The sequence below is a fragment of the Sphaerodactylus townsendi genome, linkage group LG07, assembly GCF_021028975.2.
Source record: "Sphaerodactylus townsendi isolate TG3544 linkage group LG07, MPM_Stown_v2.3, whole genome shotgun sequence".
NCBI lineage: Eukaryota > Metazoa > Chordata > Lepidosauria > Squamata > Sphaerodactylidae > Sphaerodactylus > Sphaerodactylus townsendi.
Window position 1 is genome coordinate 19030863 of NC_059431.1, and position 246762 is coordinate 19277624.

A 246762-nucleotide genomic window follows, 5' to 3' on the forward strand; every position below is an offset into this window, starting at 1 on the left:
TAGTTGTTGTTGTTTTAATTAACCGCCCTCCCCAAAAGGCTCAGCAAACAATGAAGCATCAATTCAACAATGAACTAAAAAAAAGAGAAAAATCACAAAAATCACGTTTTAAATAATGTTGTTTACAATATTTTCGTTGTTTTTTAAATATTGCTGCATAGGTTTTAAGGGTTTAAGTTTTGCGTTGTTGTTTCTTGATTTATTGATTTGCTGTTCATTGGAACAGCCATGTTGTGAGCCGCCTCGAGCCCTTCGGGGATGAGGCGGCCTATAAGTTTAATTAATTAATTAATTAATTAATTAATTAATTAATTAATTAATTAATTAATTAATTAATGGCAGCCATGGATTGTTTTGAGGGGTTGAGTGCAGGTATACATCATGGTAAAGGCAGGAGATTGAAAATGTCATAGAAACGTTTTTGGTGATTTGTGCGGAAGGGGCCATTAACAGCCTTTCTTAGACCTGGGCTGCCTTCATGGAGTCAATTTGTCTCAATTTGTCTTTTCCTACTGCCATCCACTTTTCCCAGCATTATTGTCTTTTTCAGTGAAGCATCTTCTCAGGACTGACCAAAGTATGATTATTTCATTAACATACGTAATTAACAATTAGAGCAAGCATAATAAAAAGCAGAACATACAGTGCTTCCCAGTCCCAACTCATAAAGGCACCCCTCCTGCCCCCAGATATCTGATTTTTTTAAAAACTCCATTTGGGGCAGGGAGATATAGATGAAGGGATGTTGCTTTGAAAATTGCTGCAGTTCTCAATAATAAGTTCTTGTGGTAAAATAAACAGATTGCCTCTGGGACAAAGCTGAGAATAGGTGAAGCTACCTACACAATTATCATGGGCTGGTACTTCAGTGAATAAAGAGGCACAGCATGAGTCTGCTTTTCACTGAGTTGACCCTTGGTCTATCAAGGTCATTACTGTCTACCTTGAAGGACAGTAACACTCCAGAGTTTCATCTCTTCTACATCGCCTATTGCCAGATGGTGCTTCAAACTCGGGATGCCGGGAATTGAACTCTAGACCTTTTGCATATAGATGAGATGTCCTATAACAGATCAAAGACCCCTCCAATTCATTGTACCCCCTGGGATCTTGGCAATATGCAGGCCTTCTCTCCACACACACACACACACACACACACACACACACACTGTTCCTCGGCCTTTCATTAAGAAAAAGTTGACCAGACAAAAGATCAGTTCATGCTTATTTCAAACTTCCTTCTTCTCTGGCGTCTGCGTAGCAACTCAGGTTGGCGTTGCACAACCTCTGTGCCATGTTCTCTTTACTGCCTGACAATACGTCTTTTAAGTGAACACAGTAAACAAATTTAACATCCCCTTTCAGAGGGACAATTACTCAACTGTTACCCCGGAGGACTTGCACTGAATAGTTACTTCAGAACGATGAGCATGATTAAAAAGGGTTCAAGTGTGTTTTTAATTATGACTTCATTGTGAGCCTTTCAATTTGCTGGGTTTTTCTTCTCATATTGCTTTAGTCCTTGGTCTTTGCATTCCATGCTATGCTTTGTATACACAGACTAGAATGGCTTGACAGATGGGTAGCGCATTATCCATAGTCCTGATTTAACCTGTATTTATTTTTGTGGATCACGTTTTTATCTCACCCAATCTCCAACGGGGTTCTGCTAACCTCCAAGTGATCTTGACAACAATCCTCTCTCAAGCAGAGAGAGAATGACTGGCCCTAGGTTCCTCTAGTACATTTCACGATGAGTGCAGATTTCAGCTGGTCAAATTCAACACCTTCACCGCAAAACAAAATTGGGGTTTTAATTTGCCCATGCCCCACTTTTCTCTCCAACAGGTACCCAAAACAGCTTACAATATTGTTCTCTCCTCCGTTTTATACACAACAGCCCTGTGCTGTACATTAGTCTGAGAAGAAGGAGAAGGAGAAGGAGAAGAAGAAGAAGAAGGAGAAGGAGAAGGAGAAGGAGAAGAAGGAGAAGGAGAAGGAGAAGGAGGAGAAGGAGGAGGAGGAGAAGAAGAAGAAGAAGGAGAAGGAGAAGGAGAAGGAGAAGAAGAAGGAGGAGAAGAAGAAGAAGAAGAAGAAGAAGAAGAAGAAGAAGAAGAAGAAGAAGAAGAAGAAGAAGAAGAAGAAGAAGAAGAAGGTTTTTATACCCTGCTTTTTTTCTACCTTAAAGAATTTCAAAGTGGCTTCCAATTGCATTCCCTTCCCCTTTGTGACTGGCCCAAGGTCACATTGCCAGTTTCCATGGCAGAATAGAAATCAAACTTGGGACTCTAAGATCCTAGTTTGATACTATAACCACTTCATCACAATATAGTACTGTTGCTGTAGTGAGTAGGGGTGTGTGTATTATTTTTTCCAGTGTTTTTTAGATTTGAATGTATTGGACCTTACATTTCTTCAGAAAAGTTTCAAGAAATAAATAAATAAAGGCCCAACATCCGTACTTGTAAATGGGGTTTTTTCACCTCCTCCGCCCCCTTAGATATCTGAAATTTTAAACTCCATTAAAGTCTATGGGGAATTTTTTGAACCCCTTCGTCTAGCTAGCCAATGGAATTTTCAATTGTTTCCAATGGAAGATGGGGGAACTCCCTTTGGGGGCCCTGTAAAGCTGAATCCTGTGACCAAAACTTCACCAAACTTGGGAGTTCTTTTAAGAAGAATCAACTGCAGCTGTGTTGCAAATTTTGTCCCTCTACCTTGAAAGCAGCACTTTTAAGGCACCTCCTAGGGTTACACTTGAGACTTTGATGAGCCAATGTCACACCTGAGAATATGCTGGGAAATGTGAGCCTGAACAGGCAAAACTTCAGTGGGATTGGGGTGGGGTTCACTCTTTAACACTCAGTGCCATTCAAATGCCTTTTTCTCCCGAATCCATCATTTGGGCCAAGGGCTAGTTCATTGGTTCAGAAATAGGCACACTTGCGAAATGAGCCAAATTGTTTAGAAATGACAAATTATTTCCGAGAGTTCAAATAATATTCTTCAGAGCAGCTGTGGGGCAGGGATAGGAATCACACACCCACAGACAGATAGTGGGATTTCGAGGGATAGAAGCAGTTGAAGCTCCAAGAGCTCAGGGAGGTAGGAGGATTATTGAAAGCCAAACTTAGAAATGTATAGTATTGTTGACGGCTTAGAGAACAGAATCCAAAGCTTCATGGCTCATTGTAGAAATTTAGGGCTCTGATGGTTTTTGTCCCTCATGCTTGAGCACACACAGGTATGGTTGACATCTTTAGGAGGCATGTCTGCATGCCTACTAAACATTGGCGTATGTGAGACAGGGGGTGCAACTACCTGGGTGTAGCAGCAGCAGAGGTGTGGCCGAGTCAAGGAGGGGGTGTGGTGGGGCGTTCCGGGGGGAGTGCAGCACTGCAGAAGGGGCGAAGGGTGTGTGCGTGCCCCGGGTGCAGTTTCCCCTCACTCCACCCCTGCTACTGAGAGATATATGTCTTACTGTGATATGCTTCTGAAGATGCCAGCCATAGATGCAGGCGAAACATTCAGAGCAAAAACTACTAGGCCACGGCCACACCGCCTGAAAAACCCTCAACAGCCATTTGCACTGAACTCTCTCAAACCTTTGTCTGGAATGGGGTCTGCTGGAACCAGGCCTTCTTTTTATGCTCTTTGGTTATGCACAAGAAAATTTGAAAGAAATCTAGGCCAAAATGATTTTGGCTGTGGCCACATACCATGCTGGACCATAGCCTAATCTACAGCTCATAATCGTAAATGGTTGGCTAGGGGAGGCAGAATAAGAGCAAAAGTGACCTCCAGGCTACATTGCACGTGCCTGACTGCCAGCATTAGAGTTCTTTATCCTGCTTCTGCTGCTGGCCTTGAGACGCCATTCCTCATTGGAGGCTCCCTTGGAAGTTTACTGGTTAAATGCATCATGCAAGACAACAAAAGGGCACAGTACAGTCTAAATGAAGCACTTTTAAGCTCTATTGTTTGTAGTTTCAAATCGAGGCACTTTTCTCCCATGTAAATGGTTTGTGATTCATTTGGATTTCTGCACTCTGTATTTTATTACCTTGCTTCCCCCCTTCACGGCGATGCAGAAAGTGTAGTTTATAGCGGGGGTCCCCAACCTTTTTGATCTTGTGAACACTTTTGGAATTCTGATAGAGCATGGGTTGGTACAGCCACAAAATGGTTGCTACAGGAGGCAAAGCTAGTCACAAAACGGCGGTCACACCTTACCTCCAATCACATGGTGAAGATCCTTATATTGTAGGCATACCATTGCTGCCAAAGAAATGTTTCAGAAATCTCAATCTGCACTGGCCAATTCAAATCTAAAGATAGCCAATCACTGAAGCACTTAGATGATGCCAGAAATAAGTCACATGCATCTTTCTAAAAACTGGGAAAAAAATGTTGGCGGAAAAACTGTTTCAAAAACCAGGACATATATTGGAAACCCCTGTTCTAGAACAACTGATCTTCTACAAGCTACAGAATTCCATTTTTAGTTTATTGGGGCTTATGGGGATGGGGGAGCTATTAAAAGACTTTGGGGCAATTATAGCATCCATTCACTTTTGAGGGTCCTGCATTAGGTTAGCCTCATTTACACCAGTTAATTGTAACTTATTCATTAGGAAGTTTCTGCCTCCCCCACCCTCAGTCATCCTCCAGCTACTAGGAAATCCTCAATTTTCATGACAATTAGAAAAGCAAGCAGACATGCTTCAAAGAAATCTGGAGACAAGGAGCTCCCGAATGAAGACGTGAATAAAAGTTTACAAATTACACAATAAACATTTGCCGAAAACTCTGGCAGTTTGCCAGGCAAGCCAGCTTTTGAAAAAGGATTCTTTAGACGGGTATTGCTTCACACAGTCAAAGTCCAATGAGGTTCACTTAGTAGACACTGAGAGAGATACACAAGCTATTTTTAAAAATTCATTGGGACCTGTGGATTTTTTTTATATTTAGGGTTATTCATTCTATGGCTTGGATCCAACTGAGAATGTATAGCGCTAAGTGAAAGGAATTGAGTGCCTGTAGTTCCTTTCCCACTGTGGTTTTCCCCCAGGCTGTTTTCAGTGGTCAAGGGACTGTGGTTGCCAATTTCCAGGTAGGGCCTGGAGATCTCCCAGAAATAAGCTGATCTCCAGCCTACCAAGATCAATTCCCCTGGAGAAAATACTTACTGGGCGGTGATGGGTGGGGGAATATATTGCATTATACCTCGATGAGGCCACTGTTTGGCTTTTAGGGTGTGAGAGGTTTTTACAACGTTTATTAATGTATTCATGGACCTTTTTCAGATCAACATAATGTTTTAAAATATAATATTTATTACATATTTATACAATCTGTATTTATAGTATTTTTATTGGAATTGTATACAATTTATTTATATATTTATAAGATAGCCAATTACTTACCTGATGTATATTTACCTGCAATACTATGTGATATTTATTCCTCACAGTTCCTAATGGCTGAGGCAGCAGGAGGATAACAGTACATGCCTGAAAGCTGAAGAAGGGGTTTATTTCCCCGCGAAATGTGATTTTATTACTCCGGTTATCTCATTCTGACTATTTATAATTATATATAAAATGACTGAAGGAGCTGGTTTGACTATTTGCACTCTTTGTGAGTCTAGCTTACCTCACTGTATTTTCTTTATTGTCTGTTTCACCAAGTATTGACTGTATGAAATTGACCGAGAAAGCTGCATAATTGTATACACCTTTTGTAGTACCAGCTTACCTCATACGTTGCTATAGAAGCTTTTGTCCTATGTTTGTAAGATTGGATTTCAGTCTGTATTGTTTATTTGCACATCCACAGCCGGTGGCTTTGGTTTCAATGTAGCTGCACTGCATTCATTTCCAGTAAGTTTAGTCCTATAGGAGATCCACCCTGCAGGAATACAATGAGATGTCATAGGGATCTGTAGTGAGAAGGGGAACGGGCAACATTTTCTCGCTCTCCATCTGAAGGTCCAGCAGGGCACAAGATGTGGATCTAAACCTGCGTGAAGGTCAAGGGATAACTGTACTATGGAGGTTTATTTACGATACTTCATAATAACAATACTAGGCTTTCAGTGTTCGATTCACTTCAGATAAATATCATAGTCCTTACAACAGCACCGTTAGGTAGTCCAGTATTGTGATGATTTCCCCTATAATGCATGCAGGGAACTAAAAAAGTGGTATCCTGAGGCCATCTAGTGGATGTGAATAAATTGGAGCTTAATCCCAACAAGACTAAAGTGCTATGCTGAGTGGCAGAACTGACCCAGGATTTCAGGTATATGGGGTTGCTGTCCCCTTAAAGGAACAGGTCCAAAGTCGGAGGACGCTCTTGGCTCCAGGCCTGCTTCCTGTTGAGGTGGCAGCTGTAGCCTGGAGTGCCTTTTATGAACTTCAACTGGTTTGCCAGTTGTGCCCTTTCCTAGGCAGAAAAGATTTTCCTACTGTAGTCTATGCCCTAGTTACATCTAGATTAGATTACTGGAATGCGCTGTAACCAGAAGGTTCACATGATTGGTTTGTAGGGACCATCTATACTGGCTCCTAACCTGTTTCTGGTGCGGATAATAGAAATAATAGAAATGAAAAAAAATTCACAGAAATGAGGAGACACGGATGAGGGAAACAGAAAGGGCGAGCTCACAAAATGGCACCAAGGAGGAAACGTCTTAAAGAGATCGCACAGCCCGGTGAAGCTTTTTTGAAAATGCTTCAGCTTAAAGAATAATTTTTAAAGGGCATTCCCTGAAAATGTTTTGAGGCTGGAAATAAAACGTTTTCAGAACCAAAGGGAGAAAACAATGTGGAACTCCTTGGAGGAAACATTTTATTTCCAGCCTCAAAACATTTAAAACTATTTATGAAGAGGACCTATATTTCTGGCCTTCCTTTTCCCTCTCCCTTTCCCCTTTGATTCCTTCCCCTTCTTTTTCCCTACCCTTCCAACTAGTGGAGATATGAATGCTTTGATTTATGGAGGATTATTATTATTTAAATTGATGGTGTATTTCCATTTATTATTATTCTCTAGGTTCTGAGATTTAAAGGAGAACATCTATTAGTGATGTATAGTTTATTGGATTGTTTTATGGTTTTTGTACAACTGACTGTTGTAAGCTGCTAAATTAATAGATGGAAATAGAGCCCTTATTTCTCCAAGTTAGAGATGGTTAGTGCCAGGTGAACTGAGCCATGTATGTTTGCCTCCTCAAGGCAATTCAGTGAGCCTTCCCTATTTCATTTAGAACTGTGGAATCTCATCTTAAACTGACGTATAAGCTTCTAACTGTCCTTCAGCACCACGTGAATGGCCTTCTTGGCACTCATTTGCTTCAACAAAACCTCTTCCTAAAGAAAAGCCCCTGTTCTGGCTTTCCTTTTCCACATTAGAGCAGGAAATATTTCAGAGAAATCCAGGAGGCACTGCTGTTGAGTCTGCAGGGATGACACATTCAGAAAAAAAATCTGCCCCCATTGTAGGAGAACGCTTGACTTGCAACCTCCCAACATTTTGTGACTGGCCCTAGTAGACCATCATGGCAGCCATTTTGTGGTGGTGCCCATTCTCTGTTCTCGAGATTCCAAAAAATGCCCACCATTTTAACAAGATGGTGGACCCTTGTTCAAGTCCAGAGGGTTGCCGAAAAACGAGAGGAGAGTGTTTAGAAAGCCTTTTACGTGCCAGGGCACAGGTAATACAATAAAAGACAAAGAAGTGATATATCGCTGCTGTTTCAGGTAAATGGAGGAAGCTTTTCTTTTTCCCCCCAGAAGCATTCCAGGAGAGCGAGTGACCACTTTACAATGTATTTAGGCAGTCAAAGTCCTGAGTTTCGCAAAAATGTGTTTCTGGAACAAAATGTGTTTCTGGGGCGAGGGGCCAAGAGGGACATTCCTCTGGATTTCTCCTTGCTTTGCGTCAGGAGTGTACCTGTCAGGAGTGTACCTCTACCTCACCGTCTGCAGCAATGAAAGAAAATCCGCAGTTCCAAGTGCTCTGTTTTGCTTCTCTCTTCTCCATTTTGCACGGAGATCCAAGTTCTTTTACCGAGTTCGATTGCCCACCGAAACAGCTGTGTTGCAAACATTTTCCCCTTTAACCAACCCCAATCTCCTTTCTCCCCACACAAATACACGCTTTCCGTACTTCTGTAAAAAAAGAAAGAAGAAAAAAGAAAGAAGAAAAAAGAAAGATTCGTTTCTCTCCACTTTTTCATCCCCCTCCCTCTGTTTTTCCCCTCTTTTTTTTTTTTGGCTAAACCCTCATTAACTCCACTCACGCTGTCTCGCCCTGTTTGCCAGTGCTTAAGTAGCACTTAAATTTTTTCTCCCTCTTTTTTTTTGCCTCAGAAAAAAAAAAGCAACCAATTAGCACCTCATCAGCTTCAATTAGAGGAGACAAAAGCCGTGTAGGGATAACTCAATGAGAGGGGATGGCATAACATCATGTAATCACTTAAGACAGCATTGACCATTCAGAGCTCTAAGAGAGCCGGCCCTATTCACCCTTTCTTGCTTCCCTATGGATGCATTAAGGGCGGCTTTGCTGGGAAGACGGCCCCCCAGAAGTCTCAGAGAGTGCCTCATTCAGGGGCTACCTGTTTACAGCCCACAGAGCAGAAGGGCCTAAACAATCCTATATTGTACGCTCTGTGTTTCCTTAAACCTAAGCCTGAACAAAAAACATGTTTTCGGTGGCCTGGCCGGGCAAGTTAAAGGCCGCCTTTCTCCTCATTAAGTGCCCTCCTTGTACTGTCTTTTAATTACAGAGGAAGGGCAACAATGTATCCCCCCCCCTGAGAGTTCTTTGGAGCAGTTAATTTGGTGACTGTACTAAATGCCTTTAAACATTTATTAGTGTGGAAGCAACCCTAATTTCCTCCGCCGCTTTTCCCTCCCCCCACCCTTGTTTTCACATAGGCTTGGATGAATCTCCATAATGAAATTACCTCATTAATGCCTTTCTTCTTGCACAGTAATTCATTCAAGAGCCCCCATTTGAGTTTTAATTTGATGCTGTCCAAAGCAAAGGGGAGAAAAAGTCTTCGTGGTTTGATTACTGCATTTTTCCCCCCTTCCCAACTTTCTCTCTCTCTCTCTCTCTCTCTCTCTCTCTCTCTCTCTCTCTCTCTCTCTCTCTCTCCAACAAGTGGACAGATTTAAATTATTAAGATGCCAAGTAGCAAGTTATAATTGGATACAAGCAGCACTTCAGAGTATATTAGAAGCTTCCCAAGGCTGGCCTAGGTAGTCTACGGACTATTAACTGCATCCACTATTACTTGGTGGGTTTTCTCCTCCCCAAGAATTAACTGCACCTTCGGGTCTGTGAAGCAAAGAGCTGGTTTGGATAAACAAGAATTAAATAGATTTGCAATTAAATCAACGTGGTCTTGATGAGTTCAGACCTTCCTTTTGTCTCGGCCTGGCCTCATCATTTGTGACTGTTGTTAAACTGGGGAGCTGTCTTATGCTACTGCAGACTTAAGGGCCAGTCTCCTCTTGAATGGGCAACCAAGGAGAATGTTTGGACATTTGCAGTAAACTAGGTTATATCCTTCTAAGCCTGTTGACTTCCATGGTTTTAGAAGGATGTTAACTTTGCTTTGGATGGCCCTGTTATTTATTTATAAGATTTATAATCCGACTTCCATTTTTTTTTAAAAAAAATCAAGATAGTAAACAATAAATATAAAACTTCTCAAGGTACAATACACACAAAAGCAACAAACAGTCCATTAAAAACAATGGTATGCATAAACCAACACTCACAACTGGGAAGTACATCTCAACATAACAATACCCTGACAAAGCCCTCTGGAACAAATGCACAAGCATCAGAAAGTTTCCAAGGATGGTATTAGTCACACCTCCTGGTAGATAGATATCTTCAAGGTTGTCGATAAGTCTTTTTTGTGGATTTCTTTAGTGAGTCAGGCCCCTTCCGCACTTGCAGAATAAGACACTTTCAATCCACTTTCACAATTGTTCGCAAATGGATTTTGCTATTCCACACAGCTGCAAAGTGCATTGAAAGTGGATTGAAAGTGCATTGTTCTGCATGTGCGGAAGGGGCCTCAGAGTGGCTTCCTCTTTAAAGCCACACTAACTTACCTGGTACTCGGGGGGGGGGGGGAGCTTAAGTCCCAAGCACCACCTGCACACACACCCATACACACTGTCCCTGGTCCAGAACTCCCCCCCCCCCACACTGGGATGCAGGTGAGGTGTGGAGCTGGCCCTGCCTAATCTCCCCATGGAGATGGGAGCAGCAAGGGCCTGTCTGAACCTGCGGTTGAGAGCTAGAGCCAAGCCTGGCCTGAGCCGGTCTGAAACGAGCTGCTCTTATCCCTCTAGCTTTATACTGTTGGTTCCACCCCCAAGCTCCACCTCCAACCCAATATGGGTCCTTGTTGCTCCCATCTCCACTCGGGGATCAACACCTGACCTCCACATTGAGAGGGGTGGTGGTGGTGGGACCAGCTTGGTTGGCCCTGTTCACAATCTCCTTGCGGAGATTGCACGCGAGATGAGCCCAGCTAGTCGGTCTTCAAGTGTGCCTTATGCCCGGCAGAGGCAGGAGCAGATATGTGCGTGTGTATGTGTGTGTGTGTGGGGGGGGGGGGCAATGTTGTAAGGAGATATGCTCCTGCTGATAGGTGCATGGCACTAGGTTGCCCCCAGGTTTCTTGTTGACACTGAGGAAAATGTCCCTGTTTTGATTTTGCCTCTCCATTGTGTGAATGAAACTCATGAGTCTTTGATTTCACAGCATTTTGTTTCCTCTGGCTAAATTTTCCCATGCAACAGATAGATTTTCAATATTGTTTCCATCATAGAGCATATGAAAGACATTTTAAAATGACAGATAAATGATGTAAAGAAATGTCACGAAGGAAAACTAATAAATGGGCAAAAGCAACGTTCAAAAATATGAGAAAGTAAATGAAAAAGCCTATTCCCAGTTCATATGAGCGGAGATAGAAATGGAGAAGAAGAAAAAGTAAACATTCTTGTTGTGGAGAAATGTCCTTTTTCCATTGTGCCCCTTCAGCCCCTGATAACTCAAAATGGGTCCAAAGAAGATTCAGGGGAAATTGTAGAAAGGTTTGTGGTGAGATATTTCCTTTATAAGTGATGGTAAAATAACTCCTGGAAAAATAATTAAAATATCATCTCTTCTTCTCTAGCTCACAGGCTGAGAAACAAGTGATATGGACAGATAGTTTATGATGTTTTAAGCCATTGTATTTAATCATACAAGTTATATGAGAGTAATTCACTGGGCACCAAGCACTTCAGAAGCTTACTTTAGTTGGAAAAAACTAAACTCATGGGGCAGGCCTGACACTGAGTTTTTCAGGTGGTTTGGGAAAATAGGGCCCCACCAAAGAGATAAGGAATTAGCAAAAGCTCACAAATACAGATAAAGGTAAAATAGAAACCAGTAGTTGTTATAGAAACCTTTTACGCAAGGTCTTTTTGACTTAAGTTTCACCAAATATGGGAATGGGCAAGGTGTGGTAAAAGGTGGGATGAGATGACCAGGTCTGTACGTCTTCTTGACTCAAACCAATGGTCAGAAGACAAGGAGGGATGTTTGTAAGAGGGTATAAATTATGTTACGCAAGCAACAGCCCCTTGAACCTCCTCCCTGTTGCTAACAGAGGAGAGTTCCCTCTTCTGTGCAAAATTGAAAGAAAACAATAAATCTCTGAACACTGAAGAAGCTTTTGGATGGTTATTTTTGTAACCGGTCAGAGCTTTTGCTCTGTGGACAGGGCCTTGCCCTGTGCCTATCAATAGCTTCCTGACAACTGTTCCACATTATTCAAAATTATTCCCCACTTCGGGTCAAAATATACAATATGTTTTTATCAAGTGAGGTTGCCCTCCCCTGACTCATTTTCCCTGCAGACACACAACAGCTGTGGGGAACGTCATTTTTAAAAGCCCGTGAGGCCTGATTTGGCTTGGGACTGTAATATGGGGCAAGGAGGGGCTCCTACCTTCCCCTGTAATTCTGGGAGATCCTCAGGTGTGGATCTATGAAGAAAAATTACTCTGCCTAGCTCAAATGAACAGCAGTAAAACCATAAACTTTAATAGAAATGATTAAAAGCACTGTATCTAATAACCCAAATATCAACAATGGAAACAATAAAGCAATACATAAACAACACTGACAGACAGGAAAGGGATCCCAAAATATGCACAAAAGATATCGAGTCTCTGTATAAACAATATCCCCTTCAGTGAAATCCTTGCAATACAGTTGTAAGCATCAAGCAGACCCCTAGTAATCAAATGCACTGAACCTTGGTGAGTTCCACAGGGCCTGTAAGACAGAACTATTCCACCAGGCTTTTGGAGGGGCCATCCTCGGTTCCACCGCCGCCCATTGAAATCAAAGCTGCCTGTCTGGACCACCTGGTTGGGCCCTAATTCCATCTTGGGCCCTGCCTATCTCCTCCCTTTTCTTTTCTTTCTTGGCCTTTAGATCCGGCGCCAGTGTGTATGTGTATGTGTTCTACACAATCTTGTTGTTTTAATCTATTTATTGTTATTAACTGCTGCTGAGTTTTAATGGGTTAAGTTTTATGTTGTATTAATTTGCTGTTTGGAAACAGCCATGTTGTGAGCCGCCCTGAGCCCTTCGGGGATGAGGCGGCCTATAAATTTAATTAATATAAATAAATAAATAAATAAATGAAATGAAATGAATGCTTGTCCTTCATCAAAACACTGGGATATCCAAAAAGCATGCTGCTTGTTGCTCTGATGATAGAAGCTTGAAGTACTCCAGTTGTCAGATCTCACCTGGATATCAAAAGTTGGAAGTATCAAATATCAAAAGTTGGAAGTACTCCAGTTGCCAGATGTTCAGCTGGAGGTCGCATCTGGAAATAAGCTGGCCACATGTAAACATCAAATAGATATCAGTAGTGTTAACCTGGGTAAGTTAAACACTTTTGACCTCAGTCTTCTCCAACCACAACAATTTTGCAGAGACCTCATTACAATGCCACTAAAAATACATCATACATCAAGGAACTTAACTAAATAAATTCACTTAATTCATACTTCCGTATACAGAAGCTATCAAGGCATCTAGCCCAAAAGTATAACTTCAGAAAATGAAGCATCAAAATTCTCAAGCCAAATGCATCTAAGCATAAAGGATGAAGCATATTGGATGAATCTTTCTCTGCTAATTATTGGGGATGCTCCATCCATTATGCTTCACTTGTCTAGAAAGCCTGTCGCAAGGGGTCACTATAAGTCAGCTGCAACTTAAGCACTCTACACACACGAAATTGTGGAATTAGAATGACTAGGAAATCTGACACTATCATATCTGTTATCGCACATAACTGTTATTGTGGTGAATCATAAAGTTTTCTCCCTTGGCATAAAAATGTTACTCCTCTTGAGTTTCATTTTATGGTTTGACTCCGCAGTTTGCGATTTCCCCCCCTCTCTGACAATCATGCCTGTCTATATCTGCCAATAGAGGACCAACGTTGCACAACTGTTAAACAGGGCGACCGCCTGTGAAAATATATGCCACAGCAGATCTGTAAGACTTTAAGGCAGCACAAATTTTTCCCTGTCACCAGAACAAGAACTTATATTTCCAAGTCTTGGAGAGGAGTGAATTTTCTGTCTTCCCAAATTTACAACTTGCTAGTGCCATCTAATGGACAAGGAAGGAAGCAATAGTTCTGGAGCGGACACAGACTTTTCTCTCTGTGATACACCTCTGAAGATGCCAACCACAGATGCAGGCGAAAGGTTAGGAACAAGATCCACCAGACCATGGCCACGCAGCCCGGAAAATCCACAACAACCAGTTGAATCTGGCCATGAAAGCCTGAATTGTGTTTGCGTGCTCTGAGTTGGCTTGGTGCTTAGACAGAGATCCTTATGGCTTCACAAAGTTCATTGTCCAGGAAGGCCTGTCTTCAGCCGTGCTCTATGAGAGCCAAATCTGGAACCATCTGCACAATTAATAGAGGAAGAAGAAGTGATGAGATTTTTGGTGTTGTTTGGGATAGGACCAAAGGGTTAAGATGAAATTGGGCCTTTCAAATTGCTGCGTGTAGCAAAAATACAAATGTGTTTATTCAAATTAAAATCAAAATATCCTTGTAAAAGGCCCTGAATAGGGTCTCATACATCGATGAAAATAATTGAGCCTGAATGAAAATACTGGCATACCATTACATACTTTTTGAACGAATAATTGTTCCACATTGAAGTCCTGGGTTTAAATGGTGCTAAACTTTTCAATACTTACCTCAGCCATTTTTAAGGCATTTTAAATAAATAAATGTTGTCAATATTGGAACATTTTTTCAGACTGCAATATTTTGTAACATTATTTTTGCCCATTAAAGAAGGCCAATGGGCTGAAACATGTATGGGTCTAAAAGTGATGCATAAGTCAAATAAATAATAATAATAATATGTGTTATTATGTTGTGATTTTCATTGATGCATGTTTGGGAGCCTATTTAGGGCCTTTTACTGTGATATTTTGATTTTAGTTTGAATAAACGCATTGTTCTTTTCTCAGGTTAAGTTTCTGACCCCTTTTCTGTTGGAATTCTGTTGTTTTAGATAGCACAGGAGAAACAACCATGATAGCCAACAGGAGTGGGGGGGAAATGAAGGTTCTCACAACTAAGGGTGTGTGTATGTTGGGGGGTGTTGTTTGGCAGGGAGAGGAAATATGTCAACCCATTATGATCTAAAAATTGAAACTGGGGAATATCTGCATAGCCTTGCTATGCATTCCTGCAGAGTTTTCTTTAAATTCTATTTGCTAAATATGGGCACTGCCTTTCCGTATCATCTTTCAGGTGGTGTAATTGAAAGGAATCTACCCAATGCTTTCCAAAGAAGCATTTCTGTTTAATTTAAAAATGGGATATTACATTCCTCCCTTCTCCCCCAGAAACCACACACTATTTTTAGTTGTTGAGAAAATGTGGTTCTTCACTCATGTAGCTTAAGATAAACTTCACTGCTATGTGAGACATAGCTTAGATGAAAATTCAAAGCAGATCGTCGTATCTTTGAATATCCACACAAAATGTACTGCATTAACCACAACCCTAACTTATTATTTTTATTTAATTTATTCAGTCATAAATTGTTCCCAAAATTGTAACAAAAACCCAAATCCTAAAACTGACCATAGCCCTATTCTCGGATTGCGCCCTAGACCTCCACGGAACACTAAGGCAAGCCTGTGTCCCTGCCCTTGCCTTAACCCTAACCCTAATTTATTATTTTTATTTAATTTATTCAGTCATAAATTGTTCCAAAAATTGTAACAAAAACCTGAAACCTAAAACTGACCATAGCCCTATTCTCGGACTGCACCCTAGAACTCAACGTAACATTAAGGCAAGCCTGAGCCCCTGCCCTTGCCTTAACCCTAACCCTAATTTATTATTTTTATTTAATTTATTCAGTCATAAATTGTTCCCAAAATTGTAAAAAAAACCCCAAAACCTAAAACTGATCATAGCCCTATTCTCGGATTGCGCCCTAGACCTCCACGGAACACTAAGGCAAGCCTGTGTCCCTGCCATTGCCTTAACCCTAACCCTAATTTATTATTTTTATTTAATTTATTCAGTCATAAATTGTTCCAAAAATTGTAACAAAAACCTGAAACCTAAAACTGACCATAGCCCTATTCTCGGATTGTACCCTTGAACTCACCCTAACACTAAGGAAAGACTGGGTCCCTGCCATTGCCTTAACCCTAACCCTAAGTTATTATTTTTATTCAATTTATTCAGTCAAAAATTGTTCCCAAAAATGTAACAAAACCCAAACAACTAAAACTGACCATAGCCCTATTCTCAGACTGCGCTGTAGAACTCAACGTAACACTAAGGCAAGCCGTAATGCTTGCCCTTGCCTCAACCCTAGATTTAAAAAAATTGAAAGTATTGTTGAAGGCTTTCACAACCAGATTCATCTGGTTGTTGTGGGTTTTACAGGCTGCATGGCAGTGGTCTGGTAGATCTTGTTTTTAACATTTCGCCTGCATCTGTGGCTGGCATCTTCAGAGGTGTATCACAGGGAGAAGTCTGTTATAAGAGAAGTCTGGACACAGTGTATAACAGACTTCTCTCTGTAATACACCTCTGAAGATACCAGTCACAGATGCAGCTGAAACATTAGGAACAAGATCTACCAGACCAGGACCACGCAGCCCAGAAAACCCACAACAACCAACATTGAAAATGATGCTGTTTGGGGTGGGGGGTGGGGTGGGGAATCTACCCTGAAACAGCATCACTTTCAATGTTGTTTAAACTAGGGAGCCCAGAGTCTCCCTTTAAGGCGGATTTAAAAGGACAATCTGGGCTCTGTAGTTTAAACAACATTAATAGTGATGCTGTTTCAGGGTGGATTTCCCCCCCTTCAAAAATAGCATCACTTTCAATGTTGTTTAAGCTAGGGGGCCCTGGGTGTGTTCAGATTTTTGTGTTGGGGCATGTTCTATAATGTGATGGTGACTTTGAGATGACCTGGTGCAAAAAATGTTGTTTGGTCGTGGTGGGGGAGGGTGGCCGCCCATATGGAGTGGGGGTCGCAAAACTCAGATTTTGTCCCGGGCTCCATTTTCCCTAGCTACATCTCTGAAGGTAGCTGATATCTATAATCTGGAAGATCAACTGTAATTCCAGGAAAACTCCGGGCGTCACCTGGAGTTGGTAAATTTGCGAGCATAATGCGAACCTGGAATTTATAGTGCAGTCCTATAGTGCAGGAGCAGCAGTGGCGTAGGAGGTTAAGAGCTCGTGTAACTAATCTGGAGGAACCGGGTTTGATTCCCTGCTCTGCCGCCTGAGCTGTGGAGGCTTATCTGGGGGATTCAGATTAGCCTGTACACTCCCACACACGCCAGCTGGGTGACCTTGGGCTAGTCACAGCTCTTCTGAGCTCTCTCAGCCCCACCCACCTCACAGGGTGTTTGTTGTGAGGGGGGAAGGGCAAGGAGATTGTAAGCCCCTTTGAGTCTCCTGCAGGAGAGAAAGGGGGGATATAAATCCAAACTCTTCTCTTCTTCTTCTTCTTCTTCTTCTTCTTCTTCTTCTTCTTCTTCTTCTTCTTCTTCTTCTTCTTCTTCTTCTTCTTCTTCTTCTTCTTCTTCTTCTTCTTCTTCTTCTTCTTCTTCTTCCTCCTCCTCCTCCAGTCTAAGCCCACAGAAATCAGAAGATTTTCAGTGTTCTAAATGCCTTCTGGCTCCTTGGGAATGTTCTCCCTGCACACAGCAAGCCTTTCCCCGTTTTAGACCTTTCTGCAGACTACCTGGCCCCCGAATCCTGCCTAATTAAAAGACCCCTGGCACAACTGCGAGCATTTCACTGAATGAGCAATTCGCTCCTGAATAGTAGAACTATTTGGACTCAAGTGTGGTCAGCAGATATCCTTGACAATGAAGGACCCCGTGGGAACAGGATGACGATAAAAGGGAGCCATGCGTGGGGAAAGCGAATCATACAAAAATGATCACAGAAGAGGGGCATCGTCGGTTCTAATGTACAGGTTGCCTTTCTTTCTGAGCACTTCAGGATGGTCAGTTCAGAATGAAGTCTCGTTTAGCCTGAAAAAAGATTGCATTGGAGTCAGAATTAATTTGCAGGATTGGAAGAATAGAAAGGTAGTCATCAGGGATTCTAGAATGTCGCAGGTGGGTTTCATTTCAAAGACTGGGAAAGTGTGTGCATCTCAGGGGTACTTGGCCATTATAATCTGAAGGAGGCAGACAGACTTACCATGTATCAGGGTTCCCAACCTCCAGGCGGAAGCTGGAGATTTCCTGGAATTATGAATGATCTCCAGTTCATTTGGATGAAATGGCTGCTTTGGAGGATGAACTGTAAGGTTATGGTGTGTGTGTGTTGACCGACCTTGGAAAGGTTTCCGCCAGAGGCTTTTGGCTCAACACCTGGGAAGGGGAATTTCGCTGTTTTGGTTATCTTGCACTTGCTTGCCTGTCTGGTGTGAAACTCTGTGCGAAATTCTGCTTTGTTTATAATCTTTTGGCGGGAGCCTGTCTGTTACCCTGTATAAGCGGTTGATTGAGATCTGGGTTTCAGTTCTCGCATTGCCTGTTTCCAACGAAGAATGCCAGCTCAATAAAGAATTCAACACGGTTGCTATTGACTGGACTTTACCGGTTCGTTACATGAACTCTATGGCGGCGTTTCCCAAATGGTGGGAAAATCACCCCCCACCCCTCCTCCTTCCCCCTGGGTCCATACACTGACTTCAAGGCCTGGTGCAAAAAAAGTTGTTTGGTCATGATGGGGGAGGGTGGCCACCCATACAGGGGACAGAAAACTCAGATTTTGCACTTGGCGACATGTTCCTTAGCTATGGCTCTGCTCCCATCTTGCACTTTGGGGCATGTCGAGTTCAGCCCATCACCCCCCTAAACAAGAAGCACATTCAGTTAATTTTCATTTGCACATGTATTTTTCATTGTGTTTCATATCAGCAGGAGTCTTGTCGCACCTTTATAGTGCGTACCTTTTTTTATTAGAGCTCATGATTTTGTGCGCTGGAGTCCACTCCGTCCAATTCGTGAACGTGCCCTCACTTGACAGGCAAAAACCACACAAGCAAGTTGTAAAACAGCAGAGCCAAGAAATACAGGAAGACCCAGGATGGGCGATAACAATGATGTAAGATTCAAATGTAAGCAAGCTGAGGTTGTTCAGAATTGCACTTATCGTTTGCTTGTGCGAAGTCTATTTATTTGTGTCCTGGTATTTCATTTTTATTTTCCAAGGTGCTGTTTTGGCACACTGCATTTTGGCAGATTTGAGTTACAGGATATCACTTGCACACAGGATATCATTTGCAGGTGGATTTCAACCGTACATGTGCAAATTTCTTTGAAGGCTCAATCATTGTAAAAGTTGGAGCAGGGTGGGGGTGGGGGCATAAGAGCCATTTGTAATGGAAAGGAGACCATGTAGGTTTTACGAGGATAAAAGGTATTAAAAAATGTCCCTGGTTGTCACCGGGGTATAGTTCCCATTTCTCTGTGGCTCTCCTAGAATTCTTTAAGCTCCAGAACATGCTGGGAATTAATAATATTTAATGGACTTGAGAAAACAGGGGAAAAAACGCCCATCTGTTATTTAAAGCACAGGCGCATGAGAAAGAAAAGAGGCTGGAGTAGTTTACATCTTCCAAGCCAAGTCCTGACAGTCAGCCATGTACAAAAACCAGATATTAACAAGGGCCCTGTGTAATATCTCCTTGGTAGAAAGTACAATTTTGTACAGAGGAATGACCGAGAAGGAAAGGTTAAACTTGAGAGCCAGTACTGAGTAGTAGCTAGAGTGCAATTAAGATCTGGATAACCCAGGTGCCAATCCCTGCTCTGCCATGGAAGCTTGATAGCTTCAGAGGTGGGATCCAGCAGGTTCTCACAGGTTCCCGAGAGTAGGTTACTAATTATTTGTGTGTGCCGAGAGGGGGTTACTAATTGGTGATTTTGCCACGTGATTTTTGCCTTAGTTACACCCCTCCTCTCAGCAGTAGCGCACAGAACTTGAAACAGTCTAGCAGGAGGTGCACCGGCGTGCGTGGCAGCCTGCGCCTGCGTGCATTCGTTTCCCGCCCAAGGACCGGCGCAGTGGCTGCGTCCTTGCCACAGCCCCGCCCAGGAATGCCCCGCCCCGGAATGCCCAGCCACGCCCCCGGAATGCCCCGCCCAGCCCCATTGGTGCTACGCCACAGTTTGAATCCCACCCCCATGGGAACCTGTTACTAAAATTTTTGGATCCCACCACTAGACCTACATAACTGGGTTGTTGTGGAGTTAAAATAGAGGGGAGGGAAATGATGTGATCTGCTTTAGGTCCCCCTTCGGGAGAAAGGTGGGGTACAAATTAAGTGAAATACATCTTCCCCTCCCTGTAGTCGGTGGACCTGAAGTCACTTGCAGCTACATTGCAGTTTTAAAAATAATTTGAGTGTGAGTGTGCGCACGCACGCATTTGTGAAGGGAGGGGGACAATCACACACTTAACAAGCAAGCTGCCCCCCAGAATGGGGTGAAGGAAGCAAATTCAGCCTGAAACTGCACATCAGTGCTCCAACTGTAACCCATATGAGAACAAATCTCAGCCATGTAGCCTCTGGCATGCTTGGATCGCTGCATCAGAGAACTTATTTTCTCCCAGGCCAGCCAATAACTTTCATTGTTGAGGCGGAGGGGTTTGCAACCAGTTGGGTGTCCACCTTCAGGGACAGGGTGGGATAGAAGTCCAAAATAAATAAATAAATCTGTGGCGGCTGGTCTAAGACTTGTCCAAAATTATGTTCCATGGTTTGTATTTGCTTGTCGTAAGCTGTCCTGGGCCTAACCGGGATAGCCCAGGCTGGCCTGAGCTCATCAGATTTCAGAAGCTAAGAAGAGCAACCCCTGGCCACCATATGAATGGGGGACCAGCCAGTGGTGGGATCCAAAATTTTTAGTAACAGGTTCCCATGGTGGTGGGATTCAAACTGTGACATAGCGCCAATGGGGCTGGGCGGGGCATGATGGGGGCGTGGCCGGGCATTATGGGGCGGGGCATTCCTGGGTGGGGCTGTGGCAAGGACGCAGCCGCTGTGCCGGTCCTTGGGCGGGAAACAAATGCACGCAGGCTGCCACGCATGCCGATGCACCTCCTGCTAGACTGCTTCAAGTTCTGCGTGCTACTGCTGAGAGGAGGGGCGTAACTAAGGCAAAAATCACGTGGCAAAAATCACCAATTAGTAACCACCTCTCGGCACACACAAATAATCAGTAACCTACTCTCGGGAACCTGTGAGAACCTGCTGGATCCCACCTCTGGGGACCACCAAGGAATCCCAAGGTTGTGATGCAAAGGCAGGCAATGGTGAATCAACTTTGAATTCTTGCCTTGAAAACCCTACGAAGTCACCATATGTCAGCTCTGAGTTGATGGCAAAAAACCCAAATGCAAATCAGCTGCACTGAGAGCCATTTCAGGAAAGCTGGAAAACAGGGCAACATACAGTTGGGTTAAAAAAAATCAATAATATAGTGCTAGATCAATACGGCTTGGTTGGGCTGAGACACAACGCAGCTTGCTGTGGGACTTTGTACTTGCCAGGATCCCGTTGAAACTGAACTGTCTTCTGTGCACATCTGTGCAGTGTGCTGAGGAGTTGGGACTGAACTCAGCAAATATAGCTCATGGGCTACCACCATGTACATCAGAGTCAGCTAGCCTGTCTGAGCTGCTGGCAAGTACAGCAGCTCAGAGCAGCAGTGGCGTAGGAGGTTAAGAGCTCCTGTATCTAATCTGGAGGAACCGGGTTTGATTCCCAGCTCTGCTGCCTGAGCTGTGGAGGCTTATCTGGGGAATTCGGATTAGCCTGGGCACTCCCACACACCAGCTGGGTGACCTTGGGCTAGTCACAGCTTCTCGGAGCTCTCTCAGCCCCACCTACCTCACAGGGTGTTTGTTGTGAGGGGGGAAGGGCAAGGAGATTGTAAGCCCCTTTGAGTCTCCTGCTGGAGAGAAAGGGGGGATATAAATCCAAACTCTTCTTCTTCTTCTTCTTCTGGTAGTCCGGTAGCATCCTTGGGCCTTGCTCCCTTGATGAAAAAAAATGTTCACTTTGGACTTCCAACATTTCAGCTCTGTTCTCAAAATCCCAACCACTATCCCCAAATTCTGGCTTCAGCACACTCAAAAACGACTTCAAGAAGTCTGGCTTTATTCAAGAAGGGGGTGGACGCAAAAACCAGACCACTGGGCCAGAAGTTTAAAAAAAACCAAAATGCACAAACAAGGTTGTTTTTCTCCATTCAGCTGCCAACCTGACTCATCTTCCTTTGGTGTTTTCATCCCTCCTGGAGAGGAGAGCTGTGCCCAGAACTGAACAATGGAATCGCCAACACGTTCCTTTCAGGCTTAACCCAAAGAAACAGCTGACTGTATCTTCTTTCTGCTGTTTATCTGTTTCTAATAGACAACTAGTTCCTGGTTTATGATTAAAAAAACAACCCAGACATGAGAGCAATCATCTCTCTGGAGTCCTCCTACACATTCCTACAAAAACTGACACCGTTTCACCCTCCGACCTCTCCCCGAACTGCTGTTAGCTATTTGTGCATCAAGGACAGGAAAACATATTCAGGTTTTATAGGATACAAAATCAGTGGTGGGATCCAAACATTTTAATAACAGGTTCCAATGGTGGTGGGATTCAAACAGTGGCGCCGCCGCACACACGCACCTCCAGTCCCTATTGGGCAGGGAGGTTGCTTTAGTAACCCCTTCTCGGCACTCAGAAAAAAATAGTAACCACTTCTAGAGAAGTGGTGAGAACTGGTTGGATCCCACCTCTGCTCAAAATGATAAAGATTAGATTGTGGGATTAGGAATGGTCAAAATTTGTTCTGCACCCATTTTCACTTGTAACGCATGGGCTGCATGAAGACATTATGACAAAGAGAGATATATCCTTGACGGGCACCAGTAGTGTATGCAGCCAAAGGTGTTCTCTTCTTCCCCTCATGGCTAACCTGACATGCTCCTACTTTGGGAACCCTTGAGTCAATCCAAAGACATGCACCCAGGCCAACTGGAGCTTGGATCTCCCCTCCCGCCACAAACCAGGATTCTAATCTCAGCTTATCATTCCTGTTTTGGGCGGTTAGAGTAGCAAACTGCACTTTGTTCAGGCTCCTGAATTCAGACTTTGTTCAATTGGCTCAGCAACAGAGGTTCAATTGGAAGCGCCTTGGCTCAGCAACAGAGGTTCAACAACAGAGACTGCTGATCTAGATACAGACTAATCCAGTTAGTTAGTTAGTTACGGCCCTGCCTGTTGTAATGTATGTGTGGGAGGGGTTGGGCTGGGCGACCATCTGTTCAAACAATTAAACCATGATCTTGGGTTTCAAGACCCTGAGGCTGTCAGTGTGTCATAAAGGTCTGTGGTGTGCATGATGCGCACACAGCAGGAAACTCTTTTCTATAGGTCAAAGATGGATGAGCTTCCTGATAGCCCGACCTAGCTTGTTCTCATCAATCTGGAAGCTAAGCAGGGTCAGCCTTGGACATATTTGCACGGGAGACCGCCAAAGGAAATTCAGGTCACCATCTCTGCTCATCTCTTGCCCTGAGACCTCCATGTTCCTGGAGTCACTGAGTCAGTTGAGAATGGTCAGCACACAATTATGGTGATGATGTCACAGTAAACATCTGCCATGATGTCTGAGTGTGGCTACTAATTCTGGATCCAAAGCTAGGCTGGAAGAGGACACTGAACACTGGCCCTGTCCACCAGTTCTGCCCAGCAAAAGTGCCCCCACCGCGGTTAATAATCACTCCTCCACCCATCACCACCACAGTCAAGTTAAGCTGGGCTGGGTTTCTGGGCCTGCAGAAGTGACTCATCTGTCCAGTATGGAGCAGTGGTTAAGAATGGTGAGCTCTAATCTGAACCAGGTTTGTTTCCCTACTCCTCCATGTGAAGCCTGCTGGGTGATCTTGGGCTACAGTTCTCTCAGAACTCTCTCAGCCCTACCAACCTCACAAAGTGTCTGTTGTGGAGAGAGGAAGGGAAAGGAGCTTGTAAGACACTTTGAGACTCAAAGGTGGAGAAGTAGGATTGCCAGCCTCCAGGTGGTGACTGGAGATCTCCTGCTATTCCAAATGATCTCCAAGTGAAAGAGATCACTTACCCTGGAGAAAAAGGCCACTTTGGAAGGTGAACTCTATGGCATTATACCTCATCAGTCCCTCCCCCCCTCCCCCAGGCTGCACCCCAAAATCCCTAGATAGTTCTCAACCTGCAGTTGGCAGCCCAGATGATCAGTCTGGGCCTGGTGCAGCCTCCATGATTCTCTCTTTTGCCCTCCCTGTCTGATGTCTCCTGGACTCTTCTGAAGGACCTTAAGAACATAATAACATAAGAAAGAGCCAGCTGGATCAGACCAGAGTCCATCTAGTCCAGCACTCTGCTACTCACAGTGGCCCACCAGGTGCCTTTGGGAGCTCACATGCAGGATGTGAAAGCAATGGCCTTCTGCTGCCGCTGCTACTCCCGAGCACCTGGTCTGCTAAGGCCTTTGCAATCTCAGATCAAGGAGGATCAAGATTGGTAGCCAGAGATCAACTTCTCCTCTGTAAATCTGTCCAAGCCCTTTTTAAAGCTATCCAGGCTAGTGGCCATCACGACCTCCTGTGGCAGCATAGTCCAAACACCAATCACGTGTTGCGTGAAGAAGCGTTTCCTTTTATTAGTCCTAATTCTTCCCCCCAGCATTTTCAATGGATGCCCCCCTTCTGCCATGAAGAGGTAGAGAAAAGTCAGGATTTGCTCTTGGCTTTAGGGAAACAGATGCAAGTCGGTTCAGAAGGTTTATTTTCCGTGCAGCCGAAATGAGAGGCTGCCAAGTCCAGAGAGACAAGAAAGTTTTTGTTTATGCCAAGCAGTTGGTGCATGACTGTGACCTCCAAGCCCAGGATGAGCTCCAAAGAATGGTGACTAGTCCAAGGTCACCCAGCAGAAATGAAGGAGTGCAGAAACGCATCTGGTTCACCAGATAAGACTCTGTCACTCATGTGGAGGAGTGGGGAATCAAACCTGGTTCTCCAGATTAGAACCCACCTGTTCTTAACCACAACACCGCATAAGAAGAGCCCTGTTGGATCAGACCAATAGTTTATCTAGTCCAACATCTTGTCTCACACAGTGGCCAACCATTTGGTTATCATTCCCAATTAATGAAAATGCTGAGGGGAAGAATTAGGACTAATAAAAGGAAACACTTCTTCATACAACCTGTGATTGGTGTTTGGAATATGCTGCCACAGGAGGTGGTGAGGGCCACTAACCTGGATAGCTTTAAAAAGGGCTTGGACAGATTTATGGAGGAGAAGTCGATCTATGGCTACCAATCTTGATCCTCTTTGATCTGAGATTGCAAATGCCTTAGCAGACCAGGTGCTCAGGAGCAGCAGCAGCAGAAGGCCCTTGCTTTCACATCCTGCATGTGAGCTCCCAAAGGCACCTGGTGGGCCACTGCGAGTAGCAGAGTGTTGGACTAGGTGGACTCTGGTCTGATCCAGCTGGCTTGCTCTTATGTTCTTTTGTTCTTAACGCTGTGTTGGCCATCCAGCTGGTAAGGAGTCATCTGAAGCGCCGTATCCTCTCCTGCTCCATTCGCAACTGCCCAACATTGACTCAGGCCAGCGGCTCATCAAGGTCAGCATTGTCTACTCTGACAGGCAGCATCTCTCCAGGGTCTTGGGGAGAGGTCCTTCACACCATCTCTTGCCTAATCATTTTAACTGGACATGCCAAGGATTTAATCCTCAACATTCAAGCAAGCTCTGGGAAGCGCCTTGGCTCAGCAACAGAGGTTCAACAGCAGAGACTGCTGATCTAGATACAGCCTAATCCGGTTAGTTAGTTACGGTCCTGCCTGTTTTAATGTATGTGAGGCTGGATCCAAGGGGAGGGGTTGGGCTGGGTGACCATCTGATTCCTTTCCAGACAGAACTGAGTTCCTCCTTGAGGCTATCCTATCTGCAGGCAAGAATTGGTCCAGAAGATGCCATTAAGATCTTTTGAAGCTAAATATTTGGCTATGACCTCGGGACAGAAAATGGACCCTTGCGGTCTTGACAGTTAATGAGACGTGGCAGAAATCTGCAAAGAGTTTTCACATGGCTTGGGAAGCAACGGAGGAGAAGCCACGCTGTTCGCAGAACGCTTTCCAGCTGTTGTTTGCTTTTTAAATAACCTAGATCTAATTCAGTGCGTACAACGTCGGCGCTGCGAGCCCTTTGAAAGGCAAATCACCAACACATGTTCCTCTCCACCACTAGGCACAGGACATCTGTATAGAGTGCAGTGCCCCGAGAGAGTTTCACTGTCAATGAAAGGGCAGAGCAGGGGTGGACTGACAAGAGAAAATGGCCGTGGAAAAGCCAAGCCAAGCCGAGGAGTACCTGAGGCGTTACAAGCCAGCACTGTAGGGTCACTCAACTCAGCCATGCCAACAAAGGACACTGGCTCACCCATTGCTTCCACCAGTGGCGTAGGAAGTTAAGAGCTCGTGTATCTAATCTGGAGGAACTGGGTTTGATTCCCAGCTCTGCCGCTTGAGTTGTGGAGGCTTATCTGGGGAATTCAGATTAGCCTGTACACTCCCACACACGCCAGCTGGGTGACCTTGGGCTAGTCACAGCTTCTCGGAGCTCTCTCAGCCCCACCTACCTCACAGGGTGTTTGTTGTGAGGGGGGAAGGGCAAGGAGATTGTAAGCCCCTTTGAGTCTCCTGCAGGAGAGAAAAAGGGGATATAAATCCTCCTCCTCCTCCTCCTCCTCCTCCTCTTCCTCCTCCTCCTCCTCTTCTTCTTCTTCTGCAAACTGAGTATTTATTGTGCACATTACAATGGAACCATGTGTCCCCCATCACCCTGGATATTTGAGTATGTTGGTTCAGTCTTATGGGCTGGAATCCCTGCTCTTTAGTTCTGCTTGTTTGTAAGAGCTGTAGATTGCCTGGGTTCCTTTGACCTGAAATCACTTGCTCCCAGCTCTGTATCTTCTTGCTAATCAATGGTTGCTTTGAACATAGCTGTCTCTGCTGTGTAAACCTAATAACAGGAAACTGAGTGTGTGTCCTATTCCTGATCTGCAGGCAATTACACAAAATGGGGGCAGTGCAGAAGGAGGTCAGCTGATCATCATTGCCTGGTCATCATTGCCACAGAGCCAACTGAGTTGCCAAAGCTTCTCTTGGCTTGCTCCTTACTACTGGGTGCCCTCTATGGCAGCAGCCCATTCCCTGTAAGTTCAATGGTCAATCCATCTCCAGGACACAGTCTGCTATTGGAGCAAAACAGAGAATGAACAGAGATGATTACTGAAAGAGGATGAGAGTTATACAACAAAGAAGAGTTTGGATTTATACCCCGCTTTTCTCAACCATAAGAAGTCTCAAAGCGGCTTACAAACTCCTTCCCTTCCTCTCCTTAAAACAGATACCTTGTGAGGTAGGCAGGACTGAGAGAGTTCTGAGAAAACTGTGACTACTAGACCAAAATCACCCAACAGGCTTCACGTGGAAGAGTGGTGAAACAAACCCGTTTCTCCACATGAGAGTCCACCACTCTTAACCACCAAACCACGTTGTCCTAGGAAGAAGTCAAACTTTGCCAGTGCTTCACTCCCAACAGATTTGTGAGTGTTTGTTATTTCTCTTTGGCCTTGCAGAAATAAGTTGATGTCTCATTCCCTGTGAAGTCTGCTGATCTTCAATAGGAACTATTATTGAATTGTTGAAGGCGTTCACTCCCAGAATCAACTTGCTGTTGCAGGTTTTCCAGGCTGTATGGCTGTGGTCTGGTCTAGGAGCTAAAACCACCAGATCACGGCCACTAGAAAACTCAAAACAGCCAACTATTGTTTTTGTGGTTTAAAATTACTTACCAGAACCATGCAATTTGAATGAACCCCATGGATCCTACAGATTTGAATAGCCACGATATGGTCCAAGGACAGAACATCTTGTTCAAAGAGTAGCCCTTTGTGTACCTAAAGCAGGCCTGCAAATGTGTGACCTGCCAAACAAAACAGTGGCAGATGGTGCACTTATTTCTGAGATGGGGCTGGGTGCTTCACTGTGGGGTTTCCCCTCCCATGGCTCTTCATTTGAAAATGAGCCTTCTGCTGTGAGGCTTCCTTTTCCCCACCGGCATTTTGCCCACCCCTTGATTTCTGCTCACCTCCTCTGGGGGATTGCAAAACCCAGAAGACGGGTTACACTTTCAAATTGGATGATTAGCTTTGCAGGGAAAAGGAAACTTTAAGGAAAGGTTGCATTTTGCCAGCATTTAAAAATGACGCAGCTTGTCTGATCTGCAGCGTGGCGGCTTTGGGAGACGCTAAAAAAATGCATAAATGAAATCTACAGTGAAGGAAAGTTATGCTTGCTGCAAGGAAGAGCACAGGTGCATAAATCACCAGTCTCCATCTAGTCTACCTGGATTTCAATGAATGTCTTGTTCAGGTTGCCTACCTGGGACAGTATAAGCTGGAGAGCCTGGTGCCGGGCAAGACACAAGACAGGGCTGTCGGGCGGCATTCGGCTCAGTCAGTCTGTAGTAGTGGTATGACAGGACCATGATCTAAGAGGCTTGGGTTCAGATGTCCACTCTGCCCTGAGACTAGATGGACGGCCTGGGGGCCAGTTACTAGTGAGTTGTTCATATGCTTGTGTTTGCAACCTGTAATAGGAACATGTGAGTTTTGTTGAATGAAACTGAGGCCCTTTCCGCACACACAAAATAATGCGTTTTCAAACCACTTTCACAACTGTTTGCAAGTGGATTTTGCCATTCCGCACAGCTTCAAAGAGCACTGAAAGCCGTTTGAGAGTGCTTTATTCTGCATGTGCGGAATGAGCCTGAAAGATCATTTGTTTATAAGAGTTTCATAGACAGTACTTTGGTACTTACAACCCTTCGGTGCAGAATTCCTTTTGGTTTGTTAATGTCCAGAATAATGGTGGCGGGAGATCTCCTGGGATTACATTTGATCTCCGAGTGGCAGAAATCAGTTCACCTGGAGAAAATGACTGCTTGGACAGGTACAGTCTGTGGCATTAAAGTCACTCCCCTCCCCAAACCCCACTCCCCAATCTAGAGTTGGAAACCCTGCCCATCACCATCTTCGCTTTCTACCCTATCCGTCCTTTAAAAGTATAAGAAAATAAGCTGGAAAGATACAAGCAAGGCGATACATATATTAAGAAAAATATTCTTTTTTAATTGCAAATACACTGTATAATCACATTCACTTTTATACTCTCTCTAGTACATATAATTCTTATAAATAACTGTATGCTGTTATAGCTTTCTAAATGTGCACAAAGGGACAGAGCCATGAGGCTTTGGGGGGGAAATAAAAAGGGAAGGAGACAACATTATGGGAAGCATCGCCGTTAACCTCCCACGGCTCATTTACCATGAAATATGATCTGAAAAGTGAGAGAGGGCCGTCTATGGGCTATTGCTGTGCTGTTGCTACAGATTCACTCAATTCAACCAGGAACGCAGAGAAGAGATTCCTGGTAAATTGCCTGTGTCATTCCGGACTGTCTGAGACAGGGATTGCACCAAGATCTCAAAAGCTAAGTTTAAGGCCACATAATATTATTTCTCCCTTTTTTTGTTTGTTGGTTCACACCAAATGGGAAATCTTTAAGCAAAAGGTTTGTATTTATCATGTTTGTATTTAAGTTTCTTATTCTGCCTCCCTCCACCATCACAAAAACATTTTTCTTTTTTGCATTTCTCTCTCTCTCTGTTGCTACACACACACACATATACATGTACACACACACACACACACACACATATGCAAAAAGAAAAAGGTTTGTGTATGTATACACCCACACACACTTTTCAATCTTTTAAACGTCATTACATTTAAAGGAATTGGACTTCTTTTACTAATAATGTTATGTTGACATAACGTTGCACATTCAGTATTGGGCTTCATTTAGCACATTTTAGTAAATATGTATTTTAGAGTTAAAACACTTTAAAATAAGTAAAAACGTACTTTTTGTAATGACAACACCAACAGGCGATGCAGATTGCCCAGTTATATCCATTTTGTTGTATAATGAAATAACAGTAGACACAATCAAGTCAAAGTGTATATGTAATAATGTCATCCTAATGGGGCTGCCAGCTCTGAGATGCAGAATTTCAATCCACTCACACAATTGTCTGCAAGTGGATTTTGCTATTCTGTACAGTAAAATCCAGCTGCAAAGTGCATTGAGAGTGGATTGAAAGTGCATTATTCTGCGTGTGCCCAAGGGGCCTGAGTGTGGAAATACCTGGATATTTGGGGAGGGGGGTTGAATCTGGGGAGGGGCTTCAGCAGGGTATAATCCCATAGAGTCTACCTTTCAAAGTAGGGGATTTTCTCCAGGGAAACTGATCTCTGTTGCCTGTAAATCAATCATAATAGGAGGAGATCTTTAGGCTCCACCTGGAAACTGGCAACCCTACATCCTATGCACAGTCACACCCTTCTCAGAGCCTGACAACATTTTATATTTTCCTTGGAGACATCCCCAAGTCAGGCCACCAAGAGACGGTGAGCTGCAGGTACGGAAGGGATGCTGGCATCATGAACGGTATGAACATTAAAGTGCATAAACACAGTGAAAACAAGTGCAATAAGCCATACAAATGCACTCTATGTGCCAAATATTCTCAGGGACAAAGCTCTTAGTTGTTGGAGTTCTTAGTTGTTAAAGTGTCAGTATTCGCAGGCAATACTTCCGGTTTCTCGCAACAATGTCTTCTCATTTAGTATTAACAGTGATCCCTTATATCTTTGATATTTTCAAGACAAAGTTCTTAGTAATTGTATGGCTTATTGCACTTGTTTTCACTGTGTTTATGCACTTTAATGTTTGCAACGCACTTTTTAGCACATAAAGTGGTTGATGCAACGCGTTTGTGTAATTTGACTCAATTTGAACGTTGCATCTGTTGATTGACTGATATCATGAACAGTATGACATCACTTCTAGGTTTCCCCCAGAAGTGATGTCATGCTGCATGTGATGCTGGTGATTGTACCTTTCCTCTATTTGCCCTTCTGGGTGCTGCCAATCTTGATCCTCCTTGATCTCAGATTGCAAATGCCTTAGCAGACCAGGTGCTCAGGAGCAGCAGCAGCAGCAGCAGCAGCAGCAGCAGCAGCAGCAGCAGCAGAAGGCCATTGCTTTCACATCCTGCAGGTGAGCTCCCAGGCACCTGGTGGGCCATTGCGAGTAGCAGAGTGCTGGACTAGATGGACTCTGGTCTGATCCAGCAGGCTCTTTCTTATGTTCTTATGCTGCATGTATAGTGGAGCCATACTGTACATTTCCACAAGAGGGCAAACGGTGCTCCACTGGGGTGCTTTCAAGAAGAATATTAGGTTATTATACCCCACTTTCCTCTACCTTAAGAAGCATCACTGTGGCTTCCAATCACATGTCCTTTCTCTCTCCACAACAGGCTCCTTGTGAGGTAGGTGGGGCCGAGAGAACTGTGACTGGCCCAAGGTCACCCACCAGAAGGCTTCATATGGAGCAGGGGTAGGGAACCTGCGGCTCTCCAGATGTTCAGGAACTACAATTCCCATCAGCCTCTGTCAGCATGGCCAATTGGCCATGCTGGTAGGGGCTGATGGGAATTGTAGTTCCTGAACATCTGGAGAGCCACAGGTTCCCTACCCCTGATATGGAGGAATCGAACCTGGTTAGCCAGATTAAAACCCACCACTCTTAACGGCTACACCACACTGGCCAGGTTGAGACCGTGGTGCCGGAGAAGGTTTCAGCACCCAGTCCAAATGGGTCTTGCATGTGCTTGGGAACCACAAACTTCAGAACACGCCTTTCCCCTTGGGGGCATCTCCAGGGAGAGGAGAATGTGTAATTAGGCCTAGGTCCGTTCATTTCAGTAGATTTAGGAGGGTGTAGCTCCGCTTAGGGTCGCTCTGTAACTCACCCCCATTGAAACCACCAGTGCTTATATTTACTTAACTTTTGCTGGACTGTCCTAATGCTATTTCTCCATGTTTTTTGTTTGTTTATTTTTTTGATAATTTCTGTGTGTCTCTTTTGCACCCTAATAAGTTGTGTAGGGCTAACCTAATCGATCTTGAGTGTAGGAATTATAGCTCATTCCCAGACTACTGAGATCAATCCCTCTGGAAAAAGTGGATGCTTTGGAGCACAGGTGTCAAATTCACGGCCCTCCAGATGTTATGGACTACAGTTCCCATCATCCCATGCCAGCTGGCAGGGGATGATGGGAACTGTAGTCCATAACATCTGGAGGGCCGCGAGTTTGACACCTGTGCTTTGGAGGGTGGATTCCGTGTCACTGCACCCCACTGAGGTCCCGGTCTTCCCCAGGGCCCTTTCCCCATGGGCCAATTAAACCAGGATAACACCGGTAAAAAACCCTGGTTTGGGGGAGGAAACTTTGCACGGATCCCTCTCCTAACGCAGATCTGCTCCAGGTTTCTCCCCCCAAACCAGGTTATTCAAGAATTGCGATTTTTGCGATTCTTTTAACGTGCCTCACAGCTGTGGCTGAGCGAACGGCTGCGACTGCGAGGCGCATTATGCAGCTGCATCCCCCCCCCCCCGGCTCCCACCTGCAGAGCCATGCAGGCACTGCTGGCTCCAGCAGGGCTCTGGGGGAGCCGGTGTGCCTACCTGAATAGCGTCTTGGTGCAAAGGGGCGTGCCCTGGACGATGCACTGGCTGTCAATGGGACAGCTAGCCATACAAATGTCCCGGGGCTGTGCCAGGCTCAATTATCCCGGCTGCAACCCGGTATATATTTGCTGTGCGGAAAGGGCCCAGGGGCCATCCTCAAATTCTCAGAACTGTCCCAACGTGGATCTGGCAATTCTACTGGGGTGCAGGAAGTTAAGCAAGTTCCCCATCTAGGAGGGGCTGCTGCCCAAGAGGGGAGAGTCAGTGACAGTAGACCCTCCCTGCATAGAATGGGAGTGCAGCCATTGCAGATGAACCATGCAGGAGCAGCGGGGGTGGGTATTATTGAAAGAACTGGCCCCTTTGTGGCTTTGTTCTGTAGCCAGATGACGTCAACTAGATGGATTGCGTCATGTGAATTAGGCTCTGCTGAAAGTTGGAGAGAATTTCCCAAAGTTTCAAGAGTGATTTGAATATCCCATGAGCCTTGCAGCCCTCAAATGCGTACTTATGGGGTGGGGCGGAGGACAGCTTCCAGACATATTGTGTCTGATGTGGGCTGGCCATCGTCGCTCTGCCATGCTCACTAGATTGGAACTGTTGCTAGTATTCAAATAGTTGCAGCTGTTCTTTGACTTGAAGACCTTGGAATGGGTGTGGTAGGAATACTGCCCATGGCCCTGCCTAGTTTTTAACTTTTGACACACATATCAGAAATTGGATTAGATTGACTTTTATCACAGAGTAGAAGGTTGGTTGAACGTTGGCTTCATTCCTGCATAACTTCAGGGCCAATTGGCGCATTCCATTTTTTTTCCCAGATAAAAACACACTTCGTCCGCATACCAAAACAGGACGTTGTTGGCTGGGGGATTCTCATTAAGTTGCACTGTTGTGGTTTAGGCTTTTCTTGATTACTGGGAATAGGTCTATCTCTAGGTTTTGTTTGGCTGTGCTGCCCAAAGCATTGCATGAGAATTGATATCCCCAGCTGTTGGGGTCTTGTATCCATCAGAGCGAGCGAGAAAAAATAATTTACTTTTTGCAGTTTGAATTTGGAGACTGAGAAAACTGAGAGCTTTCCCACTGGAGACGGTTCTGTGGTTGCCACAGCAAACAGCTTTTCAGCAATATGATGTAGGATTAGATGTTTTGCTGCCTGGGTGCAGAAGTATACTTGTTTCTGCCCATGAATGTGTACATTATGCACCGTTGTTGCTTCCAACTTATGGTGACCCTATGAATTAATTATCCCCAAAAATGTCCTATCATTAACAGTCATGCTCAGATCTTGCAAACTAAGGACCTTTGCTTGCTTTATAGAGTCAATCCATCTCTTGTTGGGTCTTTCTGCTTTCCTGCTGCCTTCAATTTTTCCAAGCATTATTGTCTTTTTCAGTTCTTGTCTTTTCATGATAGCCTCCATATAATCATTTTAGCTTCTAGGGGCAGTTCAGGCTTTATTTCAGTGGTTCTCAACCTGGGGGTCGTGACCCCCTTGGGGGTGAAACGACCCTTTCACAGGGGTCGCCTAAGACTCTCTGCATTAGTGTTTTCCATCTGTAAAATGGATAAATGTTAGGGTTGGGAGTCACCCCAACATGAGGAACTGTATTAAAGGGTCGCGGCATGAGGAAGGCTGAGAACCACTGCTTTATTTGATCTACACACCTATTATTCTGCTCAGGACTCTCCCTCATCCAAAGAAACTAAATTAGAAATGGGTCCTGTATTCCTTCATTCCAAGCACACTGCATTCCATACTGCACTGGTACCTCTTGGGCAGAGGCATATAAAATGGTGCCAAGCACTGAAATGGAGTCCTTCCCTCAAATCTGACAGATCTTCCTCACCTTGGAAGACCAAATCTGTGGCATTCCTTTGTGGGCAGACCTCTCTTCAAGAACTGGTTGCCCATTGTTAAAAAGAACTGGTAGACCTGGGCTCTGCAGAGGCCAGGTCTACCCATTCTTTTCAACCATGTGTAGACGAGTTCTTTGGAAAGCTAGTTTAATCACCGTTAAGAAGAACTGGTAGACCTGGCCTCTGCAGTAGCCTACCCATTGCTTCTTAATGGTGGGTAGACCAGTTCTACAAGCTGGAGATGGAGACTGGTGGGGGCACCGAGGTGCTATGGCTTCCTACTTTGCAAAGGAATGGCCTAGGCGCCCCTAGGCAAGTAGTGCCCACGGCTCATGCCCTGGCTTATCCTACTCTAAATACGCCAGTGCAGTTGGGGGAAATTTGGGCAACCCCTTCCTTTCCCATTCAGTCAATTATCAGCATTTTAGAGCTGACTCTCATAAACTCTCAGAAGTACCAACCTGGTCAGATCTCAGAAGCTAAGCCGGGTGAGCACCTGAATGGGAAACTACCAAAGAAGGCCAGGCTAGGGATGCAGAAGCAAGCCATGGCAAACAACTCCTGAACATCTCTTGTCTTGGAAGCCCCATCAGGAGTCAACATAAATAAGCTGCAACTTGATGGCACTTAACACCCCCACACATTGATTCTATATGTGGTAGGAGAATTCTTACACATTGCGGCAGATAAGTCAATCGCAAGGATCTCTGTGTGGGAACCATAATGCTTGCACGTTCACAGCTTACAAAATGGAAACAATGCATAGCATAACTAGAAATGGCAACCTAGGCACGTACAGTTTGATTGTGAAAACCAACACCTGGCCAGTTAAAATGTTGAGTTCAATTTTTTTTCCTGAGCAATAGAGAAAGGCCCCCTTTGTTATCGATTTGCAGCAACAAATCAGATTGTAAAAGTTGGAAGTGTCTGTGCTTAAGGGTCTACCTTAATTTTTTTTTTTAATCTATGACTGAATCCATGTGAAAATACAGATTTAGATTTAGCGCTAGTTCTTATTCAAAAATTTACACCTGGGTTGGGCTCACTGTCCATGAATATCTCTGTAAGGAAGGGAAAGGAGGAACTCTGGACAATAAAATATATATATACCTTTATACAATATCAGTGCATTTCTAAAATACTGTGTTAACAGGGCAACCTGCCAAGCACTCAAGCAGCTGTACTAAAACTTAAGCCAGTTTACGGGGCATATGACCATAGCAGGTTACAAAAATGACGGTGGAGCTCCGCTGCCTGAATCAAAGTTGGCCTCTGCTGGTGTTATACCTGTACCTGAACACGTAACGTCAGAGGCGTAAATGGCCCAGAGTGCGAACTCTGTGTTTTCTGCCCCCCCACCACGGTGCCCTGCCCTCTGCCCCCCCTTACCTTAGTTCAGCCTGGAAAAGCGGCATGTTCCCGTCAGCCTGGTGGGAACTACACTTCCAATTAGACCCTGGGGCTCACAAGGTCTCCTGGGAAATGTAGTTTCCACCAGGCCATTTTCAGCCTGAAGGGAGCAGGCCGCTTCTCCAGCCTGCACTGTTTCACTAAGGTAAGTGTGTGTGTGTGTGTGTGGGGGGGGGGGGTAACACCACGGGGAGGCAGGGGGGCCTCTGGGAGGCGATTTTCCGATCCCCTAGGCACACTCCCGATGCAACGTGCGCCCCCCGTCCCCTGATAGCTCCGCCTCTGCGTAACGTCCAATTTCCAGCACTAAACGCCCAAGAGTACTGGGGAAAGAAAGAGAAGGAACTGCATGGTATTGTTCTTCCAGAGGCTGAACAAGCCAGTGGAAAACAGAATGTCTTCTGGAATGTAGACAACTTCAGAAGATGCTAAAGAATAGCAGAATGTCCTCACTGCAGAAGATCTGTTTGGAAAACGAGAGGTTGTGTGTGTTTGAAAGCACTCATAGATACCTTCAAACAGTCCTCCTGCTGGAGAGTCAGCAGATCAAGGTGAGGGGTTGATGGTCCACAGGCAAGTGGCGGCTCAGAATATGCGCCAGCACTGGTCCCTTGATGAGCTGCACCGTCAGCAGGCTCATGTGATAGAGTGAGAGCTGGACCATAGCAACTCTTCAGATTGCAGTGAGGGAACCAAATTTTTGAATGCTCTCCGATTAAAAAAAATACTTCCAACATGTTAGAAAAACTAGCATGGTTTGAAGAAGGCTAGAATACAACATTTGTTTTCCTGATATGCTAGATTTCTAGATGCAAGGCTTTGTACAAAAATGCAAGGGAACATCCAAACGTTCTGAAGTTGTGTATCCCAGAAACAGATGTATGAAGGGAATTTGTTAATTGTGTAGCTTGGGTCTTCATTTGACCACACCTGCAATGCTTATGGAACGAAATAACCAGATTTGAGTGCGGGAGTACCTTAGAAACCAACAAGATATTCAGGCACTGTGCCAAAGGGAGCTTCGTCTCTCAAAAGCTTTTACCCCCAAAAAACTGTTGATTTCTAAAGTGCTAATGGATTCAAACCAAGTTCTTCTATTGCAGTCCAACATAGCTAACCTCTGAAACTAGGGAAAGGAATGTGGTCATCACAATAGATATACATAAACTTATTTTTCTATCTTCTATTGACTTCCATCCATGTAAACTGGGATATGTGCAAGTACGCTGGCTTAAGTGACTTGTGGATTGCAACCTTATGTTTATTCTTTCTCCAGTCGCCAGTTCTGTCTAATGTTGGCTTTCTCTTCGTGTCCTGGAGTTCCTTGACGTAGTCCTTTCCTTGAAGTCTTCTCCAGATCCCAGATCCACCACGTCCTGATAGTTCGGAAATTCCTGAGGTAGTGGGAACTCTTCTGCCGACGAATGAGTCCTGTGCCCAAACACCCTCTCTTGCAGCTCAGCAATGTCGTTTCTGATGTCTGCCATCATCAGCAACAAGAAGTCAAAGGAACCTGGTGGCCCCTACAAAACGGTCCAAGTGTAAGAATCACATTACTAGTCCTTCATGTTCAACAGGCCTTTCACTTTTCAAAGCACTTTTCCTCAAAGCACTACAGAGGCATGCAAGAACAACTCGGTTTAAAGGCCTGAAATAAAAGTATCCTGACTCGGACCCTCAACTTAATGCAAACTTCAAATGAGACACAACGCTGTGTGTCCCACTTTTCTCTCTTCACAACTGAATGACTTGATGCAGCATCAACAAGGTTTCTGAAAAGAAGACTCTAAAAAAGAGCAGCTGGTTCTTTATGGCGTTCACTTCTGCCTGCTAAGTAATTTCAGCAATAGCATCAAGGAAAAATAAAGCATGGATTTGTCTGTAGCAACACACACACACACACCCACACACACACACACACCCACACACACACACACACACACACACACACACCCCACACACACCCCAATTTGGAGCTCCACAAATGCTTCAAGGCAGAAGCTTGTTGTGATAGAAACAGGAAAGGGATGGAGTGTAGAATCATAGAGTTGGAAGAGACCCTGAGGGCCATCAAGTCCAACCCCTGAAATGTATGAACACACTATTAAAGCAAAACTGTATTATTACTATTACTATTACTATTACTATTACTATTACTATTACTATTACTATTACTATTACTATTACTATTACTATTACTATTATTATTATTATTATTACTGTGGTCCCCCCACCCCGTGAAACACAAGGGTGTATTATTGTAGTTCCCCCAGTGAAACACAAGGGGGCCTTGAGGGCGGACACCAATAAAAACATGATTATTAATTTAACTGAGACTTGACAATAAACATGCAGTACCATGTTATGGGTTATGGTATCTGGCTACAGCAGTTTCCGCCTGTTCTTTCTTAACAGATTGAAATTAAATATGGTACTTACTGGGGACCCTTTTTCACCCGGCGCACCTCTCTCACCCTGCAACAAACATAATTCTGTTAAACTTGCATGGATTAAAACGGAATTACAACATGTAGACTCATTCCACACAGAAACTCTTGTTTGTGCACATCAAGGACCTCTAGCATTTGGGTCATGGTTTTTGCATATGCCAGTCTCTCTAGGAAGCATCTCTCATTCTCACTAAGCAAAAACAGTGCGCTGCTGATCAGTTCCTTTGTTCAGCCAAATCCCACAGCCAGTGTGTTTCTGCCAAAAGTGAGACTTAAGCACAAGTGAAGGAAGTTAGTGATATTCAGTTCAATGGGACTTATTTCCCGGAAATGAACTGAGCATCACAGCCTGAATTTTGTTTACTGTTTAATTAACTTTCAAATCGGTACTAGAATTTGTGTCCATTTTGCAAGCCTTCAGGTCACCAAATCAGGCACTGAAGATATTTTAAGAAAGGGAAGGAAGCCTTAAATAACCTAAAAGTATCAGAACTAGAAGCGGATGTAATTAAAAATAGCCATCAGATACATTAATTCTAATTTCGGAATGTTAATCTGCAGAAGAACAAGTTTCAAACTCAGTTGCACCTCAAAGACTGACAAGATTTCCAGGGAATAAGCTTTTAAGAGTCAAAGCTGTCTTAGTCAAATTCTGACTTTGATCTAATGAAGAGAGCTTTGACGCTTGGAAATTTCATTGATCTTTGAAATGCTATAGTTTTATGCTTCAACAGCAAAGATTTAAGCTGAAAACGTTTCCAAATGATGTAAGAAATAGATAGTAAAAAAGGCATCTAAAGGCATAGTGTGGAAACTTCTTCTATTGATGTTTTTGAGAAGGAACGTATGAAGGGAATTTGTTAATTGTGTAGCTTGGGTCTTCATTTGACTGTTCTAGTCAAGCTCTGGATCAGTGCAGTAAAATGTCACTGTAGTGCTCCACAGTTGATGGGTTGGGGTTGTGGATTTATTTTAATTTTACAACAGGATTTGGTGGTCTGAGGACTCACAGGATATAAGAGGGGACATTCATTCTGCATGCCACCATTACCAACTCAGCCCAAAGAAGAGAAGAAGAAGAGTTTTGGATTTATATCCCACCTTTCTCTCCTGTACGGAGACTCAAGGTGGCTTCCAAGCTTCTTTCCTTTCCTCTCCCCACAACAGACACTTTGTGAGGTAGGTGGGGCTGAGAGAGTTCCAAAGAACTGTGACTAGCCCAAGGTCACCCAGCAGGAATGAAGGAGTGTGGAAACACACACCTGGTTCACCAGATAAGCCTCTGCCACTCAAGAGAAGGAGTGGGGAATCAAACCCGGTTCTCCAGATTAGAATCCACCTGCTCTTAACCGCTACACCACGCTGGGGAGCAGCTCAGTCAGCAAAGCCATTTCCTAGTGCCAGGAGGTCAGAGCAGGCTGTGAAGTGTGCTTGACTTACATAAGGGTGCTTCAGACTCCTTCACACCTGCCCAAAAATACGCTCCCACTTTCAATTTATTTATCATTCAAAGTATTATTAGCTGCCTTTTTTTCCTATGGAGCTCAAAATGGCTTACAATATTAATAAAACGTATATATTTTAAAAACCCTCTTAAAATTACAATTTAGAACTGCTTTGATCGGATGCAGTCCTAAATGTCTCCAGCTGCTTCCTAAAGGTAAAAATTGAGGGGTCCAGACACACCTTTCTGGGGAGGGTTTTTTTCATAATTGTGGGGGTTGCCACAGAAAAGGCTGTTCCTTGTGTACTCAAAGCACTTTAATGATCATTTGCAAGTGGATTTTGCTGTCTCACATAGTAAGATCCAGTTGCAAAGTACATGACCCAATGTGTGCGAAAGCATCCCTCCCCGGTCTGAGCAATGACGGAACCCTATTTGCTATCCAGTACAACAGACTGCCTTTACTTTGGCCCTGCTCTTAACCACTACGCCACACTGGGAGGAGAAAATAAGATTAATTCGCTGACCTTTGCCCCATCTCTCCCTGGTGCCCCTGGAGGGCCCTGTAAAACAGAAACAGAGTTCTCAAAAAAAATGCAATGGTATAAGCAACATGAAATACACACACACACACACACAGAGTCTTATTATTTATTTATTTAGGGCAGCTCACACACATGATTTAAAACAGTCATAAAATCAACCCAATATCACATATATATAAATAACCTTTCAACTATGAATCTCAATGCTGGCATAAGCCCAGGTGTCCATCAGGACTTTTTCATAGCCTATGATAAATTAAAAGCTCCGTCTCATTCGTCTTTCTAGTCCAGCCATTCTCAACCAGGCTTCCGTGGTACCCTGGGGTGCCGTGAGCATGTCCCAAGGGTACCGCAGCAACACTACCGCCCCCCGCCCCGCTCATTTTTGTGGCGTCTCCCACTGGCAACAGCAAGGACATGGAGCTGGCCCATGGGGCAGGGCCTGCCGCAAGGTCAGCAGCCACCCCTCACCCCCCAGTGCTTCCCTTCACCCTGGGAGGGGAAGGTGGGGGTGTGGCAAGCAGGGGCAATGGAAGGGGAAGGTGGGGGGTGGCGGCAGGGGTACCGTGAGATATGAAGAGTGAGGTCAAGGATACCCTGACCTTGAAAAGGTTGGGAAATACTGTTCTAGTCATTAACTCTCAGGACAAGGAAAGGAAGAGGGAAAGGTTGGGTGGCTAGCAGATGGAATGGACTCAAGAACATCTCAGTCAAAGGTATGGTGGAACATCTCTGTTTGGCAGTCTCTGTGAAACTGAACCAGATTATACGGAGGTATAATAGTGGATTATATGGAGGTTTGGAGAAATTGCCTTTGTTACTTTAATTTTCTTTACACTGTGCTGACTTAGCTAATTAGTGTGAGAGTATGGTTGGTCTGTTTATGCCACCTGACCAGTAATTTCGTATAATTGCCCTTCAACACTCTCACAACTATCTATCTTTGCTGTTATTCTTGTAACTCTGTACTCGTCTGAGCATATCTTCATTTCCCTGCCTGTTATTTGAGCTATTTTGAACTCTGCCGGCCAGTTTGGTCAGCAATACTTTTCATTTCCCTCTTTGCTTGCTTTTGCTTTAAAAGCTATGCTACCATTGTTTTATGTTGTCATTTTAACCTTCAGCTATTTTTTCCTGTTATCTTGTTTATTAAATATAGGTCGTGCTCAGTGGTGGGATCCAAAAATGTTAGTAACAGGTTCCCATGGTGGTGGGATTCAAAGTGGCGTAGCGCCAATGGGGCTGGGCGGGGCACGACAGGGGTGTGGCCGGGTATTCCAGGGGCGGGGCATTCCTGAGCCGGGGTTGGGCGGGAAACGAATGCACGCAGGCGCAGGCTGCCACGCACACCGGTGCACCTTCTGCTAGACTGCTTCAAGTTCTGCGCGCTACTGCTGAGAGAAGGGGAGTAACTAAGGCAAAAATCACATGGCAAAACCACCAATTAGTAACCCCCTCTCGGCACACACAAATAATTAGTAACCTACTCTCGGGTGTAGTAGTGCACTGCCGACCCAGCAGTGCCGTAGTAGAACGTTGGGACGCCAACGGACCTGCGGCCTTGCCGGTCGCATCGCACCCCCACTCCTCATCCCCCCATGAGTCACGGGTCGTGAACTGTCTGGCTCAATCACCGGGCGCAGGGACAATGGTCTTGCCCCCAGGTGAGGATTAGGCTCAGACGCGTACGCTCTTCTCCGCACGTAGCCAGATGAGATCATGCATCACATGATGATCTCCCGACCTCCCGCTCTCCCGGAACTCCCCCCAGTCCTCCCTCCTACACGCCCCCGATAGAGTAACAATAAAAGGTGCCAGGAACCGGCAGACGGGAGACTCGCTAGGAACACGGACCTCCGGTCTCCCGCTGCTGGCGATCTCCACCAGATGTTATCTCCGCGTCTCGTCTCGTTCTTACGCTGACCGCGTGGGTCGACTACAAGCTCTCCTCATCCCCCCATGAGTCACGGGTCGTGAACTGTCTGGCTCAATCACCGGGCGCAGGGACAATGGTCTTGCCCCCAGGTGAGGATTAGGCTCAGACGCGTATGCTCTTCTCCGCACGTAGCCAGATGAGATCATGCATCACATGATGATCTCCCGACCTCCCGCTCTCCCGGAACTCCCCCCAGTCCTCCCTCCTACACGCCCCCGGTAGAGTAACAATAAAAGGTGCCAGGAACCGGCAGACGGGAGACTCGCTAGGAACACGGACCTCCGGTCTCCCGCTGCTGGCGATCTCCACCAGATGTTATCTCCGCGTCTCGTCTCGTTCTTACGCTGACCGCGTGGACTACAAGCTGGTGCCGAAAACCCGAATCCTCGAACCTCCACCCTGCTCACCGTCGCCTGGGGAGGGTCCGCGATACCGAAGTCCGCTGGATCGGCGCGATCCAGGGACCACCGTTCGTGTCGCCTGTCCTCTGGATCGGCATCCAGAGACACGCCAGTCCTAGGACACTCTTCGTCCGGCGGAACACGGTGAGTAGGGGAGCTTGCAAGAGCAGGGCTTATGACAAGCACGGTGACGGACTGAAAGCGTTAACGAAATGCGGCAGGGTCCCGTAAAGAGCTGGAGCTGCGCAATTGGTTGAGGAGATTGAAGCTCAGTGTCCATGGTACCCAGAGGGGACATTGAATCTTAAGGACTGGGAAAACATCGGCGCACTCTTCGCGACAGAGCCTCGCTACGATGTCGCTGCTACTGACGTGGAGACAATGTTTTGTCGCCATCAGCCTGCAGACCCTCGGCTCCCTTGCTGTAGGTCAGCCTCCTTTCGATCTTCCACCTTCAATTTCAACCCCGAATTTTCTCTATCCACTAAATTGGGACGCCTGTCCTCCTTCTGCCCCTTGCTCCTCCGCCCATTTCAAACTCTCCCGGCTCAGCGCTTCCTCTTGCTCCGCCTTCCTTTTCCGAAGCCACTGCACCTCCGTCAGCGCCCGCGTAATGGCGCTGGTTTTCAAACTCTCGCCAGAACGTATTAGCCCCGATCTGCAGAAGAAAGAAAACCCTGGCCGGAAGAGCGATGGCCGATATTCTTGCATTGTGCCCCATCCACTTCACAGATACTGAGGAGGATGGCATAGTTGGCGGGTTGTCGAAAATTGCCCGCCCTGAGCTATAATATCCTTACCGGAGCTCCGCCAAAGCAATGCGGGACGTAGGAGTCACTAGCCCCTCGTGAGAGGCATGCTGGAAGCCATCGCAAGGAACCACCTAATGGTTCCAGATGACTGGAAAACCACCTTTCGCATGCTCCTGAGCCCTCGCGCAATTTGTGGTCTGGGAAAGTGAGTTCCGCCAGCAATGCTTCAACAGAGCAGCCACCTCTGGCGGCGCCTACACCGCCGCCAGCTCAACTTCGGCCCGATGCTTTTGCCAATCCCAACGATCAGATTGTACTGCCTGAGGCCACCCTTCTACGATTAAGCCTCTCTGAGTGCTCTATAAGGCATTTGTCAAAGTCGCCAATGCCGGGCAGCCAACGCAGAGGTTCTCCTCCATCCGGCAGCAACCCCAAGAGCCCTATGCTGAATTTGTGAACAGGCTCCAGGAAGCTCAAGAGGCAGGTAGATGGCGAGGAGGCCCAAAGCGAAAGCTCCTCATGCGCCTGCAAAGAGCACGCTTCCCGCGGAGTGCCGCAGGGCAATCACGGGCCTGGGCAAAATCCTGAACTGGCCGACATGCTTAAGGCTTGCCAGGACATCGGATCCTCCGCCCACCAAGCTAGCCTCCTCGCCGCAGCACTCTCCACCGGCGGGAGACAGTCTCAGGATGACTGCTTCAACTGCGGCAGACCCGGACACTTCCGAAGGGAGTGTAGGCAGCCCGGTGGGGGGGCCTACAACCCCGATGGAGGAGGGTCCTCCCCCAGGAGGAGAAGGCCACCTAAAACCCGGTGCCCACGTTGCCAGAAGGGCTTCCATTGGAGAAAGCGACTGCCCGTCGGGAAACTCCCCGCCCGGCGCCTCCCCAGCCCAGTACCAAATAACAAAGTACTAGAGCAGACCCAAACGCCAAGGCCCCTGCCAAAACCACCCCCCTCTGCGTGGCATCTCGGCCGCATGCACCCAGCCCATCTCCTTTAAGTTCCCCACGCAGGTTCTTGTCGCCCCAACCCAGTATGGCGAGGCCCATCCCTACCGGGACAATTGGGCTAGTGCTGCCAAAGGCCTCTGCCGCTGAACAGGGACTGTTCATCGTCCCCGGAGTGATCGACTCCACGCACCAAGGACCCATCCACCTCCAGGTCTGGACAAACATCCCACAGGAGCTGCTCCGGAGCCAGCTGCGCTCAGCTGATTCTCTTGCCCCATGCGCTGCCCGCTGCCGACCCAATAAAGGCTACGAGCCCCAGCAGCCAACATGGCGAGCAGCCTACACCACCGCCGCAGCGTGGAGACGCTTATCGGGAGCTCCGTCCATATCTGGAGCTTCGCCATAGAAGGATGTAAGTTCAGGGCCTGGTGGACACCGGCGCTGATGTTACCGCTCATCAGAGCAGCCGGTGCGGGCCCGACCAGTGGCCGACCGAGGCTTGCCCGCGCATCTGGGGGGGTGGGGAGACAAACCCAGGAGCCGGGAGCATCCGCCCGTGGCCACGGTCAACAGCCCAGGACTTCGGCGGCAGCTCACAGTCCGCCCCATCGTTCCTAGACATCCATGTCAATCTCTGGGAAAGAGACCTCATGAGTCAGGTTAAAAGCGACTCTGGTCTGGGATGGGTAAAGCCGTCACGGATCATTGATTCCAATCGTGCCTTCGAAGTTGCCTCCTAATTTCCACAGGAAATCTGTTTCCCTCTCCCTCCTTTTCCTTCTGTTTTCGACCAGTAAAGGCGGGAGGGCCGAATTGGCTGACTGGCCCTCCCTGGATTAAAATCTGGGCCCGTCCTGATACCGCAGCACTGTCAGGACAGGCCCCAGTTTAAAAGGGCTGCCGCCATTATCGCCTAATACCCAAAACCCGTCTGGGTTATGGCTGCCCATAGCGCCTGGCAGCTTTATCAATACCATGTTAAAGGCCAGGTGCTCAGCCGAGCAGCCTTTAAGGAGCGGTCTCGGGCGGACGGCAGTTCCCCAAGATAATTCGGATCACAAAATTTTAGCACCATCCAGCTTCCTGCATTAGCCACCAAGGTCCGCGGTAAGTGCAACTCCCTTGCAAAGAAACCCCCCCTTCCTTTCCCCTTTGTGTTTGCGAGGAATTTGCCTCTAATTGCCTGATTGCTTCATTCCCACGCAATGCCCATCCCCAAAGGTGCTTCCAAAGCCCCTTTGTGTTGCTGATTAAGCATGCATACCCACAATCCCCAGGACCACGCCTGTTCCTCCCCTCAAGGCTCGGACCTCGCCTGACGCACCCTGATGACGCTCTGAAGCCAATTCCACCAGGGTCGCCTACCTCCTGCCCTCCCTGTCAAACAACTAAAGAAAGAGGAGTGTAGGCCCCAGGAGGGTTGCATTAAAAGCAACCTTCACAGGCTGCAAAACAAGCCTTCTTCCTTCCCATATTAAATCTAAACACTAACTCGATCCCAATCTCCCGCCATCCGCTCTAGAACTGAGCCTGGCGGGACCCGCCCCCCCCGTAACCTGGGAAAGGGGGGTGTGCTTCAGTCCCTCTTCCTACAGGTTCCCGTGGACTCCGATTCGCCATGACAGGCCAACCCATGGAATGGCGCCAGGAGGAAACCAACCCCATCCCGAGATGGAACACATCTCTCTAGAGGATCCCGCCCAGCTTATCCCAGCAGGAACGCCCGCCGCCAACGCCCAAACACCCGGGAATGACCTGGGGAGACGTCAAAGGCGACCACCAGCCAGGCCTAGCCGCTGCTTCAGCAAGACCACCCCGACACCCGAGAACCTCTGTGCCGCTCTCTTTGCGATCATCACCACCAACTCAGCGACCACCATCCTTTGCCTGCTCTGCTGCCTCCTGCCCGATGGCGATCGGCCACCCCTGGCAAGCTTTCACCAGACCAACATCTGGGAGCAGTTTGCTGCCGCTGCCAACGTCTCATCTTTCTGCCTGGGCCAGTACCTAGAGTCGGGAGCCTGCTGAGCTCCTGCCTGCTCCCCGTCTGCAAAGCACCCGGAGACTTCCTAGCGGAGTCTGGGCTGAGCCCCTTCATGAATGCCTCATCCATCAGATATTCTATGGCGCCGACTGGGGACCCGCTGCCCAAACCCTCCCGGCTGGCGCTCTTTCCCTTGTCACCAAGACGGTCGCTAACCACGAAGTCCAACACCTGCGCCGCATCACCGGGCGCAGCCGAACGGGAACCGGCCGGGCCCATTCTGGCTGCCTCGCCAGTTGGAACTGCACACACATGGAGGACATTCCCCGTGTTGAAACATCCTGCTCCCCAGGGGCTGGTTCTGGACCTCTGCGGGGAGAGGGCGTTTAACTACATCCCCGCCCGACTCCCTGCCGGAACTCTTTGCTGCCTCAGTCGCCTCACCATTGTCCTACCCCAGGCTCCACCCCCGGAGCCCGGACGCCCGCCGCCCGGCCCCTGCCTTCGACCCCTCCTGTCGGAGCGACGCTGTCGCCCTCTCCGAGCGGAGTTCGCCTCCCTCGCATTTCCCTAGTGGGAGTCCCCGACTCGCTTCCTACAATGCTAAGACTATTGGCCGGCTGGCCTGTGCCCTTGCGAAGTCCATCAACTCTACCTCCACCGCCTTCTGGATGCCCTGGCCTCCGAGCAGCAGGAACTTCGTCAAGCGACCCTAGACAATCGTGCCGCTATTGATTATTTGTTGTTGTTACATCACCAAGGTTGTGAGAATGTACATAATATGTGTTGTTTTAATCTTTCTGATAATTCCCAGTTGATCCACATGAAAGTGCGTGAGCTGCAAGAAGTTGTATCTAATCTGAAGTATGATGTTTTGCCCCATTGGTGGTCAGCCCTCTGGAGCTGGCTGCCGGGGGGATGGTTGAGTGCTATTGTACAGCTCTGCATTGGTTTAATTGTGTGCCTTGTTATCGGATCTTGTTTCGTTCAATGCGTGTCTAATATTGCCTGTAACGGGTGTAAGAAACCCCTCGCATTTCCCTTACCCCGCGAACCAAGTTCTAATGTTGCACAAGCAGCTTGGCCAGCTTGACCAAACGGCGGAGGAGACAAGCGTCCCTTTAAATCGCCCTTAGCGTTGACCCCGTTTTCTAAAATGTAAAAGGAGGAGATGTAGTAGTGCACTCCCGACCCAGCAGTGCCGTCGTAGAACGTTGGGACCCCAACGGCCCTGCGGCCTTGCCGGTCGCGCTCGCACCCCCACCTCATCCCCCATGAGTCACGGGTGCGTGAACTGTCTGGCTCAATCACCGGGCCAGGGACAATGGTCTTGCCCCAGGTGAGGATTAGGCTCAGACGCAGCGTACGCTTCTCCTATGCGTGAGCCAGATGAGATCATGCACCACATGATGATCTCCCGACCTCCCGCTCTCCCGGAACTCCCCCCAGTCCTCCCTCCTACACGCCCCCGGTAGAGTAACAATAAAAGGTGCCAGGAACCGGCAGACGGGAGACTCGCTAGGAACACGGACCTCCGGTCTCCCGCTGCTGGCGATCTCCACCAGATGTTATCTTTGCGTCTCGTCTCGTTCTTACGCTGACCGCGTGGGTCGACTACATCGGGAACCTGTGAGAACCTGCTGGATCCCACCTCTGGTCGTGCTCAATAAACCTTAAAAAATATTTTATTCAACCTTTTTGCTTCCGAGTTTTTATGTGCACCCCAAATCCCGACCCACGTTTTGAGAAGTGGCTAGTCACCCCTTTCTTTACAGGAGGTATAATACCGAATTACGTGGAGAAATAATACTAACCACAGGACCCCTTCTGCCTTGCTTGATATGGGATAAGTCTGGAGATGGCCCCATAGGCCCCATTGGTCCCCTAGGGCCTGGCAAACCTGGAGGTCCAGGAGATCCAGGAAATCCGGGGCTCCCTTTTGGTCCTGCAGCACCTGCGATCAAAAGGAGACAGTTAAGGTTGCAGCTGAGATTGTTAGATGGTTTGAGACTAGGTGGCATTTTGCAGACTTGTAAAAGGAAAAAAAACTTTTGTGAGCTGATATGAAAGGCAGGTTCAACCAAAACAGAGCCTGAATATGGGCATGAAGAGACTAAGTATAAAAGAAGAAGAAGAAGAGAAGAAGAGTTTTGGATTTATATCCCCCCTTTCTCTCCTGTAGGAGACTCAAAGGGGCTGACAATCTCCTTGTCCTTCCCCCCTCGCAACAAACACCCTGTGAGGTGGGTGGGGCTGAGAGAGCTCCGAAAAGCTGTGACTAGCCCAAGGTCACCCAGCTGGCATGTGTGGGAGTGTACAGGCTAATCTGAATTCCCCAGATAAGCCTCCACAGCTCAGGCGGCAGAGCTGGGAATCAAACTCGGTTCCTCCAGATTAGATACACGAGCTCTTAACCTCCTATGCCACTGCTGCTGAAGGGGAAGTTCTTAGTACATACTTGCTGGTGGAAAGTGGCATTAAGTCACAGCACACGTACGGTGACCCCTAAGGATTTTCAAGGCAAGAGACTCATAAAAGTGGTTTGCCTTTGCTTGCTTCTGCCCAGCCACCCTGGTATTTCTTGGTGGTCTCCCATCCAAGTACTAACCAGGGCTTGACTCTGCTTAGCTTCCCAAGATCTGACAAGAACGGGCCGTCCAGGTCAAGATAAGCATATACTAAACATGCTCCAAAATCACTATCATCAAAAGTTATCAAATTATTTAAAATTAACAAATGAACAAATGTAGATCACAGCTGAAACCTTCAAAGCTGAAAATGTAGATCACAGCTGAAATCTTCACCATGAGTACAGACAAATAGTGGTCCCATGAGAGATCCAAGGCCTTTCCCACATCCAGGAGAGTGAGAATGGAAAGGAACAGTGTCAGACTAGTCAGAACCATGAGTTCAAGACCACGCTTACTCAAGGCTGGGCGAAGGTTGGGCATTTTTGAATGCTCACAAATTTTAAAAAGCACATCCTCCTTCCTATATGAATTATGTAGAAAATTAATGCAACAAGGAAAAAGGTTTTCCAGTTTTTTTTCCTGACGTTTCATAGTTTTTTTTGTGGTCAAGTCAGAGCTGACTTATGGCAACCCCATAAGGTTTTGAAGGCAAGAAATGTTCAGAGGTGGTTTGCCACTGCTTGCCTCCATGTCATGCCCCAGTGGTCCTGGGAGGTCTCCCATCCAAATATCTGCCAGGGTTGAGGCTGAGGCGGTGTGGCTGGCTCAAGAAGAGGAAGAAGAAGAGTTTGAATTTATACCCCACCTTTCTCAAGGTGGCTTACAAGCTCCTTTCCCTTCCTCTCCCCACAACAGACACCTTGTGAGGCAGGTGGGGCTGAGAGAGTTCCGAAGAACTGTGACTAGCCCAAGGTCACCCAGCAGGAATGTAGGAGTGTGGAAACACATCTGGTTCACCAGATAAGCCTCTGCTACTCAGATGGAGGAGTGGGGAATCAAACCCAGTTCTCCAGATTAGAATCCACCTTCTCTTAACCACTACACAAGGTTGGATTTAACTCATATCTTGCCCTAAATTCAAGCTGCTGGGAATGCTAAAACAGGCTCACACCTGGCTAGCTGGATTGGTTATTACAAAAGCTGCTGAGAACTGGAAGTAGGATACCTATTAGGTGGGCACACCCCATCAGTGAAGACTATTAATTGCAGCTGAGAAACTTCTTGCACTTCCTGACATACAGCAAACTATAACTTGGGGGTGGACGGTTTTCAGTTAGGAGAGCAGAACAACTTAAGGCCTTCAGCACCACGGACAGCTCATGGAATGGAGGGGGAAAACCAGATGGAAGAAGTCAATTTCTGAAGGCATCACTCTCTGGTAAGGTTTGACGAAAGAAATGTGTGATGCAAAACACAATCATTTCAATGCACTCTCACGTAGCAGCTAATTAACTGCAGCGCAGAAATACTAAAGACAATGACACTGTCCATTTCCTCTAAACATCTCCTGGGAGAGGCATATGCAGGGGTGTTCTGCGAAGATGTATATGATGATACCAAACATTTTCTAAAGCCACTCAATTGTGATTTCAATGTGATGTTGGCAAGAAAAAAATCAACTAGGAAAATAGCATGTGAATGTATAAAAATTGGCAATTCAAAACAATCAATCAAACAAACAAACAAACAAAGAAGGGAAAGAGGGAGGGAGGGAGGGAGGGGGGGAGGGGAAGGAAGGAAGGAAGGAAGGAAGGAAGGAAGGAAGGAAGGAAGGAAGGAAGGAAGGAAGGAAGGAAGGAAGGAAGGAAGGAAGGAAGGAAGCCCTGCTCGCAAGTTGCCATGAATACATGTATAGTCCATGTACTCTGCACACTTGCTGGTTCTTTATTCATTTATTTTGTTGGATTTATATCTTACCCCATCCCCAAAGTGCTCTGGGTGGGTTACAATATATGTTAATATTCCATAACAATAGACATTAAAATATAAATCCTAACGTAATAATTTAAAATTTAAATTGAAACTTCAAAATTAAAAACTTTAAGAAATTTACATTTTTTTTTAAATTACAAAACGCTAAGATAGATGGTGTATGTTTATCTTGCACACTTTCTGCCCCCTCTCCTCCCACCCACCCCCCACCCCTGGAGACCGAAAGATGTTACAATCATGTGCACTAAGTAATTTTTCTGCTATGTCATTTAAGCTCCATATTCATTCAGGTACCGCCCCCTGGTTTCATTTGTAAAGCGAATACATATTGGCTTTTCATTGCAAACAACTGTACCCCTGTACAAGTAGGATGTACATGCATTCATGTAACATGTGAATAAGGCTACTATTCACTGAACTGAAACGTTTTCATTAGCTGGCACAGGACAATGATACAGGGGGACAGATGGATCTCCCTGGAAAAAGACTCTTGATACAGATGACTCAGGTTAAAGAGATTTTTCTGTGCATGTCCATGAGAGCCCAGAGTGGTGTAGTGGTTAAGAACAGGTACACTCTATTCTGGACAACCAGGTTTGATTCCCCGCTCTGCCACTTGAGCTGTGGAGGCTTATCTGGTGAGCCAGATTAGCTTGTGCACTCCAACACACGCCAGCTGGGTGACCTTAGGCTAGTCACAGTTCTTCAGAGCTCTTTCAGCTCCACCCACCTCACAGGGTGTTTGTTGTCGGGGGGAGTGTAGGGAAAGGAGATTATAAGCCCCTTTGGGTCACCTTACAGGAGAGAAGGGGGGATATAAATCCAAACTCCTCTTCTCTATTTAACACTGGGACTCATGGTATGGTATGGTAATTTAATTTATATACCACCATCCCTCCAAAGGCTCAGGGGGGTGGATAAAGTTCAGGGCATATTCTTGGGAGAGCCAAACTTTGACCCCCCTCTCGACCACCAACCCCACTGGGCAGCCACTCACTCTCAGTATAACCAACCTCACAGGGCTGTTGTGAGATCAAGTGGAATAATTCTACCTATTCTATCATTGGTTGCTTGGATTTTGGCTCCCCCTCACCACCTTCTTAAATATAGGAACAATCAGCTCCGTTGCCTTACCTGGAGGGCCCTGGTCACCTGGTTGTCCAGGAGGACCTGCTAAATAGGCTTTGGAGGCAAGCACCTTTTCCCCGGTGATTGGCTTGCTAAGGTCAGCAGCGTTGTTTGGGAGCAAAGCAACCTGGAGAGAAGAGAGAAGAAAGCAGTCTCAGCCAAAAGCTGTTCAGCAGACTCAAATTACATCTAACCAAGGGGGTGATATTGGGACCCACAATGGTTGTAGAAAGTGCCCTCATGTTGCAGCTTACTTATGGACACCCTGGAGGGTTTTCAAGGGAAGAAACACTCAGAGGTGGTCTGGCACTGCCTGCCTCTGCATCACAACCCTGGTATTCCTTGGAGGTCTCCCATCCAGGAACTAACCAGGGCCAACACTGCAGCTATGTTCTAAGCTGCTTCACCTTTGCCCAGCCTACCTCACAGGGTTGTTGTGAGGGTGAAAATGGCATAGTTCCCCTACGCTCTTGAAGAAAAAGCAGCATGCAACTTCTGTCACACTAAAAACATAAAAACTGTCTGGAATTAAGAGCTTGTTCTGACTTTTATACCTGGGTATGTACACTACAGAGATCCAGCGTGGTGAAGTGGTTAAGAATGGTGGACTCTGATCTGGAGAAGTGAGTTTGATTCCCCGCTCCACCACATGGGTGGCAGATTCTAATATGGTGAATTGGGTTTGATTCCCCACGCTTCCACATGAAACCTGCTAGATGACCTTGGGCCAGTCACAGTTCTCTCAGAGCTCTGTCAGCCCATGCAGATCCAGGCCACGGCAAACCACTTCTGAACGTCTCCTGCCTTCAAAAACCTAAGGGGTCGCCATGCGTCAGCTGTGACTTGATTGTACTTCCCACCACTACTACGTACACACTACAAATATATGGCCTTACTGTCAAGTATGCTCAATGCGACTTCAAATAGGCCTCTAATGAGAGCAGCTTCAGTATCTTAAACCAAACCAAGTCATACTTTCAGCCCACAATGGTGCAAGAACATTTGAATGGATGAGTAATTTTGATCAACAGCACTGACAAGGTGAAGTGGCTTTGATTTTTTTTCTGATCTAATTGGTTGGTTTGCCCAAAGAAGAGACCATAAAGCATTTCTGAATATGACGTCATGACCATTTTCTGATCTGAAATTCCAAGTGCAGAATAAACATGAATGTAGTATTGCAATTTCTGTTTTTTATTACAGTACTCTACTCTATTGTCTTATGAACATCTTGGATAAAATTGTTTACTATGATCTTTTCTATAAATCATTCTAGTTCTTTTATTCCGTTCCGTTGCTTGTAACTTAAGTACATCACATAGACACACACTGCATGTACATGTATATTAAAAGGTAAAGTTTCCCCTTCAGTCATGTCTGATCCTGGGGTACCACTGCTAGCAGTGATTTCATAGGCAAGCTGTTTTTGTGGGGTAGTTTGCCATTGCTTTTCCCAGCTATTCTTTACCCCCTAGTTATGAGCTAGGTACTTATTTACCAACCAAGAAATGGATGGATGGCTGAGTTGACCATGAGCCAGCTGCCAGGATATCTGACCCACAGGGAGCTCGAACTCCTGACCATGTGAGTGGCAGTGCAAGCACTTAACCACTACGCCACGCAGCTCCTGTACATGTATATACTCATACATAAATCATATGTATTTAGTACTAACTGCAAAAATACTTAACAAACAGTTTGAAATGGGGCCTATCTTTCCCATCTGACCTGGGGCTATTAGTAGCTCAGTCTGGCCCTGCCAAAGGCTCCCCCACCCCCACCCCAAGGGGTTTCTTTCAACTCTCTTAGAAGCTAAAACGTCAAAACTGAGGCTATCCTACTTTGGCCCCATTATGAGAGGACAAGAGTAATTGGAAAAGACAATAATGCTGGGAAAAGTTGCAAACAGCAGGAAAAGATCTAACATGAGATGAATCGACACAATCAAGGAAACCACGGCCCTCAGTTTGCAAGACCCGAGCAAGGCTGTTAACAATAGGATGTCTGGGAGGACATTAATTCATAGGGCCACCATAAGTCTGAAGGCACTTGATGGCACTTAACACAAACACATTTCTTCTGCGGTTGTATTCAAGGGGAGGTTCTGGGGGTTGGTCCCAAGGGCCTCTGCAAGCCAAGTGTGTTCAGGATAGTTTTCGTTTTCAAATACTCAGAAGACTCTCCCCTCGCTCCCCTTCCCCACTGTGGCATGCATGCAGATATATTTTTAATTGTACTGCCAGCTTACTTATCTGTACCAGATAGCCCAGATGCTCTAACAAAGGTCACCCAGATGCCAACCCACTGAGTCAGCCTGGTCTGGATGCAGATGAAATGTGCACTCAACCACCCCCCCTCTCTCTCTCCTGGAATTTTGCTCTTCAACATCTCCTGGAAAGAAACATCTGTCCTGTGCCGAGCCCTGAGCCCTCGATGTCTAGTACTATCCTCTTCGCCACCAATTAACAGGCATGGACTCAATTCCTGTCCCATCCTACTTTCTTCATTTGGGCTTGGAACTCCTGTTCAAAATGACCTCACTCCAGTTTTTCCTCCTGCACTAATTTACCTCCAACAATAGTTGCAGAGATGAGATTGGATCCTCACCATCACTGGCCTCTTGCCTTGTAATTCCCAAAGTGTTCCATGAGGAAACTTGCTGACTGGGCTCCGGGAAGGAAAGTCCAGGTCTGGTTTTAATGCTGACTTCTAATTAGAGCCATACTGATGTGCGTCTGAGTGAGCACATGTGTACAGGGGTGCTAATGTAACCCCCATGCTCAGAATGGGTTGACCCAGAAAGGGGTGGAGACTCAAAGCAGCAGGAGGCTGCAGAGCTCATGTAGTTTGGAGGAGACAAGGCTACCAGACTCAGACCTTGGTTTGTATAAGCCCTTAACACCTTGTTAAGGGTTTTTTGTGGTTGTAATGGGTGAGAGTTCTCCTGGAAACCTTCATCATGTTGAATCCATCAAGCCCTTGGAGTCTTCAGGAGCCAACCCACTTGCAAAGAAGAATTGGACTTGGCAATATCAGTTGACTGTAAATATAAGGACTTGAAAATGCAACTTAACAGGACTGTAATGTGTTAAATGTTAAAAGTGTTATTTGTTAAGAAAGTAAACCATTTTGTTTTAAATTTAGTTTCTTTGCAACTCCTTCCAAGTACTGCCCCACAGAACTCACAAGCTGGGGTTACACTAACTTTCCCACACATGGCATTACTTGCGTGGCCATATTGCTTGCTATTTATTTCTTTTGGCAAGGGGTTCTTTCAGGCTAGTTTTGCAATTCTGTCGAGGGATGGTGGGAAGAAAGGAAGAAAACCAGAGGCTTTCAAAGCCGCCTACCTTCAGGGAACCCGGTCCATATTTTCTTCCCCCCCCCCTCCCCCCAAAGAAAGCGTACACGCCTACCGCAGAATTCCTGTGTACTGTAGTGAATCCTGTGGACAATTTCTAGGACATGAACTCATTCCACACAATCATAGAATTGTAGAGTTGGAAGAGACCACAAGGGCCATCAAGTCCAACCCCCTGCCATGCAAGAACACACAATCAAAGCACTCCCGACATATGTTCATCCAACCTCTGTTAAAAAACCTCCAAAGAAGGAGACTCCACCACTCTCCAAGGCAGTGAATTCCACTGTCAAACAGCCCTGACAGTCAGAAAGTTCTTCCCAGTGTTTAGGTGGAATCTCTTTTCCTGCACCTCGAATCCATTACTCCATGTCCTAGTCTCTGAGGCAGAAGAAAACAAGCTTGCTCCCTCTTTGACATGGCATCCCTTCAAATATTTAAACATAGCTATCACGTTCCCCCCTTAACCTTTGCTTCTCCAGACTAAACATCCCCAGCTCTCTAAGCCTCTCTTCGCAGAGCATGGATTCCAGACCTTTTACCATTTTGGTTGCCCTCCTCTGGACATGTTCCAGCTTATCAATATCTTTTAAAAATTGTGCCAAGAACTGAACACAGTACTCTAGGTGAGGTCTGACCAAGCAGAATAGAGAGGTACAATTACTTCCCTCGATCTAGACACGATACTTTTATTGATGCATCCCAGAATTGCATTGGCTTTCTTGATCTATTGGGCAACACAGGCATGCAGCATGAAATCACCCAACATCTGATGTGGTTCAGGGTTTGTTGCCGGAAAAGAACCAGTAATGAGGGGCAAACCGTGTGCCGAGGAAAACTGTCTCCTCCCATTGCTAATTTTTGAACTGATTAATAACTTCCAAGGAATTTCTGGGACAACACGTTGGAAAACACTGTAAACTCACACTGCTATTGTTTTGCAATATTGTCATGTTATCGAGTCCACTACCCAAATCAGCCATTTTTTTCCAGGGGAACTAGTCTCTGGAGATTGTTTGTAATTCTGAGAGACCTCCAAGAAATTCCCAACTGGTCTTCATTTTATCTTCAAAGCCTCTGAGACACAAGATTCCTCTCTAAGCAACTAATTTCAGTGGTGAAGTGTTTTCATAGCAGCTGATACACTGCTACCCAACAACGCTGTGGAATTTGCTGAGTTTAATTACGTAGTACCATGTTGTACCTTCTGCTTCAATTGCAACACCGTCTGTTTAATTTGGTAGAATTCCTTGCAGGAAGCGCAGCACGCCCCCTGTTTCACCACGTTATCGGTCTTCTCGGCAAACCCTGTTTAAAGAAAGGTGCGGGAGTCAAACATTATTATTTAAGATATTATTTTTCTAAAGAAGGAAGAAAATACAGCAGGAAAAAGAAGCGGCAAAGAAGACTGTACACAGGGAAGCTTTTGAAGTTTTCCTTCCGGGCAGTTTGGTGAGAGGAAAGAGGCGCCCCTGGAATTAACAGCCTTCTCCGGTTGTGAATCACCATGAAAAGCGGGACAAATCCCTCGCAAGCAGGCTGCAAACAGGCTTAAGAGCAGCTGTTCCCACTTAGCAGATCTTAATGCCCGTTAAAAAAAATCACCTTTTATATATCAGAAGAAGGAAAAACGTGTTTACCTCTGTACTTTGTATCTCAGCCTTTACAGTATAGGAAACAGGACGGGTCCAAAATGATTTATAATCCCCCTCAAAGGGTCAATTTGCATACGCTATAAATTGTGCCAATATATATCCCGTGCAATGGGGCCTCTGTTTTTTCCCCCCCATCTGCACAAAAGCCGCCTGATGGGCGGTGGAGCTCTTGAGCAGAGCAAGGGTTCAAAGACATGTTCCCCAAAAAGGATTTTTTTGTAATCTCTAGCAATGCAATGTCAGAGTCTTTGGAATGTGGAGTATAACCCTGAAAACCAGGAGGGTTAGGATAGTGTCCTTTACAATAGTCCCAGCACCTGGAGATAACTCTATACAATTACCAATTTCCTTTGTATTATTTATTATCTTTCATCATCCCAATCATCGTCAGATGTCAGATGGGGCACCAGCCAAATCAGGTGCAAGGTGAGGCCAACCCAGAAAGTAAATCACAGATCAGGAGAAACCGGGCAACAAGCCCCACCCCCCAAGCTGTTCTGTCTAGTAAATGTTAGAATATTTGGCCCTTCTGGTTGCTGTATGTTAATGCAGGGAGCTGGACAGTTAATTGGTTGATTGAGGGTGACCTTTAATGCTGCATATTATGGTGAAGCTTTCATGCTCCTTATCCACCTACCTCTCCTTCCTTTTCCCTCTACCTTTTGCTCCTTTCCTTATGCTGCATTATTGTGTTGCTATATTTTTTCCTTGTTTGCTCATTTGTGTGGACGAAAAAAAGAGGGAGGGGTTCACATATTCCACTCTGACCTCCTTGGAAGAAGGAAGGGATGAAAACGAAGCAAGCAGACATGAATTTCTCTTCCTTATTTCCTGGGGCACAGGCTGGGGGTAGACTCAGCCCGGCCTTGATTGCTTCAGATGAAGAACGATGCTCCGATTCACAAAAAAACGTTTTGCTGGCATCTGGTGTCTCTGGACTTCTGTTTTATGATTGATTTACTTGGCTACCCTCTTGGACTTCTCTTGCATGTCTACCCTCCCAGCAAGCCAGCAATCTCAGCAGCCTCCGAGGATAAGATGTTGGTTTGGTTGGGCAGAATATTTGCTTAGCATAAGTGTGAAGATATTCTCTTGCATATGCCGGGAACTTTTGCCAAGAGGTGGTTTGCATGCATTCTCCCCCCACCCCCCGCTTGGGGCTGTATAGCTTATCATCTGTCTTATATTATCTGCAGAATGTTTTCCTCGGACTACGTGGCTGCTGTGCTGTCCTGGAAATATGCAAGACGATCCTTCAAGTCACAAAGATGCTACACCAGTTTGGTGCCCCCCCTCTCCAAATACTCAAACCTGCAGATCAAATTCAGTCTCTGGAGGCCAGAGGGAGGTTTGACAACCTTCGTTGCTTTGGCATTGAGGAATAAACACAGGCTGATTAATTTTTCTCCAGTGCTGCATGTTATTTTTGGAAACTGGCAAGATGTTAGGGGGAAGGGATATCTTATGAATGTTCTGCATAAAGCGAAATGTATGAGGAGATCCGTGTCAGTGACCTAATTACAGGAAAGCCATTGCTCTCTAGCTCTCCTCAAAATGTGGAAAAGTCATGCAGGTCCTTATGTCGGCCACAAGATGGCGCTCCACTGTAAATGGTTTCAAAATCATCGAAGGCTTTCACGGTCGGATTCAAATGGTTGTGGTGGGTTTTCCGGGCTGTGTGGCCGAGGTCTGGTAGATCTTGTTCCTAACATTTTGCCTGCATCTGTGGCCGGCATCTTCAGAGGTGTATCACAGAGAGAAGTGTGTTACACACTGTGAAGATGCCGGCCACAGATGCAGGCTACAAGATCTGCTTGACCACGGCCACACAGCCCGGAAAACCCACAACAACCGGTTTCAAAATCGTTTGCCTAGGTAAGAATACAAAAAGGTTGGCTTGAATGGATTTCGAAGATGGCCATTCCTGCCTCTTATCCCCAAAATTGGATCAGTGAAGAGCCTCGGGATTATACCGGACCTAAAATTATTGCTGGAGAAGCAGTGCCCTTGCAAGAAAGCATTCTTCCAACTCAACCTAGCTCAAAAAGTGGTCCCTTACTATCTGGCCACCTGGATCCAGGCCCACGGTGACAACTGAGACTAGACTACTGCCATGCACTGTACTTTGGTCTTTCTTCAGAATCAATTCAGAAACTATTTGGTGCAGAATGATTAAGCTTGGCTATTACTGGAAGCTAGATGGAGCATGCATTCGATAGTCACTCCAAAGGCTGTCCATCAGATACCAGGTTCAATTTAAAGCACTGGCTATCACATACAAAGCTCCCTTCGTGGCCTTGGACCCTCATATCTATGAGACCATCTCTCTCCCTATGCTCCACCACATCGGCTTCGCTCATCTATGCAGAGTCTTCTGAAGGTGCCAATTGGCAAATGACTTTAGTTGAATGTATTGTCGAAGGTTTTCATGGACGGATTCAACTGGCTGTGGTGGGTTTTCTGGGCTGTGTGGCCGTGGTCTGGTAGATCCTAATGTTTCGCCTGCATCTATGGCTGGCATCTTCAGAGGTGTATCACAGAGAGAAGTCTGTTACACACTGTCTCCAGACACACCTCTCTCTGTGATAGACCTCTGAAGATGCCAGCCACAGATGCAGGCGAAATGTTAGGAACAAGATCTACCAGACCATGGCCACACAGCCCGGAAAACCCACCACAACTGACCTTAGTTGACTTCCACTGCCTGCCCAGTTCCTGTGCGCTGATGAACCTGGCGTTACAGATATGCCGTGTTTTCCATAGTGTATCTTCATCATCCCCTAAGGGGGATATTCGGTGGCTGGGCTGTTTCTTTTCTCTTTGGAGAGGGCAGGACAGTGCCTGAACAATCTAGATAAGGCTTGCAAGGCTGTTTATGTTAGGACAGTTTGGCGGGCCTTGATTCATAGGGTTGCCATGAGCCGGAAGTGACTTAACAGCCCATAACACATGCACTCAAAAAGAATTAGTAAGAGACAAGGTGGCAAGGATTATATAAGCTCTATAAGTCTTATTCCCAAGTAAGAATGCATAGGATTGAAGTCCTTGTCACGTAATATGCAACGTGATTTCTCCTGCTGCATGATTTTGCTTTATGAATATCTTTTTATTATTATCTTTTCAAATACAGACTTAGAGGAGATATAACGTGGGTAAGTAAATACAGTGCAAGAATTGGAAGGCAAAGGAGTGACGGCGATAGATTTTTGCTGTATCTGCAAATCAAATAAATAGCAGCTTGCACAGCTGGGTTAAAAAGGGGAATTTTCGGGAAGTAGACATTTAGGAAATCGACAACCCCAAATGGTCCTGTTTTCCTGCATTTTCGCTACATGCCAGGCAAAGCGACCATATTCGATAGTTAAACATTAAGGCAAGTATCTGCCGTGGAGTAAAGATTTCTGATTTTAACTGAACAGTTTGTTTCTGAGTGCAACGGTCTGTATTTCCAGCAGGCTTGGATTTAGTTTACTCAGACAGATTCTGTGTCCACAGTGGATTACTTGGGACAGGATTATTTACAAACGCCACATACCTTTCTCTCCTTTGGTACACGTCCTACCATCATCTTCACGGATGAAGCCTTCATGACACTCACACCGGTAGCTGCCGACAGTATTGACGCAGACGTGGGGGCAGGGAGGTTCGGCACTTGTGGCACACTCATCAATATCTGAGGTGGGGCGGGGGCAACGGGTGAAAAAAATAAGGAAAAAAGAGAAGGATCAGAAAGGAAGGTTTCCTGCTAGCGGATTCTAGACCCAGCGACCTTCTCTTTTTAGAAGTGCAAAAATAATACGCTAGGAGATCCCAGGCTTTGCATTTTTAAAAGAAACTGGGAAAGTCATTTATGTGCTTCAGATGTGGAACAGCTGATGCCAGACAAAAGGAGCAATACTGAGATGGACAAATCAAAAGCCTGAGCCATACAGGGCAGCAGTTTCATAGGGAGCAGCCCAGTGGTGGGATCCAAAAATTTTAGTAACAGGTTCCCTCGCCAGCCCCACCTCAGAAAGGGGGGCAGAGGCGTACCTAGGCAAACCTGAGCCCTGGGCAAAACCTGAGTTGGATGCCTCCCCCCATGGGCAGCCACCCCACCACGACCCCAAATTTTTTTTTTGCACCAGGTCATTTCTAAATCATCATCACATTATAGAAAATGCCCCAACTCACAAATCTGAACACAGCAATGGTGAAACACACAGGTTCTTTGATAGAGACTGGTGAGATAAAAGGTACGAAAGGCTGAGAATCCATGAATTGCAGTACCTGAAAGGGATTAACCCAGTTCAGGGAGTTACATTATTAGTCGCAATTGCTTTATGGAACCTTCACGTTCAAAGGCAGTATGCCTCTCGGGGAGGCGAGGGCGTGGAGATGGAAAAGCGGACCCAATTAGTAACCCCCTCTCGGCACACACAAATAATTAGTAACCCACTCTTGGGAACTGGTGAGAACCTGCTGGATCCCACCTCTGGAGCAGCCCTGTAAGCTGCTGGTGTAAAGTGCTGTCAAGTCACAGCTGATTTACGGTGACCCATCATGAGGTTTTACAGGTCAGAGACGAACAGAGGTGATTTGCTGTTGCCTGCCTCTGAGGAGCAACCCAGGTTGCCTTGGTGGTCTCCCATCCAACCAAAGCTGGCCCTGCTTAACTTTTGGTATTTGTAGGGCTCCCAGACCACCACTAGGGGCAGGGATCCCCCACTTTGAGGCCCTTCCCCCTGGCACAATTCAGCAGGCCAGTAGGAGGACTTCCCAGCAACAAACTGAGGCCCAGGCCTCTGTCTCTGGGGATGCGTAGAGTAGAGGTAACTTCCAAAGCTCACTGGAAGTAATAACATCACATTGCCAGTGATACATGGGTCTGCTCTGCACAGCCTAAATGAGACGTCCAAGGGATGCTAAAATAGGGGTCCTGAGGCAGCACTCTGCACAGCTTTCTTCCCAAGACATCCCCAGGAGACATTATTTTAGCGCAAGGTGTCTTTTTTGGAGAACGCTTCAAAGGGCACCTTTTCCCCCTCAGCCGCCTACAAGATGTCTCCTGCCTGGCTGTGCGGAATGCAGAGCTCAGGATGCTTCGTGTTTTTCCCGCCTGACCATTTTGCTCTCTGGTCAGCTTCACTCTCCGCTTGCGCCCGACATTTTGTGTGCAGCTGAAGGGATTCTCCCTGCTGCCATTAGCTGAAGGTTGTCCCTGGACATTTGCTGTGCAGGCTCCGATCCTAGGCACCTTTTCAGCCCGAAGAAAACACAGTTGTACTCCTCTGGTCCTGCCAGTTCCAGCAATATATAGTTTTTCATCATCATCATCATCATCATCATCATCATCATCATCATCATCATCATCATCATCATCATCATCATCATCATCATCATCATCATCATCATCATTATTATTGTAGATTTCACAGCTGCCAGATCTTTAGCTGGTTGTTGGCCTTCAATACAATTCGAGCCTCACCCAGAGGCCTAGGAAGTTGTAATGTATCGGTGTAGCATTCGTGCGGATCCCAGCAGGGCTGCCTTCTGAATTTGACAGATGTTATTTTTGTCAATTCAAAGATGTTTCAAGTGCTGCCCTAGTGTTTTTGGGATGGCGCCCAGCGGGCCGATTACCACTGGGACGACCTCAGCTGGTTTGTGCCATAGATGCTGAAGCTCGATTTTCTATTATTATTATTATTATTATTATTATTATTATTATTATTATTATTATTATTATTATTATTATTATTATTATTATTATTATTATTATTATTATTGGAGGAACTGTATTCAAAGATATGCAAGAATGCATAAGAGAATATTAGCTGCCTGAAGGACTCCTGTTTTTAATGGCTAAGATTCTCTTATGCATGCCTGCGTTTCTTCAAAGACAGCTCCTCCAAAATAATTTTTTTAAAAAGTGAGTTTGTGGCCAAGGCAAGATTTGAACTAGGGACATCCCTGACTATCAGTCGCTGTCTTAGCCTCTACCCTATAACACTGTCATTGTCTCCGGACTGTCACGTAGCTCACAAAAGCTACATTTCATTGTTGAAAGACCCAAGTTTTGCCAAAGTTGTGCAAAATCTGAGCCCTGTCCATCAGCACAGTTGAATTTCATTACTCCAGCGGCAGGATTTTATTTTTTACCTTACCTAGGCAATACGGTTTCTCTCGATTTCTGTGTCTTTCGCGGTCATACCGATAACCAGGATAGCAGGTACACAAGACGCGCCCAAAGTTATCTGTGCATTGTTGTTCGCACGGAGCATCTGCACAGACATCATAGTCTAGAGGGAAAGAGAGAGAGAGAAATGGGCTTAAAATATAAGCAAATGAACATTGGTTGCTAAACAGTGGGGAATCGATTTGCTCCTTACTCTCAAGTTTTAGCATCTTAAGTTATTAATCATGGGAAGGCATCTTTTTCTAAACACTGAAACTCACATCCAACCACACAGTTTTCCCCAACAAAGCAGCATTTCCATTTGCAGAGGACAGGGGGTCATTTCCACAAATTCCCTCTCCTTCTGTAGACCCCAATGTTGTCCTCTATGCTGTATGTAAAGCATGTTGACCCCGAGGAACACAATTTGACGGGGGGGGGGGGGGGGGCTCAGCAGGCTGCAGCTTAAGAGATATCGAGGAAGATAACATTTTAAAAAGTCTACATAAGGTTAGATACACACCATTTTTTGTGGGGCGTGAGTGGGGGCATCTGGATTGCTTTGTCTGACAAACAACTTTGTCTAATAAAACAAGAGAAAAAGAGGCCTCCCCCAAAAGAAGAAATTAAACATAACTGCACAATGACCTTTGAAAACATCATCCGTGGAATCTTTCTGCAAACTATTTCCACAAAACTTACTGAAGTGGAGATTCTTGGAGCATAACAATCTGCAAGTGTTTTGTTGCACTGAGCAGAAAAAGAGGAGGAGACATAGAGATGATGCTTTCAACAACTGCCACAGATCTACTTCTGGCCTCTGCGGCGATATGTGCTTTTCACCCACTGTATTCTTGAGTCTCTCCTTAAAAGAGGGTTTCCCATCATCTTTTCACTTGGCGACTGGAATACGATTCCCTTGTTGAGCCATTAGCAGCTGTATCTATTCATGTGTTACTCTGTTGGACCATTTGAGCAGCAGTGGCGTAGGAGGTTAAGAGCTCATGTATCTAATCTGGAGGAACCGGGTTTGATTCCCAGCTCTGCCGCCTGAGCTGTGGAGGCTTATCTGGGGAATTCAGATTAGCCTGCGCACTCCCACACACGCCAGCTGGGTGACCTTGGGCTAGTCACAGCTTCTCGGAGCTCTCTCAGCCCCACCCACCTCACAGGGTGTTTGTTGTGAGTGGGGAAGGGCAAGGAGATTGTAAGCCCCTTTGAGTCTCCTGCAGGAGAGAAAGGGGGGATATAAATCCAAACTCCTCTTCATTTGGAAACAAGTCTTAGGGGATGAACCCACCTGCACCATCATAGGTATCTGGTGGGCCACTGCGAGTAGCAGAGTGCTGGACTAGATGGACTCTGGTCTGATCAAGCAGGCTCTTTCTTATGTTCTTATAGTCTTAAAAGGTTGCACGTATGTTTATTTTTCCTATGTGCACCAAAAGTTGAAATCGACTTCCAGGAATACAGCCTAAGCCCCATTGGTTTCAAACGAGCTGCAGTCACATGGACTGTCCATGACATAAGTGAGAGTCCTGTTATGTCAGGTTCTTCTCACTGCAAAGGTATTTCCTGACCTGTTTCAGAAACCAATTTTGCCGAGCTGATGATCCTCTAGTGTTTCTTGGTGAAGCCCAAAGCGCTTAGATGCAATCACTGACTGGATTTGTCGCTTGCTAAGTTTTCGATCTACGTTTTCTGATCCAATCCCAATTCATTATTGGCCTGGTGTTTGTGATGCCGAGATTCCCAAAGGACTCTGAGAACATCTGCCGACAATAAATCAACCTGATAAAATCAAGGTGAGTCCTTTCATTGACTTAAAGCTTTGGTTGACATCCACTGTGCGTAAAGTTAAGTACATGCATGTGTCTTGGCAAGTCCACGTTCATACTGGTATGAGTTAGACCTTCAACTGCCAAAGTGGAGAACATATGGCTCATAAAACACTACTGCTCCAAATAACATACAGTGTCAAGCTTTACTTTAAATGAGGAGCCGTAGGATGTGTTCGTTTGCATAATGTAAAAAAAGAGTTGCACAAAAGCAACAACACAACCGCTGATTTGAAGGCACTCGCGCTTGATTCTCATAAAACTCTACCATTAAAAAAAGGCAAATTCTTTCTTCTGCAGTGTTATGACTTCTAAGAAGGATTCAGGGAGATTTACTGAAATATTTATATCAGATGTCCCACAAGGGTCCAAGACAGATCGCAAAACATGAAACAATAAAAATAATTAACAACATTCAGCATTAACACCTCATGACAATAACAGTACCAAACTGATCAGACCCGGTCCAGTAGCCTAGTTTAAATGCAATCATCTTCCCCACTGACAGTTCAAAAATCAAAAAAGAAACAAGCTATGAAATTCCCTCTGAAAAAGTATGGTGTTGTGACTCTTCCTAAAGATTGTTGATGATGGTGACCTCCTTCTACCATAAAGTTTTTGCCCAAATACCAGAGTGTCCCCATGTCATTAGCAACATAATGATGTCACTTCCAGTGACTGCCGAAAGTGATGTCAACACATCACCAATGACGTGGGGGCTAATTCTCAGCTCACCACTGATAAGTATCCTCTACCCAGCATGGTGTAGTGGTTAAGAGCAGGAGGATTCTAATCTGGAGAACCAGGTTTGATTCCCCACACTCCTCCACCTAAGAGGCAGAGGCTTATCTGGTGAACCAGATGTGTTTCCACATGCCTACATTCCTGCTGGGTGACCTTGGGCTAGTCACAGTTCTTCAGAATTCTCTCAGCCCCACCTACCTCACAAGGTGTCTGTTGTGGGGAGAGGAAGGGAAAGGAGCTTGTAAGCCACCTTGAGTCTCCTTACAGGAGAAAAAGGTGGGGTATAAATCCAAACTCTTCTACTCTTTGTCTACCCATTCTCTTGCTATTGTCGGGGTGTACCTGACAACTGTAATCCCAAAACACATCTGGTGAAAAGTTGAAACTTTGGAAACAAATTTCAAAGGACCAGCAGTGCTCGTTTCTTGCAAGAAGAAGAAAAAACATGAGCTGTGTGACATCTTTATAGCTAACACATTTTAACGGTAGCATAAGCGTTCGAGCCTCTAACAAAATGCGCTCTTTTCACAAATGTGTATCCTAGAACAAAAATTTGTCAGTCCTGACAACACAATATTCATCGCTATTATGAAATTTACACGTGTGAATATAGACCTGAGAGTGACCGCTGGAACCAGTTCTGTCCTTATTAGTGGCACAGGAAATCAGAGCTAGCTCAGCAGGCAGCAAAGGAAGGAAGGAACAATTTAATGACATACCTTCGGGGATGCATTGCCCAAGAACAAATTTATAACCTTTACAGCACTTTTTCCTGAAAAAAGAAAAGAAAAACATAATATATGAAGGTTTATGTTGCCAGAATATGTTGATAATATTAATAATTTCATTTACACCATTTATAGTCATTCCTCTTTTCCAGTGCAACACTGTTCAAAATAATCAAAATTCAAAATAAATATGCAGCACGGAAGCATAAAGTCCATCCTCCAAAGCAGTCATTTTTTCCAGGGGAACAAATGTATGGCATCTGGAGATCAATTCACACAATTTCACAATCAATAAAAGTTTATTAGCCACAGGCCATATACGTTTTCAAGTCCTTGCAAGGAAAGAAGGGAAAGCAAGAATTCCTAAGGACACCCTTGCTCTGCCCTAGTAACCAACCCAGAACCATTCATGGCCCGTCATCCAGTTGGCAGAGCATCAGAGAAAGAACAAGGCACCGTTGAGCAACACAGCAAGAGCAGCAGCTGTAGATGCCAGGACAACCGAGAGGACTCTGTGACCTTACCAACCCAACGCTGGAGCTACTGGGAAGGAGCCACCTGCTCTTATCTGGCCTCAGGTGAAGTTAGCCTGACCCTTACAGCAACAACATCTGACTGCTGGGTTGGTGCCAGTGGTGGATGCCAGGGCAGGTTCCAGGAGCCTTGGGTAGACAGTGCCTTTCCAGCACTCCCACTGTGCACAAACCCATCCCTGAGATTGCTGGGCAATGTGTGCATCCAAGAACATCACTTCCCCTCATTTCCTGCGTGTCCTTCCCCAGCAGTGGTGGGCAGCATGTATGGCTGGGAGACAGGATAGCCGTGGGACTCACAAGCAAGCAGGGGCAGGAGCAGAGGTGGGATCCAGCAGGTTCTCACAGGTTCCCGAGAGTAGGTTACTAATTATTTGTGTGTGCTGAGAGGGGGTTACTAATAGGTGATTTTGCCACGTGATTTTTGCCTTCGTTACGCCCCTCCTCTCAGCAGTAGCGCGCAGAACTTGAAGCAGTCTAGCAGGAGGTGCACCGGCGTGCATGGCAGCCTGCGCCTGCGTGCATTCATTTCCCGCCCAAGGACCGGCACAGCGGCTGCGTCCTTGGCACAACCCCGCCCAGGAATGCCCCACCCCCGGAATGCCCGGCCATGCCCCCGTTGTGCCCTGCCCAGCCCCATTGGTGCTATGCCACAGTATGAATCCCACCACCATGAGAACCTGTTACTAAAATTTTTGGATCCCACCACTGGGCAGGAGGGTGGTGAGGGGGTGAGGGGAAGACCTTGGCAGCTGCCCCACCTGTGGATATGTTGACGCTGACCCTGTGGCTGATGCCCTCCCCAGAGATTGCACATAACAGTGGGGGGAAGCAGAAACAAGGACAGGGTCACATTCCAAGCTTGCGAATACGTGCTCTCTCGGGAGCGAATCACTAACAAGACGCGGCATAAACTCTTCAAGGTACCAGTAGTCTCTTGTGCAAGCATCAGGTCATTCACTGAGCCAGTAAATGATGCTGTATCACAGCATTTACTGGGCAGACTATGTTTACAACGTGGTTTGCCATTGCCTTCCTCAGTCAGCCACATTTTACCCCCAGCAGATTACTGTTATAGAGACTCGGCAACTCATTTGTAGCATATTAGGACAGATTAGATCCATTGCCTGGAACAGGATGTTAAGAGACATAAAGAGATAGAATCGTAGAATCGTGGCGTTGGGAGGGGCCAATGCAGGGTTAGCTTAGGGCAGTGGTGGCGAACCTTTGGCACTCCTGATGTTATGGACTACATTTCCCATCAGCCCCCTAAAATTCCCAATTGGCCATGCTGGCAGGGGCTGATGAGAATTGTAGTCCATAACATCAGGAGTGCCAAAGGTTCGCCACCACGGGCTTTGGGCATCCCAGAAAAAGCGTTTGTCCAGCTGTTGCGTAAAGACTGCCAGTGAGGGGGAGCTCACCACCGCCCTGGGTAGCCAGTCCCACTATTGCACAGCTCTTGCCATAAATCCAGTGGGAACCTTTCTGTCCATAATTTAAACCCATTATTTCGAGTCCGCTCCTCTTCTGCCAATAGGAACAGCTCCGTGCCCTCCTCTACGTGACAGCCCTTCAAATACTTAAACAGAGAAGCCATGTCTCCCTCAACCTCCTGTTCCCTAGACTTAAAATTTCCCATGTCCCTCAGCCTTTCTTGGTCTCCAGGCCTCTGATTATCCTTGTCAGTCTTCTCTGTACCCACTTTATTCTGTCTGCATCCTTTTTGAAGTGAGGTCTCCAGAACTGCACACAATACTCCAGATAAGGACTGGCCAACGCAGTGTACAGTGGAACTATGATACCTTGAGATCTGGATGTTATGCCTCTGTTGATACACATCACAATTGCATTAGCCCTTTTTGTTGCTGCATCACACTGGTTGCTCATATTTAACTTATTGTCCACCCATACTCAGCACTGGATTAACCACTAAGCAAAATAAGCACGTCTTTAGGGCCTCAAGTAAAGAGGGCTCCATAGAACTTTTTGTTTCTTTGCTAAGTATTAAAGCAGATTTGTAATGTCAGATTAATTTTGAGGATCTAATTAATGACTTTGCCATTAAAAAATACAGGAGAAAACAAAGTTATAAGTAAGCATCATTTTGCATCTTTGATTCGTGTAAGTTAAAATGCTATATATCTTCAAGGCAAGAAAGCAATAGAATAACTGGAGTTCTATGTATTGTCGAAGGCTTTCACGGCCATATTCAACTGGTTGTTGTGGGTTTCCCGGGCTATGTGGCCATGGTCTAGTGGATCTTGTTCCTAATGTTTCACCTGCATCTGTGGTGGGCGTCTTCAGAGGTGTATCACAGAGGGAAGTCTGTTACACACTGTGTCCAGTGAGAATGGGAAAGATGCCAGGGCTGCCAACCCCCTCAGAAGTGTCCAACTCTGGCACTTCAGATATTCATGGACTACAATTCCCATTAGTCCATGCCAACAGAGGCTGATGAGAATTGTAGTCCATGAATATCTGACACACCAGAGTTGGACACCCCTGCCCCAGATGATGACTGGAGATCTCCCACTATTAAAACTGATCTCCAGGGAACAGAGAAAATGGTCTCTTTGGACAGGAGAAAATGGAGAAAATGGTCTCTTTGGACAGGCTGACCAGATGTCCTGCTTTTGGTGGGACAGTCCCGCCTTCAAACAATTTGTCCCGCGTCCCGCAGGTTATTTCAATTGTCCCGATTTTTGGGAGGCTGCCGCACTGCCTTCTGGGGCGCAAGGCAGTGCGCTCCTGCGGCTGCGCGCGTATGCGCGCACGCGCAGCCGCCTACCCCCCATCCCGGTTCACAAAGGTGACCATCTGGTCACCTTATCTTTGGAAGCTGGACTCTATGGCATTATACCTAATTGAAGTTCCTCACAGAGAGCCAGCGTGGTGTAGTGGTGAAGAGCAGGTGCAGTCTAATCTGGAGAACGGATTCCCCATTCTGCCACTGGAGCTGTGGAGACTTATCTGGTGAACCAGATTAGCTTGTGCACTCCAATACATGCCAGCTGGGTGACACTGGGCTAGTCCCAGTTCTTCAGAGCTCTCTCAGCCCCACCCACCTCACAGGGTGTTTGTTTTGGGGAGAGGAAGGGAAAGGGGCTTGTAAGCCCCTTTGAGTTTCCTTCAGGAGAGAAAGGAGGATATAAATCCAAACTCCTCCTCCTCCTCCTCCTCAATCTTCACCCTCCTCAGGCTGCACCCCCAAAATCTTTAGATATTTCCCAACCTGGAGCTGGTGGTACCCCTAGACACCAGCCTACACTGTTCAATACATCTGTTATTCCTATTGTAAAAATAAATCCTTGTTCTTGAATTAATCAAGGGTGGAGGTAAGGAAACCCACGTGCCCGGCAGGGTTCTGCTTCCATTGGCCCCACCTGCCTCATGTGATGAAAGATGCTTGAAAGCTGGCTGATTTGAAAAAACAAAAAAACAAATTAACATTTCAGCTACCAGGACATACAAGAGTCAACACTGTAGTTTCGTGTCCACGATTTAAAGAGAATGGAAAATAAACTAAATGAAATGAGTAACATATTTTAATTCCCAAAGGGATCCGCATAGCATGCAGTTCTGACATTCTGGAAAGACGTTCCTCTAGATATGAAGGAGACTCTAAATGCTCTGAGATTTTTCATTCAGCTCAAGATACAAAACGGTTCCAGGGGAGCGGGAAACACCATGTGGTTCTAATCTTCCGCAGTCCGAAACATGTGTTTTTATTTGTCTGTTTCTGTTTTTGCACAGCGCAGCTAGGAGGAGACGGCAGTGTTGCATGATAACATTTTTAAGTACACATTAATATGGTGCATTACCCAGACTTCTGACAAGTGGCCTGCCTTTTTGTTTCTTTTGTGAATTAAGTCTGGAGACATCTTTCACTCTTACTCCCCAAAGATCTGATTTCCATAATATGTCTGCAAGTACGAATGACCTGCCTTCGAGAAGTCCACCACAACATTTCTGCCTGAATCACTGCTCTGGGCACATGACTCATGATGGGAAGGCAGCAAGCCCTGAGTAGTGACTCATCCAGAAATACAACAGGCAGCCCACCCAATGAGGGCCAATGCTTCTCTGCTTCAATTCTTAATTAAAAGCAATTGAATCCTCAGCGCAGAGCTGATGCAAAGATAAAGCAGAATTACTTGTTCCCAGCAGAGACTGATTAAGCAGAGGTGAGCTCAGAACTGTAGATCATGCAGAGAAGCAATGGGCAGCCTCTCTGAGGGTATAAACTTTGCATTATCAAAAAGCTTTTCATAATTTAATGTCTTAATTCCTCACAGCTCACTAGCATCTCTCAGTTCTGTTATCCCACACAGCTTGGGAATGACCGTGCTAATGGATTTAAAACTTTACTCTCTTCATTTTGTGACGCACTGGTGGTGAGACCTCCAGTTTGCAGATGTAAACCAAAAATAACCTCTTTAGTTCAGCTTTATCTAAAGTTACACTTAAAGTGAATGGCCAATGTTTTTTTTTCTCTTTCTTCAAGTGCGCGGCTTTTTAGGAGATGCAGATTCCAGAATGCTTTGCAGATGTAGTTAAATAAATCAGATGTTTAAACTACTGGCCAATTCCTTTATGTCTCTGGAGTCTCAGAGCTGATTCATACGTGATTTCCCCCCCCCCCCCCCTAACAAACAGAGAAAAGCATGTACATTTTCTTTCATTGTTAGCAGACTGGATTGACCTGCCCAATATATACACTTGTAGCGAATCTGTGGTGGCGCATGATGCTGGCAGGGGATGACGGGAACTGCAGTCCATAACATCTGGAGGGCCACGAGTTTGACACCTATGAGTGTAGGAACAATCCCATTTACAAAATGGCCATAAAACATTTGCACACAGGATCAATCCAACCAGTGGTGGGATCCAAAAATGTTAGTAACAGGTTCCCTTGGTGGTGGGATTCAAACAGTGGCGTAGCGCCAATGGGGCGGGGCGGGGCACGACAGGGGCGTGGCCGGGCATTCCGGGGGCAGGGCACTAATAATTTCTCTGTTACTGTAAAAAACTCTTACTGTAAAAAAAAAGTTCCTAATTTCCAGCTGGTATCTTTCTGTCCATAATTTAAACTCATTATAGCAAGTTCTATCGTCTATTGCCAACAGAAACAACTACTTCTCCTCTAATTGACTGCCTGTCAAATACTTAATACTTTCAAATACTTAATTTTAATTTTGTTTCTAGAAATCAAAAGAAGGATACTTTACCATATTTCTAAAACATGTTTTTAAAACAACCCAACGGAGAATTATCCTGTTTTCTACCTTCACTAACCAGCCACATAGGAAACAACAGGACTTTATGATTTTTGGACCTAATGGAATTTCTAACGGAAAAGCAGACCCAATTAGTAAGCCCCTCTCGGCACACACAAATAATTAGTAACCCACTCTCGGGAACTGATGAGAACCTGCTGGATCCCACCTCTGAATCCAACCAAAGGAGACCCCTGCTAGGATCCCAATGCTGGTATTTACCTTATTTATTTTTTTCAAATATATACGAAGTCATATACCCTATGCTCTCAAAGATGCACACAATTGAAACTTCTGCAAACCACAATAAAATATTCAATATCTATTAAAATGATAACAACGTAACAGCAACCATCATTTCAAAACAGAATCCTATTGCACTATTATAAGCACATACCATGCACACCACGTACAAAAATAAACAGCCAACTTCTACTTTTAAACAAACTATATTAAGATTAACAAAACAAACTACAGTACACAAGTTGTCATTTCTGAAGAGACAAATGGGCCACTAAAAACAAGGTCATTGAGAGGCAAACATTTTTGCTTCCCTATCATACAACCATTTTTAATTTGTTTTTGCAATCCAGGTCTTTTCCACGCGACTACAATAAAATGTTTTGAGGCAGGAAGAAGAAGAAGAAGAAGAAGAAGAAGAAGAAGAAGAAGAAGAAGAAGAAGAAGAAGAAGAAGAAGAAGAAGAAGAAGAAGAAGAAGAAGAAGAGGAGGAGGAGGAGGAGGAGGAGGAGGAGGAGTTTGGATTTATATCCCCCTTTCTCTCCTGCAGGAGACTCAAAGGGGCTTACAATCTCCTTGCCCTTTCCCCCTCACAACAAACACCCTGAGAGGTAGGTGGGGCTGAGAGAGCTCCAAGAAGCTGTGACTAGCCCAAGGTCACCCAGCTGGCGTGTGTGGGAGTGTACAGGCTAATCTGAATTCTCCAGATAAGCCTCCACAGCTCAGGCGGCAGAGCTGGGAATCAAACCCGGTTCCTCCAGATTAGATACACGAGCTCTTAACCTCCTACGCCACTGCTGAAGTATTTCCTTCAAGGATTTCTGCAACATTTTAGGCCCAAACGTTTTATTTCCAGCCTGAAAACATTTTAAATGCATCCTCGATTTTTAGCATTTCTTTTGTTGAAGTGTTTTCCAAACGTTTTGGCTTGCTGGGCGTACTTCTTTAAAATGTTTCCCATACCTCTCTGCAGTCCCTGAACTTCCTCCTCGGCACCATTTTCTGAGTTTGCTCCATCATCTCATCTGTTTATCTTGTCAGGTTTTTTTTAATGGGGGGGGGGGTTGATATCTTCGAAGCTTTGAGTGCACAACCTATGAAGTATTGCAGCTAGAGGTTTCGAAGCATCAAGGCATCGAATCCGCCGAGAAGTTTTTAAAAAACCCCAAAACAGAACAAACACAAAATGGCGGCCAGGAATTGTTTCAAGGGTTTGAGTGCAAACAAATGGGGGGGATTGAAAATGTTTTGCAAACATTTTCATTGACTTGTGCGGGAAAAGCCAGTCTTCTGCTCCTTGTGAACAGCAGTAGATATATTCCTGGAGCCTGGCTTTCTCTGTCGGAATAATACCGGAACAGGGGCACGTAGCCAAATATCTTGAATTAATAACTGAACCCCAACAAAGATGGATTATCACAAGGGCCAGATCCAATACTTTCCCATTGGTCATTACAAAGGGTTGTTACTTATCCATCCCTCTCCAGGATCGGGTCTGTCCACACTGTAAAAACCAAGTGGAGACTCTTGCTCACATTATTCTTGACTGTCCGAGATATGTGGACATCAGGAATTTCTCTCCCAGGCTGGCCCTAGACCGTGGTGGCGAACCTTTGGCACTCCAGATGTTATGGACTACAATTCCCATCAGCCCCTGCCAGTATGACCAACTGGCCATGTTGGCAGGGGCTGATGGGAATTGTAGTCCATAACATCTGGAGTGCCAAAGGTTCGCCACCACTGCCCTAGACAAATCTGAAAGAGACCCTGACAGTTCTGTTGTGGAGTTTCTGGTAAACAACACAGATGTCGTGCTCTTGGAAAAAGTAGCAACATTTCTTTTACAAGTGACAGAACTTTCCAAGTAATGTATACTGCTATATACAGTCTTTCTGTGTGTGTTTTGAATGTACTCTTGATTTGTACTTCATAAATGTCTGGTATCGCTCTAGAGCGTATTTTAAATGCCTAATAAAGGTTGTATTGTTGTTGTTGGCGTTACTTAAGCTGCTCAACCTTTTGAAAAATTTGAACCTGGCTTCATACGAGGGTTGTCAACTCTGGCCTGGGAAGTTCCTAGCGATTCTGAGAGTGGAGGGTGGTGAGGGCTGGGGATCGAGAGGGGGGAATCTCTGTTGGGTACAATTCTAGTTCTATTCTAATCTACATTTACTACCTACCCTCAACCCCAGTCTCAGGGCAGGTTACAATAAAACATGAAATATTAAACTAATGACAGTAAAAACACAATAAAACACAATAAGACTCCATTCTAAAAACACAATAAAACCCCACTCTCAAAACACAATAAAACCACACACCGAAAACCCAGACACGATCTAAAATCTATCAGCAAAAAACCACCCATACTGCATACTGCAACAACCTGTGTAAAGGAATCAGAGGAGCCTCAAAGAACTGTTGGAATTAGAATTAGAAGCCTCAAAGAACTGTTGGAAGTTGATTGAACATACTGGTATACTGAGGAAGACGCACGAAAAACGTTCTATACGCGTGAGACGTTTTTATGTAGAACCTACAGAATTGGAATATGGACTATATGGAACTGAAGCTTTGTTTCTGAACAAAGAATTGAATGGACTAAGTGATTATTTATGTTTAGTTATAAGAGTTGGAAGACTTATGCTGTATCTTTAAGAACTTTGTCAGAGAAATAAGGAAATGTAAATACAAATAGAAGTGTTAAGTTGTTTAATTATATGTAAGATCAATATATAAGACTGGACACAGCCAGAGTGCAACGTGTGTATTTTTGAGTTTTTTTGGGCTAAGAAATCAGAGGAAACACATATATCCAAAACAAAGGCACAACAGAAGGCAACGTAATACCGTGTTTCCCCGAATATAAGACAGTGTCTTGGGGATTGGGCGGTTTATAAATTCAAATAATAAATAAATAAATAAATATTAATTTTTGCTCCCAAAGATGCGCTATGTCTTATTTTCAGGGGAGGTCTTATTTTTCTGTGTTCTGTTTGTCGGCCATGCTTCCAAACAAAAACTTTGCTATGTCTTACTTTCGGGGGATGCCTTATATTTCGCACTTCAGCAAAACCTCTACTATGTCTTATTTTTCGGGGATGTCTTATATTAGGGGAAACAGGGTAACAGCATGCAGTCCACAAAACGGAATGAACTGAAATGCGCAAGAAGTCAAAGGAGGACAGGTAAGTCCAATAAGTCCAAGTGAGCAACACTGCAAGGTAAGAGTGCAAAAAATCGAGTTTCTCCACTGTGAGGGGATTCGTCATAGGAGAGAATCTTTTGTGGTAGATTCTTCAAGGCAACAAGTTACGGGATAACGTAGGATGGGACAATCCAGCTTTTCTTCCCGTTGTGCAATTACAAGACTTCTTCGGCAGCAGCACAAAAAGTTTAAGCCCACACAATCATGGGTTTGACGAGCCACTACAAAATTAATTTATTTATTAAAAAATAGAACAATAAATATCAAGTATATAAGTATCATAAACAGGATCAATTTTGAATGGCACCCTTCCCCCCATTACTCAACCCGGCAGATATGTGACTGCACAAGGAGGTCATCTGACAGGTCAGTGATTCAAATGAGCAGGAAAGATGATACGGCTGCCTGGAAATTAAACTTGCATATACAGTTCTAAATTACAAGTCAGCGAGTGACCTCCAGCATTCTTCTTGCCAATTACACACGGCATAAACAATTGATCAAAATGAGGGATACAGGAGGAGGTTATAGCAGAGGTATTTTCCTGACAAGGCCCCATTGTCAAATAAGCAGAAACAGATGGACAGGTAGTCTCTCATCAAATGACATAAAGACCGGCCAATTGGGCTGCTATTGATCTCTTTAAACAGATCAAAAGCAATATCCTTTTTGTGCTGTCCCTGCGGTTGCCCATTTAAGTAATTTCAGGGCTCCTTCACACACTGGAATCTTTAGGTGTTCTCCTATTTTAAGGAAACCACTAAAAATATAAATATAAACAACAATTGTTATTAAATATTAATAAATATTATTAATAATAATTTGTGATTATGGTTATGATTATTATTTCAATTTATTCCTCGCCCTTTACAATAGTCTCAGGGTGGGTTACAAAAAAGCATGCTAAAATTCCAGTCAGTACCCCTGTAAAAACAATCTTAAAAACAGGAGGAGGAGGAGGAAGAGGAGGAGGAGAAGAGGAGGAGGAGGAGGAGGAGGTGGAAACAGAAGAGTTTGTATTTATACCCCACCTTTCTCTCCTGTAAGGAAACTCAAGGTGGCTTACAAGCTCCTTTCTCCTCCTCTCCCCACAAGTGACACCTTGTGAGGTAGGTGGGGCTGAGAGAGTTCCAAAGAACTGTGACTAGCTCAAGGTCACCCAGCAGGAATGTAGGTAGGAATATGGAAACATATCTGGTTCACCAGATAAGCCCCTGCCACTCAGGTGGAGGAGTGGGGAATCAAACCTGGTTCTCCAGATTAGAATCCACCTGCTCTTAACCACTACATCACACTCCAAGTTCTAGAACTCTCACCCCAACCTCCCCCAACGGTGGGTGGAGTGTACAGGATACCAAAGGCTATTCCCCATTCTAGTATGTGGAATCAGCTGAACACTCAGGCAAACAGGCTGGTCTTCGCCAGGCACTGAAACTCAAGAAAAGTCGGGACCCGGTGGGCCTCTGGTGGGAGGACATTCCACAGTGCAGCAGCCATCGTTGAGAAGTTCCTCTGGCCTGCCCCCACCCCCTCACCTCCAAAGGGGTGGAGCAGCCAGGCGGGCCTCCCCCTCTGACCTCAGTGTCCGGAAAGGAATATATGGTCAGATGTGGTCTCTCTAGTACTCAGGATCGAAGACATAAGTATAAAAATGACACGCTTGTCAGGATGAAGCCATGGACTACAGTACTCTGCTGGGCATGCGACTGTTGCTAAAATCATTGTTACATTATGTGTTAAAATTACTCCAGTGGTATTTCTGGAACTAGGTAACCGAGAGAGAAAGATTGCATTTGTTTTGCTGAAAACAGCAACTCAGCAGATATGAGACTTAACAGGTTTAGGGAGGGCTTCCTGTGCATATCCAGTTCCACTTATGATTTCCTCTCAAATCTGCTCCCCCCCCCCTCCCACACACACACACCTATGAGCTTTTTGCCTTTTAAAGAAAACCAACAGTATGTATGTTAATAAAGCAGCATTACAATGTGGTAAAAGGCTTACTTTTTTTTAAAGTCAGAAAAACGACTCAAAAGGATGCAGAACAGAAATGTTTAGTGGGGAAGATTAATCTGGGCTGATTATCTATGTCGAGCCACAGTGTACTGGCAGATAATGAGCTTATCAGTACAGTGCAATAAGACAGCAACATTAAACAGTTGATTGAGCAATGTTCTCTCTCTGTTTGTCTGTTTATGTGCCTCTCCCTCTGTCTTTCTCTCTGATTTACAGGAAGCAGCAAGGGGAATTCAATGCAAAGACTTCATTTGCTCCCAGTGGTGGGGTCTTCTTCTTTGGAGGTTTTTAAACAAAGGCTGGATCGATATACGTCAGGAGTGTTTTGATTATGGGCTCCTGCATGGCCGGAGTTTGGACTTGATAACCCTTGAGGTTTCTTCCAACTCTATGAATCTATGGCCCTTCCGCACATGCAAAATAATGCTTTTTCAAACCACTTTCACAACTGTTTGCAAGTGGATTTTGCTATTCCGCACAGCTTCAAAGAGCACTGAAAGCAGTTTGAAAGTGCATTATTCTGCATGTGTGGAATGAGCCTATGATTCTATGTCACTGTGCAGCCAAAGCTACATGGGATTCGTGCCACTCTGTGATCCCTGACTGGTTGGCACAGTGAATGTGGAAGAATGCGGAAGAACTCTAAACGTGCAATCCAGATTGCAGGGGGGAGGGGGGCACAAATTAATACTTTAGAACAAAAAACTGATTCAACACAAATTTATCCATGATATTTCATAAAGGACCATTTGGTCATCATGCCAAATTAAAACAAGTATACGTGATTTTATGGGCAATCAGACCTACAGTGGTTGATGGAATGCCAACCAGCAATGGAGCAGCAGTGGCATAGTGGTTAAGAGAAGGTGCGCTCTAATCTGGAGAACTGGGTTTGATTCACCGCTCTGCCGCTTGAGCTGTCTCGGAGGCTCATCTGGTGAACTAGATTAGTTTGTGCACTCCAACACATGCCAGCTGGGTGACACTGGGCAAGTCATAGCTTTTTGGAGAACTCTCAGCCCCACCCACCTCACAAGGTGTTTGTTGTGAGGCGGGAAGGGCAAGGAGATTGTAAGCCTCTTTGAGTCTCTCTCTTTACAGGAGAGAAAGGGGGGATATAAATCCAAACTCTTCTTCCTCTTCTTTCAAACAGCAGAATTCTAGGAACATTGAATCATAAAAAATAAAGATAATTTATAATAACCCAATGAACTGTTCAGTCAAGCAACAAGTCGAAACAATGCTTATTTATTTTAAGCGCACATTTTGAATGAAACCCCACCGAGGTCTTTCTCTCCTTGCCAAAATCTTATGTGGACAAATAGCGACCATCTGGGTTACAAACTTGTCAAGTAACCCAGTAGCTAGTGGGACTTCAGCAATAATTCACACACCAAAAGGTTTAAACATTTCTTCAGTTTGGATCAACATGATTGAAAACTGAAACTTTTTTTTCCCGCTAGATGTTTCCTGGGATACGAACCAAAAGTCTGAATTAACTATTGTCCTTCTTGTGTTACATTTCGTCATTGTTTGGGTCAGGGGTCTGCTGTACGACTGTCAAGAGACCAGCCGCTTACTAAAGCAGTTTACTGGCTAAGCATAAAACTGTAACATAAATACTTATTTATACAATGAGTGATTAAAATGTAGAATTCGCTGCCAGAGAATGTAGGGACGGCCACAGGCATAGACAGCTTGAAAGGAGGATTAGATAGGTTCAGGGAGGTCAGTTCTATCAGTGGGCGCTAACCGTAGTGTCTAAAGGAAACCTCCACATACAGGGGCAGTCAACCTCTGAACCCCAGAGCCAGGGGGCAGCCTCAATAGAAGGACGCAGCCAGTTTCTGTGCTCTCCTGTTGGATCTTCAGAGTGACCACTGTAGGTCTGTAGGTCTGATTGCCCATAAAATCACGTGTATTTGCTTTATAAGAACATAAGAACATAAGAACTAGCCTGCTGGATCAGACCAGAGTCCATCTAGTCCAGCACTCTGCTACTCACAGTGGCCCACCAGGTGCCTTTGGGAGCTCACGTGAAGGAGGTGAAAGGAATGGCCTTCTGCTGCTGCTGTTGCTCCTGAGCACCTGGTCTGCTAAGGCATTTGCAATCTGAGATCAAGGAGGATCAAGATTGGTAGCCATAGATCGACTTCTCCTCCATAAATCTGTCCAAGCCCTTTTTAAAGCTATCCAGGTTAGTGGCCATCACCACCTCCTGTGGCAGCATATTCCAAACACCAATCACACGTTGTGTGAAGAAGTGTTTCCTTTTATTAGTCCTAATTCTTCCCCCCCAGCATTTTCATTAATTGGGAATGATAACCAAATGGTTGGCCACTGTGTGAGACAAGATGTTGGACTAGATAAACTATTGGTCTGATCCAGCAGGGCTCTTCTTATGTGGTGTTGTGGTTAAGAACAGGTGGGTTCTAATCTGGAGAACCAGGTTTGATTCCCCACTCCTCCACATGAGTGACAGAGTCTTATCTGGTGAACTAGATGCGTTTCTGCACTCCTTCATTTCTGCTGGGTGACCTTGGACTAGTCACAGTTCATTGGAATTCTCTCAGCCCTGCCTACCCCACAAGGTGCCTGTTGTGGGGAGAGGGAGGGAAAGGAGTTTATAAGCCTCTTTGAGTTTCCTTATAGGAAAGAAAAATCCAGACTCTTCCTCTTCTTCTTAACATGCTTGTGTTTGCAATAGAACGATGAATTCTAACTGTAGGCTTGCACTTTTTTTCCCCAATAAGCCTTTATTGGCATACAGAACATACAATATAAATACAATTAAAATTACTAGATAAAACTTCACACTGGATCATAAGTTCAGTTCGCAAACCTCAGCCAGAAACTTTGCCACTGCGAGACAACAGTCAAGGTCATTACAGTTTAAGAGCATATTTACTTTATCAAGCTCTGTAAGGGTTTTCATAGAGTCAATGATTTGTAATAAGCTGGATCTTGGATTCTGGTAAAGTGGGCAGTGGAGGAGAATGTGCGCAATGGAATCCAACTGCCCTGGACTGCAGGGGCAAAGCCTCTTATCGTTTGGTAGACCCTTGAGTCTTCCTCTATGGAGAGGGGATGGCATAATGTTAAATCTAGCCAGCATGTAGGCTCTCCTATATATAGGGTTGGTAAGCGCTGCAATATAGTAAGCTGGGTTTCCCTGCACAAATGGAATTGCCACGTTCATAGGCTTGCACTGTATCTTCGCATTTATTACAAACGCAGGTTTGTTCAAACAGTCTATACATTCAGTCCATCAGCAGACATGACTTTGTTTTCTTCAAGACACCATTTATCTTTTCTGCCTAATTTGAATATTTTCAAAGACTGCATTAACATTTTGCTTTCAAACGGAGCGGAGCTGAAATCCTTGGAGATCTGACATAAAAAAAAGAGAAGACACAAATGTTCTTTCCACCGTGTTCCAGCTCTCAATTAGCCTGCGAGCCAAGATTCTTTCCGAGCTTGCAAATAGACTGCTTTGCCGATGGCACACACACACTGTCAGCTATTTGCCTGAACAAAAGGTAAAACAGAACGCAATATTAATCACTGCCGGTCTGTCCAGCCTCTCTTGGATTTCTGAACTCTCCCAACCACTTCATTTGTGACTCCAGTTTCACACACACAAAAAATGCAAGCTCGATGGAAAGCCATAAATTCCATTTCACTAACTAAGGAAGTGCCAAAGGAGGAATTCGGAGCTCATTAGATGGGCTACAGCTCTGTGTTGCTAGGTCACCGGAGTCAAACAGTAACAAGTCCTTGGCACGTTGTTAGATTGATTGAATCTGCTCCGGCCCAGTTTCATACAGAATCTTTCATCGACAGGATCGCAAAAATGCTGCCTGCACAACAGCTAATAAATGCTCTTTCAAGCAGCGATTGAAAGCAGACAACGCCAAAGCATGAACACGTGTGAACACGCAGGCCCCCGTAACAGAGTGGCACAAGGAATGTATAAACGTGGAAGGCATAGTTTGGTTCCTCAGTTAAGTTATAAACATCTAATGCAGTCAAGTAACATTATATAAAGACACTGGAGAATGGCTTCATAAAGTTATATGGAGCCCGTGAATGTCAGTGGCGATGCTGCCATTAACATTCATGACAAACACATGAAATTTTTAGCAACAACAATCTCCTTTAGGCCATGTTTCTCCTCAATCAAGATTGTGGTAACGCATACCAATCAAGCACTTTGCATTCCCATGTACTTATGGAGCTCCTTTGCCCGAAGAATCCTTTCTCTGCTTCGAAAGAAAGGAGCCCTTCGGCGAGACCACACTGGGATGCCTATATGGAGCTGTATGAAGAAGTAGAAGAGGAGGAGTAGTAGTTTGGATTTATATCCCCCCTTTCTCTCCTGTAAGGAGACTTACAATCTCCTTTCCCTCCCACCCCCCTCAAACAAGCACCCTGTGAGGTGGGTGGGGGTTGAGAGAGCTCCAAAGAACACTAACTAGCCCAAGGTCACCCAGCTGGCACACGTTTGAGTGCACAAGCGAATCTGGTTCACCAGATAAGCCTCCACAGCTCAAGTGGCAGAGCGGGGAATAGGAGGTATGCAAAATCTCAAACGGATCTGTAAAAGCAGGAGATGTTTAAAGGTTCACAATACAATTGTGGGTTGTGTCCCGTGTTGTCCTACAGCAAGAGTACTAAGTTGAGAGAGGACTTAAGTGCAGACTGTCCCTAATATGTGAAAAACGAAGATTCGATTATTTTGCGAAAAACTGGTTATTTATTCATTTAAAAATATTTATACCCCCACCTCACACCAAAGTCTCTAGGCGGCTTACACAGCTTAAAACAATAAAATATCACAATAAAACATCATAAATAAATGAACAATTTTAGAAACTATAAAAACAGTATAAAATTAGCCCCAACCCCAGCCAGCAGCTGTAAAGAGGGTTTCTAGGGATGCTAGTCAAATACCCAGGCAAAGAAAAAAGTCTTTGTTATACACCTAAACCTATCAAGAACAGGCACATACCAAATCTCTGAAGGAAGACTATTCCAAAGCTTGGGGGCAATCAAAGAGAAAGTCACAAATTCTCTTTTTGCAGAATTCAGGGCCAGGGTGTGTGTGTGCGTGTGTGTCTTTTATCCAAGCTTCAGTTCTTCCTCACAGCAATGGGTCAATCAATGCCCAAGCTTATCTAAAGCAAGCGTTTGAAAACCATGAATCAATGAAAAAAAAGATCTTGGCAGTTCCATTAAGTACAAGGCAAAATGCTGACAGAATCCGCCGCCTTCTCCCTCGAGAAAAGTCAACCCGTTTGAACTGTTTGCCTGCTTACAGTCTGCTAAAGTTACATTATAGACCGCAGACTGAAAAAAAAGCAAAAGGAGAGCATACTTTGCAAAAGTCTCATTGAACGACAGATTTATTACATACTTTTAAATATCTGCATCATTGAAAAGGAAGGTTCAGTCCTAAAACAGTTCTGTTTATTTAACTAATGTGAATTATGCCTGATCGCGTCACTTTTATAGAACCTGGTCAGGGGAGGGGGGGAGTAAGGTCCTGAAAAATCCAATCTAATGGTGTTAAGAGGCTATATGTGTTAAGAGGCAGTGTGGTATAGTGGTTAAGAGCAGTGGATTCTGATCAGAGAACCGGGTTTGTTTCCCCACTCCTACACATGAATCCTACTGGGTGACCTTGGGGCAGTCACTGTTTTCTCCAAATTCTCTCAGGCCCCTTCCGCACATGCAGAATAAATGCACTTTCAATCCACTTTCACATTTGTTTGCAAGTGGATTTTGCTATTTCACACAGTGAAATCCAGCTGCAAAGTGCAATGAAAATGCATTATTCTGCATGTGCGGAAAGGGCCTCAGTCCCATTTACCTCAGAAGGTGTTTATTGCGGGGAGAGGAAGGGAAGGTGATTGCTAGCCGCTCTGAGACTCCTTATAGGCAAAGAATAGCAGGCTATAAAAATAAATTCTTTTTCTTTTTTGACTTTGTGACCTGGTCTGAAGTTCAAGATCTGTTACAGAGTCAGTTCCTCTCAACAATGGTAAATTGAACTCATGTGTGCTCACATGAACACATGGACTTATACTGAATCAGACCATCGGTCCAACAAGATCAGCAGTGTCTTGTTTGACTGGCCCTCGACCTCCGGAGTCTCAGGTTGAGCTCCTTAACATCACCTGCTACCTGGTCCTTTTAACTGAAGGTGCCGGGGGATTGAACCTGAGACCTTCTGCATGCCGAGCGGATGCTCTGCCACTGAGCCACAGTTCCTCCCTGCGTGGATCATATGCTGGCAGTGGAAAATGACGTCAAGTCACAGAAGACTTATGATGATCTTGTTTTCAAGGAACGAGATGAACCAAGGTGTTTTGCCGCCGCCTGCTTCTATGGAGCAACCCTGGACTTCCTTGCTGGTCATTAAGAACATAAGAACATAAGAACTAGCCTGCTGGATCAGACCAGAGTCCATCTAGTCCAGCACTCTGCTACTCGCAGTGGCCCACCAGGTGCCTTTGGGAGCTCACCTGCAGGATGTAAAAGCAATGGCTTTCTCCGGCTGCTGCTCCCAAGCACCTGGTCTGCTAAGGCATTTGCAATCTGAGATCAAGGAGGATCAAGATTGGTAGCCATAGATCGACTTCTCCTCCATAAATCTGTCCAAGCCATAAATCTGGATCAAGATTGGTAGCCATAGATCAACTTCTCCTCCATAAATCTATCCATTTATTCAAGGTCTAACTAGGGCTGACTCTGCTTAGCAGCCAAGATCTGATGAGAAAGGAATAGACTGGGTCATCTAGGTCAGGTTCATGTATGGTTGCTAATCAATGGTTGGAGTCTCCTTCTTTGGAGGTTTCTAAACAGAGGCTGGATGGCCATCTGTCAGGAGTGCTTTGATTGTGTGTTCCTGCATGGCAGAAAGTTGGACTTGATGGCCCTTGGGGTCTCTTCCAACTCTATGATTCTATGATTCTCTGAAACAATATCAATGGCATGTATGTCTATGATGGTCGGTATAAACATATGCGAGTCTTCAGCTGCTACTGGTGCCCTGCTAAAAAGACTTATGAAGCTGAAGAACATCATGGATGTCCAAGTAAGGTCGCCACCACATGAGACAGCCAGCTTGCTAGAGCTAAGCAAGTAGATATCTGGCTGGAAGATCTGCTGGGAATCCTAGGTAAGCCACCTTGAGTTTTGTGAGGGAAGAAGAGTCCATTGGATACTCACCGTGAAGGGCTTTTCTACTGGAGGGAAGGGAAGACATCTTGCTGGAGATATGCTCATCATTGCTTGCAGGGAGGCAGGGACCAATCAAAATCTTTTAACTCAACTTCCTGATGGTCTCATTCAGTATAAGTCCATGACAACGGAGGTTCAGCGACTTTTGCATGACAGGAATATTGCTTTCAGATCTGGTGATGAGGCAAAATACAGTGCGGCGAGAGCCAGTCTCAAGAGAGGTATTCGACAAGCCAAGATGAGTTATAAGAGAAAAATTGAGGATTATTTTAATAATAACAACATGAGGCAGGTGTGGCAGGGGATTCAACAAATTACCAATCATAAACCAACCAATGACATCTCTGTAGATGGGGATTCTTCTTCTCTGGCAGAGCAGCTAAATCACTTTTTTGCCCGCTTTGAAACAGGTTTATCAGAAGGAGATGACACACAGCCACTAGGTGATTGCAGCTCACACCTCACTGTGGAGGAACATGAGGTGAGGCAAGTTTTGAGGGCTGTGAATCCAAGGATAGGCTGCTGGACCGGATGGTATTCCCGGTCGGAATTGATGTTAAAGGCACGCTGCTTAACCAACTGGCTGGTGTTTCTTTACTGGGATCTTTAATTGTGCGATCTCTCATCCCAGTCCACCATCCCATCTTGTTTGGAGCTTCCACCATTGTTCCACTACTAAAGAGATTTCCTGCTGACAATCTTTTCAGGATTATAGACCAGTGGGTACTACCCCATCATCATCATGAAGTGTTTTGGCAAAACCAATCCATAGGCATATTTTAGTTCTGCCTTCCAGATACATTTGATAAACATCAGGTTCAAAAGATATCGGATTAATAGATCTACGGAGGACGCCTATTGCCATTGTAGGGCCTCCACACTGCTTTGACGATCTGGAACATCAGGGGAATTTACATAAAGCGACGCTCTTTGGCGGACTTTAGTTCCGCGATTTACTACAATTCACCACAAAGACTGGTGACTTAAACTCGATCTTGGACTCTCACATTCAATCTGTTTGTGGATTAGGATTCTTGTCTGGACGCTCCCAGAGGGTTAGACTGGGAAATCGGTTCTCAGTTCTTACTCTAAATATGGAACGCCACAGGGCTGTGTAAGTTGAGTCCTTTACTGTTCACCCTTTTATACATATGACTGTACCTTGCTCATCATAGTAAACAATTCATTATCAACTTGCTGATGACACAACGGTGGGGCCTATTCTGAGGGGATGATTCATTCTATCGAATGAAGTGGACCGACTGCTCTCATGGTGCAGGAAAATAACTCGGTTCTAACATCATCAAAGACAAAGGAGCTCATAGTGGACTATAGAAGGAATATTCGTAGTTCAGCCCTTGGACTGAAAACGAGATCGGGCGGAGCCGGGTATTAGTTTTAAATTCTGGGCTGCTATGATTAAAGAGGACTTGACCTGGGCGACAGACTGTCAGCGGTGTTAAGAAAGCCCAGCAAAGACTGTATTTCTGAGACTTTTAAGGAAGCAACAACTAGATGGAAAACTTCTGGTGTCCCATCACCGTGCTATAGAGTGTCCTAACTCAATGGTCTGTGCAAGGTTCTCCAGTTGCACAGTGGCTTAATAGGAAGGCTTCCAAAGGGTGATCACTACTGCACAGCGATTATCGGGCCGCCCCTCTTCCTCCTTGAAGAAATCTATAATTCCCCGGAAAGTTTCAAATAAAGCCCAAAATATCTCTGAGGACCCGCCTCATCCAGCACACTCTCTTTAAACTGTTACCATCCGCAGACGCATACAGGGCCCTCAGAACCAGGACAGAGGCTTAGAGACAGCTTCACCGTAGAGCTGTGGCTACAAACTCCGGCTAAGCTCATATTGATGTATTTGGGGCTGTGTAGGCGGTGGATGAAGGAAAAGGAGGATGATGTATGAGTCTGAAATTGTGCGTGCACGAGGAATGCTGCTGTAAATTTCATGCAATGACAATAAAATGCTTATGCTTATGCTTATGCTATGTTTCCTGTCATCCTTGTATGAGCCTCAGTACACAATCTGTCATCGAGAAAATCCGAGGACTAACAAACTATTACTACCCACATAAACCACATACTATAACATAATCCAGCGATGAACTGAATAACAGCAACGACCAGTCACACCCCTTTTACTCTCTTAATTCTGACTGGATAAGAAGTGAGCATCATCGAGGATGATAGAACCAGGAGGGCTGATGTCTTCCTTTCCCTCCAGTGAAAGCCCTACCGTGAGATCCACCACTTTCTTCTACTGGGAAGATCTTGCTGGGGACCTCCCCGAGCAGTGTCCCTTAATAAGGTGGGTCCATCAATCGATGATGCTTCCAGAACTTCTCTGCCGCCACCGCGGCCGCTATGGAGTTTAGTCTGTGTGTCTGACAAATGATGACATTGATGACTATGTCGCTGCTTTGCAGATTTCCTCCACTGAGGCGTACCCAAAAGCGCGCTGGTCGCTACGCCCTGGATTGAATGAGCGACCCCTAGGGCAGTGGGAGGCCGCTGGCCTTATAAGCCTCTATGATGGTCGCGAAGGCCGAGTCTACCGCTGCCTTAGACATAGGGAAGACCATCTTTGGTGGCTGGGAATATTAACGGTAATCAAGCGTTTCGGATTTTCCACAGCTCCTCTGTCCTAATGAGAAAAGCTTTCAAGGCTCTTTTCTGACATCCAATGTGTGCCACAACTTTTGGGTGTTTAGGATTTGGCATGAAGTTCGGTAAGGTAATCTCTTTGCTGTCGGTGAAAACACCGTTAACCTTCGATGAAGGCTGGATCTGTTCTCAATGTCACTCTATCTTTTGAGAAGGTGCACAGTCTGGGGTTCGCTGAGAGGGCGTGCAGCTCAGAGACCCGCCTAGCTGATGTTATGGCAATCAAGAATAGCGTTTCATCCTAAATCCGCCTTAGATGTACCGATTGTATCGGGTTCAAATGGGTGTTGTTATGCCAGCCAGGGACGGTGTGTGCAGCTTCCCCATGAAGGGAATCTATGGATGGTGGGGGGTTGCGACAGTTTAACCCCCCCCTTAAAAGTTCATGACATCCCTGTGTTTGGCGATGGAGAACCCTCGATGGAGGGGTACCGCGGGCTATAGCAGCCAGTTGTCTTTTAAGGGTGGTAATGGCGGAGGCCTATCGAATCCTTCTGTAAGAACTTTAATATCTTGCAGTGACGGGTCGTTTCTGGATTCACTGCGATGACAGTTGCAATTCACCTACGAAGTCACGGCGATGCTATATATATTGATGGTGGACCTTTACTGCCGCTAATATTGTGTTGGGCCACTTCTTGTGGGAGAAGCTCTTTGTAATTAGGTGTCCTTTCACAAGCCACGCCGTCATACTGAGCCATTCTCGCTGAAAGTAGATAGCCTGCTAAAGAGCATCCAGGCCGTCTGAAGCCCCAGAGGCGTGCTATGGTCATTTCTTGGTATTGTGGAGAACCACGCCCTTGGCCAGCTGCAGCCCACCAGCATTACTTTCGTTGCTTTTTTCCTGTTTTATTTTTTCTTAAGAGCCGCTGGGCTATCACTGGAAACGAGGGAATGCATAAAGCGATCCCGGAGGCCAGGGGCTGTCAGCCATCCGTCTATTGCTCTGGGGTCGTAGAACCCGGTCATGAACCTCTGTCTGGGCTTGTTGGGGATGCAAACAAGTCCACTGTTGGTAGCCCATCACTCTGGTGATTTGCTGAACACCGATCCAGACGCCATTCCTTCCTGGATCTGCTGCCTGCTGAGCCAGCCTGCCTTTTGTTTTGTACTCCTTTTATGTGCTGGGCTTCAGCCACCGGCTGCGTTTCTTCGCCCACTGGAGGATTTCGACACTTCCTGATGCAATCTTGGGATCTTGACTTCCTGATTGTTTATGGCCATTTTGCAGATATATCGTCCGCTCTCACAATCAATGCAGCTGATCTCTGACCCATGCAGGAAGTGTTCCAGTGCCAGACGGATCGCCCGCTTTCTCGGCGGACGCGACGGCAAAGCCCGGCCCTGTACAATTCAAGTTTCCTGAACTAATAGGCGACGAAAGGGTTTCATCCTGAGAGGATCAAGCGCTCAGGAATATTTCTAGGTCTGTGGTCGCAGAAACTTCTTTCCCTTTGAAAGGTTGCTGGGCTGTGTCCACCAGCCGCGAGGCTGCTCTGACTGAGTCTGCATATTCACTTCTTGTCTCTTTTGGATTATGCTCTTTTGATATCTTCTCAGAAATAATTGTAGTGGCCTGGCATGAAACCCGCTCACTGGGATAGGTCTATCACGAGATGAATAATAGGCCCAGAAGACTTGGCGAGCTGGAGAAGCAGTGCTGCTGTGTCACGCGACTTTTCTGGCTGCTTCTAATCTTTGTAATTTTGTCTTTTGGGATGAAGAGGGCTGCCCTGCTGGTGTCTCCATAAGTGCACCTAAGTGATTTTAATCGTGGCGCTTCGGTGTGGTGAGCTTTTCGCTGCCAACCAAGCACTGTTCCTTTGCCCTTCCTCATTCTCTGGTTCAAAGACCCCACCCCTTCCAGCAATTGATGTCATCAGGCACCTTTGAACGCCAAAAAATGTGCACCAGCCGGTGCCCGCTGCTGCTGGTCCCACCGCGGTCTGGAGGAGGCCGTGCTGGATGAACTAAGATGTGAAGGTGTTCTCAGATCCAGTGAGGAGAGGAAGTCCCTGGGTGGCTTATGGCCAGGAGAGATGGATTTACTGCTTCCATCTTGAACTTGGCACTTTTACAAATTTGTTGAGAAACCTGAGTTCAGTGATCACTGCTCGCAGTCCCCGGATTTTTGGGGACCGTGAATAGATCGCGTAATAAACACCTGAGAACCTCTCCCTGGTTCGGGACTTCCTCCACTGCCTGGATGCGAAAGCAAGTGCTCTATTGCTTCTAAAGGTTTGCCTGGCCTTTACTACAGAGTTTCTGGAGATCGGGGCCGGAACAAAAAATGGTGCCTGGAGGCATTTTTTTAATAGCTCTATTGTGTACCCGTTTCTTATTAGATCCAGTACTCCATCTGTCCTGATATTGGTCAGCCTCTCTGCCACTGATGCTGGAACTGTGGCCAGGCGACCCCACTGGGGGGTCCTCGGCTGCCAGTCATTGCTTGTTACCGGTCGGTTTTTCTGAAGTCTTTTCCTTGTTTGTTAAATGGCCGGAGAATTTTGCTTGTCTCGAGAAAAGGAACTTTGATTTTACCAGGTAGAGGCGTGCAAACCTTCCTTTAGGGAATCTAGCCATGGTTTTCTGCGTTCTAAAGGTGGCTCTGCTGAACGTCTGCGTTCTCTCCGGTTTTAAGGTTTTGGGCATCGCTTTCTTTTTGTCTTTTGTTTCTACCAATACCTGTTCTAATTCCTTTCCAAATAATGCCCCTCCGTAGTAGGAGTAGGCTGCTACTACGTGCTTCGAGAGAGTGTCTGCCTGCCAAGGACGGATCCAGGCATTCCGTCTGGCCACCATGTTGGAGGCCATGGTCCTGGCTGCTAAGGTGATGGCGTCCATTGTGGAATCTGCAATGAATGCGTTGGCTATAAGGACTCTCTCCACCCCCCCTCCCTCAGGGGCTGTTTCCCCTGCTGGGAGCCTCTTCTAGTAAATCGGCTTGAGCCACTCCATGGCTGCTCTGGACCCACCGTGGAGGCTGGGGTGAGATCAGTGTTTTAATTTGTGCAGCCAGCCAGTCATGAGATCTGCGTAGTGCAGCTTCTGACCTGCGGTCTAGAGGATCCTTGATGGAGCCTTCTCCCTCCTTAGCTACAAGCCCCCCTGAGTGCAGAATTGCCACTGGTGAGTCCACTGGAGGGTTCTGTAGTATGGAATGAAAGGTGGTAGGCAGCAGGTATGTCTTTTTGAAGGTGGGAGGAAGGCCCTTCCTGCCAGCCGGGTTGAGCCACTCCCTCTTAATTCTCTTAACAAAGTAATCCGGGACTGGGAAGAATTTTTCTTTTCCTGAGTCCTCTGGGAAATAGTGTCCTTTTACCTTTGGAATTCCCTTAATTGTTTTGGAGGAATCTTCCCCCACGGGGTTATCTGGCTCTGTAGCGTCAGGCTTATCGTGGAGGTCCAATGCTGATATGGTTTTTGAAATCAGCATTTGCAGATCCTCATTTTTAAACAATTTGGTGGACTGTTCAGAGACCTCCTCAAGGGAGTCTTCTCTGTCTCTGAAAATCTCTCATTTTCCTCATTATCTGCGTCATCCGACCCTTCCTCCTTCCTCCTCTGGGAAGGAAATGGGGTCTCTTGACGGTTAAGCTGGGGCGGAATGGTTCTGTTCTGGGATTGGGTGCATTGATTTTGCAACCTCTCTCCCTGTCGTGGCATTTCTGCTTGGCGTTCTCTGGCAGTTAAAACCTTTTCTATTTCTGCCCGCAGTAGCTCCGCAAAAGCAGCAGGGGGAGCTGACTGCCAAATTGCCAAGGCTAAATTGGCGGGAACCTGATCTTCCCCCGCGGGGGCTGCTGTACTAGCCGCTCCGTTTCCCGCCATTTGTTGCGGCTCGGCCCCTCCCCCCGTGTCTGAACTGGGGCCCGGGACTTGCCTGTTGGATCGTTCGACGTCGCGCTCTGCCGGAGCCGGCGGGACGTTCGCTAGTTGAGGCGATCCAACGACCGAGTGTTCCGCGGCCCGCGAAGGGTCGGAAGTGCTCGGTAGAGAGCCGGCCGTTACAGCTGCGCCCTTGGGAGGCGCGCGGCTCTCCTGCGGCTTTTTGCTCTTCTTTTTCTTGGGCGCGGGAGGTCCCTCCTCGCGCCCTGCCGCGTCGCTGTTAGAGGCGTGTGTTGGACTCCGCTCGGGAGAAAAACGCTCCGTCTGTTTCTTCTTTCCTTTTGCGCCCCTCGTGCCTTCTGCTGACGAGCGGGCGAAGGACTCCCTCGGGGGAGTGAAGGACCCTGAGGCCGTAGTCTCTGTCGAGTGTACTCTTGTGCTCGTTCAGAAGCTTTTTTCTGCACAAAGTGCGGCTACACAAGCACCCAAACGACAGACAGACACACAACGTACACTCACAACACAGATAGACAATCACACACAGTTGAGGCGAGTGGAGCCTAGCTAATCACGCTGTGCACCCTGCAGAGGCAGGAACAATACTGAGGGGCTCCGCCCCTGAGGACCACGACAGGAAGTTGAGTTAAAAGATTTTGATTGGTCCCTGCCTCCCTGCAAGCAATGATGAGCATATCTCCAGCAAGATGTCTCTCCCCCCCCCCCAGTAGAAAGGTGGGATCCAAACACGACAAATAAATATGTGGTTATCGCGGCACGTTTGGAAGACATTTTCTTGTCCGCCGTGCCGATCTGGCTCAATTTGGAAAAGCCAGCTACGAGGCTGCGTCGTTTTAAATCACTCGCTAGAACATACCAAACCAGTGAGGTCTGTTTAAAATTTGTGGGGTTATTTTCCTAACACACTTGCTAACATCAACAGCAGTAAGTGGGGCTGAGTTTTTAATGAGAGCCATCCAAAACCTCTATAAAAGAAAACCTAAGAAAACATTTCATGTGTGGCTCCTCAGGCTTAAGCACAGATCCAGATGTCACTCTTGCTCCCTTTATCCGCCTGCTTCATGGTTTTAAGGGGGGGGGGGCATCATTAAAGTTGAACTATGTGCAGTGACTTTATAAACTGGATGGGAGAGTTGCCGGGGTGGGGGTGGAGGTGGGGGTGTTGGGAAGAGAGGAGAGAAACTGGAGAAAAGAATGGGCAAGAGTTTCTTTTAGCGAACAAACATTTCTTCTGAAGCCAGACGGAGAGATGTTTATTACCCGGGGGATGAGCATAGCATATGCTGAGGCTCAGAAAGTAATTAAGAGGATGTTTGAGTGCATCCCAACACTTAGAGATGATACTGTAGGAAGACAGCACAGCAGAGAATTATGGAGTGTTACTATTAACATGGCGAGGAAGCCACGGGCATATTTAGAGGTGCTCAATTACAGGTTGCATGTTGCAGGACCGTGAAGGTTATGCAATTGCAGGTCAGGAAAAACGCTGGAGGAAAGAGATTGTGTTAGATCTGGCCAGATTTTTCACTCATTCACTCCAGTTTCCCTCCATACTGTAGCCCCTGGCCTTTCCCATGTGGCTTTTGTACACAGGTTCCATGACCCCAAACGGCCTCCCTTATTCAGCAGCAGAAAAGTTGAGTGGCTTCAATCCGTGGATTTACTCTTTATTAACTTAGTGGTTAACAAAATAAAACGTATCGTGGAAGGTTTTCATGGTCAGAATCTAATGAATATAAGAACAAGCCTGCTGGATCAGACCAGAGTCCATCTAGTCCAGCTCTCTGCTACTCGCAGTGGCCCACCAGATTCCTTTGGGAGCTCACATGCAGGATGTGAAAGCAACGGCCTTCTGCTGCTGTTGCTCCCGAGCACCTGGTCTGCTAAGGCCTTTGCAATCTCAGATCAAGGAGGATCAAGATTGGTAGCCGAAGATCGACTTCTCTTCCATAAATCTATCCAAGCTCCTTTTAAAGCTATAATGCTTAGGGATAGCATTTTTCAAGAAGAGACTAACATGACCAGAATCACACATTCTAACATTAATTCCACCACTGTTAGCATGAGTCTTCCCCTTCTCCTCATACTGGCTGTTACGAGTTTTCCAGGCTCCGTGACTGTGGTCTGACAATTTTTGCTCTGAATGTTTCTCCCACATCTATGGCTGGTATCTTTAGAGGCATGTCACAGTGAGATGTGTTTCATTGCGCCATGGAGAGAACAAATTCTTACTCTGAAGATGCCTCTGAAGATGCCAGCCTCTGAAGATGTCAGCCATAGAGACAGAAGAAATGTGAGGAGCAAGAACTACCAGACCGTGGTCACACAGCCTGGAAAACCCACAACAGCCAAAATGAAGTGTTATCTAAATGGACGAAATCAAGTCTTGTGATAGTGAGATTAATGTGCTGGTTCCAGGTGCTGTGCAAGACACTAATATGGTAGATTCTCCACTGGCAGAGTTGACCTAGGTTCAACCTAGGTATTCCCCACAGCCACTGAGTTCAACACGGTTTTGTCCCAGCTTCGCCCCCGCTAACTGTAAAATTTCCAACTCCACCAGGGAGGTACAACTTTTTCAGCGGACCTAGGTCGAACTCAGGTTGAAGCCGGTAAAGTGGGGAAACGTTGAGGAACTGTTCCCTCCGGTCAGCCAATAACAGTTCAGTGTTTGGGGCATGTGCAGAACGGGAGACTCGCGGCAGGGAAAAGTGTGCCTTTTCAAAAAAAAAAGTCCTTCTTGTATACAAAGAGATGGTTATACACAGTGGTGGGATTCAAATAACTTAACAACCGTTTCTGGTGGTGGGATTCAAATAATTTAACAGCTGATTGTTTACAAGCACCATTTTAACAACCGGTTCTGCTGAAGTGGTGCGAACCTGATGAATCTCACCACTGGTTATACATATAAACAGCACACGTTTACACACTGCTTTTAGCTACATAGAGCACTGCTTTGTGGCTACGTTGCCGTTATGTAAAAAACAAAAACAAAAAAGGGACGCACGTTCACGTTCCCATGGTAACACAACAGCCAATCGGGAACAAAGAGCAGAAGAGGCGCTGAGGTGATCCCACCCTCTGAGCTCAGCTCCGGTGGGACGAACTCGGCTGCTGTGGGGAGTAACAATGGAGTCGACCGATGAGTTCCTAGGATTCCCAGGTCTCCTGCTGTGGTGAGAGGTCTCCTACCAATTGTTTTCATATAGGTCACTTCTGGGTGTAGTCTAGAAATGACAATGCCTAGATCTAGGGATCACTGGAAACTCTATGGTTTTACAGTGCCATCCATTGTCCCTTTTGGGTTGCACTTGGGTTGCCTGGGGAAGATCTGGGGATTTGGGGGTGGAGCCTGAGGGAGGTGGGGCTTCGGGACGTGAGGTGTAATGCCCTAGAATCCATCTCCCAAAGCAGCCATTTTCTCCAGGTGAATTAGTTGCAACAGCAGGTGATCACCAGCCACCATTTGGAGGCCAACAACTCTAGGTTGTACCAGGGAGCTGTGTCAGCAACATGGCTGATGTCACACGCCTTCCCATTTTCCTACTGCTCAACCCTCCAACCGGTTGTCAGGCTTGGCAGTGGCCACAGAAAATCCAAATTGTGTCTCTTCCTAGCAATTAATCCACCAGACATTCCCTGGCACAAGCACTAAAACAAACAGGACCTGCACAACACCAAGAACATGCAGTTACAGAGATAATGGCTTTCCTATCCACCCCACTCCCCAGTCAAAAAATATCTGATTCTAATTAGGTTTTAAACCAGGAACATGGACACTGAAAACTGAGAGCCCATCTTACTGAAAACAGTACCCCCCCCCAAATCCTGCCTTCTACTGTAACAATTGTTTGTATAGAGTCATAACACAACGCAAGGGCAACTAGACACTCCAAGCAGTGAATATGCAGCTGCAGAAGTAAAAGGAAGCAAGCTGGCGGGTGCCAGTCTACACAAATCCCACTAAAATCATTCTCAGCTGCACCAAAACAAGTGATCTACAGCTTGGGAGGCTGGTTTACTGACACACACACATGCAATGGCCCTATAAGAACATAAGAAAGAACCTGCTGGATCAGACCAGAGTCCATCTAGTCCAGCACTCTGCTACTCGCAGTGGCCCACCAGATGCCTTTGGGAGCTCACATGCAGGAGGTGAAAGCAATGGTCTGCTGCTGCTGTGTTCATATGTTCCCTCTCAGATGTCCTGCCCTCCTTTGTGCTTGGGGCATGATAAGAACAAGGGTCTCTGAGGTGGCCAGGTTACCTTTTAGCCCCCTTTCCCATCACCGCTCTCAATGGCCATGGCGAATTTTGCTTTCACACTCATGTGGGATGTTCAGAGACTGTAGACTTGAAGTCTGGACAAATTAAGGGTGTTGGGCAACCAACAGTAGATCCCACACAGCCCCTCCTAAACTTTCCCCTTGATCCAGCAACAGACGCCCAAGTCCTCTCCGACAATCAAAACCTAAGACTCCACTGGCTATCAAAGACTATTCTCAAAGACTATCAATAAACATTTGGTCCCCACCCCAGCAACAAAGGGGTACTTACTGGGGGCAATCGCTGGTGATCCACTGACATAATTTCCTAAGCACACCAGAAGTGATGTCAGTGTATCACTAGCAATGCCCTGACATTTGATCCGAACTTTATGGTTGCATCAATGAGCTTTGCCCAAATGCCAGAGTGTCCCTGGCATCCACCAATGACACCTATCACAACAATCCTGTGAGTTAGTTTAGACCAAAACAGAGTGACAGGCTTAAGATTACTAAGCGATCTTTGTAACTGGTCCCTGCATGCTCATCCCTCCACCACACTGCTTCTTATAGCCTTTTGCAGAAATTTGATCTTTTCAAGTCAAGTGTACACTCAGATTCTCAATTGCACACGTGTTTCCCCCTCTTCAGAAGTCACAACGCTGCAAATCAGAGAAGATCCACAGTTTCCAAGAGTGCATAATATAATTTATACATTAAAATTGTATAATAAATCTGAATATCCTTGCCTGAACAGTGAAAGCAAAGCAGAACAGCATGTGTTTTGCTTCATTTGGGTTTTCTACTTCTCCCCACCCATGCAATAGCAATTCTGCCAGCATTTCCGGGGGGCTGATAGGACTCCTTTTTATTTTTTAAAAACTTTCAATTCATCCCAACAGCAACAGACTGGAGAAACAGCCTTAAAAAAAATAAACAGGTGGCAAAAAACCACCTGAATCTGGAAGCAATCTCTTCAGGGGCAGGCAAATTGGCAGCTGGCTTGGGGGAAGCATTGGGCACCTCCTCGTGTGTAAATGAGGAAATATGTGGACACCCCTCTGTCAAGCATACAGTTGTACTGAAAAGGGCCTGTGTTTCTTGCAGCCCAAGTGATTGGCTGCATGTATGAATCTGGTCTCAGACTGAGGTGAACAGGCCAAGGATTTTAAATATGGTTAGGCATTTGCCGGTAGACTAAATTATAACTGAGCAAATGGAAGCCTGCAAGGACTTTCCTCCCCACTACTATTTTCTCTTTTTCTTTCCTGATAGCCCCCATACCCTCTCCCCTCTTCCTGCTTCCTTCTCTGTTTCCCTCTCCACAGCCAATTTACATTTATTTGTTGTTGCTTTATCTTCATGTCCCCCTGCTCTGCTGTTTGCCCAAGCAGCTTCTACCTAAAAAAACCCAAAACTATGGCCCAATTTTGTGGTGCTGGCCATTCAGTTAGGCCCACTTGCAGAGTAAGAAACCCCTGAAGGACTTGTGGGGGTGCACCTCATTTTTTCCTGTACACTCGGCCCACACTATTTCCTTCTCCCATCAACCCCCATGTTCTTCCCCTTTCCCTACTACCTTCCAACATTCTCAGCCATTCACCAATCTACCTTTTTGCTGCCTCACATCTTCGGCTATTTATTTACTTCATTTATATCCCACCTTTATCCACACTGGGGACCAAAGCAGCTTACATGATTTACCTCTCCTTTTTTCTCCTCACACCAACCCTGTGGAGTAGGTTAGGATTAAAGCATTTCACTGAATAGCTTCCGGTTGGTGCTTATGTCATTGCTCAGTTTGTGATTTGAAGGTTCTGGTTTTAATTTTGTTCATGACAAGTGGCTTGTTTTCCAGACGATGCTTTCCAAGGAATTTTTAAACGTCAACGTAAAGTGTGACAGGAGGCCAATCCGACGTGCTTTAGAGACGTTGGCTGCGTTTCCCCTGGCAGGAATGATTCAGCCAATTTCAAATGCTCAGAAATCCTGAGTCAGCCCTCCTAAAAATATAGCAAGACAACAACTTGGAAATAACAAGCCATTCTTTAATAGATCAAGTATGTGCTAGGTTCTTATAAGTTGCTTTTCTGGCTTCGGGGAGGTCAACAAGAATTCCTCTGGGGCCTTTGCGGGAGGGAGGTCAAGCTTTATTTCACAACCTTGAGTAATCAAGAGACATTTGAAGATAATTAAATACTCATCGTGCTTTTTGAATGTCTAAGAGACAAACAGCTAAGAAGTAAAGGTATTCCCACTAAAGCGGCCACAAACCATTCAGAGAATTTCATGCCGAGCTTGCCATATGCCAACACTTGACTCAACACCTGCTATATATTTGGTACCCTGCTTAAGCCCTTCCAAAAAACTACAAAAAACATTGTTATTTGTGCAGCTGCCCTGGCGGAGCAGCCACAGATGAAAGAACTCAGGTGCTCAAAGGCCAGATTTAATCTTGTGCTAGGTTCATTCAGGTTCAGTCCTGACATCTGTTTTCAAAGCCAGTAATAAAGGAGAGCTCCTAGGCATGTGCAAAGCATGTTTCTCTTCTCTTTCCATCCCACCAACCAACCTAGCCATGCAAATAAATCCACAAAAGTTGTGGGACCACATTTTTTTCTTTTTACAGACTTGCCCATAACACCAATTTATTGTTGGGGCACCAAACAGGAATCTAGCAGCACCAAACACGAATCTAGCAAAGACGTGAAAGGGGAAATAGTATTTTTATTTTATTTTGTTTATTTAAAATATGCATATGCCCACCTTTCTCCTTGCCAGAAAACCTCTGGATGCTAATTTGAAAGAGAGACATTTTAGACGTATGGTTTTAGGAGGAAGGGGGTTTGATGCATTTACTAGTTCTTTTTTTCCACCAGAATCAACCCCACACTTCTCACTTTCTGCACAACTGTTCATGGAGTTAACTGCCACTGCTTCTCTCTGCCGTTCTCTTGTTTTTACTGTTTTGTTATACTGAGGTAAAGTTGTTGAAGCCTCCTAAGCTTTGGCCAAGATGTTGTTTGCAATGGCTTTGTAAATAGTTTTTAAACACAGATTTCTTGATCTTGAATATATTCACTGCACAGAAATTTCTGCACGCTGGCTTCATTCACAGAGTCTGCTATTTATTTCTAAGGAAGGTGGAATAACCTGCATCTAGAGCAGCGGTTCTCAACCTTCCTAATGCCGCGACCCTTTAATACAGATCCTCATGTTGTGGTGACCCCCAACCCTAACACTTATCCATTTTACAGAGGGAGAACACTGATGCAGAGAGTCTTAGGCGACCCCTGTGAAAGGGGTCATTCGACACCCAAAGGGGTCCCTACCCACAGGTTGAGAACCACTGATCTGGAGGGTTGATGTGATTTGGCAAGTGCCAGACACATAATTCAGTAATGAAGGAGTTAATGTTGTGCATGCTAATTAGTTAGTGAGGTGCTGCCATCAGCTCTCCTGGAGGGAAGATTTAAGAATATAGAATGTTCTAAAAGGGTTTGTTCTTGTGATCTGGTTACAGTTGAAACACTTGATCATTCTCTGTTTGTATGCCCTAAATATGATAAGATACGCATGAAATATATGAATTCTACTTTCTTGCAATGTTCTCAGTGGCAAGAGTGTTACAAGATACCCAACCTCCTGAACAGCTCTGATGTGCTCTTTTGCGAGACGGTTGCAAATTTTATACTGGAAATTAGTAATTTTAACTGTGTTTTTAAATCTTATTTTACTTTGAAATTTTGTCCTGTTTTGTATGCCAATAAAGGCTTGTTGTTGTTGTAGTGAGGTCAGAAGGATTGATTTCCACTCTCTAACTCTCCTGAACATCTCTCAGGATCCAGCATGAGTAACAACAATATACAATTTAACATTAAAACAGATATGAAAATGTTATATATCTTATGCCCCCACCATCAGGATAGACCCCCCTGTCAAGCCTCAAGATGACCCAGAAGTCCTCCAGGATACATTCAGTTTTGTGTCCTTACTAGAAAGTCCAGAGTCTCTTCAAGAAGACCATTCAAGAAGCATAAGACAGCAACTGAAAAAGGTCAGGTTCAGACAGTTGCCAAACATGCCTTAGGTAAGAGGGTACTGACCATAGACTTCACTGGGAAGAACAAAGGTGACACACAGGAACATGCAGGAATGGGTGGTCTTTCAAATATGGGGACCCCAGCCCATGAAGGACTTTGAAGGTGAGAAGAATATCTTGAATTGGGCCAGAAACTAATAGGCAGCCACTGAAGGGGCCTCAGAATTTGATTGACATGGTCCCTACCAACTAACCCCCAATCACAAACAGCCATCTGCATTTTGTACCAGCTGCAGTTCCCTGAACGTCTTCAAGGGCAGCCCTGCATAGAACACTTTACAGTAATCTAGCCTCAAGGTTACAGAACCGTGGATCAACATGGCCAGTTCAGGCATATAACAAGATGTAGGAGAAAAGCATTTTTCAATTTTTTTATTATGAGAACACAGGTGCTGGATGCAGCACCTCCTGGGAAACAGATGCTTTGGGGAAGAAGCTAGAAGGTACCAGGAACTATATTAGCCACTTCAGATGCTTACCACCAATTCACCTGGCCTCTGCACAAGAGTGGCTGGTGGGTGTGCCCAAGGGGAGGACTCTACCAAAGTCTCTCTTCCAGCTCACCCTGCAAGAGAAGAGCTCTTTGGCTATGACACAACTTGGTGAAAAGTGGCAGAAGTTTGTTATTCTTTGCATAATAAAGAATGCATATAGCAGAATCCTTGGGGTGCTATGCAGGGAGAATGAGTTTATCCTCCAGATGATGATCTCTTTCCCCTAGTCTGCATAGTGCAGGCAAGGTAGCATGGTGAAGAGGAGAAGGAAGAGATAATTTTTGTACCCCATTTTACCACATGGAGTCTCAAAGTGGGTTACAATAGCCACTCCCCCCCCATAAGACCTTGTGAAGTAGGTGGGCTGAGAGAACTGTGACTAGCCCAAGGTCACCCAGCAGGCTTAATGTGGAGGCGATTAGAGTTCACCACTCTTAATCACTACACCAGGCTGGTTCTCCCAATCTTGTCAGGTCTCAGAAGCCAAACAAAGTCAATACTTGGAAGGGAGGCCACCAAGGAAGACTCTGCAGAGGAAGGAAATGGCAAACCAGCTCTCTTCTTCATTTGCCTTGAAAGCCCTTTGCTGGGGTTGTCAGAAATCAGCTGAGACACACATAATGAATGCAAACATTATCTAAATATCAGCACTGTTCCTTAGCAAGGTCTTCAAATGTAAACAGAAGTTAGTGCTGGAATTATTCATGGTATTTACATCTGACTCTTCCTTTTGGAAACCTCAGGGCTGATTCCTTGCAGTTCCTTATCCATTCACTGATCAGACCAAAGCCTGCTCAGCATCAATATAACACTGGGGGGTGGTTCTAAGTAAGTTTGCTCAGAAGTAGGCCCCTGCGACAGACACCCCCTCGCCTTCCATATTTCTTCAGACAGAGAAATCACTCACTCAATTTTTTCCTGCCTTTCTCTTCTCTTCCCATCCCACCAACCAACCTATTCATGCAAATAAATCCACAAAAGTTGCGGGACTGAAGTTCCTCTAATAATGGTAGCAAACAGAAAGCACTTTCGCTCAGCCCTGTTCACACGGAGAAGTTGGGGGATGCCCACTGACTTTTATTTCTCTTTTCTGCAGGCACTCTCCTTGCAAAGGCACACATAAAATAAATACCTGAGACAGACTTAACTTAAATAGAATAACATATTTATTTAGCAGACAGGAGATAGTAAAGGGAGGATAACGACTTGGAGATGGATGTGGATGAGTTAAACTAGGCAGGAGGCAGGATAAATATATACACACTATTCACAAGAGAGCTTGGCACAGAGACTTACAGTGTTTTGTTTCTTCAGAACAGCACTTAAGATTGCTTAGTTCAGTTTGGCATAGATGTTAGTTTCATAGATGGTTCACAGTTTCTACAGTTCGTTTGCTTAGATGTTCTGGCTTATGGCTATTCACATATAGGGTCCTAACTCTGGCTTGGTATCCTCACACAGCCCTCACAGTTAGGTAGAACCCTCAAAACAAAACACAATCTCTTTACTGAGGTAAACTGAGGTAAACTGAGGTAATACTCCAGCCCCACAGATACACTAGGGTTGATTCCACACTTGAGTTATCGACCTAAGTTCGAGCTGCATTCGACCTAAGTGCTCCGCACAGCCACTGGGATCGACGTGGTTTTGTACCAGCTTCGCCCCGTGTAATGGTCAAATTTCCGACTCCAGTTGGGAACTACTACTTTTTCAGGGAACCACGCTTGAACTCAGCTCGATTCCAGTAAAGTGCGGAATCTCTGGTGCCAGGAGTCCCCCATTCAGCCAATCACAGCTGAGTGTTTCGGGCATGTGTACAGCTGGCCAATAAAAAAACGCCACCTTCGTCCCTCCATTCCTCTGGCAGTTTTTTTTATAACATGTGTGGGGATAGACAGAACGTGGCCGTAGAACAGTAGCCAATCGGAATGGAGCGGTGAAGAGGCACAGGATGATTCCGCCCTCCGAGCCGGGATCAAGCTGGTTGCAGTGGGGAACGACAATGGCTTCGACCTAGGTTAGTACCTTTCTCAGGGAACTGGGTCGAACCTATTTTACTCATGTGCAGAATCATCCTAAAACTCTCCTCTCTTTAGAAGCCGTTCTTAGCCTGGTTTATATGGGTTAAAGAACTCAGCTGTTTAATAAACCTAATCCCATTGGTATACGGCGGTGTCTGTGTATGATTGCTTTCACACCACACTTCAGCTGATAATCAGTAGAATCAGTCACTCTCTCTGGCCGATCTACTCCCCTCAGAGTTTAGCTTATCACACAGTTAAGGGAGGGAGCACTTAACATCAGCAATGTTTCAGACCAAAACCCCTTCCGAATGTTGTGACAAGGAGTTTAACCTTCTCCTCTCTGCATCATTCAGTTACTTGCCAAATCAGAGTGTAGGAGGTCACAGCCAATCAGGTGGCTCCTCTGTTCCTAGGTCTTTCTGTGGCTCATTCCAAAGGTAAACAACAGTTTACTTTGACAAAATTGCACTTTAAAATTGACTTTCTCTGCAGTCCATCACAGTCCCCATTTTATTCACTGGGCTTTACTCCCTAGGAAGTATATTTAGGATTGCAACTTCTCTGCTGGAGGCATGACTTAAGAGAGCCATAGATCTTTAAAATTAAAGAACTGCCATCTTTTTTAGATTCTTTTGAACACAAATCACAGTGACAGAAGCTTGACTGGGGCTTATGCTCCTAGGGATGTGGGAGATATTTTGCACTTCATCCAAAACTTTAATTACAGATATGCACTCACAAGACTAGAATTTGGACTTCTTGCATCTTGGAGGGGACGTGTATTTTAGTTGGACGAGGTCTTTTTGAATGATTTGATGAACTTAGAATAAAACTGACCAGAACATTTGTCCATGGGAGTATTTAATTACAAGACTTTATGGAGCGAGCACAACGTTCCTTCCAATGAGCATTCAAACAGATGAGACATTTATTGAAAGGAAATACTTGAATGAAATAAGCCAGAAGATAAGAAGATGAACATGCAGACGGGGTGTTCAAAATATAGCCCTGATCGTGGGTAACCAGAGACTTTGGAAAAACTATGTTATAGTCTCATTTCACCATTTGTTAAAATGGCAACAGAAGTATGCAACTTGAGTTAATCTTTCAGAACTTAATTGTGCACTCATAAAAAGAACATGGAACGCCCATGAGAGCCAGCGTGGTGTAGTGGTTAAGAGCTGGTGGACTCTAATCTGGAGAACTGGGTTTTATTCCCCACTCTTTCACATGTGGTGGAATCTTATCTGGTGAACCGGGTTTGTTTCCCTGCTCTTACATTCCTGCTGGGTGACCTTGGTTTAGTCACAGTTTGTTTATAACTCTCTCAGCCCCCCTGTCTCACAAGGTTCTGTTGGGGAAAGAGGAAGCCCTTTGTAAGCCGTCTTGAGTTTCCTTACAGAAAGTGGGGTACAAATCTAAACAATTACTACTAGTACTACTACTGCTTTTTCTAGCTATTGCAGATATTCTGGTGAGACCTGGAGTTCTCCCAGAATTAGAACTGACCTGCAAGTTACAGAGATCAGTTCTCCTGGAGAAAATGGCAGTCCTGAAGGCTGACTACGGCATTATATCCAGCTGAGATCCCTTCTCTCTCCAAACCCTGCCCCATCCTCCCAAAAAATCTTTCAATCCAGACCTGGCACCCCAGAAATTTCCAAACCATAGTTGGCAACCCCTTGCTATAGAACTTGCAAGGGAAGGGGAGAGAGGGAGAAAAGGGGAAGAGGTGGGATCCAGCAGGTTCTCACAGGTTCCCGAGAGTAGGTTACTGATTATTTGTGTGTGCCGAGAGGGGGTTACTAATTGGTGATTTTGCCACGTGATTTTTGCCTTAGTTACGCCCCTCCTCCCAGCAGTAGCACACAGAACTTGAAGCAGTCTAGCAGGAGGTGCACCGGCGTGCGTGGCAGCCTGCGCCTGTGTACATTAGTTTCCTGCCCAAGGACCGGCGCAGCGGCTGCGTCCTTGCCACAGCCCCGCCCCCGGAATGCCTGGCCACGCCCCCATCGTGCCCGGCCCAGCCCCATTGGCGCAACGCCACAGTTTGAATCCCACCACCATGGGAACCTGTTACTAAAATTTTTGGATCCCACCACTGAGAAGGGGAGGGAGGGGTGGACATAACCCACCCTCCCTAGTGAAGGGGAGGGAGGGGTGGCATGCAAGGGAAGGGGAGGGAGGTGAGGGAGGGGTGGCATGCAAGGGAGGGGAAAGGGTATACCAATGCAGGATTTCTTATTTGAATTATTTCTCACAGAAACATGCAATCAATTAATTCGTAGGGTAAAAGGCTCTGATAGCCCTTCTACCTTACATAGCAAATTTCCCACTAAAAGGGATTTTTAAAATGTGAGGAACAGCTGTAATCCTCCCTCCTCCCCCACATTTTGAAATGGTACAGCTCCAGAAGACCTATTCTGAAACAGTCTGGCTTTGAGTTCCTAGACTGATTTTTCACACCGAAATGCCCCGTGGCATATCAGGGGGGCATACCTGCTGAGGGGCTTCTCATCCTGCTTGTAGCTCCCCATGGCTGCCCGGCTCTCGAGTCAGGGCTGGTGCAGCAGGCCCCAGCTGTTTCCCCACGAGCCCAGGGTTTTCCCATGAGCACTGCGAGCTCTTCCACAGTCTCTTCCACGCATGCGCGGGCAGCCTCTGTTTCCTGTGCTCTGATCGGCTGAATCTTGCCCCATTCCCCCCCCCCCCACACACACAATTTCAGTATTTTATTTTATGTTAAAATCAGAACGCAGACAGGCGCTGAGAATTGGTGCCCTTGACGACCCCCCCTTTTAAAATCCTAGTTTTGATACTTTACTAATACAATTCTGCTTGTGACATGCCCAGAGAAAGATGAAGCCCAGAGAATTAGTTCTGCTTGATGAAGACAGTCAGAGGAATGTTCCACTTTGAAGATATCCATTGATAAAGATTCCTCTAAATATTCAGAATCTGAATTTCAAGAAGTCAAATTTACACTTTGAAATGTGTGCAAAATACCTCCCCAGGGCACATTGCCAAATAGTACACCGTCCAAAGCAGCCGTTTTCTTGAGGGAACAGATCTTGAGGGAAAAGATCTCTCTAGTTTGGAGCTGTGTTGCAAATTCCAGGGGATCCCCAAGTCCTTCCTGGAGGCCCTCCCTCCACCCTTCCTAGCTATTTCATTCTATCCTAGCTGGAACATGGCGCGCTAGTTTGGTCTGAGACACAGAGTGTTGACAGACGGATGGTTTTAGTCAAGACATTTTCAACAGCAAACCTCAAGAGAGTGAAACTATGAAGCCAACCAGGGAGAGATTGGCACACCAATCACACTCATCAAGGCAGACACAAGACACACTTAAAAGAGCTGCCAGATTATCAGTGTCTTAGATATACTTACTGCTGTTATTCCAGAGGTCACTAAGGTGAGGCAGAGAGATAGGATCGCTGGCTTCTGACCTCTTGGAATGTATGTTATGAAACTCTGAAAGTAATTACATTTATTGAGTTATATCCCTTTTCATTATAAATAGGCACGTGTTCATCTTTAAAAGGAGTTTGGATAAATCAGATTTGCCTTTGAAATAAAATGTTGGGATATTGTTCACTCCATGGAATGTGGGGCAGCCTTCGGCTTTGAAGGCAGATCCATATGTTCAAGAAAGCCGTTCAGCTTTCAAGGCAGAACCAAGAAAAAGCCACAAATATTTAGATTGTTTCTGATGGGGGTCTCTTTTTTTGGCTATTATTTTATGTAAACTGCAATAAAAGGATTCTTATCTGAAAGAATCATGTCTGTTTGCCAATGGCAATCCCCCCCCCCCCTCCTACGTTACAAACTTATATCAAATTTATACTACTTTTGACTGTCAGGATTTCCTCCGAAGGATCCTGGGAAATGCACTTCCTTCCTGCTGGGGATCCATAATGTACTGTTCCCAAAGGTAGAGTTCTGTGTATTCTCTACACAGGAGAAATGTCTAAAAAGTAGGTTGTGGTGGGTTTTCCGGGCTGTGTGGCCGTGGTCTGGTGGATCTTGTTCCTAACATGACTTCCCTCTGCGATACACCTCTGAAGATGCCTGCCACAAATGCAGGCGAAATGTCAGGAACAAGATCCACCAGACCATGGCCACACAGCCCGGAAAAACCACCACAACCAGTTCAATCCGGCCATGAAAGCCTTCGACAATACATCTAAAAAGTAGGTTTTTACAATATATATAACTATGGATCTCTGTCTCTTCTTTCTTGAAGCTCCTGGCGGTATAATAATGGATGTTAAAAACTTAGTGCTTAATTTGAAGAAAAAAAGGGGTAACAGACTCCAAATGATGCTGACAGTGCCATCTTAATAATACTTTTGCCCTTCTAAGCCCATTGATTACAAGGGACTCAGAAGAGAATAACTCTGTTTAGCATATAGCTGTGACTAAATAGACCACTCTTGCCAACATTTTTAAAAAAATACGAAGCCACTTATGCTCAGCACATTCCATGATTAAGTCCATCTGTATTTAATCACTTATTATTTGAATGGAAACAGTAGGATATAGTGATGCTGCGAGGTTTGATTTCTCGTACAGGTTTGGGGTTGGATCCAACTAGCTTTTTCACTGGTGACAAAGGAGTTGGGTGGGGTCCCCTTTGGCCACCCAAAAGGCTATGCTGGGGATGAAAAGTCATATGGGATAGGCGGGGCTGCAATAACAAAGATAACTGGCCAAGTTGGATAGTTCCAGTCCTTGGTTTAATATTACTAGGTTACTTGTTGCTAAAGACCTCTGGTACATAAGTCTGCTTTCAAAATTACATCCTAACGTCTCGACAGTTCTTCATACTGTACCATGACCAAGATACTGAACTCTGGATGGTATTAGAGAGAGAGAAAGAACCTGGATTCTTGTGGATGGCCTCACCAGGAACAGGTGGAGCATATTATTTCTCACAAATATGTAAATGGATGTCATTCATGCTTGTGAGGAATTTATTGAAGCAGTGCGCTTTAAGACCAGGTTGTGGAAAAGCCAAACTCTGCCCTCCACCAATGGCACAGCCTGCCCCTCAATGACAGGAAATTCATGGGCAATGAGCCTCATCAGTGTGTATGTGTGTATGTGTCATTAAGTCACATCTGTAGGGATTTCAAGACAAGAGATGTTGAAGAAGAAGAAGAGTTTGGATTTATATCCCCCCTTTCTCTCTTGCAGGTGGTTTCCCACACTCTGTCTCTCTGTGCACTGAGAGAGTTCTGAGAGATCTGTGACTGGCCCAAGGTCACCCAGTAGGCTTCATGTGGAGGAGTGGGGAATCAAGCCATGTTCTCCAGATTGGAGTCTGTCACTCTTAACCACTACACCACACTGGCTCTCACTGATCCAAGGGTCTATGTGAAATACAGCATCTCCTGCTGTCTCCAGACCTGACTGACAACAGGCCGACTTTTGACCTTGATTCTTGGATTCTCCTGGTTGCTGTATGCATTCCTGGCATTTGACTCCTGGCCTTATTGACTTCTCTTTGGACTCTCCCACAAACTTGGTAGCCTTGGACTTTATTCTTTGCTAAACTGCCAGCAGCCCAGTCCCAGATCTAAGCCCCCTCAGTACTCTGTGTTGCTGTGGCAGCACACCCGTCCTGCCCACCCTGCCACTAGGGAAGCTGAGGGTCAGGCCACAAACACATTAGACAGTCAAATTTATTGTGTTCAGAGGCGGTGAGCCGGAGGCGTAGCTGGACCATACTGAGCCCGGTGCGTACTTTGTGTTTTCTGCCCGCTCTGCGGTTCCCTGCCCCCACACCCCATAATTACCTTATTGAAACAGTGCAGGCTGGAGAAGTGGCCTGTTCCCTTCAGGCTGAAAATGGCCTGGTAGGAACTACACTTCCCATCAGGCTGTTTTCAACCTGAAGGGAACAGGCTGCTTCTCCAGCCTGCACTGTTTCAATAAGGTAAGGGAGCGCTGGGGGGGGGGGCTGGGGGCGATTTTACACCCCCAGGCGCGCGCCCAGTGCAATGCCCCCATCCCCTGGTAGCTCCGCCACTGCAGTGAGCAGACGTCAGCCAGTTACTCAGTCTGTTCAGTTTGTGTCAAGCAGCTGAACTGCCTGCCGAACCGGTTTGCACCATGTTTCTCCCAAACTGTGAATGCTTGTAGACGCCGCTGGTTTTAAACTCATCAGAGGCTTACCAAAGGGTAGGATTTTATTGAAACAGCATTTATTAAGGTCTGATTTATATTATTTGAGAGTGATCTAATTGTCTTTTTAATCAATTTAGAGTGCTGAGTGGAGCAGGGGTGCAGCAAGGAGGGGATAGTAGAACTCAGTCAGGCTGTGTGAGTTTATGCACGTTCAAAAAGCCAGGCATGGTTAGTTTCCAAAACACATGTATAACTTTCAAAAATGATATCCAGAAAAGGAAATAATGAAATAATTTTACAGGTTGCGAGACAAACAGGTAAGGGTTTTAGCATCCCTAGTTTTAATCAGATGTTAGTATTTTGCATTTCATCTATTCCAACTTACCCTGGGCTTTTAAACATGTCACACCATCATTTAAACATGTCACATAAAGTAATCGACCCATTCCATTTGACCAACATCAATGCTAGATACCGATATGTTATAACCTGGGGCCTCAATGCAAAGTCTTTATTTCTCTTCTTCCTTTTGCACTGGGAGAGATTGCTGGTGAACGGAACAAGAGGGAGGGGTTAGTAACTTTACTATTACTATCAACCCACTACTAGTCACTAACTACCTCCACCAGCTGATTTCTAAAAATGTATCTTACAGCACCAAAGTCCATATGCATTCCACATTAGAATTGGCACGGCATGTTTTGAAAGTTTTTCATCCATATGCTGGAAAAGTTTAGATTTACTAAGTAAGATCAGGAGTGCCAAAAGTTTCTTTCACAACAAGGCACTTCATTTTAAGCTATCAAGTAACATTAACTTTTGTTTATACAACTTACCATGTGTGCAAGTTATGGCAACCAAATTCCCTGTTCTAGCCAAGATCAGCATGATTAGATTGGTTATAACATTTCTTTGGTATGCACAGATTTCTTTTGAACTGTCTACCTGTACACAAAATCTAAAAAAGGCACTTTTTTATCAAAGAAGGGTTATTGTCTATATATGTTATTTACCTCCCCCCACCCCACCCCAAATATTCTGCTGTATTTGTATGGATATTGAGGAGGAACCAAACCTGAAAAAAACTAAACAAAATGGAACAGATAAATATCACATCTATGTTAAGAAATTCTGAAACAGAATGAAGGCAAATATAAAGATCACTTTCAAATATTCAGAATAAATTCTATAATCAACTGACCATATGTGTCTCAGCCTATACAGCCTTATTCATTGATTACTGATACATTATTTATTACTCATACATTATATTCCATGACTGCCTAAACAATTAAAAAAATGTCCTTTGCTACCTGGTCATGTTTACTCTATTTTGTGTAATACATAGGCTTATGGTGTGTGTGCACACACACACACACACACACACACACACACACACACACACACACACACACACACACACACACACACACACACACACACACACACACACACACACACACACACACACCATAAGCCTATGTATTACACAAAATAGAGTAAACATGACCAGGTAGCAAAGGACATTTTTTTAATTGTTTAGGCAGTCATGGAATATAACAATGTACCAAATTTGTAGTTAAATTCTTAAGCTGTGACCTAAATAGTCTGATCTCGTCAGATCTTGGAAGCTGGTTAGTAATCGGATGGGAGACCACCAAGGAAGTCCACAGTCACATGCAGAGGCAGGTAATGAAACCAATTCCCAACATCCGCCACCTGAAACCTACTGGTTACAGGTTGCTTGTACCTCCTAGCAGAGGTGGGTTTTTCTGTGGAACAATGAGTCCCTGGGCTGCATTTCAGCTTAGTTGTTGTCACATGGGGTGGGAGAGAATCACCCCTCCTCCTCAGCTCACTAGTCCCATCACACCTTCTTCCAGCTACGGAGCCTCCCCAGCAGCCTTGTGGGATGGGGGGCCATAAGCACCCGGCAACCCCAGCCAGGCAAGAGTGGTGTCCAGGCAAGTGGGGCGTGGGGGGGGGGGCACCTGGAGCAGGTTTTGCCCAAGATGCCTGTGACGAATGCCCTTATAAGGCATTCAGTTTCCAGGGTGAGCCCTGCCCCAAGTTAAGCCCCAGCCCTGATTGGCTAGGAGGGAATGGCAAGAATATAAAAGTGAGTCAGCCAGAGTGCTGAGGGCTTTTTCTTTGGTTCTTGTGCCTTGTGGTGCTGCTTTTGGTATAGTGAGTGATCAAGCTAGAGACCTGTCACTACATTCCAGAGTCAGACAGTGTACTTCCAAGCTGAGGAGGGAGCATTATTTCGAGGACATCAGGGAAGCCCTGGAGTTTGGTGGAGAGTGACTCCATGCCACTCCAGGGGGTTTGATCGAGGAAAAAACCTCTGTCCAGACTAGGAGTCTGTCCTATCCAGTACAACCCCAGTCTTAGGGAGGCCCAGTCCATGGCAGTGTAGCCAGTTTTGATGGTGGGAGGGAAATGAGGCTTCAGTGCCAGAATCCCACAGGGTACAGACTGGGGTGTGTTGAACTGGTTTTAGTGTGAGCTAGGTCTGGGAAATATAGTGTCTGACAGAAGAGGGGAGTGTGATAATTCTGAAAGGTCAAATGCTTAATTCTGGAAGTAAAATCTTCTACAGTGACAGTTCTTACGCAGGTCTGTGGAATGTTTGAAACTGAAGTGCTAAAACAAACATCTCTCTGAAACCATTAAGCTCTTGGAAACCAATAAGCTTTGGAAACCAAACAAGTTTTTAAAATCCTCTCAGGTTACCTGAGAATCCTACATTTAAACCAGTGATAAACTTCTTTCTGAGTTTTGTTTAAGGAGTTACAACCGCTCCAGTCTATTTTAATCTGTGTGTGTTCCTAGAAGAAGATTGGCATGCCCATTTATCAGGTTATGGGCTACAAATCAGATTATATTTTTGGTGGCAGCAAACTTTCTTTTTTTTTTTTTATTAGGGGAGATCCCTCCAGCTAGAGAGGAACCAGTTTCCTGAGGGAATATCTCCCTGGGGCTTGGCACTTTGAAATAGGTGTCAGGAAAGGGGGAATTCCTTTTTTCTCATTCTCCTTTCCTTGCCCCTGTTTCCATTTTTCTTTGTTTAACATTGGTGACATAAGGGTGGCTTTCTAGGAAGTTTGGGACAAACGATCAGCTTCAGGCGTGGACGCAATGCTCTGAAGTTGCAAAACAATGCCACTTTGCCAGCCTCTGCTTCCCAGCACCACCACAAAATTCTAGGCCTGATCAGGGCAAACCATTTCTACATGGTGTATATAGTAACAATGAAAAATCTCAAAAACTTTGAATAACCCAGGACTGTTTAGGATGGCTCCCACTGTTGTATAATTAACATTCTTGAACTAAATGAAGTGTCTTGGGGCATCTACCCCCCCTCCCCTGGTGCGCTGTTATATATAAGTCCAGATGGACACAAAGTAAATTTATAACATCAGTAATTGCAGGTCAGACATAGTTATCTCTCAATAGGCAATTCAAACACCCTCCCCCCCTCAGTAGAACAATATAGTTTGTATATTTTCATTACATGATCACACTAAAACTGTTAACAACTTTACAGTTCATTCACGCAGTCAGCACACATTGCATACCTGACGTTAAATCTCCCAGAAAATGTCTGATTTTAGGAAAGTGTGCATTGCAAAGAGGTGTGGGAAAGACATAGATAAACAATTTTTAAGGGTGATACACCACGTTCAACTTTTTTTTTTGTCTTTAGGGATACAGTATCTAAATTAAAATTCGTAATTCTTTGACCATTTACCACTGCGACTATTCCCTTTTCACAAACCACTGGTGCTGGGTAAGTTTCTCTATCTGCCTAGAAAGGCAGGAAATGGAATAAGGCAGAATTTACAACGCCCAGTTAAATCTATAATACAGAAATATGCCTTTCTAAAAGTCCCTGTGAACAGGTATGAATGTGAAAGCTGGACAATGAAGAAAACTGACAGGAAGAAAGTAGATTCCTTTGAAATGCGGTGTTGGAGGAGAGTTTAACATATGACATATTTTGTTATATATGTCAGTGAAAACATGCAGTACATTTCGCCTCTTCAGTGTCAAAATGGCCAAGAAAAGAAGGAACAATGGTTGTGCCAAAAAGGGCAGAAGTCATGTCTAACCTATCCATTGCACCAACGGTGCTTGCTGTGTCCCTCAGGACAAGGCCATTAAGAAGTTTGTTATCCGAAACATTGCAGAAGCAGCTGCACTCCAAGCACTGGCGTATCTACAGGGGGCCAGAGGGGTCATATGACCCAGGAGCCATTCCTCCTGGAATAATGAGGGGGGCACATTGTTACGGCCCCAGCTGCCAAACTTCTCTTCCTGTTGCTTTAACTCCCCAATCTCTACGACTGCACTCTGCAAAAAACCCCAACAAACTTTTTTCTCCTCTGAGCAACACACTGGGAGTGGGGTTAAGACCAGAGAAAGACCGCAACCTCCCTGGCCTTGCCCCTGCCCCCAGTGGCAATCCAGCACTGCTCGAAGAAAGAAAAGGTTGCGAGGTCAGGGGCAAAACTGCAGCAGTGGCAGGAGTTCAGTGGCAGGGAGTTGGGGTTGGGGAGCTTGGCATCAGCAGGAGATGGGGGAGTTCAACACCAGTGGGGGGCAGGGGGTTTGGCTGGGGGCTGCATGAGGGGGCTAGACAAGCCCTGGGCACCATTTTGTGGTGATATGTCACTCACTCCAAGATATCTCTGAAGTGTTTTTGACTCATATGTCAGTGGTGGCGAACCTGTGGCACGGGTGCCAGAGGTGGCACTCAGAACTCCCATATTGGGCCGGCGCAAACAGAGTCACACCTTCTCACACCCCCACACATACACTCCAGGGCCCTTCCCCCACTCTACCTTTTTCTCTGTTGTTGCCGCAATTCTCAGCTAAGGCATCTTCCCATGCCAAGGCTTCCGGGCTTGCCCACGAAGCGGCCTGGTGGTAATGTGCTACTTTGAAAGAAGCATGCCAGGGATGCCTCGCTACTGAGGTGCTTGATGCAGCTTAAGGGGCCAGCGGCTCGCTTGTGCGCTGCCCCTCTGCAGTGGGGAGTGCCGAGGACCCCATGCTACTCCCTCGAAAGCTGGCTTGTAAATGCAGTGAGGGAAAGGCCCTAGGCTGGCCTGGGCCCTCTGGGCTCACTATTAGCATTAAACCTAAGACCAAGTTTTGGGGAAGCAGTGCTTAGAGTAAAACCCTGTTAAGGCTGTTAAACCCCACTGGGATTTTCTGCTACAAGAACCAAAGCACACAACCTTCACTCTGGGAGTAAGCTCAGTTGCTGGCAATGTGGGCTTGCTTCTGGAGTAAACCCTCCTAGGATGGTGCATCTCACCCGTTATGGAAGAAGTTGTACCGTTACTTCAAAGCAAAGCCACCGACTGCCACCTCAAGTTTACTCCCTCCAAGAGCCAACCATTTCTTTCTAAACTAAACCCCTAGTATCTAGGTTAAATTGCTGTGTTGGCACTTTGTAGCCCGATAAATAAAGTGGGTTTGAAGACAAAATTTGGGCACTTCCGGTCTCAAAGGTCATACGCCATGTCATATGTGCTGCCCAAGCTCTCTGGGAAGCTTCATTATTGCATTTGCTGGGCCATCCACAGCAAGGTAGTGAGGAACCATGCCCATCAGGCCCAAAAGGACTGTATTCCTCCACCCTGGTTCAGACCTGCAGGTACCCAGACCACCCTCAAGCTTCTGTGAGGATTTTGCCTGAGTGATGTAACTTTTTAACATTGACTCAATAAATAACTTTACAGCTGAGGAGGTGGGGGGGAACCCAAGCCATACATTTCACACTGGGAATGAGCAGCAAATAGCATTAACATGTACAAATTTGAAAGTCTCCAGGGATAAGGAGATCTGTCTGGCTCCTGTTTCTTCTTGTGCACAATTTTTAAGACTCTTGGGATTTCGGAACAAGTCACTTCAAGCCTACGCTGAAATTCTAAATGGCAAAAGGAAGAATGAAGTCTTTTTTTTTAAAGTGACAAAATCTAGTGAGCAAGGAGTCCGAACATTTTTTTTTAAATGATGCATCCTCCGAAAAGGTATTGACCATTTGGCTCGAATTTCTAGGATAGTTTCTGTTTGTTGCATTCGGACAGCTAGGGAAAAGGGCTGTAAAATGGTTGAGATGTCCCTCATTAAAACCGGGCAGTAAAATTTCATACTTTGCTCTGTCCGTGTTTATCGTTTGCTGCCAAAACACACAAGAGTCTCACAGCCTTTTGCTCCTGGTGCCGCCACCCCTGTCTTAGTCTTTATTCTCGCAAGCCACAGATTAAGCTGCTCCTTAGAATGACTCCCTTTGAATAAACACATTTTGTAAACAGTTCCACTGATATCACAGATTGGAGAAAAGAGGCCAACGCTTATTCACGAGGAAGTCAGGAATGACGACAGCCACACAGCCTTGTGCATGCTGCTTTGAGTCCTACCATTTGCACTGGTACATTCCTGAAATTAAAGCTACAGAGGTCAGTTCTCCTGAAGAAAATGGTTGCTTTGGAGCATGGCTCAGCTCACAAATCTCCAGGAATCTCCCAAACTGGAGTTGGCAACACTAGGCTGTGCCCACACCAGTTAATACCTTCAGGGGTAAAGAAGAGCAAAGCTTTCTGCTTTGCCCCAGTACAGACCCGTGCTGCTGTTTCTCAAGGCCAGACCTCAGGAGGGGGGGGGGAGGGAGGTGGGGGGACATTCTGCCCAGAGCAGGGAACTTTCAGCTGGGGGGGTGACTTGTAGGCGTCTGGGTTCGTCCACCCTGAAGCCTTTGTGCCCCCCTTTACTCGGGCCTCCCTTTGCTGACAGGTTAAAGATTCAAGGGATCGCATAGTGACTTTTCCCACATCCGAAATCAGTTCCGCTCAGTTTTATGCCACCCTTTCTGCGTGGTTCCTCCTCTTCTCCGTGGTTCTCCCCACACACCCCTTTGGTGGATGAAGAGGCTCAGAGCAGAGACAGAGGGGCTCCAGGGGTCTCCTTCCTGCCTTCAAGGGCAATGCTTCAACTGACTTCCTTTTTAGCCAACTTCACTGTCAGCCTGGAGAGATCGTAACCCTTGGGGAGCAAACCCTCTGCGTTCTGCGGAGGCCAATCTGCCTGGTGGGATCCTCGGGCTTCTATAGTCATGCGGGTTGGCCTCCACCAGGGCCAGGGCTTTCCATTTGCCCTGGCCCCTGCCTGGTCAGGAATGCTCTCCCTCCAGCTGTCCGGGCCCTGCGGGACCTCAATGAGTCTCGCAGGGAGCCTGTGGGTGACTGAGCTTTTCCACCGGGCCTTTAGGGGAGATAGCCAGCTAGCTGCTGAAGTGTAGGGTGCCCTCAACAAACATGCTGAGAAAACACTCTAGGACTCCAATTCTCCTGTCCCTCTCCTAAGAGTGAGGTTTTAGCATAGTTGGATGCCATCTATTTTTTAAACTTAAATAAGGTTTGATATTTGAATGCTGCATTTTAAAGTCTTAATTTATTTTTTATCTTTGTTTTATTGTCTGTTTGTTGGAAGTGTTGTATTATCACTCTAGGATCTGGGAGGGCGGTATAAAAATGCAATAATAAACAAACAAACAAACAAACAAACAAACAAACAAACAAACAAACAAACAGAGGGGGCTGCTTTCTGAAAATGGAAAGATCGAAATATTCCATGGTCAATGTATTGTCGAGGGCTTTCACGGCTGGAATCACTGGAGCATTGTGTGGTTTCTGGGCTGTATGGCCGTGTTCCAGTAGCATTTTCTCCTGATGTATCACCTGCATCTGTGGCTGGCATCTTCAGAGGATCTGATGGCAGTAAAGCAAGTGGAGTATATATATATATAGGGAATGTCCACAGGTATATATACTCCGCCTACTGCAGGCGAAACATCAAGAGAAAATGCTACTGGAACATGGCCATACAGCCTGGAAACCCCACAACACTCCAGTGATTCCATAAATTCCATAAATCATTAAAGAAAAAAAATGCACATAAATATATGGGGGGAGCGCTATTTTCTACTTTTGCCCCCCTTCAAAAAATGTAGATCTGGCCCTGCTGTTTCCGCACGCACAATCCGCATGCACAAAGCGCAGCATGTGAAGTTCTTCCAAATAAGCACTCAGTTTCGCCGTGTTAAAGCAGCAGGCGGGTCTGCTTACTTGCAAGCGAGAAATCTGATGGGCCAGAGAGCTGCAGCTTGAGGCCTGTGATCCTCTTTGGTTTTCCACCTTGTGTTGCGCTCTTGAGTGCTGTGCTCTACCAATAAAGAGGCTTACACAACCACCCTGTTTACAATTATTCAACAGAAACAATGGATGTAGGGTGAGGGGGGTGGAGTTGGAAGGAAAGCAAACATTGCTGCTCTCCATATGCGCCTCACTGGAAGCCCCCTTCATCTTCATCTCTGGTGATAAACATCTCTGTTTTCTGTGCTGAGCCAAGAGATGAAGACTATCTTCAAAGCCATCAGCCGGCACGTCTGGAATCTTTACCCCCGTGGCTCCAGTGGCCCCTAAAAGCCTGCACCTGCTTCACAACTTCATACTCCGGTGGTTCCTCCCAACAAAGTTCACCCCCTCCCGCTTTTACATCTGACCTAAGTTAGCATTTACAGATGTTATTACTTGGAACTGTAGGGCCCCTTTCCTGATCTCAGTTTATGACGCCCCAATTTGATCCCCAGCCTCCTGTTAGTTGGGCCTAAAGGGTACCCCCCCCCCCCCGTCCGTGAAAATATGGGCCAGGTTTCTCCCACTGCTTGGATACCCCCACAACACTTTTGTAGGCTTCTCTCTATTGGACTTCTACCTTATGGGCTCCCTGCAATCTTCAGCCTCTCACCCACATCGGATCAGATAGCATTACTCCCTTTCCCACCCCTGTCCTTGCCTCTCTCCTTCTCATTCTTCCCCCCTGTTCTCTGTTGTATATGTGGGAGTGCTTAAGGAATCAGTTTTCAGGTGCTTAGTGTAGTTTTTGTACATATCTATTTCTTTTTTTACTTTTCTGTCCAATAAAGGTACAATTGCAATCACCTTCACCACACCAATGCGGTGTAGTGGTTAAGAGCAGGTAGATTCTAACCTGGAGAACCGGGTTTGGTTCCCCACTCCTCCACCTGAGTGGCAGAGTCTTATCAGGTGAAACAGATATGTTTCCACATGCCTACATTCCTGCTGGGTGACCCTGGGCTAGTCTCAGTTCTCTCAGAACTCTCTCAGCCCCACCCTACCTCACAAGGTGTCTGTTGTGGGGAGAAGAAGGGAAAGGAGCTTGTAAGCCACCTTGAGTCTCCTTACAGGAGAGAATGATGGGATATAAATCCAAACTCTTCTTCTTCTTCTCTTGCTTTATAATTTTATTTTGGGATACCTCTACTGAGATCCACCCTGGAACACATGAACTAGAACAGTGGTGGCGAACCTTTGGCACTCCAGATGTTATGGACTACAATTCCCATCAGCCCCTGCCAGCATGGCCAATTTGCCATGCTGGCAGGGGCTGGTGGGAATTGTAGTCCATAACATCTGGAGTGCCAAAGGTTCGCCACCACAGAACTAGAAGGTATTGCATTATTCCTTTCTGGAACTCTTTTTAGCTCATTGCTCTGGGTCCAGTTTGGAGTAACAGAACCTGCTCTGTATGTTCAATAAACTGAGTGAAACACATTTCACCTGTTTATTGTGTCAGTGGGAGCAGCACTCTGCACAGGTGGTTTTCTGAGATGGGTATGATGCCAGCTGTGATGGTCGACACTCCAGTAATGTGGCAGGCTGGTGAGGTTTGCATGGAGACAGACATGCTGAGGCATATTAACTGCACGCATAATCTCATCAGGGCAAATGAAGCCAAAGAAAACCCTGTTTGAGGATTAAGGCCTTTCCTCTGTACTGTTGAAAAGCTGGAAATGTTAACAAGGACCCCACAGGTAGCCGGCCTCTCACTTCCAACACAGTTTCAAATTCCAGGTGGTATTTATTATTCTTGGGCTTCCTGCATCTTTAGATCATCTCAGCGCACTTGAAAATTCTCTGTATCCCAATCCTGTTCAGAGATTAAACCATGGTTTTGCAAGAAATACCGGCTTGGGCCATAAAAGTCTATTTGTGTATTTGTATTTTTATCCCACCCGATACCCAAAGGTCTCAGGGTGAGTTACAACATTAAGACTCATAAAAGTCATAAATCTGATAACCTGAAAACAATGACAGCCTATAACGATAAAACTTGTTTAAAAATCATAAAACCTATTTAAATTCAAAGAACATGTTAAAAAAAACTTATATTACCGGAAGGGAAAAACCACCCTTTCAGCCAAAGGCCAGGGCAAATTTGTGCGTCTTTACCAATTTTCTAAACGCATATAAAGAAGATGCTTGACAGCCTCAGTGGGGGGAGGGGGAAGGGATCATTCCACAATCTCGGGGTCACCACTGAAAAGGTCCTACCTCGGGTCTCCCAACTTTTTTACTACTGAAGGTGGTGGTACCCAGTGGTAGGATTCAAATAATTTAACAACCAGTTCTGGTGCTGGGATTCAAATAATGTAAGAAGGTTGTTTACAAGCACCATTTAAACAACCGGTTCTGCCAAAGTGGTGCGAACCTGCTGAATCCCACCATTGGTGGTACCCCAAAAAGGGTTCTCTTCTTAATCTGTCCAGGTTGATCAATGCCTTGAAAGTCTCCCATCCAATTACTAACCAGAGAGGACCCTGCTTAGCTTCTGAGATTGGACAAGATTAGGCTAGCCTGGGCCACCCAAGTCAGGGCTCACCTTCCACACAGGATCTTGACAGTCCTCCTCTTGTCTGATCTGAAGATGAATGAATGATAAATCTGGCAAAAGTAGGCTTTATCAAGCAATCACAAATGCATGTATTTCTTGCTGAACAAGTATAAACAAACTACAACTATGTCCAGAACTACTGATGGTTACAGCCCTGTCTGTTCTGTACCACTTCAAACAACAAGGGAAGATTCATACGATGAATATTTCCCACCCCATTATCAAAAAATCCTTACTTTTGGAAAGCTAGCATAGTTGAGGCAAGAGATTAGATCCAGCTACTATTAGATATCTATTATTTATAGTTTATGTTTTAATTTATATTTTATATGATCGAGCCTTTGAACATGCAATACAGCATGTATTCTGAAATTCTACAAACCAGAAACAGCTGTTCCCCATTGTGTCATTAGCTCTGGAAAAAACAGCCTATTGATTTCCATTGGAGAGCTAATTGCTGTGCTGATTAGCATTTTTGGCTATGATTACAGAAGCAGAAATTCAAATACCTGCTTGCCATGAAATTCACTAGGCAAAGTTGGGCTGTCCCAGTGAGGGGGAAAACTGGAAGAGAAGAAAACTATGTAGAGTTGTCTTGAGTCTCTTGAAAGAAGAATAGGGCAAGAATGGGGTAAGCAGGACTAATGCTTACTGGATCAACAATGGCATAGATAAAGACAGAAAACTGTCACAAGTATTGTCTCCGATGTAAAATCTGTAACTTAGGAAACCTTCCTTTAGGCAGTCACCCTTTGAGTACCAGTGATATGAACCAATGATCATTTTCCTTTGAGAAACACACATGCTCACACACGAATAGATTGGGTCATAGTCATGCAGTTCTGATGTAACTGTTTTCCAGACAGATAAAAGTCATTCTGTGGGATCAAATGCTTTTCCGATCTATTCCGATCTATTAAAATAACCAAGGACTATTGTAACTTGTTAACCAATAAAATGAAGAGCTAATCTCGATGCTAACCATGCAATTGCTCTGAGTTTCCAACAGAATGCTATAACATCTACTAATACCATGTAAAGCTGCATAGTCACTTCATGAGTTCCCTTGCTTCCACTAGCCTCACCTTTGTTATGAAACAGAGATGGGAAAATTATGAATGGGATGTTGCCACACAATACGAATAACAGGGGCCACTTCCGCACATGCAGAATAATGGACTTTCAATCCACTTTCAGTGCACCTTGAAGCTGGATTTTACTGTGCGGAATAGCAAAATCTACTTGCAAACAATAATGAAAGTGGATTGAAAGTGCATTATTCTTCATGTGCGGAAGGGACCATATATAGTAACTTCTCATTTCCAATAGTATTCACTCTTCTCAGCATTTTAGCTGTGGTCTTATAGTCCCATTACGTGATCCATTTGTTGTCTTTTTATTTTATGTTTGCAGGACAGTTGTGAATATTACAAACACAGACATTTTTATGTTTTATCTCGGTTACACATTTTCAATATTTTCCCTATTTACTTGGTGAGTTTTCAGCTGGGGCGTTTTTGACCTAGAGGACAGGTTTCTAGCAAAACTTGAACCTCAGAATAAGACATACCAGAAAGATATTGCAATATAAATTACAATGCATATGTCTGAGGCTACATTTCTTTTTATCAAGGAGAGCAGCAGCCCTTAACTGCATTCCACAGAAACACCTCCGCTGTGGCCTCTCCTTCCCTTAAAACGAGGAGATAAAAAGGGGATGGAGACGAAAATTAAAACCAGACCCTTAGATGCAAAGAAACAACTGGAATATTGTTCTCTGGTGGATGCTGACAGCAATATTGTGCCTTCCCTGCATGTGTGCGATTCCTGTTGCCAGAACATCCTGCACAGAAAAGAGAAGGTTTGGATGGTGACCCAAGAGTTTTTGATGTGGAACAAAAGCCAAGGCTAACAATGAAGTCCACTGGAGTTCTTGGCATACGGGGCAAACAGTGTGTCAAGCTGAGAGCGCAGCAGAATGACAATGTTATCTTCCTATCTCGAATTAAGTTTCATTACAAACAAATGCAAAAAAGGGCCTGTAAAACTAGATCATCCTCCAAATCAGCATTTTTGGAAATAAGTTACTTAAGACAACTGCACAGTGACGCTGAAAAAATTTAGTCTATATTGAAAAGCTGCCATTGAATTACACTCTATTATTTTTTTATTACCTACATGGTACTTCTAGTGGGGCAATGTCCTTCGCACACATTTTCTTATTCACCTTCATAGAAACTTTCTTGTTTCGCTTATCATGTATCTAATAACCATGGTAGCTCCACCATGTGGATTAAAAAATCTATGCAAGGGGGCCACTATATTTCTGCAAATCTTGGGGAACCCCAAGTTTGTAGGAAAGTATTAATAAGGGTGGAGGGGGTAGATATTGTTGTGAGATCTCTTTGCTTTTTAAACTATCTCCAGGGATCTTGAACTATTTTGGGCTGCCCAGAAAACCACAAACACCACTGGCAATGTGGTGGTAGCCTGGGCAATCTACTATGGCTACAAGAGAATGAATTACAGTAGACTTTGGTTTTCATTTATTCCCAATTTCATTTATTCCTCTACAGCCTAACATGAGAGCAGGAAGCAGAGAACATGGGTCTTTTCTCATCTCTGCAAAGGGTGCAATAGAAGCTTCTCTCATCCCATTCTCACTGACCTTTTGTTTTGGGGCAGATGACAATTCCACTTGATATATCACGTGAAGGGAAAAGACAGCAGTCTGGTCCACACAGCACAAATAAGATGTCCTGAAGATTTTAGATAAAAGGTATCTCGGGAGGAATTCTGTACAGCGTTTTTCCTAAGACATCTTCAGGATGCCTTATTTCTGCTCAAGGCGTCTTTTTTGGAGTACACTTTGAAGTGCACCCAGAGGTGCAGCTGGGCCAGAGTGAGCCCGGTGCGCACTCCGGCTTTTTTGCCTCCCCCGTGGCGGCGCCCCCCCCACTCCTATTTACTTTAGAAAACCAAGCAGGCTGGAGAACAGGCCTTCTTGTTCTGGTGGGAACTACATTTCCCAGGGTCCCCTTTTCCCCCCTAAGTCGTCTCCTGCCTGGTGGTGCGGAATGCAGAACTCAGGAGGCATTTTATGTTTCCTGCCTGACCATTTTGCTCCCTGGTCAGTTTCACACTCAGCTTGTGCCCGACATTTTGCACATTTGCTCTGCAGGCTCCGATCCAGGGTGCCTTTCCAGCCCCAAAAGTGCATAGTTGCACTCAGCTTGTCCTGCCGATTCCAGCAATATATAGTTTTCCTATATTTAAAAAAAAAATTCACTGAGCCTATTCAAGGGACCTTACGCATTCAAATACATTTTAAAAAGCAAATTAATTATTATTTTACAGAAATGAATCTTGTTTTCTTGTAATCTCTGCTTATTTTTCTCTGACATATTTCCATGTGAAGATCACAGTTGATCTGGACACAATAATATATAATGATTAATATGATGCATAATTTTAATATATTTTCACAAAAAAAATTCAAAAAATAATTTCAAAACCCAATTCTTTTTATTTTGTTTGTAACCGATGCTTATAATCCTCTATCTGATATTTAGATTGCTATTTCCATACATTGATGATATGCAGTCCGAGTATAATAAAAAATTACAGTCACGCTGTATAATTAATCTAATGCATTGTACAACATTTATATAAAGCATATTTCTATCCCCACATACCTTATCTAGGAACCAGCAATCTAAAGACACAATAGTCTTCTCAATTATATAGTTCCTCAGATTTGGTACCTTACGGCTTCCATTCTTATGGGTATGTTATAGCTGAAGGCAATCTAAATTAAACTTGTCAGATCTAATTGAGCATTTAGCCTTCCAAGGGCAACTGTTTTCAATTCCTGTATGTAATAAGCTGCTGTCTGTAATGATGTGTGTTGTAAGTTTTTTCTATTATAAGCCCATAGTTCTATTTTTTTAAATAATGAAGAACCGGAATTCTTCCGCTTTGTGCTGGTATTGCAAGAAATATTCCACCAGAGATGCATCTTCAGATTGGTTCTTTAATTCTTGATTTACGGTCCGTAATTCTTATTTTGGTTTGTCTAGAACAGTCTTTCCTGACATCTGACACCTTCTTCCTGTTTACCTGATAGCCTGGCCCATATGGCTCAGCTGCAGCTACAGCTGGCAGCTCCTATTACTGTATTACTATTTGACTTGTGGAAACATGAATGGGAACATAAGAAGGCTTTCAATTATCATGCATCACATTGATTCCCAAGACTGGACATGCAATTAAGTTGTTCGAAGTGATCAAGCCCGTGACACTGAGGGTGAAACGGGTCCCATATCCGGAATCCCCCATCTTCATTGTTCATGCGTGACTCTCACATGTTACCAATCACTGAACCTGCCAGCAATTACAAGAGGACCCTGTTCTATGGGACGCTACTTAAGTACCATATGGAATCTTTTGGACTTAAAACCAGTTGAATTACCATTGATTCTGTTATGGAATTTTGATAAGTTAGACTAATGCACCTGTTGATGCACTTTGGGGGGGGGTTTGTGTGATATACACATTTTTGTTTCGTGCAGAGCCGTAGCTGGGCAAAACTTTGCCTGGGGTGGACTCCACAGTTTCCACCCCCCATGGGCCCCTCCTCCCATCACTGCTCCCCCACCTACCCTTTTCTGCTGTCTGAAAACAGCTTTTCTGCTGCTGAAAACAGCTTGAGTTAATGGCCCGGCAAAGCAGCTGGTTGGAGGAAAACAGCCTCATTGCTCTGGACTAGGCTGAGTACCATGGCGAGGCCAGGAGCCCAGTGAGGCTTGGGGGAAAGGGGTCGGGGCCAATTTTCCACCCCCACGGCGCACGTCTGGTGAACGGCGCACCCCTGCCCCCTTATAGTTATGCCTCTAGTTTTGTTTTTCACTTTAAATGTAACACATTCTGCATTCTTGTATTTTTGTTTTTGCCTTGTTGTAGTAGGTTCTCCTTTGTTCCTTCTTGTAGCTCCTTAAAGTAGCCAGAAGAAGAAGAAGAAGAAGAAGAAGAAGAAGAAGAAGAAGAAGAAGAAGAAGAAGAAGAGGAGGAGGAGGAGGAGGAGGAGGAGGAGGAGGAGGAGCAGGAGTTTGGATTTATATCCCCCCTTTCTCTCCTGTAGGAGACTCAAAGGGGCTTACAATCTCCTTGCCCTCCCCCCCTCACAACAAACACCCTGTGAGGTAGGTGGGGCTGAGAGAGCTCCGAGAAGCTGTGACTCGCCCAAGGTCACCCAGCTGGCGTGTGTGGGAGTGTACAGGCTAATCTGAATTCCCCACATAAGCCTCCACAGCTCAGGTGGCAGACCGGAGAATCAAACCCGGTTCCTCCAGATTAGATACACGAGCTCTTAACCTCCTACGCCACTTGGTGGTATATAGGAGCGATCCATAGTCTGACCTGGCAATGCCAGCCCTTTTGCTAGCATTACCAACCCGCAGGTGGCACATGGAGATCTCCCACTATGACAATTGATCTCTTGGTGACCAAGATCATCTCCCCTGGAGAAAGAGGCTGCTGTGCACAGTGGACTCTATAGCATCATTCCCTGATAAAATCCCTCCCCTCCCTAAGCTCCTCCTTCTCCAGGCTCCACCCCCTAAATCTCCAGGTACTTTCCAACCCAGAGCTGGCAATCTCTTTCCATTGGGTTGGCTGTAGGAATGGTCGGTAGCTCGGAAGTTGGGCCCAGGATCATGCAGTTATTTTGATACAAATTTGGGAGTCAGTAGGTATGGAAGCCTATGAGTATCCAGATGTTCATGGATGACAATTCCCATCAGCCCCAATTGGCCATGCTGGCAGGGGCTGATGGGAATTGTAGTCCATGAACATCTGGAGTGCCATAGGTTCACCACCACGGGCCTAGGTAAAATTCAGGTCCAATGACAGACAGGAAAAAGTGTACTACACCAAAGGATACAAATCTAAAATCCAAGGTGGCAAAAACATAGCTATTACGAATTTTTTTACCCAAAGATCTCTGCCTTACCCCTTCCCCAGAAGCCCTTTACGATCTCCAGGAAAAAAAAAACACCACTGCAAATAAGTAGCTTTCGAGGTACGGGGGCATTATGAAACATTTGATTAACATCATCTGTTCTGAATAACCTTTCTTTCTTGGCAGCGGAAACTTTGCAAAAGAAACAAAAGAGACTCTTCGTTCCTTGTCTTATTAGTGAAAGTGCTTGATGATGAAAAATGTCATCCACCTAATAGGGGAGCTGGAGATGCCAAACAACCTGTGGAAGTTTGACAAGACAGCGCTCTGAAGCCAGGGTAAGAACTGCAGGACGGAAAAGTAAACTAGGAAAGGAAAAAAAAAAGGAAAGAAGGGATTGGGTCATTGTGAAATGTAATCTTTGTACTATAAAAGTGATGGAAAAATGGGAAAGGTTGCCTAAGAGTGGTTGTAATCTTAATGGCAGGTTAGACAAATATTTGGTCAGATACTTGATACTGGAGGTACAACGAGAGTCACAAATCTCAGAAAGTATTTCTTCCTTGTCTGCTTCGACCCCTCTGGCAGGAGCTTGTCCTTTTCTTATGACAGATGCCCTTGCACTGCACACGAAAGAGCTAGGAAGAATGTTTACCCACCGAGTGGAAAAAAAAAAGGTAAGTAAGGGCACCACAGAGAACGTTCAAGCACTGAAAGATCTCTAGGAGCAGCAGTGGCATAGGAGGTTGAGAGCTCGTGTATCTAATCTGGAGGAACCAGGTTTGATTCCCAGCTCTGCCGCCTGAGCTGTGGAGGCTAATCTGGGGAATTCAGATTAGCCTGTGCACTCCCACACACGCCAGCTGGGTGACCTTGGGCGAGTCACAGCTTTTCGGAGCTCTCTCAGCCCCACCCACCTCACAGGGTGTTTGTTGTGAGGGGGGAAGGAGATTGTAAACCCCTTTGAGTCTCCTGCAGGAGAGAAAGGGGGGATATAAATCCAAACTCCTCCTCCTCCTCCTCCTCCTCCTCCTCCTCCTCTTCTTCTTCTTCTTCTTCTTCTTCTTCTTCGGATAACCTACAAGAGTGGACTTGCGAGTAGAGGTCATACATCATGGGACTAACCATGCAATTCAGATTTATATATATATATATATATAATGAACTGCAAGTATTGAGGCCATGGAATCATTCACTGACAACATTATCCTGATAAATCCCTGCAGAGCTTTTTTGTCCCTCTCAGTGGCATATTTCCAAAGCTTCTCCTTTCTGAATTCACCCTCTGGAAACCTCCAAAACAACAATAACATTATACTCAACTATTTGCTTTCAGCTTTCTCTGATTCTCCATAATAGACTTGCAGGTCTCCTCCTTAGCAGGACAGCTCCATCAATGGTTCCTTAGTCTTAGGTTTTCACAGCAGTTGCTTTGGAAGTAAAAATGTCAAGTGTGCAAGAACTGAGAAGAAAACCCAGCATGGGGTAGGCAGTTGGTCAACTAGATAGGGCTGTACGGTTAGAGGCTTCTTCATAGAATCATTGAGTTGGAAGAGACCCCAAGGGCCATCAAGTCCAACCCCCTGTAGTGCAGGAACACAGAATTAAAGCACTCCTGACTGATGGCCATCCAGCCTCCGATTTAAAAAAACCCTCCCAAAAAACCTGCACCACACTCCGAGGCAGTGTATTCCACTATTGAACAGTCCTTACTGTCAGGAAGTTTTTCCTGATATTTAGGTGGAATCTCTTTTCCTTCACCTTGAACCCATGACTCCTGGTCCTAGTCTCTGGAGCAGCAGAAAACAAGCTTGCTCCGTCTTCGATATGGCATCCCTTCAAATATCTAAACATGGCTATCATGTCACCTCTTAACCTTCTCTTCACCAAACATCCCCAGCTCCCTAAGTCTCCCCTCGTAGGACATGGATTCCATCCTCTTGTATCACCTCTTTCTTTCCTCCTACTGATACACTCGTGTCTCCTCTGACACGTTAGGCCAATAAGTGTTTTCAAACCACTTTCTAAATTGTTTGTAAGTGATTTTGCTATTCCTACATGTCAAAGAGCACTGAAAGCAGTTTGAAAGTGCATTATTCTGCATGTGCGGAATGAGCCTCAGTTTAATAACCATCTAGTATAAAAGTAGAAGCACCAAACAAATTAAAAATAGCAAAGCGTTAACGGCACTGATGAAATAGAGGCGTTGGAACAGATAACAGCGCAGCAAAATTCACTTCAAAACGCCTTATCTTGTATCAAGCATCAGGAGGATGGAGGAGGTCAGAGAAATTAATCGGAAGATTGTTTTCATGAAATAGTCCTGGCAAGAAGTCATGAGAAAAAAAACCATCCTATATATGAAAGTTCCCTGAGCCTTGTCCCAGTACAGGGGTAAGCATATAGTAGGGTTCTGTGCTAAAGATCTAAGTGTCAAATGCGGAAGATTGGAAGGGCACTGATAGAAATGGTCCTTCAGGATCTCATCCCATTGCCATTTAGACAGCTTTTTTAGAACCATGCCCAGGAAACAAAATGGAGTTTTCACATTAGAATGGGGATTATCGAGTATGTGTGTTGGATTTCTCTAAAGGCTGTCTCCACAGTAGGATGTTCACTCCTTCCTTGATTTTTGCCTTCGCTTTCACACGAGCCTGTTCAGTGGGAAACCGCCACATGCCAGCAAGGTTCTCGTTTGCCACAACAGATGGGAGAAGTTAGCTGCATAGGAAATGTGCAAGCTGTCTGTGTGGCAGGGTACAGCTGCATCTTGTCTCTGAGCAACGATAAGGCGGGAGTTATGATTTCATGCCAGAACATGCAAAGAACTCATATCAGCAAACTGAAAATGAACGAAAATCCCCCCTCAATCTTCTTCTCCTGATAGTCTGATTAATCAAGTGTTACTGTCAGATATTTTGCTAATTGTTTCCAAAAGGATATATCTACAAAGCTGGCACAAGAAAGAACTTAAGGATGTAACTTAAAGAAAGAACTTAAGGATGTAACTTAAAGTATGTCACGCAGTGGCGTAGGAGGTTAAGAGCTTGTGTATCTAATCTGGAGGAACCGGGTTTGATTCCCAGCTCTGCTGCCTGAGCTGTGGAGGCTTATCTGGGGAATTCAGATTAGCCTATGCCCTCCCACACACGCCAGCTGGGTGACCTTGGGCTAGTCACAGCTTTTTGGAGCTCTCTCAGCCCCACCTACCTCACAGGGTGTTTGTTGTGAAGGGGGAAGGGCAAGGAGATTGTAAGCCCCTTTGAGTCTCCTGCAGGAGAGAAAGGGGGGGGGGGGATATAAATCCATCAGGCATAATTAACCATCCGGTGGTAGCCAGTTGCATTTCAGAACTAGAAGCCCTAACTATAGTGTTTCTAAGTTCCAAAACAGAGACCAGACGAATAAATCAAACAGTTTTAACCAAAGGAGCAACTCCAACAGGTTTATGCAAGCACCTTCAACTTGCTAAACTGTCTACTTGAGCATGTGACCTTAGGAAAGCTCTTTAAATTTACACACTAGACTAATATAAGGGAATATCTTGAAAGTATAAGTTTTGTCACAATACTAGCTGTGGGTGGTCTATAAATACTTATATAAATAAGAAAATAGTAGGATTGCCAATGCCAGGTTCAGAAAGGCCTGGAGATTTAAGCCTGGAGCCTGGGAGAGTGGGGTTCAGGGAGGAAGGGACTTCAGTAGGTTATAATGCCATGCAAAGCAGCCATTTTCTCCAGGAATAATATTTTACATACACACACACACACACACACACACACATTAAGGTGACCTTTGTAAACTGGAATGGGGTAGGTGGCTGCGCACGCGCGCAGGCGCACACAGCTGCAGGAGCGCACTGCCTTCTGTCACAGGGCGGGAAACGGCAGTGCCCCAGAAGGCCGTGCTCCTGTGGCTGTGCGCCCGGGAGGCTGCCGCACTGCCTTGCGCCCCAGAAGGCAGTGCGGCAGCCTCCCAAAAATTGGGACAATGGAAATAATCCGCGGGACAAATTGTGTGAAGGCGGGACTGTCCCGCCAAAAGCGGGACATCTGGTCAGCCTAACATACTTACATACATACATACATACATACATACATACATACATACATACATACATAATAAGCCAGTGGCGTAGTGCCAAGAGGGTGGGGGGTACATGATGCACAGGGCGCGTGCCAGTGCAAGGGCTTGGCAGGGGCGTTCCAGGGTGGGCAGGGGCGTGGCAGGGGTGCAGGACCCACGCGTGCCCTGGGCGCAGTTCCCCCTCGCTCCAGCCCTGTAATAAGCTATTAATGTAGTCAAGAGATCAGAGCTAATTTTGGGAGATCTCCAGTCCCTTAGCAAAGAGGGCATGAGGAACAGCTCGAGCAGTTAGCCCTAAAGCCTTCAGAGTGTAAGAAGACCCCCTGTGGATCAGACTAACAGTCTAGTCTACCATTTCCCATCATGTCCATAGTTAAGGACAGCCTTCTCCCACAGGATCTTATCCCTTTAACCCAGTTTCTTCAGAGGCCTTGCCGTCTGGATGGGCCTGCTCGGTTGTGGCACCAAATCTTTGGAATTCCCTCCCCAGGAGATTATAATCCCGTCCAAAGGTGGGGGTGGTGGATGTTTCTTTGGAGTGGGCAGGGTGGGCAACCTGGAACCCAGAAGAGCAGAAGGTGCTCTGCCCTGAATTGGTGTCTTATTGGACGCCAGCACGAGCGGGGGGGGGGGGGCAGGGCGTTCCCGGGGGCTTTCAGGCTGCAGGCACCATAGCTAGCACCCCAGACTTATACAACCCAAAAAGGCGGCATAAGTCCATTTAGCCCCACCAAGGGATTTCGGCCAGCCAGGGAGGTTTGTTGTTGTTCCTGCCTCTCCGTGCTAGCTGAAAGCCCTCTGGAGGTGGCAAGGCAATGCAGTAGTAGCATCACATCCCAGCTCCTCTGCCTCTGGTTGGGGCTGTTGTTTGTCTCCCTCTATCGCTGTCTTCTGCCGGTGAATGAGGACTTTTTTGTTCTGTCTGGCATACACTCAATAAGAAGAAGAAGAGTTTGGATTTATATCCCCCCTTTCTCTCCTGCAGGAGACTCAAAGGGGCTTACAATCCCCTTGCCCTTCCCTCTTCACAACAAACACCCTGTGAGGTGGGTGGGGCTGAGAGAAGTCTGAAGCTGTGACTCCTCAGCCTAAGGTCACCCAGTTGGCGTGGAGTGCAAGAGTTAATTCACTCTTAGATAAGCCTCCACAGCTCAGGCGGCAGAGCGGGGAATCAAACCCGGTTCCTCAAGATTAGATACACAAGCTCTTAACCTCCTACGCCACTGCTGCTCCTTTTATTTGCTTCCTCCCTGGTTTTGGTGTTAGATGTTTTTTATTGTAAATGTTTTTAATGTCAAAATGTTCCAATGTTTGATGATGTTGACCGCCTTGGGATCCCATTTGATTGGAAAGGCAGCCCAGACACATGTCGCATAAAATAAATAAGCAGGCAAAATCATGTTCTGAAGACCTGGTATAGTTGGCTCAAATTAGTCCTCCAACATGTTAAACACAGAGGTTTATTGCCTATGGATATGCAGGTTTCATTTAGCCAAGATGGCTAAAATCCAATGAAATGGCCTTTTATCCCATAAGTAAAAGGCAGTGTGTGTGTGTGTGTAAGGCAAGTATGTAAAAAGTGCAAAAAAGGCAGGTGTGTGTGTGTGTGTGTGAGAGAGAGAGAGAGAGAGAGAGAGAGAGAGAGAGAGAGTGTATAAAGTGCCACCAAGTCACAATTGACTTCTGGCAACCCCAGCAAGGGGCTTTAAGGCAAGTGAGAAGAAGAGTGGTTTGCCATTGCCTTCCTCTGCAGTCTACCTTGGTGATCTCTCTTCCAAATACTGACCCTGCTTAGGGTTTTCCGGGCTGTGTGGCCGTGGTCTGGTGGATTTTGTTCCAAACATTTCACCTGCATCTGTGGCTGGCATCTTCAGAGGTGTATCACAGGGGGAAGTCTGTTACACATTGTGTGACCACGGCCACACAGCCCGGAAAACCCACCAGAACCAGTTGAATCTGGCCGTGAAAGCCTTTGACAATACATTGACCTTGCTTAGTTTCCAAGATCTGATGAATTCATCATGCCATCTTCCCTCCCTGTGAATTTGTCTAATCTCTTTTAAAACTACTGGCTTGAGATACATTCATGGAACAAACCTCACAGAGCAGAACTTTCTTGCTGTATCCTCCGGCTATAGCCAACAGAGTTCTACTGAAATGTTGTTCACCAGTGGGGGCAAAACAGGAGTCTGCGGTGGGAATGGGAATGAGCAGAAATTACTATCCCCTCTTCCAAAGGCAGAAGTGTCCCAAATGTTATGTTTAAATATAAACTATCTAGGCCGTAAAGATATTTCATAGCAATGAAGTCCAATAGGTATAAATTTCATAAGAGAAATAACGATTTGTTATTGCTTCATGGGGATATGTTTAATATATCTGCACAGTGGAGGCTTACAGAGTTTTATAAGCAACTTAAGTTCCCCAAGGAATTTACAATCTGTATTCTTTTTTACAATTTGTGAAGATAAAATAGGATGAAACAGAGAGAGCTGAGAAAGTCAGACGGCAAGAGAAAGATTAAAATAAATGCACAGTAACATATATGTGAGATATTTGTTTGCTAGATTCACAGTAAGAAACCAAACAATAATGTCTGTAACGTATGAAGCAGGTTAACAAGCGGACGCGTCACAAACTAAATGGGTGAAGAATCAATTTATCCAATTATAAATCCAAACAACAAATTCATAGACAACAATTATGCGTCCGGTTTATATAGCATGAAATAATCAGTTTATAAATTCAATAGTCCATAAATCAAGTTCATCAAAATATATTGTCCAAATCGTCAATATCTTTTATATTGTATATCTGTGCATTTTCATGATAATAGTCCATTTCATCAATGTCTCATAAAGAATTATCATTCTCCATATTATAAATACTTCCCAAACGACTCGTGTGTTTCAAAGTGCGTTTTCGCTGTAGTGTTCCTCAGGAGAAGCAATTTTTTCAAAGCAAATATTCATTCATTCAGTTGCCATGTACAGGTCTCTGTCTCTCCTCAGAGCTGACTCCAAACCTAATATGGCTACATTCACTCTACAAACGCTACGGAGGATCCCAGGAATATAATGTCTGCAAATTACCAACAGCTGCCTCAGACATTTGTTTGCTAAATTCACAGTAACATATACTTGAGGTATTTGTTTGCTAGATTTACTTCCTGATCCATCTTCGGGGCTCAGAGCAGCTTCCAATTATTTTTCTCAATATGGTGACAGTTGAAATTACTGTTAATGTTTAAGGCAAAGGTCTTACATATGACTGGGGGTTTGAGACAAGAAACATAGGGGGAGGGGGTGTCCCAAATGAGCCACTATTAATTATTCTTATGTGGTTGACTCTATTTTTAGGGACTTTTTCTTTTACAGTTCTTGGTATTGTTGAAAAAGTAGGGAATTTGGTTTCCCAGTGAAACAGGCTTAATATATTCAGAAATCCTGTTCAATACCTACGAACTGTTGATGTTTACAATTATTGATCCACTCACATAATATCCATACCTAAGTTGAAGATTGTTTTTTTTTAATATGATATTTATTGGATTATTTATTTCTATATTAATTGGAATATTTATCGGATGATCACTACTTTGTGAGTTTACCTTTAGAATGTGCAGCTACTTTTGAGGCAGCTAAGATTATGTTTCTTACTGTCTGATGCATTTTGTCTCTGACTTGGTACTTTCTGTTTATATTTAATTATAGTTCACTCTATGATTATTTGTAGCCTTAGGTATAGTGTTTTGTTCTGTTAGTTTGCCCATTATTATTGGACCATTCCCCACTGGAGGCCTCTTTTTCCTGCCTCTGTTATTTCTTGGATCACGGGATGAAGCCCTGGTAGGTTGGCATCAGTTTTTATTGCTCAAAATGAAAGTGTCCTTTCACGGTTTGTTTCTGCATTCAGGTATTGAGATTCCACGATCACTCTTCATTCTGGTTTCCTTATTTTACGGGTTTCCTTATTTTATGGGTCGCAGGGCCTTGCTCAGTGCTTCAAGATGCCGTTTGTTCTCTCTTCAGACTCCTGCTTCATATCTCAGAGACTTTCCCTGCCTCTGGACATTCACTAGGAGTCCTCCAAGAAACAATTTAAATGCACTGAACTCTGCCCTTTCTCCCAGAGAGATCTCTCTTGTGCTGGGCTTCCTCAAACCTTTTGTAGTAAGTGAGGTTTCTGTCTGCTAGGAAGAGACAAGCAGCCTTCCTTGAATCCTGACCCGAAAGTCCATTTATTTCTGCCATATCCTGAGGTTCTTTCATCTGCTTCTTTTACCCTGTTCTCCTGACCTATGACTTTACTCAGCAACCAGCAATTGTGTTGTTTCTTTGCCTCCAGAGCAGTGGTGGAATTCAGTAGGTTCATACCACTTTGGCAGAACAAGTTGTTAAAATGGTGCTAGTAAACAACCAGTTGTTAAATTATTTGAATCCCACCAGTAAAGTTGCTGCACAATGCAGCAAGACAGATGGCTTCTTATAGATGATGAATCAACTAGAAGAGTCCTTTTCCAACGTTACACCTACAAGTTGTCAGGGTCCTGTCAACCCCATGTATCAGGAGCATTTTGCTGCCCACAGTGCTCCCAGTAAGTGTTGCCTGGAAAAGGGTATGCATCTATTTTGCATGTAGAATACAGAACCTTGGAAAATCCACTCTGTTCAGCTCCCACACACCAAAACTATAGGTGCATGTAAAATATGTGTATTGCTCCTGTTTAGACAATGGTGGCTACGCCTATTGGGAGGATCCTTGAATTCTTGGGATAGTCCTGGTACACGTAGATGAAACACCTAAAAAGAGCAAAGGTCTTAAATGGAACAGGTGTGTATTTAATATAAATTATCATCCAGAAACTCCAGTTGCCCCACTGAAGATAGCACTTTTATATTTGTATTTTATTGTTAGTGATAATCCTATACTTTGCATGCAGAAGTTCTCAGCTGGAGAACAGAGGCCATGGTGAAGAGGCAGACAGGGGCGTTCCGCTTAGGGGGACATATGGGGTCAAATGTCCCTGGGCTGAGGCCATTTAGTCACATGGGGGGTGGAAAATCGCTCCCACACCCCTCCTCCTTCCCCGTGTCCAAACACTGTCTTAAAGTTTGGTTGTGGTGGGGGAGGCCGGGCGGCCGGCCAAAGGAGGGGGCGCGCGGAAAACTCAGATTTTGCACCAGGCTACATTTTTCCTAGGCCGTTTCCGCACGGGCAATGAATGGCGACCTGGAGACGGTAAAAACGCCGTCTCCAGGCCGCCATTCGCACAGGGGGTGCAGCTGCAATGCAGCCGCGCCGCCCTCGCGCCGCCCTCCTGGCCTGAAGCCAGCGTTTCCCCAGAGCGCTTCCCAGCGCTCTTTTTGGGGAAACGCCGCCGTGAAGCCGCTGCCGTTTGCCAAAGCCCGAACGGCAGCGGCTTCTTTATCGCCCGCTTCTCCCCCACCGGGTGCACTACTACCTTGTCCCTCGGTTCGGCGCGTTGTCGAGGCCTGGGGACATCGCCCTGCCCTCCTGCGCCGCTGGGAGCAGGCGGCGCAGAACCGAGGTTGGTGCGTCCCCAGGCCTCGGCGGCACGCCGCTTTGGAGGGCATCCCTGGGGACATGCCGGAAATCGGCCGGGCGCCGGCGCTCGTGCGCGCCCGGGCTGCCCGGTTAGTTCCCAGGGACCCAGCTCCATGCGGACGGTCCCAGCGTCGTCGGGTCGGTGTCATAAACGCCAACCCAGCCGTTTCCGCCTTGGTGCGGAAACGGCCCTAGATACGCCTCTGGTGGCAGAGCATTTGTTTGGAACACAGAATGTCCCAAGATCAATCCCCAGCACGTCTAATTAAGGATCCGCTGCTAGGAGATCTGAAAGATCTCTCCATGAGATTCTGAAGAGCTGCTACCAGTCTGACTAAGCAATACTGACTTTTATGGCCAGTGGTCTGTTTCAGTATAAGGCTGCTTCTCATGTATTATGTATACAAGGTTAAGCCATAGTATCTTATTAAACATCTCAGATAACATAGTTCTGACCGTGGAACACTGCTGCCATTCAGAGTAGAAGATGCCAGACCAATTTTACGACACGGTTTAAAGCAACATTATATGTGCATGTGATGTGATCTCATAGCATATGGTTAAGATTTAGAGTATGTATAGTCTACAAAACATGGTTCCCACTTAAGTTTCATTGAAATAAACGTGGACAGAATCAGGGAAGTAGTTTTTATATTGAATTCTTGATTTCTGGAACCATTTAATATGATTTCCCTTGCACGTGGCCACTGAATTGATGAGCCATGGTTTACTGCAGCCAACTGAATTAAGAAAAACTTTATCTCAAATTTCCACAGAGCATTATAGTTTCTTCTGTTTTTATACAAAATAATTACCCTGTAGAGTTTATTCCAATTAATCTCTGAAGATCTTTCTGGAAGAACCAAATAATCTCCTTTCACTCCTCCTACCCCAAAAAACAAAACAAAAAAAACCTTTTCCATGTTAGCTTCCAAGAAGCAGGCAAGAAAGAAACACAGCCAATATAAATATTATTGTTTATTATTGTATTTGATAACACGAGCTCCCATTATTTTCCCCATTTCTGGCACAATTTGTTATGTGTCCATTCTAATTTTGCAAGGGCTTGCTAAGGTTAATCACCAATCCCTGGGTGCAAAAGACTTCAATTTGTCAATTTATTAACATGTAACAGACTTATACTGCAGACTTTTTTTCTGATGTTAGTGCAACTATTAGTGTAAGACCTATAGAATGCTGGCAAATCGACTAACACTTCTGGTTCTGGTGGGTTTTCCGGGCTGCGTGGCTGTGGTCTGGTGGATCTTGTTCCTAACATTTTGCCTGCATCTGTGGCTGGTATCTTCAGTATTGGCATCACCAATACTAATGCTGCTGCAGGCCATGAAAATGTGAATCACTCCCTGGACTGATAAGCCCCACCCACAATACAATACTATCAACCACATCTTTGCATAACAAGTTTCACCCAAACACTTACGGATTGGTTCCCCACCCTGGGACATGGACAATATATACCCCAAACATTTCCTTCTCTCTGGACACAGTGTGTAACAGACTTCCCTCTGTGATACACCTCTGAAGATGCCAGCCACAGATGCAGGCGAAACGTTAGGAAGATCTACCAGACCACGGCCACACAGCCCAGAAAACCCACCAGAACCAGTTGAATCTGGCCGTGAAACCCTTCGACAATACAACTAACACTATGACTTAGATCCTTAAAAAAAAGCAAATAACAAATTTTACCAGGGCTTAAAATTGCCACTTAATACAATGACTCATTATGATATGAGAGCTCCAATACTTATTGATACATTTCTCATTCAATTCTGAGGATGGGATGCCCCAAAGCATACAAAGGGATGAAGGCAAGGGAAGTCAATAGGAAAGCCCTCTGGGTGGAGTGGTACTCTGACAAGCTCTGTGGCCTGGTTCAGACATAACCTGAAACCAGGTTTTAATTTAACTAACCTAGTTAATTGACTGTCTAAAAGCAGGCCACTACACTACGTCCATTTGTGCACTGTGGTCTACTCCGCAGCAAGGGTATGTTACCGTCGAGTCAGATTCTCATCTGTGAACATATTTTCCCCACCCCTAAACTCAGGCTGCTGCAGATGAGAGAATCCCTATGGTTTCCTTTGCAAGGAAAGTGAAGGAGATGGCATTCGTTACTCTTTGGTTTGGTTTTTTCACTTCTCCCTGCCTTTCTCTGCCTCAGTTCCACCAATAGAAATTTTTTTGGAAGGGATAATTTTATTTTTTACAAGTCTAAAGGTCAGCAAAAGACTGTGCCAGCGAAGCAAGTCATCCCCTCCCGAAAAACAACAAGAAGTCATCAAACAAACAAAAAGGTGGCAAGCAATGGAAACAAGATAGCAATGGGCAGGGAGTAGTTCCACCTGTTCCACCATTGCATTAAGTGCGAACTGAAAGGTGCAATCTCCCTCGCCCAGCACCTGTGCTGCTACCTGCCTGATCTCCATGTTGGCCTGCAGAATTGCTAATTGAAGTTGTGCAGGGGTAACTGCTCAATGGAAGTGTACCTTTTTGCATGCAGATGGTTCCAGGTCCAGTTTCTTGCCTCCAGTTTTAAAAAGCAGGCAATAGAAAAGACCTCTTTTTGAGATGCTGGACAGCCCCTGCCAGTCAGTGTAGACAAAGCTCACTTTGATGGATCCAATATAAGGCAATTTCGTACGTTCCTCTGTGTGATTTTGCAGCTCGGCTTGAACCTGATGGGAATGCCAGGAGGAGGGGTCTTTGGGCTGATGTATTGTTCTAGACCAGGGGTCTGCAACCTGCGGCTCTCCAGATGTTCATGGACTAAAATTCCCATCAGCCCCTGCCAGCATGGCCCATCACCTGTACTATTGCTGGTAGAATCTCATGATCCAACAAGATGCTGAGATGCACAGCATGTGTGTAGGAGATGCATGACATGTCTATGTTGCCTGTACCACTGTCAGTAGAGTCTGGGGAGTTTGTCGGCCTTCAAACTTGCTTTGTGATTAGCATGCTAGTTGCGATCCAGCAGTAGAAAAATGCACCATAAGTTTGCCTGTAGGGAGTTACGATATGGGAGAGGAACAGTTGTTCTGACTGACCTCAGGGAACTAAGTGTGTGTAGCTCAGTTTAATTGGGATGCCTTCTGATCTGGTGTGAGGGAAAAAGGTTAATGTCAGGAAGGAAGGGCACGGATTTATGGCTTGTTAACTGACAACAGAAACGAAGCTGTTGAAGTAGCAAAGCTTTCCCTCAGTTGGGCGCTGCAATGCAGCCTGGGAGTGCAGCCACTTCAAAGTAGAAATGAGGATCTGTCATGAGAGCACAGGACTGAGAATCCTAGTTTTGCATACTGTGTGTATGTAAAGTGCCATCAAGTTGCAGCCAACCTGGCAAAGCAATAGGATTTTCAAGGCAAGTGACTAACAGAGGTGGTTGGCCATTGCCTTTCCCTGCAGAGCAACCCTCATATTTCCTTAGTTTTCTCCCATCCATGTACTAGGTAGGAACAACCCAGCTTAGGTTCTGAGATATGAAGAAATCAAGCTACCATGGCGCCATGGTGTGTGTGTGTGGAAAATACAGTGCGCGCACCGGGCGCAGTGTGGCCCAGCTACGCCTCTGCACCAGATATTGAGACTGGGACTTTCCACATGCCAAGAAGGTGCTCTACCACTGAATCACAGCCTTTGAGAAAGGCTGAAGTTTTTGCCAAATGGTTCTCTGGGAAGATATAAAAAATGGAGGCTGTTTTGATACTATTTTACTTCATTGTTCTGCTAAACCTGATTTGCACCTGACCTAGATGGCCCAGCTTAGCCAGATCTTGTCAAATCTTAGAAGCTAAGCAGAGTTGGTCCTGGCTAGCACTTGGATGGGAGGCCTCCGAGGAATACCAGGGTCATTTCGCAGAGGAAGGCAGTGGCAAACCACTTCTGTTAGTCTCTTGCCTTGAAACCCCTATTGGGCTGCTACAAGTCAGCTGCAATTTATTCATTTATTTATTTGGATTGAATATGCTGCCCCTATCCTTTTGGGGCATGGGCAGCTTACAACATTCACAACACAACGTAAAACACTTTAAAATATTTAAAACATTTAAAACGACAAACTAATTTACATCTACATTCTACATTTCATAGCTGTCTCCAAGATGGCAAAAACCAATAACAGATTCATTGAGGAATTAATGGTGGATCTGGTGGAAAAGGAGGAGGCCAGACAGTACTGTAACCCCCTCAGCCATATGTCTGAAACATGTTGTACCCTCAACACATGCTTATTTTGACAAATACTACGGGTATGTGTCATTTGTAAACTCCTAAGAACATAAGAACAAGGCAGCTGGATCAGACCAGAGTCCATCTAGTCCAGCCCTCTGCTACTCGCAGTGGCCCACCAGGTGCCTTTGGGAGCTCACAGGCAGGATGTGAAAGCAATAGCCAGTTTGTAAACTGCTGTTAGTATCTATGAATGGAAAAGCAAGTGGTATTTAAATGTTTAAATACATAAAATAGAGTAAAATCGCTCAGTCCATGAACTTTCTATGTGCCCCACAAATTCAAGAAATCACACTGAATTAGGATTCTAGGATGCCACATTAGTGGTCTGTGAATCTCAAGTCTTTAGGATGATTGATCTATAGAGCATAAAGCAGCAATATGGATATATAATTCACAGGCTACAATCCAAACTGCCAGTAGTGAATAAAACAGACACTGTGAACAATCCACAAGGGTTGCCTTTTTAATATAATAAATTTTACAAGGCTCTTGGCTTTCATTTATGAGAGAGAGAGAGAGAGAGAGAGAGAGAGAGAGAGATACACACACATATATATATATATATATATATATATACACATATATATATATATATATATATATATATATATATATATACACATATATATATATATATATATATATACACATACACACACACACACACACACACACACACACACACACACACACACACACATATATATATATATTTGGCTTTCTGCTCCATGAAAGTGCAGAATTTATCTTCTCTAAATATAAACACATGCATATATGAAATATTGTAGTTTATAAAAAGCAGAGACCGCTGTGTCCACAACAGAAACCAACTAGATGATTTTAAAAGTATCTCTTTATATTCCTATTTGAAGAATTCCTTATGCAGGCTATCCGGAGCCTTTGCTTTATAGCATGGCTATTAGGACACACTGCTAAACAAAAACATATTTTAAAAAGAAATTCAGAAAAGGTCACTTCCAAGGCAAATGTGCTCAAAGATAGAGTTAATGTTCAGCCAGCACCAGAGGATTACTGAAACAGAAAATACCGTTCCAAATACAGCTGTCGTACAAGGCTATTATTTTCAGTGGCATTACTTGAAGGAAAAGGTTGTCTACTAGTTGATACTCCTTAACAAACACCAGATTTTTCAGAAAAATTATTGGTAACAGCAAACTCAAAAAGAAGAGGAAATGTACAAGGAATAGGGAAACAAGAAGAGTTTCAAATCCACTGTGTTTAGAACAATTTCCTCCTGCGAAAACAAGAAGAGGTTGCTTAAAAACATTACTGCAGTCACTTAAAAACATTGTCCTCTTCCAGACTGTTTTGGCTGTTAGTTAAAATGTGACATACAAAAAGCAATTTTTCCAAGTCAGGGGAAGTGGTTTCCAGAAAGACGATATTTGTGCACATTATGTAAAAAAAGGGGGATTAGGCAGGTGAAGAGCTCGGGGGAGTCTTCTTTCTAACCGCACCATTTGCTATTACTTGCTGATCACAGTAAACCTCACACCCTTTATATGTGTCAGTTCTCATTTTTGTCTCTATTGGCCCCTATTGCATCCAAGAGGCTCTTGTTCTTTGCTATCTTTTGTGCCGCGCTATGACAAGCAGGTGTAGGTTAAGGGGCATCCCTGTATGAACTGATAGTGAACTCACTCTGGAGCTGTTATGAGCACAGAGAATTTGTCAACATATAGTCAGGTGGCATGAGGAATTAGCTGAGGCCCCTTCTGCACAGGCAGAATAATGCACTTTCAATCCAGTTTCAATCCACTTTGCAGCTGGGTTTTACTGTGCGGAATAGCAAAATACACTTGCAAACAATTGTGAAAGTGGATTGAAAGTGCATTATTCTGCATGTGTGGAAGGGGCATAAGTGGAAGTACATTGGGACAAGGAATGTTGACACAATGCACTTCCAGTTTCACAGTGCGCCCCAGGGTAATCGGTCCTTATTAGTTATTGTTTCAATGTTTATTATTAGGCATTTGGTATGTAGTTTTTTTTTAAAAAAAACTGAGCTAAAATTAATCAACAACCCAAAATGTCAAAATTGAAGCCAGGAAAACATAGCCATATGTTTGGATGTATCCATTTTATTTTATAAAATTTCTAGATCGTCCTCCCCTTCTCTGTTTCAAACATTATATATCCCAACTGCAATATCATCTACTGTCAGTCAAAACTTTTAAAATTATACTAAAATACTAAATAAGTCCACTAAAATAAGGTGGCAAAGTATCCCTGTCACTGAGCCCCATTAAGAAGAAGAAGAAGAAGAGTTTGGATTTATACCCCCCCCCCCTTTCTCTCCTGCAGGAGACTCAAAGGGGCTTACAATCTCCTTGCCTTTCCCCCCTCACAACAAACACCCTGTGAGGTAGGTGGGGCTGAGAGAGCTCCGAGAAGCTGTGACTAGCCCAAGGTCACCCAGCTGGCGTGTGTGGGAGTGCACAGGCTAATCTGAATTCCCCAGATCAGCCTCCACAACTCAGGCGGCAGAGCGGAGAATCAAACCCATTTCCTCCAGATTAGATACATGAGCTCTTAACCTCCTACGCAAATTAAACAAAACAAATTATCTGGATGCGTGGACAGTTAGGGTCAGAGGATGCGCAGGAGTGGAGGGGGAAAAACCAAAATGGTAACTGTGTCTGCCTCAATCATATGCCTGGTGGAACAGATCCATCTTACAGGCCCTGCGGAACTTCATTAATCAACTTCATTGATGCGGCTGGCTTCTGCCCGGTGGAACGCTCTTCCTCCAGCTGTTCGGGCCTTGCGGGACCTTGGGGAGTTCCGCAGTGCCTGTAAAACTGAGCTGTTCCACCGGGCTTTTGGGGGGGCTGGCCGCTGAATCCGCTCCTCTCTGTTGCCCTATATACCATCTGCTTACTTGAACATCTGACGGTCCCCTCCTAGGGTATAATACCAGACGTCCTCTAGTTATTTAGTTAATTACGGATAGATTATTGCTGCTACTGTTTTCATTGCATTTATTGTTTTAATTGGGATTATTCGATTTGTGTTTCTTCTTAATGACATTGTATTGTTTGTCTCGTTTGTACTCCGCCTTGAGCCCTTTGGGGGTAGGGCGCTTTACTAAATCGAATTAACAACAACAACAATACTAATAATAATCCAGCTGCTGCAAAAAGATTGCCCAGACTGAGTACAAACAGAGACACAACTCAGTGGCCAAGATGATCCACTGGAATTTATGCAAGAATTGCAACATAAGAACAGCTAAGAACTGGTGGGAACATTGTCCAGAGAAAGTAATGGAAAATGAGAAGGTCAAGATCCTGTGGGACTTTCGAATCCAAACGGACAAAGTGTTGAAACACAATACACCAGACATCACTGTGATCGAGGACAAGAAAGTGACCATCATCGACATAGCAGTCCCCGGTCATTGAAAAAGAACACGAGAAGGTCACTAGATACCGCGATTTGAAAATTGAGCTTCAGCGTCTATGGCACAAACCAGCTGAGGTCGTTCCAGTGGTAATCGGCAAGCTGGGCGCCATCCCGAAAACACTAGAACAGCACTTGAAACATCTTCGAATTGACAAAATTAACATCTGTCAAATTCAGAAGGCAGCCCTGCTGGGATCCGCACGAATCCTACGCCGATACATTACAACTTCCTAGGCCTCTGGGTGGGGCGCGAATTGCAATGAAGGCCAACAACCAGCTAAAGATCTGGAAGCTGTGAAATCTACCATAATAGTATATGAAATGGGCACTCCAAGCATAGCAAGTGATCATCCAGTGAGAACACAAGCCACCTTATATGAATCAGACCCTTCATCCGTGAAGGCCAGTTTTTCTACTCAGATTGTCAGTGACTCTCCAGGTTCTCAAGTAAAGGTCCTTCATCCTTCATATCACCTACGACCCAATCCTTCTGACTGGAGATGCCAGGGATTGAACCTGGGACCTTCTATCTGCACTTCAAGCAGATGCTCTTCCACTGAGCCGTGGCTCTTCTGTAGAGAGAAGACCTGCATCATAATTATTGGGCCAGCTTTTTATGCTGGGCAGCATTTGAAAAGCAGAAGGAAAGCCCAGTTCAGAATTTCAGCTGCACTTGGATGAGGTCTGGCCCAGAGGTGGTAGAAGAGGACTAGGTTGAATGTAAATCCCTCTTCTTTAAATTGATGTGTGGGGTAGAAGGAAATGGGTGGCAATGGCTGTGGAAAGTGATCACTGTTGCACCAACTTTTGAACTAGGAACAATTAGATTTGAGTCCTGTAGCACCTTAGAGATCAGCAAAATTTTCAGGGCTCCCAAGGGAACCTTGACTCTCAAAAACTCATCCCCCAAAACTTTGTTAGTCTCTGAATTGCTACTGGACTCCAATCCAGCTGATCTACTGTAGCCCGACACAGCTGTCCTCTGAAGCTATCTTAATTAGCTTGCAGGGGGTTGGACTTGATGGCTCCTGGGGGTCTCTTCCAACTCTATGATTCTATTATTCTAATTAGGAGGTATGTGATGTCCCGTACATATCCTCCTTCACAAGGCAGAACCTAATGATTTTCTGTTTGTGGGTATAAAAAATGGCCTTTGGCTGTCCCAGTTTCTTGTCAGTTGTATCTTTTCTCCATAGTATTTTTTATTTGCCACCCTCCTCTGCTCTTTGATGATGAAGACAACCAGGGTGGTGTGCTGGTGGAGAGCAGTGGACTCTAATTCGGAGACCCAGGTTTGATTCCCCACTCCTTCGCTTGAGCGGCAGACTCTTATCTGGTGAACTGGATTTGTTTCCCCCTCCTATGCTGGGGTGACCTTGGAAGGAAAGAAGGTTGCAAGCTGCTTGGAGTCTCCTTACAACTGAGACAAGCAGGGTACAAGTTCAAACTATTTTTTTCTCTTCAGAAGATGTTTGAGTCAGTAGCTGCAGTTTGTATACAGGGCAGTAAAGATTCCCTGTTTTGCATACGAGAAGATGACTATGCCTGACCCTTCCCAGTTCTGTTTTCACAGTGGCCTTGCTTTCATTCTTTCCCCCTCTCCGATGTCACAACACACACATATAAGCACATGAATCTGTCTTAAACAAACAGTTTTTAGAATCAAGCAAACCAAACCCAGAAAGCTGTGTGGAGAACCCGTGCCAAACACTATGTTCCTGTTGAAACTGGTAACCACAATAAACTCGAGAGAGATTTAAAGTTATGACAACCAAAAACTTGGCCACGTCACAACCAGACAAAGGCAGTGAAATTAACACCACACACAATAACAAAAGAATGTCGGATGTGAACGAAAAAGTTGTGAGTTGCGGTAGCTGTGGGAATGGGAGCTTTGAGCGAGCATGTTTTTATTTTGTTAAATTTGGAACAGTGTGGCTGGATGCTGTCTGTGCAAGTTTCATTGCGCATCCCCCCCTCCCCCCTGGACTTTCATATCTAATAAAAATTATTCCCATTTCTTTGGCATGAGGAAGAGCACCTGATACAGACTGTCAGATGCCACGGAGGGGGGTTTCCCATGCTTCTGTTCCATCACTTGAACATTTCATTGCATGAAGTTGTACGTAACTATCTATCATGGTTGGCTGCGTACATAGTTTTCTTTAAGATTGAAGCCAACCAGGAATAGGCACTTTCCCAGAAACGTATAAGTTATCTCTAATGAAGCGTGACCTGAATGGGCAGTGCTCTGAGCCAGCGAAGATCATTAGCTTTTGTGGTATGTCTTTCCCATGCTGGATCCATACTCCCCTACAGGAAGTGGGCCTCCCAAGCAACTTGGTGAGGAATTAAAGAAGTTTCGACTGCGCGCCCTCAACTGTTTCTACATGTTTCAATCATGTTTCAATCATTAGGAAAGGAGTTGATAATAAAACTGCAAGGATTGTCATGCCCTTATATAAAGCCATCGTGCGACTGCACTTGGAGTACTGTGTTCAGTTCTGGTCGCCACATCTCAAAAAGGATATCGAAGAGACAGAAAAAGTGCAGAGAAGGGCAACGAGGATGATTGAAGGATTGGAGCATCTTCCTTATGAGGAGAGGCTGCAGCATTTGGGACTGTTTAGTTTGGAGAGGAGACGACTGAGGGGGGATATGATTGAAGTCTATAAAATTATGCATGGGGTAGAGAATGTTGACAGAGAGAAATTTTTCTCTCTTTCTCACAATACTAGAACCAGGGGGCATTCATTGAAAATGCTGGGGGGAAGAATTAGGACCAGTAAAAGGAAACACTTCTTCATGCAACATGTGATTGGTGTTTGGAATATGCTGCCACAGGAGGTGGTGATGGCCACCAACCTGGATAGCTTTAAAAGGGGCTTGGACAGATTTATGGAGGAGAAGTCGATCTATGGCTACCAATCTTGCTCCTCCTTGATCTGAGATTGCAAATACCTTAACAGACCAGGTGCTCGGGAGCAGCAGCAGAAGGCCATTGCTTTCACATCCTGCACGTGAGCTCCCAAAGGCACCTGGTGTAGCAGAGTGCTGGACTAGATGGACTCTGGTCTGATCCAGCAGGCTAGTTCTTATGTTCTTATGTTCTTATGTTCTTATGCTCTCAGCTGCGTGGATTCTAATCTGGAGAACTGGGTTTGATACCCCACTCCTCCACCTGAGTGGCAGAGGCTTATCTGGTGAACCAGATGTGTTTCCGTACTCCTACATTCCTGCTGGGTGACTTTGGGCTAGTCACAGTTCTCTCTGGACTCTCTCAGCCCCACCTACCTCACAAGGTGTCTGTTGTGGGAGCAGAAGGGAAAGGAGCTTGTAAGCCTTACAGGAGAGAAAGGTAGGGTATAATTCCAAACTCCTCCTCCTTCTCTTCTTCTTCATGGTATGCCTCAGTCTTGCCCTCTTCACTGCTGAGAGGATAAATTAGGGAGCAGAGGATTCTGTATACCACCCTGGGCTCCTTGGAGGAAGGTGAAAGGAAAACAAATTGAATAAAAAGACTGCCTGTGACTGCTAACAATCAAAACATTTTCAGCTAAATATCTTACTGGAGAAGTCCAACGTTTCTCAGGTGCTGAAAGACAGATTGCAAAAACGGGAAAAATACACCACTGAGTTCTGTTTCACCCATCCCCCTTAAGCCAGTGGGAACTGCAAAGAATTGTGCTTGGACTACTGATGTTTGTTTCACGCAAACTTTACAGAAGATTGGACCAATGAACACAGAACCCAAAGCTTACCAAAACATGCCTTCATGAACATAAGCATCAATAGATGCTAAGGCCCCCTGTTGACAGTCTGTTTCCCAGTTTGTGACTAGGACACGGAGTAATGGATTCAAGGTGCAGGAAAAGAGATTCCACCTACACATTAGGAAGAACATTAGGAAGAACTCGTTTTCAAGGTGCTGGTATGGGGCCCACATACCTACGGGACTGCATCACCCCTTATGTCCCACATAGGCCGCTGTGGTCAACTGCGGCAGAACTGCTGGTGATCCCTGGCCCTGCGACGATGCGGCTGGCCTCGATCCGGGCCAGGGCCTTTACGGCTCTGGCCCCTGCCTGGTGGAATGCTCTACCTCCAGCTGTCCAGGCCCTGCGGGACCGTGGTGAATTCCGCAGGGCCTGTAAGACGGAGCTATTCCACCGGGCTTTTGGAGGGGCTGGCCCCCCACTATTGCCCCCCACTGAAACTGGAACTCAGCTGCCTTTTCCATCTTGGTAGGGCCCTGATTCCATCCTGGGCCCTGCCTCTCCTCCCTTCTCTTTTGGCCTTTAGACCGGGCACCTGTGTGTGTGTTTTTACACAACCTTTGTTGTTTAATCTGTATTTATTGTTTTAATTGCTGCTAAATTTTAATGAGTTAGATTTTATGTTATATTGATTTGCTGTTCTGGAAACAGTTATGTTGTGAGCTGCCTCGAGCCCTTTGGGGATGAGGCGGCCTATACATTTAATAAATAATAATAACAACAACAACAACAACAACAACAACTTTCTGTCAGGGCTATTCAACAATGGGATTCACTGCCTCGGAGAGTGGTGCAGTCTCCTTCTTTGGAGGTTTTTAAACAGAGGATGGGTGATCATGTGTCAGGAGTGCTTTGATTGTATGTTCCTGCATGGCAGGGGGTTGGACTTGATGGCCCTTGCGATCTCTTCCAACTCTTGGGTTCTACAAGTCTTTTCATTAGAATCAAGCAACAGCCCTGAATCATCTGAGGTGAAGTTCATGATCTGGGCTGGGAACCTTGAGGAGAGGAACCTTGAGGTCCTACCAGGTTGGCGTTGGTGGCATGCACCTTGTGGGGGAGAAGACCCCTCAGCCAGGATGACAGCAGGTGGACTGGAAGGTGTGTAGATGTCCAAGTGGGTCTGTGTGGCTCTTTCTGGATGGACTGACCTGCCCCTTCCTTAGACAAGAAGAAGAGTTGGTTTTTATACGCCACTTTTCTCTAGCTTTAAGGAGACTCAAAGGGGCTTGCAAACTCCTTCCCTTCCTCTCATCACAGCAGACACCTTGTGAGATAGGTGGGGCTGGGGGATTTCTGAGGGAACTGTGACTTGCCCAGGGTCACTCAGCAGGCTTCATGTGGAGAAGCAGAGAAACAAATCTGGTTCACCACTCAAATGTGGAGGAGTGGGGAATCGAACTTGCTGCTCTTAACTACCCAGCCACACTGGACTGTGGCCAAGCCCTCCCCGACACTTGACTCTGGCCAAATTCCCACTGAAAATTTAATCTAGAAACACTGCTCCTTCCCTTGTTCTTGGGTCCAGAAATTATATTACAACACTGGAAAGATAGTTGCCCATCCTTAATAATTGGAACTTGTTGCAAATAGACAACTTTTTTTTACATAGTTGGAAACCTTTTATAGAGGCTTTTCTGTAGACTTGCCTCCTTTATTGTTGCAGTATATTATGTTTTTATTTGTTGTCTGTTTGGGGTAATTCAAAAACAGGAGCAAGTTAATGGGATTTATTTCTAAGTAGTGATGCTTTAGGATGGAACTGTTAGACAAACCTAAGGCAATCAAATCCACCCAACTTAATTTGCCTATATTTTTGTCTGTTTTTATTTTCTTGTCACCAGTGCTGAGTTCCCCTAATCATCCGGTCTCACTTCATGCATATTTGTGATTTTGGTTGCTGTTGCTAAAACTTTCCAATGTTTTGATGGATTGTGACCCTGTCCCCCTCCGCCACTTCCAGACCAAAGAAGTATGTGCGGAATAACCCTGAATGAATGCAATTGATTCTGGTGGGTTTTCCGGGCTGTGTGGCCGTGGTCTGGTGGATTTTGTTCCTTCTTCTTCTTCTTCTTCTTCTTCTTCTTCTTCTTCTTCTTCTTCTTCTTCTTCTTCTTCTTCTTGTTATTTAAATTTAGTATACCGCCCTATCCCCGAAGGGCTCAGGGCGGTGTACAGATAAAACATCAGCTAAAAACATACATATAATTAAAACAACAGTAGTATCTTAGAACATCGCCCGCGCCCTTACGAAACCCTCCTAATGCGAAATAATGGGTCCTGATGGTATTAGGGCCCATGGGGGTAAAGAGGAGGGAGCAGGAGTTAGGAACAAGATCCACCAGACCATGGCCACGCAGCCCGGAAAACCCACCAGAACCAGTTGAATCCAGCTGTGAAAGCCTTCGAGAATGAAATTGAGTTTCTCATGTCTCTGGCCGAACTGCAAGTTAATTGCCTTCTAGTCAAGATGATCTCAATTATGAATGGCATGTAGGTGTCAGAAGGGGGGAGGGGGGCTGAGTCGGTGAGCCTTGTTTCCTGATATGCTTCTTAAATGGGCTTTGGGGAATAGGCAAAATCCCCTTTCCCTCTAAACGAGATCAGCAGCTGCTGCTGGCTTGGACACCTTCACGCCACGAGGGTCGCTGCGGTGGACAGCTACTGTGTACTTTAGGAAATGGGCTGGTTATATACCAGGTGGTAAAACTTCCCATTTGCTTCTTCCCATGGAAGATTTATGTATTTCCTGTTGCTATTTTCGGTTGCGGATGTTATGGTTTTTGTAGGGCTCATGTGAAAAAGCTGGATGGGCTGACGTTAGGCTAAGTTTCTCTGAATATGTAATTTCAATCTTAACAGCTAAGAGCTGCTCCATACTGGCCAGGTGTATTTTGGAGACTGTGTGACTCTGTCTAAAACTCTGCACAGAGAAGGGAGCAGGGGCAATGGCATGAATTAACTGATAGTAGCAGTTGGAACTAGGTATATGCATTTGTCTATAATCCAGTCTATATATCCAAAAAATGCCTCGCAGGTATTTTTCTGAATAGATCTGGGTCTCTGGATGGTATCTGGAATTTTTGAGGACACTGCGAAATGAGTCCAGAAAAATCCTGGAAATGTTCAGGATTAACCAGAAACATTGGCAGCCAGTGTTTGAAGGCTGCTGTGGCTGTTTTGCTCTTTATTTTTCCAGTGTGTCTGTCTTTTATGGGCTTGATATTGGCCTGCCGGGTTGGTTTTGCCTTGTTCCTGTCTTTTTAAATTGGTTTTATTGGTCTTACTACATTGTACTCTTAGTGTGAGTTTCTCTTGTAGAGTTTGCGTTTCACTGTGGATTCTTGGATTGCATATTAGCTCAGATTCTCTAATTTTATACTTGTTGGGCTTGCACAGAATCCCTATTGATATGGTTGTGGTGGGTTTTCCAGGCTGTGTGGCCATGGTCTGGTGGATCTTGTTCCTAACGTTTCGCCTGCATCTGCGGCTGGCATCTTCAGAGGTGAATCACAGAGGGAAGTCTGTTACACACTGTGTTCACACTGAATGCCCGCCACAGATGCAGGCGAAACGTTAGGAACGAGATCCACCAGACCACGGCCACACAGCCCGGAAAACCCACCACAACCAGTTGAATCCGGCCGTGAAAGCCTTCGACCTATTGATATGGTTTGGATGATTCTCTGGTTTGACATTGGGCTGGATTCTTGAGTTTTAAATTTTTGTGTTAGAGTTGCCACAGTGTCCAGTGGTTCTGCTGGGATTCCCTGGTTCTGCATTGGTCCATTGGGTTTGTTGGTCCGTTCTTATGTTCATTGTGGCTAGAGAGAGGAAGGGGCTTCCATTGACAATGAATGTGCCCAGTAAGGGAGGGTCGAGGGGAATGAAAAACTCTGTCAAGGTGAAGACATTTATATTTTGTTCTCTCCGCTCAGCCACAAAATTGAGCCCAACAGCTAACTTTGTATGGGGAAACTGGCTTTTCATGGACTTTGAATGCGGGGCTTTGAAGTCAGAGTCAGGGAAATTGGAAAGGTAGTTTAGATATGGACTGTCCCCACCTGGCTGAAGCTCCTGCTATTTTGGATGACTCTCAGCCCTGCACTCACGTGAATACTTGAGGATAAAACATTCTAAAAATAGAATGGCACTGTTTACTTCTGAGTTTGAACAAATTACTGCTTTGTTCGCTAGTGGCTTTAGAGAGTTGTAGTAAAACTTCGGAAATAATTGCCGGCAAAGTCAGCATATAATCCCCCTCAGAGGGGAAACCTGCTTTTGTAAGGAATTCCCAGCAGCCAGCTGGCAAGGTTGAACAGACACATCCTCTTCCCCCTACCCCCCCCCCCCATACCATGATGTTCTTTGAAGCTTGAATGAACATTCATTCATTCATACACACAAAAAAGAAACACAAGAGAGGGAAGTAAAAAAAAATGACAAGGGTGAGGAGGAATTGAGTTTTAATTAGATACCTCAGTCGAGGTGAAGAGTAAGACACAGTTCTTACTGAAAGTCTGAGTGATTACTTATGAATCTCTCCAGAGGGAGATAATAAAAGATATGCCATCTTGGATTTAATTAAAGCAACGAGAGATATAATAAAGGAGCCACTCCTAACCATATTACCTAATGTTTCTTTATGGCGTAGTATGATTTTCTATTGGAGGGTGCTCAGAGAAATAGATTGCCTGTAGAAGAGCTGGTAGATTAGTTGACCATTTTCCAGGATACTTCTATTCAGATGCATTCACCTATTGACCTTGCTATCTTCATTGTTACTCACATGCTACAGACTTCATTGTGACTCACATGCCAGGTAACTTCTATTCAGATGGCCTCACCTTTTGACCTCACAGTATATATACTCCACTTGCTTTCCATTCCTACTATCAGATCTTCTGAAGATGCCAGCCACAGATGCAGGCGAAACGTCAGGAGAGAATGCTGCTAGAACACAGCCATACAGCCCGGAAACCACACAGCACCCCATTTTCCATTCCATTAATGCTTTGAAAAACTGTGTAAAAACCCCCAAACCCTGGTATTCTAACAGCACAATCCAATGGGGAAGGGGTTCCCTAAGCGACTAATGGAGCTGGTGCGGGGCTATGCTGGATGTGTTTGCCTGGTCTGCTGGCACAAGGGGAACCCTGACCAACAGAGGGGGCAAAGGTACCAGTGGCCGGCCACCCCTCAGCAAAACCTAGAAGTCAAGGATGCCAGCTATGCTGGCATCTGGTTGAATGCCAGTGCGTGGGGCCAAGCCAGGGTGTTCCTGGGGGTCAAGCCTTTTCATCCAGGAAAGCTGCAGGCCGGGGCTCAGGCTTATGCCATCCTTTTGGGTATCCAGATATCCCACATTTTTCTGGATTCTATTTGACACAAAAGGAGCTAGTGTAGCACAGGGGCTAAACATAAGGTAGCAGTTTGTAAGACTTGGTTTGAATCCCACCTCTGCTATAAAGTTGGTAAGGTGGCCTTAAGTCTCTCTCTGTGTGTGCCTAATTTCTACAATGTGTGGACAATATTCTCTCTTTCCTTATCAGGGCTATAATGAATACAGCAAGAAAATGCACATGAAACTCTTTGGATACTCAAATGAGCCAATCCCAGGTTATTGTGCGAAGGATTGAAGTGAAAAGCACTTTAAGAGACAGTGTTGTACAGTGGTTAAGGTCTGGGAGGCCAGGGCACAGATTCCAAACTGTGCCACAGAAACTAGCTGGGTGACCTCTGATGAACACCACAATGGCTCGTACGATGCACCGGGCTTGATGGATTTCAGTTTGTGCAAATCTGTCAGTGGGAGCACAACAGATGCATTTTCACTCAAGGAGCTGCACAGTTTTCAGCCCCACTTCCATTTCCATTCTGACAAAATATCCCTAGGCTAGAACTGGCCCAGTTCTACAGTATGGCTAGAACTGGCCCAAGAGTCCAATGTTATTTCCTTGCTCATATTTCAACAAAGACACACTAAAGGGGCACCAATACTCCAGCCAAGATGGTGCATCAATGGGAAAGCCAACCACACGAGGATAAAGACTGTGTGAGCAACACCAGAATGAGGAATAAATAAAAACATCTAACCTGATGACCAGGAAGTTCTCTATAACCTAACTGCCAGTGTTCTAGCATGCCCAACCCAGGTGACCAGAGACATGCATAAAAAGATAGCAGCTAGCCTGATCTTGTCAGAAGATAAGCAGAGTCATCAGACATCATTTTGGCAGTCATCAGACATCATTTTGGTGTCCCCAGCAGGTGGCAAAAGATTCACAGTGCAATAGTGAACTGAGATAGTAGTGGAAAATGTTGCCAAATCCCAGCCAACTTTTGGCAATCCCATAGGGTTTTCAAAGCAATTGATGAACTGAGGTGGTTGGCCATTGCCTGTGATGGGTATCTATGTATCCCACATATATCCCACATCTGGGTAGTGACCATGAACTTCCTTGGTGTTCAAATATTAACTAGAGCCAACCATGCTTAGCTTCTGAGATCAGATGAGATCTTGGATATTCAGAACTGGGCAAACTGAAATACGCTGTTGCAATCCAATGATTTAAAACCATGCAATTCTATTTAGGATTGCACTAGTCTAGTATGTTGTTTAGTATGCAATTCTTGGCCCCAGTTGGAAATTGGTAACCCTAAAGGCAAGGCATTGTTTTAGTTCTTCAAATCAAACTACAATAAGGGTACTGCTTTGTTTACAGTTTACGGTCTTAAGGATTTTCCAATTTAGGTGGCTGGTCTAAGTAGAAATGTTTATTTGTATTGTATCTTTACAGCATCCTTATTCAGTTCTGATTTGCTTTTCCCTTTTCTTTCTTTTCACTTAAGACTCATGTTACCAACTGCTTCATTTATGATAAAACTATTTTTCACCAGCAATAAATATATCCTTAACTGGTCAAAACTGAGCAAGATTAACATCAACTAGGGAGTTACATATTTTGACATTTCTCACATGATATTTCTGGAAAAGCGAATTGGTGTGATATGATATCGTTCCAGGCACATGGCTTTGAGAATAGGGCCGGCTTACGTTCTTTGGCCTGATGAGAAAGTGTTCATTTGAAACTATTATCCAAAAAAACCCTCAGGAAAGTCATTGTCCCAAACTGGAAAGAATGTGCAGTTCCTCTGTGATTAATTGCAAGAAGGCCGGGGGGGTGGAAATGTGGGGGAAGAACTGAAATTAGCTTAGAAATGAGGAAGTCAGTCTGCAGGAACAGGAAATTATAACCCATTTATATTCAGGTCTCCCCTTTTGTTGCCACTAGCAAGTTATTTTCAGTACCTCAAAATCCAATGCTATGACAGGTATAGTAACATTACCGTAGTTGGAGAGTAGGTTTGTTCATTGGATCTTGTGCTATAGATGATTTACAGAATTGTTACTGATCTGCTAGTATGCAACCTATCTGTCTTTCTGCTGATGTAAAAGATTGACTGCCCTTCCCCACAAAAGCATAAACCCGCAAGGGTTTATAACTGTATGAAAACCATAAAAAACATAAAGAATAAATAGAACACCACCGACGTTAGGATCAGCAGCATCTGGAGTGTGAGGGATTTATTTGCTTCATTTATATCCTGCCTGTAACGAACTAGTAAAGTCCAGGCAAAAGTAACTGTTCTCAGTTCTTTATTGTGCTAGCAGTCATGGTCGAATACAGGCGATGCAAGTTCTGAGAGACTCAGAACTTTGATAATAGCTTTAACACAGTAGCAAGCCTCTTTCCCGCCACAAGAAATTAAACAAAGAATAGTTTCACACAGGCAAGCAGAGATAACGTGGAACCGAAATTCCCCAACCCAGGCAGACAGCCAGGGCTGACAGGCGGGAAAGACTCAAGGACAGTGAACACACTAACAGCATCCTGACACTGCCTTTCTCTCCAGGGGGGACCCAAGTGGCTTACATTGGCCTTCTCTCCTATGTTTCATTTTCCCCACAACACTGTGAAGTAATTAGGCTGAGAGAGAGGGGGGAGGGAGAGAGATGCCCTTTCTGCACAGGTGGAATACAGCGCCCCGGGGGTCGCAGCAGCACCGCCCTGGAGCGGTGTGAAGCCACTGCTTTAAACCTTGCTCGTTGAGCAAGGTTTTTGCAAAACAGTGTCTGGCGGGACGTCTGGCGGGACGCACTGGCGGGACGCCGCCACTTTTCCCGTCGCCTCCACTGACCTTTCTGTCCAGTGTCGCTCTGGAAGGCTGCAGAGACCTGCCCACACTGCCCTCCGACCCTTGGAGGGGGCCGACCTAGAGGCGGCCTCGGTGCAGAGCCGCCTCTCTGGCTGGGAGGAAAGTCGGGGCCACTCACACAATAGCGTGCGAACGGTCCCCCAGCCTCCACCGGCACAATTCATGCCAAAAACAGCAGTGTGAAAACAGTTTGAAAATGGTGTAAAAAGATTTAAAACGGCGTAAAAGGGTTTACACCATTTTCACACCATTTTCACACCACTGTTTTTGGCCCATGCGGAATCAGCCATAGTAAAATCCAACTGCAAAGTGCATTGAAAGTTGATTGAAAGTGCATTATTCTGCATGTGCGGAAGGGGCCTTGCTTCTTCAGGGAAAGCAAGACCACTTCTAGCGTGACTTTTTGCACCAGAGCACGGTGAGAGTGGGCAACAGCTGCCAGTGGGTAACTAGTTAAAGTTTAACATTATATGGCAATCTTTGTTAATGCTTCATATTCAATGTCTATATTTTTATACTGCTTTTATATTATTTTATTGTTTTACCATATGAAAATTTGTAAGTCGCCTCGAGTCCCCTTGGCAGGGTAGAAATGTAAGCTATAAATAAATACAAATAAAACAAATCTCCACAATTCTGACAAGAGCCCTGTAAGATTAATAATTATGTAATATTATCTGCATGTTGAACTGGGCTTCGAGGCTGACCATGTGGCTCGCCAAAGGTGGCTCTCCACGGAATTCCCTCATTTGACATCAGTCTCTCTAAACCGCTTCACCAGCTCAGCAAACGGCCTGCATTTTTTTCACAGTCACGTTTTCCAGATTGTCAAAAGATGCACAGTGCTATTAGCAGCAGCGTTGTTGCTTTTTAATCTGTAAACTCAGCCCGTGACAGCATAACACAAGAGCTGCTATCCTCATTAATTCTACCAACAGTTTGAAAACCTTCATGCTTCATACTGCAGTGTGAGGGGACCTGCATCGGGCCTCTGGTGTCCTTAGTCCTGCTCCAAGAGGTCAACGGAGGAGGCCAAGACAAACTTCATCACTCATCTGCCAAGTAAGCCCCAATGACCCATCAGTGAAACTATATCTCTTCCAAGCAGCATCAGAGGGGCTGAGAAAGGAACCAAAGAAGGGAAATGAAAGCATCTGGGAAGAGAAAGATGATTTACAGAAGGTATTATGCAAGCATAGGTTGACCTAAGCAAGTGCTTGAAGACACTTGTGGTTGAATTCAAGAAGTTCGTCCAAGTAATGATGGATATAAGCCATTGAAAAGGCCCTGCAGGTCTGAAACTGTTGCCTATTGTCTGACAACTTTTATCATTTGGAGCCATAGAACAAAAAAAAAAAACTATTTTGGGTAAATCGAAACCAGAAACACTGGGGATTTTATGAGGGCTCTGACAAAATATGAAATGATAGGGTTCAAGCAATGGGGAAAACTCTTGGATTCTCGCCAGAAACCCAAATTGTTGTATCTCTCGAATGGCACAGCATATAGAAAACTGTGTATGTGTGTAATCTTTAAAAGGCATTCAGCGTTTTAATCTGAGGCACATGGTATCCCCTTCAACTGCAGGAAGACACTAAAAACATCTTAAAAGAGGCAAAATTTCAGGAATATGTTGTGGAGACTGAAGGAATGAAGCCTTCATTTTAGGCTTGATGTGAAGGTTTTTCCAGATTACAGCATGATCTGGCTTCAGAAAGCAAACACACAAACTACACATACTACAATCTTGAGTTTTTGCCATGTGATATTTCCATCGTATATCTTACTGGGAAGGTAGTTCAAGCAAGCTGAGTAATTGACATGGTGCTAAACCACTGTTTTATTTAACTGTGATTATATGAAGTATCTGAATACCTAAGTAATGGTTAAGATGTGCCTAAAATCCACATTTTTAAACCATGTTTTGAAGTGGGTCAGGGAGAGGAATTGCTATATATTAAAAAATTAAGAGCATAAATGGATTGGATCCAGATTAAATTGGCAGTTTCCACCAATTTGCCCATCCTGTTGTAGATCCACCCCCCCCCACCTTATGCCATTCATCAGAGACACCACAGGGACAATGTATTGTCGAAGGTTTTCATGGCCAGATTCAACTGGTTCTGGTGGGTTTTCCAGGCTGTGTGGCTGTGGTCTAGTGGATCTTGTTCCTAACATTTCGCCTTCCCTCTGTGATACACCTCTGAAGATGCCAGTCACAGATGCAGGCAAAACATTAGGAACAAGATCCACCAGACCACAGCCACCCAGCCCGGAAAACCCACCAGAACCAACCAGGGACAGTTCTTTGTGAAGATCAGTGGGCTGCAGTGGAGGGGAGAATCAAAAAAGTTCATTCTGCCATTGGAAAATTTATTCTGAATCCAACACAACAACAGCCCTGCAGGATCAGACCAATGGTCAATATCCCATAGTGGCCAACCCGTTGCTCCTTGAAGAACCAAGAAACAAGTTCCCCGATGTTGCCTCTTACAACTGGTATTTAGAGGTTTCCTGCCTTTGGGTGTGAAGATTCTCTTTTCTCACCATAGCTGATACCCACTGCTGGACCTATAATGTAATCCAGTGATGGGCAACCTTTTGAGCTTGGCGTGTCAAAATTCGCCAAAAAATCGAGCATAACTCGGGTGGTGTGTCACTTAGAGAAAAACACCATAATTTCACGATATTTATAGTTTAAATAACAATAATATATAATTGTAATATATAACTGTATTTAATAAACCAAAAACTAATTATTTAACTTACTGCTTAGTGACTTCTTTGTTCATCCAACAGTCGGGTTTTTTTTGTTGGTCTTGATATTATTTAACTTGTGTGGGGTGCTGGGAACTAAGATAAGTGAGAGGGAGGGGGAATTCTTTAACTAACCTGCCTATTAGTGACTGTTTTGTTGCTGAATTTCATTGGCTAAATCTTCAATTGAAGGTTGGCATTTTGTACACTTCAAGCCCAAGCAAGCGCTACTAACTTCATCTGTCCATCTGTTTCTTTTGTTGGTTTTGATATTATTTAACGCTGAGAATAAGGTCTCACAAAAGTACATAGTAATCCATTCTTAAACTTACCTGTGCTTGTGGCCATCACTGACTGTGAATTCCACAATTTAGTGACTCAGTGAGTAAAAAACCTTATTTTGTCCATCAACCTCATTGGGTGCCCTCAAGTTGTAGTATTATGGAAGAGGGAGAAAAAAGTTCTCTCTGTCAATTTCCCCCATATATATAAACTTCTCCATACATAAACTTACAAGGCGGTAGGACCTGCTGCCACAAGCCAGTGGTGCTCAATCATTAGAGCTGGGCCTGCTCTCCTTTACGGGGGCTAGGGGGCTTTCCCACAGCCATTTTTGCACCCCATTCTGCCCTTGAGCATGCTTTCATGGGCCCCTTCTGCACATGTACTTTCAATCCACTTTCACAATTGTTTGCAATAGGATTTTGCTATTCCGCACAGTAAAATCCAGCCGCAAAGTGCATTGAAAGTGGATTAAAAGTGGATTATTCTGCATGTGCGGGTGGGGCCATGAAGATACATGATCACTGGAAGCTGCCTTGTACTGAAACAGCCTACTGATCCTTCTGATTTACCCTGTTTCTCCGAAAATAAGACATCCCCTGAGAATAAGACGTAGTAGAGGTTTTGCTGAAGTGCGAAATATAAAGCATCCCCCGAAAGTAAGACATAGCAAAGTTTTTGTTTGGAAGCATGCCCATCGACCAGAGCATGCAGCTGTGGAGCAGAAAAATAAGACATCCCCTGAAAATAAGACATAGCGCATCTTTGGGAGCAAAAATTAATATAAGACACTGTGGAGCAGCAGTGGCGTAGGAGGTTAAGAGCTCATGTATCTAATCTGGAGGAACCGGGTTTGATTCCCAGCTCTGCTGCCGGAGCTGTGGAGGCTTATCTGGGGAATTCAGATTAGCCTGTATACTCCCACACTTGCCAGCTGGGTGACCTTGGGTGAGTCACAGCTTCTCGGAGCTCTCTCAGCCCCACCTACCTCACAGGGTGTTTGTTGTGAGGGGGGAAGGGCAAGGAGATTGTAAGCCCCTTTGAGTCTCCTGCAGGAGAGAAAGGAGGGATATAAATCCAAACTCCTCCTCCTCCTCCTCCTCCTCCTCCTCCTCCTCCTCCTCTTCTTCTTCTTCTTCTTCTTCTTCTTCTTCTTCTTCTTCTTTTCGGAGAAACATGGTAGTATTGTCCATTCAGACAAGTGACTTTCCAGGGTCTTCTCATCAACCACTATTGGATCCTTTTAACTGGAGATGCCAGGTATTGAACTGCATACCAAACAGATGTTCTACCACTGAGTCATGGTCCCTCCCTTGATGGCATACCCTATTTACATTTCACAAAGTGCGCAAAGGTCACAAACCTGTCCCTCAGGTGGCCTAACTAAAACCAGAAATGAAGATGACTCAAATATATAGAACAATATTTACAACTTTAATAATAACGACCCTGAATGATAAATGTAGAGGCTGTTCTGATTTTTATCCTCTATACATAGTTTGACTTGTTCAGATTCAAAGGGAACACAGCCCAAGGATAAACAATGGAAGATAAGAGAGGGGGGGACAGGGTAATAGGACAGATTTATTTGCTTCTTCTGAATTGTGTAATCCACTGATAAATCTGAATAATTCAAAAAAAATTAAGCCAAGGATAGTAAAAATACACAAAGTGGGTGTAAAACAGATGACACAGCCTGAGTTGGTTAATCCAAGATTTTTAATCAAATCGCCAAACGGTTTTCCACTTACAAAATCTTTGTTTGAAATACGTTATGATTGTTCGCAAGGCCTTTTGAGCATCTTTAAACAATTAGGACATGAAGTTGGGACTTTCCAAGCTTCCTTGTATGAAAACACCGAGGAAGGTTTTCTTTCTCTGCTTGAAATTGGAGTTAAAAGCAGAGGAGGAAAAACTACGCTGGACCCAACATGAAATGTCCATTTGTGCTAGAGCTCTTGAACAGACAGGAACTCAAGGCAAAGGTTGTGCCAGCCAATTGCACTTAGTAAAATTTATTGCACCCCCACTGGCTCTTCCTCTTGCACAATATTTTGTGCAACCAATTTCCAGGCACTATAATACACAGGGTGAAAAGCTCTGAGTGTTGAATAACATGAGGAACTGTGCTAAATCTGTATTGTCGAAGGCTTTCACAGCCAGATTCAACTGGTTCTGGTGGGTTTTCCGGGCTGTGATGATCCACCAGACCACGGCCACTCAGCCCGGAAAACCCAACAGAACCAGAGTGCTAAATCTGTTTATGTTTCTGCTCACGCATAGCTGGAATCGTGCCAATATATTCTACTAGTATTTTGCTCTACCTAATTTTTAGTAGATTAATTACTTGTCTTTAAAATAAATATGTGTATATATATATTTGAATATCACCAAATCCTTAATATTGGTAGCTTTTTTTAGGATATGAAGGAAGGATAGTGTGATCAATTCTGCGTTGGGAAATTCCTGCAGATTTTGAGGGTGGAGCTTGAAGAGACCAGGATTTGGGGAGGGAAGGAGGTCAGTACGTTATAACACTCGGGAATCCACCATTTAAAGCTCCTGTTTCCTGCAGGGGAACTGACCCTTGTAGTCTGGAAATAAATTTTAATCCTGGGAGATCTCCAGGCTCCAGCTATAATCTGGCAACTCTAGGACAACTCTAGGGCCCTTTCCGCATGGGCCATTTAACCCGGGTCAGGGCCAGGATTAAAACTGTTTGGGGCAGAAACTTCGTATGGCACCCACCCCAAAATCGGACCTACCCCAGGTTAAATGGCAGAACACGGGATATTCAAGAATCGCAATTCTTTTGTAATATTCCGGGTTGCCGCCGCGCCCGTGTGAAGGGCCCTAGGGCTGCAACTGGATCAGAGGCGTAGCTCCAAAGGGGCAGGGGGCGCGATGCACCAGGCACACGCCCCTGTAGGGGTGTGGCAAGAGCATTCCAGGGGTGTTCCGAGGTGGAGCGGGGGACACACCAGTGCACCGGGCGCTTTCCCCCCTTGCTACGCCTCTGACCTGGATCAATTATCTCGGGTGTACCCCACGTCCCCCGGCCCATGCGGAAAGGGCCTAGGACTCTGTTACAGGGGAAACATGTTTAAACTTTCCCTTCTTCTTGTCTATTACAGTCACAAGCAAAAGCCAAGCTGACTTCAAAAGTTAAACAATGTCCTTTAGCCTCACTGTCACCAATTAAATACACCCTCTTTAATTAGCCACCTATTAAGGTCAGACCTTCAAACTTTTTGACCACCAAGTTGAACAAAGCCCACCAGCCATGTACAACATGGGCTGCCAAATGGTAGACAAGTCTACCGCCAGCATTTTCACAGTGCCAGGCAAGGACCAAGCAGAAGCAAAGGGGTTTTTACTGAGCTTCTGGGAGTCTGCCAGGCACTACTGGCAGACTGCTCATCTTGGTGGCTCATAAATTGTTCTGGCCTGCTCGAAACAATCAATGTACCCGCTAAACTGATTAAAGAGTACAGCTAAACATACAAAACAAGAGATCGCATTTTATCTCAAAAGCAAAATCTGGAGAATCAGATATCCCAGTGAACTTTTCCACCCTGTTTTTCAGCAGTAAATTTTTCATGTGTGTTCCCCTCACACACACACACTATTTTTAAATTAGATCTCTACCGTCTAGAAAGTCGTGCTGTGGTGATCAGAATCAAATAACTGGACAGATTCAGAAATGGAAAGGAACACTGATGGTTATTGGGATGGAAGCAGAATGTGATGTTGACCGGGGAATACGTCAGGATTTGGACTAGCAACATAATGCGAACCATTTTGAATAATGTCCATTCTTATAACAGCGCAGTGAATTCACAGCAATCTTGCCAGGATTACGTAGCCTAAATTTACAAAAGTAAAAAAAATTAAACACTATATTTTAAGAAATACTCTCTTGATGGTAAAGACGTTTTCAAGTGGGCACCAATCGTACGTTAAAATTGTATGTTTAAATCCCCTTAAGGAAGATTTGCTCTCATTTCCAGTCAGTGTTTTCAGTATATACTTTAGCAAAATTAGCCTGTAGCTGGAAAAGGCTGTTATGACATCTTATGAATAATGGCTTTCAAGTACAGCAGTAAACATTCTCTGCTCCTTCACGATACATACCATATGCTGGTCTAAGCATACATTTTTTGTGGTCAGATAAGCATTTGCAAAAGTCAATCCTTAACGTCATGCAAGAGAATAACAAACAAAACTTTTACAGAGATAATTTATAGCAGTGTCATTGACAGATAGATTTTTAAACTCTTATGGCCCAGTCCCAAGATCTGTTTCATTTTGTATACACCAATATTTCACATGCACATGCAATGCCCACTATAATTTGTGATATTGACGCCAGTCTTTTGTGTACTGTGCTTACATGCCACGAGGAACAATAGTCTTCCCTCTTATTTTAGAATTATTTAAAACACTGCCTTTTGACCGAGTTAGGGCCCTCAAGGCAACAAATAACTTAAAAGACATGAAAAGATAACTTTAGAGATAATACATCTATATAAAACAGCAATTAAAGCATAAATAGGAAGGAGGGTCAGTGAAGGAACACCAAATGAAAACAAAGGTTTTCACTCACTAGGGACAGACAAATCTTTCTAAGAGGGAATTCTGCAGTTTCGGTGCCACAAAGGAAGGCTGTGAATCACCACGGGCCAGGATTGCCGCTAGGGGTGGGGAAAAGGGCAGAGTCTGATTTCGACCTCAATGAGGGCAGAAACGATGGCGTGGCCATTATTGTTTAGGGCGGACGACGACGGGTCGTAAGCCCACTGGTCACTGGTCAGAGGGGAGGAGGGAACCCAAGCTTTTAAAGGGCCAACCCCTTCTTTGTCCCTGCCATGTGCTTGGGCCGGCCGACAATTTTCCCACCCACCTCTCCCAATTTTGGAACTGTTGTTAATGCATGCTACCTTGTCATAGCCGCTGGCGATTTTCGCGCACGGTTTTCGCACCTGCCCTCCCTGGATCCAAAACATCCAGAGTTTGAGGGCACACCTGGGCAAGGGAGGCATCCCTTCATATACCTATCTATCATACGTTAATGGGCCTTTTGTTTCAAATCACTCTGCTTAGTAATGTAGCAAGTAGGTGACCTCACCTGGAGCCTCTGGAAGGGAGGAGGGAGGTGCAGAGGCTTCAGGAAGAAGACTATTGCTTTAGCATTCAGACACTCAGTATTCCATAACAATGCTATTCACACCTTGTTGTTCTCTTAATCTGTGGGAAGATGGGAGGGGGTGTCCGAGCAGGAAAAGAGGGGAACAAATATATCTGCAGGAGCCAGGATCCCCAGGAACTGTCTTCCTGCAGTTTGAGTCCTTGTCGACAACTCAATAGAGATTTCTAATTTTACATCTAGAGTCGATTTATTGATCATTGTACTAAGACCTAACACTACTCCAATCGAATTATTAAGGTGTTGGATTCACTACCTGGAGGTTGGCAATACTATCTCCACAGGAACTAATCTCTAATAAGGAAGATAAGAACATAAGAACATGCCTGCTGGATCAGACAAGAGTCCATCTAGTCCAGCTCTCTGCTACTCGCAGTGGCCTACCGGGTGCCTTTGGGAGCTCACGTGCAGGATGTGAAAGCAATGGCCTTCTGCGGCTGTTGCTCCTGATCACCTGGTCTGTTAAGACATTTGCAATCCCAGATCAAAGAAGATCAAAATTGGTAGCCATAGATTGACTTCTCCTCCATAAATCTATCCAAGCCCCTTTTAAAGCTATCCAGGTTAGTGGCCATCACCACCTCCTGTGGCAGCATATTCCAAACACCAATCACACGTTGCGTGAAGAAGTGTTTCCTTTTATTAGTCTTAATTCTTCCCCCCAGCATTTTCAATGTATGCCCCCTGGTTCTAGTATTGTGAGAAAGAGAGAAAAAATTCTCTCTGTCAACATTTTCTACCCCATGCATGATTTTATAGACTTCAATCATACCCCCCTCAGACGTCTCCTCTCCAAACTAAAGAGTCCCAAACGCTGCAGCCTCTCCTCATAAGGAAGGTATAAGCTTTCATGTGCATGCATACTTCTTCAGATACACCAAATGAATTCTGGGTAGGGGTCTACACCAAAGCTTCCTTGACTAAGCCTGTGATTTTGGAGGGCAGAAGTCTCCTTGGGGGTGACACGTACACTTTAGTGTCTGATGACTTTTGTCTAGCAGCAATCCATCAGCAAGTAAAGATGTTATCACAGAGTTCAAAATATCTGCTTTAAAAGCAGAGGCTATAGCTTGTTTTCTCTAAGGCTGCTAAGAATTAAGTTATTTGACAAAGCATTGTGTTTTGAGCTCTGACTTGTACATCACTTCAGGGATTTCTCAAGCACAGAATTTGGCTAGTTTTAGAAACATAAATAAATAAATCTCACTAGTCCAAAAAAGCCTCTAAAAAGTCAGACTGTACTGCAAGTATTACTAATAGTGGCAATTTGAGTGAGAAACCAAAACTTCATCAGCTCACAAGCTAATGCCACAGGATTTAAAGATATTAAAAACAACTTTACCCTCCTAATTAGGCTTTCAAAGGGGACTATACGACCCAGTTGAAAGCAAATGACTGGCATAATGAAGCTGGGATTTATTTAATCTTTTACAATGAAATCCTTCAAAATTCTAAGCCTTGGAATTAACGTTGTAAGCCCCCAAAACTTCCAATTAAGCCTTCTAAGTGAACTTTAATTACACTTGGAGATGTATCGACATCTTCCCCTGCTACTATTAAAGGAGTCACAAATTCCCTACAAATTGTTACTGAAATATGTTGCAAGCTTGAGATAGAGGTTCAACATGGCAATTCTTCTGATTTCCTGCTTTGTACATAGTAACAAAGAGTTTCAGACGTGAACACAATGGAGCTTATATTTTGTATCTGGGAATCTCCTTAAATTTAACACGCAGTTGTACATCAAATCACTGAATAGAAAGGCAATTTTTCATGCAATACCTTAAATGGTTGCTTTACTACTGGTTGCTGCATGGTGCAGTGGTTAAGAGCAGGTGGACTCTAATCTGGAGAAAGGGGTTTGATTCCCCACTCCTACATCTGAGCTGTGGACTGTTATCTGGTAAACTGGATTCATTCCCTACTCCTACACACCAAGCCTGCTGGGTAACTTTGGGCTAGTCACAGTTTTTTCAGAACTCTCTCAGCCCCACTTACCTCACAAGATGTCTGTTGTGGGGAGGGAAGGAAAAGAGTTTGTAAACTGCTTTGAGATTATTCCTTACAGCTGAGAAATGTGGGGTACAAATCCAAACTTTTCTTCTGATGCCAATGCCGTGGTTCTTCTTTGTGCCCAATACACAAATCTTAATAGACTCCAAATCTTAATAGAATCCGTTAAACTACAGATTAATTGGGGGGAGGGGCTGTGCTTGTAAGGCACACTGCCCTGAAACTAGAATAGATATACCAAATGTGTACTAACTAAAGCTGCTATCAGTCCCCTGGAAGAAAAAAAATACGAAGACTGTAATGGTATTGTATGGTATTTTATACTTATGAAGCTAATGGTAATAGAAGTGAAGGGGATTTAGACTGGACAGTGAAAATTCATTCCCGCTGTCCACTTCTTTGATCAGATTGGCACCTCCATGCTACATTTGCTCAACAGGGATATATATAACATTAAATGAATTCGATACAGATTTGTTTGCCATTTATATATTGCTCTATGCATTTAAACATTTTCCAGGACTTGGAAAAGTGCCAAACGTGGTGAAACCTGTCATTTTCCCCCCCTAAACGAAAAAACCCAAATATTTTAGCCTTAGAACATAAGAACATAAGAACATAAGAACATAAGAACTAGCCTGCTGGATCAGACCAGAGTCCATCTAGTCCAGCACTCTGCTACTCGCAGTGGCCCACCAGGTGTTTCCTCTGGGCAGCTCACAATATGCAGGGATGGTGAGTAATGCTGGCCTTCTGCTGCTGCTGCTCCTGAGCACCTGGTCTGCTAAGGCATTTGCAATCTGAGATCAAGGAGGATCAAGATTGGTAGCCATAGATCGACTTCTCCTCCTTTCTTCTCAAAGAAGGTAACCAAAAGCATGTAGTTTGCAGTGTATGAGAAAAGATACCCTCAAGAACAAGGGAGTCTACTAAAAGTCAATATTTGTTCATCAACTCATTCTCGCTTAGTACTAAATAGCAGAGATCATTTTCTGCAAGAAGATGGTAATTAGGTTCAATCACATAAAAGGCACGTACATTTTTTATCCATAGTATTACAAATAATGTATGTTAACAGTTCAGTGAAATAAACGATTAAATATGGGAGGAAGAGAAACTGTAGGATTGAGAAAACGTTGTAAGCATATTGCAGCTTTCTTAAATCCTTCACAGTACGGAACACTTAATTTTTTTTAAAAAAAAAGCCATCCAAGCTGACTCTTGTGGTTTTCCTAATTTTAGGACAATTTGTGTCAAACTGCAAATGCATAACCATAATGAGGGTCTAGGGAATGAACTTAACTGCATGAAGCAATAGGGCCCAATTCTCTTAATATTATTTAAAATAGGCCTGACAAATTCATTGTTCACAGGCCGTATCTGGAATACCAGCCACATGGTAAAGTCTGCTAGGCAGCTGATAATCCACCCTGTTTTACAATGCAACGCTTGACACAGTTATGCCCCTTTAAACCCAGTGAAGCCCATGGCCTCAGAAAGGCATGACTTTGTTTAAGGTTGCATTATTAGTTGCCTGCAAATAACTGGGGGATTTAGCAAACACTTGGCTGGCAGCAATAATAAAAATGCAGCCATGCGATTTGCAGCCCTAATTGAAAAGATTATTGGGCAGACTACTGTTGAAAGACCAGCCGGGTTTCACTGACTCAACAGATACCCATTATGACACAGCAAGAATGCATACCCAAGATTAAGGCATAACGAATCTCCCCTAAGTGATCCTGAACATGCACTCTTGCTTTAAAAACATAATAGACTAGCGGGGCCCAGCCACGCATTGCTGTGGCTTATTGTGGTGAAATGGAAAAGGAACAGTAGCAGCAAATCAATTGCAGAGGCCAGCAGTACCTGCTCATGCAAACACGCAGCCTGATACTGTGCGATGTCATTGATGTGTGTGCCCGCATTCCGGGGGGGGGGGGAATGGAAAGGCACCCCTCCCACACATCTAGGCTGGCTGGTCATGATCCTTTACCTGGGAGTAAGTTTGGTTGGTGGCAATGGGTGTTGCTTCTGAGGAAACCCTCTGAGGGGCGTGACGCAGCTATTCAAAGTATGTAACAGTTGCTGTACCGAGCTTACTCCTGAGTAATGCGTGCCTGGTTTTCTTAATTGTAACTGCAGTATTCAGGGAATCTAGGGTGCGTGGCCCCTCCCTCCTGTCCCTTGCATGTCACCCCTCACTCTCTTCCCTCCCTCACTTCTCTTCCCTTGCATGCTACCCCTCCCCCTCCTTCCCTTCCCTTTTCCTCCGCTAGGGTGGGTGGGTCATATCAAGATGCTGGGCCCCCTGCCTCCCCTCCCTTGCATGCCACCCCTCACTGTCTCCCCTCTCTCACTTCTCTTCCCTTGCATGCCTCCCCCTCCGTCCCTTTCCTCTCCCTCCCTCTCTTCCCTTGCATGCCACCCCTCCCTCTCCCTCCCTTCCCTCTCCCTCGTGTGTATGTGTGTGTTTGTGTTTCACTTCCACTTGAGTGACTGCCTATGTGCTGTTTCCACTGCTCATATTTGGCCATCTGAGTGAACATTCTAAGCAGCACGAACATTCTAAGGGTGACAGTTACACACAGGCAGCTGCATGTCCTTCACCAGGGAGCGCCAGGAAAAAGGAGTTTTACCTGGGCCAGGTGTGAAATTTCAGGTATGTGAACATCTAAAAACACTCTCACCTGGCTGACTATAGTGGCTGGGAATTTTCAGAGGAATTGGTCCAGCAGTTACTGAGTTATACTATCATCAACAAAAACACTGTTAGCTTTTTATATATATAGATGAGATACAGCTAGGAACAGTAATTCAGATAAATGCCAAAATTGTGCAATACAACAATAAACAAGAAATAACTCAAAAAGTATGTTTTTAAGCATGCATACTAAAACTGCTTATGTTTACTAAATGTATCATTCCATCTAGAACATTCCAAAAGGCTGAGAAACACTAAACAGAGTAATCCAAAATAGGAGGAGGTAGGGACAAAGAGAAGAGTCTGAACTCCTAACAACATTTTATCACTACAGATAGAAGCTATGCATGCCAGCTCCTGTCCTTTCAGCGCAGCTGACAATGTGTTTTTCCAATCTCCCTTCTATTCCACAATAAACAACATTATTGGAACCTCTGTTTAAAGTACTAGCAGTAAAGCCCATCTTATGCTCAAATAAAATGGGCTCTAGACAAGGGGGAGGGTGTGGAAATTGGAGGATAGTGCTGGAGCTGGCAGGGTAGCAAGTGAAAAGCCACTGCTGCCCTGGTGGGCCCATCTTGTTATTTAGGGGGGGGGGAGCCAGCCAGCATGGGGAATGGGAGGGGAGTGGGGAGGCTGGACAGGGGAATGGGAGGTCTGTGTCAGCCCAGCAGGCCCAACTTGGTGTTTGGGGTAGAGCAGCGATGGCGAACCTTTTCGAGACCGAGTGCCCAAATTGCAACCCAAAACCCACTTATTTATTGCAAAGTGCCAACACGGCAATTTAACCTGAATACTGAGGTTTTAGTTTAGAAAAAACGGTTGGCTCCGAGGCATGCGTTACTCAGGAGTAAGCTTGGTGGTTGTTGGTGGCTTTGCTTTGAAGCAACCGTGCAACTCTTCCAGTGGGTGAATTACGACCCTAGGAGGGTTTACTCAGAAGCAAGCCCCATTGCCAGCAACCAAGCTTACTCCCAGGTAAAGGATCGCGCTTTAGTTCTTCGCATGAAAATCAGTGGGGTTTAACAGCACTTAACAGGGTTACCGGCACTGCTTCCCCAAAACTTGGTCTTAGGTTTAATGCTAATAATTGAGCCCAGTGGTTCAGGCCAACCTAGCTGTGTGGGGCGGGGGACGACTCTGTTTGTGCATGCCCACAGAGAGGGCTCTGAGTGCCACCTCTGGCACCTGTGCCATAGGTTCGTCACCACTGGGGTAGAGGGAGGCCAGGTAGGGGAATGGGGGTGGCAGGGGAGGGTATTGGTTATTTAAATTGTGAACTTAAATTTAAATTGTGAACTTAATTTAAATTAAACTGTAAACTACAGCAGCAAAAATTCACATGTCTGGAGAACACTTGGATACTGAGTTGTCTGAAGGAGTTTGGTGCCTTCTCATTGTCCTCTGTGAGCAGGTGGCTAGACACACATGCTGTTCTGGACTATCAGGAGAAATGGTAGGACACAAATCCAGATGTACACTTAAAGCTGATCAAATAATCAATCCCACAGTTAAAATTAACAGAAAGCCCCTTTCACACATTATGTAAAAAGTAATCTGGGGTCGCCACCACTGATCATGGACATCCCAGTGCTTTCTAAAATGAAATTACAGTTAAGCATGGCCATAATTTGGACCAGAACCACATGGGAAGGTGAGAGGGAGTTAACCTGGTAAACCATGCAGTTTTCTTAACAGAAATCATTAACCCGGACCAGTTACAAACTGTTAAAAGGGGGGGGGGAGCATGTACTCAAACTTTTGTCTATATTTTTAAGGAATCTCCGTGTAGCCCAGACTAGTCTGATCCCATTAGATCGTAGAAGTTCAATGGGGTTGACCCAAGCTAGTACTTAGATGCGAGACCTCCAAGGAATACCAGGTCATGATGTGGAAGCAGTCAATGGTAAACCAGTTCTGAATGTTCCTTGCCTTGAATTTGCAAGCATCTCATCATTTTTATGCTAAACAGAGAAGAGTACATCCATCTCTGATAGGGACTCAAAGTGTGTGTACGTTTGCTGCATTTACACTTTACGTTTTCAGGAGCATGTTTAAACATCTTAAGTTAATACCAGAAACAGAATGTGTGAAATAACTGGCTGAAAGGGCCTAATGTAATACAGCCCCACAACAAAGAGTGATGAAAAAATTTTTTAGAATCCAGTAATTGATAACCTACCAAAAATATTCCTTTCTTCCTTCCACTTATTGACATGAGCAAAATTATTTCAGGTGCCTTTGATGTCTTTCTGTCCATGCTTTGAAAGTGTTTTTAAAACACACAAATTGCTTTTGATTCCCCCCCCCCCACAAAGATGTGTATGACTTTCAACCATTACCTTTTTTTAAGTTCATCTGCTTTGCATTTGGTGATTTGTTTTTCAACTGAAAGGGGATTTGATTTAATCATGCAAGTGCTATTGTTAGGGGCGTAGAACTTTGGTATTTTAAATTAACTATCAAAAATTCTTATTATAAACATTACAATTACGTCACAAACTCATCCAATTCCTGGCTTCACTCAGTAAAACTTCCCTTGTGTGCCTTAACCTCTCTCTCTCTCTCTCCTTTCCTGTCCAAAAATTCAGGTGAGTTCATTTTTTCCCCACGCTGGTTGTGTCTTTTTGGCTGTGTTCACACATCCCTCATCAAAGTCTATATAACTCCATTCAATCTACCTCTGCATTTATCTGTGAATAAACTCTTCCTTTATTGGTATCTGAAGAAGTAAACATACGTATGAAAAAGTATACCAAGAATAAAACTTTTGTTGGTTTTAAAGGTACCACTGGACTCAAACTTTTTTCTTCCTTTATCAAACAGTTTTAATTCACTTAATGAAACTACTGCAGTGTTTTCTTTCTTCGCTTTATTTCATGGTGTCAAGAGAGCCTCTATCTTGAAAGAATTTTCCAGCCTTAGTTAGTTCTAGCATTTACAGGTGCAATAGTTCACTCTTCTGTGTACTCCCATTGCCACGGATATAATGTGGGTGTACCACAAACAGACCCTTTACTGTGGTGGCACCTTGAAGAAGGATAATTTTTCCCATAGCACTTCACCAGGGTGGAGTCAAAGCAAACACTGAATAGTGTGGGTTGGAAGGGTGAGCTGGACTCCATTTTGGGGTAGGACCAGTGGTGGGATCCAAAAATTTTAATAACAGGTTCCGATGGTGGTGGGATTCAATCACTGGCGCCGCCGCACGCACGCACCTCCAGTCCCTATTGGGCAGGGAGGTTGCTTTAGTAACCCCTTCTCAGCACTCAGAAAAAATTAGTAACCACTTCTAGAGAAGTGGTGACAATTGGTTGGATCCCACCTCTGGGTAGGACCATCCACCTCTGTATTCCTCAGAGCCTGAATCTCTTCACGTAAAGGATTTGTCTGCTTCATCACACATTCAGCATTAACCCTGGTAAGTGTTAGGATGGGAAACGTACAAGGAATACAGCCACATGACACGGAGGCTGGCAATGGAAAACCATCTTTGAAGTCTGGGGTGCTGTGTGGTTTCCGGGCTGTACGGCCGTGTTCTAGCAGCATTCTCTCCTGACGTTTCGCCTGCATCTGTGGCTGGCATCTTCAGAGGATCCATACAGCCCGGAAACCACACAGCACCCCAGTGATTCTGGCCGTGAAAGCCTTTGACAATACATCTTGGTCTCTTGCCTTGAAAACCCTATGGGGTTGCTATAGGTCAGCTATGATTTGACGCCCAAAAATATCATTTAAATATAGTACAATTGGGGTTTTTTTATGTGGAAGAAAGTAATAAGAGGCAGGTTCTAATTTTTCATTAAGTAGGAAAGCTATGCTCTACGGAAAATATGCCAAGATAACATAATTTCTCTCACATTTTTCTACAAGATCAGTAACAAATGTATCTAAATTTTGTGTCATCATGATCACAGAAAACTTATTTCCCCCGTCCCTTTGAATTCCCATGTATTTGCTTTTATACACAGAAGAAAATCAGAATCTGAAGATTTGGAACAGGCTGAGCTATTCCTCCTGCTGGGCTTGGGATCAAGGAGACATTTCGAATTTTTCCTCAGATATGAAACTGTGTGAGCAGAGGCGTAGCAAGGGGGGGAAAGCGCTCGGTGCACTAGTGAGTCCTCCACCCCTGCCATGCCCCCGGTGCATCACGTGACCCCCCACCCCCTTGGAGCTACACCTCTGTGTGTGAGAAATTTTGAGCTACCTCAAACCTAATCAAGTCCCATGAGTTATCTGTGAAAATAAAATAGGATAACTGTTTGTATGCTGCCTTGGAAACATTCCACTTGAGGATTATCCTGATGAGAATAATATGGAGACATGATAAACTCTCATGGAGAAATTACGTCTTGGCAAAAGGTGAAGTATGAAAGCAAAGAAGTACCATGGTTACTATATTTTCAATTAGTTTCAAGATTTAAAAAAAGGACATTCACACAGGAAGAGGTGTAATGAGGTGATTGAATCTGAAAAGGTGATAACGCAATTAAAGGCATTCATTCGGTCAAATTTACAAGTTACTACTTCAATTTGACATGGGAACAGAACAAGTTAAAACGGGTGGTAAGATGGATCCAAATGTTTGAGGAAGAAATATCTCTTCAACAATGGGAAGTTCTATGAACAAAGGATATAAAATTCACAGCCAACTAGACATTAAGAGGCAACCCACCAGTGGGGGGAAGGAGGGCTGAAAGAACTGTGAATGCAGCACGAAGGTGCCTAATGCGAGTGCCCCTTAAACCAGTACAAGAGGTAAATATGCCAGAGGGGGGAAATATACTAGCAGTAGGGTACCACACAACTCCATAGTGTCTGAACATGGAAGCTGCTGCTTTACTGGCGCTTCTCCACTGCAGGAGACCTTGAGGGCACAGGTGAGAGCATTCCTGGGGTAGAGCCAACTTTAGTTGGCTTCCATAGGGCTCTATGCCCAGGAATGCTCTCTACACCTGTGGGGAATGTATGTGAAACCAGGTTTATTTGTAGTGGCTAAGCTATATTGGATTAGGAACAGGGAGACATGCAAGGATTCCACACAGCACAAATATATCGCCTTTGGGACATTATAAAAAGTGTTCTGGGGAAGAACTTCACACAGCTCTCTTCCCCAAAATGACTTCAGTCCAGTGGTGGGATTCAGCAGGTTCGCACCACTTCGGCAGAACCGGTTGTTAAAATGGAGCTTGTAAACAACCAGTTGTTAAATTATTTGAATCCCGGAACCGGTTGTTAAATTATTTGCTTCAGCCCATTATATTCCTCTCAACCTGGGTTTTTCAAAAATCGCTAAACTAGGGATCTTTTCCCCCCAACCCAGGTTGAAGGTGATCCCTGCCTGCTGAGTGAACACAAACAGGCAGGAACACTTTGCAGAAATCCTCCTCAAGACAAAACAAGAAAAGGAGAAACGACTTGTGCATGGGTTATCGCTAGGCAAAACAAACTTTATTCATCTACTTTGAAGTGAAATAGCAAATGAATAAGATGCAAGCACAGGAAACCTTCGTGGGGAATCTTCACAGATAATCTCCCCAGTGGTGGGATCCAAAACTTTTAGTAACAGGTTCCCATGGTGGTGGGATTCAAACTGTGGCGTAGTGCCAATGGGGCTGGGGCCCGGGAGCCTGGCGCGGCCGGGGGGCATGGCGAGGGCATTCGAGTGCTGGGGCATTCCTGGGCGGGGCTGTGGCAAGGACGCAGCCACTGCGCCGGTCCTTGGGCGGGAAACAAATGCACGCAGGTCACTGGCGTAATGCCCATTGGGCAAGGTGGGCAGCTGCCCAGGGCATCACCTTGTGGGGGGCATCAAAATGCTGGGTTCGTTTTTGAGTATTTTAGTGGTTTTCCATTTTTGGCCTGCAGGGGGCGCAGTTTTTAGGCTAGCAGCACCAAAATTTCAGCGTATCATCAGGAGACTGTCCTTATGCTACCCCCCAAGTTTGGTGAGGTTTGGTTCAAGGAGTCTAAAGTTCTGGACTCCCAAAGGGGGTGCCCCTATCCCCCATTGTTTCCAATGGGAGCTAATAGGAGATGGTGGCTACAGTTTTGAGGGTCCATAACTTTGGCCCCACTGAACCAAACTGCACCAAACGTGGGGGGTATCATTAGGGCAGTCTCCTGATGAGACCCTGAAAGTTTTGAGACTGTGCCTTCAGAAATGTGCCCCCCCCCACAGCCTGCAACACCCATTGACAGCAATGCAGAAAACTCAATGCAGAACAAAGATTCTTGGGCAAATTTCTAGGATGTTCTTGCAGGAGGTGCATTTTTGGATGTATCGGCACCAAAATTTCAGGGTATCATCTGGAGATGATGGCACCCCCCAAGTTTGGTGCAGTTTGGTTCAGGGGGGCCAAAGTTATGAACCCTCAAAACTGTAGCCCCCATCTCCTGTTAGCTCCCATTGGAAACAATGGGGGATGGGGCACCCCCTTTGGGAGTCCAGAACTTTGGACTCCTTGAACCAAACCTTGCCAAACTTGGGGAGTAGCATAAGGACAGTCTTCTGATGACATGCTGAATTTTTGGTGCTGATATGTCTAAAAATGCACCCCCTGAAGGCACCAATGTCCTGGTGCAAAAAGAATTTGGTCGTGGAGTGGCCGCACATGGGGTGGGGGGGCATCCAACTCAGGTTTTGCCCAGGGCTACAGTTTGCCCAGGGCTGCCTCGTTACGCCCCTGACGCAGGTGCAGGCTGCCACGCACACCGGTGCACCTCCTGCTAGACTGCTTCAAGTTCTGCGCGCTACTGCTGAGAGGAGGGGCGTAACTAAGGCAAAAATCACGTGACAAAATCACCAATTAGTAACCCCCTCTTGGCACACACAAATAATTAGTAACCTACTCTCGGGAACCTGTGAGAACCTGCTGGATCCCACCTCTGAATCTCCCTCAGCACACAAAATGGCAGGAGCAACTGTGAAACTGACAAGAGCTCTGTGCAGCAAGTGGGAAAAAAAGATCTATTTTGGCTGGCAATGCTTGTGTTACCCCATGCTGTGGGAACACAAAATGCCAAAACGGATCTTTTTATAACGTCCTAAAGGTGTTGTATTTATGCTGTGCAAAATCCATCATGGTTTCAAATCCCACCTCTGCCATGAAGCTCAGCAGGTGAACTTGGGACTCTCTCTGCATAATCGACATCACAGAGCTATTTTGAGGATAACAGAGAAAACATTTATTCTATCCTGAATTCCTTCGGGGTACAATCGGATTTAAATGCAATAAATAAATATGAGATGAAAGTTAACAAACGATAGTCAGATTATTTTCTTTCAGTGAAGAACTACTCAAAAAGATATCCGTAACTGTTACTGAATTAGAAGGAACTAATTAGCATCTGATCATAGGAATCAATGATAGATTTGGCCGCTGTTGTTTTAATTCACTGTCACATAACTTGCTTGTTAAAGGAAATATGCATTTATGAAGCAAAAGCTGCCTTTGGAATGTATTAGATAATCCCCACTTGAAACTACCTCCGGCCAAATCTCTGCTGATACTTATTTTCCCCTGATCCCTAGGGGTACAAATAATCATATAAGAAAAGGGGTTTTTTTTTAGTTAAGTTCTACAAAAGCAGAGCCAAGGATATAATTTTGGGATGCATCTAAGGGATGCAAGGTCTTCTCACAAAATCTCAGACTGCAAGGAACTCCAGGGATCACTCTCAAGGCTGAGAGATTTGTTTACCCCTTTCTATTTATAGAATCATATTTTTCTGCATACCTGGGTGTTCTCCATGGTCTACAGAATCTTGAATGTAGCTGGAGCTGCAGATATTTGCAGATATTTTTACCCACATAGTAGCCAGTCCTTGGTTGTTATATCAAAGTATATTTTTTAAAATGCTGGCATTTTATGTGGTTTATTAATTATTACTGATTTTTATTGTGTTTTTATGTTCTTTATTTTACTTTGTAAGCCACTTTGAGCATATTCTCTGAAGAAGCATCGTGCACATTTTATAAATAGGTAGGTAGGTAGGTAGGTGGGTGGGTAGGTAGGTAGGAAGGTAGGTAGGTAGGTAGGTAGGTAGGAAGGAAGGAAGGAAGGAAGGAAGGAAGGAAGGAAGGAAGGAAGGAAGGAAGGAAGGAAGGAAGGAAGGAAGGAAGGAAGGAAGGAAGGAAGGAAGGAAGGAAGGAAGGAAGGAAGGAAGGAAGGAAGGAAGGAAGGACTTTATAAGAATTGCCTCTATCCCATCCAAGAGGCTCTGTCCATCATAAGTAACTACTTTGCCTTCAGAAAGCACAGAATTGTAAAAACATCGTATTATTGCAGCTGATTTCTTTTATGGTTGCTTCTGATGCTTATTCTAAATTTTAAATTTACATGATTTATTTATGCTGTGGCTTTATCATTTCATCTGTTCATGTTTATATCTCTTCTTGGGCATTATAACTATAAGACACGTTGAGTGCTCTTATGAAAGCACACTGCCAGGTTATAAAGCATGCAAATAAATAAAAAGTATGTTCCAATGATCATAACCCTCCTTGCAAGACAACTGGGATCCAAATGCTCGAGGTAGAACCCATGCTTTGCATGCAGAAGGTCACAGTTCATAAGAACATAAGAACATAAGAAACATAAGAACATAAGAACATAAGTTCCTGTCTTGGTATCTCCTGGTAGCACATGTTGGGAAAGACCCTAACTGCTTGACATGATAACCTGAAGAACCACTGCCAGGCAGAGTGGAGAAATCAGAGTGAGATGGACTAGTGTGGCCCTCAGCTGCTCAGTGGGCAGAAACAGCCCAGCTGAAGGAGGAAGCAACCTATGCACCTGGTGCATTGACATGTGACAAGAGAGCAGTGGCATAGCGCCCAGGGGACAGGGGGGGGCCTTGTCCCTGGTGCATGCCAGGGTAGGGGCACGGCATGGGCGTTCTGGGGCATTCCAGGGCAGGGCAGGCGGGCATGGCGTGGCAGGGGCGCAGGGCACACACGTGCCCCGAGCACAGTTCCCCCTTGTTACAGCTCTGCGAGAGAGTGACAGTAGAACGTAGAGTCCCCAGTATGATCAGGCACTTCACCATCACAACATCACATCAGGCACACAGACAGTTGCCCTCAGAAAGCTCCTGCTCTCCTATCAGAAAGGTCCTGGCAAGACTTAGATTAGGGGTCCCCAACCTTTTTGAGTGTGCAGACAACTTTAAAATTCTGACATTGTGTGCTGGGTGCAGCCACAAAATGGTCACCATAAAATGACTGACGCAGGAGGCATAGCCAGCCACAAAATGGCTGCCCCAGCCTACCTTCAGTCACATAGTGAAGATCCTTGTGCTGTGATGGCAGCTACCCAAAGCCCATCACTTTCTGAAAACACTTGTTGCATGCCGTGAAAGGCACGGCACCTGCAGGCACCATTTGGCTGCTATGGCACCTACAGGACCATGTTGGAAACCCCTGACCTAGAGTCTCACCCCTGACCTAGAGTCCCACCCAGTGGGGGTATAAGTGGTACACAGAACTGCTACCAGCATCCAACGTTCAAAAGGTTTTGTTAAAAAGAAAATGTTAGCAAGCATACTTTTAGTACACCACCAGACGGAGCAGGGGGTCCAAAGAAATGTGCGATAAATGCAGTTCCTCTGTCCCTTCCTCTATGCATACCCTATCAGATGGTATCATGCTTCAGCTTAGGATGTTACAGCTGTCCACAGAGTATCCATTACCCGGAAGAAGTCCTTCAGCTCCTTAGGTGAGCACAAGACCAAAATGTCTACCTCCTCCAACCACAGGCAACAGCTCTGATGGTCCCAGCCAGAACAGCCAGTTCTTCTTTGCTCCCAAGAGTTTTATCAGTTCCTCATCCCCAACCCTTTGACTTGATCAGTCTGGGCCAAGGAAGCTTTTCCTGCCACCTTCAGGAATCTTCTACCTGATACTCTTTTAACCTTTTAAGACCTCGCTGGCGCTTTCCCCACTTACCTTTAGTTGCGCGCTACTTTCAGCAAGCAACGCGGGGTCCGGCGGCACTCCCCACTACAGGAGCGGCGACAACGCAGCCGCCCCGATTCTGCCGCTCTCGCGCCCCCTCAGCGCGCGTCATTTCTGCCCCTGTTCAGAATGGCGCCTTTTGCAAAACCCTGCGCAGAGAGAGGCCGGTGGGGAGCATGACTGCGCGCTCAGAAACACCTGCGGTTAACAAAGCCCGGTACACCTTGCTTTTCTTTTCAAAGTGGGGAAACGGCTCAAATCTGTGATGCCTGAGAGAAGGGGGATTGGGTTTGACATCCCATTGCTACCTCTATTAGCATTTCCAAAAAGGTGGCTGAGGTAAAGCAAGCAATTAATTGAAAGGACACCCCCCCCCCCCCCCCCCGTCTCTCCTGCCCAGAGGGGAAAAAATGGTTAAAATGTCCCTTCAAATCTCAGGGGCAAATGCCATTTCTTCACACCGGCAATGAATCTTCTTAAATGTCTAACTATAGTTGTTGACAGACCCTGAAATTGAGTCACTAAACTGTCCCTGATGACAGTTTAATATTCAAACATGACGACTTGCAGAAGCAGCTGCCAGCCCTACAAACGAAAGAAAACACACACACACAAATACATTGTTGTGTAACACATGCCATTGTTGGGTTTTTTCCCCATCGAGGCCAACACATTCTTTGCTGTTTGCATGTTTTTTGTTATGTGCATTTCAAAATGAGCAATCCACGAATCCAAGCCCTAGATTGGCTCCTGTCTTTCTGTCACGTTTTTATCCAGTCACGTATTTCCTACATGACATGGAATTTGGCCCCAAGGATATCCTTACAAAGGAAGGGAAAGAAAAGAAACCTTGGCATACTCTGGGCTTCACAAGTCCAGGTCTCCTCTGACTGATCTTGAGCATATAAAACTCAGGTTATGAAACGACTTTTGAAACTGGCCAACAGGCCTGCTAACCTATTAGAAATTTCTGCTAATTCATAAACACTTGGGTCTTTATGTCATTATTTACAAACAGTGCAGGAATGCTGACTACTGCAGAGCAGACACATTCTGCAAAGCCAAAGCGCTTTTTTCCCATCTTGATCCAGCCAACAATAAAAATAGTTCAAAGGGCTTAGAGATATTTGCTGAATGATTTGAAAAACACAAAACCAAGAAAGAACGAAGTTGTTTGTGTTGCTGGCTACAGGCGAAGCATTCTAAGAAACAGGCAAGATTTCCTTTCTCTGCTCAACATAAAAGAAATATAGGAGGCGGTTTGGAAAATGTTAATTCTAGTAGCAAACTTGCGCTCACTTTCTCATTTAATGAATGCACTTGCCTGAGCTGCTTTCCATTTTAAAGATGACATATGAAACCCCAGTAGGGACTTGTAAACTAGGAGGAGGAGGGATGAATACTTATATACCAGTGTTGGCGAACCTTTTTGAGACCGACTGCCCAAATTGCAACCCAAACCCCACTTATTTATCGCAAAGTGCCAACACGGCAATTTAACCTGAATGCTGAGGTTTTAGTTTAGAAAAAACCGGTTGGCTCCCTCTTCCTCCGCTCCACCCGCTCAAGAAGGGGCCAGCCTGCTGTTGCCTCCAGAAAGTCCCGTGCGCACCGCTCTGTGCCTCTCAAGCATCTCTGCCTCCTCTGCACCACCCATCCCCCTCGGGCAGCAACCACCTGGAGCACAGGCACCAGGTCCGCCAGCCAAGTCCTCCCTGCTCACCACAAAGCATGCACGCCGTGCTCAGTGCCCCAGGCCAGCCTAGATATGTGTGTGTGTGGGGGGGTGATTTTCCGCACCCACATAACAAACTCTGTGTGCGCGTGAACACAGAGAGGGCTCCGAGTGCCACCTCTGGCACCCGTGCCAAAGGTTCGCCATCACTGTTATATACTGAAGTGAAGCCCAAATTATACAATAATTTTCAGCATTATTTCTAGCTTATGATTTTGTCCAAGTTCACTAATCCAGACTCTGAGACTACTCTGGGATCTTCGGGTATTTATTCTATTTTAATTAAATCATTTTTTATACCATTTCCTCACATTAAACCTGCGGAACATAAGAACAAGCCAGCTGGATCAGACTAGAGTCCATCTAGCTCTCTCCTACTCGCAGTGGCCCACCAGGTGCCTTTGGGAGTTCACATGCAGGATGTGAAAGCAATGGCCTTCTGCGGCTGTTGCTCCCGATCACCTGGTCTGTTAAGGCATTTGCAATCTCAGATCAAAGAGGATCAAGATTGGTAGCCATAGATCGACTTCTCCTCCATAAATCTGTCCAAGCCCCTTTTAAAGCTATCCAGGTTAGTGGCCATCACCACCTCCTGTGGCAGCATATTCCAAACACCAATCACACATTGCGTGAAGAAGCGTTTCCTTTTATTAGTCCTAATTCTTCCCCCAGCAATTTCAATGTATGCCCCCTGGTTCTAGTATTGTGAGAAAGAGAGAACAATTTTTCTCTGTCAACATTTTCTACCCCATGCATACCTTTTGTTGTGACTCTAATCATAGCATGGGTGGTCACAAGAAGCTGACCAGGTGGGCTGGTCGGTATGTGCTTTCCTCTAAAGGGGCCTGGGCGCAGAACTCTTCTAAGGCTAAATGATTATTAAACCCGAACCCAAAAAATATGCCTGTCCCAAACTCTGTGTGGGTCTCAAAGGCAGCAGGCAGAGTGTTTGGAGGGAGGCACAGAGCTGAACACTGGACTTGGTCAGGCCACACCCAGCATTGAACTGTGGCCTTAGCCAGGCCAGGTCGAGCTTTATACTGCTGACTCCACCTCTGATGCTCCGCCTCCAAAGTCATGTGGACTTTGGAGGTGGAGCCAGCAGAATGGAGCTGGACCTGGCCAGGCTGAGCCTGCAGTTGAAAACTGGGCCGGGTCCAGATCTGAACTGCCTCCTCCACAGTTCAACGCTGGACCTGGCTAGGGTGCAGGTAAGGGAGGAAAGGAAAGGGGAGAAGGGTTCTCCTTTCTTTTTTTAAAGGTGGAGAGTTGCACGGGCCTGAAAAATGTTAGGAAAAAATGGCATTTGGGGGGATCTGATCTTTTTGGCCTCCCTGTTATTGTCACCTTTGGGGGGAAGCGAACCCCCCCCCCCCATACCAGCAAGATATTTTGGAGGTTTTTTCATTGTTTGGGTTTACCAAACACCCACACCTACTAGCATAAGCTATCTCAAATACAAGAAGGGAATCCTTGGTCACATTCATGGTAAGGTTTCTATGCCTAGCCAGCACACAAGAGGGGCAGGAATACTGGGTGGTCATTGGCTGATGGTGTGACATCACTTCTGGGAAAACCCTCTCTAGGAATTGGATCCACCTCTATGGTAAAATTATAATGATTTGGTGATTCCTAGCCTGGATTCTACATTGTACTATAACATTTCAGCAAAGGGTGTGATAATACATTTAATAAAATAAATAATAAATAAGTTCATAGACAGGCATGACATCATTTCCAGGTTTCCCCAAAAGTGATGTCATGCTATTGGCAGGGGTCCATTTTTAAAAGTTTATTTTTCTCCAGAAAATTCCAGCTAGGAGTGCGGAATCTCAATCAGCAGGGATGGCAACTTTTATTCATTAAAGTAGTGGGAGGGCGGGATGAGACGTGAATAATAGTATTCAATTGCCATGTAATGCAAGTATAATCTGTAACATTTATATGCATAACTCAAGAATATGAAACATATGATCAGCAAGCATTCATAACAGTTGTGAGCAGTAATTACACTGTGTCCTTCATGTCAAATTAAGCTAATTTATCTCCTGTAAATATGCAAGGTATGCATCAGGTCTCTTTTAAATTAATAATCTGCCACACGAGCAGTTTCCCCACTGAGAAAATGAATGTAGATACAACCTGGTTTGAAAAGAATTGGCACCTTTTCATTACGGTTTCATGGTCCCCACCGCAGCTTGCGCCCCTCCCCAACGAGCCTCGTTTCAAGCAACGCAGCAGCAACACAGGAATACCCACTCTCGAACGCGTGATCCACTCAGGGGTTATCCTGATTGGCTGCTGCGTTGTGTGGGGGCAGGAATTTTTTGAAAAAAATTTTCCTGGCAGAGCCACGTCTGGGCAAGCATGCGCAGATCAACTCCACGCGGAAACGGTGAAATGGCTGATTAAAGCAAAGCCCCGTTTCCGCATGGCTCCGTCCTATCTTATCCACATGGATACGGGGTCTCGTGCTGCCTTTCATTGCCTTATATTTGTTTAAACAGTCAAAAACAGTCCCACGTTGCTCTGTCTCCACGTTGCTTCCGGGTATGCAAAAAAGAAAAAAGGCTGCACGCGAATCGCGCACAGCCCGCTGCGTCCTGATTGGATGGGAGGCTCCACGTCACTCACAATAGCGGGAGATTCAACCCCCTGATCCTCCCCACTGCTCCCCTCCGATCCGGATTCATCACAGCATTTTTCAAAAGGTCTACTTTCAACCAGGTCCGGGAAAAACACGTGATAACCCGAGCAAGGAGCGCCAGAACCGTGATCGCCAGGAAAGCAGTGAGGAGTTTTGCACCAAACCTGGATATTTTGCGTGAATATCACGCATCTAAACCTCAGTGGGGAAACAGCCTCTTTAAGAAGCCCTGAGATTCTTTTTTTGTTTTGCCGTAACAGCCTAAACAAACACAGGTATTAATATTCAGCCAAGGAGATACGTGCAGAAATGGGTGGAAAAATCAAGAGAAAGGCAAGTGCAAGGAACAGTAAAAATTCTTGCAAGTAAAATGCAAACTTTCCAGAAGCCAAAAAGACACTTTTTAAAATATAGCCTTTGATTCTTCTCATTTTCTTTTTTCCAAGAGGGATTTCTCTTTCATTTCTCTTTGTAGCTAAATCAATTCACGCTTTGGTAACTTCAGCCCTTGCAGCTGTTTTCCATTACACATCACAGGATGGTGTCCTAGCAGAAGGATAAGAAAACTTGGGAAGCTATCACCTGCCTCTGAAATCTACAGATGAAATCCTGAAGTCCTGCAGACACTCCCTTCCTGTCTCCCATCTCTTTGAATTTCTCTGATTTAAAAAAAAAATTGATTAGAAATTGACTCCAAATTCCAAAAGAGGATGGAAATGGAACGTTGGGTTTCAGAGAGAAAGAGGAATTAAGAGAATTGCTCTTAACGAGCTAGGTAGGAGCAGACACCACCAAAATGAAGCAGCTAGCATTGGAAACAGCTGTCTCGCTTTCGGCAATTTCAGCAAGGAGAAAGCCTTATCCTCTCTTGCTGTTTAGTAGAAGTTCATGTCTTGGCACTATTGCAGTCAGTATTTTCATACCATGTGAGGACACAAGACGAGTTCTGTTGAGTTGCAGACAGGCTTACCAGTTGCTTGCTAATGATGGGCAAACCTCCAGTAACTGTTGCCATGACTGTCAATGTTAATCTGGTTTGTGGGCAGAAGCAGGCAGAGAAATGGGGGCCGTGATCTTCATCGCTGCATTTTGATGCTACTTTCAGAGTGACCCAGAAGTGTTGGCATTACACTGGAACAACACCCTAGAATTTGCCCAGAAACTCTATGGAAACCATAGAGTTTTGGGGTGAGTGCTAGAACATGACCTGGAAGTGATGTCATAGCTCAGTGATGAAAGTCACTCCCCATCCTCCACCACAATAAGTACCTGCTTTGGCCATCGGCTGCTTAGTTGCAGGAAGCTGCAGGAAGGAGAAGCTACATGATTGTAGTTTTTGATGGCAACTTAATTGGGACGGAGGAATCTACTTCTAGTCAAAATTAATCAAGCAGTCAAGGGCTAGGCTCAGTAGTTAGTGAGGTGTGAATTCAGAGAGGTCTCCTTCCCCCCTCTCTGCCATCTTGCCTTCTATGTTGGCGTTCCTTGGGCCCTAGAACTGGGGAAGGTAGGATGCCACCTGACTACTGCAGGTTCCTCCTTTTCTCCACTTGAATAGCACTCTGTCTCTCTGTCTCTGGCATTGTCCCGCATCTTTCCTCCCCAGCATATCTGTGAAGACTGTCTTTTATTTCTCTCTCTGGTTTGACTCCCACTTCTCTGTCCTTGACAGCCAATCATCCACCTTTCTCCATTTGCCCACAGCCTGTACTGGTGGCCTTGCCAGTTTTCCTGGTCATCCTCAATCATCTGCTGACTGGCTTCTGCTATTCCTCTTGTCTGCTATAGGCAGGCATCCTTTCCCTCCAATATCCTGCCTCTAGGTCTTGGTCAGAAGATAGGGTGGAGTCCAAGCACAGGCTCACATCTGTACATGGGGACAGAGGTTTTGTGTTCAGTTGCTGCTTGGCCTCTCTGAAGTCTGAATCAACTTTATCAGGTGTTGCCATCCGTGTGGTCCCCATTCATAGAGCCCACCTGCCACCACTCTAGAAGATCTGGAACGTGGGCGGAAAAGAGGGGAAGACTTCAACTGGCAACTAAAAGCAAAATTATACACATATGTAACAGTTACAGAAAATGAGTGGGGATTATTTTCTCAGTCAATGAATTTTTATCGCATTTTTCCTTACAGGAACCCAGTCCTTGGTGTGTCTTAATTTAGGTTGTGTAGAGTGACTGATCTCTACTTAGCAAGGTTCATGCACAGATGCGGATTTGATTCCAGGTCTTTCATGTTCTCATCTGACATTCTTATGGAGAAGCAGCAGTGGCATAGGAGGTTAAGAGCTCATGTATCTAATCTGGAGGAACCAGATTTGATTCCCCGCTCTGCCGCCTGAGCTGTGGAGGCTTATCTGGGGAATTCAGATTAGCCTGTGCACTCCCACACACGCCAGCTGGGTGACCTTGGGCTAGTCACAGCTTCTCGGAGCTCTCTCAGCCCCACCCACCTCACAGGGTGTTTGTTGTGAGGGGGGGAAGGGCAAGGAGATTGTCAGCCCCTTTGAGTCTCCTGCAGGAGAGAAAGGGGGGATATAAATCCAAACTCCTCCTCCTCCTCCTCCTCCTCCTCCTCCTCCTCCTCCTCCTCTTCTTCTTCTTCTTCTTCTTCTTCTTCTTCCTCTTCCTCTTCCTCTTCTTCTTCTTCTTCTCTGTATGGTACACTTGCCTCTTTTAACGCAGAGATCAAAAATGCCTTTCCCCGCTACATCTTTTGCCATATCTACTAGGCAGAAACTCACATTATTGGGTGTGTGTGTGTGTGTGTGTGTGTGTGACTAATGGCCCAATTTGTGGGGTTGGGGTGGGGGTGGGAATCCTTGCAAAGAGGCAGCATAGGGCTGTGACAATGTATTTGCCCCTTCGCTGGTGCAAGGGGCACTCACACCAGCAGAGGGGGCAAAGGCACCAGCAGCCGGCCACCCCTCGGCTCTATGGCAGTAAAAGTTGGAAGTTTGGGTCACTGAGGAGGTGTGCTGGCGTCCCGATTGGATGCTGGCATTGGGGTCAGGGGTCAGACCTGGGTATTTCAAAGAGTCCAACCCCAGGTTTGCAGTGAGTTGCCATGGCCCGGGTCCTGGACCTTTTGGGTGGTGTAAATCTGTTAACCTTATGGAGGACTTTCCAGTGGTGGGGGTGGGTTTTTTGCCTTTTTCTTTCTCCCCGCACGGCTGGAGGCTCTGGATTGGGCAGCCCATATATGTTAGTCAACCCACTGCTTTTCTGTTCTGTTCTTTCCCTATCCCTCTGCCTTAGATCTACCACAGTTATTTATGCTGGAAATATTACAGCAACGTTCCATTAACCTATTCCCACAGTAGAAATGGTTTGGATGGTTTTGCAATATAAGAAAACATTTCAAAAATCTATTTTGTGTCTCTGTGGATATGAAAAGTATTCTTAAAAATAACAAATATTTGTTTTTCCTATATTCAGAAGCAGCAGCTTACTGATTTAGTATGACAGTGGTTTATTGCACACAAAGAACAATTGATAAACTTGCTACGGATCAACACAGAGGCATAAGAAATGAGTCCTCTCCATTTCAAGGAATAAAGATTGCTAAACCAATATAGTGATCCGTAAATGGTGGGTTGGAATTCAGTAATGGAGGGAAAGAGTATTAAAGCTACCATACTTTCAATCTGGGTATGACATTGAGACTCCTTTTGTGTCCAGATCAACTATCTCCATTTATAAATTAGTACGAGAAATGGCACTTTATTGATCCTATTACTCTACTTTGTATTCCTCAAGATCTCTTGAACATGTTTGGTGAGACAACTGCAGAAGCCGCTAGGCATTCTCTTTATTCACTTGTTCTGCTCATTCTTGGTCAAGATATCCCAAAAGATAACAACAGCCAACTGAGTTCTACATTGACAATTATGTCCCTACTCAAAGATGTGTAAAAGGCTGGTGGATAAGGTTGTATGAAAACATGGCATTCCTACAGATCTAGGGTTCAGTCCAATGAATCTCTTCCATTAACTGATGAGGAAGCTTCACTCCAATAAAGTAAGATTCCATCCCCCCATATCAGTGAAAGACTCCTCGCTGAGCAGAATAAAATCATTAGACCTAACTAACAGTGTTTGGCCACTGACTGTCCAAGTTGGACAACAAGATGTTGATGAGATGACTGGAACTATATATAGACAAGACTGAAGTTGTCATGATTAGTAGGCTTTGAGATATTTAAATGCAAAGAAGTTTCCAGTGTTCCTATCACCCACAGCTTTGCAGTGCTTTTGATCTTTGCCGTTTACTCTGTGGCTGTGACTTTCTAGAAGAGACGCTTGAACCCCAATTGGTTCAGCTCACCAGCTATTTTCTGGTCATGAACAGAGAGCCAATTGTCCAATGACCCATGCACTGCTAATTAACAGCTCAAGCCTGTCCATCAGGTTACTTTTTAAGTATTTAACCAATGCAGTTCAGGTGTTCTGTAATATCCACTAATACAAGTGGCCAGTTTGACAGCTAATGAGCAGCCCCAACCTGTTTGATGGATATCCCACACATCCAAACAACACAGGAGAATGCAATTGTCAGCATTTCATGCATGCTTGTGTAGTACTACTTTCCCTTTACCCACAGACCTGCCATAACTGTGCAGTACTTGGCATCCAATAGTTTAAATAAAGAGTGCATAAATAAATCAACTAGCCAGATGGTCACAGGCTGTCTAAGAGCTCATAAGATGCTGGATCAGGCCTGCATGCACCATGTTTGACACCCATATGCAAGCCTGGAGGTTTGACACCCATATGCAACCCCTCCTTTGCATGACACCCCTCACTCCCTCCCCTCCCTCCCTCCCCTTCCCTTGCATGCCATCCCTCCCTTTCTCTCCCCTCCTTCTGCTAGGGTGGGTGGGCCATGTCCAGATGCCGGGGCCCCTCCCTCCCCTCCCTTGCATGCCACCCCTCACTCACTCCCCTCACTCCCTTTCTTTGCATGCCACCCCTCACTCCCTCCCCTCCCTCCGCTAGGGTGGGTGGGCCATGTCCAGATGCCGGGGCCCCTCTCTCCCCTCCCTTGCATGCCACCCCTCACTCACTCCCCTCACTCCCCTCCTTTGCATGCCACCCCTCACTCACTCCCCTCCCTCCGCTAGGGTGGGTGGGCCATGTCCAGATGCCGGGGCCCCTCTCTCCCCTCCCTTGCATGCCACCTCTGGCAAAATAGGTCCTGAGCCCTGCAATTAGAGAAAAGGCAGACAGCAACATGTCTTCCTATAACAACAGTTCAAGGAGTAATGGGAATAGGACGAGACAGACGTGAACCCTTGAACACATAATGCTGCCTTATACAGAATTACAAGGTAGAAAACCAAAGTTGAACCACAAGGCTATAGCTTATTGCTGACAATAATAACCCCCCACTGGAGGGGGAAAAGAGAACTTATTATACAATATAATTCTTTCACATTTCTATTACATTTCAAATAACAAAGCATAAAGTATACAAGTATGTCACAAATCAGCTATTTATACAAGAATAAGCTAGTCGGTACTCTAGATTCAATGCCAACCTCGTAATGAGACTTCAAGGCTTATTCTGTAAAAAAAATACAAAAATAAATAGATAAATAGAAAAGTTCATAAGGTAAACCCTGTTCAAATGGCAAAATATTTATACTTGCAAACTTTTCTATTTATCTATTTATTCTGGGGTGTTTTTTGTTACAAAATAAGCCTTGAAAGAATTATATTGTATAATAAGTTCTCTTTTTGCACTCCATTGGGAGGCTTATTATTGTCAGCAATAAGCTGTAGCCTTGTGGTACAATGTTTGTTTTCTACCTTGTGGTTGTGTACCACCCCCTTTTTCTCTTTATACAGAATTGCAGCATGTTCCCTCAAGGTTGGTCAGACCAGTGTAGTAATAGCTCTCTAGGGTCTCAACACAAGTTTTTTAGCTGGAGATGCCAGGGTTTGAACCTGGGATCTTCCATATGCGAAGGAGATACTCTACCACTGAGCTGCAGCCCCTCCCTTCTGTTGGAGCTGAAAGTTGGATAGTAGAACTTGGCCCCAAGGCTTGGTTCATCTCTATGGAAGCTGCCCACACTTCTGCACTTATTAATTTGAGTGTGACGTAAAAACGGGAACCCAATCTGCCCAATCAACTAAAGCACAGGTGTCAACTTCATGTTCTCCAGGATAAAGCCACAGGATCATAGTCTCCCATCATCACCTGCCGCATGATGCTGGCAGGGGATGATGGAACTGCAGTCCATAACATCTGAGGGCCACTTATTTGAGCACTCTATGAACTGGAAGCAACAGTTCAGGAAACATCTACTATCCTACTGGGGCCTTCCTGTCTATAGTTGCCTTTGTTCACCACCACTCACATATATGCTAAAAATCTGCATTCCCACAGCTGCAGAAAGAAAAGATGTGCCTCTTCAGAGAGAAAGTAAGTGAATTACGGAGGTCAGGAAAAATTATATACCCAAACAACCATGTTTATACATCTTGCTAAAATTATGCTGGATTTTCCAGTTAGTTGAGAAACATACGTACGTACACTGAAAGTAAACTACCAACACATGACATAAACATCTGTTTGTGCTATATTCAGAAATACCTTGAAAGTAGAGAAGGAGAATTTATCCCAAGATCTAAAGCACACAGATTGCCTCTTATGAAGGCAACGGAAAGGTGAGCTTTGAGTTACAGGAAAATAATTATGTGCTCATTCACCTGTCTAGTTCAACTTGGATGGAGACATATTCTCACCTTCCAAATTGCAATTGCTTTGAACTGTAATTAAAGAAATGTGTGCTTTGATAGCTCTTATCCTACACCAATTATTTTGTGGTTAGTGGACCACCAATGGTATCCAAAGAGGCACATGTTCAGGTGGTCCTTAAGTTCACAGTGAAAATAACAGGAGAGGGATGTTATAAACATCATAATTTTCCACTCCTGGAAGGAAAACTATATCTTGTGTTTCATGATGTTGTCACCAAATAAACATTTAGACAGCCAGACAGCATATTGGCTAGTATTATCATTGGATCTATGTCTACAGCAAGAATGTGATCAATTTATAGTGCTGTCAGACTTTTCATTAAGGAATAGGGTGCTAATAGTTCACGCAGTGGGCTATAGGTCTGTGTTTTTAAACGGAGAACTCCACAGTTGCATATAATAATACTTTTGAAATGCACGGCCAAGATTTGGATCCATTTTGCATGGTGTGCCAGCATGCAGGAAAGCAGAAATGTGAAAATATCTGCAAAAACAAAAGAGCTTTTCTTTTCTTTTTTTTGCTTAATCCTCTGGAAAATCAGTACCGTTTCCAAAGAAAGCAAGTGATAAATCTGAGCTAAAGTACAAATCTTTCTGCACTCTATTGAATGTGAGGTAGGAACAAAAAAAAGGCAAGTATTTTTGTAAGTTGTATTTTTGTGGTCAGATTTGTCATTGATTTGGTTGGTCTTAAGAGAATATTATAGATAGAGCCACGGAAACCCTTCAAAAAGAGGCGGCTTATAAATCTACTGAATAAATTGAATGCCTGTTCTTAAATGAAATGAATGAATGAATGAATGAATGAATGAATGAATGAATGAATGAATGAATGAATGAATATTGCTAAATAGTAGAATAGTAGAATAAATGATGTTAATCTATGCAGGCTTCATGTCTTTGGGACCTTTGTCAGCCAAGACAAAGTCACTCCAAGTCACCCCAAACAAGCAATCAAGAGAAAGAGCAATCTACCAAGAAGACTGCAGAGACGCCAGCCAATCTCAGCCCTTCCTATGTCTTTCTCTCACATCTGTACTTGTTAAAAGCAGTGGGTTCTAATTTGGAGAACCAGGTATGATTCTCCGCTCCTCCACATGAGCCGCAGGCTGGGTTCGATTCCCCACTCCTCCACATGAAGACTGCTGGGTGATCTTGGGCCAGTCACAGTTCTCTCAGAGCTCTCTCAGCCCCATCTACCTCACAAGGTGCCTGTTGTTTCTGTGAGGCGGGGAAAGGTGATTGTAAGCCACTTTGAGATTCCTTACTATAGAGAAAAAACAGGGTGCAACAACCAACTATAGAGAAAAAACAGGGTGCAACAACCAGGGTGCAACAACAACTGCATTTACTACCTGATCAGCTTCCCAGTACAGTTCTCTCTGTGTCTCGACATTCCATCAGAAATTATTAGAGATCAATTGAAGACGGGCATGCTCTTCAGCATGCTCCTAATGGTCCTCTTTCTTGCATGCTCTTTCCTACAGGAGGTGTCCAGATAGCATTACTGACCAGTAACAGATTGCTTTCTAAGTTCAGTTGGCACATATAGTTTATTATAATTATTATTTATTACATTTCTATACTGCCCCTACCCTTTTGGACTCAGGGCAATTTAAGCAATGTCCAAGCGGACAATTTGCAATTTTAGATCTGATTTGCAGTGAATTGTTTTAGTCCAGGGGTCTGCGACCTGCGGCTCTCCAGATGTTCATGGACTACAATTCCAATTGGCCATGGTGGCAGGGGCTGATGGGATTTGTAGTCCATGAACATCTGGAGAGCCACAGGTTGCAGACCCCTGTTTCAGTCTATTCTCCATCAAGGGTGAACCATCTCTAAATTAAATGTTTAATCAACCCACATCCAAAGGGAGACAATACTGCTGTCTATTCTCGAAGCTTTATTTCTCAAGAAAAGTAAGCCTTACTATGAAGCTGGATAATTGGGGCATAATTATCTGAATGAGGGGCTTGAACAGTGGGAACTACAGTATCTTCAAAGGGATCTTAAAGCCATGAACATTCTATTGATATACTAGAGGGTTCACGGAGCTTTACTCTGAAATTATTTAATGTTTGGATTTTTCCGCCTCATATAGAGTGAAAAGTCATTCATGAGTGGCTGTTACTAGAGAAACCAAAATGCCAGAGGCTGAACTTAAAAAAAAATGGACAAATCTAGAAAGGTCAAACGTAATTTTTGTATGCAGTACACCATGATCCGTGTGAGGTTTATCATCTCATTTTCAAATGTGTATTATTTAGGCTGCATTTCTAAACACAGCTGCTGTTCAGTTTTTAGCAGAACTGAAATAGTTAGGAAATCCTAAGCAGAGGTGGGATCCAGCAGGTCCTGATGGTGGTTCCTTTGTGAGTAGGTTACTACTAATTTGTGCTTGCTTAGAGGGGGTTACTAATTGGGTGGGGATTTTGCTAATGGATTTTTGGCCTTTAGCTACACGCCTCCTCCCAGCAGTAGTAGCGCACAGAATTTCGAATCCTGGCATGAAGTCTAGAAGAGGAGGTGCATCACGTGCGTGGCAGCCTGCGCTCTTGCTGCATCTGTCTCCTGCCCAAGGACTGCAAGCGAAAGGGCTGCATCCTTTAAGCATAGCCCTCTTCAGCAATGCCCCCTACTCTAGAATGCCCGGCCATGCCCTTCTATCAGGCTACTTCATCTTCATTGGCACTCAATTTTAATGCTATAGAGCCTATGCATTTATAATTGTATTTGGATTTGATTTCATTTAGAGCTTCTGCATTTGTTACTTGGTGTATGTTGTTTCTGTTGTACACTGGCCAGAGCCCTTTGGGTGAGAGTGGTATAAAAGTTTCTAATTAAAAGAAATTAAAAAAATATATTTAGACATCCACAGATATACAGATAACAAGTGATAGCCAGACTGGAAGCATTGCAACATGCTCTTTGGAGGATTCTGGGAACTGCCCACTGTATTTAGTCCCAAGCGATTATCAGCAAAAGCGTCGTCCTTTGTGGTTCAGCCCAGTTACTCGTGGTGGCTTTCATCCTTTAGGAGTCTGTAAAGCGGAACGGTCTTTCAATACGCTTACACTTTGTAAGCAACAGCATCTAATAGAAGAAAAAATAAAGGGAGAACTACTTGTTCTTTTTTAAAAATCTAATTTCCAGTTAGTAACCCTAATTCAGCTTACAATGATAAAAAGTACAAACAGTTTCTGTTGAATATGTGGACTGGCCTTGATGCTATCAGGCTTAAAGTATCCATTTCGATCTCTGAATCAAGGTCCTGTAATACTGTACTCCCTACTGGCAAACGTTTGAACAATTAAGATAAAGACTCAGGCAGCTTCCTGTGAAGGGACAAACCTTAGATCCTGCTTTCAAAGATATCGCAAACCTTCTTAGAATTAAATTTTAAATTGCACATATGGGTTTATGCACACTATCCTTTACAAAAAATATTTTGCTGTATTTGATGACCACATGGTAGGGTCACACACTCTTTAGTATTAACAACGCCATCTACTTAGCAGGGATACCAAATAAAATAATGGAAGATATGATATCAGAAGGTATGCATGTACCACATACATGAATAAATAAGAAAATGGATGTGTATAGAAGGAGGAGGAAGAGGAAGAGGAAGAAGAAGAAGAAGAAGAAGAAGAAGAAGAAGAAGAAGAAGTGAGGAGGAGGAGGAGGAGGAGGAGGAGGAGGAGTTTGGATTTATATCCCCCCTTTCTCTCCTGTAAGAAGACTCAAAGGAGCTTATAATCTCCTTTCCCTTCCTGTTGTCCCATACAACAAACACGCTGTGAGATGGGTGGGTGGGGGCTGAGATAGCTCCAAAGAACTGTGACTAGCCCAAGGTCACCCAGCTGGCATGTGCTGGAGTGCACAAGCTAATCTTGTTCACCAGATAACCCGCCACAGCTCAAGTGGCAGAGTGGGGAATCAAGCCCGGTTCTCCTGTAGGGATTAGGAGTGCACTCCAAGCTCTTAACCACTGTGACCTCACTGTGCAACCAATTCTATATGAACTCCAGCCACTTTCTCTAAAACCACTCTTGTAAGTACCTAGAAAAAGCATTAGTGGGAGGCCCTGTTGGGGACCTTTACCCACTGGCTTGTATAAAATGCACTTCATTCCTTCTCAACTGAAAAACATACCTACAGTAGGATTTCACTTTAATGCCAGGATGGGGAAATCCTGAGATTTGGGGGAGGAGCTTGGCACAGAAGGGGGAGGAGCTTGGAATGAGAAGGTACTTTAGCAAGGCAGGCTGCCATAGAATCCACCTTCTAATGCAATCTACTTCTCCAAGGGAACTGATTTCTGTAGTCTGAAGATCAGATATTATTCCAGGAGATCCCCAGCTACCACCTGGAGATTGGCTACCCTATGTACAAATCCCGTTGAAGCACAACAGCCGAATGGAAAGAACTGTTGAATCAGAATGCATAACAAGATTAAATCTCATTCCTGATTCTGGCTGTTGCTTTTGGAAAACGAAAAAGGATATTTTGTTTCACTTCGGTTGCCAAAGTATATTACTACAAAAGTTTTGCATTACTACAGAAGTTGCCAAAATATATTACTACAAATGTTTTGCATATTATTCTGGTATTTTATTTCAGTAAATACAAATAAGGCCACCCACCCACACTAAAGAGTTTGGCAAATATTTCCTTCCTGAAGATTTTTTAAAAATCACTATGGCCGTTTCCGCACGGCCAAAAGCAGCGACGCGATGACGTCGCAAATTGCGACGCATCCCAAAAAAAGCGTTCACACAGACAGGCGGAGCTGCGGGCGTCCGCAGCCCCGCAGAAATGTGACGGTTCGCACGGAAGCGCTGCGGAAGCGGCGTCTCGCGATGTTGCGCCTGCGCACTTGCGAAGCCGTGCAGGCCCGACGCCATTTGTGACGACAGCTCCGTGGCGGCTGTTCGCACAAGTGCGGCGTCGATGCGTCACATGGGGAACAAGAGTGGTTTTAAGCGTTTTCTGAATACACCGTCTTCGCGCCGGTTTAGCGTTTTCGCGACGGCGCGACTGCGCACCTCCGCCGCTGCGCGTGCGAACGCTCTCGCTCTGACGCTTCTTTTTCCGTTGCGACGACGTCATATTTTGCCCGTGCGGAAACGGCCTATGATTGGCTTTAATGAATTTTTTCAATGAAATATATTATTGATTATTTCTACCCAGAGATCCAACAGTATAACATTTCTCTTGGTCACTCAAGAACCACCATATGTAAGAAAGCCAGTGTAAGGTCAGACATAATTTTCTTTATATTTTTATATCAGCATTAGCAACTGTTCAATTGCACTGTGACATTCTCTACTTTGATTAATCAAATTGCAGGCTCAAGTCCCTTAACTTCAAAGTAGTGTATTTGCAGAGGCCAAAAGAGTTCTCATGGGAACACAAAGGAGTTATTTCATGATAAAATCAGGGTCTCTTGGTCTTATATGTCATTTTTTTCTTATGGGAACAAATAGCAGGTCACCAGAAGTCAAAGTAATACATCCCACATTTTATCCCTAACAACAGAAGAAATCACTATAAAGAATTGCTGCATTGCATCAAAAGGAACAGTGAATTATCAGCCAAAGCCTAACTAAAGAGAAGTCTGTGTGCATTTGCAATAAATGAGTTTACTGGCTATTCAAAGTCTGCAAACACAAAACCATAAAGATGAAAGAGGTCTCAAACAATACCTAGGTTTCCTGTGAATGGGAAAGGTACTTTAATCAAAACATCAGTTCTCAGTTCTCATATAGCCTTCATTTTAAAACGACAGCTCTCTTTACATACAGTGAGAATGAATATACATGGAAGGGCAAAGCATACCCCTGTTTCTGGGCAATTGGGACCCCAGCTTCTTCCAGAGATTCTGATCACACAGGGAGCTCTGGGCACTGACACTAACAGTAGAATAAAAATCAATAAGGTTAATTGTGTTGTAAATTTCTAAGAAGCACTTACTAGAACCTAGATCAGTGGTGGCGAACCTATGGCACAAGTGCCAGAGGTGGCACTCAGAACCCTCTCTGTGGGCATGCGCACACAGAGTTCATCATGCGGGGGGGGGGGGCAGAAAATCACCCCCCCTCAACACACACATCTAGGCTGGCTTAGGCCAATGGGCACAATGCCCCGTGGAGAGCAGGGAGGACTTGGTTGGCGGGTCTGGTGCCTGTGCTCCGGATGGCTGCTGCCCAAGGGGGGGCAGAGGCAGAGGAGTCGGAGATGCTAGAGGCGCAGAGCAGTGCGTACGGGACTTGCTGGGGGCTAGAGCAGGCTGGCCCCTGCTCAAGCGGGTGGGGTGGAGGCAGAGGGGTGGGGGGTGGAGGCGGCACTCCCTTGGAGCAGCGAGGGCAGAGCCAGGCTGGGTGGACTGCAGGGACTAAAACCCTCAGTATTCATCAAGTAAATTGTTGTAGTTGGTGCACTTTGGGTAAATAAATAAGTGGGTTTGGGGTTGCAATTTGGGCACTTGGTCTCGAAAAGGTTCGCCATCACTGACCTAGATTCTGATTATGTGACACAGTCCCCTTGTTGGAGATGTTTAGCATTTGCTAGAGAAGGTTGCAGGCCTGCCTTCTGACCTACTCCAGAGGTATATTTTGTGGACTTTTTCTCAAGACTAAGACTCTCTACCATGAGGTACAGTAATGTGGTGATCCTAGATGGTACATTGCAGGTGCATTGTACTAAAGGTAGTAAATCGTGTTTGTATTGTTTACCACATGAAAATACTCAAGTTCAGTAGCGTCTTGGAGACCAGCAAGATTTTGAGGCTTTGCTCTCTTTCTTGGTCAGGTTCTACTCAAATCCAGCTGTGCTACTGCAGCCCAACACAGCTGCCCACTGAAACTATCTACCTGAAAATAAGGGGGCATCAAAGAAAATCAAGGTATTGTACATGATTGTACTAGAGAAGTATACTGAAAATATCTTTCTTCAGCTATGAATGACTTTAGGGCACCTCATTTTCTCAGCCGTAACAGAGGAATGTTAATGGTGCATCCATTAGAAATAAGGACTGCATAATAAAATTCCCAAATAAGAAGTTTATTAATATCGTACTCATAATAAAGTATCATCTCACATATGCAGATATGGCTGAATAATCTTAGGCAGAACATGTTTACATGCAACATTATTTGTTTAAGAGAAGCTAAGTTAAAATATGCAGCACAATTTGAATATTCATACCATAGAAAGACACTGCCCAAGACATCAACAACTAACATGTGTTTTTCGATATTTTCATGAAACTAAATAAATGCAATTATTCTAAAACAAAATACAAAGGAAGCCAACCCAGAGTGTATCACGTGTAAGAAGTGCTTATAAATATATATAACTATATATTTGTGTAAAAGATCATTATGAGAGCATGTGAACATGGATCAAGATGTTTTAATAGCAACAGTCATGCTAATTTTTATTCATATGCATATTTGCAAATCTTATCAGTAAGTTGTTTATCAATTCAACATTAAGGTACAAAAACTTTCTGAAAAAGCGAGATTATAAAACAGAGACAACATTTAGTTTCAGCATTATTAGTTCCCCATATAACTAATGGGATATGCAAAATATGTTACATCAATTATCTCAAGGAATTTATCCATGACCCTAGAATTGATAAACTCCAGGTGGAGCCTGGAATTCTCTAGGAATTAACTTATAGTCTTCAGACTACAGCGATCCATTCCCCTGGAGAAATGGAAGCTTTCAAGGGTGGACTCCATGACGTCATATCCCTGCTGAGCCCCCTACCACCCCCAAAATCCACCATCTCCAAATCTCCAGGAATTTCTCAGTCTGGATCTAACCATCTTGCATAACCTAGAGTCTGTTTTAACTTCTTTTGAATGTTTTGGTGCATGCACACAATCTCCTGTCCCTCAGTTTTATACATGCCCTGCCAGATCTTATTCTAAGAAGCAGAAGTTAATAGTTAATAGTACTCCATTACCTTGGAGTCCTTGTCCAAACAGACAACTCTTTGTCTTCTCTATGAGAGTTGGAGAGCAAGTCAGAGACCTCTTTCCTGTAGATGAAATCAGCCAAAATGGATTTCTCCCTCCAATGCCAATGGATTTTATGTCTTCTGCTGACCCTCTGTGGGTCAAAACCTTCCTTCCTGGGGTTGACAGGAAGGCCCACTGCATCCCAAATCTCTGTCACCTTCTGGATATGACATTCTAGCCAAGGCATGAGTTGGCCATTTCATTGACTCTGACCAGGATGGCCATATTCATTTGCAAAGCTTTGATGCCTTGGTACTTGGTGGAACCATTGATATTATGGCTGATACTTAAGAGCAATTGACTTTTCCCAGGCTCAAAATAAAATGCATAGTTGACCAGGGATTGCCCTCATAATCCCAGGATTCCCTGAACGTTCTAGGCATAAAAGCAGCATTTTTATTCCCAGTATTCTGAGTTCACAGTAGATTTTTTTAAAAAATGAATGAATGAATGCAAAACATGCTCACCAATAAATTTATCCATTGTAGGTGAGAGTGGTTGTATGTCATTGTGTATCCAAATATTAAAAGATCCAAATCTGAGACGTGCACAAGCTATGGCCAGATTTAATGTAATTCCATTAGCTATGTTGCAAGGAAGGTATCAAAAGAAACCAATGGTTGAGAGAACTTTCTCATGTGAAGGAGGTCAAATAGAAACTTTAGTGCATTCTGTTTTTTTATTGCCCCCAAAAGACCTCCATGAGAAGTAAACATTGGCATCAAGTGTTGTCAAAGTGTGAGGGGTTATTGGATGACCAACATTTTACTTTCTTTTAAACAATTCAAATGAAGCTTTCTGTGAAAAGGTAGCCAAATTTCACTTTGGTGTAATTAATGCTTTGGAATGAAATACGCATATGCAACCATTGATTTTATATATAATTATATATTTTAGGATGTGATTTTGTAATTTTTTAATATGCCAATAAAGGCTTGGCATGTGAATGAATGAATGAATGAATGAATGAATGAATGAATGAATGAATGAATGAATGAATGAATGAATGAATGAATGAATGAATGAAAATAGCCCACCCTGGCTCCTGACTCCAAATCACAGAATGGCCAACAATTTTGCAGATGGCCTTGGAAAAGTCACACTGTATCATATCATTTGTTGGAGCCCGAAGTGAGATGAGCTACGGGCATCATCGTGGATTTGCAGACTTTCATTATAGCTATGAAGAGTCAGATGGCTTTTTACTCAGCAACTTTTGCCAGTAGGCTTTCAGCCTCTGCTGTTCTGGACTGAAGGGACCCCAACTATATGTCCAAAAACGTCTCAACAGATTGCTGCACGCAAGTGATCAACATAGGAGGAACTTGGACCATATAAATACTGATAACACTAGGCAACTGAGCCTGCAGTGGGTTAGCATTCAGGTCTTTGAAAAAGTCTTGTAGGGCACGCGTAATATCTCAATTGTCATTTATCTTCCATATTGGCAACATTCACCTATGGCCTATAAATACTGCAAGCAGGAGGCTTAAATGCACTTTATTGTTCATTTCTTGTCTCAGCGTTAATCTCACCGGAGCAATTGCTATGATTCAAAGTACTTCTCCTTCATTAAAAAGCCTTATCTACAGGGAAAGTAGATCGGGTTACTCAGGGGAGGCTAGTCATACAATACTTTTTTGGCTATTTGTTTTGAAAAGTGTCCTGGTTCCCTGACCCTTTCTGCTAATCTTCAGTACTTGTAAATTTACTTCAATATAATTTGTGGTGGTCACCCCACACACACAAAAAATGGTTCTAAAAAACCCCCATCTTCCTAGCTTGCCTCATCAATCCCAAGTCGGAATTTGCCCAAATCTATGGGGAAAAGGGTCAAAATCAAAGACTGAAACACTCCAATAAGACAACCGGGTTAGAGGTAGGCTATCTCCTCCCTAGGCAAGATCCACTTTAATTATTAATTTTACCTACTTTTTAATAAAGAATGTCTCTTGAACTGTGAGGAGACTAGCCAAGAAGATATATTCAGCTCAATTTCTTTCATTTCAAAGCCCAGAACTTTTCTGAAGCGTTGACTTTACCTTTATTCATCACCATACTCTTCTAAAAAGAAGCATAAATACATGTAACTCCATTCATTTGTGTTCTTCCCTCGTTTTCTCCTTTCCCTCTTCATTGGTTCTTAACCTGTGACCCAAAGGCCACCATGTTTCCTTAGTAATCCTCCCCATGCACCCAACCAAAATAAAAATAATAGATAGAAATGTTGGAGAACCTGGGGTTTCTTTAAGGTTCGTGTCATTTGTTGTGGAGGCAATTCATTGTTCAGTTTCAATTTGAAACTTTAAACAGAAAAGCAGTTTCCTTCTTCAGTAGAGAAAGATGTTCGCTACGGTGAGTGCTTCCAAGATTTCCCCTGGCTGTGTGCACGATTCATCCCTGCGTGTGTGTGTTTAGCATTGCCGGATTTCAGCCACAAAGACAAACACTGCAGCTGTATTTTGATATGGAAGTGTTGCAAAGGTTTACCCGTGCAGTGCCCAAGGTTAAAAAAAGTGAGGTGGTCTACAAAGAACAAGCAAATCAGAAGAGTGATCTTGAATTACAGCCATGTTCAAGGAACTTTGCTTAACCCGGGTGCACCTTCAGCCGACAAGCACACGGTGTTGATATAATTTCATTTTCTGTACCAAGAAAAAAACCCAGCTCTCTTTAAACGCTTAACAAAAAAATGAGGCCACAATGATAGACCCTTTCCGAAGTTAATCATTGCTGCCTGCCTGGATTTAGTTAACAAGTTTTATAAACAGCATGCAAGCCATTAAACCAGTCATACATCTCCTAGACCAGCCTGAAGCATATGTTTACATGCGCAGCACAATCAACTTCTCTGAAGGCGCACGCGGAGTCTCACAGAAACAGATTAGCCTCACACTTTCCCACCAACGGTTCACAATGCTTGACAACCGCATAACACAAGCCACAACTATGAAAAACAGCACAAGCTTTCCTGCGTCATCTTAGCATAACAGAGAGACACCACCAGATACAAAGTGCAGGCAGGGTACCGTTGACAATGCCACCCCAAACGCAAACATGTCAGAAAACTCAACACTGTTATAACGCTCAACAGAAGCACTTCATGTTTCATATGAAATGCAAAAGAACAACAAGAGTTGCTCAGCCCTATAGACAGCATGTTTCTCATTCGTATATTAAGGTGCCAAAATGCAACATGAGCATCTGAGACACAAAGGGATGTGCGAATAAACTGTCAGACTCCTTCACTATTACAACCCTGTTCCCACTTTGTAGGACTTGAACCCTACAATGTGGTGATATCCCCACACAGCAGAGAGCTGGTAGCTGTCTCTGCGAAAGTTACCTTTCAACACGAAAGCCGATTTCATAGTGAAACACAATCTATAAATCGTGTATTGTGTTGCTGCAGACATCTCATCCCTTAAATACTAGCATCTTTAAAACTACAAACTCCTGTGATTATGACAGAGATAAACCATTTACTTATAGTGATGTGAACACATAATAAAGGTGCTTTAATAATCTAGAACAATACAAACATACAAAACACTCCATGGTTTGGCTCAACACAGGAGTGTTGTTGTTTGTGTGTCGATGATACTAGCAGCAGGACTGGCGGTGGTTTCATATTTATAATTGCTATCTAGTACGCTAGTTCTAATCAGTATAATTATTATGACAGATCTCTGTTCTCCCAATCACAGCACACCAAGTTAGATTCAGTCAAATAGGTACAGTTGCCAGGTACGTTTCCTAGTTAGGCGTAAGTTCACTACACGCCAGAAACTCAGGTAAATGGGTACACAGATTTGTGTACACAATACAGTTGAAGGTTGTGGCCCTTCAGTATACTATACACCAAGCTGCAACGAGACATTATAAGAAGAGAGCGGAAAACACTGTTGCGTTGCATGTTGTAATCACACCACTTTTACATGACAACACTTCATCAGATCCCCAAAGGGTCTCATGCCAAACATCTTGCAACTGTTTTTTTTTCCCAGACAGCAGTAGTTAACAGCTTCCACATTAACAACTTCATTGCTGTAGCATTTGCCTGCGTGTTGCCGTGGGGTCTAAGACTACCGTTGCTTTGCTGCAATGCAGAGAAGAAAAGAAGCAACAAACTCACAACTTCTTGCACTGAGTGTGAAACGATGACAAGGAATTCATTCAAAGGAATTCCTCAATATCCCAAAGTTACCCAAAATCTCTTCTCGCACCATCCCAGGGGGAAAGGCAGCAATCTACAGCTTGCTTTTCCAACAGTATTAATGCAACACCAATCTCCCGGAGGTCAAGAAGGCAATTTACAGCAATAAACCAGCAATAATCTCGAAAGTGGCAGCTCTAATCTTCTGCATACTTGGGGCTATTCAATGCTGTGACTTGAATGCAAAAATAAGAATGCTTAATGAAGGACAGACCTGGGTTTGTGCTGTTGGTATTAAGTGTACACTTTAAAACTGAATGTGGGAGAAGTCTTGACATGCACTCAGCTTAAATCAATTAATCCTGCAAAGACAATCCTCCTAACCAATCTAATTCACCCAGAAATAAGTCACACTGTTTTCAGTACAATTTATGAAACATTGAGTATATGCAGGGCTTCGGATTGCCTTCCAAAGAAACATGTTTAGGTTCAAATTCTCACCACGTGCTTACTATTTCTCCAAGATACCACAGGGCTTTTATATTAGAAATAATAGGATTGCTGTAGGTGTTGATCACGGAAGAAAGATAGAGGAGTACGCAAAGGGATTTCTGTAAGTGGAGCTAGCAAATTCTAACAAAGTCTAAGATAGAGACAGAGTGATTTTATTTCATTCCATTGAACAAAGTTCAAAGTCTTTTTCCAAAAACGTGTTGCTTTTCCTGCAGTGGAAGAGCTACTTAAAACTGGAGAAAAAGTCCTTAGGATGGAGAGATGTCCTCCGTCTAAAGCAGGATACATGACAGCGTATTTTGAGATTTATGTTACAATGATTTCTGATAGCAAAATTATAACTAAAGGGAAAACAGCCAGGAGGGAAGGAGGTAAAATGTATTTTATAGGAGAAAACCATTTATCCCCTTAGCAAACTACGGGAAAGTGTAATACATGATTTGGCCTTAAACACACACACACACACACACACACACACACACACACCGGGCGGGGGGCGGGGGCTGACATGAATTGGAGCCACAGTTCTGGGGAAAGGACGTTAACTTTTTCCCCAATGCTGATTCTCTGATCAATAATAATGAGTCATGTAGCTTCTTTTACTACCAGTAAGGAGGGAAGGAGCTACCTGTAAGGTGACTTTCATAGAAGGAGCACTTCAAACTAGTGAAGAATTACAGGATACAAACACTTAAAATTTAAATGAAATTTAAAAAATAGAGTGAGCTGAATGAAGATATAGATGCTGCTGGCATGCCATGTCAGAAATTTAACTTGCTGGAAGGAGGGGAACGTAAGAGGCAGCCGACCAGACCAGGCCAATGCTCTATCTTGTTCAACTTTCTACTTAACAGACTGGTCCAAGACACCAACAAATAGAACTGAGTGGGCAAGATCCTCAAGGTTGCCTCCTAGCACTGGTAATCCCCCAGTGACTACTATTTTGATCGCCATGGCTAGCAGCCACCAATAGACCTCTCCTCCATGAATACATTTAAGAACATAAGAAGAAGACTGGCTTTGGGGGGTTCAAGTTTTTGCTCCAAATGTTGTGTCCACATCTGCAGCTGATGTCTTCAGAGACACATGCCTCTCAAGATGTCAGCCGGAGATGCGGGCAAAATGTTAGATGCAAAAACTACCAGACCACTGCCACATGGTCCAGAGAACCCATAACTGCCAGTGGATTCCGGTCTTGACAGTTTTTGGAAGAGCCACGCTGGGTCAAGTCAAAAGGTCCACGAAGGTCAGCATTCTGCCCACACAATGGCTGGTTGGCCACCTATGCCACTGTCCTTCCCCACCTCCAGGGCAGCTGAGGCAACTCTGTGTGTGTGCGTATGCGCGCGCGCGGGGGTGCGTGCTTGCGTGCGTGCGTGCGTGCGTGCGTGCGTGCGTGCGAGACAGAGAGAGAGAGAGAGAGGGAGAGAGAAACTGTGTGTTTATCCTGCCCTATGTCTGAAGGTTTCAGGGCAGGTACCACCATAAAACTCATAAACCATAAAATCAAATACAACAAAAACAGTTACACATATAAACAATAAAATCTTTTCAGTGACACATACACACAGTAAAACCTGTGAAAAGATTCATAACATTGCGATAAAACCTATTTAAAAAAATACATCATGCCACTAAAACAGTGAGAGGGAAAAGCCATTCCTTTAGGGGAAATTTTCTGAAAGCATATAAAGACGATGCTTGACACACTTCGGAAAGGAGAGTCCATTTCACAGTCTGGGGGCCACCCCAGCTGAGGCGGGCCAAGCATCTTCGGCCTGAGGGTGCCCTCTCTTCCTTCCTCCTCCTCCTCCTCCTTCAGGGCCCAGAGCAACTGACCTGAAGCAGGTGGCGAGCTGGCCGCCGGGCTTGAGGCACGGGTACTTGGTGGTGGCGACTTTGCTGTCCGAACAGACTTCCCTGCGGGGTGGGAAAGAGGAGGGCGGGTTAAGCTGCTGGTTCCTCAGCCGCACGTGCAATCCACTTCCACAATGGTTTGCAAGAGGATGGTGCTATTCCGCACTTTCAATCCATTTTCAATTCGCTTTGCAGCTGGATTTTACTGTGCGTTATTGTGCATGTGCGGAAAGGGCCTGAAAGCGGCTTGAAAGTGCCTTATTCTGCAATGTGCGGAAGGGAAGGGGCCAGAAAGACAGCACAGGCCCAGCCCTGCCTGCGTCTCCCCGCAGCCGCCCTCCCCCCAGCCGCCCCCACCCACCTGTCGCTGTCCTCGGGCTCCTCGCGGTAGGTCCACGCGTGGCCCAGGGGGGCGGCCGCCAGCAGCAGCAGCAGCAGGAGTCCGCAGCGCAGCCTCCGCCTGGCAGCTCCTCCTCCGCCGGCGCCCGGCGGCAGCAGCAGCATGGGGGGCTCTTGCGCGGCGCCCGGCCCCGGACTGCCGGCGCGCTCGGTGGGGGAGACCGAAGGGGAGCTGCCGCCCGCGGCCAGGGGGAGTCACTGGCGGGACGGCGCGGGCGGGGGAAGGACGGGCGAGGCGAGGCGGGGGAGGGACAGGCGGAGGGGCGCGCAGGGCTTTGCTGCGGAGGGGCGCGGGGGAGGGGGGGCTGGCTTGCCAGGGGAAAGGGGAGCCGGCTGCAGAAGTGGGGCTCGGCGGGGGGGGGGGTTGGCTTGTCAGGGAAAGGGGGAGCCGGCTGCGGAGGGGCGCGGGGAGGGGGGCTGGCTGCAGAAGTGGGGCGCGGGGGGGCTGGCTTGCCGGGGGAAAGGGGGAGCCGGCTGCGGAGGGGCGCGGGGGGGGGACTTGACGGGGCAAGGGGGACTGGACCCCGGGAGGTGCCCTTTGCAGGAGAAGTGGGGTGTGTGTGGTGGGGGTGGGGGTTCAAAATAGGGAAAGGGGCAGGCGACCCGGTTGGGGGGGGGGGTGCCTATAGGGGCGGGGGAGAAGGAAGGGGATGGAGGGGATCCCGAAGCATGTAAGGCTGCTGGAGCTTGGAAAAGAGCGGGTTGAGAGTGTCGCCTCCACAAAGCGGGATTCTCCGAGAAGGATAAAGGTTTCTGGCCAAAAGACGGTCGGGGAAGGGGGGGGGGGGCGGGAAGGTGTAGGCAGGACCCCGTGGGCTGCGTGGACCGGGTGCCAGTTGGGGGGGGGGGAGCCACCTCCCAACCCGGGACGGCTGGATGGGATGAGCTTTCCAGGAGTGAGCAACGGGACGGGGCCGCGGGGGGGGGGGGCGGAGAGCGCCAGATGTAGCAGAATCGGGCAGCCGGAGACACGGGGGGTGGCCAGATGTTCGGAGGGGGCTGAGGGTGCGGAAACGGAGTCTCCAGAAGGAGATCGCCAGAGGGCAGGAGTGGCGGTGAGGTCTGGAAAGGAGGGGCTGGGAAGCGGTCCTGGGGTCTCCCTAGAAGTTTGGCCGGACTGGGGTCTCCCTTGAAGAGCTCCTTCCCTGGATTCCCTCCTTAGTTCCCTGGAAGCCCCAGTCAGACTCTAACTCTGTTCTGGTGTTGTTTTGATGCCCCAAAACCTTCTTCTTTTTTAAGGAAGTCCTCTTTTTAGACTGCCTGGTCATTGTCTTGCCTGTACTGAAGACAGAAGGAACGCACATGAAGACACTTAACACAAATGTGGCCAAGTTCTGTCTAGTGGCGCTTGAAATGATGCGTGGAATAAAGCAGCCTTAATGATCTAATTTGATAGCTAGAGCCTTCCAGCTACCCAATTTCACTGTTTTACAGTCTTAAAGTTTTAGTTCTCCTACAGTATTGATGCTTTTATTGTTTCCTTCCTTTCCATACTACTTGTGCCCCCAGCTTTCTTCAACTAGTAGGTTTTGCTTTTATTTACCAAAGAATCACAGAGTTGGGAGAGACCCCAAGGGACATCAAGTCCAACCCCCTGCAATGCAGGAACACACAATCTACTGCTGACCTGCAGCCCTTCCCTTCAGAGTAAGCCTTTTCTCTCGATGTTTCCAGGATACATGGAGATCTCCATGAACCAAGTCTGTGTGCGGCCACTTGCTTAGGAGAACTGGGGAATCCCTACAGTTCGCAGGATCAGTTTAGTTACCAAGGATAACAGCCGAGGGAGGTTGAAAACAGGGAAACACATTATGGATAATAATAATTTGTGTGAGATGTGTTGTTCTTAAGCTCAAAACATGATGCAGAATGTAGGAGTGGCATAGGAGGTTAAGGGCTCATGTATCTAATCTGGAGGAAGCGGGTTTGATTCCCAGCTCTGCCGCCTGAGCTGTGGAGGCTTATCTGGGGAATTCAGATTAGCCTGTACACTCCCACACACGCCAGCTGGGTGACCTTGGGCTAGTCTCAGCTTCTGGGAGCTCTCTCAGCCCCACCCACCTCACAGGGTGTTTGTTGTGAGGGGGGAAGGGCAAGGAGATTGTCAGCCCCTTTGAGTCTCCTGCAGGAGAGAAAGGGGGAATTTAAATCCAAAACTCTTCTTCTTTTTTGCCTTTGTAAAAACAGACCAACGGGGGCCATGGGTGTGTGTGCCGTCAAGTCATAGTTGACTTATGGCGGTTCTGCTGGGTTTTGAAGGCGAGAGAGGTTAGAAGGTGGATGGCCATTGCCTCCTCTGCGCCACAACCCTGAGAGTCCTTGGACTCTGCTTAGCTTCTGAGATCAGATAACCTAGTGGTAAAGGAAATGCAGAAGATTCCAAGTTAAATTCCTGGCATCTGATCTAGATCACCAGCATCACAGCTGAGAAAAACCCTTTCTCTGCCTGAGAGGGTGCCAATCAGCTGGCCTGGTGGGTGTAAGGCAGCTAGAAAGACCCACTGCAGAGCCTCGAGGGTAGCTTCTAATTTGGCATCAAGGCAGGATAGGCAGGTCAACAGTGACTTGTCCCCTGGCCACCCAGTGAGTCCCACGGCTCAGCTGGCAGGACTTAGTTTGTACCAGGCATGAGAACCAGAAGATATTTTTGGTGCAGGTCCTGGAACTTGCAAAATGACAATCAAAGCCAAGAATGCCCTTGGAGTCTGCGTAGCTGAGTGACTGAGAGAACTCACTATGATCTTGGTTCAAATGTCAGCACTTCCAAGGACTCACAGCCCCCTCCCTCATGTGTTATATAGGAATGGCACTCATCTGCATTATAGGGTGGTAGAAGAAGAAGAAGAGGAGGAGGAGGAGGAGGAGGAGGAGTTTGGATTTATACCCCCCTTTCTCTCCTGTAAGGGGCTAACAATCTCCTTTCCCTTCCCCCTCCCCACAACAAACACCCTGTGAGGTGGGTGGAGCTGAGAGAGCTCCGAAGAACTGTGACTAACCCAAGATCACCCAGCTGGCATGTGTTGGACTGCACAAGCTATTCTGGTTCACCAGATAAGCCTCCACAGCTCAAGTGGCAGAGCAGGGAATCAAACCTGGTTCTCCAGATTAGAGTGCACCTGCTCTCGATCACTGCACCACGTAAGGATTTCAGAGATAATGATTGTGGAGAGAGGTCTGCACAAGGGAATACATTTTATCTATTATTTATTACACACTGGATGGGACATCATTCCTTGTCAGGAAGACGCTGGATATTGCAGACCAAGAAGCAAAACTTACAAGGCCAAAGGTGGTGTTCCAAGGCAGGCTGAAATAGAAATGCACAAGGTGATCTGCAATCAGCGAAACCCTCTAACTTTAAATATATACTGAAGGGGTTGGAACTGACCGAGAGGAAAAGTGATTTTGAGTTGCAGGGGATATTTCAATGAAAATGTTGACTCAGGCTGATTCCGCACAGACAACACAGGTTCATGGAACCTGTTTCAGTTGACTGAGCTACCATTTGTACAGTGGATACGGGGACCAGCCAGGATTGCTGGGATTCTGGAGGCAGAAGGCAGCACGGTTTGCATGGAAACGCTGTGTTTCCGTGTGAACTGTGCAGCTGAGAATCCTCCCACCTGAGAATCCACCTCCCAAGAATCCCCCTACTGAGAATCCACCCCCACCTGCCTTCATGGCATGGCAGCTGCCTATCAAAGTATCCACTCTGATGACAACTGCCTGTTCACCATAATGGTGAACAGAAGCGGGTGGGGATTGAATGCTTCCTGCTTGCTGTAGTTCATGCATAAGAACATAAGAACTAGCCTGCTGGATCAGACCAGAGTCCATCTAGTCCAGCATTCTGCTACTCGCAGTGGCCCACCAGGTGCCTTTGGGAGCTCACATGCAGGAGGTGAAAGCAATGGCCTTCTGCTGCTGCTGCTGCTGCTGAGCACCTGGTCTGCTAAGGCATTTGCAATCTGAGATCAAGGAGGATCAAGATTGGTAGCCATAGATTGACTTCTCCTCCATAAATCTGTCCAAGCCCTTTTTAAAGCTATCCAGGTTAGTGGCCATCACCACCTCCTGTGGCAGCATATTCCAAACACCAATCACACGTTGCGTGAAGAAGTGTTTCCTTTTATGAGTCCTAATTCTTCCCCCCAGCATTTTCAATGAATGCCCCCTGGTTCTAATATTGTGAGAAAGAGAGAAAAATTTCTCTCTGTCAACATTTTCTACCCCATGCATAATTTTATAGACTTCAATCATATCCCCCCTCAGCCGCCTCCTCTCCAAACTAAAGAGTCCCAAACACTGCAGCCTCTCCTCATAGGGAAGGTGCTCCAATCCCTCAATCATCCTTGTTGCCCTTCTCTGCACTTTTTCTATCTCTTCGATATCCTTTTTGAGATGTGGCGACCAGAACTGGACACAGTACTCCAAGTGCGGTCGCACCACTGCTTTATATAAGGGCATGGCAATCTTTGCAGTTTTAGGCACGCAGGCAAGCAGGAAGCATTTAAAACCCATTTTAAAGGGGGGGAAGTCACTAGTGATTTTCATTTAACCCAGGTTCTGGCCAATAAAATGGGTTAGAAGCATTTGAGGGACAAGTTCTGTGGGAACTCCCCCCCCCCCCAAAAAAAAATGTTTTTTAAAAGGGCCTATTTTGCTTGACCCATGTGGAATCACCAATTTTTAAAAAGAGGCAAATTCCAAGTGTAACCTCAGCTTGTGGGTTCTGTGGGGCAGTACTTGGAATGAGTTGCAACAACAATTTTTAAACAACAAAATGGTTTACTTTCCTTTACAATTTACACTTTTAAAACATCAACATTTAACGTTACAATTCAAGGTCCTGTTCAGGTTGCATTTCAAGTCCTTCTATTTACAGTCTACTGATATTGCCAAGTCCAAATTCTTCTTTGCAAGTTGGCTGGCTCCTGAAGACTCCAAGGGCTTGATGAACAGGTTGCAACATGATGAAGGTTTCCAGGAGAACTCTCACCCATTACAACCACAAAAGAAAACCCTGAAACAATAAACTCCAACATTTACAACATAGCAAAACAACAACAACTACCTTCCCAGTAGTTCCCAACAGTATTGCAATTACCTTAACAAGGTGTTAAGGGCTTATAGAAATCAAGGTCCGAGTCTGGTAGCCTTGTCTTCTGCAAAGAGCTCTTGCAGCCTTTCTGCTGCTCTGAGTCTCCACCCCCTTACTGGGTCAACCCATTCTGGGCCAACCCATTCTGGGCATGGGGGTTACACAAGCAAAGGATTGTTTTGAAAACAATTGAAATGAAAAAAGGGCCAATATTGTAATGCCCCTGTAAAGACATAGGGAACATCCTCATTTGGACTATTATTTATTTTATCATTTTATTCAATTTATATTTATTTGTATCTCAAAAAAAGACATTATAGAGTCAGTGCAGAAAATGGCAACTAAGATAACTGAGGGATTGGAACACTCTAATCTGGAGAACCAGGTTTCATTCCCTCCTCTGCCACTTGAGCTGTGGAGGCTTATCAGGGGAACCAGATTAGCCTGTGCACTCCAACACATGCCAGCTGGGTCGCCTTGGGTAAGTCACAGCTCTTTGGAGCATTTTCAGTCCCCCCCCCCACAGGGTGTTGTGGGAGGGGGAGGGAAAGGAAACTATAAACCCCGTTGAGTCTCCTTACAGGAGAGAAAGAGGGGTATAAATCCAATCTCTTCTTCTTTCCTGTGCAAAAATTCTGGAGCATTTCCATTTAAAAGAATAATGGGAGCATGGCAGGTATACAGAGAATCAAGGAGACCTTTTTCTCTGTCTCCTATAAGTTTAGAACTCAGGGTGACCCAATGAAGTTAATGGGCAACAGGCCCAAGACAGGGGGAACAAGTGTTTTTGAGTGTCAATGTATATTCAAATGGCAGGAGATTCAATGCTAGTAGACAACAATGGTCACTACATAGAAAGAGGACTAGACAAATTCCTGGATGACAGTTCCACCAGTGGCTACTATTTGTAATGACTAAACATAACCTCATACAGTAACCTCTGAATCCTAATGCTGGGTGTGACTAATTCCAGCCCTTAGTCTTATTTCCTGCAGGTGCACTGCAGTCCACAAAGAGTTAAGCCAGGCCTGCTTGTGATTTACTGACTGCAAAAAGCAGAGTCCTAAAGACTGTGAGATGAGATTTTGAGGAGAATTCTGATTAGAGTGAACGTGTGTGTGCCAAAGGGGCTCTGTTCTATGTTGGTTTTAAGCTACTCTGATTGAGGGACTGAAGGGTCAGATTAAAATATGGAATCTGTACCAAGTCCCTGGTGTTAACAAAACAGCGACACTAATTAAACATATGGGTTGCTTGGTAGTTTTCTCTGAGGAGAACCCCCACTCAGATATTAAGCAATGATGCTTGTGAGAGTAGTGGGGATCTTAATATAGAGAGGAAATTGGCTTTCTGAGGGATAGCTGGAATTCCTTCTCAGTTAAGCAATGTGTGGGCATGACATCTCTAGAAGAGATTGTCTTAAAAGTCAGTGTTTGAAGAAACTATTTTGGAATACTTACCTGAGGATAAACTGAAGGCCTTTCAAATTAATAGAAAGACAAATTGCATATTGTGTCACCTATACTTTTGTGTGTGCATATCTGTGTATTATGAACAGTGTGCAGCGTCTGGAAGGAATTAAGCTAGTGACCTGAACTCAACTGTAACAACTGTGAAGAAAGTTACAGAAAATACTTGTAAATAATAACATTTCAACTTACTAGCTTCTTGTTTTATAACATTTATGACTTTGCCAAAACCATTTTTGTGTTCCTGTTAATAAAAACTATATTTTTCATCTTTTAATGCTATACAGTTTCTGGTGCCTAAGGTTTTTTCTTTGTTTTCTTGAAAGAGAAGGAGGAAAAGGGTTTATTTTGGTGTTTTCTAAGAGCAGATCTCTGCTTGGCCGAGTGGTTCCCAAGCTGAGCAGCCGAAGAACATTTTTACTTTTTAACATAAAGGTGGGATAGCACAAAGTGAATGATAAAATTAAATCACCTATCCCACGCTATTGCTTCAATATAATCACAGAGGACATAGGGACTGCTCAGAAACCACATAAACTGATGTAATATCATTTGGGTTTTTTTCCCTGGGGTGTTTTTTCCCCCTTGATTCTTTTGATACCACTTTTACCCAATCTTCTTCTGGAAGCCCATTTTGACTCACCTTTTCCTTCATGTCCACTCTCCCCCCTCCACAGTCAGCTCCCTTGTCAATGACTGGACTGTTGTTGTTGAATTACTCCCTCTCCTCCCCCACCTCTAGCGAATCCTGGCGATAAGTGGTTTTCTTTTTAATTTTTTGGGGGCACTATATTGATATACCCTCCACAGAACTCTTTGTCAGTCAAAAACATCTGCTCTTCCCACAAAGTTCTGTATGACTTCAAATAATACAGAGAATAGGTATACAATGGCCGATTGCCCACTGACGCTCTGCAGCGTGATGGGACCAGACCAGAGGTGGGATCCAGCAGGTTCTCACAGGTTCCCGAGAGTAGGTTACTAATTATTTGTGTGTGCCGAGAGGGGGTTACTAATTGGTGATTTTGCCACGTGGTTTTTGCCTTAGTTACGCCCCTCCTCTCAGCAGTAGCACGCAGAACTTGAAGCAGTCTAGCAGGAGGTGCACCGGCATTCGTTTCCCGCCCAAGGACCGGCGCAGCAGCTGCGTCCTTGCCACAGCCTCGCCCAGGAATGCCCCACCCAGGAATGCCCGGCCACGCCCCTGTCGTGCCCAGCCCAGCCCCATTGGCGCTATGCCACAGTTTGAACCCCACCACCATGGGAACCTGTTACTAAAATTTTTGGATCCCACCACTGGACCAGAAGCTTGTTGGGGCAAGAAATCTTGCCAAGATGCACTTCCTCTCTGCGGCGCGACAAGAGAGGAAGTGCGTTGGGGCAACATTTCTTGCCCCAATGCACTTCTTTTTGCCCTGCGCACGCGAGAGCACTTCTGGCGTGACTTTTTGTACCAGAGCAGGACAAGGGCAGGGAGTCAGCCTGCAGTGGGCAATTAACCAACAAGTGCTTTATCAGCATTTACTTTTTAAAAACATTAACAAAGGTCCCGTTTTTTCAAACACACTGATTATGAGCAACCAAATAGTTCTCTTGGTTCCAGATGGATTAGCAGATGTAAACCTCAAAAATAAACACTCTGGAAACACTTTTTCCCCTAATCAATGTATTATTGCAAGCAATATAATAAATGCAGCCTTAGCATAAAGGGTAAAGTAAAAAAATAAATAAATCTCCAGCAATGTTATATAATGTGATATAACACAATGGAATGTTTTGCAATCGGTAATCGTATTACTAACTAATATGTAAAAGATGTGGATACCATCTTGCTGTATCTGTTTTGTAATAGATGAACAGCAAAACCCATTAAGGGAACAGGGGTTTCATCCCAAAAAGCTGTGAGATGTGCCAAGATTTAAAGGAACAGTCGGAATCTCCGTTGCCCCGGGCAGAAATATTTTGGCTATGGTTTCCCTGTAGCAAATTTTAACAGAGTTTCTTCTGGTGTGAAGATCCTCTGTTTTTCTTTCCATCGGGGTGTCTTGCATTTTATTTAAACAATTCAAACACATATACCATCTATAAAAGCCGCACATGAAATTTGGGAATATTTTTAGAGAGGAGCCAAGGAATTCCGCAGAACCGCAAGGCAAGACAACAAAGGTTCTCGGGGGCTGTTTAAAGATGAATTGAATGCATTACAGCTGCCTGATATGTTTTCCTAAATAATAGCATTTTGGGTGTTATATATCGCATACCATTACTGCAAAATGGTCCAGGGTTCAGAAACATTTGTTGTTTCACTTGGCAATGCATGTAGTTCCTGGTGCTAATTATTTTTAGACTCCAAATGGCCTCGAGGCTTCAATGACTGATTCTCACCTGCACAGACAGTGGTGGGATCCAAAAATTTTAGTAACAGGTTCCCATGGTGGTGGGATTCAAACAGTGGCGTAGCGCCAATGGGGCTGGGCGGGGCACGATGGGGGCGTGGCCGGGCATGATGGGGGCGGGGCATTGATAATTTCTCTGTTACTGTAAAAAACTCTGACTGTAAAATAAAAGTTCCTAATTTCCAGCTGGCATCTTTCTGTCCATAATTTAAACTCATTCTAGCAAGTCCTATCGTCTACTGCCAACGGAAACAACTACTTCTCCTCTAATTGACTGCCTGTCAAATACTTAATACTTTCAAATACTTAATTTTGTTTCTAGAAATCAAAAGAAGAATACTTTCATTAAACAAGGAACTTTACCATATTTCTAAAACATGTTTTTAAAACAGCCCAACAGGGAGAATTATCCCGTTTTCTACCTTTGCTAACCAGCCACATAGGAAACAACAGGACTTTATGATTTTTGGACCTAATGGAATTTCTAACAGAAAAGCAGACCCAGTTAGTAACCCCCTCTCGGCACACACAAATAATTAGTAACCCACTCTCGGGAACTGGTGAGAACCTGCTGGATCCCACCTCTGTGCACAGATGCATTATCTGCATTACTAAGAAAATTACTAACCCAGGACTCATTCCTGATTCATCCAGATGAGAATGAATCAACAAGTCTATCTGCAACTATTACCCACAATAGCTTAAGGAACTGTCTATAAATTCACAGGAGGGATATCTGTGTTGGAGGTCCCTCCCAGCCATGTTGACTCAAAAAAAATAAGAACGGCTCCAACACTTTTATCATTTCACAGAATGTGAAAAACAGGACAGCTAAGAGGGCATTTTCATAAGAGAAAAGAGACATAGTAATTCAGCAGGAAGGACACTTTCTGTCTAATTAGTCAGGTTTTGATTTAGTTGCCTGTGAACATTTTAAACACCTTTACTGTCATTCTCATTGTTTTTTGGCTGTATTGAATTATTTATTCTTCAGCAATCTCTAATTCTGAAATCCAGTTTACACAACATATTATACTGTTTCTATTCCATTGTCCTTCATTGTTCCAGGTGTATTGCATGGCTCTTTGCATGTAGCGTTTGCATACGTGGGGAATGGGACCTGTGCAAATCCCCCCCCCCGCCCCCCGCAAATGGTTTATATCACATCTAAAACCCGTTAGATTTGGCCTTTGTGGAATTCACCAAGGACAAAAGCCCTGAAGAACAGGATTTGTGGTGCGGAGGGACATTGAGTTAAGATCAAATGGGAAAGGTGATAGGACAGTCCCTACACCTCACTAGATCCCCAGAGGAAGACAGAGGGATCCTATTATCTCAAGATGTTTCAGCCAGTTGGATGGCATGTTGCTCCCATTGTCTGTTGCTTCTATTGTGGGATTGGGCTGACTGTATGTCTGAAGAATGCACCACCAAAAACCTGTTTTGTATTACATTTCTTTTCTCCCTCACTCCCCTCACAAAATATCAAATCCCAGAGTTCCTTGGGGATGACTACGAATGTAAAGCCTGTGAAGCAAATACACCTTCTATGTTTCATTATTGTTCCAACTTCCCAGCTGCTAGAGGTAAGTAAGAGATGTATCATGCTCAAGGCCAAACCATAAGGAGATCCATGTGTACGCATTTAATGCAGTCACATATGGAGTAGAGAGAAGAGTGTGTAGAGCACACCAGTAGGACACGTAAGTGATTTTTATTTATTCACTGGCTGTTGTGGGTTTTCTGAACTATGTGACCGTAGTCTGGTAGTGGGAGATGACTGTGTCATGACCAGCTGAATCAGAAGAAATAATTCAAATTCAGGCTCCAGATGTGAGTTTTAGAAACATGAAAAAGATCTATTGAAAATCGTGAAAAAGAAACAGCACTGCTTAAAAGCAATCTGTGACAGCAGGATCTATCTCTCATCTTTGTCCAAAGAGCTCTTTCCCTCTCTCTGTCCTTTGAGACCTCTGACTGTCTAGTGCAGCCATGCTGCTCCTTATATAGCAGTGATAGCGAACCTTTTCAAGACCGAGTGCCCAAATTGCAACCCAAAACCCACTTATTTATTGCAAAGTGCCAACACAGCAATTTAACCTGAATGCTGAGGTTTTAGTTTAGAAAAAACAGTTGGCTCTGAGGCGTACGTTACTTGGGAGTAACCTTGGTGGTAGTCGGTGGCTTTGCTTTGAAGCAACCATGCAACTCTTCGAACGGTTGAATCACAACCCTAGGATTGTTTACTCAGAAGCAAGCCCCATTGCCAGCAACCGAGCTTACTCCCAGGTAAAGGATCACGCTTTAGTTCGTCTCATGAAAATCAGTGGGGCTTAACAGCGCTTAACAGAGTAACCTACACTGCTTCCCCAAAACTAGGTCTTAGGTTTAATGCTAATAACCGAGCCCAGCAGCCCAAGCCAACCTAGATGTGTGTCGGGGGGGGGGGGGGGCTCTTTTTGCATGTGCCCACAGAGAGGGCTCTGAATGCCACCTCTGGCACCCGTGCCATAGGTTCGCCACCACTGTTATATAGAAATAAACATCACCAGGATCATCAAAGACAGTTGACATCTCCAATCTACCTATGAAATCCTTTTGAAATTACATCACATGAAAGGTATCTCTTAGGTGGATTCTGCACAGGGCAAATATAAGAACATAAGAACATAAGAACAAGCCAGCTGGATCAGACCATAGTCCATCTAGTCCAGCACTCTGCTACTCGCAGTGGCCCACCAGGTGCCTTTGGGAGCTCACATGCAGGAGGTGAAAGCAATGGCCTTCTGCTGCTGCTGCTGCTCCCGAGCACCTGGTCTGCTCAGGCATTTGCAATCTGAGATCAAGGAGGATCAAGATTAGTAGCCATAGATCGACTTCTCCTCCATAAATCTGTCCAAGCCCCTTTTAAAGCTATCCAGGTTAGTGGCCATCACCACCTCCTGTGGCAGCATATTCCAAACACCAACGGGTAAAGGATGCTATATAAACCTTTGGAGGGTGGGGGGACTTCACACAGGCTGGTCCCCAAAATGTGTCTCCCCTGTTTTACTTCCCTCGACCAGGGATTTCCAAAAAATCACTAAACCAGTGATCCTTTTGCAAAATGCCAGGTTGGAGCCATTCCCCCGCAAACAGCCTGCCATTGTCCTGCCGTTGCAGGGAGACCCCTTTTTCTTTTCTTTTTCAATTTGGCACGTTGCACAGGTGCAGCGACACAGATGCAGCCGATCATATTGTGGGACACTTGGCAGAAGCATCTCTGTGCAAAGGCAGGAAAGCAACCCGGATTGTTTCCATGGGCTCCGCTTCCTGCATCGCACGCATGGAAATGGGAAGAGGGAAATTGAGTTCCTTTATAAGGAATGAAACCCATTTAAAAATTGGTTGTGCAGGATCAGCTTTACTCATTCTCTGCCACTTATGCTGAAACAGTATCTGTCTTATTAGGAAAGGTCAGCATAGAGAGACCAAGGGCCAGTGGTGGGGTCCAAAAATTTTAGTAACAGGTTTCCATGGTGGTGGGATTCAAACTGTGGTATAGCGGCAATGGGGCTGGGCAAGGCTGGGCATTCTGGGGAACCTGTGAGAACCAGCTGGATCCCACCTCTGCCAAGGGCCCTTCCACACATGCAGAATAATGCACTTCCACAATTGATTGCAAGTCGATTTTGCTATTCTGCACAGTAAAATCCAGCTGCAGAAAACATTGAAAGTGGGTTGAAAGTGCTTTATTCTGCATGTGCGGAAGAGGCCCAAGTGAGTCTGCTCAAGCCTTGAAGCTGAGTGATGTCACTCTCCCAAAGCAGGCTTCGTATAACCTAAGGTTATTGTTTCTTGATCAAGATGCTAGAACAAGTGGTCTTGTACAGCAAACCTCCACCTTCATGAAGAAAAACTCCACACAGCTGTTTCTTTCAAAAGAAGGCTTTTACCATTGAGTTGCTCTATGTACAAGTAACTATATACAACGTAGAATAAGCAGGAATATTAAGCAGTCCAACAAAGTGCTTCGCCATGTACTTGTTTCCCTAAGGAACACAGACACAGTACAATACAGTTGCTTATATACATGGCTCAACCAATCATTGTAAAGGTCACTTCAAACTGGTTAGAACCGGTTTGTTAGCTGTCAGATCATTCCTTTCTTGCTGACTCATACCTCTGCTGGATAGGATATGATCACCATGATCTAACTGTCATGACAGGAGTGGTGTGTGTGTGTGGGGGGGGGCTTCTTCCCCCCAGGTCCATGCACTAACTTCAAGACATGGTGCAAAAAAATGTTGTTTGGTCATGGTGGGGGAGGGGAGGGCTAAATGGCCGTAGCCCAGGGGCATTTGACACCATAAGTACCCCTGAGCAGTACGCCCCTGCAATTAGGCTTCATCAAGACATTATAAAGTCCTTGTGTTCGCCGGGGAACAGCATAGGGACTTTGTAATGGGTAGACGGAGATTTAGTTTGCTTGGATTCAGCAGCAGCCTAACAAGATGCAGGATCGCAGCCCATGAAAAGAGAGGAAATATTTGCTAGAATAAATCATACTTTTCTTTCTCCATATTCACTTAAAATTGATTATTGGCCTGGGTACTGTGCAGTGAATTGTTGAGGTTTAAAACATTTCAAGTAGTGGTTTGGACAGTCTGGAGAACTGGAAAATCAGTGAGACAAACAACACAAAAGAAGACCGAGCTTGAAGTATGTTCCAGTAAGCATTGGATACTTCAAAGTTCGTTGAACCTAAAACAGGAAACATTAGTTGATGGGCGAGATATTATTTTCTAGATTAAAATGTAAAATATATGTTTGAAACCCCCCCACCCCCTTTCCTTTCCTAACAGCGAAGGTAAATATGGAATGTTTTCTGTCAAAAGGCCGTTCCTGCACTCAAGCAATCAGTTTCCATCTTCCTCACGTCTGCAGCAAAAGCGCCATAATCCCTGCATTTACAATATCCTTATCAGACTTCGGTAGTATCAGAAGAAAGACTGGTGGCAGCTTAAACAAATATAAGGAATGGGTGAGGGGTTGTATTCACTCAGATCAAGCTCAATTTAGGCTAAGGGTCACGGCAACAAAGAGTCCCATATAAGGTTGCAAACTGCCCAGAGAGAAAAAGTCCTGGGTTTTTAAAAAATGTTTAGAAATGGGCAGCAAAAGCTTTCCATGGCAGGAAAGTAAATAACATCCCATTAAACAGGGTTCCCAATGTGGTGCCGTGCCTAGGTTTCGTAGGTGCTTACTAGGGGCAGGCAAACTGCTGGGGATTCCTGCTACTGCTGCCAACACTAGAAGAAGAAGAAGAAGAAGAAGAAGAAGAAGAAGAAGAAGAAGAAGAAGAAGAAGAAGAAGAAGAAGAAGAAGAAGAAGAAGAAGAAGAAGAAGAAGAAGAAGAAGAAGAAGAAGAAGAAGAAGAAGAAGAAGAAGAGGAGGAGGAGGAGGAGGAGGAGGAGGAGGAGGAGGAGGAGGAGGAGGAGGAGGAGGAGGAGGAGTTTGGATTTATATGCTACCTTTCTCTCCTGCAAGGAGGTTCAAGGTGGCTTAAAAGCTCCTTTCCCTTTCTCTTCCCACAACAGACACCTTGTGAAGTAGATGGGGCTGAGAGAGTTGCAAAGAACTGTGACTAGCCCAAGGTCACCCAGCAGGAATGTATGAGTGCGGAAACACATCTGGTTCACCAGATAAGCCTCTGCCACTCAGGTGGGCCAGGTAGGGCTTTTGTCCAGCAAGACTTCTGATTGGCTATGCAGATTTTGTTAAATGTTGCATTGGCAGCAGCTGCCACCACAGCATAAGGATCTATACTGTTACTGAAATTAAGCTGTGGCAATCATTTGTGGCTGACAGCATCTCCTGTGCAGCCGGTTTGTGGCAGCCATTTTGTTGCTGCGCCCATCGTGCCAAGTCGCAATTCTAAATGTGCCTGCGGGCTCAAAAATGTTGGAAACTCCTGCCATTAAGCTTCTGTTTAAGTAACAAAACATTTTTCACCAGTATGAACAACCAAAGTCCCTTATGTTCTTACACCTGCTACAGAACCTTAGAATGTATCAAGTGGTCAATAGTGTGGCCTAGTGATTAAAAATGTCACACCATCATCTGGAAGACCCAGGTGTTACCCGAAATGGTGGGAGTCTGTCTCTTTCAAAGTGGGAAATTAGCAAGAGCAGATTTGTGGTTTAGCAAAATGTCAGACAAGCTCAAGATATTTGTAGCCTATGTATATCAAGGTCAACTTCTGCAAGACATCTGCAGGAGAGCAGAATAAAGTTTAGCAATTTTATTAAGGGATAATAGGGGTACATAAGCACACAATAATCAAAGCAACAGAACACACACACAGTCTTAGGATTTAGATAATGTTGAGTGGATAGATCTGGAGACATAGTTGGAGAATTTGGAGAGGAAGGATTATAGTCACCTTAGAGTGGAGAGGTCTGATGGACAGAGCTGAGTGACCCACACTTAGCTCTAGTAGAAGAAAGATCAACATGTTGGGATCAAGACCAATAGACAGAGAGGTGCCCAGAGATATTGAACACTGGCTACTGGGAGAGAGGGCTTCTGATAGGGAGAAAAGAAACCCTCAAAGTTATGCAGAGTGATCCTTAATCTCCCAAGACAAAGGGAAATCCTGCCTTTCTGGGAAAAGAAAAGGGGCAGACATCAACCTTAAGTGTTGAGTCATTAAGCTAATGGTTTGAGTGCTTAGCCTGATGGACTAAATTGGGAGTGTTTAGAGGTGGGCAGAGTGCTGAGTCAATCACAACTATAAAACAAGGGCAACGTAAATAAGGTGGTTGTTAGAGAGAGAGATTAGTCAGAGGAAGAAAGTTTTTGGGGTTAATGCAATACTGATAGGAACGCTCAGGGTAAACATGTTAACAAGTCCTTTGTCTATGCAGGGTGGTATTCTAGGGCTGGAGATGGAAATGTTCTCCAAGGCAAAGGTATTGTGTTCCCTTACCCCCTTTAGGAAGGGAGTGAGAAAGGTACTTTGTAAAGTAGATATGAGCAAGGGCAAGTCCCAGACAAGCTTTTACTGTTGGTTGTTGCGAGTTTTCCAGGCTATGTGGCCGTGGTCTGGTAGCTCTTGTTCCTAATGTTCTGCCTGCATCTGTGGCTGGCATCTTCAGAGGTGTATCACAGAGAGAAGATGCCTGCCATAGATGCAGGCAAAACGTTAGGAAAAAAATCTACCAGACCATGGCCAGACAGCCCGGAAAACCCACAACAACCAGTTGAATCTGGCTGTGAAAGCCTTCAACAAGCTTTTACTGTGTTCTTGTGAGTACACTAGCCAAGCTGAGAATGGGCTCCCTATTTTGGTGCTGAACTGCTAAGCACGCCAAGGGTTGGCAGGCGGGTAGAGACACTGCTGCCTTAAAAACAGGGTTCCCTCAACCCACCATGAGTTAGTCTGGTAACACAGGCTCAAATTCATACTCATACCTGAGAGCTTGGGCCAGTCATGCCATGCCTTAGAAGCAGGGTGACTTTGGGCCACCTTGGGCCACTTTCAGCCTAACCTACCTCACAGGGTTATAGTGAGGATAAAATGGGAGAGAGAAGGACATATGTTGCTTCAGGCCCCCAATGGGGCAAAGGTGGGGTATAAATGAATTATTGGAAGCAAGCCTTTATTGGCATAGACAACAGTACAACAGTAATAAAAAACAGATTAAAAAGCATATACAATACAGGTCTACTGGCGTTTAGTAATTTCCAGGAGAAAGTCTGCCACTATCATACAGAGAGAAGGATCAGGGTTGTCCAACAAGTAGTGTAATCTAATTAAATCGGGGAGATGGGGTAAATGTAGAGGAGTAAGATTCACATACTTGGATCTGATTTCCTTGAATCTGAGACAGTGTAGTAATTGGTGGGCCAGAGATTCAACTGAGCCATCATTAAACAAATAAATAATGAACAAACAATAGGAGCCTAGTACCATCTCTGGATTATGATCTTTCAACATATGGCTGATTAGGCACGTTGGGAGAAGTCTAGGGCAAAATCGGACTGCACAGAGTCACTGAGAAGTTTTGTTACAATGGGATGTCCTCAGCATTATTGTTGTTCATTCGATTTAATATGCTGCCCCTCCCCTTCTGGGCTTGATGCGATTCACGGCACATAAATAAAACATTTTAAAATCTAATAAAATCTTTAAAAGTATCATAAAACCAGGTGGAGTTTAAGTTTCCAATTCAGTAAAAATGTAAACAGACAGCAGTAGTCCCAAGGGGAGCTGACGAATAAAATTTATAGTCGGAGATTAGAGGAGGAGGCCTAGATGGTTAACTGTAGGTGCTTCGACCATACACCTGGCAGAACAACTCTGTCTTACAGGCCCTGAGGAATTATAGGATATGGAGGTCACTTTGGATTTAGCATTGCCCAGCTGTGATCCAGCTCTAGCACTGCCTCTTTAACTAGTACCTTTCTATATTACAAATGGACCAAAATTCTTAGGGCTCTCTCTTCCCAGAGAAAACAGGGGTTATCTCTTTTTCTCCTTGTAAGGCTGCTGAATCTGGAAGGTGGGGCTTAACAGGGGTTAACAGAGTTCATCTCTTGTTCCTCTTTGTCCTGAGAGGTGGGGCTTTTGTCTTCAGAGGTGGGGCTTTAGTTCAGTCTCTGGAACCTAACGGCGCACGCAATTTTAATTTAATTTTTTGTTGTTTTTTTTTAATTAATAAGGACATATTTGACAGATAGTACGTGCAGATAGATCCAGGGGGGCACTGACTAAAAGCTTAATATTTAAATATCTAAACAAATCAGATATGGAGGCAGAAAGCCTGCAGGGGGATGGGGGCTTTCCAGTGTTTTGCACTGAGTGTCACATGTATGACTATCTGCCACTAGGACAGAAGTCGTGGGTGTGCCCTCGCTGCAATGAGCTCCTGGCACTCAAGGAACGTGTGCGTTCTCTTGAAGCCAAGGTGGCAGACCTGGAGAAGCTGAAAGAGGCAGAGAGGGTGACAGACGAGGCTTTCAGGGACCTAACAGCCGGGTCCCACTCCCAAGGTGACATCTCTTCAGATGTCATGGAGAATGAAGGCCTTGGGGATGGAGGGTGCCAGTCTGAGGTGGGGAAAGATGATCCCTTAGATGGGATCCCTTCCTTAACTGGTGATCAGCTATCCTCTCGCACTGAGGATACCCCTCGGGGAGGTGGGGGGCTCCTTGTAGTGGGTGATTCGATCATTAGAAATGTAGAGAGTTGGGTTTGTGAGAGGCGTGATGACCGCATGGTGACTTGCCTGCCTGGTGCGAAGGTTGCGGATGTCATGCTTTGTCTAGATAGGCTTTTAGACAGTGCTGGGGTGGAGTCAGCAGTTGTGGTCCACATTGGCACCAACGACATTGGGAAATGTAGCCGGGGGTTCTGGAAGCTAAATTTAGGCTGCTAGGAAACAGGTTGAAGTCCAGGACCTCCAAGGTGGCATTCTCAGAAATGCTACCCGTTCCACGCGCAGGGCGAGCTAGGCAAGCGGAGATACAGGGTCTCAATGCGTGGATGAGAAGGTGGTGTAAAGCAGAGGGTTTCAGATTTGTCAGGAACTGGGGAACCTTTCGGGACAAGGTAGGCCTGTACAAACGGGACGGGCTTCATCTTAACCAAAGAGGAACCAGGCTGCTGGCGCTCAACAATTAAAAGGTGGCAGAACAGCTTTTAAACTGCTCACTGGGGAAAGCCGACAGGAGCTGAGGTGACTTCGGTTCGGAATACAGTATCTATGGGGATGCAGACAGAGAGGGAGGTTTTTCTAAATCAACCACATACAAGCAAGGAACATAGCAATGTGCATGTGGCAAGGGATAGTGTCTACAAAAGACTTGAGGGTATAAAAGACTTGAGCACACAAATCCCAGGTTAAGGACAGAGATAGGGTATACAGGTGTCTCTATGCTAATAGTAGAAGCCTTCGACCTAAAATGTGGGAGCTAGAGTACAGAGTTTTGAAGGAGGACTTTGATATAGTGGGCATTACAGAGACATGGTGGAATGAGGAGAACCAGTGGGATGCTGTTATACCAGGCTACAGGCTCTATAGGAAGGATAGGACAGGGCACATTGGGGGTGGAGTTGCCCTTTACATCAAAGAGAGCATAGTATCACATAAAATAGACAATGCAAGATATCAGTACCAGGTGTGAAGGACAGTTTAATATTAGGAATATATTATCGTCCCCCTGACCAAAGTGCACAAGAGGATTCTGAGATGGAAAAAGAAATTAGAGAGGCCAACAAAAACAAAAATGTAGTGGTAATGGGTGATTTTAACTATCCCCATATAAACTGGAAAAATGCATGTTCAGGTCATAGTAAGGAGAGAGCATTCCTGGATATGCTAAATGACTGTGGCTTAGAGCAGATGGTTGTGGAACCAACCAGGGGAGAGGTGATCCTAGATCTAATTCTATGTGGGACCCAGGACCTGGTGCAGGAAGTCAGTGTTGTTGAGCCGATAGGGAACAGCGACCACAATGCTGTCAGATTCAGTATCTCAGCATGCGAACAAGTGGCAACTACTAATGTAGTTACATTCGCCTTCAGAAAGGGAAATTTCTCAAAGATGAGGGGGATAGTGCGCAGGAAGCTGAAAGGGAAAATCAATTGAGTCAAAACTGTCCAGGATGCTTGGAGGTTATTTAAAAACACAGTAATAAAAGCTCAGCTGGAATGTGTTCCACAGGTTAGAAAAGGCAGCACCCACTCCAAAAGAAGCCAACATGGTTAACAAGAGAGGTTGAGGAAATTATCAGAAAAAAGAAAATGTCTTTTAGAAAATGGAAGTCCAGTTTGGCTGATGAAGAATATGAGAGGGAACACAAATGGTGGCAAAAGAGAAGCAAGTTAGCTGTAAGGGAGGAAAAAAGGATTATGAGGAACGCATGGCTGCGAACATCAAGACCAGCAACAAACAGTTCTTCAAGTACATCAAAAGCAGGAAGCCAGCTAGGGAAGTGGTAGGCCCGTTAGATGACAAAGGAACAAAGGGTGTGCTAAAAGATGGCAGGGAGATTGCAGAGAAGCTGAATGAATTCTTTGCATCTGTCTTCACCCAAGAGGAGGTGAGGAAAATTCCTGCACCTGAACCAAGCTTCTTAGGAGGCAAATCCGAGGAACTAGCGAAGATAGTGGTAGACAAGGAAGAAGTTCTGGCAGCCATTGATAAACTAAATGTTACCAAATCCCCTGGCCCAGATTGCATTCACCCAAGAGTTCTTAAAGAGCTCAAGCATGAAATTGCTGATCTTCTCACTTTAATATGCAACTTATCCCTGAAATCAGGCTCCATCCCTGAAGACTGGAAGATGGCCAATGTCACACCAATCTTTAAGAAAGGATCTAGGGGGGACCCGGGAAATTACAGGCCAGTCAGTTTGACATCTGTTCCTGGTAAATTAGTAGAATCTATCATTAAAGATAAAATTATAAAACATGTAGAAAAGCAAGACCTGCTGAGAAAGAGTCAGCATGGCTTTTGCAGAGGCAAATCCTGTCTTACAAACTTACTAGAGTTCTTTGAGGGTGTAAACAGGCATGTGGACAGGGCTGAACCGGTGGACATTGTCTACTTGGATTTCCAAAAGGCTTTTGACAAAGTTCCTCACCAGAGACTGTTGAGAAAACTCAGCAATGAAGGAATAAGAGGGGAAGTCCTCCTATGGATTAAAAACTGGTTGAGAAACAGGAAACAAAGAGTGGGTGTAAATGGGAAATTCTCACAATGGAGAGATGTAGGGAGTGGTGTCCCCCAAGGATCCGTTTTGGGACCAGTGCTCTTTAACCTATTCATAAATGACCTGGAAGTAGGGGTGGGTAGTGTGGTGGCCAAGTTTGCGGATGATACCAAATTAGGTAGGATGGTGAGAACCGCAAAGGATTGCGAAGAGCTCCAAGCGGACCTTGATAAGTTAGGTGAATGGGCTAAGAAATGGCAAATGCAGTTCAATGTAGCAAAATGCAAAGTGATGCACATAGGGGCAAAAAATCCAAACTTCACATACACGCTACAGGGGTCAGTGCTATCAGTCACAGACCAGGAAAGGGATTTAGGCGTCTTAGTTGATAGTTCCATGGGAATGTCAACTCAATGCATGGCAGCTGTGAAAAAGGCAAACTCTATGCTGGGGATCATTAGAAAAGGAATTGATAATAAAACTGCAAAGATTGTCATGCCCTTATATAAAGCAGTGGTGCGACCGCACTTGGAGTACTGTGTCCAGTTCTGGTCACGTGATCTCAAAAGGATATTGAGGAGATAGAAAAAGTGCAGAGAAGGGCAACAAGGATGATTGAGGGACTGGAGCACCTTCCCTATGAGGAGAGGCTGCAGCGTTTGGGACTCTTTAGTTTGGAGAGGAGGCGGCTAAGGGGGGATATGATTGAAGTCTACAAAATTATGCATGGGGTAGAAAATGTTGACAGAGAGAAATTTTTCTCTCTTTCTCACAATACTAGAACCAGGGGGCATTCATTGAAAATGCTGGGGGGAAGAATTAGGACTAATAAAAGGAAACACTTCTTCACGCAACGTGTGATTGGTGTTTGGAATATGCTGCCACAGTGTAGTCGTGACCGCGAGGTCAGCGCAAGAACGAGACGAGACGCGGTGATAACATCTGGTGGAGAGTGCCAGCAGCGGGAGCGCGGGTGTCCGTGTTCCTAGCGACTCTGCCGCGTGCTGGTTCCTGGCACCCTTTATTATGATTCTAACGGGGGCGTGTAGAAGGGTGGAACGGGGGGAATTCCGGGAGAGCGGGAGAGCGGGAGACTGAGAGATCATCATGTGATGCATGATCTCATCTGGCTGCTACGTGCGGAGAGGAGCATCAGCGTCTGGGCCTAATCCTCACCTGGGGGCAAGACCATTGTCCCTTTGTCCGGGACACCCGGTGGTTGTGAGCCAGGTAGTTCATGACCCGTGACTCATCGGGGGATGAGGGGTGGGGGAGCGGTGCGACCAGAAGGCCGTAGGAGCGCCGGTGTGCCAGCGCTCTACTTACGGTGCTGCTGGGTCAGCAGTGCATCCCTACACCACAGGAGGTGGTGATGGCCACTAACCTGGATAGCTTTAAAAGGGGCTTGGACAGATTTATGGAGGAGAAGTCGATGTATGGCTACCAATCTTGATCCTCTTTGATCTGAGATTGCAAATGCCTTAACAGACCAGGTGATCGGGAGCAACAGCCGCAGAAGGCCATTGCGTTCACATCCTACATGTGAGCTCCCAAAGGCACCTGGTGGGCCACTGCGAGTAGCAGAGAGCTGGACTAGATGGACTTTGGTCTGATCCAGCTGGCTTGTTCTTATGTTCTTATGTTCTTAAAAGCACTGTAAACGTCTTGCTTTCTGGGGAACAAGATGCACAGAACTGAACAGGTAAGATCCACCCAGTGTTAAACACATTAACATCCTGCTAATTTAAATGAAAAAGTTAAACGTTTACTTACTTAGATCTTTTCTGTTTGAAATTGCTTAACTTTGGGCATTTACGCACGCGCAATTTATCCCGAAGCTGTTTGCTTCGCAGTGGGGTTTTCCACGCAGTTTTTTGTTTACACAGGGATTCCCCTCCTGTGAAGTGTCCCTAGCCACCATTTTGCCTGCCCCCTCCATTTGGGGAGGTTGCCTGCCCCCTTTCTTTCTTTGCAACCTTTAGTTCAGTGGTACTTTGCTAGATCATGTCAATTTTTTTTCAATTTCTCAGGGTTTATTGCTTCAGCAATAGACTTTTAGGGTTTTTTTTTAACAAAGCCCTTCTGATCCCTCTGAAATGGGGGCCCTAAGAGTAGGAGGAACTGCAGTGATGTGGGTGGGGGAAGGCAGGAGAGTGAGAAAATGCAAAGAAAGCAGATTCCCTTCACTTTCCCTGCGATAGGAGAGGGAAAGTAGTATGTTCAGAGGTTTCAGAAACCATAGGGATTCTCTGATCTAAAGGTGGGGTGACTGCCGAAAAGCAGGAACCATGTGTGTAAGTGAGAATTAGACCCAAAGGAAATGTACATTCATTGCGTAAGAGACCACAAGTGCATAAATGGCCTTTGTTGGCTGGGTTGGATCTTTCTTCTCACGCAGCGTCTGGAGCAAGGAGTGTTTCGGAGCATACACAGACTTCCTTATTGTTCAGGAATTAGTTAATACAGCCATTTCTCATTTAGGCTCACATTATGGGGTTTCTTGGGAGAGTAGGCTGGCTGGTATAGCCCAGTCTCATCAGATCGCAGAAGCTAAGGAAAATCGGTACTTGGAAGAGAGACCACCAAGGAAGGCTCTGCAGAGGAAGGCAGCAACCAACCACCCCTGCTTCTTACTTGCTTTGAAACCCTGTTGCGGGGATTGCCAGAAGTCGGTTGCAACTTGACAGCACTTTATAAAAACACCCTCATGGGGTTTCTAGACTGTGATCCTATCCCCACTGAAATCACTGAACTTCATGGGATTTTCCTCTGATTAAACACACACGGGCTTGCGCTGCAGTGTTCAAAAATATCTTCACAACTGCTTGCAGGCACACCTCTGGTGCATATTCAAACAGCGCTCTCGGAGCAGATTTTTAAAAAGCCACCTTTTATGAAGCCAAACATGCCTACAGTGTCTACCCATCATCCTCTACTTCTGTTTTGGGGAAACAGCAACACCTGACCCTCTCTGGTAAGAGATACTATTATTATTATTATTATTGTTGTTGTTGTTGTTGTTGTTGTTGTTGTTGTTATATTGATACAAAAACAGTTATACACAGCAAACAAGATCAATATGCTGGATTTTGTATTACAGCACACATCGGACACTTCCCAAGGATCTAGGACCGTGTGATGTATCAACGAATAATGCGTGCAGAGCCGAGTAAGGTGGCCTTTTGCAGCTGACATATGGTGATTGTTTTTAAGTGCCATCCAAGGTCTTAGGCACTGCACCCAGTGTGCCGATCACCACTGGGACCACCTTTACTGGTTTGTGCCAGAGTCTTTGTAGTTCAATCCTTAAATCCTTGTATTGTGTAAGTTTTTCCAGTTGCTTCTCATCAATTCTGCTGTCACCAGGAATTGCAACATCGACAATCCACACTTTCTTTTTTTCCACAATCGTGAGGTCAGGAGTATTGTGTTCCAAAACTTTGTCAGTCTGAATTCGGAAGTCCCAGAGTAGTTTTACGTGTTCATTTTCAGTGACCTTTTCAGGTTTGTGATTCCACCAGTTCTTTGTCACGGGCAGATGGTAGTTGTGGCACAAGTTATTAAATGTAATAGATCACCCACCCCCAAAGGGTGCTGCTGAAGTCTGTGTTTCTGGTTGCAAGCAGACATTCCTCAGGTCTTCCTATCACTTAGAATTAGCTGCCATTCTTTTTGGCACTTTTTGCAGGTGGGTAACGAGAATTCAACAGGTGCAGCGTTTCCTGGCATGGAGGTTGCAGTGCTGGGAAAAGCTCAGCTGTTGGCAGTCTTGCAGATATTAAAGTCACCGGAGCCCTGCCAAGGGGTAAAGAAATAAATTGGCAGCCTGGTTTGTCACTCCTGCGACTTCCCTCTGCATTTTGCCTCTTAATTGGCTTCAGCCACAGGAGTCTCTCGGGAGTGTTTTTGTGCCAAAAGTGACCCTTTTCAGCTTTCACAGCCTGGCCAATTTGGGTGTGACTGATTAATGCTCCCATACTTTTGGGAAGAGCGCACTGGAGGCTATTGGAGGCTAAATGAAATGGTTATTTGGGACATTGTAAAAAGAAATTGGCAAGTACTAATTGTGCCTCTTACTATGGGCACCTCTGGTGATCCTTCGTCAATAGCACTTACACAAAGACTTGAACAGCCCCGGCCAAAAGACATACACATCTCCCCGGCCAATCACATGAAGTGATGAATTCGTGTGGAATTCCCTTTCTCCAACAATATGTTTGTCTGGATTGTAATTCAGGCAGTATGCTGGCTCCTTATGCAGCAAAGTTAACCCATGAGGAACATACACACCTTCTCTAGAGTCCCTTTTCTCCGCGTGGCAAACTATCTCCTCTCTTGAGCACCTAGGTTCCAATCTGGTTCACTGGAAATATCCCCTTAAAAGAAGTCTAAAACTGCAGTTTGATTTCAGGAATTCTATCACTCTTCTTGCAAAATCTGTTTCGGTTGTAATGTCAGAGAAATAAGTTGCAATGTCTGAGAAATAATATTCAGCAAATTCATGGCATTGGTTTGTACATATTTATACTGGGGGTTTTGTGCATGTGTTATGAACTGTCAAGTCTCTTCTGACTTCTGGCGGCTCCATGAATTAATAATCTCTAAAACATCCTTGTTTGACCTCGCAAACGTAAGGCCGTGGCTTCCTTTCTTGAGTTTTTATTCCATTGTTTAGTGTATACGGTTTCATAGCATTATTTATTATATGTATTCTGCTGTTTTATTACATTTTAGAACTTATGTAATCTGACTTCAGTCTCTGCAATAAAAGTGGACTATACATGAAATAAATGAATAAAAACATGATGAACGAACGAACGAAGGAACGAACTAATGAATGCTGGAATTCCGAATTGCCTGGCCACGGTATGTTAGGAATCCTCCAAAGTCCCTTTTGTGACAAATTTTGTATAGAACACAACACTTCCCCCCTTCCCCCTGCCGCCATTTTGGATAGAATGCTATGCTTGTATGTTTGCTAAAGCTCTCAATTCCCCCCGCCCATATTATTCGTTCAAATCTGTGTGTTAAGGAAACATGTGAAAAGGAAATCTCAGTGTGACCATGTACCCAGCTGTTTCATGATTGAACTAGAGCACATGCATAAAACACCACGTGAAACAATTTCAGTGTTGTACGGAGAATCACATTCCAATGGCTTTCCTTTAACAATGCACCTGCATGGGGGAGGGGTCAGGGACAATGAAAGATACAAACAAACGTCAAGCTGTATCAAACGGTGCATCTTCCAGTTCCGGGATTTATTGCAAATCTTCTTCAGTAGGAACTCAGTAGGAGCCAAAACATTCTGGGACAATTAAGGGACAGAATGAGCGGCCTCCTCTCAGCATTAAGATCCCTTTTTATGAGAGTCTAGGCTAGTTTACTCATCATGACATTATTTCTTTTTTGGCTGAGGATTCACTCATTTAACTGTAAGCCTGATTAGAACAAGAAGACTCCTGGGTTCAGTTTCCACCAGAAGCGACCAGAGATGCCTTCAGAGATTCAAGCAGGACATGATGTCCATTTCCAATCGCAATTTCTTTGGTACTTGATTTTACTGACAGTGCAGCCCAAGGAGAGAGATGCCCGTTTTGGTTAGGATTGTACGGTGACAAGTGAAATTCATTCAGTTGTTATGGCAGCCACTGATAGACCTATCTTCTGGTATAGTAGTTAAGAGCAGGTGGATTCTAATCTGGAGGACCGGATTTGATTCCCCGCTCCTCCACCTGAGGTGTCTGTTGTGGGGAGAGAAAGGGAAAGGAGCTTGTCAGTCACCTTGAATCTGCTTGCAGGAGAGAAAGGCGGGGTATACATCCAAACTCCTCCTCCTCCTCTTCTTCCTCTTCTTCCTCTTCCTCCTCCTCCTCCTCTTCTTCCTCTTCTTCCTCTTCCTCCTCCTCCTCCTCCTCCTCCTCCTCCTCCTTCTTCTTCTCCTTTAAATATGTGGAAAGAGCTGACAAATCTCAGCCAGTTTATGGTGACTTGTCATTGCCTGCCTCTGCATTGTGCCCCAGAACTTTGTGGGTGGTATCCCACCCAAGTAGTACTAACTACGACTGACCCTACTTAGCTTCCAAGGTCTGATGAGACTGAGCCAGCCTAGTCCACCCAGGTCAAGGCTTTATTTGCGTCACCTCTTTTCTTCATTTATACCCCAACTTTCTTCCCAATGGGAATACAAAGTGTCTTATATCATTCTCCTGTCCTCTGTTTTATCCTCACAACAACTCTATGAGGTAGGTCAGACTGGGTGTTTAGGACTGGCCCAAGGTCACCCAGCAAGCTTTAATGGAAAAGTGGGGATTTGAACCTGCGTCTCTCAGGTCCTAGTCCAGCATTTTAACCATTGCACTGTTGGGAGAAACAATACCTGGTGTGTGTGTTTTCCCTTGCACAATGAGCAGAGCAGCACAGAGGCTGAACACAGGGAAGCTTACCTGGGCACACGTGTGTGGCTGAGCTTGGTGGAGAGAGAACTTCAGACACAAAAGAAAGTCAGAGTTGTTTGTAGTTTCTAATCTAATAAAAAGAGTATTTATTAGTGAACTCCATTCTGGATAGAAAGGTGGAGAGATAGGTTCACTATCTAATCTAATCTAGCTGGATGGAGGCGGATGCGTAGGAGACACATCCTCTCCCTAGGCATGGTGAAAGTAAGATGGAGAGTTCTGAGAAGGAGGCGGAAGCAAGGGAGGAAGTCCCTAAGAGTATTATTATTATTATTATTATTTATTTAATTTGTATACCGCCCGATCCCCGAAGTATCAGTCTACATCAAAGGATAGGACCAGCATGGTAGAGTAAAGGTGACAAATTCCTAGGTCCCTTTCTAGTCACTGGCTATCTAGTAAAAAAAAACCCTCTATAGGTTGAGGCAGGAAACAGCGTAAAGTCCCTTTCTTCCAACATGCACCACAGTGGCTCTCTCTGTCTGCCTGCTTCTGTCTGTGCCACACACATACACTGTCTCTCTCAATCCATTAATTCTGCAATCGACAGTGTCATGACATAGCATGTAGTGGAAAATGCGGTAGAATTTCCTTGACCATACATGCTCCAGGTACTTTCAAGCTGCATTAGCAACCAGGTACTTCCTGTGTTCTGCCATTTTCAGATGGTTGCTTTGTGGCTTGGAAGCACATCTGGCATCTTGGACCAGACTGGGCCTGATGTTTTATAGATCTGTAGGTCAGATTACTCATAATGACATTATTTCCTTTCTGGCAAGGGACTGACTCATTGGGTCGTAAGGCTGGAAGGAACCAGAAAACAGCCAAATCCAACCTCCTCGAGCACACACCGTGCAGAGATTACTCCACGCAAAACAGATGATGGTGCAACACATATACAGTGAGCCGGAACACAACAGATCCCCTTCCAAGGTGCCTCTCGATAACTCCAGTGAACAAGCCAAGCCACACTTTACAGAGAAATGGCAACATTGTGGGGGTCACCAGCCACTGAGAAACAGGAAGCAGCTTCCTACGAGCATAAGAGCAGCCATGCTGGATCAGGCTACAATTGTGGTTTCACAACATGGCCAACATCCAGCCCAAACCTCCTCCCATTGTTTCTCTCAGTAGTATATTTTGAGGGTTTCTGCCTTTGAACAGGGAGTAAATGCTTCTGTGGTCAGCCAGAAGGAATTAGAACAAATTGTCTTCTTGTTCACATAATCTACACCAGCAACCCTTGGATAGCATCATGGGTGAATTATAGGCACCAACAATGACTGCTGTTGCAGTGGTCCTTTTTGCAGACATGTGCTTACTTGTCATCTCAGTCAGTGTATTCCCAGTGGTAGATCTACACTGCTGCTTTAAAAAAAAAAAGCCCATTCATATCGCAGTGCAATGTCAAGGTAGAATTGGTGGAACAAATGAACATCTGTCTGTTTCGGTTCCGTTTCTGTTCCCTGCTGTCTTTTTTGTTTGTTTGTCTGTTTGCTGACTTTTTCCAGTGTTACTTCACTGGCATGGACTTTTGTTCCATCGATAGACCCCCAGATTTGTTGCATGTAGACTGAGAAACATCTTTGTAGCTGAGGTGTAGGACTGTCAAGAGACATGCACCATGCTGGTACACAAATTCTCAAGCACCAGCCTGAGATTTGTGGCATTAACATCAGTCAAAACATGGAATCTGTCAGGTCTTGAATCAATAGTCAATATATGGACTCTGGGACCAGGAACAGTAGTGTTTATTGAGTTGGCATCAGGCACTCATCGTCAGGAAGCTTGACGATGAACCTGGCTTCTACAGTTACATTTATTCCCCTTTGCGTTCCCCTGAATTTCCTCCCTCCCATTTTCTCAGAGAAATGGTGGAACTAAGGCAGGGGGAGGCAGGAAGGAGTGAGAAATCCAAAGAGAGAACAACACATGACCATCTCTTTGCTTTCTCTGTGCAGATGGGGAAAAGTCACACTTTCTCCACTTTTGGAAAGCATGGGGATTTTCTCATCTGCAGAGCCTTGAATTCAGGAGCAAAGGAAATGTGTGTGTTTTACTGGGCTCAGGAGTGACCTCGGAGCCCGGTGAAGCCGCTGAAACATGCCAGCCAGGGGAACAGATGTCTTGGCCAAATTTGGTGGTGATCCGTCCAGGTGTTTCGGCATTAGGGCATCAGTAACACATGCACGGTTAGCTTTTTATATATATAGATTTTTTTTAACATGAACAAATGGCAGTCAATATGTACAAGCACAAGGCAGGATTTCAAAAGGGAAAAGAAAAGGAAGAACGCTTGCACTGTGAGAAAAGAGGTCAGCAGACTTTATTTCAGCTGGGTATGGGTGTCCGTGTGAATAATGGAAATGTACATTTCTTGAAAGCCTGAAAGCCGAGGGGTCCAGCCATGGGTTAATAATGTGCCCTGATTGGAGCATCTCCTTTTTCTGCACAAATGAACATGACACCCGCACCACTCTCTAAACTACCTTATGGAATGACCAGGTAGACCTTGTGCACAGCCAATCCTAGAACAAGCTACCTGGAAGTCCCTATTTATGGTTCCTCTCCTGAAATCTTCCAAAACGCACACTGAGAAACCAAAGTGAAGGACACATTGTGGCTGTTTAAAACATAAACATTGCTTTGCCCGGAGATACCGGCCTTGTGAAGTACGAACATAAAGTTACTTATACCTTTGCATCGCTAAAGGAATGGTGCATTTTAATAAAGAAGGACTCTTTCCTTGAAATAAGAAACTTCCAGTGAGCCTACTGTTACTGTGCTTCATTTTCACCAGATAAAAGGGGGCCGGGGGGGGGGGTGTACTCAAATAAAACCTGAAAGGGCACGGCTTGGCACATAGGAGGCAGTTGGCGGCCTCATCCTCCTTCACTTGCTTGTTTTCCTTTCAAAGCAGAATTGCCAAATTCTTTTCCTGGGACGCATCAGTTGCCTTGCTATTAATAATCCGACAAAACATATTGTAGAAGCATGCCCAGGTGAGCCAACAAAAGTACGGGATTTTTAAAAGCACCGTTCAAAAAGGATGGCTGTCCGGATGGGGAATTGCCGTGGGCATCTTTACCCTCTGCTGTTTCCTCACTACGTTCAGACGACGCAGCCCCAAATGCAGTCTGCCGTTGGGTTCCCTGAATCCTGCTATTGCTTGCCTGCTGCGAGACCGACCTCTAGGCTAGCGCACAGCCTGTTTCCTTTGGCCTCGGCTTGAGAGGTCTCCTTTAGTTACACCAGGGGGGGGGGGGTTCTCTTTGGCAACTGTGGTCCCCTTTAGCCTGGCACTAGACCCTCTCCTTTGGCTGGGCTGCTTGGACTCGGCTCTCCTGTTCCCTCTGCCCTATGTTAGTGGAGATTATATATGGAGATTGGGCCGGATGCTTCCACGTTGCCAATGGTAATAATGTGCTACTCCACAGCTCTTCTATGTTTCCTACTACTTCGGCCAACTGCGCCACAGAGCTGCAAGTCCAGCACTGTAGGATGTGCATGTGTAACCTCTAACTGTGGGTTCTGTGGGGCAGTACTTGGAATGAGTCGCAACAACAATTTTTAAACAACAAAATGGTTTACTTTTCTTTACAATTAACACTTTTAAAACATCAACATTTAACGTTACAATTCAAGGTCCTGTTCAGGTTTGCATTTCAAGTCCTTCTATTTACAGTCTACTGATATTGCCAAGTCCAAATTCTTCTTTGCAAGTTGGCTGGCTCCTGAAGACTCCAAGGGCTTGATGAACAGGTTGCAACATGATGAAGGTTTCCAGGAGAACTCTCACCCATTACAACCACACAAGAAAACCCTGAAACAATAAACTCCAACATTTACAACACAGCAAAACAACAACTACCTTCCCAGTAGTTCCCAACAATATTGCAATTACCTTAACAAGGTGTTAAGGGCTTATAGAAATCAAGGTCCGAGTCTGGTAGCCTTGTCCTCTGCAAAAGAGCTCTTGCAACCTCTCTGCTGCTCCGAGTCTCCACCCCCTTACTGGGTCAACCCATTCTGGGCCAACCCATTCTGGGCATGGGGGTTACACATGCTCACTCCCACATACAGCACACAAGTCCAGCTATTTGTTGTTTTCAAACAGTGCAGCCCTACACAGAGTTAGGGTTGCCAGCTTTAGAAGAGAAGAAGAAGAGTTTGGATTTATATCCCCCCTTTCTCTCCTGCAGGAGACTCAAAGGGGCTGACAATCTCCTTGCCCTTCCCCCCCCCCCACAACAAACACCCTGTGAGGTGGGTGGGGCTGAGAGAGCTCCCAAAAGCTGTTACTAGCCCAAGGTCACCCAGCTGGCATGTGTGGGGGTACACATGCTAATCTGAATTCCCCAGATAAGCCTCCACAGTTCTGGTGGCAGAGCAGGGAATCAAACCTGGTTCCTCTAGATTAGAATGCACCTGCTCTTAATCACTACACCACTGCTGCTTTAGAGAGCTTTTGGGGGTGGAACCTGGGGAGGCAGAGCATTGTGGACACAGTGATATCACTTCCCACCTGGTTGTGACATCACTGCATCTGTGACATCATTCCCGCCCACTATCATACTGCCTCTGTGACATCATTCCCGCCCACTATCATACTGCCTCTGTGACATCATTCCCAACTACTATCATACTGCATTTGTGACATCATTCCCGACCACTATCATACTGCATTTGTGACATCATTCCCGACCACTATCATACTGCCTCTGTGACATCATTCTTGACCACTATCATACTGCCTCTGTGACATCATTCCCAACCACTATCATACTTTTGCTCCTGCTGTTCACTTGATCAAGCATATGCAAATGGGGGGGGGGGGAGCTTGGCCTCATTGAGTGACCAAATGGTAAGCCTATGCAAAGTTGATTTCCATGGGTTAACGCTGGAGTAACTCTGCAGAGGATTGTAAAGTAAGGCTTCAAGTCAATGCACATTTACCTGGGAGCAAATCTCACTGAACACAGTAAGGCTTACTTTTCAGGAAACGTGCATAGGATGGCCCTGTTAGTCTTGGAAGTGGTTTGCCCCTCATATAATCCAAGCAACCAGGGTGTGAAGGGTTAGGCTGAGAAGACAGCAACACATCCAAGACCACCCGTTGAGCTTCATGGCTGAGCCACTGGGTGAGCGACGGACACATTGGGTGGACTCCAAAGGTTTATGACGGCTTTTGGAAAAGAAGACTAAAACTTCTGCCTGACAAATATATTATACTTTCCACCTCCTGGGGCCAATTTATAGAACTGATGTTTTATTTCTTCTATTTCTCACTGAGCCATTATATGGTAATTAAACAGCTGCCTTCTTCTAAATAATATGGTAATCATAAACACACTCTTTTGCGGTGCCTGATTCCACTACGCCAGCTAGTGTGGCAGGATTGAGCTGAAGAGTGGGCGTGAGATCCTTGACTAGCAAGGACCAGTGGGGGGTGCAGCACATAAACTGAAATCAAACCCAAGAGTCCTTTGTCAGTTCATTCTGCAAACAAGTGAAGATGTGTGCCGGATTATTGTTGAAAATGGCACCTTCCAATTCTCAGTGGTGCGATGGAGGGGGAGGCTCACACTGTTCCTCACAATGAATCAGTTCCTTTCTCCTTATACATTCTGCATCCCAAACAATTCATCAAATTATCAAAGGCTTTCACGGCCGGATTCAACTGGTTCTGGTGGGTTTTCCGGGCTGTGTGGCCGTAGTCTGGTGGATCTTGTTTCTAATGTTTCGCCTGCATCTGTGGTTGGCATCTTCACCTCTGAAGATGCCAGTCACAGATGCAGGCGACACGTTAGGAACAAGATCCACCAGACCATGGCCACACAGCCCGGAAAACCCACCAGAAACCAATTCGTCAAATTCTTCAACAACCCAGGGGCTGTAAAGATAAAGAACCCTAATTTGATCCCTGGCACATACCTTGTTGATACTGACTTGCGCAAGGATTGGAACAGTGACATCAATGAATCAATGAATCAATCAATGAATCAATCAATGAATGAATGAATGAATGAATGAATGAATCAATCAATCAATCAATCAATCAATCAATCAATCAATCAATCAATCAATCAATCAATCAATCGTTTATTTACGGTTGATGACCAGTACAAAAAACAGACATACATCGATACCACAATACCATAATATATCCTGTATGTACACAAAAAAATACACCAAAGATACAAATCAAGGTTAAACATAATCTATGCTCTATCCAAAGGGGGTATGGACTTAACTTGCTTCCACGTAGTGAACAGTGAACTTCTAATCCACTTTGAATGTGCTTTAGTGATGGTTTGCAAGTGACTCTCACACAGTAAAATCCATTTGCAAAGTGGACTGAATGTGCCGTATGCATTATGAAAGGTCAGACTCCCATATACGCAGATACGACAGCTAACACACACACACACACACACACACACACACACACACACACACACACACACACACACACACACACACACACACACACGGGTCCTGAATTTACGAATGCCATTCAGTCCATGAGTGATATTGGGAGCTCTGGCCCCAACTGGTGATTCACTAAAAGTACCCCATCCTAGAGCAGCAAAATCTGGCCATGATTATCTATGCTCTGATCCCTTCCAGGTTTGACTGCTGCAATGTGCTTTCTGTAGGGCTGCCTCTGAAGTCTGTCTGGAAACTACAATTGGTTTAGAACGCACCGGCGAGACTTCTGGCTGCAGACTTCTAACGGCAGATGAATCTCACCATTTCTGAAGGAACTCCTGCGATGGTGTTGATATGAAGCGGGTGGCTGATTTATTCGTTTTCATCATTTATACCCTTCTTCTCTCCCCAATTGGCACTCTAAGTTAATTACGTTGTTTTCCTTTTCATTTTATCCTCACAACAACCCTGTGAGGTAGATTAGACTGAGAGTTTGTGACTGGTCTAAGATATCCAGCAAGCTGTTGTGACAGGAGGTTCTCCCAGCTCATAAATCAACATAGTAACCAGGCCGGCTTCCAATATAGGTGGGGGCCCCCCGGCAGCCTGCCGCAGGAAGGGGGCACCCCCACTACTCCAGGCGCCCCATAGGGGGCGTGGGGAGCGTCCAGAGCAGGTGTTGCCCCCGGGCACCATTTCCACCCCTAATACGCCTCTAGTACGCCTCAGAGCCCTTCGGGGATGGGGCGGTATAAAAATCCAATAAAATAAATAAATAAATGAATGAATGAATGAATGAATGAATGAATGAATGAATGAATGAATGAATGAATGAATGAATGAATGAATGAATGAATGAATGAATGAATAGTAACCACTACACTACACTGACTACTAAGGGGTAAAAGCTTTTTCCAATCTGACATCTATGGAATTCTCTCTATATTAATTCAACTGACATCTTTCTTTTGAGTTTTAAGCACCTTGTAGAACAATTTACTTTCCTACTCTTTTGCCAATCAATGTTTTTGAACCTCTGCCCTCAGTACTTGCTCTCCCTCAAAAAAAGATCACAAAATTCTTGCACTTAGAAAGTTAGCAAGACAAGAGGAAACCTGAGCTATAAACTTTCTGCCCAGAAAGCTAGTTTTCCTTAAGCAGGACAGTTTTGAATGAATGTTGAATTAGAAACTTTTCCCAACTTTCCTCTCTTTACAGCTGGGGTGCCTCTTCAGTTTCATGGTTGATTGTTTAATGGATATTTTATAGTTGTTTTACAAGATTTTAAAACGGTCGTAGCCTGACCTGAATGTACAGGTGGGATCTAAGCATAAAGAATAGTGGATAATGTATTTTGACAGCTGAGGGAATTCTGTGCTCCAGGGATCCGTCGGCAAAGGCGAATTTATAGCTATAACACAGCCTTATTGAGTCAGGACAATTCTGATCGCATACATTCACTGTGTTCCACCCCCCCTGTGTTTTATGTAGCACAGACAGCAGCTGTGTTCGCAGACTGTGTGATAACTATCAACTCTCTGAGTATCTGACGAGACAATATTGGACACGTTCCGTCTCCTGTGATCCCATTTCGGATGACTGAGTTGAAGAGATGTTTGAAACATACCCGAAGTGAAGCAATATTGGCTGCTAAGCTGCTGCAACCTGACCTGGATAGCCCCAGGTTAGCCTGATCTTGGCAGATCTCAGAAGCCAAGCAGGGTTAGTCCTGGTGAATCTTTGGATGGGCAACCTCCAAGGAACCTAAGGCAATGGCAAACCACCTCTGAATGACTCTTGCCTTGAAAACCCTACAGGGTTGCCATAAGTCAACTATAATGCCATAAAGTCTATCCTCCATGGAAGCCATTTTTCTCCAGGGAAACGGATCTCTATGAGAGAGAAGAAGAAGAAGAGTTTGGATTTATATCCCCCCTTTCTCTCCTGCAGGAGACTCAGGGGCTTACAATCTCCTTGCCCTTCCCTTGAGTGTCTCCTGCAGGAGACTCAAAGGGGCTTACAATCTCCTTTCCCTTCCCCCCTCACAACAAACACCCTGTGAGGTAGGTGGGACTGAGAGAGCTCAGAGAAGATGTGACTAGCCCAAGGTCACCCAGCTGGCGTGTGTGGGAGTGCACAGGCTAATCTGAATTCCCCAGATAAGCCTCCACAGCTCAGGCGGCAGAGCTGGGAATCAAACCCGATTCCTTCAGATTAGATACACGAGCTCTTAACCTCCTACACCACTGCTGCTGATATGGAGGAGTGGGGAATCGAACCTGGTTCTCCAGATTAGAGTCTGCTGCTCTTAACCGCTATACCACACTAGCTCTTATGCTGAATCTGCCCAGGCAGGAATTACCCCGTTGTCTTAACATGAAGATATCTTCCCTTCCTGAGCCCAGCAAAGTGCTCAGACATTGTCACTGTCTTTCAAGCGTCCCTAAAAAAGCATTGAAAGACGACACTCTCTTTTCTGCTCATCCATACCGAGTCCACGCAGTCTGCAATAGGCCCAGGTGTAAGCAGTGAGGTCCTCAGCCCCAAATCCCTGACTGAAATCACTGTCTTTCCTCACAGCAAAATATTTCCCCAAGTCCATGATGGGACCTCAAGATTATTACGTGCGAGGATGCTCCGCTCCGCTCTGCACTTTTTTCATCGCCAGAAAAGATTCAGCTGGAGAAGGCTGTTCGATTATTTTTCATGACAAATCGTGATTTAATCAATTTAATTTATGTCTGTAGAAAATATGAACCTTCTCCATCCTCCGGGGAACCAATCAAAACCTTCGAGTGCAGTGACAGCCCGATATTTCAGTGGATGTCATATTAAAATAAAGTTTTATGGGTCTTCGGAGGGAGGAAGGGTTCACGATGATAAATGATCAGACCTTTCCTTTTTTTAAAAAAAGTGCTTATTTCCAGAATGCTGCCAACGCTCTTATGACTGCACTGTTCTTTGTTACGTTTAATTTTGACAAGAAATGTTCTGGGTCAGATATGTGCCATTTATAAAGCGCCTGCAGATGAAATCCTTGGGATAAAAGCTGTTTCCATAACGTTAAGGCGTTATTATCTCTAAAGATGGTGAAAAAAATGGATGGAAAAAATGGACAGTGAAATGTATTTTCCCTGCAGTTATATCTATTACATATCTCTTTTGTCTGATTCCACACTCCTCCAGATGAGCGATGGGCTGTAATCTGAAGAACCAGGTTTGCTTTCTCTGCAAGAAGCCTGCTGGGTGACTTTGAGTCAGTCACAGTCATCTCAGAACTCTCTCAGCCCCACTTACCTCACAAGGTGTCTGTTGTGGGGAGGGGAAAGGAAGGTGATTATAAGCCACTTTGGGACTCCTTCAAGGTAGAGAAAAGTGGGATATAAAATCCAACTCCTCTTCTTCATCTTCTATGCCTGGACCGAGATTTGGCTTGCAGGTCAACTTAGGCTGGGCTGCCCCAATACCAGAGGTGGGATTCAGCAGGTTCTCACAGGTTCCCGAGAGTAGGTTACTAATTATTTGCGTGTGCCGAGAGGGGGTTACTAATTGGTGATTTTGCCACGTGATTTTTGCCTTAGTTACGCCCCTCCTCTCAGCAGTAGCACGCAGAACTTGAAGCAGTTTAGCAGGAGGTGCACTTACGTGCGTGGCAGCCTGTGCCTGCGTGCATTCGTTTCCCGCCCAAGGACCGGCGCAGCGGCTGCGTCCTTGCCACAGCCCCGCCCAGGAATGCCCGGCCACGCCCCCGTCGTGCCCTGCCCAGCCCCATTGGCACTACGTCACAGTTTGAATCCCACCACCATGGGAACCTGTTACTAAAATTTTTGGATCCCACCACAGACCAATACCATCCCACCATCATATTTTTTATAATAGAGGGAAGGCGCTGCCTAGTTATTAGAGTCAGGGTAATGCCAGCATAGGCTAGTGAAGCAGCTGCCGGGGCCCAGGGCTTCTGGACCATTGCTGCTGACCCCCTGATGCCCACTCACTTGCCCACGACCACCCTAAGCATGAGCAGTGAGAGAGTTCATGAGCAGACAGGGGAAGAACAGGCCACCAGCAGGGAAGCAGGTGCATAGGTGGGAAGGGGGCCATGGACAGGAGGCCTAGTGGTGAACACAGGAGTTGAAGGGTATCATGATCCCTGGAAGTCGATGTCACCACAGCCATGAATGAGCACAGCAGCTCCTTTGGTTCTTCTGTTGGGGGTCCATCCACAGCAAGACCATAGTGCCAAAAGGAATTAAATCAGGTATTCTGGCCTCTGCCCTGACCTGGATGGCCAGGCTAGCCCACCTTGTCAGTTCTCAAAAGCTAAACAGGGTTAACCTGGTTGGTATACGGGTGGGAGACCATCAAGGAAGTCTAGGGGTTACTACTAAGAGGCAGGAGATGACAAGCCACCTCTGTTCATTTATTTCCATGAAAGAAGAAGAAGGACCCATTCTGATCTGGAGAACTGAGTTTGATTCCCCACTCCTCCACCTGAGTGGCAGAGGCTTATATGGTGAACAACATCATGACCACCAATCTGGCATCTGGTCCCATTTTGAAGCCTTTTGCTTCTACACAAATAGGAAGGCAGGAACAAAATATATGGGTAAGGAAAGAAAAGCGACTGGTTGGAGCAAAAGTATAGAGGAGGACCCATTCTGATCTGGAGAACTGAGTTTGATTCCCCACTCCTCCACCTGAGTGGCAGAACAACATCATAGTGAACAACATCATGACCACCAATCTGGCATTTTGAAGCCTTTTGCTTCTACACAAATAGGAAGGCAGGAACAAATATATGGGTAAGGAAAGAAAAGTGACTGGTTGGAGCAAAAGTATAGAGGGGGAAACAAGAGGGGGAAACATGAGGGAAAGAAAAGGCTATGATCTCTCCCTGAAAACCTCAAATATTCTTGTGGTTCTTCTCATAGTACTGCGATAATCTAAGGTAAGGGATATCTACATCTGGAATTGTGTGTTGCAATGTCCACATAATAAAAAAAACACATTTCTTTGTTCATAAAGCAGCACACCAAAGTTGGAGAAAGGTTTGGCCAGGCAACACATAATTCTAATTATCTTCTGACCAAGCATGCATGGAAGCACTCAACTTAGATCTTATTTTCAGGAAGTTAACGCTTAGCACCAAGTACACAGAAAGAAAACAACGAAAGGAAACTATCCTATCTGGGTCTTTTCATTTATTTTGGATGCCACGTGTGGTCATCGTTGCCTGTTTTGGTTTCCATTGCTTTCCTCGCTGATTTCTGCTTCTGTTGCACTATTCTTTTACTTCTTTAACCTCATTTATAAGTGAATATTATTACATGCCACTTATACACAATTGCTCCCCGAGACAACCATGAAATTGCATCAGTTTTAATGGTGAAAGTTGAGAAGGACAGAGGAATCAGAAACAGAGATGGTGGATTCTTCATGGCTGGAGGTTTTAAAGCATGGGCTGATTCCGCATGGTCCAAAAACAGCGGTGTGAAAACGGTGTGAAAACGGTATAAACCCTTTTACACCATTTTAAACCCTTTTACACTATTTTCACACCGTTTTCACACTGCTGTTTTTGGCCCATGAGGAATCAGCCTTGGATACCCACTTGTTGGGGATATTATACCTATAGAATCATAGAGTTGGAAGAGACCTCAAGGGCCATCAAGTCCAACCCCCTGCGATGCAAGACCACACTATAGCACTCCTGACAGATGGCCATCCGACCTCTCTTTAAAAACCTCCAAAGAAGGAGACTCCACCACACTCCAAGGTAGTGCATTCCTGCATTGTAGTTTTTGTGTTGGCAGAGGGCTGAACTAGATGGCTCTGGTGGTTCCTTCCAACTCTCAGATTAAATAAACTGACATGAAAACAAAAAATCGTGGGTTTATTTTGGAGAAGTAAGAAAGGATATTGAAATCAAACCAGCTTATTTTCAAAATCTTTCTCAACCCTAGAATCTGGCTCCAAAGAATGACGGCATTTTCATATGTAGTCAGGGATGCCACTGTCCAGGTGGGGTCTGGGGATCCGCTGGAATTCCAGTTCATCTCCAAACTGAGAATATGGATGCTTTGGAGGATGAGGTCTATGGCATTGTATCCCACTGAGGCCCCCGTCCTCCCCAGGTTCCACCCCCCAAATCTCCAGGTGTTTGGGATATGCTGCCAGGTGTTTGGTGTTTGGAATATGCTGCCACAGGAGGTGGTGATGGCCACTAACCTGGATAGCTTTAAAAAGGGCTTGGACAGATTTATGGAGGAGAAGTCGATCTATGGCTACCAATCTTGATCCTCCTTGGTCTCAGATTGCAAATGCCTTAGCAGACCAGGTGCTCGGGAGCAGCAGCCACAGAAGGCCATTGCTTTCACATCCTGCATGTGAGCTCCCAAAGGAACCTGGTGGGCCACTGCGAGTAGCAGAGAGCTGGACTACATGGACTCTGGTCTGATCCAGCTGGCTTGTTCTTATGTTCTTATTCCCCACCCCCACCCCCCTCATCCCCTGCCAGTGATCAGGTGGGACCAGGTAACTCTATGCATAGGCAGCCAATCGTTGCTCTGTTCATAGTTTACACAAATGTAGTGAAGTACAGTCACATGAAAGTTTACATGCACACTGCGTGCTGCTTCCTACACAGAAGTATTTTCCACAGGTAAGGGAGAAAGAGAGAGAGGAAAAAAATGCGACCCTGAGAATCACATGATAGCATGCATAGACTTTTAAATCACTTGTAGAGTTCCTGTCCTTTACAGTATATCCAGAACTGCCAAGGATCTGCACGTATTTCCTTTTTCTTTCTTTTTTAAAGCCAGCATAATGTAGTGGTTAAGAGCAGGTGGACTCTAATCTGGAGAACTGGGTTTGTTTCCCCACTCCTCCACATGAAGAAGAATTTGGATTTATACCTCCCCCTTTGTCCCGTAAGGAGATTCAAAAAGGCTTACAGGCTCCTTTCCCTTCCTCTCCCCACAGGAAACACCTTGTGAGGCAGGTGGGGCAGAGAGAGTTCTGAAAGAACTGTGATTAGTCCAGGGTCACCCAGATGGGATGTAGGAGTGGGGAAAAAATTTTGGTTTACCAGATAAGAGTCCACCGCTCAGGCGGAGGAATCAAACCCGGTTCTCCAGATTAGAGGCCATCTGTTCTTAACCTCTAAGCCAGAAACCTGCTGGATGACCTTGGGCCACTCACAGTTCTCTCAGAACTCTCTCAGCCCCACTTACCTCACAGTGTGTCTATTGCAAGAGAGGAAGAAAAAAAGTTAGTAAGCCTCCTCCTCCTCCTCCTCCTCTTCCTCCTCCTCCTCTTCCTCTTCCTCCTCCTCCTCCTCCTCCTCCTCCTCCTCCTCCTCCTCCTCCTCTAAAATATTTCCAATCAGTTGTTTAGGGTGTAAGGAAAACAGGGGCTTCTTCTGGCTGGCTGTTACCTCTCCTGACCAGCTTCTCAGAGAGGATTCCACCTTGACCTTGTCAAAAGAGTTCCACATGCACAAACGCAGCTGCTTGATAGTGAGAGAGCTCACAGGAGCAAAACACACACGATTCTCACGTGGATTTAACTGGATGAAGGCATGGGATTAAAATATGCAGTACTGTACAGAAGGTATTTTCTATCAGTTGGGAAATATGATCAGCATTGTCTTATTTTGCATGGCTGGAGTCTTCAATCAGTACAGGTAGGCTGCAGAATTTGGCATTTATATCTAGTTCTGCATTATACTTAAATCACTGCTCCAACCCTGGCCCAAATGAAACGTTTATAGTCACATTTTTCACCAGCACAAGAAGGAGCCACTAGATGGCAGCACATCCTTAATTACCCAAGGCAGATGTTTTCTTTATCTAGCCCCCACATCTGTAATAGGGGACAGGTATGCCATAGATGGTACTAGAAGTAGATTACAGGGAGATTATTCTTAGTCTGAAAATCACCTGTCCGTCTTCTCTAAATTAGAAATACAGAATGTGAACTAGGAACATGAAGAGATAGAAAAAGTGCAGAGAAAGGCAACGAGGATGATTGAAGGATTGGAGCACCTTCCTTATGAGGAGAGGCTGCAGCGTTTGGGGCTCTTTAGTTTGGAGAGGAGACGGCTGAGGGGGGATATGATTGAAGTCTATAAAATTATGCACGGGGTAGAAAATGTTGACAGAGAGAAATTTTTCTCTCTTTCTCACAATACTAGAACCAGGGGGCATACATTGAAAATGCTGGGGGGAAGAATTAGGACTAATAAAAGGAAACGCTTCTTCACGCAACGTGTGATTGGTGTTTGGAATATGCTGCCACAGGAGGTGGTGATGGCCACTAACCTGGATAGCTTTAAAAGGGGCTTGGACAGATTTATGGAGGAGAAGTCGATCTATGGCTACACATCTTGATCCTCCTTGATCTCAGATTGCAAATGCCTTAGCAGACCAGGTGCTCGGAAGCAACAGCCGCAGAAGGCCATTGCTTTCACATCCTGCATGTGAGCTCCCAAAGGCACCTGGTGGGCCACTGTGAGTAGCAGAGTGCTGGACTAGATGGACTCTGGTCTGATCCAGCAGGCTCTTTCTTGTGTTCTTATGTTCTGCTTGGAGTGAGGATACAAGAAGGAACTCAATCCCACTCCCCTCTCCCCCATATTACAGCAGCATTCCCTTATATTAAAAAAAAACCTCAGGGTTTTTTTTTAATATAAGGGAATGCTGCTGTAATATGGGAGAGGTTACAATGGCTAAGGTTACAAAAAAGGAACTTTGCAACTTTCTGTTCTTTGCACGTGCCCTTCATATGCTACAAATCGGGGCAGCTGAATCTGTAAATTATTGCAATAATGCTTTGTTTACCTTAAAATTAAAAAGAGAGAAATGGGGCAGATTAGGAGGAACAGAGTGACCAGCAATAGCCTGCATCTCTTCTATGCTTTGGTTTCCTTTTCTGGTCTCAGGAGTAAACTTTGGGTGTGCCAGAAGAGCAAACGGAAGGGCAAGAACCAAGGAGATCTCATCCCTCGACCGGTGACTCGTGCCCTGTAGTCTTGGCAGGTTGGCTTTCTGGGTGCAGGAGCAGCCCATGATGAAGTTGCACTAAGTTTCGCTTATGTATTTGTGCTTTTTCTCCTCTTGTACTGAGATTTAAATTTTATTGTTGCAACCCTCGGTGGGTATTTTTAGGAATAACAGGTGTGCACTAATATTCTAAATGACTTTAAAAAACACCTTGTAATATAGAAACAAAACATATTATCTCTTTAGGTAGCAATAAACATTGGGAATATACAGCAAACCAGGGGAGCTATGAAAGCCCTCTGCTGGACGGACAGCCAGCCAGCCAGCCAGCCAGCCAGCCAGCCAGCCAGCCAGCCAGCAAGCAAACAAACAAACAAACAAACAAACAAACAAACAAACAAACGCTGGCAAATTGCAACTGACTTATGGCAGCCTAGTATGATTTTCAAGGCAAAAGACATTCAAAGGTTGTTTGCCATTGCCTGCCTCTGCATAATGACCCTGTCTTTGTAAATACTAACCAGGGCTTACCTTGTTTAGCTTCTGAGATCTAACTAGATCATGCTAGCCTGGGTCATAGAGGTCAACAAGATATGCATGTGTGGGAATATATGTGTGTGTGCAGACAGACAGACAGACAGACAGACAGACAGACAGACAGACAGACGACAGACGACAGATGGACGGACGGACGGACGGACGGACGGACAGATGGATGATAGGCTTCTTGTGTAGGAATGAAGAAACAAACCTGATTCACCATATTAGAGTCTGCCATTCATGCATACGAGTGGGGAATCAAACCCAGTTATTCAAATTAGAGTCCACTGCTTTTAACTACTACACCGTTGGTTTGTGATCTGCCCGCCACATCTGTGGGGCTTTCATGACCCCAGAAAACTCTGAGCATGAGTCAATGTTGGCTATGCAGCGAGTTACCATGCAGAATTCTACCAA

General features: G+C 45.0%; 1 protein-coding gene across 1 annotated transcript; it reads right to left on the reverse strand.

Annotated features, from left to right (window-relative positions):
* Positions 1-35727: 35727 nt before the first annotated feature.
* Positions 35728-203588, reverse strand: CCBE1 (collagen and calcium binding EGF domains 1). The gene is made up of 11 exons (XM_048502595.1): positions 203210-203588; positions 202831-202911; positions 66093-66145; positions 62781-62915; positions 60170-60307; positions 56184-56287; positions 51625-51745; positions 47902-48041; positions 40044-40079; positions 38062-38097; positions 35728-37145 (listed from the first exon to the last, which is right to left on the reverse strand). Exons 1-11 carry the CDS (start codon positions 203350-203352, stop codon positions 36912-36914), a joined length of 1221 nt encoding a protein of 406 aa, XP_048358552.1. The 5' UTR covers positions 203353-203588; the 3' UTR covers positions 35728-36911.
* Positions 203589-246762: the final 43174 nt, after the last annotated feature.

Coding starts and splice junctions, on each gene's coding strand:
- CCBE1 (XM_048502595.1), bottom strand. CDS start 203,352: ATGCTGCTGCTGCCGCCGGGCGCCGGCGGAGGAGGAGCTGCCAGGCGG. Junction 202,912..203,209: donor GAGCCCGAGGACAGCGACAG/GTGGGTGGGGGC, acceptor CCCACCCCGCAG/GGAAGTCTGTTCGGACAGCA. Junction 37,146..38,061: donor CGGGTGAAAAAGGGTCCCCA/GTAAGTACCATA, acceptor ACCGTTTTGTAG/GGGCCACCAGGTTCCTTTGA.